The 239,852-nt window shown below is 32.4% G+C and overlaps 2 protein-coding genes and 2 long non-coding RNA genes across 4 annotated transcripts; 2 read left to right on the top strand and 2 right to left on the bottom strand.

Moving 5' to 3' along the window:
* Nucleotides 1-8,824: 8,824 nt before the first annotated feature.
* Nucleotides 8,825-9,181, top strand: LOC147078509 (putative salivary secreted peptide). The gene has a single exon (XM_085960483.1). The coding sequence runs from the start codon at nucleotides 8,825-8,827 to the stop codon at nucleotides 9,179-9,181; it is 357 nt and encodes a 118-aa protein (XP_085816609.1).
* Nucleotides 9,182-24,327: 15,146 nt separating this feature from the next.
* On the top strand, nucleotides 24,328-168,821 carry LOC147078508 (uncharacterized). The gene is made up of 3 exons (XM_085960482.1): nucleotides 24,328-24,424; nucleotides 28,977-30,082; nucleotides 168,693-168,821. Exons 1-3 carry the CDS (start codon nucleotides 24,328-24,330, stop codon nucleotides 168,819-168,821), a joined length of 1,332 nt encoding a protein of 443 aa, XP_085816608.1.
* A 35,850-nt stretch (nucleotides 168,822-204,671) lies between these two features.
* Nucleotides 204,672-206,454, bottom strand: LOC147078507 (uncharacterized). Its single transcript, XR_015072177.1, has 3 exons — nucleotides 206,379-206,454; nucleotides 205,783-205,988; nucleotides 204,672-205,358 (listed from the first exon to the last, which is right to left on the bottom strand). It is a non-coding gene; the product is annotated as an uncharacterized LOC147078507 (long non-coding RNA).
* Nucleotides 206,455-222,359: 15,905 nt separating this feature from the next.
* Nucleotides 222,360-224,142, bottom strand: LOC147078506 (uncharacterized). Its single transcript, XR_015072176.1, has 3 exons — nucleotides 224,067-224,142; nucleotides 223,471-223,676; nucleotides 222,360-223,046 (listed from the first exon to the last, which is right to left on the bottom strand). It is a non-coding gene; the product is annotated as an uncharacterized LOC147078506 (long non-coding RNA).
* Nucleotides 224,143-239,852: the final 15,710 nt, after the last annotated feature.

Raw genomic sequence — 239,852 nt, 5'->3', positions numbered from 1 at the left:
ATTGTTTTCGTTGAATTAAGAGTACAAATTGCAGATGGTGTTTGTTATTTTTTTTAAATTCAAATTGCCCCTGTATAAACCCAACCATAATAGATTAAAAATCTATTTATCAAATATTTTTTGACTATTATCTACTATGGCTTGGTTAACCAGGTTTCAATTGTATTTAAAAAAAACTAATATGTACTATTTATAATTTGTACTGTTAACTCAGACAATGTTTAGTATGTACTCCAACTTTCGCCACTGGTCTAAAGGGAGATTACCGATTAAAATAACGTAATTATTTAATTTACACAAAGTATAGAGACATTATTATATTACACAATAATTTACATTTTAAATATTTACATAAACATGTTAACAATACAGTCTTTAATGAAATTATTCATCATTAGATAGTTTCAGAAAAGTAAATCAATGGAATATATTAATATAAATAATGTTATCATTAATACATATTATTATTGCTTGAGTTATTAGAAATATATACATCTATGTACGTATTACAAGATATATTCGATGAAAAATACACGCAAGTTAGTTTATTCTACGCATGGTATATTTAGCATTTTCTCAATACTTTATTGTTCACAACTGATTAGTCACTATCAAGATAAGGCAGAATATAAAAGGGTTGAGATTCACTACAGTCAATTTATTGTTCACTGCAAACCAAATAAAAGTAAATTACATCCTCTTAAAGTTTAATAATTTATAAAGAAATGCATTTAAAGTTAGTGTTTTTCTGTGCAGTTTTTGCAATTGTGAAAAATGTAGTTGCTGAAGGCAATCATTTCGAATTGGGATATAAGCTCTCAGGGGATCGACAGCTGTACTATGAAGTCATTCAGAAGTCTTCTTCATTCCTTCGCATCGTTACCAAGGACGTGACTTGGCCCCCCAAAGGAGTGCCGGAAGCAAGCATCAGCTACATCAAGGCGTACGACCAGAACTCCAGTGGAAAAGGAGGCTCTGTCAGTCTGCTTGGAGGTGGAGTGAACCAGAGATATGTCAAATTGCATTTTAAGTCTCAACGTGGGCATGGGTTCAATTATATCCTCGAGATTTGGGGAAGGTAAACAAGATATATAAAAAAATATACGAGCATCATATTGCAATGGTTACAGATGGTATCAAAATATTATCATTTATCATCTTGAAAAATATTTTTTTAATCGGTGTTGAAATGTTGTTTTGAATTATCTACCGAAAAAATTTATTTAATATTTCGACAATACAAATAACCTCATAAAGCATGTATAAATGAAACAATCTTTGACCCAAAACGTCACCAACTTATTACATAATAAAAGTAACACCTACCTATAATAATACAATATGTGCCTTTTTTTGTTTTTTTTTGGCTGTATGTATGTTTTTCCTTACCTATATTTTTCCTACCTATAATGCTTTTAATTATACAAGACATCACGTATATGTCAACTGCCTGGAATGAGGAAACCAACAAATGATGGTAAAAAATAATTATATTGAAATCCCACAAAATATATTTTATTACACTAGTCTTGCCGATGAATAAAGAGGGAGAAAAGAATACGGTGTGATAGAGGTCGCATAAGCAGATGAAATGGGAATAGGCTGGTCATATCGCTCGGCGGGTGGGTAGCCGCTGGTTAGATACCACCATACAGTGATGCCCAAGGGGCACTAAGCCACCAAAGTGACGCCTTAAAACCCGCTGGATAGACGAACTCATAACTTTCGGTAAATGTGCGTGGCAGCGAAAACTAGGAGCCGAGAAGAGTGGAACTCTGTAGAGGAGGCCATCATCTAGCTCTAGCAGATGGTGATGATGTGACAACCAACCGGCTAAGAAACTCATTCGTGAATTTTAATATAGGTACATAAGAATAATTCAAATTTATAAATTGTCTGTAATGTGATGTGAAAATCGATCAAATAAAAATAATAATTTTATATTTCTGAAACTAAGATGTTACTGCCACCTATACCATTTAACTCGAATCAATATCTGTATAATAATAAAAGAAATATATAGATGCCGATGTGTGATGTCATTCGACCACGTTGAATTAGTATTTTTATTAGTTTACGTAACTGACCGCTAGGTTTTATAAGATTTATTGGCTAAAAAATTGTATATATTTATATAAACATCGTGGTAGTTTCATTCCTGATTTTGAAGCGAACAGGGTACTTTTAAATTTACAACACATATTATAATAAATAACATAACAGGTGTCATTAGCGTTTGTATTTTCAGCGTAGACTTTAATTTTATAGTTCCATTATCCTTTGGGCTAGCGAACGAAGGTAGCCTCGAGAATATATTGTGGCGGACACCGAGTTTTCAGTTCGTCAAAAAGTAAGATAGGTAGGTACCTACATACTTAGAAAAATATGCGTATTTGTTACAATTTTAGTATAAACGATAAATCAGAACATAAATACATGTACAAAGTGTACAAAAATTACAATGATTTTGAAACAAAGTTTTTTTGTTAATACTTCGATATCTGAGTCACTATGTATTGTTGCATTAATTATTATAGGTAACACTCAAAGGCGGTTTTCATATTGAAAAAAACCACGAGGGGAACTCCAAACCTGTAAAGGTCTTAGGTATCTGCATACTTACTTATGCTATTGAGGTGGCTAGTATTAAATTTATTAGCCACATGTGCCCCATCAGCATTTTACTGATACAGTAGAAAGACTTACATTTTTCTATAATATTATCTAGATTTGAAATTAGGTGTAACATACCTACCTTTTTATTAAAAAAAACATCTATATTTCTAAATAGGTAACTTTAATGTGTTTCTTGAAATTATTTAAATTTACTTATTACATAAAATTGACCTTCGGTATTATACTTTAAAATTATAAATAACCTTTTAAAACTATGAATTATTTCAAAATGTCTTCCACAAATTCGAAAGAACTACCACTACATTTTAACAAACACTCACTCTTGAGTTTATTTAACTATCGATAGCCCACAACTTCTTCTTCGTAAAATACAGATATATAAGTATTATCTATTAAGTATACAGAGTGAAGAAATAGACTGACTCGATCAGTGGCGCACCCAGGGAGGGGTAAGGGGTCCTGGCACCCCCCAAACATGAAAATTATCAGAATGATTTGAAACATTGAAATTGAAAGGCAATAAACTATACCTTTATAGTAGGTAGGTAAGGTACCTTTATAGTACAAATAAAAACAAGGCAAAAAAATGATTTGTAATTATTCTCCAGCACCCTTTTTAGAAAAATTTCTTAGATTTTAATTTCGAAACACTAATGTCGGGTTTTTTTAGAAACCCAATCCCTAATGGAACTGTCAATCAATTCTCGGTGTCCACCCGAATTCTGGAGTTGTGTAGGTCATGGTTGGGGAGGGCTGACAGGGCTCAAGCCTGGAGGCCCGGCGTGTCGGGTTGACCAGATAAGTGAGATAAACACACATCATAAATTAGCTTTAATAGTAAAAAAAGGCGCTATTATACTTCATAGCCATGAACATTTTAAATTATATAATTGTGCAATATATTTTCGGACAGTTCCATTAAAGTATTAAAAATCGCCAATAATTCACTGTATAAGTAAATACCCTTAATTTGAACTAAAACACAATTTGAAAAACGTTACTATACTTTCCTGTCCATTTTCAATTAATATTTTGGAACCTCAATAAAAAACACCAAAAATAGACGATTAACATTCGGTGAAAAGAACGACTACACCCATTACAGTGGAATTCGGCATAAATATTGTAACTCTCTAGACCAAGCGGGTAGCACAGCCAATATTATTTGAGTAATGTTTTAGCATTGTCATACTTAGTCACTTAGAATCCGCCAGTCGCTGATGACACGCTCAACGGTTACCGACACTATGCCTCCAATTAAAAAAGAAACTGTAAAAATATACCGCCGTGTATTGTGAAAATATGTAAAAATAATTATATGAAGGAAAAAGAGCCTATGGGACTAATTTATATTCTCCTTTCCCCCCCCCCAATATTAAATCCTGAGTGCGCCACTGGACTCGATTTGTTTGTTTGTTTGATTGTTTGTTTGATTGTTTTTTAATCGATGATATAGACCAGGGTTTCCCAAACTTTTTCTGCAATGGGACACTTCGCAAACCCGGAAATTTTAACGGAACACTTAGTTTATTTTGCCCCCACATCCCGAAGCGGGCCCCCAGGCTAGGATCTTTGGCGGGCCCCCTACTTATCGCTAAGGTTAAAGGCAATGTGACGATCTACAGTTGCATATTCCAAATGGTGTTCGAGGTAAAATTAAGGGTATTTTATCGATTTTTTGTATTTTGAATACACCCACTTTTATGTTGATATGCACAATAATTATGGACATGTCAAATATCGACAATAATCAAAAATTGGCAAAACCACATATTATTAAATGTTAGTATGCTTGAAGTGAAACAGAGCCGCAGGCAACAATTTTTTACTATTATTCCATGTTTGTGATGTGTGTTTATCTCACTTGGCTCGTCGATCTCTCACGCCCAGACCCCCAGGCTAGCGGCCTGTCAGCCATAGATAATATACCTGTCAGCCCCTCCCCTTGTGGGAGCCATGACCTATCTAGATACTTGACGTCATAAACATTAGTGGAGATTGATCATCACTCGTCTTTCAATATGAAGTAGATTCTTTAAATATTTTAGTTTTACTTATTTTACTTCTACTTAGTAGAAGATCTTTAAATGTGTTGCAGTGTATAAAACCTTTCCAAATGGTTGCGGAACACCTATTCAGGTTCGGCGGAACACTGGTGTTCCGCGGAACAAAGTTTGGGAAACCCTGATATAGACTACGGTACGGCCGCGCACCCGTCTACTCAGATCTAGATCTAGAACTAGTTCACTATTTTTAAGAAGTTTTATCTTGAAACATCGAGAGGAAATTCTACTGATATGGTATTGATTTTACGGTGAAGGTTGAAGATTGATCGTATCGTCATAAAAATATATTTTTTCCAGTTATATAACAATACATGCTAACAATATAGTCTATAAACTTTGCAAGTTTCCTTGATATTGGTCCGGTAGTTTTTGAGTTATACTGAAATATAAATAAAATATGATTATGTATCATGGGAATAGCTAAAACGTTGATCAAATGCAAATGTTTCGAAATCAGAGACAGATACTTCAATCTTATTATTAATATAAATATAATATTATGTTAAACCACTTCTTTTATTCAACGAATATTTCACAAGATTTGAAAATGTAACATACCATATTATATTGAAGATCGATAAGCATTTTCATCTAAGACCTACTAGTTTAAATTATCGTAATTGGGTATAACGATCGTAGCTTAATTGGTTAAAGCATATTGGCGCGATACGGGTTCAAATCACGTCGAGCATAGTATTTTTTTCAACTATGATTTTTTTCTAGTGGTTTTCTAGATGGGTTTTCAAGTTATGTAACGAGAAAAGAAAATGCGACACATTAATGACGGTGTAGTATTTACGGAGTGTTTATCATTATTTTAGACTTACTGTAACTGAGTACAAACTCGTACCAATCGATTCAATGAGTAAACATTTTTCTTTCATAGATACTTTTAACTTTCTGATTTTTAGGTCCTACATTAGGTATTTTTTTTTGAAAACGTGTTGTTATTTAAATTTTTACTTACTAACTTAAATCAACATGGAAAACCTACCCGTAAAATAATTAAATGGTAAAAGCTATTATCACGAAAGTGCATCTACGATGCCGATTTTTTTTTGTATTTTTATCTGGAAATCGATCCCGAGGAATCAATCTACCAGTGAATGTTTTCGATTTAGATTGATGCAACAATGTGGTCTATAAACTCTGCAATTGCTCAATATTGGTTCAGTAGTATTTGAAGAAGATATTGTACAGACAATACCAAGAATTCAATAAGTATCTACTTCTAAAATTGTACAAGTAATATTAATGGTATTAGAGATGGTAAGATTATCTTTTACTAAAAAAACAATTAATGTTCTTTTGTAAGTATATAATTTTATACAGTGACCAATGAAAGCAAATATTTGAGCATTTGAGCGTACATTTTCAGTAAACTGTTTTTTAACAATGGGATTGTAATTCTGTCACTCAGGTGCCGGACGAAGTCCCAAAGGCCGAAATCTCAAAGGCGGAAATCCCGAATGCTGAAATCCCGAAAGCCGAAATCCCGAAGGCCGAAATCCCGAATGCTGAAATCCCGAATGGCCGAAATCCCGAATGGCCGTAACCTAGTAATCGTTTCGTTTATACCTAGTAATATTTGAAAAGAATAATCAATTGAAACATAAATAAATTATGTATAATTATCATATTTAGATCATAAGTAATGATTGGTTTTATAAATATAAAAAGAAAAATGTAAACTTTGACTGAAATTGGGAAGGAAGAAGATGTTTGTCAATTTTAGAGTTCGAGTAATTTGAATGAGTAAAATAATCTATTTTGAATATTAGTTGTGATATATATTGAAACAACTTCAATATAAAAGATACAAAAAATATACCTATATAACAGTTATTATGATTGTACCTAATACACAATCGACATAGCAAGCTCGAGGATAAATGGTTTACGTGTTTAAGGATGAAATCACACATTGCAGACTTATTAGATGTTTATTTTTTGCTTTTACTTCAATACAAATATTAAAATATATGGTTGATTTACCAAATTGTTTAGATACACATAAGCTATAAAATCTCGGAAGGCATCTGATTTATAAATTATAAAAAGTATAATAAAATCAATGAAAATATCATCGATTTGAATCGGGACTAATATAATAAAAAAATAAGTCAGTTTCTGTGTGTAATCCAGTGTTATTGTTTCTTAAAGTACGGTGAATCGCCCCCTGTATTGACCCCACACTTAGGGATTGCGATACCGGTATTTCAAAACCAGTATCCCAGTATTTTTGATACCGAAATACCTGTTTTAATAATCAGACAATACCGATATTTTTGGTATTGAAAAGGGGAATAAAATGTATTAATTAACATAAAAGGTTTAACGGGACAGTACTTTTTTGTCGAGTTATCCTATGTCTGATTTACTTTGTTGCACTTCGACATCCTTAGCGACCAGAAAGAACACGTGCAGATTTTCTAATATATTTACATTATAAGTAGGTGCTTCCCGTGTTTAAAATTTATCCAAATGTTTCGCCAGTCCCTCGCGTGTTTCAGAAGTTATCAGGTGTATTTTAGATGTATTTGTAATTGCGGTTAAACACTATTCATTTGCATAATTATTATTAGTAGCTTCTGCACTATTATTGAATTGACTTGCTCGTGTGTAATTTTTTAATGTTTATGTAGTAGAGAGTAACTTGTACACTAATGGAGAAATTGTATTTTGTTGAACCAAAAAAACGAACAACATTGTGTTTTTTTGTATTTATTACGAGATATAAGTAAAGAAATTGTAAAAGTGTAAAATGTGCAATAAACTAATACAATATTAAGTAAATTTACCCGTGGGTCATAGACACACGTAATCTACTATAAGAACACTTCATAATATAAATTTATCGAAAGATCATTCGAAGAAGAAAATGTCTATAGTCCATCCAGCCTACTAGTTAAAATCGTCGTCATTAAATAGGATATTGAAATTGGAAAAGCACATTGGTGCGAAAAAGCACGTTGGTCTTTGTTGATGCGGAATCTGTTATTTGATCATCTGTCGGGAAAACCAGTACTGCAGGCTTGATCGGAAAAACTGCAGCGCCTAGGCGGGATATAGGTGGTGGAATTATTGTTTGTTTGACAGCACCAGCATAGGATGAAGTGGAACCTTCACAGGCTTTCATTTTTATGACTTCCATAGCTTGACGAACAATTCCTTCATTCGTGGAAATCTGTTGAGCTAGAATTCTAGCAGATGCTCAATTTTCTGCTAATTTGGCAACTGTTGCGGCAAACAAATGCATCATTGTATCCATATTGATGCTTAATGTGATAGATAATTTCTTCTTCCTCACTTTCAGTCTCATTCTCTTCTCTGGTTGAACGAGATTGGAAATAATATTCGCGTCACTCATTATTCAAAACCTGGATCACATGAATCATATTCTAACCACTCCCAAATATTTTCTCTATTAATATTTTCCTCATTTGCCATTAGCTCACATATTTCAGATACTATTTCACTTGTCGCAGGCTAGATAGAAACCAAAATATGTCTTTCTACATCTGGTAGAATTTTCGTCCACGATCGAGCGAGTGTTAATGACTTTATTTTGTACCAAGATTGAATTACTCCATGTACATATCGCATCCAATATTGTGTTTTTTGGCAATTCCTTAATCTCAAAAAAAATATAATTTCTGGAACCAATTTAGTTTTGAACCAATCTTCAAAGATCCTTTTATCCATCCTTGCTGCTTTCTGGTTGTAATAATAATTAACTGGAAGATTTTTTTTTCTACCCCCTAAAAATGATCTTGGTTTTTTCGCTTTCCCAATCACCAAATTTAATTTTGTGTTCACCAGATGCGATGCCGCAATACACTTAAAAAATTCATGCACGGATAATCGGGAGTTTATTGTATTTAGATTAAATAATCATACTTTGGTTCTTGATAAATGATAAGCATGTGTGTTTATAAATTAGATAACTGTTAATTATCCGTAATGCTTCAACAAATAATACAAAGTATATATTGTTTAATCATGGACAAATCACAACTATAATTGCTCTTAAGATAAGGTTGAATATAAAAGGGCCGTACAGATGCATATAAAAACAATTATTGTGCCTTCTTCACTTTAGACATCAGCTTTAAGTGAAAATGGCGCGAAAGCTTGTGTTTTTGTGTGTGGCTCTAGCTGTTATTGCTATCGAGGCAGTGCAAGGCACAACTTTAGAAATGGGAAAAAAAGGTGAATCAGACAAGCAGCTGCATCATGAAATTGTATATAAGCCGGCAAAAATCCTCCAGGTCCTTAAGAAGGATATCACGTGGCCAGGCCCAGGAGTTCATAACTCCACTATCTCATATATCAAGGCCTTTGACCAATACACCAACGGAAAAGGAGGATCCGTCTATCTTATCGGAGGAGGTATTAATCAGCGCCACGTGGCTCTTCAGTTCAAATCGAAGAGAGGATATGGATTCAACTACATTCTTGAGATTTGGGGTCCATAAGAAGTGCATTTTATTTTCGTGAAATTAATATTGCCCACTGTTAATCCATCGCGTAAAATATTATATTTTACTTACTTAATTATAAGGTTTCTTACTAAAATTTATACTAACTTAATACGACAAATTAAAAAGTTATGGTATATATTTTTATTTATGTATGTATGTATAACGTCTAACATAATTATGCAGTAATGTAAGCATACATTATTTCAAATAATATAATTTTGGGAAAAATAAAAAATTCACATTATTATTTTTGTTTTATATTTTACTTCTCACTAGTAGGTATATAAAGTTTTGATTTGGGGATCTGTTACAATATAAAATAGGATATGATACACATTATGTGAATATAATAATATATTAAGTTCCTTTCACTCATTTAACATAATTCTCACCGTAAGTGTAAAACCAAGGCATCTGCAAAGGACATATTTTGGATATATTAGGGTTTGAAGCAGGGACGGCTCTTGTAAAGGAGCACAAGTGCAGTGCACCTCTGTGTTAAGATTAAAAGACGATATCCAAAATATAATAATACAATAATGTATATGAGTTGGCCAGTTTAAAAGTTCCCGCGCATTCTTTGCAAAAAATACTAGCGACTTCAGCGCGCGCGTTCCGAAACAGCATTTTTATACTCGGTGTGCATATTTGAGATAAAGCCGCCTGAAACTTGTCTGTGACTAATCTGTGGCGTCATACCAATACGAATTTCACAGTGAAATCGTTCGTGACGCATTCAAATATGGGATATTTTAACCGTTAAATATGTTCGTGTTCTCCCCAGCTCAAGATTGTCGAATCACTGCTTCGGCTGCTACGTACGAACATTACCGAATACGAATATCTCCTTGAAATGTTCGAGGTCACAGTGGTCAGTACGCGAATCTTTTTTGTATTAGAAAGTTCGTTAACTATTTAAAGCATTGATTAGTGAGTGAATCATGTCGTTTTCGGTTGAATATATTAAAGACAATCGTCGCGATTTTTCAAAACGACTGGAAATTAAGGCTGTGGGACGCCCTACACCAAGTTTAAATTTAATTCAAAAGTGTACAGTTAAAGGCAAAGTGATTAATCGAAAATTTAACGTGGAAATGTATACAAAAGTGCCATGGTTATGCGGTTCTTCATATCTAAATACTGTTTTATGTTTTCCGTGCCTTTTATTTACAGGTGAATCAAGCTGGTCAGAGTCTGGCGTGAAAGATTTAGTTCACCTATCAGATAAAGTGAAAAAACACAGTAGTTCTGAAAAACACATTTTAAATGAAATGCAACTTGCAGTGTTGGGAGCATTAGATATTCGATCTCAGTTAGACGCCGGGTATCGTTTGTCAGTGAAAAAATTTAATGAACGCGTAGACAATAATCGATATATTTTATCCAGGTTGATTGACTGTGTGAAATTCTGCGCGGCATTTGAATTAGCTTTGAGGGGACACGATGAATCCGTAGATTCAAATAATCCAGGGGTGTATCGAGGGCTTATTGATTTCGTCTCGGAAATTGATATTGCAATGAAACAACATTTAGATAGCAATAATATTTTTAAGGGTACATCAAAAACAATTCAAAACGATATTTTAGATTCAATTTTAGAGGTTTGTCGCAATGAAATAAAACATGAAATATCGCAAAGTAAGTTTATCGCGATCCAGGCGGATGAAACCACGGATGTAGCTACAACTCAACAATTAGTTTTGGTAGTTAGGTACGAATTACGCGGACAAATACATGAACGTTTCTGGAAATTTATGACGCCGAAAGATCATACAGCGGTAGGTATTGCATCTGAAATTTTCAAAGAACTCGAACTTCTCGAGATTAAACAAACCCAATTAATCGGGCAGAGTTATGATGGTGCAGCCGTTATGAGCGGGCGACTAGGTGGTGTACAGGCTTTGATAAAAGCTTCGTATCCATACGCACACTTCATACATTGTTACGCCCATCAATTAAATTTAATAATGGAAAGAAGTGTTTCCGCTAACACAATGGTCCGAAATTTTTTCGCTAATTTACGAGCATTTCCAGTTTTTTTTCGAGATCTGCAAAAAGAACTGATATTTTGAAAGAAATAGTTAATAGAAAAATACCATCAGCACCGACAACGAGGTGGAATTTTAATATAAGAACGGTAACTGTTGTGCACACTTATCGCAAACAGTTAAATGAGTGTATGGAGCACATTTTAGAATCAGTAAATTTAGACGCTGATACTTTAAACCAAGCTGGAATGCTGTAACGATATTTAAACGACGATAATTTTAATTATCGGTTAGATTTTTTTGCCAAAATTATGCCCCACTGCGATATACTTTTTAAGCAACTTCAGTCGAGATCAAAAGAAGTATTAGAGATTAATAAAGATATTGAACATTTTACACTTGCTATTCAAAATATTCGGGAAAATAATACGCTACAAATTCAGCCCACGAAAAAACGTCGACCGAATGATTTACCATATTCTGTAATATGTCATGAAGTATGCGATACGATAGTGAACCAAGCTAAAGATCGTTTTGAATACCATGGTCATTTAGTAATATCTAAATTGTTTTTTAGTGAAAAATTTCGCGATTACCATAAAAAATTTCCAATTATAGATTTTAATACGGCAATGGCAACATACGATTTTATTGACAAATTGAAACTTAAAAATGAATTATTTGTTTTATACAGTCGAGAAGATTTTTACGTCACCGATGGAGCGTTATCCATACTACAGCTATTCACAAATAATAATTTACTCGGAGTATTTAGTGAAAGCGTTAAGCTATTGCAAATAATTTGTACAATACCGATGACGTCAGTAGAAAGTGAGCGTTGCTTCTCAACTTTAAAAAGGATTAAATCATTTATGAGAAATACCATGTCTCAAGATAGGTTAAATGCTCTTGCGATGTTAAGTATCGAAAAAAAAATGATATCGTTAATGTCGGACTTTAATATTCGTGTAATCGACGTATTTTGAAGATCCAAAAATCGGAGGATGGACTTCTTGCATAAATAGGTGAGTCTTTTTTTGCACTCCCTAATATTCTTGTCACCAGCCGCCACTGGTTTGAAGTCTTCGTTTGTTAGGACAAATAGAGTTTCTAAAAAAAAGTAATATGTGGTTTATATCACTACATTATATTGCATGTTCTTTCAGTTACTTTACTTTTACATTATCAAGTTCACGACATTTGAAGTTGTTTTGCATTTAATCTCGATATTGAACAATTTGCAGCGGATGCCATGGTTTTACACTCACGGTGCGAATTATAAAAGTTGTCTGTAGTTAGTAGAGTGATCTGTCCCTCACATGGACCCTTTGTGGTGGGAAAACAAGGGCTTGGTCAAATGAACGATAATGGTTCCCGTCTGGTAGATTTCGCCTCCATGAACGGTCTTGTGATTGGTAGTAGTCTTTTCCCCCATAAGACCGTTCACAAATATACATGGACATCGCCAGAGGGTAACAAAATAATACAGATCGACCACATCATGGTCAAAACGAAATATCGGCATTAACTGCTAAACGTGCGGACATATAGGTGCAGACATCCATAGTGATCACGTACTCTTAGTGGGGAAATCCCTTGTACTTATTGAACCAGTTCCAAACCCCAAAGGGATGGATAGGTTCGATGTGGAAAGACTTAAAAGCACCAGAGCGCGTGCCACTTATATTGAACTGAAGCTGCAAAGGAGCTTACATGATGCTCTTTCAGGCACGTGGTCTATCGAATCGGATCCCACGGAAGAAAAGTAAGGATTATTCCGGGATGCCATAATGAGCTCTGCAACGCTACCGTAGGGGAGCGGCCTACGCACAGGCCGTACTGGACGTCACCACATATTCAACGGAGTTTATGACACACCGTAGCACAGAATACCAGGCAATGGACCGGATGGTAAAGCGTTCTGCCCGCCGCGATAAGCGCCGACACCTGGGTGATTTCATTCGAGAAGCTTTCGGAGTGACGGCATCCAGGCAGAATTTCTGCTCTGCGGACTGAGCGCCATATTACCGTTCTTGTGTCACCTTCTGCGCAAGTGTTGGAGAAAGAACAGTGTGCCACAGAGACTGAAGAGATGGTACCTTGGTTACTCTGCACATATTGGGGGTTCTATTCGACTGCAACAATAATTACAGAGGTAACACCCTCCTCAGCGTTTCCAGAAAGGTTTCAGCGCAGATTCTACTGTACAGGATTAGAAGTCCTATGCTTAAGAGTGATTTTGTCCCGGGATGTCCTACTTGCAGTACATTTCAACCCTTCGATGCCTCCTGCAGCAGTATCAAGATATTAATATACCTATTCTAGTGTTGGCGATAGACCGAGGGAAGCGGCGATAATTAATCTACAAAATCTTAACACCACTGCACATGGATGTACTGAGATATGACTAGGTATATTCTAAAACATTAGATCGAGAGCTTTAAAAGAATACTATTTTATGTAATAAAAATACTGTATGCAGTCATCAAATGTTTAAAATAATTATAAAGGAACATAAGGCTTCAAAATTATATAAACAGATTATCTACAACGTTTAAGGAATGTCTAGGCTTTTGCTCTGAAAATACTATAAAACCTCCATTTTGACCTACGTGGCGCACGGGGCCGTTAAATAAGAAGAAAAATTATCGAATTTAATTATTGTTAATAAATATAAACATTTAGTAAGTACTAATAGTTACTTATCATACCTATAAAAGAAAAATAAAGGTTATTGCGATTTTATATAAGTAGAATTACTATTAATAAAATATAAACGTCAGATAAATTTCATTTACTTACCTACCTAAAAATGTTTTTATTATCCATGAATTATTCTGATGGCTCAAAAATGATTCGATATTTGAAAGTAAAAATATGACGGTTGAAAAACAAAAATGAAAAAAGTTGAAATATGTTCGTCAAAATGATACTCGAAGTGAAGTATCATGTTTGCATTTTGTATTAGTATGTACTTTTACTCTATGTGGCCTTATTAGATTTAAATAAATCCATCAAATGTTGTGAAGAAATAAAGTATAGGTATTGAACTTTATAAGCACCGTAGCAATGAATTTGGAGAACGCGAACTTACATGTAGATAAAAACAAGGAATTATATTGGAAACACGTATTTCTTCAAATTCAAATCTCCCGAAATGTTAAAAAAAGGAAATGAAAGAGAAAATGTAAAAATATTAACAAATTATTGTTGAAATTGGTGTATAAATAAAATATGCTTAGGTATCATGGGAATAGCTAGAACGTTGATCAAATGCAAATGTTTCGAAATCAGAGACAGATACTTCAATCTTATTATTAATATCAATATAATATATAGTAAACCCTTTCTTTTATTCAACGAATATTTCACAAGATTTGAAAATGTAACATTCCATATTATATTGAACATTGATAAGCATTTTCATCTAAGACCTACTAGTATAAATTATCGCAATTGGGTATAAGGCTCGTAGCTTAATTGGTTAAAGCATATTGGCGCGATACCAGTGGATATACGGGTTCATATCACGTCGAGCATAGTATTTTTTTCAACTATGATTTTTTCTAGTGGTTTTCTAGAGGAGTTTTCAAGTTATATAGGTATGTTCAATATATAGCTGATATAGTTAGTAGACACTTGTGTAACGAGAAAAGAAAACGCGACACATCAATGACGATGGAGTATTTACGGTGTGTTTATCATTGTTTTAGACCAGGGGCGGGCAAAATTTTTGGATGGAGGGCCAAATTCAAGAATTCAAAATGAGCGGCGGGCCGCAAGTAAAATACCATTTTTAGATATACACTATTTATTATCACGAAAAATAAACATTACAAAAAAAATAATGAGAAGAATGAAAGTGTTGTACATTTTTTCAAATTCAGATGTTAATTTTGTGGTTGATATTTTCAAAACTGCTTGTAAATGGGCATCGGAGATATTTGATCGTAAAGAATTTTTATTGAGGTTCATGATCAAAAATGTTTGTTCACATATATAGGTTGATCCAAAAACAACGAACATTTTTCTTGCATAATCTTTAAGTTGTTCGAATTTGTCTGAATTAAGGGCATTGTAAGATTTGGATATATGTGTCGCTACATTTCAAAATCAGCCAAGTCCACCTTTAGGTGTTTTTGACTTTTTTGTGAATTGCTGAAGAACTACTGCTTTCTAACATTTCTGCATTATCAAAATGTAGAATTTATTAATTTAAAATATTCTATACTCGAAATAATATAAACTTTCACCCTTGTGTCTGTGTATTTGAGAAAACAAAAAGCTGTTTTTCTCCTATTCACCTATTATGGACATGGCTGATTTTGAAACCTAGCGACACATATCTTCGCGACGATGCAATTCTCTTAAATCAGTGTCACACTGCAGACCAATAATCTCAAGTTGTAGCTCTGTCAGTACACTATCAATATCTATTGAAAATGGATCGCGTACTGTTGCTAAACTTGTCTCAATTTTTCGGAAGTCACCAATTCTTTGTAAAAAATCGTCATTCAGAGCTTTAATAATTTTACCATATTCTTCAAATTTATATTCTGGTATATTCAGCAACTTCAAAGTTGGAAAGTGGTCCACGTTCTTATTCGATATTTGTCGAAGGAACAACTTGAGTTATAATTGAAATCCATTCAAACTCTTCACCATATCGTGGGCGTAGTTAAAAGTATTTAAATGTGTCAAGATGTTCAACATAGAAAATAGTGGTTACATAGTGTGAGACGAGACGCAAGGAAGACGTACTGAGATAATCCATTAACGAAACAACAAATTGTTCAAATTTTAATCTATTGTCAATATTTGTTAAAAAAATATAAAAAAAGTTATTCGTAATCAGAAGTACAATTAATGATGGCGGGCCGCAAAAAAATACCCGGCGGGCCACATGCGGCCCGCGGGCCGCAGTTTGCCCTCCCCTGTTTTAGACTTACTGAGTACAAACTCGTACCAATCAATTCAATGAGTAAACATTTTTCTTTCATAGAAACTTTTAACTTTCAGATTTCTTAGGCCCTATATTAGGTTTTTTTTTTTTGAAAACGTGTTATTATTAAAATTTTTACTTACAAAAATCAACATGGAAAACATACCCGTAAAATAATTAAATGATCAAAGGTATTATCACGAAAGTGGATCAATGATGCCGATTTTTTTTTGTATTTTTATCTGGAAATCGATCCCGAGGAATCAATCTACCAGTGAATGTTTTCGATTTAGATTGATGCAACAATGTGGTCTATAAACTCTGCAATTGCTCAATATTGGTTCAGTAGTATTTGCAGAAGACAAGCAGACAATACCAAGAATTCTATAAGCACCTACTTATAAAATTGTACAAGTAGTATTAATAGTATTATAGATTGTAAGATTATCTTTTAATTAAAAAAACAATCAATAAAAGCAAATATTTGAGCATTTGAGCGTAGGTACATTCTCAGAAAACTGTATCTTAACAATGGGATTGTAATGCTGTCACTCGATGCTCTGTGGCACTACACATTTAACAATGTTTTTCTTCTCTATTACATTATAGCAAATCGGGATTAATATAAGAACGTCGTAATAATTGCTGACTTAAAAAAATATTTATATAATACAAACATGACCTATTCAAATTCTTACATGACCTAAACTAATGCCCAGCTGCAGTAGATAAAATGCAGGGCGAGGTTTGTCTGATCACACTATTTGGAATTCCACTACAATATTAATGTGCCATAATACCGGGTTGTTTACTTTTAAACTAGAAACGGAGAAGAGTGAGGTGAGCTACGAAAGGTCTTCATGCAGCAGTGGTTCGTCCCCAGCTGATTATGATCAAGTTATGTGTATTAATATCTCATTATCCGTTCTGTTTCGAGCATTGCACACAGTTTGGTTATGTATTAAAATATTTAAAATTATTATAATTGTTTTATTAGTGGAAAAATATTTGTTTATATAGACATTTTCTAGGCATTGCCATGTTTACAATTTTATAATAAACATACTTCACATACATCGAAATATTTTTAGGCGTTGCCACAGCGTTCGTGCTCGCAAATGTGCTCGCAAAATTAATATTTATTTTGTATTAAGTTATATAAATATTAACGAATAATTTCTACTAGGTCACTAGGTACTCGTCAAAAAAAAATTATAAACAATATTTTTACTAAACTGACAATGGAAAAATATTTATTGATAACTACTGAATTAGTTTTTGGTTTTTTCAAGTATGATGTAATAATTTGTGACTTAATTATACTTATTATAATATGTCTACTCTTTTAGTTAATGTACTTCTAGGCCGTGTATAAGTGGTGGAAGATAATATTTTTTTCAAAAAAGATGGGCAAAATAAAATTTTGATGCATCCAATCAAAGGCAATGTACTGAACAATGAATTGCATCTATAAGTGGTTTAATTAACGATGCGTTATCTAATCTAAAAACAAAAATAAAATAACATTTTTAAAATTTAAAGATAAACTTTACTTTCAATGAAAAAAATGAGTTCAATTAGCACTCTAACGGTAATGTGTAAACATTGCATGTGCCGACTCAATTAGTAATTCCAGGATTATATACGTATATACCCAATGTATTTTTAGATGGTCAATGAATATCAAATTTATTAGTTAGAAATTCGACTGTGGCTTTGAGGTCCTTGATAATATTTGTAGGTCATTACTGAACCCCCTGAAGTCTTTCTTCAACCTTTCCATATCTGAGTCGAATTTGAAGAACAGTTCCTTTTTGAACTCTTCAAGCTTAGATGAAAATACGTCCGTGCCGGAGATTATAAATTGTCAGTTATCAGATAAAGAGATTGTGCGGGAGAACCGGTGATGCTGCAACTTTTGAACTTCCATTTTAGACGGGTGCTGAAGGACATTTTCTAAAAATTTGGATGCAGGGGTTCCTGAACATTGTTGGTGGAAGCTTAATTTACAGGTGTTGTATTGTAACCAGTGATGTCCCGTGGGGGTAGGCAGATTGACCATCGCTCTGGGCGGCAGTTACTCGAAGGGCGGCAAATCGAGGAACATCATTTGGAGTATATAGCAACAGCTACCTAAACTTAGTAATAACAATATCTTTCCATTAAAAAATTCAGCTCACTGGTTTTGTCGGTTTCGCGATATCTAGTTTACTTCCGTTTCCCTTCGACGTCCTTGGTGACCAGAAACGACACGTGCAGATTTGCGAATAATTAGTCTGATATTTTGTTAGTAATGTATCTAGGTATACAACACATTTGAAAAGATGATAAAAATAGTGTGTAAAAATGAGGCGGCATTTTGGCGCTGCCTAGGGTCGGCATTTTATCTTAGGACGTCACTGATTGCGACTCTCTTCCAGTTGACAAAACGACATTATAATAAATCCCCCGAATGAAAGTATATCAAATAAATAACGACCAAATAATGAGCACCTACAAATAATTAGTAATAAGCAGGTGTACTGGCTGTTGTTAAAAGCTGATTTGAACACTGCTTACAATTAACTATTGTAACAATTAATGATAATTACGGGGACAGATAAAAAATATTTAAAGTCGGTTATAGGTTATGAATTTATAAATATCACTAGATTTTAAACGTAATAAAGTTTGCAACTTTAAAACACTTTATAACAAATCACATATTTATTATGTTAGTTAGAGGCATAACGAAAAAGTCCAACGTGTTTTTAGAGACATTACATCATAACTATGATATAATTATTTCACCGAAACCTGGTTGAACGAATCAATTTATGATAGAGAAATAATGGACGATAGATACCATTTTTTTGAAGAGATCGTCGCCTATCTGCTTTTACCAGGAAAATAGTGGAGGCCGAGTTTTATTTGCTATTTTCAATGAATTGAAAGCTATTCGCAAACACTCCTGGGAAAGCGATGTCGAAGATATCTGGGTATCATTGTCGCTTACCAATACTCTTATCTGAAAAAATACTATCATCATTGTGCAGTTTACTTACCACCCCCTGTTACCGAGTTCTAACATGTCCCACTTTCTTGAAAAAGCTAGTCGCGTACTAACCAAGAATAATTCATAATATGAGATTTTAATTTACCAAACATCACCAGGTCCACGACAACCAACTTAGGACACTCAATGCCTGATATTTACAAATTCACAACAGGACAATCATTAGTTGACTTCATGTCTTTCTGCAATCTTACACAGTGTAACAGTATTGGTAATATGAATAACAAAATACTAGATTTTGCTCTAACAAACTCACCCTTGGCAACTAGCGTTTCATTCAGTACTACTCTCTTATCTAAGATGGATGAACACTATCCACCACTTGAAATCTCTGTTAACTTATAACACACCAAGATGTTGCGACACTATCCGTCTTTCAAGTAAGTACAATTTCCGTCAGTTTAACTACGATGAGATAAACACTCAATTAAATGACATTAACTGGAACTGTTCACTAAAATCAAACTCGCATGTGGATTCCAAACTTGAAATTTTCTATGAACAAATTAACTCCATCATCAAATCGACTACACCTCTTCTTAAGCCGAATAACGTAAAATATTCATCCTGGTACTACTCGGCCCTCATTAAAATGATCAGAGAGAAAACAAAATTTTACAAGAAATACAAAAATTATGGAAACCCACTAGACAACATAACTTTTGGTCTTCTTCGTAGTCGGTGTAAATCAGAAATAAAAGCGTGCAATTCCAAGTTGATCCTTCAAACAGAAAACAACATAAAGCATAATCCTAAGATCTTCTGGTCGTATGTAAAAAGCAAAAAAAAAAACTCATCTGCCATACTAGCTGAAATGTTTTATCATAACGAATTGGCTTCTGACGAATCCTCAATCTGCGATCTTTTTGCCAAATACTTGATATCAGTCTATTCAAACGACACGAGTTTCAGTACTGTAACACCCAATACCAGTTCCTCTTCCAATAATCTAGGACTGATTCAGTTAGATAATACATGTATCTTAGCAGAGCTTAAACTGATAGATTCTTCCAAAGGTGCTGGTCTCGACGGTATTCACCCTATTTTAATAAAAAAAAACTGCGCTAAATCTCTCGTCCTCCTACTATCCATTATTAATAACGCATCACTTCAATCAGGAATATTTCATACAATTTGAAAAAAGGAGTTTATCATACCCATTTTTAAAAAGGGCTGTCTCTCCGACGAGACTAACTAAAGACCTATATCGCTACTTTCATCTTTGGCAAAAATATTCGAAAAGTTTATTCAAAAAATTATTTATTACCATGTCAAACAATCTTTAACGAACTTTCAGTATGGATTTTTACCTCGACGATCAACTTCATCAAACTTAGTTGCTTATGTAAACTACCTGAAAGAATCTATTGACGAGTTCAAGTAAACAAGTTCATTCAAGTTACACAGACTTTAGTAAAGCTTTCGATACAGTCAATCACAAATTACTGTACAAAAAACTCAGCTACTTGCATTTTCGTGGCCCCTTCCTATCATGGCTGTACTATTATTTTTAATTAACCGTTCACAAAGTGTCGTAATTAACGGCCATCATCTGACGCGTTCCCAGTTCCACCTGGCGTACTACAAGGCTCACATCTCGGACCACTACTTTTCTGCATTTTTATTAATGACATTACTAAAGTGCTTCTTAATTCTAATTAGAAGGAAGTACAAAATGTTGATGATATCTCTCTTTTCCAGAAGGACCTAGATAATGTTCATAAGTGGTGTATCGAACATCACATGATTCTTAACTCTGACAAGTGCTTTCACATGAAACTCACTCGTCGCCGTTTTCCATACCAGGCAAAATATCACATAGATAGATGGCAAGGAGCTCAATCATCTCGGGATGATTATTGATTCCAATTTGATGTTCCACTACCACTTCAATTATTTCTAAAGCCAATTCAAAGCTGGGTTTTCTTTTGAGGCTATCGAAGGATCTCAAAAAACCTTCTACCAAAATTGTTCTCTATAACACTCTGGTACGATCTCAACTTGAGTACTGCAGTTCAATATGGAACCCACACTACACTATCCATGTCAACAGATTGAAACGAGTGCAAAAACGATTTTTAAATCATCTATCTTTCAGCAATCACCTCAATATCAACTTACCCAATTATTCTTCTCAATTGGAGCATTTCGAAATCCAATCTTTAGAAACTCGCCGTACTATTTCTGACCTCACATTTTCTCACTTGTATAATATTCATACATATAAAACCAATTTTACAATTGTCCGGTGGCTCGACTCTGCAGAACCTTGAATCTTCACAGTGATCGAGTGGATTTTGTTCTCTTGCCCCTTTCAAATTAAGTTGCTCCAAAATCCATGACTATTGAATCTGGACGACTGCTTATATTTATTGTATTTTTCTTTTCTTGCATTGCTTGTCTTATCTAAAGATCTATCTATCCTAGATCCTAGATCTATCCTAGAACTTTATTTATGTTTTCTGTTTTTTTTCTTCTCTCTATTTTTCTGTAAGTAACGATCCCAATTCTAACTCTCTAATTATATTCATTACAGATGTACATCATATTATTTGATCTAATTTAATTTGATTTATTTGCTTTTTGTGTCCGCCTGTTATTTGGACCATCACATATTATATTCATATTTATACTTTGTGATTGATCCTGTTGGTTGACCTAAATAAATAAAAAAAAAAAATATGTTAATTATGGAAGAATAACATTATAGGGAAAATATAGAATCATATAAACTGTACGTCATTTATACCTAGTAATCGTTTTGTTTATACCTAGTAATGTTTGAAAAGAATAATCAATTTAAACATAAATAAATTATGTATAATTATCATAATATTTAGATCATATGTAATGATTAGTTTTATAAATATAAAAAGAAAAACGTAAACTTTGACTGAAATTGGGAAGGAAGAAGATGTTTGTCAATTTTAGAGTTCGAGTAATTTGAATGAGTAAAATAATCTGTTTTAAATATTAGTTGTGATATGTAGTTCCTAATACACAATCAAAATAGACAAGCTCGAGGATAAATGGTTCACGTGTTTGAGGATGAAATCACACATCGCAGACATAATAGATGTTTAGTTTTTGCTTTTACTACAATAAACATATTAAAATATGTGGATTTACCAAATTGTTTAATTGACTTGCTCGTGCGTAATTTTTTAATGTTTATGTACTAGAGAGTAGCTTGTACAATAGTGGAGAAATTTTATTTTGTTGAACCAAAAATACGAACAACATTGTGTTTGGTTTTATTTATTACGGGATAAAAGTAAAGAAATTGTAAAAGTGTAAAAAGTGCAATAAACTAATACAATATTAGGTAAAATTACAGTGGGTCACAGACACATCTAATCTACTATAAGTAACCTTCATAATATAAATTTATTGAACGATCATTCGAAGAAAAAATGCCAATTAGTCCAGCCTACTAGTTAAAATCGTCGTAATTAAATAGGATATTGAAATTGGAAAAGCACATTGGCGCGAAAAAGGACGTTGGTCTTTGTTGATGCGGAATCTGTTATTTGATCATTTGTCGGGAAAACCAGTACTGCCGGCTTGATCGGAAAAACTGCAGCACCTAGGCGGGATATAGGTGGTGGAATTATTGTTTGTTTGACAGCACCAGCATAGGATGAAGTGGAACCTTCACAGGCTTTCATTTTTATGACTTACAATTGACGAACAATTCCTCCATTCGTGGAAATCTGTTGTACTATAATTCTAACAGATGCTCAATTTTCTGCTAATTTGGCAACTTACTGTTGCGGCAAACAAATGCATCATTGTATATGGCTTGATGCTTAATGCGATTGATAATTTCTTCTTCCTCACTTTCAGTCTCATTCTCTTCTCTGGTTGAACGAGATTGGAAATAATATTCGCGTCACTCATTATTTAAAACCTGGATCACATGAATCATATTCTAACCACTCCTCTATTTTTTCTCTATTAACATTTTCCTCATTTGCCATTAGCTCACATATTTCAGATACTATTTCACTTGTCTCAGGCTAGATAGAAACCAAAATATGTCTTTCTACATCTGGTAGAATTTTCGTCCACGATCGAACGAGTGTTAATGACTTTATTTTGTTCCAAGATTGAGTTACTCCATGTACATATCGCATCCAATATTGTGTTTTTTGGCAACTCCTTACTCTTAAAAAAAATATAATTTCTGGAACCAATTTAGTTTTGAACCAATCTTCAAAGATTCTTCTATCCACCCTTGCTCCTTTCTGGTTGTAATAATAATTAACTGGAAGATTTTTTTTCTACCCGTCTATCTTATTGGAGGAGGTATTAATCAGCGCCACGTGGCTCTTCAGTTCAAATCGAAGAAAGGATATGGATTCAACTATATTCTTGAGATTTGGGGTCCATAAGAAGTGAATTTTATTTTCGTGAAATTAATATTGTCCATTGTTAATCTATCGCGTAAAATAATATATTTTACTTACTTAATTATAAGTTTTCTTACTAAAATTTATACTAACTTAATACGAGAAATTAAAAAGTTATGGTATATATTTTTATTTATGTATGTAGGTCCATCATAATTATGCAGTAATGTAAGCATAAGTTATTTTACATAATATAATTTTTAGAAAAATAAAGAATTCACATTATTTATTTGTTTTATATTTTACTATTCACTAGTAGGTATATGAAGTTTTAATTTAGGGATTTGTTACAATATAAAATAGGATATAATTATGTGATATGATACACATTACGTGAATATAATAATATATTAAGTTACTTTTACTCATTTAAAATATTATAAAAGTAGTCTGTAGTTAGTAGAGGGATCTCTCCCTCACAATATGGACCCTTTGTGCTGGGGAAACAAGGCCTTGGCCAAATGAACGATAATGGTTCCCGTCTGGTAGATTTTGCCTCCATGAACGGTCTTGTGATTGATTGGTGGTAGTCATTTCCCTTATAAGACCGGTCATGAATAAATATACATGGATATCGCCAGAGGTAACAAAATAATCCAGATCGACCACATCATGGTTGAAACGAAATATCGGCATTACCCGCTAGACGTGCAGACAAATAGGTGCAGACAATGCATAGCGATCACGTACTCTTAGTGGGGAAATCCCTTGTACTTAGTAAACTAGTTCCAAATCCCAAAGGGATGGATAGGCTCGATGTGGAAAGACTTAAAAGCAACCGAGCGCGTGCCACTTATAGTGAACTGAAGCTGCAAAGGCGCTTACGTGATGCTCTTTCAGGTATGTCTTCCATCGAATCGGAGCCCATTGAAGGAGAGTAAGCATTTTTCCTTGATGCCATAATGAACTCTGTAACGCTGCCGTAGAGGAGCGTCCTACTCACAGGCTGGACTGGACGTCACCTCATATTTCATGCGAGATGATTGAGAAGAGGAAACTCGTGAAGGAATGGCGAGACAGTGGTGTTTATTACCCACAGCACTACGGTGCATGGTTGCAGCATCAGTCTCGTGCGGCTCCGTCTCGGGACGGAATGAGCACTTAAAATCACTTCTTTCAGACACGTTTAAAGGGTCATAGAAAGCGGCCGTGCATATCCACGGTTGTGCATATAATGACGGGTGGTGGTGGGCACTTTAACGGTACCTTGGTTACTCTGCACATATTGGGGGTTCTATTCGACTGCAACAATAATTACAGAGGTATCACTCTCCTCAGCGTTTCCGGGAGGGTTTCAGCGCAGATTCTTCTGTACAGGTATAGAAGTCCTATGCTGGAGAGTGATATATTAATAAATATAAACATTTAGTTGGTACTAATAGTTCCTTATGATATAAAAGAAAAATAAAGGTTATTGCGATTTTATATAAGTAGAATTATTATTAATAAAATATAAACGTCAGATGATTTCATTTTCTTACCTACCTACCTAAAAATGTTTTTATTATCCATGAATTATTCTGATGGCTCAAAAATGAATCGATATTTGAAAGTAAAAACATGACGTTTGAAAAACAAAAATGAAGAAAGTTGAAATAGTGTCTTAAGCGTCAATTACATTGAGCTTCTTTACGAGCTGTTTGTTGGCGAATTTAAAATCGGGCGATTCAGCTACTGCGATTTGATGATTACACACAACACTTTCCATTCGCTGAGAAGCCACAAGTCAGCGACTATTTTTTTTGGACAGAACGTAGTTCGTTTTTTTACCGGGAGGTTGCTACTGCGCAGTAGCAACCTCTCGCAGTTAGTAGTACTGCAGTGTTGACAACCTGCTTGTTAGCTTGTTCGATGATTACACTGGGCGACTTTACAGGCAGATTATAAATTTGCCAACAAACAGCTCGTAAAGAAGCTCAATGTAATTGACGCTTTAGACTATATACATCAATAGTGTAGTTCGTTAAAATGATACACGAAGTGAAGTATCATGTTTGCATTTTCTATAAGTATGGAGTTTTACTCTATGTGGCCTTATTAGATTTAAATAAGCCCATCGAATATTGTGAAGGAATAAAGTATAGGTATTGAACTTTATAAGCACCGTAACAATGAATTTGGAGAACGCGAGCTTACATGTAGATAAAAACAAGGAATTATATTGGAACACGTATTTCTTCAAATTCAAATCTCACGAAATGATAAAAAAAAAGAAAATGTAAAAATATTAACATATTATGTAATAATGGTATTGTATAAATATAGATGTCGTTGTATGTAATCATTTGCATTATTTGTTCTTGAAATTTTAATGTATGTAATAATTCTAATTCAAGCATGTATTAATTAAAATATGTATGGAATAAAAATCGGTAAAATAAAAATAATAGTTTAATGTTTCTGTAACTACTGCCACCTATTTCATTTCACTCAAATCATTAAGTGTATAATTATAATTTTAAAATATAGATACCGTTGTATCATTTGATCATGGCGTTAAATTCGTATTTTTTATTAATTGAAATTTGAAACAGGCCGATGGGTTTTATATCTCTCATAAGATTTATTTGATGACATTTTTAAAGAATTCGAATTGGACGTTTTTGAAAAATTGTACATAATATTATTGATATGAGCATGTGGTAATTTCATTTTTGTTTTTTATAAAATGCGAACAGGGTACTTTTAAATTTTAAACACAAATAACAGATGTCAGTAGTGTTTGTATCTTCAGTTTAGACGCTTTACCATTGTTTGGGCTAGTGAACGGGTGGGCGGGCAGCCTCGAGAGTATTGTGGCGGACAACCAATAAGACAATAAGTATTCTGAAAAATATGCGTATTTGTTATAATTTTAGTGTCAACAATCAATCAGAGCAAAAATAAATGAAAGAAAGTGAAACAAATCCAGGCATCATAACTACCTGCCAATTTTTTTTTATTGTTAATTCTACGATATCTGAGTACCTATGTATTGTTGCATATTAAATAGTAACACTCAATGACGGTTTTCATATAAAAAAGTATATGGGGAACACCAAAACTGGAATCGTCTTAGGCATCTGGGACTTACTTAAAAATGCAATTGCAGCACCAACTAAAATTAAAGTTAATTTTATTATGACTGTTATTAGTGTTATTAGTGTTATTACGGTAGCTAGTATTAAGTATCCAGATGTGCTCCACCAGAATTCAACTGATACTGTAGAACGACATACATTTATTTTCTACAATGATATCTGGATTCTAGATTGTAGCATACAATTTCATTAAAAAAGTCATCGATATTTCTAAAAAAAATAAATATGTGGGTTTATCTTGAAATAATTTTTATTTACTTATTATATAGAATTGAGGTTCGGTATTATACTTTAAAATTATTAATAATATTTTTAAATTATTTCTCTGTCTTCTACACGTTCGAAAGAACTTCGCAACTTCGATACTTTTTGAAATATCGAGAGAAAATTCTACTGGAATGGTATCGGTTCTACGGCAAAGATTTCAGATTGACAGACTAGAAGAGAGATTATTATATTATATACCACCATAAAAAATAAAACTTATATAATAATACATACTAAAAATGTACCTTTTCTAAAAACTATTCAAGTTTTCTCGATATAGGTCCAGTAACTTTTGAGTTATACCGAAACATAGAATACAGAAAACATAAATGCTTAGGTATCATGGGAATAGCTAAAATGTTGATCAAATAAATCCAAATGTTTAGAAATCAGAGACAGATACTTCAATCTTATTATAAATATAGACATAAAATAGATGAAGTTAGTAGAAACTAATGTATCGAGAAAAGACAACGCGACACATCAATGACAATGGAGTAGGTATTTACGATGTGTGTATCATTATTTTAGGCATAAAGCCCACTAAAGCACGCGACCGGGGTGCTCGCTCATTTTTGCAATTTGGGCGGTGAATCACCATCAATACAATAGAAGGTACACAGCGTATGACGAATATAATGCCACGCGCGCCTTATATTTCAACGCACACATAATCGAGCGCAGCGTCCTGATGTCATAGCACGACAATAAAACGAAAATACTATGCGAAACCGCGAGGGTCACTAATTTACTCGGCGGCGGCAGCGTCGTCAAACAGGCGCGCGCTTTTTAAGCATACACATATTTTAATTTATTCTACACCTTGCGCTTACATCGCTTATTGTTATTACAAATAATAACTTACTATGCTAGCACAATGCATCATTGTCAAAATGAATTTAGAGCAGACAAATAAATTACTAAACTTTATAGCTTTGCAAAGAAACACGAGGCGAAATATAATCGGCGCTGCTTTTTACATAGGTGAGAGGTAGTGCGCGGCAAGAGGCATGTGATTATGGTTATGAATATACGCTTCTCACGCCGACTGCGCCCGCTCGTCCGTCTTGGTGCGCTTTATGCCTTAGACTTACAATCAGAGCGTTGGAGAGGAGTTCAGAGCATGGAACAGTGGAGCAGTGGGGTTTTACCCGGAGCAGGAGTGGAGCATGTGCACCGACAATTTGTAGGTAGTGCTCCATTGCTCAGGGTGTTTTTTTATTATTTAATTTTCGTAGTAAAATCCAATGAAAATATTATATTTGACACTTTGCAACATTGGAATTATTTGAAATACAACAACACTGCCTCACCCCACTTTAATAACCTCACCTTATTTAAACCAACTTATTTTTTTTTTAACATTTGTATATATTATATAATATTATAATACCTACCTAAATAAGTATAAAACTTTTTACCTGGAGCAGGCGGGGTTGGAGCAACTCAAAAAATGGTCCGCTCCAATCATCTGCTTACAATAATTAATCTTAATCGTAATTTAACTTAGGAATTCTGAGTAACTGCATACTCGTACCAATCGATTCAAGAGTAAACATTTTTTATGCATATCAATTTTTAACTTTCTCATATTATATTAGGCCCTACACTAAGGATTATTATTGAAAACGTGTTATTATTAAAATGTTTACTTATAAATATCAAGATAGATAGGTTACATACATACCAGTAAAATAATTAAATGGCCAAAGAAATTATCACGAAAGCAGATCTTCGATGCCCATTTTTTGCATTCCTATCTGGAAATCGACCATGAGGAATTAATCTACCAGCGAATGTTTCAGATTGGTGGAACAAAAGTCTATAAACTTTGAAATTGATCAATATTAGTTCAGTTAGTTTTTGAGGGAGATAGATAGAGTACCTATAATTTTATTAGTACCTACATACTTATAAAATTGTATAATATAGGTTGTAAGTTTATTTTTGAATTAAAAAAAACAATTTTACTTTTTAATATTTTTTGGACATAAATTTGTACACTAATCAATGAAAGCAAAGAATATTTGATCGTATATTCTCAGTCATTCCCACTCAAAACTCACCTGATGAAAAAGTGGAGGAGCTATATGAAGAAATTAGTACGTTGAAAAATAAACGGAAATGTCACTTCACTATCATCATGGGAGACTTTAATGCACGAATCGGATCTCAACACCAGGATGATGTAGCGGTCGGGCACTTCGGACATGGCACCAGGGATGGCCGAGGAGACATGTTAGTGGAGTTTGCGGAAAACCACAATCTCTACATCATGAACTCATTCTTCAAAAAGAAGCCTTCCCGAAAATGGACATGGCGAAGCCCAGCAAAACGAACCAGCGAAATCGACTACATCCTCACCGACAAGAAGGATATTTTTCTAGACTGCACAGTCATTAACAAATTTAATACTGGCAGCGACCACCGAATGGTAAGGTGTAAAGTACGATTTAACATCAAACGTGAGAGATCCAAACTGATGCAGAAGCCCAGAGTCCGCAGAGGCTTGAGAAGCAGAGTCGAATTCCAACAAGAGCTGGAGAACAGGCTAGCGGCTTTCCAAGCTGAAAATGACCCCATCTCCCTACAAAACACCGAGGCAGTAACAAACATCATTATAGAATCTTCGGAAGAGACAGTTGCTTCTGTGGTTGAACGAGTAAGCAAACTTTCAAAGGAAACGTTGGATCTTATGAAGCTGCGTAGGAGTACAAAAAGCGAGCAACAAGTTGCAAATGATCTCGAATACTCCACGCTGTGCAAAACTCTACGTAAAAACATACAAGAAGATCTTCGTAAGTTCAATATGAACCTTGTAGAATCAATTGTTGCATCAGGAAGGAGCTTACATAAGAACAAGCAGCATCTGTCAATAGGGAGACGGCAGATCACGACACTAAAAGCGCAAAATGGAAGTATCGTGCGTAACTGGGATCATCTACTGGACACTGTTGTAGAGTTTTACAGCGCTCTATACAAAGATGACACTGACATCAACTCAGATCTTCCGGTGAACGGAGAATATGGAGATCCTCTTCCCGAGGTTACTACCACAGAGGTGGAATATGCTATAATGTGCATGAAGAGTGGGAAAGCCCCGGGAGAAGATGGGCTGACTATCGATGTTCTCAAACGGGCCGAGAGGACGGTGAGCGATGTGCTCGCACGTCTGTTCACGTCTTGTCTGCACGAAGAGAACATCCCAGAGTCATGGAAAAATGCCTCCATTATTATTCTTCATAAGAAAGGAGACACTGAAGATCTGAAAAACTATCGACCAATTAGTCTACTGCCAATTCTGTATAAGGTTTTCACGAAAATACTCTCAAACCGTCTCGAAACAGTTCTAGACGAGAACCAACCAAGAGAGCAAGCCGGATTCAGAAGAGGCTACAGTACTATGGATCATATACAGGTCTTCAGGGAAATCATAGAGCGCTACCAGGAATACAAACTGCCATTATATCTTGGTTTTATAGACTGTGAAAAAGCGTTTGATTCCATCAAAAAATTCTCAATTATAGACGCCCTTAACAACCAAGGAATTTCCAAACGCTATATAAACATATTTAACAGTATATACAGTGATGCCACAGCATGCGTGAAACTCCACAAACGGTCGTGTAAATTCCCCATTAACAAAGGTGTCCGGCAAGGTGATACCATTTCACCTAAACTATTCACCGCTACTCTTGAGGACTTATTTAGGAAACTTGATTGGGAGGAAAAAGGTGTTCCAATTAATGGGGAGCACCTCAGTCACCTGCGCTTTGCAGATGATATTGTTATACTCTCACAAGACCCGAAAGACCTCCAAGGTAGAATGCAAGAACTCGCGGATGTCAGTCAAACGGTCGGTCTAAAGATAAATGTCTCAAAGACAAAAGTGATGAAGAACTGTTTTTCGGACCCTGCGATTATCTGTATTTCTGGCACCCAACTCGAGCAAGTCAGCAGCTACGTCTATCTCGGACAGCAGGTGTCCATAGACGGAAGCATGCACGATGAAATTGCTCGAAGAACAAAGCTGGGATGGAGTGCTTTCGGACGTCTGAATATTATCTTTAAGAGTGACCTACCATTATGTCTTAAGCGTAGGGTGTTCAACCAATGTGTGCTACCCGTGCTCACGTATGGCTGCGAGACGTGGACCCTCAACACGAGAGATGTCCAAAGGCTAAGAGTCACACAGCGAGGCATGGAGAGTGCATGTTGGGCGTCACGCGAAAGGACCGTAAGAGGAACGAATGGGTTAGAAAGCAGACAAGAGTACGCGATGTAATAGACGTTGCCAAACAGCTGAAATGGAGATGGGCGGGGCACATTGCTCGCCGAAAGGACGGCCGCTGGACAAATGCTGTCATCCAGTGGTACCCAAGGGGTACGAAACGGCCACAGGGTCGCCCTAAAAGTCGCTGGATTGACGAACTGGTAAAGTTCGGCGGAAATACGTGGCAGCGAACGACACAGGACCGAGAGAGTTGGAGAAAGCTTGGGGAGGCCTTCATCCAGCAGTGGATTGACCCCGGCTGATGATGATGATATTATCAGTAAATTGTATTTAATTGCATGTTTTGTAATTCCGTCACTAGGCACTAAACTCTGCTATAAAAATTTAATACCGCATGAAACCATGTTTTTTTTATTTTTACATTATAGCAAATCTGAATATTTCCGAAATAAGAATGCCGTAACTATTCTGGATATAAACATATATTTATATAACACCAACATGACCTATTCAAATTCTTACATGATGACATGACCCGGCTCACGGCTAGCTCAATAATGCTACCGGGCCGTCACTGAGGAGACTAGTGATGAACTAGGAGAGGTGGATCTCCTTTGTAGTATCACAACTTTTGAATTCCCAAATGAAACTCTCAGCTGGTGTGGTGCCGAATTTATTCGGGTTCCAGAGTTCACGGTCACACAATAAGGTTAACTGTCATTGTTCCCGTAATTAAATCTCATTAAAGTATCAGTAAACTATTTATTTGTTCACTATAGGATCTCTGTGAAATCTTTCACAAATTCCCAAAAAGTCACACCTAATTCAGAGAATGTATACGCAGATATTCTTTGGATATTTTTAATTCATGAAATATTTTCCCATAAGAAAGAAAATATAATTTATTCTTTGGTCACACAGTATTAGGTTTATAAAAAGAATAGAATTTATTTTATTGTTGTTTATAAAGTTTATTTATGTTCACAGCATGTTTACAAATATTTATTTGTGTTTACAAACTTGTTTACAAAAGGTTTGCTTAATGTTTACAAATTTATTTACTAAAATTTGTTTTTATGTTTACAAATTTATTTACCAAAACTTGTTTTATAATTATGTTTACTTAATAAAGTTTCAAAAATTTATTTTGTAATCCCGAAAAGATTTGTAAAATTTATTATTACAGACTGAGCTTATTAATTTGTTTTTATAAAACAAATCCGATCGCGTAATTTATCCCGATTACGTCACCTCGTATGATGAGTAATGAAAAATGAAATTACTCCGCGAGCGCGTCACTATCGACAGATACGTGGTATTCGTGCTACGTTTTAGCGGCCGACGTCACTACCGACAGATACGTGTTATTCGCGCTACGTTTTGCCCGCCGAAGGGGACTTACTGGTACGTATGAATCGCGAATGTACTGAGAACCGTGTCTCACAACTTGGCAGTGAGGACTGCTGCTTGTTGAAGATCGCCGGTGAAGAGTGTAGAAACTAATGATTTTACGGAAAAATATGTCACCTTTTATACCCTCTGGATAGAGGTTTAACAGGAAACAGTCCGTAAGGGATAGCAGATGTATATCTTTCTCTCACGGGATAAATTTACGTATATCTCCCGTTCCTGGCAACTTTCTAATAGAGATATCTTCTAATTAAATCGGGTTAAATTTACTCTACTTTATTTCCGCAAAATTAAGACTTAATAGAGGTGTTTTAAGCACCCTCTAGAACATGTCCTTTAAATACGCAGTTACGGTGACGTAAGCAAAATAGTTGATTTTATATGATTTTCGTGTTCAAACGAAGGGGAAAGTTTCTAGCTTTCCAACGAGGTATCGGAATAGGCATTCGTGTACTAGATAAGGGGATGGCAGTCTTTAAATTTAAAACGTCAAAACGAAAGGTTGACACCCACGTTCTGGTCTTTTCCACCACTCTCGGCCTTTTTAGGCCAATAGAATTTTACTAAGTTTTAATAAAACTATTTATTCCCGCAGAAAACGTTTCATTCGATATCTATCTTCCGGACGAATATTATTACGTGAAAATACTATAATATTATACTTAACATTTCAACTTAAATATATAAATGCTTAATCCTAACAAGATGTTAATTACAAGCGACTACAAATTTATTTAGTCTTTAATAGTGGCTTTTCCATAGTAATCTAAACGTAACCTTGAATCTATTTTTATCTGGCAACTCAACACAGCTGGGCCGTAAATTCGAGTTGAACAGAATTCAGCTAAAGTTCAAGGTCACACGTCAATTTGTATTTTTAGTTGCAGTATTTGATTCTTTTATTTACCCAAGACGCGATTAAGATTTATTATTGTTTATGGGTAGAAACCCATCTATACCAGAATCTTAAGTTTTTCCAATTATTACTTTTACAATATTCATTATAGTCAGTGAGTTATAGTATTAACAAAATCTATAATTATAATTACGCGTCTATAAATATAGGTACGCGTTTACAGTATTTTTATAACGGTAGTTAACTTCTATCTTGTATTGATAAAATTAGTATTAAAATTCTTTATTTACAATTATACAGTATATAAATTTATAAATATTCAATTTTCTTTTTCAATTTTCATACATTTCCATTATTGCTATAAAAGTTATTGAAGCATGTACTTGCTAAATTTTACGTAAACAATCTCTCCCATAACTTATTTTCTAAGTTTAATGGAGATTTCCCGGAAATTATTTCCAAATTAGATCGCGCCAAATCTACGCGACGTGTCATTTCGAGGCCTGTGGTCACAGCGTTCCAATTACACTTGAGCAGTCTCGATTCTCCGAGGCGAAATTTGTTACGTAAAATTTTTATTACATTTACAAAGAAAAGGTTAACAACATACATTTTACTTCCTATTACTAAACGATTACGCTACTGGTTACCTGTTCATGGTCTCTTTCGACCATTTCTTCCCTGCTTCTTCCATAGTTTAGAACCATGGGACTTGTATATCCTGTTTATACCTTGTCGTGAGGTTGTCGCACGGCTATCGAGAAGTAGAATTGACTACAAGGCTAGATTTGTATAGTTATGTCGTTAAACCATACTCTGCCACAAACACTAACTGAAGGTCGGCGTTTCTGCTCGTGTCAATGACCTACTAATGTCCAGCTGCAGTAGATAAAATGCAGGGCGAGGTTTGTATGATCACACTATTTGGCGAGCAAAAGCATTCCACTACAATATTAAGGTTCCATAATACCTGGCTGTTTACCTTCGAGGCGTGACCCTAATGAAAAATGACTTAACCTACACGTACAGATTATTGAAAATATTATAATCGAATCGAAATTTAAACGAAATCATATTAAATATAATATATTATGTATGAAATATGAAGGACGCAGATAAGAGTAAGTGATGTAATAGAGGTATTTAAGCAGATGAAAATGCAATGGGGTGGACATAGGCTAAGCATCTACAGGGATGTCCTAAAACCCGCTGGATGGATGTATCTACTCATAAAGTTCGTTAGATATATGTGGCAGCGAAGAACTAGGGACCGATAAGAATGAATAGAGCTACGGGACGTTTTCATCCAACAGTGGTTCGACCACAGCTTTTGATGATGTCAAATTATGTACAATAATATTATCTTCTTATCCGTTCTGTTTCGAATATTTCACACAGTTTGGTTTTGTATTAAAATACTTTAAATCATTTTAATTGTTTTATTATCGTAAGACATTCGGTTTTTAAATCATTGATTGAGTTAAGGCCATATTCCATTGGCAGACGCACAGACCCAACCCGATCCAACGATCGACGCCAACCGTCGTTGCTAGCTATTTGCAATTACACGCAACGATTCAATCTCGTTGGTCCTTGATTTGATTGGTTAAAATAATACTAGTGTTGCTATTATTAAAAATATAGGTTGAGTGAAAACTAGATATTTATTAGATTGGTGGCTACACTGAACGCATTCCCGCGCAATTTTACGTCAACAAAACTGAGCTGTCAGCTGTCAAACCTAGCGAGCATCAGATCTGTTAAAATTTATGCGGCCGTTTGACATTTATAGAAAGTTTGTATACTTATTGTTAATTTACATCATGAATAACTGGGCGAGCTTGAATCTCCAAACCAATTGAGTAATTCGAATATCGAAATCGAATAATCCAAAGACTAATATATTGTAGCGAGTATGGCTATATTTCAACTGGCTCAGGCGGTCAGGACTCGCCGTAAACGAAAACACTGGGTCAAAAGTTGGCTAACTGAAGAACAGCGTGATCGCCATTGAATATGGCGGATTTTTTTACGTTCCACACTATATCTTTGGCGTGTATTTATTCGACGAGGACTGTGTCCTCGGTGATACTCCATATATATTTTTTAAGTTTTCGCCATCTTGTAGTTGTTCAGTTGAAATCGACCAGTAGAATGAAATGAACGACCGTTTGCATGACTCAGGCGCATATTCGGCTATTTTCGTACGCTTTCGGCAATCTTCGCTTGATAATGAAAGGATCGCACGACGGATAATAGAAAATTTTCCACTTTCGACCCGATCGCTCACGATCCTTGAAAACCATAGAGAATAGAGTTTGACAGTCGTGGCAGACGATCGGGCCAGACGCAATCTGCCAATGGAATATGGGCTTTAAGCAACTGCGATTAACGGTGTAGTACAAGTTACGAGGTGTTTACGAGATATTGCTCCGTACCGTCACGCGTTGTGGGTTCTGCACTTTCTGCAGTATGTATCGCAGAGCATTTTGGAAACTAGAAAGACACACTTACAAACGAAAGGTAAAATTAGAGGATTACAGAGATAACCAAAAAAGTTAAAAATAAAGAGCTAATATATTTTGGCCTCGAGATTAGGGATTCCAATCCCGGGATCCCGAGCTATTTTCGATACCTATGAATCCCGGGATTGATAAACATAATCCCGGGATTTCGGGATTGATTTTTTTTATCAATTTTTATGGAAAATAAAATAAAAGCGAAGTTTGATTTATAGCCATGTGTAGGTTGCCGATTCATTTTATTTTTTCACATGAATTATTAAAAATGAGAAAAATTGGAAAAAAACAATGCTTCGCACTTTTAACAAAGTAATTCCACCATGATATTTTACGTTTCACGGCAGTTTCATATTTGGCTGACTAATTAGATTTTGCAGGTTGAGCAAGTGGCTGACATCCATTTCTCTAAAAAAAAAAAAATCTGTTAATACAAACCTCTACTCTGTGGAGGCCCATATGATCCTATTAGGATCGGACATGGTCGAAAAATTAAATTTATGATGCGGAAAGGCCATAAGTACGCCATGATTATTTGCTTTACTATTTTAAATCTCGCTAATCTATTCATTATGTCTTTAGTATCAGAAACAGCAATCTCATATTAAATTCACATTATTATTTATATTACAATATTATTTACTCCATTAAACTTGTATATTTCCAAGATTGAACGTATACAATATTAACAATAAATGTCTTAATTAGTATAAATTATACTAGATTTATTTTTGACCAATTTTATCAATGTTATTTTAAAATATAAAATTTTATATTAAAACATGGGAAAAAATGCCAATCCCGGGACCAAACCCGGGATCCCGGGATTATCAAATTGTAATCCCGAAATCCCGGGATCAGAATTTTGGCTTGGGATTGGATTCCCTACTAGGCACAGGTAACAATGGTAACGATAAGCTGCGGACTGCGTTAAGTATACTGATTTTATGGTTATACTTACATCTCGCTGTGAGAGCAAACGGTTTCAATTTATCAGTACATTTGACCCTAGATCTTGATCATTAAATATAAATGACGACAGAGCAAGTCAAAATATTTTTAAAAATTTCTATACTCGGTGTGCATGGTTACTACTAACATCAGTCCCATGTAAATTCGGGACAAGGAAGTATGGCAAATCGCGGTTGCATATACGTGACAGGTATGGGGTAACTCACCTCTGTATTAACTGCGATAACACCTGCAACACTTGGTTATACTTGTTATGATTCAGATTTCCCCTGATTAATTACGGGAAAGACACCAAGAATGTAGACAAGTTTAAATATCTGTATTTGTAAATAACGTGTTTTGCAAAAAAGCCCGATATTTGAGAATGGAATTACTGGAGCCTATATTCAACTCGATGCGAAATGTCTGAGATTCACAACTGTACTCGGTTAAAACCAAATACCGCGTATTTAATGGTTAGATTCTAATGATACTGCTTTACGATATTTAGTCATGGCACTTTACGAAAACCCAGAGTATGGACATGCTTGTGGCGGATACTGGGTGTGCGGTGATATACCTTTACATGCTTTGATGACTATCGTCACATTAACAGTGGACAAGCAACTTTGGGCTAGCTCGGTCACGTGCTACTGATGGTTTTAACCAAGACCTCCTTGCCTTCTAGGACACCGAAAACCAGCTGATTTTTGGTGTAAGATGAAAGAGATTTACTGCGAAGACTACACTACCGCCCCTCGTCTCTTCTAAAGTTGACAAATTCCATCTCGCACTCATTTCTTCACATCCATTTCTCGAAAAAAAAAAAAAAAAATCTGTTAATACAAACCTCTACTCTGTGGACGCCCATATGATCCTATTAGGATCGGACATGGTCGAAAAATTAGATTTATGATGCGGAAAAGCCATAAGTATGCCATGATTATTTGCTTTACTATTTTAAATCTCGCTAATCCATTCATTATGTCTTTACTATCAGAAACAGCAATCTCATATTAAATTCACATTATTATTTATATTACAATACTATTTATTCCATTAAACTTGTGTATTTCCAAGATTGAACGTATACAATATTAACAATAAATGTCTTAAATAGTATAAATATACTAGATTTATTTTTGACTGATTTTATCAATGTTATTTGTAAATATAAAATTTTTATATTAACAATGGAAAAAAATGCCAATCCCGGGACCAGTCCCGGGATCCCGGGATTGTCAAATTGTAATCCCGAAATCCCGGGATCAGAATTTTGGCTCGGGATTGGATTCCCTACTCGAGATGTATCAACTTCTGCATATTATATTCAAGAGAAGATTTCTAAAGGAAAAGGTATCATCCCCTGAAAAAAAGCATAATCCTGATTTAAAAAAAACTCCAATACTGGTATGAGCTCCTTTAGAGCAGTAACAGACAAGGTGAAGCTTGTCAAAATCATCGCCGACACATGTAATCAGATGTGACACAGAAAGAGTAGAGTAAACAATGGTTAGCAATGTCCACTGACGTCTTATGAGTACATAGTGGTGCCAACTGTCATTAAGAAAAATATTCCAGATAGGCTAAGAAAAAATCGTTTTCGGAAAATTATACGTGTGCAGTTCACTGTCAGCCACTGTTCCGGAAAGTGATGGCCGTATAACATTGAGATCACGTTGTTCGTAGAGCATTATGAAGCAAGTATTTTATACAACTTAAACATTTTAAAATAATTTGTCATTTTCGTCAAGTGATGGGAAAACATTTTATTACATAAATAAAATAAAGCACAATAATTCAACTCTACGTAGTGTCCATTCCACACCATAATATATCAACTCAGACCGATATAGTTTAGTTGGTGTTTAAAAAAATGTGTTTATACGTGTTATACCGACAACAAATATTTTTAATGCTATACGGCCATATGTTTTCAATACAACAGCTCACGATGGACGATAAACTACCTGGCAGAAAAAAAACTGTTAGATTTCATCAAAATAAAATTAAAACGTCAAGAAACCTGTGTTTCAAAAAAAAAGTTATAATGCAACTGCTTCTGAGTTACACTGTCGTTAACATGATTATATGACTTTACCAGGCACCGCCATGTTTATCATAATAAAAAAAAACCATTGCTTCTTACATGCCATAGTATTATTATTCAAAGGTCAGGTCCTAAATTTAATCCGTTTATGTGTGAACTGGAAAAGTCGCATTAACTCCATAAGGACGTGAGTGTAGTGCACTATATTCTACCCATTAGGGGCATAACATTTTTAAGGGCACTACTCTAAGGATGAGCGCTATCATTATTTTAATACAATTTCCCTTAGTAGGTTAAATAAAGTTTCATCAATAAGTTATCTGTTTTTTTTGGTCATACCTAACGGATGAATTAGGATCCTGAATAATATGAATAATGTGTACCTATTGTATATTAATTAACTATTTTTTTTTATTCAATGAATAATTCACAATATTTATGAATGTAACATTCTAATTATTGAACATACATTATTTTGAAAACACTTCTGAGAAAATATAATATTATAACTTATAACCAATAGTAAAATCTTTTTGAAAAAAGTAAGACCCCGCAGGAATCGAACCTGCTTCTCTTGGGTACTCTCAGACTTAATTACGACAAATTTTTAACTATTGGCCTTTTTAATACTCACTGAAGCGCTTCCCAAATTGAGCTACTATTTGGTGATCGGCTTTTGTCTAACCGACTTCACGGATCACTACAAGATTTTTTGTTTGTATCTTACTTGAACTTGCTAATAATTTTTAAATACTATATTTTTTAACTAAGGCCAATAGGTTAAATTAGTCGTAATTAAGTATGACTCCTTTAGCATAGTGGACTATGTGCGTGGGAGCGATACCCGAGCGATGCAATTTATAATACCTACCCTAAATACCAGATTATGGAAACATAATTATAATACTTATCTGAGGAAATATAAAAAAATGCATTGGAATTTTTACTGCAAATTTGCATGTGTGTATGGCAGCGCTCGAAATGGAAAATTTTACGAACCGAACGCTCGATAAATTTATGAAAATATTAACACATTTTTCTTGTTTTGTGTAGGTATATTTTATGAAAATAAGTGTTAGATTTATTGTTATATAGCCTATCACACTACTACACCACCTATGAACTGGAACTACACTCCGGTGCTCTCTGGTCCATTTTGAACACAGGGGCGGCTGAATCCTTAGAGGTGGACCTGTAACAAAATATGAGGTTGGTAAAATACTGAATTGGTTCTTGGTAATTTCAAGTATACACGATAACCAGCCGTACTCAAATATTGAAATTTTTCTCCTTTGAAATGTAAATAAAATACTTTACAGACGAAAAGGTGCACTTGGCTGCTTTTATGAAAAATGATAAATAGCCCTTCACGTACCGCCAAACGTAATGAAGCCAGTGCAAATACGTCCCAACGCGAAATGCGAATTTTCACAAAATATGCAAAATTATTGGGCTTGGTCTATTATACGGCCAATGCCCAGAAAATCAATTACAAGTCATTGATATCAACGAACTTACGTTTCGAAATCCAATGTTGTTAAATATGTCAAATTCTTGATGAAATTCTAATGATGTAATAATTTTTGTTTCAGTCTTACTTATTAGAAAATGAATGATATAACTAACTCTTCTTCGTTAATAATGAAGGGTGATGTTTTGAAAAATATGGGGTATGGCAGTGATGGCGAACCTTTTTACGTACGCGTGCCAAAATTTCCCAAACATTATTTTTTGACTGTCTGACGTGCCGAGCAGTTTTTAACAATCGAGTTCTTGATTCTATCTTGCGCCGTTTTTCTAGCGTTTTTTATATTTTTTATTCTTTGAATATTTTTTTCCATGTTCAAAGAGATCGTGGAAGCATTTTAACCACGCTTCCTTTATATATTATTCCATTTTTAGCGATAATGTTTGAGGCAAATCAGCTGTATGTATTTGAACGACTGTCGATAAAGTTCATCAGGTTTGTTGATTGAATATTTTCATATTTAATCGCCTGATTAGTCTCAAGCATTGTAAATCGATCAAAATCAGAGGTTCACGAGATGGCTTCTCCCACCGCCTGACGAGGTCAGTGCGATAATATTATGTGTGACGTATAAAGCTTAAGGACCGACCTATAAAATTATATATTCACATTAATTTTACAAACGTAATGCTTATTCTTGAAATTTGTAGTAGGTATTTGCATGGTATTTTTTATACAATGCGATCTGTCATTTACGCATTTCGTTGTTTCAGTTTACGTAGGTATCGATTGGTAAGTATTATTCATAAAAATAATATTAAAAACCAAAGAAAATACGCATGGCTATGTCGTCATTATTTTAAAATTTATTTGTAAAACTCTTTTGTATTTTTTTAATGGGTCATTTTTTTCTCTTCAAATTAAAACATTGGCGTGCCATGCAAAATCATCTTGCGTGCCACTAGTGGTAATAGGTTTGCCATCCCTGGGGTATGGGGATCCGAAAAAAATAGTCCACAATTTAGAGCCATACTTATGATAATATTACCAATGAAAATGAGGAACGAAGCACAAATAACTATGAACCAGAGATACCGTAACACCTAATATGAATATGAATTATAATATTATTAACAGTGACGTTTCGTGGGCGTGGGTAGAGCATGCGTTGCATAGGGGCGGTAAACGAAGGCGTAAACATGATCATTGCAAATTTTGAAAGCAGTGGTGGTTTTCCTTGAAACGGAGATGAGATCACTACATTATAAAGTATCGGCATCTTAATTTTAAACATATATATGGGGCTTCTATACACGAGTCATTGCTTCAGACCTCTGTGTTACTAAAACCACTGCTGTATAATATGTATTATCCTAGCAATTTATTTTCTGTACAATTTGAGACTAAAAATTTCGAGAGAACGTAATAATAATTTATATATGTCATGTAAATAGTCTGAGCTTCGTCATTTGATGGTCTAGAATTGATTCTATTTTTTTCACACGGTGGAGAAGGTTAAACATTATAATACAACAGATAAAGACAGTGAGGGTATTTTTATTTTTAGTTAATTTAATTTTCTGGATTTTTTTTCTGAACACTTTAACTTCCCCTGTGAAATATATTGAAATTCTGTATACGCTTTATAAATTTGCACTTTTTTGCTCTTTTTACTACACTGATACGCCCCTTTGCCTGATTACCTCGCATAAAATTAGAAAAAATGATATTCACTTGTATTACTATATGTAGCAATAAATAAATATATGTATAGTATACCTATGTAAAAAAAATATATAAAAAAATTATTTTCATCCTAGAGCTGGAGTGCAACGTTATGAAGCGTAATATACTCTAATAAGCGCAGGGGATGATCTTTATTTAAAGTGCCGCCCTTAATCATTCTCAAAATACCGCCACTAACATAATAATATTAAAGCCTTCAATTCTATTTAAATACATTACTCAATATATTATTGCTATTTTTTGATATTCTGATTAATCGTACATACTTACACATAAAATGTAAAATAGGTACATAAAATCATCTCAATTCTTATTTTACAGTTTCCATTTATTATTAGTATTAATATATGTAGTAATAAAATAAATAAATAAAAATAGGTATATATTGTAAAAAAATATATTTTCGAATATGTTAAATCATTTTCATCCTAGAGGCAGAGTGCAAAGTTATGACGTGGCAACTCTATGAGGTGCAGACTAGGTACAATACCTGTTTGTTTATGAGTACGATGAAATTTCGCAAAGTACGTATCCATCCAATCCATTAAGCTGAAACTGACTGTCGCTATAATATGAACACCACATTAAAGCCACTCTCGAGTCGATATTTAAAGCATCACCAGTGCCGCATTAGATATTGAAGGGGCCTTGGGCTAATACGTATTGCAAAAAATAACTGAAATGCAACACGACCTTCCTCAATAAAACAAGTTACTCATAAATTGTATGTATATTTTTATCTGTGTGGTCGTGTGAGATATTAACATGGGAAGCGTCTGATGTATTTTTTGTGCGTTATAGATATTTCTTCAGGTGGCATATATTTTGCTTTAATTGGTTTCAATAATAGGTATTATATTTGAAATAAAAAAACCTTGATAATTTTTTGTCGAGATTGGTGCGGAAGGCAGCTGCTCCATCCGCCTCAAGATTTTTCAGGGATTTTCAGTCCGGGCTATAACCCCTTTAGCCCTATGGTAAATCCGGCCCTGAGCATCACTAGTTGACGCTGTCGTATTATTCAAAATTTACGGTTGTGATCGTGACTTCGCCCAAAGATTCCCCTTTTTATATTTCTCCATCGATCTATGCATTTCATCAGAATGTATTATACAGACACTTACTGAACAATTGACATGTCTGTTCATTTATAAATAAAATCTATGATGACTTTATAATAAACAAAAAAACGCATACTGGCGAAAAACTATTTGAATTCAATGTTTATTCATATATAAGCAGGTTTGATGACTATAAAATTCATAAAAAGATTCATACCTACTGATGAAAATCATTAATTAAATGCAATGTTTATTCATAAACAAGCAGAAATTTGACAACTTTAAAATACATAAAAAGACATAATATACTTACCTATTTTCTATTGGTGAAGAACCATTTGAATCGAATATTTGTTTTTATAACGTGCATAATATTATGTTCATAGTAGGTTTGATGACTTTAACTTACATAAAACGATATATGGGTCTACGAAAAGTCATTTAAAAGCGATAGTTATTCATATAAAATCAGAAGATTTAAATACTACACATTAATTTATAGATGAGATGGTTGTATATAGGGAGCTGAAATAACTAACGAGTAAGAAGTAGTAGATAGCCGATCTCGAGTAAGGAAGAATCCGGAATAAACTTAAACACGTGTCAAGAATACGTCGAATACTGACAACTGCTCTCGGTTTATCCATTGACATTCATTTAATATTGGTGTATTACACACACTATTGCACGTGCATAATGGATGTTTCATTTTCGTAGGTTACTCACTCATTCAAAACCCTGCATGAAAATGTAGCGTTTTGAATATAGCATAAAATTAATTCTATTTGAACGTAGTTATGCAGAATGTAGCCAGTCCACAATAATGTTGAGCTGAGATAATGGCACTTTAGCAACAACATAACAAATTAAAAATGTATGTAAAATGTAAAATTGTAAATAGTATTTTATATCAAGAATAATTTTTTTTCGGATTGTCTATTTTCAGCAGAACGCAGAGAAACTTCTATCTGATCTATATCATATCTCATTTTTATTTTTTTATTGACTGGCTACTTTCTGCATAACTATGTCCATTTATTATTTGTTGTGTGGTTGTATATACAAACAGAAAAAAACACAAAACTTTTTTAGTTGAGATGTTTCTATAATATACGCAGAACGTTATCATCACTTCAAAACACATTATATTTACCAATTATTAGCGACATTTTTCTATAATTTGACGGACATTTAAAGTTCTGTCAAAACCGGCATGCTGTACCGTTAAAATTGCTGCAAAATATCTGTCGATTCTTGAATAAGGACTACGTGGTATATTTCTTTATTGCTGTTATCTTTTGTGTTGGGAGTAAATTATAATTTTATATAGAACGAAATTACACGTAAAGCATTTTTATAAAACACATTCCGGCAACTTTTATGGGTCGCTCGCCTTTATCGATTTACGAACCATAACAAAGTGCGCCTTGCTGGATCCCCCAAAGTAAAAATCTCCAAGAATAATAAAGAATAGAAAACTTATCTAAATAAATCATTTCAACTTTGCTTCCCCGTAGATTTATTATATTTTCATAGCCAATCTTTATGAGAGATAATAATATGGTGGGAGCGAGATATAATATATTTCGATATAATATTAAGTATATATAATATTATATAATATAATAATATTACATCATGAATGTTGCCGTACGATGTTCTACTAAAATAACTACTTTATTATTGTATTTGAAAATTTTCAAATCTACTATATTCCACCATGTATCAAAATATTATTATTTTTAGGGTACCTACGTAATTATTATGTTTAACATATATATTGTTAGAGAGACCACATAACGTTAGAACATAATATATAATAAAATATGTTAGAGTTTGAAGTACTTGGTTCACTTTAATATATAAACATTGCCACTAATACCTATGCTGGAAAATATTGGAAGATTTATAACTAGGAGAGTAGAAAAGTTACGGAAAGGCATTAGAACGAAATGAGCAATGAAGATGTAAAAACTGACTTTTTAAATTTCTTATTTACCAAAAGTTACGAATGAAGTAGGTCTAAATTATAATTACCTACTTCACCTAATGTTACTTACTCGTATGTAGGTACCTAATTTTAATTAATGAATTGTAATATTTTATTTATTTTAATATATTATTTAGAGAGAGCTATTTTTATTACAATTGCCAGAAGTTGGTAAGTCTCAAAACTATACTATGGAGTAATTATTACAATTTTAAAGTTTGACATATCCTCTAAAATCCTTAATAAGACTTTATTTTTTTTCCGGCCTACGTATTTATAATATATAGATATAGACACATAATCCGTTGCTAACTCTGAATACCTAAATTATCGACTTACCAACTTTTGGCAGCAACCCGACCAATTATATTAATCTTGATTGAACTATCTGTCTGTCTGTAATGCATACGAGAGATAAAATTAATGTGAATGTGTAGAAGAGAGCCAGTTAAGAAGACGTATTAAAAGGGGTATCGTCAAATAAAACATACACATAAACTCAAATTTGAAATTTGAAAAATAAACTGACGCGAAAATGAAGGAATCGTTTATTTTAATCCGGTTAACTATTTTTTGGCGGATAATGGGTATTAGCAATTGTTTGATTGTGGGAATGCTGTTGAATATATACCTACTTACTATAAAATTATCTAGCTAGATTTTATAATTAATTGAATCTTGAAATGAAATGTAAATTGCAGTTTAAATGTTTTTATTTCTTACTATATATACAATATTGTATAAACACACGCAATATTATCAATATAGGTATCGATACATACTATTTCATCGAGTATTTTTGGGGATGCTCCGCATCAACAGCATCTATGGACGGCACTCCACTGGTATATACATTGTATAGAGCTCAAGTGAAGCTAATATTATACAGTAGATAAAAACTCGTAAAAAGTAAACAGTGCTCGCGACTGAAATTTACACGACACGATTACGTTATGAAGTGTCGATATTTTTTGAAAGGAAAACTTGAAGAAAAGTTGATCGGCCATGTTTCATTCACTAAGTAGCGACGAAGCGACTTATCAAGCGATTTGAATGCTGATAGCAGCACCTGTTAATAAGTATTTGCCAATCTTCTATATTATACGATGCGGAACTTTTTTTGATTACTTGGGTCTTATTTATCCTCTCAGCAAAGATCTAAGTACTTTGAGAGTTGTTGAGATATTTCGTGAAAAGTTTCCAAAAAAGAAGATAAAATCGATAACTTCACTTATAGTGAATCTCTTTTAAGGTTATCGTATTGAAAAACGTGTTATATGTAGCCAACAAACTATAGTCGTATTTATTAAAAAGGTTAAAGTAAATGACTAATTCGCTCCAAAGCAGTGTATAGATTGGTCCTTCCACTAAATTGTTTTTTTTTACTAGTCATTGTTTTAGTACTAATTTTATGATACACGTAGGTACAAAATATACTGCATTTCGGTAGTCGGTTTGTTGTTAATATAGGGATGTCGACGTAAAAAATCGTCCCCACTCGCCACAGTACTATAGTATAAACCACACGAAACGTCTGAATTGCTAGATACGCAAAATTTTTTAAAGCCTGTTATTCGATGAAAAACCATTGTTTCATTTACACTTTCTGCAATAAATTCGAGGGAATACTGGTTGTTACCCATTCGTCCAACTTACTGGCTCATTAATCTGGATAAAGCACAGGTACAGAGCAAAGGATACATGTATATAAAGTATTTAGACTTTAGACTTTAGATACTTTGGGTTTTAGGTTCCTAGAGATTTATTTTGATACTGGTTGATAAAATTCGGTACGGTATTATTCAGAAATTGAGTCAATATATTATTTTCCACTTTTTTCCTCTTGGTTGTTCCCTCAAGGCTGAGGATCGAAACCATCCTGAAATGTTGTCATATTCTGAGCGACTAAGACTCTCCACCTCTCACAGTATGCTTCTCTCAAGACTGCCCACAATAATATCCATCTATCACTTCGTTCCTCCCCTTTGCCTTCCCTGGAGGCTACCCTAGAACCACCAGTCTCTTCAGGTTATCTGATCCACGCCAAATAATATGTCAAAAAATGTCGAGAGCATTTTTTTTATCTAGAATCTATGGATAATTAAGTTCGTCCTGTGCTCTATATGCTCGTCTGTCTAATAAATACGTAGCATTTGCCACCAACACCACATTTCGACAGTATCAATTGCCCTCAGGGTCTATGACTCGAGATCATACAATAATATGGAGAACACTAATATTTGCACAAGCATTGAACTTTATCGATTCTTCCATTTAGTGCTGGTACGTGTCATTGCATTTTTCATCTGTGTGCATCTTAATTCTAATTCACATCCACATTTTCCACTAAGCCGACTCGCACATGTCTGCAACATGTCGAATACGTCAATGAGACGTAATCGTTATTCACAAAATACACGTTATCTTGTGAACCTTCGCACACTGGTGGAATGAAACATTTTAGTTTGGTGTTGCTAGCAACAAATTTCACGCGACTCGCATCGTATGTCGCTCCTCTCTCCGGGTTATACGTGCGCACACACTACGAGTCAGCCATTTCTATTCAGATGTTCAGCTTGCCAGTCGCCGAATCTCCTACTTATCCACTTCCAAAATGGCAGATGAGCGCAACATATTACTTGTATATATGACTACACTAGGAGATGTTCCCAGATATACAAATTCATTAACTGTTTCTAGATCTTTCGGTGTACTTGCTGCATGTAAAATATTAGCACGATCGATAACCATCAACTCGGTCTTACTAACATTAATAAGGATGCCATTATTTCCGATATTCTCACTAATATTATTGTGTCTAAATTAAGAAAATTTGCTGTAAAATACTGTTGCCTTTTCGTGCGTTTCGACTATTACCGCAAAAAAATGTCATGGGCTGACTTCTAAGTAACCATGCACTTTATTGGAATTAATGTTGCCACTCCTCTTTTTAACTACGTACATAGCGTGATCATCATAATTTGCTTCAAAACCATTTTTATGACATTGTATGTACTTATATCATTACCTGCATTTTGTGATTTGATATGAACCTGCTACAATATACCTACAATGTAACCTACATTTTGTGTACTTAAACAAATTAAAATAATTGATGCTAACTTTGTCGCAGAAAAATATTACGTAATTAATAAAATGAGTCTATTACACTACATTATAACAATTGATTTTTGGCAGCCTTAATCCAATGCAAATTTCTTACCTACCTCCTGTATTATTATTCTTTGTGCACCCTGTTAATAATAATATAGTCATTATAAACCGTGTTAGCGTAAACACCTGTAACCTGTAGAACATCAAGACGTCATTATCTGTACTGGTTTTGAGCATCAATCACTACTACACAAGGTGACTCAACAAGAAATTATTGTGCAACTTTCGCGTCTACCAAAAAATAATAAACTCTTCTTCACCCCGAGATAAAGTATTACTGTGAGAGTGATAGTACTAGTAGGGAGTTCGGGGGACACGAAGCTAGCCCAGAGTGCCCGCCTATCAACATTAAAGGTTAGTGCCTGGAATCCCTGTATAACCCCCCCGAGCATCCAAATCTCCTTAATACTGTCTACTTAAAAAGCAGTCAGTGATGTATTGAATTATCTAATAGTATGCTGAAATATATCACCGTCCATCATGTTCTACTTGGTGGCATTGTGTTGGTATATAAATGTAAAACTGAGTTTGGATTGCATCATTCTGCTGAGCCAATTCCTTTGACTCGAATTATACTCGTCACAGCGAATGCCTGTAAGTGTAAATCATAGATTCTTTGAATATGCAGGCTTAGGATCGTAAATGCCCGTCGTACTTTGTTTCACTAAGTGTTGTACAGTAGCCACTTATAACTGTTGACGAGACGCTACTGTAGTTTAACATCAATGACGAAACATAAGATTGAGAATCAATCGGTTAATTCCCCATATATGCACTTCCTATAAGCCAGTGTAAGAAGCTATCAGCTGATTTATCAATTATCACGTATTATGTTAAGTGAATTGCTTTCAGAAATGTCTTCACGTCTGTTATTGTACTGAATGGATTCCCAACCCTGTGCCTTCACGGACTCATTTGTGCTTTTTTTATAAAAAAATAAATAAAAACAATTGGTATTCTATTTTAAATTTATTCACAAAAATAACTGCGATTGATTGAAGACATCCAATGCCAAAGAACCCAGTAATTAAATTGCAATCCAATATTTTCTTATTTATTTTTTGTATACTTACCATTTTCATATTACGTATATTTTATCAATAAAAAAAATAATAATTTACGTATTTCTACTGATTAATATTTCGTTACAAAAGATATCTGTGGCTATAATTTTTTTATTGCAAATTTTTTAAAATTAAGTCTTTTACTCGTGTATTAAACATTAATCAATATAATATTCACTTTTTATTAAATTTTACATAAATATAATATACTTACATACATTATAAAACAAAATCACAGAACAAGTCACATAAAAATCCACAATGAAACCGGTACCGTATGTTATTATAGTATATGTTTTATAACTTTACACTCCGGCTCTACGATGAAAATGATGTAATATATTCTAAAAATATATTTATTTATTTATTTATTACTAAATAATATATTAGTGAATATCGTTTAATCTAATTTTATGTGAGTTAATCTTGCAAAGAGGCGTATCAGTGTAGTGAAAAGTGCAAAAATAGTGCAAAGTTATAAAACGTATACCTACTCTATTCCGTCCGGCCTGGTTTTCCGCGATCTGCTCCGTTGTCTGAATCACACTTAAATGTTCAAAGTGGGAACTTTTTAAATCCCCATTTATGTATTACCTATAATAAGCACACAGTAAATGCCTACACATTTCTTATTCGTAGGATTATAATATACCTATTATTTGGTAAAACTTTTCATTGGCGTTTGAAATTTATTCGTAATTTTTATTTTGCATTCTGTATTTGTGATGATATACGAGTATTATGCATTATTTGACGATTTAATATATTATTATCTCGACTTCCAGTCTCTTCCATTCAACACTAAGACAATTCAATAAGACTATTTGTATATCGCACCTTTAAAATCGCTTTCTAGTTCGATGTTCGGTTGTTAGTGGAACGTCAGCTGAACGGATGCATCCGAAAGCCACAGCCTAATTACGGGGGGCATTAAAGCCAATTACAAGCGAATTCCCGTAAGCCGTTTACCGACATACCTTTGCTGGATATACCAAGTAATAATGTACTTACGCCCTTTGATACGAGAATTTCCACCTATTGTTAATCCGTAACTTGCGGATCAGAACCATTAGACGTACATTGTACTATGAGATCACCCAAATGTTATGTAATTGAATAAATTTATCTCATGAACACTGTATAGTCGTTAATACTGATATTATTAAATCATTATATAAGTTAAAATGAGAAAACACTACAGTCCTAATCCTTTCTAAATTCACATTGCACATTGCAGATATATGAGTTTGTTTCCTTAATAAATAAAAAAAACAAATGAGCAAGACACGTCAAAGATACTATATTTATCTACGAATTAAAATGATGGCTTCTATATAACGATAAGAGTCACATAATATCTATATTAATTGACAGTGTCATCTTTAGGAATACTGCCGCCCTTAAACATACTTAAAATGCCGTCCCCTTTTATTTTTGGCAAATTCCTTTAGTTAGGTTAGGTTAGGTACTCGTCTATTTTATTATTTATTTTCAGCTGTCTTAAACAGATAAATATACCAGAAATCTTCAAATTCACACACTCGCCATAAACAGAAAATTAGAGAATTTTCACGAAACCTACAGCAAACAGTGGTGATTTTAGGTACCTGGAAGTCCGTGTCCGCCCTTTATAATGTTGCTCCCCTATGCAATGCATATTCACGAGATATTAAATGTTTAGATTGTGTAAGTGTAATAATAAGTGACGTTCTGTGGGGGTAGGTAGATTGAGCGTCGCTTGCGGGCGGCAGTTACCCGAAGGGCGGCAAATCGAGGAGAATCATTATTTATATAATATAAAAATAGCTAAGTACCTAAACTTAGTAATAACGGAAATATCTTTCCATTAAAAAAATGCAGCTCACTGGTTGGAAACAAAAGTTTTAACAGGACTTTATTTTTTTGTCGGGTTCGCGATGTGTAGTTTACTTCCGTTGTCCTTGAACGTCACGTCCTTGGTGAACAGCAATGACACGGGCAGATTTGCAAATATTTGAATTATAGTAGGTAAGTACATACTTAGGTACCTAGCTAATTTAAAATTTATCCAAATATGTTTGGTAGTCAGTCACTCGCGAGTTTTGGTATTTGTCATGTGTATTTTAAAATGTACCTATCTGAAATCGTAATCTCGCACTCGCAATATTGTCTATTGAATCAGATATGGCATTTAAATTTTAGAATTAGTGGTATATATCTTGTTAGTAATGTATCCAATATCCATACAATACATTTCTTAGATATTGGAGTCATGAAAGGATGATAAAAAGTACTGTAAGTATAAAAATATGTGGTGGCATTTTGGTACTGTTTAGGGGCGCCATTTTGTCTAGGGACGTCACTGGTAATAATCGTACGTATTTTGACATGGTCGCCATTTTGGCAGTCACAGGATTTTTCGATGATGTTTATTATCTTATAAAATGATGTTCACTGTTCTAATCAAAGCAGTCAGAGAACTAGAAACAAATTTAATCAACTCGAAGTCTAACACCATGAACACCGGGTGATAACTCTATGAAATGTATGATGTTTTATGTAAAAAAATAGTGAAAATCTTTCAATGTGTTGTATTCTATAGCTATTAAACTGATATTATACCGCTCATTGAATACGACAGAGCATAGAAATACGTTATGATTTATGGCAACATTACACAAAAACGGTATACAATTTAAAGTGTAACTATCTCATACTTTTGTTGAATGTTTCGTTTTATGCCCACTATGAATATAAAGCGGGAAACGACCGGAAAATTTGATAAACGTTGCGATAAAATTTATAAACTACATTCGATTAAATTTGTGCTGATATTGTGGGTTTGCGATAGTAGGGTGTGAAAAGGTATATTTTTACCAAAGAATTTGCAACAATTGGAACTTTTTTGTATTAAAACACCTTTGACGGAGATTCCACATTATTTTTAGAGTAACTTAAAAATGTACAGTGATCTAACACTCTCACATTGTCATCCTTCAAGTTTAACAAACGTATTAGGTATATTATAGACACTGAGGTATTTCTCAAGTTACTATTATCCTACCATGCAAATAGCCTACTGCGTGACGGTAATACAAATAGTTTAACTTAGTTTAAATTCGCCTTAGTTTAAAGCGAGAGAATTCACATCTTCTCTTTATCTCACTTCTGGGGCAATGATGTAATACAATTATGATACGACTAGGTCACGTAGGTTTCTACATGGTTAATTTTAAAACGACGTATGCTGGTCAAAGTAATAAATAATAACAAGATAAAAAGAACTTTTTATATACAACGTTTTTTAAATTTTCTGTTGAATCATATAAACTTGACTTGACTATCTTAACGCGTTCGCTGCTGAAGAGATAATGAGATTTTAATTGCCCCCTTTAAAATGCACGTTAATTAAATCGATCGGCCGCCTGGTCATTACGCGCCGTGTGCGTCTTCCGCGTCCAAAGTATTAAACGATCAAAAAAAAATTGTGCTTGATAGAAATAATACTGAAATGTCATTTTGACATGTCATATTGATTTCCATAATAACGCACGAATATATTAATAATTTAGTTGCCAGGACCCCAGATCCCTAGCAATCAATAATGGTGTCGAAATAACTTTTCATACAAAACAGAATTTACTGAAAATGAATTCAATTCTACTTAAATATGGCTAAAAGTAATAAAAAATGCATTGGCATCGTGTTCTGATATATTCTAAAAGTTTCAAATGTCTAGCTAGTCGGGAAGTTAGTTAAAAATCGATTGCAACATTTGTAATGGACAAAAAGCCCTGGACAAATAAGAAAACGTTGTAAAATAGAAATGGTTAATGACTCTCCTTCAAAATCTCAATGGAATCATATTATTTTATTTCAACTGAATTTTCAAAATTGCTATTTTTTATTCAATACTGAATCCTACACATGATTAAGAGTGTAAGATTATTACTATTGAAAAAATTATCATCATCAATTATTGAGGTCGATCCACTGCTAGATGAATGCCTCTCCTAGATCTTTCCACTCGTATATACAGCGGGTTTTAGGACGTCATGGTCGTTGTTTACTGCCCATTGGGTTCCACTGTAAGATGGCACCTGTCCAGTAGTTGTCCATTTACAGAGAGATATGTCTAGCCTATTGCAATTTAATCTGCTTAGCGACCTTTATCACATCACGTACCCTTTGCTAGATTCACATATTATAATTTAAAAAAATCTCAGAAATATAATTATATACTTAAGTATTAAAAAATCCTATAAGTATGTAATTGTATAGAATAGCAGTTTGATCAATTATTGGAATTCGAAAAAATTGCAAATCGTAATTTGAATCTAGTGTGTATTTACTATTTAGTATTAATACGGTATAGTGAAACGGCAAATAATTTTCAACTATAGGTGCGACGAAATTTTGGACTCGCTGGCAATCGGAGAGCGAACGTCGCGCTGTGAACACGTCAATATGTTTCGTGATGGCGACGGGTGTATTAATTTTTAAATCGTGTAAAGATGACTAAAAAACGTTACCCATTTACTTGAAAAAGAAAACATGTCAATGAAAATATTATTATTGTTACTAATAGAAAAATAAACAGAACATTAAATGGACGCATGTTGGATTTATATGACAAATTATATTTCGTTCGGCACGCGTCATTTGCACAATCCGCGCATCGCTTGGCCACGATCTTTTTAGACCGTGCCTCAACTGAGGTATAGCCTTAAATAAACAAAAATAACAAATATTATTCACAAGTGCTAGAACGTCATACTCATGTTGATTTAATTACAGAGCTGGTTGCCTTTCATTGATAAAATATAACATTCTGGTGAGCACAGTTATTAGAATCAATTCGCATGGATGATAAGCGATTCAATAGCTTAAATAATAAGACCATTCACCTAGAGATTCTATTTGGTGCAGATTGTAATTATTATGTTTCAATTTATTTAAAAAATTGTGTGTTTTTAATAAAATATGTTAGTATAATAATATACTTCATATATATACAAACTTAGACCGAGTGTAGTTAATATAAGGTTAGTAAAACATATTGTGTGCTGCCATCTGTCACGATCTTTTTAAATTAATCTACTCGTGAAACACGTTTTTTTATTTTCGCGGAAATACCTTTTTTATGTTACGTAAAACTAAGTGCAAAAAGTTTGTTTCAAAAGTGACACGTATAAAACAGATTGCCAGTATCCGTCTTTTCGCGCTGCACAGAGAATACGAGACGAGTTTGCGCGTGATAAATAAAGCTCGTTTAAAAGCTATAACGTTGCATTATTACTGTCGGCAAAATTGCGATGCAAATGTTATAAAGCAAAACAATAATGCCGCTAGAGCGCGTTTAATTTCCACCGGATAAAATGCATTATTACCACGTCTGTATCGCCCATATTACACACGACGATTTTTATTACGTATGCTCAATTTACAGACGATGCACGTGTCTATTTTAAAACGTTTTTCTTAGCTCGTATTCTTGTTTGTCCGGTGGTTGTTTATCCAGTACAATTTTTGCAATCGATTATTAGCTAACTTCCCGACTAGCTAGACATTTGAAACTTATCAGAACACGATGCCAATGCATTCTTTTAATACTTTTAGCCATCTTTAAGTAGAATTGAATTCATTTTCAGTTAATTCTGTTTTGTATGCAAAGTTATTTCAGAAAAATCCGTAAAAAGTAAAAGACTATTATTGGTTGCTAAGGGGGGGGGGGGGTCCTAGCAACTAAATTATTCTGTATTCTATATTTGTTTTTTATTTGCTTCATATCACGTACAAGTTTGAGCATACTAATTCAACATAAAATTTAAAAACGTTGTATTTAAAAAGTTCTTTTTATCTTGTAATTATTTAAAAGTATTATAGCCCTTACCGCAGTCAAACATACACACTCGTCTAGATTGCAACATGTTGAATTTTTCGATGTCACAAAATATATAAATTAATAATATACCGCTACATATTATAGCTCGAATGCCACACTTCTCATTGAAAAAAATATCTTCTGTCGCATACAATAGATTTGATAGCACACGCTATGAATGTCGCTTGTATGCAGTTAAAAAAGTCACCGTTATCCATACCATAGAACAAGTGAAAGCCAGTCGCTATAGACAAAGATTTTGTAGCTCATTTGATTTATTACTTTATAAAAACTAGGCCATAAAACACAAGAAAAACAAAGAGCGCCAAACGTCTTCAAATATTACCAATATTGAATGCGCACATAAACGTGACGAACCTGAATCCATATTATGAATTATTTTAATTCATCCCATATATCTCCACACTCGAGATTTATTTACACCGTTTAGTATGTCCGTATATTTTTTTTACATATTATATGTAAATTAATTAGAATCATGTATTTTTGTTAATTCTCCATCATTCTCTCTCCAATGGGCACTCTATATTATATTGCATCTCAGTAACCTAAGTCAAAGCACACTTGAGTGCGTGTTGACCTCAGTCTTGGGAATCTGCTCCTGAGTCATTCCGAGGCGTGAAAAACTGCAGATGCATCAGATCAAACGTAAAGACTTGTGATACGCTTGATTAAAACCGAGTGTGGTGTAGGGCGAGTTGGTATGGAGGGAACTATTAGGTAGTTTTTTATATATTACTAGCTGAAGTACCCGGCTTCGCACAGGGTCGCTTCGTGGTTATATTTATCTTAGATATTTGAAAAATAATAAGAGGTAATTATTTTTTTTATTATTAAAATATCTGTATAATACAATATGGCGATATGAAAATAATTCTAATAGGAGTAAAGGTCAAACATAAGAACACTAAATTAAAATCGAATCCAAAATATGAAAACGTTATTAATGTTATTAATATGTAGTAAAAAAAAAATCAAAATTGGATGGGACAAACAAACTACAAACTTTGTATGTTATATAATAATAATTTAGAAACCTTCGTAGGTGTGCGCACACAACTGACAAAAGTTTCATCGCAATCGGATGAATGGTATAGGAACGCATACGAATAGTAGAAGAAGATGATTTTCTAATTCAGAAATCTTCGTGGGCATGCGCATGACAACTCACCAAAGTTTCATTGCAATCGGATTAATGGTATAGGAACGCAGACGAATAGAAAAAAAAGAAGATGGTTGTACTAATTCAAAAACCTTTGCGGGCGTGCGCACAACAACTGGTCAAAATTTCATCACAATCGGATGAATGGCATAAGAACGCATACAAATAGAAGAAGAAAAAGATGGTTGTACTAATTCAGAAACCTTTGCGGGCGTGTGCACAACAACTGGTCAAAATTTCATCACAATCGGATGAATGGCATAAGAATGCATACAAATAGAAGAAGAAAAAGATGATTGTACTAATTCAGAAACCTTTGCAGGCAAGGGCACAACACTTGATCAAAATGCCATTGCAATCGGATGAATGGTATAGGAACGCATACGAATAGAAGTAGAAGATGATTTTCTAATTCAGAAATCTTCGTGGGCATACGCACGACAACTCACCAAAGTTTCATTGCAATCGGATGAATGGTGTAGGTAGGCATTTGAATAGAAGAAGAAGATGATGGTTGTACTAATTCAGAACTCTTCACGGGCGTGCTCACAACAACTGTTCAAAATTTCATCGCATCGGATGAATGGTATAAGAACGCATACAAACAGAAGAAAAAGAAAAGAGTTGTAACAATTCAGAAACCTTTGCGGCGTGAGCACAACACTTGATCAAAATTTCATTGCAATAGGATGAATGGTATAGGAACGCATACGAATAGAAGATAGAATAGAAGAAGAAGATGGTTGTACTAATTCAGAAACCTTCGCGGGTGTTGGCACAATTACTGACAAAAACTTTATTGCAATCGGATGAATGGAATAGAAACGCATACGAATAGAAGAAGAAGAAGATAGTTGTACTAATTCAAAAACCATTGCGGGTGTTACCACAACAACTGACGAAGGTTTCATCGCAATCGGATGAATGGTATAGGGACCATACGAATAAAAGAAGATAGAATGAAGAAGAAGAAGAAGATTATAATTTTTCTAATTCAGAAACCTTCATGGGTGTGCATACAACCACTTACCAAAATTTCATTGCAATCGGATGAATGGTATAGGAACCATACGAATAAAATAAAATATAATAAAGAAGAAGAAGAAGATGATGATTTTTCTAATTCAGAAACCTTCATGGGTGTGCATGCAACCACTTACCAAAATTTCATTGCAATCGGATGAATGGTATAGGAACGCATGCGGAACAGATACACAGACAGACAGACATACAGACAGACAGACATTCATTTTTATATATTAGTATAGCCTATACTCTTCCCGCAAGTGCAAGCAATAAGTTTACAAAGTTTTATCGCAATCGGATGAACGGTATGGCTGCGCATTAAATACGAACAAACAAACACACAAATATTAATTTTTATATATTAGACTAGCTGAAGTACCCGGCTTCGCACAGGGTCGCTTCGTGGTTATATTTATCTTAGATATTTGAAAAATAATAAAAGGTAATTATTTTTTTAATATTAAAATATCAGTGTAATACAATATGGCAATATGAAAATAATTCTAATAGGAGTAAAGGTCAAACATAAGAACACTAAATTAAAATCGAATCCAAAATATGAAAACGTTATTAATGTTATTAATATGTAGTAAAAAAAAAACAAAATTGGATGGAACAAACAAACAACAAACTTTGTATTTTATATAATAATAATTTAGAAACCTTCGCAGGTGTGCGCACAACAACTGACAAAAGTTTCATCGCAATCGGATGAATGGTATAGGAACGCATACGAATAGAAGTAGAAGATGATTTTCTAATTCAGAAATCTTCGTGGGCATGCGCACGACAACTCACCAAAGTTTCATTGCAATCGGATGAATGGTGTAGGTACGCATTCGAATAGAAAAAGAAGATGATGGTTGTACTAATTCAGAAACATTTGCAGGCGTGCGCACGACAACTCACCAAAGTTTCATTGCAATCGGATGAATGGTATAGGAACACATACGAATAGAAGAAGATAGAATAGAAGAAGAAGATGATTGTACTAATTCAGAAACCCTCGCGGGTGTTGGCACAATTACTGACGAAATTTTTATTGCAATCGGATGAATGGAATAGAAACGCATACGAATAGAAGAATATAGAATAGAAGAAGAAGAAGAAGAAGATAGTTGTACTAATTCAAAAACCATTGCGGGTGTTACCACAACAACTGACGAAGGTTTCATCGCAATCGGATGAATGGTATAGGGACCATACAAATAAAAGAAGATAGAATGAAGAAGAAGAAGAAGAAGAAGAAGATGGTTGTACTAATTCAGAAACCTTCGCGGGTGTTGGCACAATGACTGACGACAATTTTATTGCAATCAGATGAATGGAATAGGAACGCATACGAATAGAAAAATATAGAATAGAAGAAGAAGAAGAACAAGAAGAAGATGGTTGTACTAATTCAAAAACCATTGCGGGTGTTACCACAAAAACTGACGAAGGTTTCATTGCAATCGGATGAACGGTATAGGGACCATACGAATAAAAGAAGATAGAATGAAGAAGAAGAAGAAGATGGTTGTACTATTTCAGAAACCTTTGCGGGTGTTAACACAACAACTGACGAAGGTTTCATCGCAATCGGATGAATGGTATAGGAACCATACGAATAAAAGAAGATAGAATGAAGAAGAAGAAGAAGATGATGATTTTTCTAATTCAAAAACCTTCATGGGTGTGCATAAAACCACTTACCAAAATTTCATTGCAATCGAATGAATGGTATAGGAACCATACGAATAGAAAAATATAGAATAGAAGAAGAAGAAGAAGATGGTTGTACTTATTCAGAAACCTTCGCGGGTGTTGGCACAATTACTGATGACAATTTTATTGCAATCGGATGAATGGAATAGGAACGCATACGAATAGAAAAATATAGAATAGAAGAAGAAGAAGATGGTTGTACTAATTCAAAAACCATTGCGGGTATTACTACAAAAACTGACGAAGGTTTCATTGGAATCGGATGAATGGTATAGGGACCATATGAATAAAAGAAGATAGAATGAAGAAGAAGAAGAAGATGATTGTACTATTTCAGAAACCTTTGCGGGTGTTAACACAACAACTGACGAAGGTTTCATCGCAATCGGATGAATGGTATAGGAACCATACGAATAAAAGAAGATAGAATGAAGAAGAAGAAGAAAATGATGATTTTTCTAATTCAGAAACCTTTATGGGTGTGCATATAACCACTTACCAAAATTTCATCGCAATCGGATGAATGGTATAGGAACGCATACGGGACAGACATACAGACAGACAGACATAGATTCATTTTTATATATTAGTATAGCCTATACTTTTCGCGCAAGTGCAAGCAATAAGTTTACAAAGTTTTATCGCAATCGGATGAACGGTATGGCTGCGCATTCAATACGAACAAACAAACACACAAATATTAATTTTTATATATTAGAATAGAAAAATATAGAATAGAAGAAGAAGAAGATGGTTGTACTAATTCAAAAACCATTGCGGGTGTTACCACAAAAACTGACGAAGGTTTCATTGGAATCGGATGAATGGTATAGGGACCATACGAATAAAAGAAGATAGAATGAAGAAGAAGAAGAAGAAGAAGAAGAAGATGATTGTACTATTTCAGAAACCTTTGCGGGTGTTAACACAACAACTGACGAAGGTTTCATCGCAATCGGATGAATGGTATAGGAACCATACGAATAAAAGAAGATAGAATGAAGAAGAAGAAGAAAATGATGATTTTTCTAATTCAGAAACCTTCATGGGTGTGCATACAACCACTTACCAAAATTTCATTGCAATCGGATGAATGGTATAGGAACCATACGAATAGAAAAATATAGAATAGAAGAAGAAGAAGAAGAAGATGATGATTTTTCTAATTCAGAAACCTTTATGGGTGTGCATATAACCACTTACCAAAATTTCATCGCAATCGGATGAATGGTATAGGAACGCATACGGGACAGACATACAGACAGACAGACATACATTCATTTTTATATATTAGTATAGCCAATACTCTTCGCGCAAGTGCAAGCAATAAGTTTACAAAGTTTTATCGCAATCGGATGAACGGTATGGCTGCGCATTCAATACGAACAAACAAACACACAAATATTAATTTTTATATATTAGATTATGTACCAACTTATGCATAATATCACACCCGGAGAATAATAGTGGCACAAGTCCAAATTAGTCATTTTTGAGTTAAGTATACAGAAATGTTCCAAGATATCATTTCTATCCGCACAAATAGCGGCATAATTCTTATAATAATATAATGGTGGCCTTAAAAGCATTTTTGTCATTATCACATTATAATATTTTACTTGAATTCAAGCAGAAATAGTGGCACAATGATCATTGTGCCATTGTTATTGCGGATAATATTCAAAATGAGATGACTCAAAAAAACTGATTTAACACACCAAAATAATATATTCAAACAGCTCTCCTGCTTTAACAACTTTTTCAAGTTGTGCCACTATTATTCCCCGGGTGCGATATATAAAAATTATGTATCTAATGAGGTGTTATGTTCTCTGGGATCAGCTGTTGAAGAGAAAAGGGGAAGAAGTAAAATTACGTCGCCTGTTGTAATATTGCAATATTGCATGTTTCAGTATCTAGGTACATATGACGATGATTGGTTGTCCCAAGGGTGGATTACCGCACTAACCACGCTGTGGCTGCCCAGCATGATGCGACGATGTTTCGAGGTAATATTATAAAAATATCGTTGGCAAGCGATTAAATTCATTTGACAGAAATTTGTTGTAATCATTGTTTTTATACAATTATTGGAACTATCTACCTATACAATTTTATTGCGATGGGTTTAATAGAAATGGTTATAAATTTGCATATTGACTAGGTATATGATGTAATACACATAAGTACTATTGTATGTAATAAAAATACTTTATGCAGTCATCAAAGGTTTAAAATAAATATTAAGGATAATAAGGCTTCAAAATTATATAAATAGATTATCTACATCGTTTAAGGTATGTCCAGGATCATGCTTTGAAAATAGAACAAAAGCTCCATTTTGACCTACGCTGAGCATGTCCCCCCTTAACGTTTAGTTCTTATTTTTTTGTAATAATTTTTATTTTTGTATTCATTTTTGGACCCACTTCTGTCATTAATATTGAAATGGGTTAAATATTTTTTTGGATAATTTCAAATACATTACGGCAATGATACATAATTAATTGCTTCTCAGGATCTTGGTGTATTATCTTGGCCTAATCCGCTCACCTAGCCTACAGTTTTTATTATATGGCATTCAATTTTTCCAGTCATCTTAGGGCCCAGATCGAAATAGGTTTGGTGATTTAAAATAATTCTAACTATCTACGTTAAAGAATTTCCTACACCAAAAATATTCTTCATCGTGAACAGTGCAGTTGTATCACTGTCCTTAACATCACTCGATTATTCTTAAATCGCACGTGGCTCTCTGTAGCCATCTCATTTTACATAGTAATTTATGTGACCTACTGATTACTACCTGGTTAAATATAATTTTATTTGTTGAATGCAATGAAAATGTAATTAATTATGTTTTTTAATGACTGAGGAATCACTTTTTGGAATTTCCTCGGAGCAGGCCAGCAATTACGAAAAACCAGAGAAACTCTTAACTCTCTAAGCCAAACTTAGAGAATGGTGGACACGGTGGAAAAGAGATGATAAGAGAGTTTTAATCTGGTCTGTATTCTCTTCAACACGAATAGATTTAGCCGTATTGGAAGGTCACTATATAGTTAAAACCATTTAGATATAGGATGTATGTAGAGTTGGGTATTTCCCGAGAAAATCTCAATCTCGAGATTCGGGATTTCCCGAAATAATGAAATTTTAAATTCTAGAGGTTCGGGATTTCCAGAAAAGAATTCTAGAAAACTCTCGAGATATCGGGAAATTTAAAAAAACTTTTAAAAATCAGCGTAAAAACAGATAAATTCCAAAAAAATAATGATTTTTTTTATTTATATAAGAAGACAAACAAAATAATTCAAAACATTACTTAGAATTAGAAATAGAATTTCAAAAAATACAGACTGTCAATCGCAGCGTCTGAAAATCACGTACGCTTTTGAGACACAAAATTCTCTGATGTTGCAAAAATTGAGCTCATTTTGAGTCGACGTTGGCTTAAGTGTGTTAAATGCCCCGATCAGTCTTTGAACGTTTTGTGTTTTCTGTCCACCTTTTTCATATAGAAAATCGTTTTTTTTCAATGAATATTAAATTTGATAATGAAGAAATCCCGAGAAAAGATTCTAGAGATTCGGGATTTCCCGAAATGTTAAAAATTTCAATTCACGAGATTCGGGATGGAAAATCTCGAAAATTTCTCGAGAATTCCCGTCGGGATATTCCCGAAACCCAACTCTAGATGTATGAAATAGTGATAGGGTTGTTCATATGCCCTAAAAAAATAGAAGAAGACTGGCGGACGACACACTAGAGGAATCGTGTTGTCCATATGATCCATCACGGACAAACATGAAGAAGATGGAAATAATTAATAGCAGTATTATTTGTACATAAAATGAGTTTACTATTTGGTGTTCATCAGATGTGTATCCTATTATGTAATGTTACAATTATTAATGTCAGTACCATGGTCGGTACGGTTAACCAGTCCCGGGATTTATAGGTATCGAAAATAGCTCGGGATCCCGTGATTGCAATCCTTACTTATTACCAATAAGTAGACGTCGAATCTCTTGAAAAGAAGTATTATTTTCGTCGAAATAATATAATATTTGAATAACAACAAATTCTTTTTGAATATTATTTATTCACAATACACAGCCGCGCCCGGAAAACATGATATGTATACCTACTTACTTTTTTTCACAACTTGCGTTTGATCTAAGATAAAGATACGATGAGTTGAGCAAAAAACCTGTAAATATAACTGGTAATTTCCTTTAACCTATGATAAATCCTGACAATATCGTTTTCCTTTTATGTTACTATCTAATTGGTCTGGCGTTTTATCAATTATTATACCGTTTGTATAGTTATGCTGTAACTTTATTTTCAACCAAGTCAGGAAACTCTACCTAGAACTGTCTGCTTGTTATATAATAATATTAAAAACTTTTCTTCTAATATTACTCTTTATGGCTATTCCGTAACTCTTGTTTCGGATTATCTATTGATCCTTTTATCCATAAAGAAACATTTTCAATGCGCTCCCATCATGCCCCCAGATGTAAGAAATTTGTTTCATTCGATATTGGAAAAGTTTTCCAAGCACCTTTCTGCATGCAACAAACAAATTGCTTTTACTTAATTTCGATTGATCGATTTTGTACTTGATAACTACGATTAATTATATAAAGCACGAAGTAAGCTGAAAGCGATTTAAAGTTCATTATAATAGAAACTTACTTGCACGTATATTGATCAAAAGTATGTATGGGTATACAAAATTAACAAGAATAACACTTATTTGGTTTTTTGTAAAGTTAAACTTTTCTTCTTTAAATTCTGTTTGTTTTATGGCATAATACTTTGGGGGTCTCATTGTAAAGGAACGAGACCGCTGTAAGAGATGACCAGCGGGTCTATTCTATACACAAGGCGACTATCGACCGCTAAAGTGATAGTATTTATTACATATTATTTGTATTGAGGTATTACAATTGTTACAACAAGTTAGCCGTCTGAACAGTCAAAACTGTCTATATTGCTCTAAATTTTATCACAGCCAAGAGAGGTGCTGTTAAAATATAGCACTTATTACAACAATTACAACCAAATTATTGTAATTGTTACAATAATTGCGAATGCTTTGATACAAACCTGCCCTAGTTAGCAGTCGTATTTATCACTTTATGACTGTAGCGGTCGATAAGTATAGAATAGACCCACTGGAGTTGATATGAGAAGTCAGATTGGAGGTTAGTCCGTTGGATGGAGGAGTGAGTTTTGATGCAGCGTAAACAGTCGGTAAAAGAAGTTGTTACAAGAGTTATGATACACGAGTTGTGTGACTGGTCCGAGGTTAGAGGCTCGGTGAATGAGATGCTGTGCGGGGCGATACAGATATTGAGATTTGACTGATATGAATATTACTGATTGGACTGAGATATTCTCTGTCCGGGAAGTTATGCTAGAGTGACCTTTCCAATCAATTATGATCCGCTATTTATTGACGGACGCACTATTGAATAATATGTTGAAATGACTATTCAATAAATTGCGGATCAGCTATTTTATCGAGTATGCGATAATTGGATATTTTGCCAACCGTTGCTGAAATTAATATTAAAAATAATGTTATAATAATTGAAGTCAGTTATTTCATTGAGTTTGCAATAATTGGATACTGGCTGATTCTACGTCAAAATGAATATTATTAAATAATATTTTGATTGAGAACTGAGTCGTACGGATACGATGACGGCCGCAATTCTATAAACCAATAAAGACTCCTCAGTGGTGCACATTACATGCATTTTATTTTTTCATTAAATACAAATTAAGGGACTTTGAAATTGAAAATCTATATTCCAATGATCCCCAAGACAGACAGTAATTTAGATCTTTATAGCGTGGTGGTTTCTCAATAGATTTTTGCATTAGTTGATTATTACCCATTTGCTCCTTTCCGTATGCAGTTCATCGTATGGTAGTTTAACGTGATATGTTGTATCAGAAACAGATGGCCGTATAGCAATGAGATCAAAGTCATGCACAATAGCACACTTAAAATAACACACTTAAAATACGTAATAAAAACCACCAAAATTCAAGGGATAGAAGAAAATTGGTAGGTACCTAAGTAAATCAGATATAAAATAAAATACTTAGTAAGTATATATTTATATAAAACTTTAAATGATTCAAAAGTAGGTTAGCAAGTAGGTACTCATTAAACGCTTATCGGACAACGCGTCAGTTAATGCAGTGTTTATGTAGTCCACGGTGGATATTATCACTACTAAACTTTTATAAAAAGAATACCATACATAAAATTACGGAGCTTTTTATTTATCGGAAATTAATTCCCGTTTTAGATTTTTTTCTAAAACGTTTTTCAAGGTAAAGTAAAAATATATTATTCAATTTACTTTTAATACACGTGAGCTGAAGACAGGTAAAATACAACGATGTTATGTATGTATGGATATGGATGAAAGGTCACTGAAATATGGTAAAAAAAAGTTCAAGGTAAACCGTATATTCATACGGAAAGAAGTTGTTTACGCTCGGAGTTTTTATATCATTCACAGGGCGTAGAAAAGTACACCTATATTATAATCTCGTACATACAGAGTATTGTTTGATATTTTCCTATGTTTTTTTAATCGTGCTGAAAATCATAAAGCAACGCCAAATTCATGTTGCCTATGGCATGCAAAACTTGAAAGAGGCAAAGCTTAACTGCCGGCTAAAAGGCGTTTGTATGAACTGTAGTGAAATCGAAAAAAAATATTCACGTTAAAACACGGAAATACAGAAATAACCCACCCACGTTCACACAAACTAAACGAGTTAGGTAAATATGTAATATTATATTTATTAGCACATGTACTCATGAATAATTTACTTGCACCAATAGTGTGTATTTTAAACTATCTCGATAATAGCTGTTTACACGTAAAAATGCTGACTTGGAGAGACAGTCTCTGCAGTTACTGCCGTATTCATACACTTTTGAACCGCATTCAACGCAGTAAGCGGTTTATCGGCCAAATAAGAAAACTATAAAAAATGCATACGTCACGAAGATGCGTACAGGAATGCGTACCAAACTTAAAATGGCGGCGATCTGCGCGAGTTGTCAGTGTCACTTTAATATACGTCTAAAATGAGTTCATCACAACAAGCGTTTAGTAGGAGACTTGAAACCTTCGTAAGTTTTATAGATTATTGTGAAAATGTGTGTGAAACAGAAAGGAGGAGACGCTTGCGACTGCGAAAAAGATACATCAGAGATATGGACAATATACAATCGATGGAGATGTATCGATGTATGTAATATTGTCAATGAGCCCGCGAAGCTGTATTGCCATATTATGTAAATATTTACTGGGTATACTTTATCATTTTATGCATTAAGAAGTATAAAATAAATATGATTTTATAACAAATAAATTATTTAAAGTTCATGATAATTATTCATTTATAACTATAAAATTTATATGGTACCGTTTGCACATTTTTACACCTATTCACAATTTCAAAATTTTAAATTAATTATCGGGTAATTTCAATTTAAAAGTTGGTAACATTAGCCACGGCATGACGCGTATTACGTCAGTGACGTGACGTCACTATTCGACAGATTCTAATTAGGTTTATGCATGCAAATTTGCAGTAAATAGCTTGAATGCAGTTTGTTATATGCATACGCCAGTTTTATTCTTCAAGCGTAAAGCCGCGTTGACACGATCCAAGTACAATCCAAGTTGACTAGGACCGAGCGAACTCGTATGAGACATCTTCATATCAATTTTTCTTATCTAAACTAGCTTGGATAAGTAGGACGCGGTCCAAGTAGCTTGGATAGGAGTAATTTGTATGAAGATGTCCCGTACGAGTGCGCTTGGATGGCGCTCGGTCCAAGTGTACTGGGATCGTACTTGGACCGTGTAAACGCGGCTTAAGCGAGACGTTATGTTGTCATCGTATGGTTTTATTGAACAGATTCAGACAGGTTCGGACAAGTTTGTAGATAATCGGTAGACGTCAAAATATTCTGTGTGGTATAACTTAGTTTAGTTCAATAACACAGTACATAACATTATTAATTTCACGAGAAGTTACACATAAAAAATATGACTGCGTTGGGATGGCTGTACATCCATGTTTCAGATGTGAAAAAATCTCAAGTATTCAAGAAACTTCTATTCAATAGACCGGAAGGAAAAAAGGAGGGTCGGAAGATCTGGTGATTAGAATGTGTAAAAAGACACGCATTTTTGAGGCTAAGGTAGTGAAAGGAGCTTGTGGTGGATTGATCGGCGTGGGAACGTTTTTTATAGGTGGAGGTGGAGATGATGATGATATGCAAAATTAACCCTTTCCAAAAAGGTTGGTTTTAACCGTTCGCTATATTAAGGCTTTATTAAGAGATAATTAATGTTCTTTACACATAATTTATAAAATTCTAAAAAAATATTTTTAAGAAGATGTTTTATAATAAACACAAAATAATATGTATTAGCATATTATGCATTACTAAGATTCATTACAACAGTGTTGACAATGGTGTAAAAACTAAAATAGTTATCGACTGAAAAACAAAACCATAGAATTTTATTCAGTGTAGTTATACATGTATACTCCATTCATATTGGGTCAAAACAACCCCTTACTGGGAAATAAACTAAAAGGGATACTATAGAACCACTAGTGTCCGGTAACAACATACCAAAAACCAACACTCGTAGGTGCATACTGCACTACGGCCGCCATCTTGGAATGTAAATTGTTTAGTGTCATCTATTGGTAGGTATCTATTCTTATCCTCGTGTTGATTTGTGTAATATGTAAATATATTTGTAAGTAGTCCCCTTAAATACGAGGATTCACATTAGTATAGGCAGGGTTGGCGAACCTTTTTACGTACGCGTGCCAAAATTTTCCAACTGTCTGACGTGCGGAACAGTTTTTCATGGGGAAAAAATTGTTTTTAAGAATTCTATTAAAAATGGTGATGTTAAAGATACCACAAACAGAACACAGTACACATAATATAGCTGTATTACTTGTTTTTAATTACGCCATACATTTCGCTCTACCAATTTTAAAACTATCTGCCAGCATTAATACCTACTACTAGCTCCACCACGTTTTTATGAATTATTTGGTGCAGCCATTTTTCGTTGATAGAAATGAAATTGTTTATCAATGTGTCAATTAGTTTCTTTCTTTACGCACAAATTGACACCAGCATTGCTCCGATCAGACGAGGTATTCTCTCGCTACAGTGGTAGTTACGATCTAACATTTATTATTATTTTTCTCTTCAATCGCGTGCCATGCAAAATCATCTCGCGTGCCATAGGTTTGCCACCACTGGTATATAATCGTCACATAAATAATTTCAAAATTTAAATCTGTATTTTGTATTTTTTTAATGCCTTGCAGCTCAGATACCATTGCAGATACGATTAATATATTCCTATTTAAAGGTGATAAATTTAAAAAAATAAAAATAGTGCGCCATTTTCAAAATTATTAGTTATTTTAAAATGGAAATTGTATGCCAACTTAATTAGGGTCTAACCAAGTGATGTAAAAAAGATCGGAATATTTGAAATAACTTAGTAGTATTTATACTTACATTAAAATGTACATAAGTTTATTATATATGCCTGCTTGTATCATTATTAGGTCTGTGTTATTATTTGGCATTGAGTACCTTGGTATCAAAGTGGGACAAACGCCACCTCACACTAAATTCATGTTTTAATTGATTATGGTAGTGCAAGTGATGCTCTTTTCAAAAAATCTACCAAAAGTACGAGTATCAAAAACGGTAGTTTTCATAGAGATTTTTGAGTTTAAAGTTGGTATGTTATATGAAAAACGGACATTTTTCACACATGTTTGTGAGTCTCCTGTAAAATTTTGTAAATGGCTTATGTCCCACTTTGATATCAAGGTACTCATTATCATGAAATGTAAAAAAATAGTATGTAGTGAACGTATAAATCATCTTAAAAGCTCTATATTCTACTCGCTTCAGGCTTCTGCGTACAAATAACTTTCACGCAAATAAATTAACAGAGCCACAATGTTAGCTTCCAATTTATATCACGTCAGGTTGTCGTATTTGTCAGCGGGTATGGCCAGCGTCAAAGCCTTTTTATACCTTGCGTCCCTCGGAGGTCGCGAGGGACAGAGCGCGTGCTAATGTAGTCAGGGGGCGCCAAAAATTAAAAATAGGGCGCCTGCCGGAGACTACTGCACCACATAATTCACTGAAAGTTTACTAAAACAATACGGGAACTCAGATTTTTTTTCAGAGTTTATTTCACTTAGGCGGGGGTGAAAATTTGTTGGAATCGGCAAAATTCAGCTTCACGTGATATGTTTGCTGTGGAAGCTTCCAAAATAATATTGTTTAATAATATGTATTCAAATTATGGCAGTTTTTCAACGGCACAGGAAAAAGAACAGTCACACATTATTAGGTACGAGTATCTACCACTAAATGTTTCCACCGACTAAAACCGCTTCGTACCACGCTCGGTCTTAATCAGGCATGTCACACGGCAGTTTTCAATGTGAGGCATGGTTGGGAATGCCTCAGAACCAGTTTCCCAAGATTGAGGTTAACACACACTAAAGTGTGCTTTGAATTATGCCTATAGCAGAGGAAAGCATAGTGAGGCAAAATAAAAAAAATAAAGCATATATGAAGCCTATGTCTTGTCTTAAGAAGCTGTATTAACAGATTTTTATTTTTACGAGAAATAGATTTTAACGACTTGAATAACTTAATATGTTCATACTCTGGTCCCAAACACACATTGAAAAGCATCATTTGACTTTTTTATCGCCAGGTTGCGAGGGAAGTTTTATCTGCTACTATCGTGGGCGTTGAATATAACAAAAACCTAATATTATACAACTGCTAAAAATCTAAGAAAAGAGATCTTTATGTATGACGCCGCATTTTTTAAAGGTATACATTTGGCCTCTGTGGCGACCGGGTCGAACGGTCCGAACATTTTGTTAGACTAGCTTCGTGACATGTACGAATGATCAAACACTCACGTAATGACAAGAAGGAAAAGGGAATGCTAGGAGACTACAACTTCGGTGTCTTCATGACCAACAGAAAGACTTGCGAGCAATTAAAACGAATTATCAAGTGATGAAATGGTTTCAGTGATTCACAAGAAAAGTGATCCGGAAAATTATAGACGTAGAAATACGTTTGTCATCGAAGGCGGATCTGGGAAAAACTAACGTAATTATGTTATTCGTAGTTGTGAGATCGATTGAGATTTTACGGGCGCATAAAATGGCCACCGGAATGCAGTTATCGAAACCCGTTTTAACCCGCCCGTCTCACTCAACTTTAGTCGCTCGTGCAAGCAAAGTTTTTAAAGGAAATACTGCAATTTTTGTGGAGAGATTCAACTAATTGATATACATCTGGTCCACACCCATCATCTTCGTTTAGGTAAATGCACCACATAAAATTTATCCCCGAACATATATAGATAGATATCATATCATCATTAATCCTAATTCCTAAATTATTCTTCATAAAATTTAAATTATTTTAATATTTGTGAGTTGGGTATCAAATTAAATCTAAATTGCTCTAAAATATTGTTGGATGTCCATAGGATGAGATATCCAAAACGGTGACCAAAATGGCCACCGTGTAAAAATTATAATGTGATTTATTATTATTATTTTTTGCCTGACGTAATTTATAACAATCATGCAATATTTTTTTATATTTTTAGAATTATTGCTGGTTTCTAGTAAGAGAGTGTAGTAAATAATATAGTTTAGTGTGCACTATTTATGATGAATCTTAACAGCCTACCTCCACCCTTCGCCACTGGTATATAACGTAATATGCTCCATAGTGAACTATTCCTTTTGCAGGTTGCTTAGTGAGAAGACACCTTCCTTGTTAGCTCGTAGCATATGATGTCGACAGAGAGAACTTATGGACGTGTCCACCCTATCTGTGGATACTTAGTGAAAATCATGATTATTCGTATATTTTTCCGCTACGAGACAATACAATAGAGTTATTTACCGCTAAGGGTTCTCAATTTTTCTTTCACTATGTTTATTTCTTCGTTATAAGAAATTATAATGCAACGCTTTTTTGGAAATTATTATCACCTTATATGTGAAGAGTGGAAAGTTGAGCCGAATGTAAGTCTGATTGAGGTGGCAAAGATTTATTCCAGACTATAGCGCCTAGAAAAAAGAAGAAATTATCTCCTTATAGTAAAGCTATATTTCAAGATTATTATTCGTCCGCGACTGCAACATGGTATGTAATAAAATAATCGACCAGTCGACTGCGGGAGAAATTTTGGCTGCCCCTGTTATGTATGAAAATCTAGCTTTTAGGATATATGAGTTTTTGATATGGAGTGCTTTGTGGGTTTGGCAGATACAAGCGGTAAATTTTAGTCATTCTTTCCCACGAGATTAATTTTCGAATATCTGCGAAAAGAATACAAAGCAAATAAAAAAAATGTCAATGCCTCGGGCTTATGAGGATGAGTATTAATTTATTACTCCCTGTATAAGAATGGCTCTGTAACAGTCGTACGGATATATGCAGTGAAAACAGGATGTCATGGCTAAAATCAGAGCTGTGGAAATACAATCCATACACTTTTAACAGTTCGGTAATTTAAAAAAGTAATAGTACCTCCATTTTTAAGTAATTGACGGATAAAAAAATAAATATTTAAAAGCTTTAAAAAAATATTACGTAACCTGTAGAATCTCAAGAATTTTGAATACATTTTAACAGTGAGAGTAGCCTAGAAATCGAAATTATATGAAGAATGGTGCTAAGTAACAAATTTCGCTTCAAGTTTCAAGGCATTGCACTGACACTCGAAATGCATCTTGTATAATACACTAATAAGTTATGGCACGCAATGACAAAATCATGAAAAGATTAGCTCGTTTGAGCAAAGCGGGCCGCGTGGTATCTCCGGACCCATCAATGACACTGTATATTGTACATGCATATTTAGGGTTTGCAATATCGGTATTTTAAAACCGGTATTCAATTATTTATCTATACCGAAATACCGGTTTCAAAAATCCAAAATACCGGTATTTTCGGTGTTAAGAAACCACACGCGTATATGTTTTTCAACAATGAATTTAATGTTATTTTTTCATTACTTACTACTGTATTGAATATTAAATTTAGCGTACAAGTTTTATGCTGCCAAAACGTAAATATATTGACTGAAATCAACAAAAGTTAAATAATATTAAAACAAAATCTCTTAATACTTCTAGAATTGTTGCGATGAATTAACATATTTCGAAAACATTTTTTTTTGGCCAATATATCGAATTATTCTAAAGCTTTTGATCCAACATTTATACTACATCAAACAAACGATGAATTTCACAGATTTTTCTGTACATGGACTTTTATTTGTAAAAATTATCAGATCTAAAATATTATGATCTATACATATTTTACAAAGGTCAACATAATAAATGTGGGTAGGTACTTTAGGTTTCTATAAAATAGTATTTTAAATAGATTTTGATAGTTATATTTATTAATAGGTGCTTTTTCTATACTTAATATGTTTTAACAAATACCGGTATTGATATACTCATTCGGTATTCCAATCTCTATGCACTTTGTACAGTCCATCAAATTGGGCCGCCTTTGATGGCTAGGCCATGAACATAGGATGGACGAGTTACAGGTGATAAAGAAACTGATTTTAGGAAAACCGGAAGCCAAACGAAGATTTGGTCGAACTCGTACAAGATGGAGGGATAGTGGCGAGTTGGATTTAAAGACCTTACTAAGCTGTTAGAAGATGATGGAGGAGGCAAAAACCCACATAGGTTTGTCTCCCATCTCTATGATCTTCAGGTGTCGTCGATCGAAAAATCGATATTTTTTTTACTAAAAAACATACGCCAAAACGATGTATTTTTAAAAAATCACTACCACCTAAGGAACCCTCAAATTACATCTAAATGATATAAAAATATTCATAATATACAATTCACTAATAAAAATCTGATTTACAAAAACGGACATCGTTTTTTTTAAATTATGGTAAGATAATTTTTGAATTAAAAGATCTTTTTAATGTTTTTAAATGCGTAGACATTGACATATAAACGGCGCCTCATTAATATGTCCGATACGCATTCTGCACTTGCAAGAATTTTATATATTAAATAGATACGATATGATTGCATTTCTAATTGATTGACCTACTTATCTTCTTCTGTCCTTTGTTATATTCCGGTAGTTTTATTACGATTTTTTTATGTGTTTTATTTAGACTCAATATTATGCGGCCATCTATTTCTGATACAAAAGCTCACGTTATCTAATACGGCCGACTGCATATTATTTTCAAACTTTCCGATGCGATTCGTCAGTTGACAGTTAATTTAGAATACAATGTGGTTTTATCAAGTTGTTTAAGAAAGGTAGGTGCTTAAAGCCCGGGATGAATAAAACCATTCCCTGTTTTTTTTGCATTTTATAATTGAAAAAGTTTAATAAACTTATATCTGCGAAATCAATTCGGCTATTGTCATTCGGAAATTAAAGAATCGTTCGCGAAGTTTTTTTTTTGAATTGTGATAAAGTTTCCCCCCGAATGGTTGGTTCCACTGCAGAGCTATCGCGATTGTTTTCGAAACTCTGTCGCTGCGAAGTAAAAGTTGATGCATAATTTTGCATTATGGCGACGCATTTAGTGAAACTGCATGAAATATTATATTATTATCTAGTGATGAATCAAACCCAGACCGGGATTAAATTTAAATTCAGCGGAAAATATTAATTCAAATGTAATATTGTTTCAATTATCTATTGCAGACTGACGTGCAAACAAATAAACAATGTATAGAAACTGTCTATAAACTTAATAAATATTTTTATACAAATGAACGTCAATTACGTCAATTAACGTAGATAAAATTAACGTTTTTTGTACTGACAAACAAGTAAGTTTGGATATGTTTAGATGACAATAATTTTTATTCTTTCATTCGAAGTAGCGACACACGATCTCGTGGATTGGTATTTTGATAAATTGAACAGAATTTACGATGTGGACTGTTTAAATTATATTTAGTTTAATTGCAAAATTTGCAGTTGTGAAAACGTGATGAATTTCAAAGAAAGTTTACAAACGATTGTATAATACCGATATGTCGACATGTACTACCATTCTGAACCAAGAATGACACCAATAAGTGATCTTCAAAGTATCTCCGTAGATATTATTTTTTACAACGTTTTTATTAGGTTGTATTCTTATTTGTCCGGTGGTTGTTTGTCCAGTACAAATCTTGCAATCGATTTTTAACTAACTTCCCGACTAGCTAGACGTTTGAAACTTTTAGAATATATCAGAAGACGATGCCAATGCATTTTTTAATAGTTTTAGCCAACTTTAAGTCGAATTGAATTATCAGTTAATTATGTTTTGTATGGAAAGTTATTTCGGAAGAAATCTGTAATGCAATCCACTATTATTGGTTGCTAGGGGTCTGAGGTCCTAGCAACTAAATTATTAATATATACGTGCGTTACTATGGAAATCAATATGAAATGTCAAAATGACATTTCAGTATTATTTCTATCAAGTACATTTTTTTTTGATCGTTTAAGCTAGTCTAGTATATGATTCAACAGAAAATTTAAAAACGTAGGTATATAAAAAGTTCTTTTTATCTTGTAATTAATATTGCTAAGGTTGTTGTGAAAATGACGATGTTTACTTCTGAAGGTTGGTAGTAGGTACGCCAATCTATTTTGGAATAATATTAAACCTTTTTTTATTTTAAATATAAAACCCACAATTAGTTTTACAGTATACGACAACAAAATGCATCTTCATAATTAATGTTAGAGATTTAATATTAATAACTAGAGCTAATTTTAACATACATAATTTGAAAACACACCAGATATTACACCTACTAGAAAAAATCTTTGAAACTGTAGGTATAACTTGAAATCCTTTTTATTTATATAAATTTTTATTTAGATATGGTTCCAATATTAAAGTTCGATTTGATATAAATAAAAAGGATTTGAAGTTATATACTTACATTTATATTTTTATAACAATCGATGTTTTTTAAAATATATATGAAAAATATTAAAACTATGAATTAATTAGTCAAAATTCTTATAGGCGATGCTTTATATGCTGATACTAAATTTTAATAATAAATATGACCATCTATATATATAAAACAAAGTCGGGTTAGTTACACCATTTATAACTCAAGAACGGCTGGACCGATTTTTATGATCTTTGATTTGTTGGATTTGTCTCCGTCCCGAATAGCAGAATAACTATTAAAACATCGGATAAATCACGGAAAAAATAAATAATGAAGAAAATTCATTTTCTCATTTATTTTGTATGGAACGGCTTTTGACTGATATCTCGAGAATTCATTGACTGATTTCGATGATTTTTTTTGTTCGTCATTTGTTCGTCGTTTTTTGTTCTTTTTGTACATCAAAATCGAGACGTAGCGCTTCACATTCATTCGGTTGAACCAAGCCAAACTGCATTCGGAGGAGTATAATATTCATTTACGCGATGCAATCAGCACCGAAGGAGATGCAACTAATGTTGGTCGATTGACTATTCTACTGGCGATGTACATTGGCAGCCCGCGTCATATGCATGAATATGCGCAATATGCAATGACATAATATTATGTTCGTCATTATGGTCGTCCAGATCTATCACCTTTACGTGCAATCCGAAATGGATAGAAATTGTTCAATTGCTGCCCCCGGACAAACATCAAATGATCAGCTCGACATCACCGCACGTGTCTTCAAACAAAAAATCCTGTCGCTGATGAACTACATTGTTAATCATCGCGTCTTTGGGGATACTCGATGCTGGATGTATTCGATTGAATGGCAAAAACGAGGCTTACCGCATGCACACATTCTTATTTGGTTAGTTGAAAGAATTCGACCAGACCAAATAGATGACATCATATATGTGACGAGATTCCTGATCCCGAAATCGATCCAGACCTGCATGACGTTGTAATTACTAACATGATTCACGGACCGTGTGGCGCCATCAACCCCCAATCACCGTGCATGGTCGACGGCAAGTGTTACAAGCGTTATCCACAAAATTTGACGGCGGAGACTATCACTGCGAACGATGGTTATCCACTATATCGGCGTCGATCACCCGATGATAACGGTAGAACGATCACAACGAAAGTGAAAGGAAACGATATCGTGATCGACAGCACTTGGATTGTTCCCAAATACATCTGCAAATATGTCACCAAAGGCAGCGATATGGCGGTTTTTGGTGTTCAAACTCCCAATACCAACGATAAAATCACGCACTATCAAGTTAGTCGATATGTGAGCTGCAATGAAGCGATTTGGCGTATTTTCTCATTCCCCAATCATAAACGTCATCACACCGTTGTACATTTGGCGGTGCATCTGGAGAATGGTCAACGAATTTATTTCAACGCATAGAATGTTGTTGAACGTGCTGAAACACCTCCAGCGACAACATTAACCAGTTTCTTTTCGATTTGCCAAAACGATCCGTTTGCACGAACGTTGCTCTACTCTGAGATGCCACGTTATGACACTTGGAACGCTTCATCGAAGAAATTTCAATGTCGGAAGCAAGGCGATGCAGTTCCTGATCATACGGATGTGCGTTTTTCTGATGCTCTTGGTCGCATTTACACAGTTCATCCGAAGAATGACGAATGCTTCTACTTGCGGTTGTTGCCGGTGAATGTTCGTGGGCCAACATCATTTGAATCACTTCAAACTGTCAATGGTGTAGTGTGCCCAATATTTCGTACTGCATGTCAACGGCTCAATTTACTTAAAAACGATACTCATTGGGACATGACAATTGCTGAAGTACCTAATTATTATTTCTGCATCTCCAAGTCAGACACGCACATTATTTGCTATCATTATTTCGACATGCTTCCCATCGAATCCACCTGAACTGTGAAACAAGTACAAGGATGACATGTCAGAAGACATTTAACATTGAATTCGTGCAGTTCAGGGAATCCCGATCTCGGGGTGAATGAGTAGATACATAACCAGGCTTTGCTTTAGATCAAAGAAATGTGTTACCTCATGTGCGGCAGTTTGTTAGTCAAGTTGGGAATGCCAACACCACATCGTGGAATAAACAATTCTTTCAATCTAGAATTGGAACGTGAACGTGAATATAATTGAGATGCATTGAACCATTCAGTTCGAACGAATGTACTACTGTTGAACCCCCAACAGAAGGAAGTGTACGATACGTTAATGAAGGCAATTAATGATGGAAATGGTGGCTTATTTTTCCTCGATGCGCCCGGTAGAACTGGAAAGACATTCCTCATGTTCATGATTTCGCCACTGTTCGTGCGAGATCCGAAATTGATGTAGCAGTTGCTTCTTCCGGGATAGCGGCCACGTTGCTAGAAGGATACTGAACGGTTCATTCAGCGTTGAAATTACCTTTAAACCTTCAAACGACTGAAAAACCAACATGCAACATTGCGAAACACTCAGCAATGGCTAAGGGTTTGGACGCAAGTAAAATCATCACCTGGCATGAATGCACAATGGCGAACAAACGCGTATTGGAAGCACTCAATCGAACTGTGAAAGATCTGCGATCAAGATGTTTTGGAGGCGCAATGATTCTACTATCTGGCGATTTCCGCCAAACACTACCAGTCATTCCAAGATCGACCGCTGCCGATGAAATAAACGCTTGCCTCAAATCATTGACTCTGTGGCGCTATGTGAAGAAACTTCAGCTGACGACAAACATGCGATGCATTGCTAAACGATCCATCTGCCGAAGATTTCTCCAAGCAATTGGTAACATCATTGGTAACCACGATCAACAAATCACAAGGCCAATCTTTGAGTGTTTGTGGCCTGAATCTAGAAAATGAATGTTTCTCTCACGGTCAATTGTACGTAGCATGATCACGTGTCGGCAAACCATCCACTTTGTTCGTTCTCGCACTTGACAACAAAACGAAAAATGTCGTATAGCACAAGTTACTTCAATGAAGGGAATCGACCCGAGTGCAACCCATCCACCAAATAGTTTAATAGAAAGTAGTGCAACAATGCTACGCGAATCCTATCTATTCGCTTCAATAAAGCAAATGCCTTGCTGCCACGCGAATTACATTCATTTCAATGTAATTAAAATACTTTTCATTTTGATTTGATTTTTGCACGTTTATTGAACTTATTTAATTTTGAGTATTCATAAAAACTGAATTAAATTCAGCTAATAAGTTAACACAAGATATCTTGATTCAGAGGCGGTACGAAGTTCGCCGGGTCAGCTAGTAATATATATATTATGTAATAATAAGATGGGGTCAAATTCAATAAATTCACATTTCATTACATTTTTACAATTGTAAGTTTATCTTTGACTTAAAATAAAAAATATTTTTCTTTTTGATGTTTTCAGATACATATTTATTAATTAACACAGTTGAAATTGTAAATTATCAAAAAAATGTCTCAAATTGTAAGCTTCGTATTTTTCCGCTAGGTGCCTCTGGTAGGTAAAGACATCGTCTTAATTGACGCCAATGTAGTTTACTAATTCAGCCACGCTGTGTGTCCTATATAATTACGAATAAATTAGCCAGTAGTTTTGGTGCCATTTATTGTTTGAATTAAGGTCAAGCCAACGCGACGCCTGCATCTCTCCAAACATTAGTTTTATCGTACCTAAGTACTTTTTTATTCAACGAATAATGGCAACATTCTTTCATCGTAGAAAAAAATGTTTGAAAGAAATACGACGTATGATCGACGAATAAATCATGTATGTTCAATAAACAATGTTATATTCTCAAATCTTGAATAAACAAAATAGTTTCTAAAGTTAATTTTCTTAGGCAATAATAAAAAGATTTACGACTTATGGATGTAATATGACAGATTTGCAACATTCAAACTCAAGAGCCTAATAATAAACATCATAATATTCAGTTTTAAACAACTTTTAGTAGGTAATAAAGCATTATACCCACTTGTACAGTGGCAGTTACATATAGGATTATTAGAGGTATTTTAGTATTTAAATGGATTCCGTGCTGGAGACATTTGCGCGGAAATGACTAAATCAATCATGTCATCTGTCACCTCTCACCACCGACCTATTTGAATAATCTAAATACAAAGGTAAGCTACCACTGCTACCAGTCAGAGATCAGGCGAAATTGCTTCAGTAATAGACCGTGAAGAGACGATCTGGGATTTATATAAGAAATAAATCTTAAAACAGATTTATATTCCTTTAAACGTAGGTTAAGTATATTCTTCTATTCGTGCAAAATATAATATACAAAAAATAAAAATGTTAGATTCTTAATTTATTGAAAATATTACATAGTTTTATAAAACCACAGAGATTTGTGTTTAGAAAATGTTGGATAATGTGATATTTGAAGTCAGATCTTGATCGCCTCATCTGCATAAGCTCCTTCCACTGTATCAGCTCCAGCGGGTCTATTCTATACACAAGGCGACTTCTTCTTCGATGGCGCTACAGCTCAAGTCGAGCCCTGGCCTCCTCTACCGCCGTCCTCCAGCCGGAACGGTCCTCTGCACGTCTTTTCCAGTTCATGATTTTTAGCAGCTGGTTGGCATCTTTTGCAATGTAGTCACCCCATCGTGTGGGTGGCTTTCCCACTGGCCTTTCCCCCTCTGGATTTCCTTCGAGGATCTTCAAGCCAATCACTAGTGCGGCCTTTTGGAGGTGGTCAAATTCTTTCTTCACAATCTGTATGGATCTGCCCATCATGTTGTGGTCGTCTGCGTAGCCAACCAGTTGGCTCGGTCTGCTTAATATAGTGCCGCTCCTGTTCACTTGAGACATTCTGATAGCGGATTCGAGGGCTAAGTTGAACAGCATGGGAGCCAATTCGTCTCCTTGCTTAAGACCCCGAGATACTTGAAAGCCCTCCGTCAGTTGGCCATTCACCTTCACCTGGGAGTGTGTATTCTGCAGTGTGATTCATAACAAGCCTGACTAGTTTCGGTGGGATTTCAAAGTCCAGAAGGGCAGTGAATAGTTTTTAACACAAGGCGACTATCGACCGCTAAAGTGATAGTATTTATTATCTACATATTTGTATTGAGGTATTATAATTGTTACAATTTAGTAATAGTAATAAAAGTTAGCCATATAAATGGTCAGAACTGCTCGCTCTAAATTTCATCACGGCCAAGAGAGGTGCTGTTAAAATATAGCACTTATTGCAACAATTACAACCAACTTATTGTAATTGTTACAATAAGCGCTAATACTTTGATACAGACCTACCCTAGTTAGCCGTCGTATTTATCACTTTATCACTTTTAGCGGTCGATAAGTATAGAATAGACCCCACAGGGATGATGTATCTCTTCCGATGCAATCCAACAAGCGCAGTCTAGATCTCCCGACTCTCGGACTCACTCATTGCCACTATCTCAACTGATGTCCCTTATTGTCAGTATCAGGCACCAAGACTCTTAATTATTATAGCACCACCATTGCAGGAGTTTGGTTTTCGTTACATTTTTCGTTATGCTCGGCTTTCAATTTGTTAAGTTCAAAAAAACTTACATAATATGATGTATTTATACCAATGCGGTCCTGGTTAATATATATCTGAGCATACGTAATGAAGCTTATCACAAAATATGACCCTGAAATGTGAAATGACAAACATTTATTTTAATAACCAGTCTTGGTAACCTTATCGTCAGCTTCAATATTGCATTATCAAGGATCCATATCCACTGAAGAAGAAGGATTATTTTATTTTTTTCTTTATTTAAGTTCTCCTTCAGCCTTGCGACTTGTTCAAGCCATGACACATGACCTGAACAAATTAACACTGTATAAAAATACTTTAAAACATTTGTATAAGGACATTTAAAATATTTTGATATAAATGTTTTTTTGTTTTTTTTCCGCGGATGAAAAACATGTACAATGTACAGGAAAACAAGAAAGTGTGGCCATGTTTAAGGTACTATTTTTAGTTTTCATCGGAAGTAGCGATGCGTGGTATTTTTTTAATAATATAGTTTTGTTTAAATAATGAAACTTTCAACGATGTAGACTGTCTAAACTATATTTATTATTGTATAATAAGCATGGATATGCGTTAGTTATAAATTAATGATTCTGCTTTCATATTCGTGATGGACGTTTTTCCTTCTTTTTTTTCGACCATGTCTGATCCTAATAGGATCATATGGGCCTCCACAGAGTAGAGGTTTGTATTAACAGATTTTGCTTTTTACGAGAAATGGATGTCAACCACTTGCTCAACCTATTTGGTCCATACCCTGACTCACACACAAATTGAAAAACAATATGTGTACTTGCCAGACCCAGGATTCGAACCTGAGACCCACGGCGTGATAGTCCAACGCTTAAGCCACCGTGGGTGTTGGACTAGGTTGGGTAAATATCGAGAGAGATTTAAATACTTAGGTGTCCACATTATGGGATAACGCATTGTGTAAAGACAGCTCGCTATCTGAATGGAAATGGAAAGTAATATTTAACTCGATAAGGAATGTCTGGAATTCACGATTGTACTCGGTCCTATGTTCCAACTATGGAGCGGACATGAACAAGAAGAAAAAGAAAACGTTCGTTCTTTACAATCATATTGAATGATTGAAAATTGCAGAACTCTTTTCTGGAGTAATTACAGATTGTAGCCATCGTTCCGAAGTTTCACCAGAACAGTTTTGTTTCACTTTCAAATCGAGGTCGTGAATACAAAGTAGGGAAGCATTAATTGTGAGGATTGACTTCCATTAACGTCTCACTGAGCTCAATTGAATGGCGCTCGTTAGCCCTAATTGTATCCTTTCTGTTTCCGCCTGTAATGATTGTAAAATTGTTTTCAAAGCCTTTCACAAATACACATAATAACAAAAAAACACCGTCCCTAATGATAATAACGCAGCAAGCGTTTGCAGTATTTTCTCAGGCTGAAATAAAATAAAAATAGGTAAGTACCTATATCCATAGATAAGATTCCCCGATGAAAGGTATAGTAAGATGATAATATTGTATTTAGTTTTCTAACTGACTTGCATTATACGAATATAATTGCAGACCTTTACTGAATATTAATTACCCTATAATAATAATTCGTAATTAAATGAAGAATACAGTTTCTAAATTTAAATTTGACTAGTAAGTTAGTGTTGCCTATAATAACTATGTTGACCAAGTATACAATATAAATCTATAATACGGTATCATCACTATACACCTGGATTAATACACTGCTGGATGAATGAATTGCATCGTCGAGTCGCGTTCTTCCACAAGACATAACTACTACATAGTTTACCTATCCAGCGGCTGTCTCTTGCTTATTTCCATTAAAGATTTCTATCACATATTCTTATCTGTTACGTTATGATTTTTTTTTGTTTTTACGCATCAAACCCAACATGCAACTTTCATTACCACGCTGTGCGCTAAAGCTTTAAATCTCTCGAGATCACATGTCTTGCATACATATTATGTGATTACGGTATGGTACTCTTTGATTTTAGACACAACAGCAGATCTCTTTTGAAGAAACTATTCAGATCCACATAAAAGACAAACATATAATATATATATATGTATATAATATAAATCGATGGAATAAAAAATAATATGACAACCAGCATAGTGCATTTTTTTAATAGCCATAAACAATAACATTATGTTGTACATATACTAAAAATACATTTTAATATAAAACTTTAAGATTTTCCTCTCGTAAGTTTTTCCGGAAGGTGGTATTTTAAGATGTGAAAGTTTGCCTTCACAGGAAATTCAAGATCGATTTAGGATAATATTTGTATGCGAGTAAATAATATAAATAGCTTATCGACGTCATACAGTAGAAAATTCTGAGTAGGATTATGAAGTTGATATTATTTTTTATGGCTTTGTAAGAGAATTTTTATTTTATATACTATACTAACGTAATATGCTTAAGAATCTTTACTTTATTTAATGATTAATTAGTAACTTAAATGATATATAGAAGGTCGTATTATAAGAATATTGTTCTTTAGTGCTGTTTGTAACAATATAGCGATATTTATGACTTTGTGAGTATCGATAAGGTTATAAAGCAAATCATGACTTCTAAGGTGATCTGGCTCTTCGACGTACAACAGATGACTCAAAAGAGTTTCAAAATGACCTTCAAGTCAAGTGAATACCATTAGAACCAGATTGAATATTAATCTATGGAATATTATCAAGTTTTTTTTTACAGTAGTCGCCTCAACGGAGAACTTCAAGCACCCACATAATGATAATTAGACATCACGCTCGACCGGGACACGGAGTGGTTTCGCGGAATATGCGAGAACGAATAATCAATGGAAACACTTAAACTAGTTGTATAGGTACATGTTTATCATTTGCCATGGGCGTGGGTGGGGTGTTAAAAGGTTTATTTGTATGTTATTATGATCTTAAAATGAAAAAAAATGGCAGCTGGTAAGCCGCTGTACAAGAGATGAAAAATACTGATTTAAGATGTCAGGAGACAGAAAAATTGATATATAAAACACACATAAATTTAAAATACTTCAGATATACTTGGTACTTATACTTACTATAAAAAATATATTTAAAAAAATAAGAATCTCATTGGGAAACGAACCCACATCCACTGAATTTCGCCAATATGCTTTATCAATTGAGTTCTATCTAATTACGACGAAATTAACTGGGGTTTTTACATATTGAAAAGCTTCACAAATTGCGTTAATTTCTGAGAGTCAGATTTTGTGATTTAAATTATCAATCACTTTAATTACTAACCGGTGTCAAGATTTTATTCAACAAAAAACAGTATTGATTTATAATAGACAATCACAACTTCACTGGTTTGAAATATGAGTTGTGGGTAATGAAATGAAAATGGAGAATGAAAAAACAGTAAAATAAAAAAAGTATAGCTATAAATTAAGAGTATTTAACTGTAAAATAAAATTAATAATGTCTTCGGATTTGCGCAGAAAAATATGACTCGCTGTTCATAATACTCGTATATTAAAAAATGATTTTATTAAATTCAACCAATTCTGCCCTGTTACATAACAGGAGGTGTTCCATAAGTTTACCGGGTAGCATGGCACGCCAGGCTCGGCACCCTGTTATGGTAATTTTTTGATTTCAGATTCATACCGGTGATGCCGTGCCAATAGTGAACCGGAATATTTTATGATAACACTTCACTTTGCGGAGGACGTCGGGATCCTTTTTAATGCGTCTATGATAGTGCATGCGTGCCTCTCGTAAAAATCTCTCTCGCCAATTTTGTAATAACAAAATGGTTATGTCACAGAATGGGTTTTCGGCTTATTTTCCGGAGGCAGTACGTATTTCGGTCGAAAATGTAGCGAGCCAAATATTGATATCCTTCAATAAAAATGAACAGCACTTTCCGAATTTAAAAAAAAAATCAGTTCAAGTTTCGAATACATCACTATCCGTCACATTCCTAATCAAGACAAAATTAGCGAATAGAATAGCCATCTGACAGCAATAGTTACTTACCCCCTAGATGGCGACAAATTCTTTGATTTTAACATGGAACATGTTTTACTCTTGATCTCCGACGCAAAAGCGTTACGAAAAATGGACGTAGAATAACTATAGACACGCAGCCCGCTCGCCCGCGGCCCCCGGTTACATTCTGTGCGACGTATTGTTCATCTGTTATTATTCTTTAGTTTTATTATTGTAGTTACATAATTTTCCGAAAAGTAAAATTGTTTTTAATCCTTTGGATTCGGTTACTTTGACAAATAAATTTTCTTTCGAATTTGGACAACCAGCATTCAGAGAATCAGTAGGCAAAGCATATTCCAAGTTTAATAATTTTAGCCGCCAGGGTTTAAGTAACCATCATCCGAGGGGGTCAGGTTTTTTTTTGAAATATTTTACTCAGTCTTAATTCAAAGTTCGTTGAAAATTATTAGCAAGTGAAAAGTAGCATTAAACTATATTTTATATTCATTTGAATAAAAAAAAGTCTTTTTTCAACAGTTTGAATTTCAAAATAATATTAATAAAGATTCGTTAATACGTTTTTTTTTTAATGAGATGGACTATGTAATGTGAGAAATAAAGGGAATTCGCAATTTTTTCGTGTATATGTTACGCCGAATGTGCGAAATTGACTATTACATGAAATGGGCAAAATTTTGGCTAATTCATGTAATAGTCAAGCCTGTTGCCTTATTCATGAATAAGGTAAATTTTCTGCCGAATATGTGAATTCGCCAGAGTATGGAATTCTTAAACTGTCAACATGACAGTAGAAAAAGTAAATTTAATACGGATGGTTTTATTGGTTATAATTGGACATAATATAATATTACTATTATTAGGCTAGGTAAGGTTAGGTTAGGTTTTGTAATTCTGAATTATTCAACTGAATGTCCATTTTGAGGTTAGCTACCAAGTGTCAACAAACTATCACAAACATACAATCGACCATTGCACGATTGATACCCAAGCACGAATCAAATCGCGAAAATACCTTTCAATAAAATTCTTCCGTTATCATATTATAGTTATAGATCTTTTTTGCGCATAGTAAATGGATATGAACGTCATTGTAATTGATTGGTATATTTTTATATTATAATCAATGACATTTGACACATTTGGTTAGTTTGATTAGTTGCAAAAAACACCACCGGAGCGCGACCATCTATTTTGACCATAGATAATATACGTACATTTTGACCAATGCATGAGCATTTGACAGATTTAGTTTAGTTGCAAAAAATACCACCGTAGCGCTACTATCTAATTTGTCCAATGCATGAACTAGGCAGAAAAATTACTGCCGAATTCACGCACTCGCCAGATATTTTGTCTAATTCATGACTAAGGCAATGGGCTTGCATTTTTCATGATTTAGGCAAAATTTTGCCCATTTCATGTAATAGTCAATTTCGCACATTTGGCGTAACATATACATTAAAGTCTAATTTAGTATAATAAAAATTCTGTCCTAAAACAGAATATAAATAAGCAAATGATTGAGGTTGAAAAGATAACTTTTATCGCATGTACACATGTATTGATTTACTGGCACCAATAGTGAATAGTAGTACTTGATAGATTGTGAAAATTGGTAAACGTCAAAAATGTTTTGCATGGTGTTAGTTTGTATTATTTCTAGCAGATTCGCCACTCACGCAAGTTGCAACTTTTTTGTGAAAATTCAGAACCTGCTGAACTTTTTTGATCCATGCATGCAATCTTGCAACTTGCTTGTCAATGTGTGATTAGACGTGCATTCTCTAATACGTATTGTTAGCACAGTAAATAAATGCACGTGTACATTTTAAAAGGTATTTGCCTACATTGCAATAGTGTTAATTATTGGTTCATGTTTTTTCATCATTGTTGTCCAATGATAGACGGCACGTGTGTCAACGTAAATAATGTCACATACATGTTCAATCCATTTGTATGAAGTTTTTGAGATTAATTAATTGATTGTTATGTACCTATTTATTTATTCAACATCTTAACAGTGTTATCAGATAAGTTTATAGAAATTTACACAGACATCTGAAATTATCCGTTCCAATGCGAACATTGCCATATTATTCACAAAGACTGAATTTACAATATGAAAGTTAATTAATCACACAAACACTACTAAACTATCGATTACTTAACAAAAATTGAAAACTTTAAATTATGTGAGGTCATGCAATCACGCAACCATATTTTAAAAAATAAATAAATTTATGAATACTAAATAAACACGCGCCTTATGCCTGTGCTACTCAAATATTGGTTCACCGGAGGCGGCTCTTCCCCAATGAAACTAGAACATCAATAGAAACACGTCTTCTTAATTTATATAATAATAAACAAGCTCATAAGTCACATTAGTTTTTGACATAGGTATATCTGAGTATATCTATTTACGTTTTTTTTGATTTCCACAAACTATATATTATTTATAAAACTTTTTTATACCCACCCTTCTACGTAACTCTGAAAGATATAATATATCCATCGGTCCTTACGAGAAAGTTGAAGTAGCACTGCCATAGGATATTTTTTTTTATTATAAACCAAACAAATTAATTGGAGAAGTATAATAATATATAACTTTATATACTTGGGTAAGAATTTACAAATTTTATAAAATATCCGGATGAAATTTGAAAAAGGTTCTATTTTTTCCTAATTTGGTGATTTGATTATTATATTTCCGAGTCCAGAGAGTGTGTAACAAAAAACGTTAACAGGCACCGCATTGTCGACCTCTATGTATGAGACAATACAATCTTACGCAGACCCATCTCAATGCACTCTGCGATGGGCTGCCTCTGTATGTAATCCAAAAAACCACGCCCCCTTCTCACAAAAGATTTAAAAATATAAAAAAAATTTCAATATTAAAAAACCAAATTCAAAAATCTAATGTATTTAAGTTTTGTACTATTCCATTATAGTATTAATATTACAAATTCTAATTGTTAAAATTTATTTCTTTAGATATAAATATATTAAACTTATGTTGGTAAATATCCGTGCGCGTATCCGGGCGGCATAATATCTTGGAAAATTCAACGAACTGTGCACTTTTATATAAAAACATGAGCTTCGGCATGATCATAGGCGTATATTATATCCATATTATCTGTTATTTTGAAGATTTTGAGCCATTTCAAAATTTATTCAAGAACACATAAATTAAATTTTCTACAATAACTGTCTGCTTTGATTGATTATTACCATATAAATACATGACATGTATTTATGGTGCTTAATTAATACTGCTTTAAGTTATGTTTGTTATTGGTAATTGAAATACCAAAATGGTAGTCAAAAGTTCAATTTTCTGTACTATATATTTATAGTCAGTAAAGTATTACGAATTACTAACATAAGTACATGGGTTGGGATATGCAAACATTAGTTTAAGGTGATATACGTACCTGAAATTTTCTATTTTAAACTTTTCAGGAATATAATCTTTACTACAAAATGACTGCGTACGCGAAAACGAATATAATATAGATATAACGTTTGGAGCATTCCAATTACTGTCCTGTCCGGTTCGACTGAGTTCGATAAAACAGAATTAAGATAATCATGAATATGAATCTATCCACTGCAAGATGAAGGGTTATCTTAGCTGATTCCTTTTTTTTCGATCCAGTGTGTAACCTTATCACGTACATTTGTACAACATTAAATTTAATGTACTTGACAGAAAATGAAAACAAAACTGAAAGTATTATAGGCAACCCTCATACAATGCACATTTTTCACTTATGATGGGGGTCGGCCCGATCGTATGATAGTGAGTGAATGCAATATATTCTAGCAATGGCAACATATAATATTTTTAGATATATGTATGCATATAACTTCAAACTACTGGCTTGAAAGCTTTAGTGGTATGTTAAAAAAACTTTTCCACTCAACTCCGATTTGCCATGCAAAGCTTAAACTTTTAAGGCTGGTTTGTATGCTCAGTGTGCATATATATTACACATTCATTTACATGAATTCAGTTCACAACCTGCATCTTGAGAAACTTTACTCTCTTTTAGGAGAACTCTGTGACAAACTCCTAGACAGCTAGTATAAAAAATGACTTGCGGTAGCACATGTATGTGGCATACTGTGAAAAGCTTTCGGAACTATAATGAAGAATTTTTCTATTTCCTTTATGTCTCAATCATTCCGTGAACAAATATTTTTAATTTTTCTTCGGTATTATGAATATTACTGAATGTCTAGAAACAAACATGGCAGTTTTCCATTTTTGAAAAAAGTTGACCAGTCAATAAAAATGCCTTTCTTATATATTTCTGAAAAAATATTTTAAAATGCTGTTTATACATATATATTTCTTTTATAACATTTTAAAATATTATTTAAAATACCTATTAATTTATAATATAAGCGAGAATTAATTATATTCATTGTCAGTATGCATTTACCATTGGCGAGTGTGCATAGTGCCTGAAGATGCCAAAAGGTGACACCAGGGTCACAAAAAATGACTCAAATGGAATAGTATAAAACTTAAATCCATTAGAATTTAAATACATTTGAATTGAGACGTTGCTATACTAGTGTTATTAACTCTTTACTTAGGCTGGAATTAAATCACATAGAGAATTGAAATTTAGTATTAACACAATCTTTCAGGAATTGGATATATTTTTGTGTGGTTAAATTTTTCTATAAATATTTTGATGTCATCGCACCAAATGCAATGAATCGTTCGATGTCAACTAGATGTATGATTTTTACTGTACGGAATAATTTTGTGAGGCACTTGTTCAAATCATTCACGGCGTACTGATTGAGAAGCTCTACTCTAATGCTATGGTAAAAGTATTAAATATTTTATCTTCTAATTACATGGATTACTAGAGCATGGCGCGTTATTAATTTTTTATGTTCGTTATATACGCAATATAAATTCGAATTGAACGTATTATTATTATTATATTAATAATATTCTATAATTATTAAAATTCGGATTCATGAATAAATGGATACCATATTATCGTCTATAGTCTATACCAGTGGTTCCCAAAGTTGACTGGGCTCCGACCCATCTACCAAAAATTTCCAATCTTGGGACCCATCTCTTAGCTGTCTTAGAGAAAAGAGGGCATAAATATTGGTAATGCTCAGATTCCCTAGTGGCGAGTCATGGAACTACTTAATGCTGTCTTATTTGTTCCAATTGAAATGAAAAAAATATTTTTTATAAGTGTTACCAATATGAATGAAAGACTGTTGAAATAAGAAACACAACTTAAATAAAAAAAATTATTACATAAATATCTACACTTGAAAGGTTTTTGTACAAAGTTATTTCAATGGGAAGGATGTATTTGTTTCCCTTTTTTCTTCATTACAGTTTTAGCATCAACTTCAACGTTGGTTACTTTTAATCGCAGTGAGTTTGATATATCCAATTTATTTCGGTATTTAGTTTTAATGTTAACCATAGCCGAAAATCCGACCTCACATAGATATGAGGTAGTAAAGAGGAGGAGGACTTTCATAGCTTCATTGAACAGACAAGGAAAATGCTGTTTATACATATATATTTCTTTTATAACATTTTAAAATATTATTTAAAATACCTATTAATTTATAATATAAGCGAGAATTAATTATATTCATTGTCAGTATGCATTTACCATTGGCGAGTGTGCATAGTGCCTGAAGATGCCAAAAGGTGACACCAGGGTCACAAAAAATGACTCAAATGGAATAGTATAAAACTTAAATCCATTAGAATTTAAATACATTTGAATTGAGACGTTGCTATACTAGTGTTATTAACTCTTTACTTAGGCTGGAATTAAATCACATAGAGAATTGAAATTTAGTATTAACACAATCTTTCAGGAATTGGATATATTTTTGTGTGGTTAAATTTTTCTATAAATATTTTGATGTCATCGCACCAAATGCAATGAATCGTTCGATGTCAACTAGATGTATGATTTTTACTGTACGGAATAATTTTGTGAGGCACTTGTTCAAATCATTCACGGCGTACTGATTGAGAAGCTCTACTCTAATGCTATGGTAAAAGTATTAAATATTTTATCTTCTAATTACATGGATTACTAGAGCATGGCGCGTTATTAATTTTTTATGTTCGTTATATACGCAATATAAATTCGAATTGAACGTATTATTATTATTATATTAATAATATTCTATAATTATTAAAATTCGGATTCATGAATAAATGGATACCATATTATCGTCTATAGTCTATACCAGTGGTTCCCAAAGTTGACTGGGCTCCGACCCATCTACCAAAAATTTCCAATCTTGGGACCCATCTCTTAGCTGTCTTAGAGAAAAGAGGGCATAAATATTGGTAATGCTCAGATTCCCTAGTGGCGAGTCATGGAACTACTTAATGCTGTCTTATTTGTTCCAATTGAAATGAAAAAAATATTTTTTATAAGTGTTACCAATATGAATGAAAGACTGTTGAAATAAGAAACACAACTTAAATAAAAAAAATTATTACATAAATATCTACACTTGAAAGGTTTTTGTACAAAGTTATTTCAATGGGAAGGATGTATTTGTTTCCCTTTTTTCTTCATTACAGTTTTAGCATCAACTTCAACGTTGGTTACTTTTAATCGCAGTGAGTTTGATATATCCAATTTATTTCGGTATTTAGTTTTAATGTTAACCATAGCCGAAAATCCGACCTCACATAGATATGAGGTAGTAAAGAGGAGGAGGACTTTCATAGCTTCATTGAACAGACAAGGATAATTATCAGCAACTGAGAGCCAGAATTTCGTTAACTGTTGAAACTACTCGTATTTTTCAGTGACGTATCTTCTGATAAATCAATGAGTTCTTCACTTGCTTTTGTTGACATACTAGTTGGTAAGTCGTCTTGAAATGGGTTACAAAACCAACGCAACGAATCAAAATTTGTCATCTCTTCCCCAAAATAGTCGTCAAAGTTATTTATTAACAGTGATAAATGACTGGAAATTTTAGACAGTACGTTCATCTTAGGCTGTACTTGGTTTTCAATAATAAAAGTTTCAAGTGTTTCAAAACAAACATACTTGCCATTCTCAATACACTTTTCCAGAACATAAGCTTTTTCATGAACGCTCGAATTTTATCGTGAACTGCAAAAATGTCTGATCCGTTTGATCTTTGCAAATACAAATTAAGGCGTTGTATGGCGGCTACCCATTTCTTCACATAGTTTTTTTTAAATAGGTGGGCTTGTAAAGGTTTTGTTTTAATATAATTTACAATTTTTATCTAGCCAGCTAGCGCTAGCTCCAGCGCTAGCTGGCGATATTCTGCGACTGTACTGCATCTGTAGTGCATTGGCAATTCAAATTATTATTATTTTATCACAATATTTTCCGTAACTTAAGTTTATTTCAATTTTTAGGAAATATAAATAGCTGAATGAAATATCAAATTTATCACTTCCTATTTTTTTAAATTCATATATACAGTGGCGAGGGCCCACTCAATATTCGCTCGCGACCCACTGGTGGGTCGCAACCCATAGTTTGAGAAACCATGGTCTATACCACTGCTTCTCAACCTCTCTACACCTCCGGATCACTGAAAATAACAGAAACTTTTGCGGACCACTAACGCAGAAATAAAAATATTATTTAAGCATACACCTACTACAATAATTTTCCGGCGTTGCTCAGGTTGATAAAAAGGTAAGAAATGAAAAATGTATTTGTAAAATTTTTAAATTCAAATGAATTTTGTTTATTTATTAATTTAATAATAAAAAAAACATTAAAACAAACATAAACATATTATTATACAAAAAATATAATATAACAATTTTATTCGTAATTCAAATAATCAGTAAATAGATTTTTAATTATAGAAATTCTGGAATTTTGAGAAATGGTTTTAAAAAATTAATGAAAAATCTGTTGCTGATTCTTTGCTATAATTTTCGTGGCTTTAGTACTGATTCGGAGAAACGAAACGCTTCATTCACATCCATTCGGTTTCTCTGTTTGATTTTTATGACTGACATGGCCGAAAAATCTTTTCACATGAATATGTAGTCGAAAATAAGGACAATGGTTTTATGACTTTGTAACTGAGAGATGAATATTCTTTTTCCAGAATCATAGAGTGAGTGGGCAATATTTATGGATGAGAAACAGCCTTTTTTTATTGGCATAGGCATTTAAACACCAAAAATTCGCGGACTACCAGAAAATTTTGGCGGACCACCGGTTGAGAAACACTGGTCTACACGACACGATAAAGGACGTTGAAGTTAGAAAGTTTGCTATTTTTTGTTTTTCAAAATCAATATATTATCATGTTCAACTTTAAGAAACTGTAAAACACGAGCAAAATATATTACAAACAGGTTAGGAAGACAGTTAAAGTTCTCGTAGTAGTTTTGTTAGAAGCAGTCTCTCGGTGCCACCGGACACCGGGCGAAGAGGCAGTCCACTGTCCCAGGAGTGTCTTCTAAATCAGGATATATCAGTAGACGTAAGTGCAACTCGTTAATCTTTATTCCAGGGACGGGATCGAGTTTTATTGCAGTTAATTCAATTGTGGGGGGTTAGTTATATTGTTGGCTGATATGGTCAAAAATCAGACTAAATTTATAGTAGTAAGCTGAATATTTTAGTATAATATAACTATATATTGAAAAATATCTTGTTCGTATTTATACGATTGCACTCGATCAAGATTTGCGTAGAAAAACGTAGAAGCAACGGTATTAAGCCGCGCGCAGATACATTTACTAGGCACTAAGGATTCCAATCCCGGGATCCCGAGCTATTTTCGATACCTATTGATAAACATAATCCCGGGATTTCGGGATTGATTTTGTTATCAATTTTTATGGAAAATAAAATAAAAGCTAAAATATAGAAAAAATACTTTTAACAAAAAATAAATTAGAAATAAACTGAGTTTGAATGCAGTTTGATTTATACCCATGTGTAGGTTGCCGATTCATTTTATTTTTTCACATAAATTATTAAAAATGAGAAAGATTGGAAAAAAACAACGCTTCGCACTTTTAACAAAGTAATTCCACCATGATATCATACGTTTTACGGCAGTTTCATATTTGGCTGTCTAATTAGATTTATGAAGTGGAAAGGCCATAAGTACGCCATGATTATTTGCTTTACTATTTTAAATCTCGCTAATCCATTCATTATGTCTTTACTGTCAGAAACAGCAATCTCATATTAAATTCACATTATTATTTATATTACAATATTATTTACTCCATTAAATTTGTGTATTTCCAAGATTGAACGTATACAATATTAACAATAAATGTCTTAAATAGTATAAATTATACTAGATTTATTTTTGACCAATTTTATCAATGTTATTTGAAAATATAAAATTTTTATATTAACAATGGAAAAAATGCCAATCCCGGGACCAGTCCCGGAATCCCGGGATGGTCAAATTGTAATCCCAAAATCCCGGGATCAGAATTTTGGCTCGGGATTGGCTTCCCTACTAGGCACAGGTAACAATGGTAACGATAAGCTGCGGACTGCGTTAAGTATACTGATTGTATGGTTATACTTACATCTCGATGTGAGAGCAAACGATTTCAATTTATCAGTACATTTGACCCTAGATCTTGATCATTAAAGATAAATAACGACAGAGCAAGTCAAAATATTTTTAAAAATTTCTATACTCGGTGTGCATGGTTACTACATCAGTCCCATGTAACTTCGGGACAAGGAAGTATGGCAAATCGCGGTTGCATATACGTGACAGGTATGGGGTAATTCAAATCATTTATCTCTGTATTAACTGCGATAACACCTGCAACACTTGGTTATACCTGTTATGATTTTCCCCATGATTAATTATGGGAAAGACAAGAATGTAGACAAGTTTAAATATATGTATTTGTAAATAATGTGTTTTGCAAAAAAGCCCGATATTTGAGAATGGAATTTTGGAGCCTATATTCAACTCGATGCGAAATGTCTGAGATTCACAACTGTACTCGGTTAAAACCAAATACCGCGTATTTAATGGTTAGATTCTAATGATACTGCTTTACGATATTTAGTCATGGCACCCAGAGTATGGACATGCTTGTAGCGGATACTGGGTGTGCGGTGATATGCCTTTACATGCTTTGAGGACTATCGTCACTTTAACGGTGGACAAGCAACTTTGGGCTAGCTCGGTCACGTGCTACTGATGGTTTTAACCAAGACCTCCTTGCCTTCTAGGACACCGAAAACCAGCTGATTGTTGGTGTAAGATGAAAGAGATTTACTGCGAAGACTACACTACTGCCCCTCGTCTTTTCTAAAGTTGATACATTCCATCTCCAACACGCTCTGACGCGCCATGGCTAGCTGCTAAGTTGCAGCCAGGCAATGTTGGGCATACTTACCTACCTGACTTATCATGGTGGTTCCATATGAGCATAGACGAGTGAAATGAGGGTAAAGCCGCGTTGACACGATCCGAGTACACTCGGACCATGCGCACTCGTACGAGACATCTTCATAGTAATTGCTCCTGTCCAAGCTACTCGGACCGCGTCCTACTCATCCGAGTTAGCTCGTATAGGAGTAATTGGTATGAAACTGTCTCGTACGAGTGCGCTCGGTTCGAGTCAACTCAGATCGTGTCAACGCGGCTGAAGTGTAATAATAGATTATTAATATTTCTACTTAATCGTCTATTGTAGCGCTCCAGCCTATGTTGGGTGTTCATTGCCTTAAGCAAAATCCTCCACTCTGTTCAGTCAACTGTTATTCTTCTTCTCAGGGCTAGTAGATCTTCTTCAACATCAAGTCAAAGAAGGTTTTTTACTATTTCTTAAGAAGAATATTATATATTATTTAATAATTGATAATGTAAACATTGTTTGGTTAATTTTATCATTATTATTTATGTAGTTACTTGAAACCTTATTGAGATAATTAATTTCTTGTGAAATAGTTTGATAGAAGAATATTAATTTCAAGCTGGTATCTCTGTCTCTCTCTCTCCATTCAGATTACTACTAGGTATTCATACATAATTAACTAGCAATTATTATCTACAATTAATTGTTCTACGAGTACAATTCAGCCGAGATAATTAAATTGATTATTAATTACAAAATTACTAACATTAACAATGGATGAATAAGATCAATTATTATTAATAATAAAATTATATTAAGTACCTGTCTACCTTCAGCCGTCTGGCAAAATTTAAAAGTTTTATTGTGAACATTAATTGTTGAATACATTATTTGTAATATTTTTGAATATTTTATTAAAATATAATAAAAAATAGGTTTTCAAAAAATATATAAAACACGAGATAGTGAAATCAGAATCATACCACCCATGATGACTTCGTTGGTAGAAAAGCTGTCCCAGACAGTGGCGAAGACTCCATACTAGGCGATTATTTAAAGCCTACCTTCTTATGAAAAATAATTTTTATTTTCATGTTGACGTATTTATATAATCACAAATAATAATATATTCAATATGTTCAAAGACATCTATCGTATAATTGTCATAATTTTACGATATTTTCCCATATTTCAATAAGCACCATCTATGGCATCTCTCGAAATAGAACACACCGCGTCTCGCTTCACATATTGTATAGGATTATTTTCGCGTGAATCGACGGGTTTTTCAATATGAAGTTTTTTTCTCATTATTTCAAAATGTCTGGCGTCCCGCATACAAATGTACAAGCTGTTTCGTTGGCGTTTACATCGCGAGAGCACATTTTTATTCAAAATAATTAATAAGAAGATAATTTAAAAAATAATTTCTATGGGATTCAATCACATAAATATGTATTGATTGTTGTTAAAAATATAAAATAATTTATCTCGTGATTTTTATTTCTTTATTAGTTCACTCATTAGACAATTTAGATATTTGATATTGTACCTACCTAATTCTGTGTTTTAAATATAGAAGTATTTTAAAATGTCTAGTTTTACGGGTTAAATTATAAATTGTTATGGAACATAATATATATATATATATATATACAACGGATATTTTCATAGATGATAGGTAATATATTTTGAGCGTATGTTACGTTTATAAATGTTTAGAAAAATACATAAGTAATTCAAACTAATTGCTTATTTTTATGAACTGATTATAACAAACCAATTAAGCTTTTGAAATTTCTTCGTTTTAGCGTACCTATTCATCAGTAGTAATATTGGGTTATCTTCTTATTTCCCGCAAATATATCTGACAAGCATGGTTACTCCCACAGCCTACCTCTTTCAAAAAGTCACCCTTCGCCACTGGTCCCAGAAGATGTGGATTGCAGGTTCGATTTCGTGACTGGCAAATACTCATGTTGTATTTCCTAAACATGTATTTATTTTGAATGCTATACGGTCATATCTTTCCGATACGACAGCTTACGCTAAAATTTATGTATAATAACTAATAAACTATTCGCTCGTAACTAATGATCAAGAAAAAACTTAACACCATTGGTTCGTTGCAGAGATTTCAGCCCACGAACTACGTAACGACAAGTGAGTCATATAACCTCTGCACAGTTCAATGTGAGCTGTTGTATCGGAAACAGATGGCCTGGAGATGAATTTCATGTATAAATAAAACGATATACAATAAAATATAAAATTTAGAAGAGATTTGTATATAACAGAAAATGGGGAGAACTTTGCGACATAACAGTATTTTTTAAAATACAAAATTTTACATTTTAATCGATTATTGGATCTGTAAATACTATTGAAGAACTAGAAAAAATATGGAGCAGCAGTGCACCTGTCAATATTCTTGCCGATGTGATGATGTTAATTTTTTTATATCACAAGCAAAACAATACAGTGTAACAATATTCATAGCTAAATAAAGAGTCGATTTTAATACAATATAGTGAATGGGCTAAAGAGCGTATCAGAAAAATGCATAATATACGTGACGAAGCGATTAAGTGCAAATTACATGATATGGGTGTAACGTGGGTGTTCTATTTATGCGATCGCGCAACAAAGACGCACATACATGAAAATTTACGTACGTCAAGGTATTACCGACAGACAGACAGATAAATCAAGACAATTAATATGTAATGTAAATTTATAGATTATTTAAAATGGGTTGTGACTTATGGGTCATACTGTATAATAAATTTCATAAATTTTTTTTGATGTGATTTGATGCAAATGTTTGAAATTATTATAGGTTTTCCAGCTCGGTGTGTATCGTAAAAGTATTATTTAAAATATTTGATTGGTTTTTCCTTATAAAGTGCTTTTCGGTGTTGTTTGTTTTACGGTTTTTTTTTTGTTTAAATTGAGCCGGAAATTTTATTCTTGAAGTATCGAGATTTTAAAAATGATATTTTTCTCCTTCGGTACACAGATGTGCTTTTATATCAGCCAACATTCGAAAAGAAGCGAGCAACGGATTTCTGCTACTAATATTTACAATGCTTTGTTTGCGGATAATAATATAATACGCAATTTTATTACGAACTGAGAGTAGTCAATATAATATTTTTTTTCCACGATGCTTATTGAGTTAAAATGTCACAAGAAAATTATTTTAAAATAAACAATATGAAAGTATAATATATTTTTAATAATGTCTGTTAACTTGGAAGACTTTGAGTAATATTAAATATCTTGAATGATGAAGCGACTCGAAGATGGATGACAGTGAAGACACCAAATGATCCAAAAGGCTACTCTTCATTGTACCGTAAAGCGCCGGTTAGACGGCAGTGTCTTGCCTGCATGGTATAGTTTGTGCAAAAAGTACGGAACACTTTTCGGTTTGCACGAGCTACAGTTTTCCCGTCCATACAAACGGGATTCGCGATAAAGCATGAGCATCTAGCCGGCGCTTAAGGGTAAAGTAGGGGTGATTTAGACTGAGGTGGTTTAATGTAGAGACTGCATTCTCTGAAAATGCCCTAAAATGTGTATGGAAAAGAAAGAGCTGCTCAAGTTGATTCAAACAATTATTGGAGCCATCGGACCATCCGTCCTAGTTTGCACGAAAGTCATTCTGCTAACGTGAAGATCTCTTGACTTAGATTTACCGGGAGTTTTGACGAGGTTTTTGTTACTTAGTACAATTTTGTTTTGCCTCTACATGACCTCTCTCCCATGGGTTCTCTTAACTTAAAGTATGTAAATTCAGTCAAAGCAAACTCGAATGCATGACGACTTTAGTGTTGGGTAATTAATCGTGAGATATTCCTAGTCATAAAAATAATAATGCTTCGCATCCAAACGCAGTAACCGGTCATACGCCTAGTTAAGAACGGGTCTTGTTTGGTTCGTGTGCAGTAGTGGTTGTACTGTATAAGAAAAGCAACCTTGTCCTTGGAAAAAACAGCGGTGGAGAGTGCTTGTGTCAGACAGAAGGAAGCAGAAACTTTTCAAGACCCACTTTAGACAGTGGTGCTGATTATGATGATCGTTAATGATTTAAGGTAAATTGATCGTAGTGGTAAATTATATTAATAATTAGGACCAAATGTAGGTATTTAGGGATATATTATGTAGGTTAATAAGTAGGCATACTATAATAGATGAAATAAGATTCACTTTAATTATGCGACTAGTTTAATGTGGTTTACATCATCGTGACGATTTTTCCAGTTAATGGTTAACTCCCCAACCAGTTTACTTTTGTAGTGAGTGATATGATTCTGATGTATACAAAAAAACCTAATCTTGAAAAACCTCAGAAACTTACTTAAGTATAAAAATCTAGAAAAAAATGGTGGACCGATTTGAACTCGCATCATTCACTTTTCAGTTGAGTGCTCTCGTCTTTAAGCTATCGATATTTCTATGATTAATGCGAGGTATTTCTTATAACTACGCTTTCACTGAGATATTTCAAATTCTATTAATCAGGAGGCAATCTGCTTTATCACCGATCAAGTTAAATAGCATTAATAACTTAATCGTAACCGATGCCCGGCGCAAGCCAAATCAGATTATCTCTTTTCAATATTTACACCACAACAAACCCACCCAACAAATTCAAAATAATATCTAATAATTTTACATATAAAAACCCATTAAGATATTAGTATTTAATTGCATCAACCTGGTAGGTTGATCAAATGGCCAACACCTTTTAAATGTATCAAGAAACATCTTCGTAAGATCCCAGATCCTCACCAGATTGTAGAGCCCATGAAAAAAGAATACAATTATTATGAAATAGAATTTTACCAACTAATGCACAGTTAACAAAAAATACTTCAGAAGGTTTTTTCCTAGATTTATAAATCTTCAAAATAAGCAGAAAACTTTGATTAATCTGTGAGATTCAAGATCTTATTTTCTGTGTTATAACAGGAATATACTTTGGTCGTTTACAGCAATCGTGAAGTTTTTAAGGATCAGTACACTCGTTTTTCAAATTAAGAAAACTGAGTTTACTAGTGAGCTCAGCAAAGCTTGATTTTGTACCTAGTATTGTTTGAGAAAAAACTTTGAAGCATACACTAGTAACTAGTCTAAAAGAGTAGAGGGTAATTAAATGCGCGCACTTTTAGGCGGCAGAGGTTCATTGTTTTGTTTTCTTCATTTGTGTAATTTAAGCGAGCCGAGTCAGAGCCGAAGCGAACTTTTTATCTTGTTTCCCATATAAACTTTTGAATAAAATGAACTTTTTAACTTGGTCCAGAGATTTTCCTACTTACTTCGATATAGGGAAGCGATCGGCAATCAACAATACGCGAATGGGAGGAAATATTATTTGTATATAGCTACTAAGTTAGTTAATATATTTTTGCATACATCATAATAACGACCCACATGCTCAGCGTACGTCAAAATGGAGCTTTTATGCTATTTTTAAAGCATGATCCTGGACATTCCTTAAACGTTGTAGATAATATATTTACATAATTTTGAAGCCTTATTATCTTTTATATTTATTTTAAACATTTGTTGACTGCATAAAGTATTTTTATAGCATAGAATAGTATTCTTTTAAACCTCTCGCTCTAATGTTTTATAATATAGTCATATTTCAATACGTCCATGTGAAGTGGTGTTAAGATTTTTTATATTTATTAATTTTTAAAAGCATTTATGAAACCATTAGTAAAATTTATGTCGACATTATTAAAGTGAAATATTTACAATTAAAAATATATTGATAATTTCTGTGATCCCAAATTTGACAAGAATTAGGCATTTTATTATTCAAAAAATGGGCAAGATTTACACATTTAAACATATTTTTAAAGATACTGATTATAAGCTATGTCTTTGACCATTCAAATGTGATAAACACTATGAATAATGTTTGCTTTATAATAATTATTGACCTAAGAATAAGGTAGTATTTTGTTGAAATACGCCATTTCTATTGGCATTTCCCATTTATGGCTACTACATACGCCGTAGCCATAAATTGACAAACAATAAATGAAGTAGGGAGTAAGATCACAGTAACGCCCGTGTTTGAACACGTACCGTTTAAAAAAAAAGGTTAGGTATTCGTAGAATGTTTATCACATTTGAATGGTCAAAGACATAGCTTATTATCAGTATCTTTAAAATTATCTTTAAATGTGTAAATCTAGTCCATTTTTTGAATAATAAAGTGCCTAATTCTTATAAAATTTGGGATAGGGTATTCCGATATAATATGTTTTTTTTTATAATATGTAACCATTCGAAATTCATATCGCATTATTCTGATACGAGTATCTACTATCTACTCGTTTAAAACGTATCGGAAGAACTTGGATGCCGTAATTTTTTTAAAATTCTTACTGCATCTTATATTTTACCTACCTACTTATGATAAATCTTCAATCTTTTTCAATTTTTTTCCAAGTTTAGTTAGATCAAAGAATTATTACTTATCTAATAAAATTGCATTTGGAGTGGACAAGATAGCTTAGCTGCTTCAAAGAAATTCAAATCCACTACAGTAGCATAATATGCAATTATATGGAAGTGATTGAACCTACCTGCAGGCATATGATTATTGGTTCAGCAGAATAACTTGGGTGCCCTCAGAAATTTTGAATTGTATTTTCTCTGTCAAATTATGATATATTTTTATTCAGTCTCAAGAACTCACCTACCTATTCGAAACCTACCATTGTAACAACAATTTATTTTTATTTTTTAAATATCTTTTTTTTGTATTAAACATAAGGTAAGCTTTAATAATAAAAAAATAGTAGTTTTAATAAAATATAAAATAACTTAGTATTTGGGTCCTTCATTGCTAAAATTACGACAGGAAACTATATTTCGATCGAAAAGCCATTTACATATTTTATAAATTAAGTAGGTAACTATTTAGAATATCAATTATTTTTATAAATTATTTATCAATATTGAGATATATTTCTACCAAACGACAACCCCCTACCTCTGATCCTTACCTCCACAACTTGGTACTCCAAGGACGCCTCTGTATCGTATGGCTAATATAAGAGACGCCGCGTCTTTTAATACGTGAAAGTTTCTAACCCTGGAAATGATCATACTATATCAATCTTTACATATATTAAATAACGTATAATACGATTAATTGTAAAAGTACCAGTTAGTGTGGTTACCAATTTATACAACCGTTGTAAAAGGTAAGTCTCTACAATATGTTCGTATACAAGTTTAATAATAATAATATTATGTACATTCTATTATATTAGTTAAACATTTGTAATACGAGCATATTACAATTTTCTAATAATTACTCAGCAATATCGTGAATCTTAATGACGTATCTCAAAAACATTATACATAATGACCGTTTTTAAACGATTAGTCCAGTGCCTGTCCAGCGGTGCTCTACGATTTTTGAATATTGATAAGACGCGCCTCGATTCGAAAAAGCTTCCGACCTCTGCCACCAGCGCTTCGCACCGGGTCAACCGGATGTCCCTCGGAGAGCTTAAGCGAACAGATCCGACGTTAACTTCCGGTTCGCTCCAAAATCTTTTCTGCGGCAGCCGAGATAGCTGCGAGAGCGGGCTCTGGGATACCAATAAATTTAAGATTTTTTAACATACATATTCTGCGCGAGATCTCTAGGGAGCTACTTTGCAGCGATTGTATTTGAGCGCAACTATTTGGGCGTATGAATGCAGTCATGCCAAAAGCTTTATACTAAAAAGAGATTCATGGACGCTTTAGAACGTGCAATACATATTTACCAAATTGTGAATAGAGATCCGATATTATGTATTTAAAGAAAAGTGTCTTGTGTGAAAATTAATACTGCAGAAGAAAACTGTATATTTCGTTTGACAACTTCATGTAAAGTATTGTTGTTAAATTATGATTTATTTTAAATTGACGGATTTATGTATTATAGATGGAACAGGAGTGTGGATAATGTAAGCTCTAAGCACATTCCTTCATATTTTCCATATGTATGTTTGAAGTTTATCAAAATTTCGTATCTTCATAAGTAATATAACCGAGCTGAAAACACACACAGCATTGTGTATTTTTACCACGTTTTTCTTAGCTCTTATTCTTGTTTGTCCGGTGGTTATTTATCCAGTAAAAATCTCGCAATCGGTTTTTAACTAACTTCTCGACTAGCTAGGTATTTGAAACTTTTAGAACACGATGCCAATGCATTTTTTTAATACTTTTAGCCATCTTTAAGTAGATTTGAATTCATTTTCAGTTAATTCTGTTTTGTATGAAAAGATATTTCGGAAGAAATCCGTAATCTAATCCACTATAATTGGTTGCTAAGGGGGTGGCCCTAGCATCTAAATTATTAATATATACGTGTGTTACTATGGAAATCAAAATGACATTTCAGTATTCTATATTTGTTTGTTTGTTGCAAAATAGCAAACAAATGATTTGTTGACAATTGCCTTATTTGTCCTAAATTATTAATACATAGAATTGTCAAGTTTATATGATTCAACAGAAAATTTAAAAACGTGGTATATAAAAAGTTCTTTTTTTTTCTTGTTCTTGTAATTTTAATAATAATATCGAATAAATATTTGAATACTTACATAATATATACGGATAATTAATTATTCAAGGCTTCCATCAATTTCAACTGTGAAAAACGGCCATCAGCGTTTTATGGACATGCTAAACGATACGTATAATATTTAATTATGATATCGTTGGAACTGTGTTAGTACATTATCAATTAGAATATTAATACATTACCGAAAAATTGGCTGTTTTCAGCATTTATATCAGTATAACCTGGGCCGCATCAAGAGTGACTTAGCCATCAATTTTTTTTTTTTTTTTTAGTTTGGAGAAATTGTTTTTTCTTCTAATATTGTACATTTATGATTAACACTCTGGTTCTGGCGACCTGTCTCAAAGAAAATATATGTTTGCAGAAATGCATGATTTATCTATTAATACTTAGAAATAATGCTTTTAGGTGTTTTTACATATTATAACTGTGACGAATTAGTTAAATTTTGGAAATTTTAAACATCTTAACAAGAATACAGGTAATATTTGGGTATTTCACCTTAACTCTTAAATTTTCCGCTCTGTGGTAAATGCCGCCCTTCCATAGTAGGCAGCGTGCATAAATTATGTACTTCATATTATATTTCATCATAGGTTAAGGTTGTATAATTGGCGGCTTAAGCGTTGGTTTACAATGTCATGGGTCTTTGGTTCGAATTCTGGTTCTGGCATATATACCTACCTACACATTGTATTTTCAATTTATGTATGTAGTTTATGTAATTTGAGTATGGGCCTAAGTGGCTAACATCGATTTCTCGTAAAAAAATCTGTTAATACAAGCTCCATTCTGTGGAGACCCATATGATCCTCTCAGGATCGAACATGGTGAAGTAGTAGTAATAGTAATCGAATAAAATATATTTCTATTTCGGACGTTTGCCGCTTCTGGATCGTACCGCCCGGGTGTTTTGCACCACCCAACACCCCCGCTTGGCGCGTCTCCGAGTAAATTTTTTACTAATTTTTTCACACGTTAGAATAATAAGTGTCGCTAAAAATTTCGTTACGATTTCGTTAAGATTGTGCAAATGACGGATGCAGAACAAAATATAATTTGTCATAAAAAATCAACATGCGTTTATTTAATGTTATGTTTATTGTTCTATTACTAATAATAATAATATATTCATTGCCATGTTTTCTTTTTCAAGTAAATGGGTAACGTTTTTTAGTCATCTTTACACGATTTAAGAATAAATTCCCCCGTCGCCATCACAAAACAAATTGACGTGATCACAGCTCGACTTTCGCTCTCCGATTGTCAGCCAGTCCGAAATTTCGTCGCACCTATAGTTGAAAATTATTTGCCGTTTCACTGAAGTACCGTCTTAAAACAAGATATACATGTTAAAATATTCTATCATTAAACGTGAGTTTTCCACGAAGACACACGACAGAGTGGTTTAATAAGTGAATAATTGACTAATACATAATATATTATGGTTGTTACCCACTGGTGGTGAAACGTAAAATATTTTCAGCAATGGTATAAAAATGTGTCGATGTAATAGGAAATTACCCAAGCTTTAATAAAATCCGCATGAAAAAATGAAATGTGATATGTAGATATTTTATTTTATGTTGGCGAAAAGCGTGTTTTTATATGATACAGCATCGCAGAGTTCAAAGAGCATCCCTAAGTAATATCAGACCGAAAATGACAAATAGTTTTCTCTCGAGAAAACCGTTTGAAGTAATATCTTTTGATGATGATTTCCGAGAAAAACGTCTTTACAATATTTGCGGAGTCGTATTAGAAAAGATTTAAAAATATATTTTTTCTCGGAGTCGAAAAACATGTCATATTGTTGTGCTTGAAGTTTATTTATACTGAATCAGAAATATATGTAGTCAGCGCGTTGTAAAATTTTCCACACTATAATCTGCAGCTTCATAACTTATTGCTCCCACTATATATATAATATTTGAAAAAAAAAATGATAATATAGTATATGCAGCACAATTCCTATTTATTAAAAAATCTATTACGAAATATGAAACAAAAACAAAATGTATATTGGAAAGCCTAGAAATGATCAACTTCCTTAGAAATCACATAAGAAACGAACAGATTTAAAAAAATTATGTTCATCATATCGTTATTTAGAAAAGATAGAAGTAAATATGGAATAAATACGTGGAAAATATGGACAAAACAAGGATTCCACATATCACGATGTAGAGCATCTGGACACCATCTACCTGTTAGATCTTCTAGATTTTAGAAGCTTGAAAGAGATATGGAATTCAACGCTGCAAAAATATGAACAAAGCAGACCTAGCACAGAAAAGGAGAATTAGGTACATATGTTAAAATTTTCACAAACTGTATTTTAGTAATATTTGAATTGTCAATGTATTATTTTATTCAATAGCTAAATAGTTATTTTCCAATGTGACAAATTAAATGGTGCAATATAAAAACACAGTAAATATTATATGAAAGTTATCAGAGAAGATAAAATAATACAAAATTCAGTGAGTATATTTTAGAGTGTAAATATATATATATATATTGTATTTTATATAAGTAATAAAGTACATATAGAAAAAATATTGTTCAGTGACAAACTTAAAAAAACCATTTTATTATTAAAGATAATAATGTGGAGGTAACAGTTAAAATCTGTAATACATTATATTCAGCGATCTGGAAGGGAAATAATTTAGATTGACATTAATGGAATTTTAACTTTCTACTATAGAATATCTTAAAATCCATTTGACATGCTTACATTAGTTTATAATTTATTACCTAACTGTGGCAAGGATTGTATTGATCACATAACCGAAAGAAAACGTGACTCCCCGGGTTGATCAATAAAAGTAAGTATTGCACTAGTTAAAACAATAAATATAATTTAAAAATATTGCTAATAAATTCGTATGGTTGATTTTAATAACTATCACTAGAGAACAATATTATTATCTTATTTGAAAAATTAAAAGCTGTGCAGTGGATTTTCTGTAAATTCAAAAATGATCGACTATGGAAATTCTCAGTATTAGCTGCCCGACAGAAGTATCTCTATCTACGTATCTAAAATAGATTTTACAGACACCGATTCTATCAGTGTTCCCAAATTTATTAAAAAACAAGTTTAATTTAATAACATTCACAAGATTATTGGGTAGATAGTTTTCAAGAGAACACAGTTATCACGTTATTAAAGTAAGGTACTGATGAATAAAAATTCGAGATCACAATGAAAAAAAAAATTACCTGTAATAAAAAGATTTACCAAAACAGGTAGCTCCAATATCTAACCTTGTATTGCGAGAATGACAACAAAGGACATGAACTTAAATTAATGATTCAAAAGGTGTCTCTATAAGATGAGTTCAGGGAATAATTTTGAACAAACGAACTTGGGAGAGGAAATTTACATACTTACCTTATGTTTATACAAGACAATTTGAATTTACGTAAATACTACCGTCTAATGATGAGGATTATAAATATATTATTTATAACGCATACGGCTTACTGTATACAAGATTTTATTTATTATATCAATTAATATTCTGGTAGCGTTATCATACTGGTACCTACAAGGAAATTAAGGTATGTTTAGGAACTAGGCTCACAATGCATTTACCCTTAATTATTGCATGATGTTGCCTTTCAGCAACAAACTATATTATTGTTTATGTTTGAGTGAATGGAAAGTTTATTTAAAAACTTGCAGTTCTTTGCAGTGAATACAGTGTGTTGACAAGATAGTTGTAGTTTTTATTCACAAATGCCGCTACTAATTATAATATTGTTGAACATTAAAATGTGACGGATTAGAAAAGTAATATACAGATTACTGATTAAAGGATTGCCATTATGCAATAATTAAGGGTAATGTCGAAATAACGTCAATATAATATACATAAATCAAAATAGAATGACAGCTATAATATTATCGTTGTTTTACCAGTGGTTAACTGAATAAATTGACCCAATGTGGATACAGTATACCTAGTAAGGTGGAGTTGATTAATATTTATTATTTTATTGACATGGCAACAAAATCGCATTTGTGCTGTGATATTGCAAAAAAATATTCATACTTCATTAAAAAAAGGAAATGTAGTAAAAATAAATAAAAATCGATATTTCAAGTCTACTACTACTACTACCCTGTCACCACTCACCCTGTCACCACTCACCCTGTCACCACTCACCCTGTCACGCCCCAGTGTTGGAGCATAAAGCGGGCACAAGTTCACGCTACTTCCCTCGGTCTAAAGCCAACTCTCGTGCCTCCCGCCATGTCAGACCTGTAGAAAGTCAGATACAGTTTATTGCAATGATAATATTATTGACATTATGAATAACAACACGAATTTATGGGACACAATTGTGTGATAATAATAATCGTAACGCACTTCGATCATTGGTGGTAATTATTTGTCAGCACTTCCTGTCAGATGTCAGATCGAAGGCTTTATTAATTTCCTATGTGTAGCCTAAAGATTTTGTTATACATTTTCATCGCTTGCTATTATTCTGCGTAGGTCGCCAAAAACTCAACGATTGAGAACATATTCATGTAGATTCTGAAACGATAATTTTAAAATGTAATGTCAAAAAATAAAATGACAATGGTCGATATTTCCACTTTTGTAAGAATACGCCAATATAATATCGACATTTTATATATATAATTTTCTAAAACGTAAACTTTTTTTACATATTTATGTTTACGTTGGTTGATTTGCAAACGTGAAAATTATAATAGGTACTTACTATCATTATTTCGATACCGCGACTGCCAAAAAATTTCAAATGACATGGGTACAAGCGCATATAAACATAATATTATTATGATAGAAGTAGACTTACCCATTATTTATTTTATCAGTTGTCGAATTGAAAAACCTTTTTATCAATATCGTTTAAAAATGCCAAACATCATTATTATTCTGACACAATTATGTTACGTAATATTTTATTTTATTTACACCAATTTCAACTCGAAAAATATTGCACGATTGCTTTTGTTTTGAAGATATCACTAGGGCCCGGATTTATATGCTAGTGCATGTTTTGTTAGGGTGTATGCACAGCTATGAGAGTTGCACAGAAATCTGTTTTGAAAGACACAGAATCGAAAAATAAAATTTTATTGTGCATATAAATGCATATTTGAGACGTTAGAGCATATTTGAGACATTAGTGCATATTTGATAAATAAATGCATATTTTAGAGCTTTTGAATGTATAATTTTAGTTTTTTTTAATTATTTTATCGAAATATAACTAAGTTAGGAAGGAAGATAGTTTAGATGCACTTGCATTTTTAATACCATCTCCGAGCTGTGGATTTATCATTGGAAAAAGTGAAGTCAACTCGGGCACTATTATTTAAAGTTTGCCCAAGTGGACGTTGAGAGGTAGTTTTCCGCATATAAACAAAATACTGACAGATACCTATACGGAAAAATTTAATGCCAGAGCATAATATTGAAAAAAAATAATGTATTTCGGGCAAAAAACAGAAAATATTATTTAGGAATAGGAGTTAAGTGTGTCGTTTTTGTTTTTTAAGTTATGTTTGGTTTACATTGCATTTATTATTCAATTATTTGTAGGTACTTGTGAAAAAACTATTTTGAAAATTGCAATTGATTAACTTTATATTCTTTGTTTGTGTTTTTTGTTCTGATATCGTATTATGTTGAAAAATTATTAACTAGTTATTCGATTTTTTGTCAGTAATATTGGGTAGAGTGGGTATTTACAATTTTTTCCCACAAAAAATGTCAATTTTTAGCTGCATATTTCTTCGGTTTTAGTGCATATTTTATTGATTTTAAGTGCATACGTGCATGCATATAACCATGTTTTTTGTTGCATACAAATCCGGGCCCTAGATATCACATAGAATTTCCATGGAATTTGAATAGAATGACATGACATCAGCAACAAATAGTCTCGGGTGTTGATTGGCTGGGTTATGGCTGATGTCTGATTGGTCATTGAACTGGCCTTGTGTCAACATAAAATGAATATGTTAGAAGCTTGCAAGGTAATTATAGCACTTCGGTTGTATTTTGCGTGAATTCTTGAAGTTGTAAATTACATACCTATATATTATTTTTTTCGCTATCCTTTAAACGGCTGATAAATGGAAAAATAGCATTTAGCGATTTGTGACATTTCATGCATGAGGCTTTAAGTGAAAATTGTTGACAGATTATTGTTATTGATAGTTTCATATTATAAAAAGTCATTTATACACAAATTATAATAGTTCACTAGCTGGTTGATAATTTGATACTCTTTGTTAAACAACGTTGCGCGCGGCCCAAGCGTCGGGCTATAGCGTCGTGGGTCCCAGATTCGAATTCTGGGTCAGACATGTACACATATTGTTTTTCAATTATTTGTGTATGGGTCAGAGTATGGACTCAATAGGTTGAGCAAGTGGCTGACATCCACTTCTCGTAAAAACAAAATCTGTTAATACAAACCTCCACACCATTAGGATTGGACATGGTCGAAGAAGAAGAAACATACAACATTAATGTTACTATGTTACTACACACACACGCATACTCATATATACATACTTGCATTATGAAGAAATAAAGAATGTTTCATTCTTAAAGTATACCTGTGTATTATTCATTGACAGTTCACTAATAATTTTCGGTATTTTCAGTTTCACTAATAATTCGGTCCGACTCTCAGTTGAACCGGTCGGCCATTGCAAGTTGGTATAACTATAGAAGGTTAAAATTTCTCAGCTTTCAAAAAGTATGCTGCATCTCAAAGCAAGCGAGAAATCTGTTTCTCGGCAAGGCTTCATAACATTAGATTAATACATGGTCTTGAAAGTTTTCCGCATTAAATAACAATATGATACCTTTAGGTTATTCACAATAATAGATTAATAATGGCAAATTTTTAGCATAACTTTAAAAACTACATATCATTCGTTACGACACGGTAGAAGCTCGCACAACAGGCGTGGAACATGGCGTGTGGTCAATGGCAATGTGAGTATAATACAATTTTTTTTTTTTTTTTAGTTATAAAAAATATATTTTTTGTGGTTTTGGGAGCCAGGGGTTTAGATTTCACACCTGGTGTCACCGCAGACTTATTCGTCTAGTTACGGCTAACGTCTACATGCAACTTACAATCCTTCGCGACTTTTCTTTTTGCTTGTTTTCCGTTTTCCACTTGCTCGACAAATCGTGCAGACGATAAAAACTGTCCACCATACCTACTTCAAGTGGAAGAAAAGATATTTTCGTAGTAAAACTACATATAAGTCACATTATAGTATGACGCGAAGCCATTAGATTCAGTAATATACCTTATCACATTTCATCGTATTAAATTCTAAAAATATATAAACATGAATATATTTGAATGGGTAGTTATTTTCTCGGAAGTTTGTTTTTGTAAAAAAATATTATATTTTTGAGAGACAAAACGGAAATATTATTTTTAAATACCTAGTTTAAGTAAAATAAAATCCAGATAAATAAAAAGTTTGGAATACTTTCTACGTACTTTTTTAAAAGTTTTAAATCATAGAATTTGTTTTTGAGATATTCGTTTTTAATACCAATTGTTTTGACGATATCAAATATTTTTGTTTGTTTTTGCTAATTTTATTTTAACGTCAACAATAAATAATTACAAGATAAAAAGTACTTTTTATATACAACGTTTTTAAATTTTCTGTTGAATTATTATGCTCAATACGCTCAAACTTGTACTTGATATGAAGTAAATATAGAATACTGAAATGTCATTTTGACATTTCATTTTGATTTCCATGGTAACACACATATATATTAATAATTTAGTTGCTAGGACCACCCTATTAGCAATCAAAAATAGTCTTTTACTTTTTACGGATTTTTCTGAAATAACTTTCCATACAAAACAGAATTAACTGAAAATCAATTCTGCTTAAAAATGGCTAAAAGTATTAAAAGAATGCATTGGCATCGTGTTCTGATATATTCTAAAAGTTTAAAATGTCTAGGTAGTCGGGAAGTTAGTTAAAAATTGATTGCGAGATTTGTATCGGACAAACAACCACCGGTCAAACAAAAATACGAGCTAATAAAAATTGTCTGGCGCCAGACGTCTGTTACGATTAAGTTAATGTAAATTACTTAATTGATCGCAAAGCAGATTTCCTCCTTTTTGGTAGAATTTGAAGTAAGTATCTAAGTTTTGACGTAGTCATATAATATGCATCGATGGCTTAGTGAAAAACGTAAGATACAGATCCATTCAGTTCAGCTTTTTTTCTAATATATTATCATATATCTCTGAGGTTTTACAAAATTTGTGTTTTTCTGTTAATTAAATGATAATATACTTAACAAGTTCTCGTAATGATTTCCAACTCAATATAAATATTAAGTACTTGATCATGTAGTTAAACTTTTCACCATTGGTCTATACTATATTGCAAGTGTACAATTACATCGCAGAATTAAGAAGAAATATACAGGACGAAAAATAAAACCTCATGCCGTACTTAGTGTCCGGATTATATTGACAATAGCCTATTTAAGACTTTGTTTTCTTTTTCCAGATCGGTTACTTTCCCACCTGGGGAGTAAGTAACATAAATGAACTGTAAACCCCAACAATGTATTTTTACGACTCTACGCAAAGCTGTTAAAGTATTACGATGCAATATATTTTCACTTTTCTTTCACTTTGTATACGTCATAAAGCGCCAATGATAAGAAACTTCTAAGAAATAATCCTCTCCCAATTTTTCTTTCTCCTGTGAGGATTTATTATTTTATTTTTATGGCCGATAATAAAGCCAAAAGATCGCCAGTCTGTCGGTTTTTATAAGGGAAACAATTTTTAATAAAAAGTCTTAAATGGATAATTCAAAATATAGAACGCAGTATATTATGACCTCGTCACTGGTGCATATTATCTTGTATAAAAATTATAATAATTACAAAATAAAAAGAACCTTTTATACAGTTACCACGTTTTTAAATTTTCTGTTGAATCATATAAACTTGACAATTCTATGTATTAATAAATATTTTTTTTGTACTTGATAGAAATACTGAATAAATACAGCATATTGAAATGTCATTTTGACATTTCATATTGATTTCCATAGTAACGCACGTATATATTAATAATTTAGTTGCTAGGACTGGACACACAAGAAAAAATCTGTACTGGACAACCAAGAATACGAGCTAATAAAAACGTGGTAAAAATTACCAAAAATAAAGATTTTTACACCTCTAAACAATAATTTATCTTGCACCATGTTACTCATCATGTTATTTTTAATGATTTAATCGTATTTATTATATATCTGGATTACTACCAAAAGTTGGTAAGTATGGAGTAATTGCAATTTGTAAGGTTCTAATATATGTATAAAGTGTATGTTCTAATATATCGTATGATCTTGCATACATATTTTTACATATTATCCATATAATCTGTTGATAACTCTAAATATCAAAATTATCGACTTACCAACTTTTGGCAGTAACCCATGATATATTATAATCATTTATGTTCGATCAAGGTAAGTAACAATTATTAGTGTTTGAATCCCCTATCTGATGGATGCAGAATATGTTGTTCTCAATGTTTCTTTGAATTCAGGGCATCACTCTAATGAGGCTGCACGCTGACATAACTACATGACTTTTTTTTACCGTTCTATATCCCGTTCAGGCTCCCCCCTCCGACTGCATCTTACACTTTAAATGTGGGAAGTGTGTGCGGAGTGTAACGGGTTAAACGTTTTTTTCGTCGTAAGGTTACCTATACACTATGAATTGTATTGATTACATAATTAGCACTTTTCAATAGTAAATTATAATTTGAAATTACATGCTACAGATTTTGTCGATAAATGCCCCCGATAGCATTACACACCCTTAAAGTGACTGAATATGACATATTGCATATTAATTAGAATGTGAAACTTTAGCAAAGATAGTATTGTTACCATTAGAGTTTTGTTCGTCTACGAGCTGGGATACTCCAGACTTGTGATTTTTTAAAACGAAACTGTCGTGATTGTTTGGCGTTCTCAAACTATGACAATATAATTTCCTGTGATAGCATTCTTAGTTAAATTACAAAGTTAGTTTTTTTTTCTAATAAGCTTTGCTACGTCCATATAAAGAATAATATTACATACCTTATACATTATATTTGCCTTGAATTATCTGTATGTAATGCATGAAAGAAAACGTATTAAAAAGTATCAGAGAGAGTGAGACAGAGAGAAGACGTATTTAATTAATTTAATATACATGTATAAACGTAAATTCTAAATTTGAAAAATCGGAAGAATCGTTTATTTTAATTGGGTATTGAAATAAATCAAATGATACTCTTATTATAGTTTGATATATACTTACAGTGACGCTTACGTTTGACAAAATAACGAATTCAGCAATGGAGTGCTCGGTAAAGTCAGGAGACTCTGCAAAGACTCAGCCATACTGATGCAGCAATTAACAGACAAATAATTGAGTCTGCAATACCAGAACAAAGACAGTAGGACATAAAATGTAAATGTATGAAAGAGTGGGAGACAGAAAGAAAAGGTATCAGAATGTTGACAGGTAGTACTGTCAACTGAAAATATTTGGTAGTTATCAAATAGTGTTGTAGAATTTTGTTGATTAATAATTGTATCCCCTGGATTATATATACATTATGGAGTAGTAGTAATAAATTGTTTGAATGTCTAATTATATATCGTATACCTACTAAATACCTATATTGTATGCTGTAGATAATTATATTCTATCAAAGCAATCTCGCAGAGTTTCATTCATTATAAAGGGATGGATAAAGAAATAGTGAGGAATATATTTGTTGACGACAAAGCGTGTTTGAAGGAAATCTGATATATGCTTAGTTTACTAAATTGAAATATATCTGTTGCAGATTATGTGAATTGAAATTGATTGAGTAAATTAAACCCTTCTAAATGGTGGTGATTTATCCCTCCCTCGTTAGGTGTTGAGCACTGATTTACGGAAGATCTGGGGATGATTACAAATATTAACGTTTTAAATAAAAATGTTTTTTATTGTATATCCAAATTGAACTTAAAATAAAGACATTGAAGAAATTTATTCTGGGCGCGTTCTAAAATAGGGTCTAGGACGATTTGGCGCCGGACTACTGGACGCCGAGCAATTCGAAAATAAATAGACGTTAGGTATTTATACGTAGTTTTAAAAAATATATTAAATATTATATTTATATCATTAAATTCATATCATGATTTAATAGTTGGTGAGAATTTAAATATACACACGTAAATAATGATTTAATCGTGCATATGTTTAAGTTCCAACGAAAAAAGAGTTTTTTATTTTTATATAAAGCCTTAGGCATGGTAATTTTTAATCCGCAATAAAAAAACATTATGTTAAGAGTAAAATGAATTAAAACTACTAAGTAGTAGATATAAATTGATTAAAATTCATCGTCTACGTTCTGTTTACGTGTCCACGACAGTGCGGCGTCCAATTGTCCTGGCGTCCAGTTGTCCCATTCCCCTAAAATAAGCTTATAGGAAAACTTAGAACAACACCAGATAATTGAACCATATTCAATAATGCTACGCACTAAGTACCTACTCAAATTTAATTGAAATATTTTTGAACATAGAATTTTTTTAGAATACGTAATGTAATTAATATCAGTACTAGATAATCATACATACCTACATACTTATATATTTCGATGTTTTAATTTAACGTATTACGAAGTATGGACGCTAAACTAAGAGATTTCACGGAGACTTGAAGCTTTCCAGATGTGGCTGTATATATGCATCCTCAAAATTTCTTGGACTGACCGGGTGACAAATGTTGAAGTTCTCAATCGAATGGGGAAGGACCGAGAAGTTCTACGTAGTATCAAAACCAAGAAACTACAGTACCTCGGCCACATTATGAGAGGACAAAAGTACAGCATTCGCGAACTTGTCATTCAAGGAAAGATCAATGGTAAGAGTAGCAGAGGACGGCGCCGCATTTCGTGGCTTAAGAACCTCCGTGATGTGTACGAGTGCAGCTCCACTGAACTGTTCCGGGTAGCAGACGACAAACCTAAGATCGCCTTGATAGTGGCCAACATCCGCTAGGAGATGGCACAATAAGAAAAAGATATCAAGCTCAACCGGCTGTATATTGTTATCAGTGTAGAATGTAATTTAAAAACCGATGGAACTGGTCGTAATCTTTTTAAATTATGTGGAATATTGCATCTCATTTGTCTGTCTGGCAGAACACACTAACTGGAGAATACCAGTTTTGAGTAATTTGACTTTGAAGTTGTTAAAATGTTTGAAATAATGGTTTATCATGTGAGTTTATTAAGTAATCGTAAAAAGGATGACTTTAAAATAAAGACTGTTTATTTATTAAGAAGGTTTCCAGACGGTAAAGTTTGAAATACGGAACATTTTGGTACTAACTCTATATTTAATTTTTTCGAATTAGTGTCTTCTGCCAGAACAGTGACGATTTATTATATATTTTATAATACTGAAAACTGAAATTATTTTTAATTCTTGAATATTTTGAGATTAAACATTATATCAACACTTAGTATGCAAATAAAAGCTTGACATGGTTATGATTTAGAACTCTGTAGTTATATAATAAGAGAGTTAAGTTGGGTGAGTAATAACTATTGTTAGTCTAAAGAATAAATACTTACCTAGGTGAGAAGGCTGTGTATTTATATTGTAATTATTAATATTATAATAATTTCACGACTGAAAGGCGCAATGGGAACTTATTTCAGCCAAGATTATTCCGGTTTACAAAAGCGCTTTATCTCTCAATAGCTACATATTTAATGACCCTGTCGAATAATTTTATGAGATTTGATTCGTCAAAAATATTAGGTAAGCAATTAAAAGAAATAATGATTTTGCTGTATTTGAAAACAATGATAGTGTAAAAACGAAAAAATACATAATTTTAAATAAATCTGAATTTATCTTCAAATATAATACTATTTTCAATACGTTCCGATTATTGACATAAGAAAATATATTTTCAAATTATATTCAGTAAATATGTTAGTCTTATTTTCAGGGAAAAAAATCTACTACGGTTTACAGAGATCCTTCAGAATCAAGCCTATATAAAAAAAAAGCTAAAATAAAGCTCTACTAAACTCTATATTGACACATGGATCAGAGTACTGGATCCGATTAAAATATAAAAGGGAACTATGTATTTTTGAAAGGAACATAATGAGAGGGGTCCCGGAGTTATATGCAACGTGGATGGTATGTAGTGAGGAAGTTTAAACCTTAAATTATAACTAACCAAGAGGCTAATCTTCAATATAACGGTAAATAGAAAGATGGTCCGAAGACTTAGACTGCGGTGGATGGATTTGGTATGAAAGGACATACCATGGTCAAGGCCAAGGTAGTAGGGGTGCTTACGATAGACAGAGTGACATGGAGGTGGCCAGGATCTACACGTTAGATTGTAGTGCTGAATGCTGATAATGTTGAAGTATGTTGGAAATCAATAAAAAAAAAAACCTTGAAAAAATATTAGTGGGGCTCAAAACTGTATCCATCAGATTCCGGTTACCAATTTATCCACATAATTACGATGAGGTTAACTAATAACAGTTATAGATCCGGTGTGTTTATCAAATTTTTGTTAATATAGGCGACCATATTTTGTGATTTTGAATAAAGATTACCTTAAATGCTCGACGGCGTCGGGATATCCCGATATTTTAGTTTTCATACACTTGTACTTGCTAATATTTTAAATTAAATTATTATCCGTCAAAGCAACTGGAGAGTGTCGGCGTTGGATCGTTAAAGATGTAAGAAGTTTTTGAAGAAGGTCAAGACCCGCCAAAGGTTGATAAATATTTAAAAACTTGCAGTCACGTAAGATTAGTTTTCCTAGACCTAATAAAAATATACTTTTTTTTATAATTTAAAAGAACTCTGTTATAATTTGACTTAGACTTAGAGATTATACATACATCAACATAAATCTTTCGCTGTTTGAATTTGGAACTAAGCTCTACAGTATAAAAAAAATACTGCCAAATGTATATCAGCACGTAGCACTGTCACTCAGAAGATAAATGATCTTGTTAGATCTGCTGTGTGAAATTGATAGTTTTCGTAGTAGTTGTAAAACGAGTTTAAAATAGAAAAGATTTTATTCAAAAATTCTCGCCATTTGTACCGCAATAATATTATCATATATTCAATATTCTGGCCACAATTTGAATAATATTCCAAATTCAAATTTATTATTAGATTCTGATCATAGATAATTCATTCAGAATACTAAATGATAAATTGCCCGTGTGAATGTTTATGACACATTTTGATTAGAGAAACACTCCAGGGGGTTGATCTGTCTTTTTGACATACATAGACGTCCTGTGGGAAATTTGTTTCGACCAACGGGTGGGTAGATCCTTCGCTGTAATCGTAGAGGACTAGTCTACCGTAGACAATTTGCGACTCGTTATTTATACTGCTATCTTGGCCCATAAACAATACACATTTTTAGATTTATCTCCGTGGACAAGGCCAGAGCGAGAATTGATTTATTTTTATTCAGACGCCCAATAAACTTTATTCCTTGACCTGAACACGAAATAAAATATAAATTATTACATTGTTGTTTACACAATGCTTCCTTGTATAGAAAAAGCAGGCATTGAAAATAATTTTAATTTATAAAAGAAAAAACTTTTTACTTTATTTTTGGATATCCTTATAAAATTACCTATTCATGCCTGAGAATATTAAAACATCTATTCGATCAAAAAACGATCACTTACAGTAAGTATGTACATTTCACCAAAACTTATAAAAAAGTTCAATATTAATTTTATTATTCCTTATCCCAAAACCAATTATATTAAAATGTTTCCTCGTAGAATTTGTCGAATGTTCAGTGTTGCCAACCGTACTATAAAAAATATATATTTTTGTTGGCATACTGATATTTTGAAATGTGGGAATTACGAGAATAAGAATATGAAACTGCGATTATTTGGGATTTAGGATACGAACAAAAATTATCACGCCTTATGATTTCATACATTCGGGGTCATATGTCGGGGTCACCACTTTGACAGTGAATAATGTTGGAGGACAAATACAGGTTGGAGGTTGTTGTGTGCCTCGAGGTGAGAGTTTATTTCCTGATACACGAATACTATGACAGGTATGAAATTAACCATTAAAAGTAACACGCGGTGATGTTTGTTTAGTCCAATGCGTATTGGTAGAGTGCCATATCCCACCAACTATAACCCGCTACTTATTGAAATGAATATTCGATAAATTGCAGCAAGCTATTATCGGGTAATATGCTGACTGTTGCCTTGCTGCTACCTCATGGTTTTGCTGACAAGGCTTGGGGTTGTCGACTCTCATTGACTTCACACTCGCAGAATGTGCTGATCATAGATGGAGTGATATGAGATAATTTGGCAATTTGCTGATTGTCGCGTTTTTATAATCACGGAGAATTTTCTGACACGGCCTGGGGTTGTTGACCCCTACACTTAAGAATTTTTTTATGACAGCCTAATAATTACTAATAGTAATTGATACCTTCTAATACGAATAAGCCATATAAAATGACATTATTACGAGGGCTTAGTGGCAAACAACACTATCTACAAAAGTGCAACTTTACAGGAGAGCCAAAAATCGTTATTTTAGATTCTTGTAACTCAACAAGGGAAAGGTTTATTTAAAACCTAATGTTAATATTTTATAATTTATTGTGAATTGTACATTTATCTTGCTTATGATGATGTTAAAAATTATAGGGATAGTTTTAAAAAAATATTAAAACAAGGGTAACTTATGTAGTTAGCGTTAAACTTTACTGACGATTTAATAAGAAATTAGAAAAGATTGACATAACGTTGTTTGACTATCATGTAGCCGTAAATGTAAAATAACGTTATCTCAAAAAAAAAAACTTTTTTAAGCACTCGATTAGTTGAAACGTTGATAAACAAATTAATATGAAAGGACAAATAGTTAATGGATAATCGATGAGGGTTGCAAAATAACAAAATGGCGACGAAATTGCGTTGGTAAAATTAAATTTGTATCGAATCTGACGCAAATGCTGTGTGAGCGTTCGTATCATAAATCCTATTTGATAATATTAATAGCGTATTCGTGTCTGTGTAATAGATTTAGAAACAACATATTGTGATATGGAAAACATGTTAGCTCGTACGAAGTGCAAATTTAATCGGAGCATTGCTTACCGGCTTTATTTTAGCGGATGTTGCGAAATTAATACGGCCATAGAATATCCATTAATATCTTATTTGGTTTGACTAAATTAGGTAACAAAATTTCACCAATATTTCAAAGAAAATAAGATTCTGTCAATGGTAATTGCTATCCGGAAAGCCAGTCTTAGAATGTGCCAATATATACATAATTTGGAAAACCCCAGAACCATACAAATTTAAAAATATTTGATAAAAAAATAGTGGTACAGAGTGCGACTTAAATCTGACGTAAATTACAACAAATTTAACTAAAAAATATGCATCCGAGGTGCGTTGTGGCTCTGTACCAAAATTATTGAAAACGAATTAATCTTAAATCTTCTGAAAAAAAGTACATAGTTAAATTAAAAACCTAAATAAGTATTGGTAATTATTACTATTTTTCAATGTCTGTTTAATTTAAAACAATGACTCAATGTTCGACTACCATTCTTCAAAGAGGCGATTATTTAAAGCCTACATTCTGAAAAATAAATTACCTAAAGACATTTTATATATAATAAAAATATCAACAGTGAAAATATAATTATAGCTATACTCCAAAGTTTTTTCTTACATATATACTTTGATGGTGTTTGTCCTTGAGACCTGACTTACTATCTGGTTCAATATATGAAATGGATGAGGCTAAGGCTCACTAAAATAGTGGGCCTTTGTGAGGCTCATACGGTAAAGTCTATCTGTACGCATACCAGAGAACCTTTGACTGGCTTAGCGGATACGAAGTACCGCTGGCGTAGCTGCGTTTTTTAGCGCAAGTTCGACCGCGGTTCGGCATCATTTTTATTGTAAAATATCTATTATAGTCCATACTATTTTTTATAGTGAAATATCTTTAATAAAAAAGTAAAATTAGTTTAATATTTTATGTTCAGTAAATATTGTAACAGTAAAACACTGATGATAAATAGATGTTAGCCATTTGCTCAACTATTAGTTTCATGCTCTGGGTCAAAACACACATTGGAGGTAAATAGAATTATTTATAATATTCATCTTTGTACGGCTGGCCGGGCCAACTCCAATATGGTAAAAAAAAATGAAACTTGTTGAATGATAAAGCCAGAAAGGTAGCGCAATTCGTTATCATTAACCTTTCGTGGTTTGAGTCATCTCCAAATATTTTTTTTTTTGGTTTTTGAGTCGGTTGTTACGTGATTTTTCTGTTCTGCATGTTAAACAGTTTCTTTTCAGAAACGTACGTAACATCACTGCATAATGTGTGATCGGTGAACTTATTTGATGGTTAAAAAATCTTCCATGCCCAGCTACATACTCGTAAAGAGAGAACCCCAATCATATAATGCATCATGCGCCCAAACCGGATATGGACGTAACCGAAACGATTACTGCATTTTCAGGAAAAGGGGAAACCCGGGAATTCACATATCAGTTTTGTAATTAAGTGTGGGTTATTTATCATCGAATTTGCGTAACTACAACAAAGCTCTATAATGCTATCAGAACCAAATTTATTAGATATACATTCGATATAGTCACAGTTGCTCCAAATAATTAATATTTGAGAGAGATCACCACGTGAGCGAAAGATTGTGATAATTTTTTTAGTGCTATATACCAATTGATAGATAACTAAATTTCAGAAATTATCAAAGCTTGAAATAGATTGGAGCGTTATTCTGGTTCGTGAAATCGGTAAAATTATCGCTCCGTCTTGTTGAAAAAATAATTTGACCATATGAGCAAATAGGCTTTTTTTAATACATATACAATTTGATAAGCTTCGGTTCGTATACTTTTCTATTTCGAGCACCGGAAGTTATCATAAATTTCCACCATGTAATCACTAAAACTTTTGATCAGATGTATTTTTTATTATTTCCTTATTAATCTAAAAAAAGCTGTAGACCAAAGAGAGCAGAAGAAGCTATGGGTACGTTCTCATTTAGTAGTGGATCGATTTTAACTAATTTTTAGTTGTCCTCTCACATACTGCTCATGCAATCACTGCATTCTGCCATCCATGTAGCCGAAAAAAGGTAGCTACTCGTAGCGTCCTGCACTTGGGCGGACCATTATGTAGGTAAGCAACCTCCCTCGTCCGTGACAATTCCACTGACGACGAGCGTCAAACTAAAATGCCAGAAAGAAAACTAGCAATACTTTTATTCTGAATGGAGATATTTGTTCTCTTTACCTACATGGAATAAGTATCTCCAATATCACATTTCAACTGCAACATTTTTACGCAATTATTTTTCATAGTTTCTCTTCTTGGCCGTACCCCCATGGCTGATGATTATAACCACCTTAAATCTTCTCATCGTCAATCGGTCATCTTCTGAGTGACCTAGACTCTCCATCACTTACAGTCCATTGCATATTCCAGGGCAGATTGAAAGTTACTCCCAATAAACTCCTTCACTTGGTCTCTCCTGTGCGCCAACGCTCTTCCTCTGCTTCAAATTCCCTGACAGCTACTCAAAACCACCATTCTCTCCAGATTATCTGGTCAAAACTGAATGAATGAATAAAAAAAACTGCAAAATGCGTTTCAGATATAATATTGTTGAGAGCTGTTCCTTAGTCTTTGGATGATTGACTGATTCATGAACGTCAACTTAAAGCACATTAAAGTGAAGGAATATGTCACTCTTGGGTAACTGCTCCTGAGATATTCTTAGTTATAAAAAACACTGACGAAAAGTAGGGCCCCGTCATATACCCAAATAAGACCGAGTGTGGTGTGAGGTGGTTGTAGTTGGTGTAGTTGCCATTCACTTAAATGACTAGTCTATCATATATTCTGTCCAAGAAATATGAAGCATTCGGTGCCAAAACCACATTTTTAAAGCATTACTCGCCTTTCGCTTACTTACGCCGAGGGTTGTTCACTCGACACATTACAAAAATATGAAGAACACTAATATTGTGCAAGCATCTTTTTAGTATATGTACCATAAAATAAGGAAGGAAGAAAGAATGCGAGAGCCTCTACCAGGTAAAATTTGATTATTTTTGATATGTTACTACATTTTTTCTAATTTTTTTCAAGCCTGTTTCTCCTTATTCTTTGAACAATCTTCTTTTTGCATATCCGCAAAATTATATATGTCGAGATATAACATATCAAATCTAGATAAATATTTTTGTTTTATTTGAATGATTTATTTACAGGTTTTAGTTGTATGATATTTTTACACGGGTTTATCAGTCTGCGATGAAATAATAAAATACATAATTAAAATGGCAGCCGATGTCCATTACACCGTTGTCAATAATTACGACTGTCGTATTAATCATTGGAGCTGTTGAATAACTCCAATAAAGAGCGAATACAATCGATGACAGAAATTGTTATTCAGAAATATATTACAGAGGTACGTTCCGGTTAGAAGCAGGGGTGCCACTGAAGAGATCATGATATTATTTTCTAACATAATCATTGAAAATACTCTTCAATGTCCGTAGGATGCGTCCAAGAGCAAGTTGCTAATACGAAAACACGTCGTTTGAATGCAGAACTATTCTAACCTACATTTGAAATGTTTGAGGAGAGAGTTTTTCTATCATTTATAGACGGAAACTCTACGTGGTTTTGTATCGTCTGCCATACTAAATTTATGATTTCTGCATTATCATGTAGGTACAATCAAATAATAAGTAGACACTTATTAATATACTTTTAAATGCTCTGATGTAATGTTATATTTGCGATCAAGTAAAAAAAATGTTTTACTTAATATATAAGTCTTATAAGTATTCCATAATTTAATATAATTAGATCAATGTTTCTCAATTAGATTTAGTGACGGCACTTGCTTATATCTAAAACATAATATAACATCGTAATTATTTTAGTGTAACCTATAAAAATGCGCAACAGGCGTTTTTTTTTTAATAAACATTTTTATAATTTAAATAAATATATTCAACACATTTTACTCAATAAGAGCTGAGAACTGAGGGTGGTTTTCATGAAAAAACCGAACGTAATTAATGTCGTTATGCCCTTTTTACTAGTATTTAGGTGTTGTAATATTTATTTTATACAGTCAACGTAATGTGAAAGTTTTGGATTATAATTACAAAAGCAGATTGATACATAAACATTACAATAAAAGTAACCTGACACGCGTATAATCTCCAAAATATGCATTTGAGTAAGATAGAAGACATATGAATAAAGGTGTTAGGTTTTACACGGTGAAGTCGGTAAATATTAGTTTGACGAATGCGTTTAGAGCAAACACTGTTGGTACGTGTTGGTTAGGGTAAATATTTTTAGCTCGGGAATATCACGGTCACAGATCGTGGCTGGGCGATGCGCGGATTGCGGGTCGCGGGTGCAAATGACGCATGTCAAACGAAATATAATAATTTGTCATATAAATCCAACATGTGTCCATTTAATGTTCTGTTTATTGTTCTATCAGTAACAATAATAATATATTCATTGGCATGTTTTCTTTTTAAAGTAAATGGGTAACGTTTTTAGTCATCTTTACACGATTTAAGAATTAATACGCCCGTCGCCATCACGAAACAAATTGACGTGTTTCCAGCTCGACGTTCTCTCTCCGAATGGCAGCGAGTCCAAAATTTCGTCACGCTTATAGTTGAAAATTATTTGCCGTTTCACTGATGTAACACCTTAAATGTGGTAGCCGTATAGAAAAGCACGTTTCATAGGTAAGTTAATAATAATAATACTGAGGTTCTACTGTGGGTCATACTCAAAGAAAACGGCTTCACATAGCCGGACAATAATATCTGTCTTTAGTAATATTGCTATGTTGATCTGATCCAAATATTGTGTCATCCGCTAAACTTATTTTGTGTATTAAAAAACAAATCGTTAATGTTTTTTGCGGGTCTTCCATTTCATCTTGTTGAACCTCAGGGTTCTATGGAACATATTTGAGAAACGCTAAAATACATATATTTACATGACAATGAATTTACTTATAATATTTAAAAATTGTGTTTATATATAGAATATACATAAGTGACAGTGGTTAATATATTATTAGTATTTAATCATAAAGATGGTTGCAGATAGCTAAAACTTTCTGACAGCCTCAATAATATATTATGTGATCGTTATAAAAGTTAGCCTCATTTATCCCTACATCATCGTTTTGCGAATATGGGTATAAATAAGAATCCATAGTTTCAAAGGGAAGTTCGGCATTTACAAATTGAGTTTGGCAACCCTCAGTATTATAGGCTACACCTGTGCTATAGGGGCGGAAAATAAATTCCAATTAGCCGAGTACGTATTCCAATGTCTCTAAAACTTTTTGTTTTCTCGTGGATCGAGAAATATTTTCTAATCTTTCAGATTTTATCTTTTGACTAAAAATATAAACGTCATATTGATGCTGATAACTTTACTGTTAATTTTTTGTACAAAGATATTGAATTAATTGAATACAATTAACTATATTATACTGCGACGTAACTTAATCTTGATGATGGTGTTTCTTTTAGTGTGTCCAAGTAGACGAAACCAGCTATGATTAAGTGGATTAAATAGGAATATATTGTAGTAAGTACCTATATTAATTGTTAAATTGTTATACATCGTTAATACTCTTTACATGGATTAGAAAGATGTGTTGTGTAATATAATTAATACGAAGGTAATAGTATGTAAGTTATATGAAGAATCATAATGAAATAATAAGAATTATTTCTTCGTGACTCTCAGCTGTCAAACTTGAATTTGTAAATAATACACTATTTTCATAAGCACATAATGTGACGTGAATAAGAGCCTCCGCCCAATACAACTACTAACCAATACAATATGACGCAATGGCTAGCGGGTGAGCATAACCACACGCAGTTTTCGTTGATTGTGTACTCAGTAGGTATTGTCTAGGTATGAAAATAGAGGAAGCGATGTAACCAAGGGTACCAATGTGGAAGAAATAAGGCGAGTAAGGTATAAATAAGGTAACAGGAATTACCGCGTATCGAAAACGTCTGGTGGTTAGCCCACCTACCAGCCGTTGTATCGAGTTGCAGAGTCTCTAAACAGACTCGATTTATTGTATGATATTATACCTACTATGTTTATCAATTTTCTACGATTAGTAATACGTCTCGACTCCCTTATTAAATCTTTAAAAAAACAGTAAAAGAGAAAGTGTTACCAGTTATTTGTACAACAGTTGTTGGCAAGAGAAAAGATACAAACTTAGTGCAACAAACAATAAAATAATTTGTCTTCTATTTTTAACTTTGATATATTTTATTTGGTTTATAACTTTTTCTCTGTGCGTACACGCCTTTATGACATAATTTGAAGATTTAAAATGAAAGTTTAGCGTGAGAAAATAAAAAAGCGAACATTTTCCACGAACGGTTGAAGAATCTTAATACAGTGGGCGGGAAAAAACTCGCGCCGATCCCACGGGGAAAGCGGATCTCATATTTAGCAAGTAGGTTTGTATATACCGTTTCATTTATAGATTCCAATCAGACACACATTTTTACTCCGTAGCGTGACTTATGTATATCGAAGGATGAGATAAAAAATATTGTCTATCTTTTGGAATATCATTTTCTCCATAACTAATGCTGTTCAGTAGCATCAAAATGGTATGTCATACTCTGGCGAAACAAATACACGACTATTAATACATACTATTAAATTTTAATAATGTGTTACATTTAATCACGTATTTTTGGCTTAAAAATCTAAATTAATAAAATTTTTTATCTTTGTGGTATGGTATGATTAACGAGAACCAGCTTTCAAAGTTGTGCTGGCCCTTGTATCTTAGGAACACACTCTTTTCTTCTAACCAACCTAATTACCGCTTCCTAGAAAGCAAGCCGCGAGCTCCAGGGAATCTCACGGCTCGTCTTACGTGAGCGACATCGGCGAAGCGATGAGCGGCGCGCACAACTCAAACGTATAACCGTACAACCAAAAATTACAAGATAAAAAGAATTTTTTATATACCACGTTTTTAAATTTTCTGTTGAATCATATCAAGTTGACAATTCTATGTATTAATAATTTAGGACAAATAAAGCAATTGTCAACTAATCATTTTTTTGCTATTTGAAACAAACAAACAAATATAGAATACTGAAATGTCATTTTGATTTCCATACTAACGCACGTATATATTGATAATTCAGTTGCTAGGACCACCCCCTTAGCAACCAATAATAGTGGATTGGATAACGGATTTCTTCCGAAATAACTTTTTATACAAAACAGAATTAACTGAAAATTAATTCAATTGTACTTAAAGATGGCTAAAAGTATTAAAAGAATGCATTGACATCGTGTTATCATAAATTCTAAAAGTTTCAAATGTCTAGCTAGTCGGGAAGTTAGTTAAAAATCGATTGCAAGATTTGTACTGGATAAACAACCACCGGACAAACAAGAATATGAGCTAATAAGAACGTGGTAAATAAAAAATGACTGTTTACGAACATTTTCACACACGGTTATACGTTTGAGTTGCGTGTGCCGCTCAACGCTTCGCGCGGCTTATCCCACGTAAAACGCCCCGTTACAAACGTCACGTGTGTGTCTATTCTATACTTATCGACCGCTAAAGTGATAAATATTATCACTTTATCATATTTATGTATTGAGGTATTATAATTGTTACAATAAGCTAGCCGTCTAAACAGTCAAAACTCTCTATCTCGCTCTAAAGTTAACACAGCCAAAAGAGGTGCAGTTAAAACATAGCACTTATTGTAATAATTGCAACTAATTTATTGTAATTGTTAAAATAATAAGTGCTAATATTTCGATACAAACCTACCCTAGATAGCTGCCGTAGAGGCCGAAAAGTAGGCTTGTGTATATAATAGATGCGGTGGTCTCCATAATGCTCTGACAGGATGAAAAACAAACGATAAAAAATATGTTATGATCGAATTTTTTAATATATATGAAAATAGTGGTAAATATTTAACTGAATGCAACAAATTATCTCAAATTTAATTACTTACAAACATAGATATGTACAGTTTTTATATTATGTTTTGGAATATTTATGTGAAATGACGTCTATCAATATTCGTATTGCCGTGAGCCGGGATATATATCTCCGGCCGCCGATAGAGACCGAATATTGTCAACACATTAATTTGTGACCCTCATCCATCACGGAGGAAGCGGAGGTACTGCTGGACACGTCACTGCAACCCGCCAGATCTTGCTGGGACCCTCCCTTTAAAACGCAAATACGAACAAGGGTTTTCAACGGTGACCATTCTCATTTTCTCTGGACTGTTTGCCGAAAACGTTATAGAATTTTGGTATGTACATAACTTCAGCTATATTATAAATTTAAATAAATAATACATTATCAATAAGAGCATACATTTAGTAGGTATTACAATAATATGTTAAAATGATTTTAGAGATTGTTTTTTGGTTTTGTTAATTATCAAAAACTTTCTTTCAAAGCTAGTTCAATGAATGTATTAAATATTTACTTCCACTATCAATAATAAAATATAGAGAAGCTTAATGTGAATTAAAATAAAATACATTATTTAGTAAGTACCTCAATAACTTTCCACCAAAAATTGATAGTCAATACCATTAAACTGAAAATATATGGTACTTAATTCACATATAATAATTATATTCAATAACGATCAGCACCCCTTTGTCGTTTGTCATCGGACGAAACCAGTATTGTATATCTAGTACTATTACAATATTCTGTTGTATTTTAACTAATTATAATTATTGTATTTTATTATACATATAAACTGAGTTTTAATAGTTTTATAAATAATAACCAATGTAACTCAACCCATCGCACAATAATTATCGGCTTTGTCTTATATTATAATTATTATATTCGTTTGATAATATTTATCAGAAAATATCATAACCGGCGAAATTGGTATTGAATTTTCCGAAAAATAAAGACAGAAGACGTAGGTTTTAAAAATAACAAAAGTCTTTTAATACACAATGGCCTAATAGGATTAAAAGTAAACATTACATATTAAAATATCAAGAGATTATAGTACATTATATTTAAAACTCAAGGTTCAAAGTCCACAGAATGCGGCGTGGCGATAGCGCGGGCGTGGACGTCAATTTGGCGACCAAATCGATCATTAATGTAGAATAAAAATATGTAATCTACCAAGTGTGACAGGGCGAGGGGGGCGCGCGTGCTGTTTAGTTCACCACCGCTTGAGGTTCTGTTAAACTTTGTTCGGAAATATGTACCTACATTTGATCGATTAATTTATGTTTAAATAAAACACTTAAAAATACGAAATAGAAACTACTGGAATACAAGGTGAAGACAGAAGAAAATAGGTAGGCAAGTAAATTAGAAATACAATCATATCGTATATATTTATATAAACTGTAAATCAAATATTTGATAACAATCAGTATTACATTAATGTTCTTATTGAATCTAAATAACATTGGAATATTGTCTGCAATGCTCCAAGAACAAAAATCTCAATGCTATACTGACATCTCTTTCCGGCAAGACAACTCATGGTGAACTATGCTACGGTGAAGTGTAATACGTATAATTTACATGTAACACTGTTAATAGCATTCCCTTTTTTGTTGTTGGTCCTATCGATCTGAAATCATTATTAGATAGATAAAAAAATTGTAATCGCTATATTCCGAATTAATTCAACGCAAATAATAATTTACTATCAAACTGGATAATGTGATGGCTTTTAATTTTTGTGAACATTGTACAATATTTAAGCTCCTTGTGAATTTCACACCTCAAAGCGAGTGGCTAAGAGCTTTTTGCTTAAGAGTAACACGCTCATAAAAAGCACCGTCAGAAACTCACAAGAAGTAATAAAAATTGACGCAAACAATTACTTTAAAACATTTTAGTACTTAAAATGGTAGGTACTACTTACAAAAATTGGTTGACAAATATTGGATTCATTCAAATGAAATATATACCTACTTATTATAGAAGTAGGTAGGTACAAGCATTTAGAAAATTGAAAATGCTCAATTGGTTTCAACAATCACGCATTGAATGAGATTTATCATAGTTATCTAGGTTACCCCGAAGAAATCACGGTTCACTTCGAAAGTGTTTGTGTGTTATTTGTAATAAACACGAATAATAAAGCAGGGTGGTTTTCTGGCCTGTGAGCGGTCACGGATGGTTTCTGTATTGAATGCCGCAGTCTTTTTTCCGTGCACCGAGATGTTATCTCAACACGCCCGAGAACGCTTTATTACTTTTAAAAAGAAGTCTGCACGTACCTTTTCCACGGTTAACTTACACAACTGGCTGGGAGCACAGTTGAGATTCAGTGGTAGCTCGGTTGCAAGTTTCTTCGTAATATATTCTATAAGTATACTAAACGTGGTATATAGTCATGCATTTTAAATACCTCCCTAGTCAATAAGTCAATAAAATTATTAATTTTTCTCTTGTTTCACAGGTGCCTTTTTTATTTGCACAGTTATTTATACCAGTTATTACATGCATTTATATATTTAGAGTACGGCCAACAATTTACTTGTCAATATAAAGGGAAAACGTTTTAGTTTACATGCAGAAATACAGTGTGAGCTATAATTTAAGGAAACGAAAGTAAAAGATACTGATTCTCCATGCTTAGAAAGCTATCATGATAAAAAAAATAGATTTGTAAATCTACACCTGTTTGAAGATAATTATTATTCTATTCCTTCAAGCCAATTTACATTATTATCATATGATTACTTACATACTCTTACATATCTGGTAATTAATATCCTACGTTCAATCTAATATTGCCACTAATTATAATTATGGTATTTTTTAAAAATTGATTAGGTATATTCCTTCATTTAACTATTATTGGATGCTGGTGTATATTCAAGTACAATACATTTACAAAATATAGTATATTTCCTTATCCTCGACCACTGGTAGCATATTGTTTTCAACGTGTTGGAGATTGAGCCATTTAATTTAGAAGAATAGTAAATTATACGAAATATGTAGCTTGTCCATACTAGACTGGGCCAAAAATTCTCTTGGACTATTGGCTCGTCTTAAATCATTGGTAATCAGCATGTACCGATATAGCCATATCTTGCAAACCTTCAATATTTTGATCGGCCGTTCCAAATACCAACTAGTGTACCCCTACACCAAGTGTGTAGCACACGAGCATCTTCCATCGAGTTACCAGATTAATGTTTTCATTGTAGAAGAAATGATTCATTATTTTAAAATACTTTGTACCATTTCATCTCAATTTTTTTCTTGATCTCATGGCTGGATTCTAAGTTTTATTTAGATGGCCCGATATGTATTAAATGTGATCCATCCTCTTTGCTCTCAATGGAAATTTTGTTTACTGATGACCATAAAGATGATATTTTGGTAAGTACATATTTAACATTTGGAACAGTATTTTACAGTATTGTTATTGTGAATTTATAAAATAGACCGCAAAACCAATGGAAAAATCACTTTAAAAATTAAATGTGTAAAAGAACGCCAATCGATGGTACCTAAGAGTATCTAAATGGCTAAAAGTCACTGTGTTGATATTATTTCAATTTCGTGGAAATACATGGTAACGAAAAGCTAAGAGCCGACAAGACTAGAAGGAGCTGACATAGGTTTTCAAATATCAGTTAATTAATGCCAGTATGATGATGATATTACAAACACATTTTTATCTTATCGGCTATAAATGAAAAATTGATAGTATGGATCCCGCATGCATAATTTTCCTTTGAAGTTTTTCGTTGAAAATCTGAAGAAAACGTTTCAGCATTGCCACTGCACGGAAAGCGTCAAGAGTGCAAAATTATCAAGCACGATCTCCCTTACACTGTTTTAACGTGGATTGGTGCGAGACAATTTGCAAAGTTGGCCGTATATTTCTAACTGTGCAAGATGAAATTCTCCAGATTAAAAAGCGCTCGCAACGTTTGATTGTCTCGAAATAAAGAGATTCTTTTTTCAGAATGATAATGATTTTTCATTTCAAGATTTTTGGTGAATAAAATAAAAATAACACTATTTGGTTTAAATAATAATGGAATTATCAAACGAATTTGTGATGTATAGAAAGATGAGAAAAATATTTAAATAATCGGCCATAATAATGCCATTTTTTCCTCCCTTTATAAAGTAGCGGTTTTCAAACTTTTCAATTTCACAGCGTTTAGTATGTATATATACAATTTAATTTAAGGCGATGTATGATCATTTTTTTAATTCAATAAATAATTATTCAAAAAAATTGAGAATATATCATTCTTTATTAAAAATTTGAAGAGAACCTAACACTAGTTAATAATTGAGGAACTTGATACAAAAATCGACTGCCAAAATTACTGTAATTTGTGAAGCCCTTCAGAGAAGTTAAAACTATTAGTTAATTTTATAGTAATTAGATATCATGTAAATGACCCAATTGGTAAAGTACGTTAGCAAAAAACCAGTGGATATGGGTTCAAGTTCCGCTGGGCGTCGTATTTTTATTTTTTATAGTAGGTATCAGTACATAATATATCTGAAGTTTTTAATAAATATGTATATACTGTATTGTTGTTCTCCTTTTGAATCACACTACAAAGTTTATTTACTTTTTTTAATCAAAGTTTTTTTGAATGGTGTCGATCAGTAATTGGCAATTCGGGAGTGAAGTTAAATCTAACGGCTTATCTGCGATAAGGCAAAAGCAGTTTAAAATGAATTGTTATCACTTAAAGAACACCTACCGAAGCATAAGAATTTATGTATCATCACACCAGCACATCGGATTAAGATTAATAATTATAAAGTATATTGCTCGAGAAAAAAACGAAGGTTGAATACAGTTGGTGAATTGCTTAAAACTATAAAAAATGAAAGATGTTCTTTAAATTAAAGGAAATAAAAATGGAGTTAACGTTTTGATCGCTATAGATAGTCGAAAGTAGTGGTAGTGTCATAAAATTGTACACATTCAATAATAAACTGAATAAACACACAACAGTTGGAGAAACGTCCTCAATTGTTTATTCTTGATACATATATTATAAATTATATAGCACTCTAAATATAATATGAAAAATGTATAAATAAATGCTTTATCAGTTATATCTCAATGTATCTCTCGATTTAACTAATTTTTGCATAGCTATCTTAAATAGGTTTTGATAATCATGAATAGAACTTTCCAACTTAACCCAGAGTTCAACTAAAGAAAACGCGAAAAGTTAAAACGTTTAATATTATATTCTTATACTTCTAGAATCGTTATGCAAATTTTCCGTTAAAATTACAATTATCGCATATGAAAATGAGTATTTTAGATATTCTACTTTTCGCAGGGCTCTCATCTTATCTCGAAATACAAAGATTTTAAAGATGAATTTAGAATTGTTTGTTTCGCACATTTTGGAAACATATTTGCATTTCAAAGTGAAAACGAGTGCCTCAATTTTCATTGTTTATATACAACCGTCAAGATGGAAAATGAGTTTTCTTTACTTCGGCAGACACGTATTTTATTTTAAAACATTACACTATCACACCTACGCTCATTTGAGAATAATTTTATTATATTTAGATGGCTGCAATGAACACTTTCACATTTAATTGTCTCATAAGGCAAATGGAAATAGAATTTTATGCAAAATGTGTGAACTAGAGTGAAATAAAAGTTTCTATTAAAGTATGATAAATAATAATTTAATATATTTTTTACGCTCTTTATATTCATGAATTGTACTGTTAATGTGCATCTAATTGCATTCTAAAGTCTCTCAAGAGTAATGAAAAAATGTAGTGCTTAATACAATATACGCTCTGTTGAAAGTTCTTAGTACATTTTAGTTTTTGTACAACAAAGCATTACGACGATGTCTTATAATATTATGTATATATTAGCTGTAATGGTATACTTGTATTGTTTCAAATATGCACATATTATGTGTCATAAGCGTGGGTCTAAGGTTAGATGCTAGATGGTTGAAAAAAATACATATCGCTATCATTGATAATCTAATACCAAAAATATACTAAATATTCGAAATACATATTATTTGATATTAATTACAGTAGTCATTCTAAGCTCGACTATTTGTGTATTAGCCTGACGGTTTCGGCCAAATTTTCTTCGTACAAGTGTTTTCGCGTATTTTCAGATGATGTATTAATTGGGTCTAGGACGATTTGGCACCGGACAACTGGACGCCACAGAATTCGAAAATAAATGAAACGTTAGGTACTTATAGGTACTTTAATAAAATATTCAATATTATTATATAATATATTATTTATATTTCAATGAATATATTATGATTTAATAGTTGGTGAGAATGTAAATATGCAGACGTAAACAATGATTTAATCGTGCATATGTTTAAGTTCCAACGAAAAAAGACTTTTTTATTTTATACAAAGCCTTTGGCATGGTAATTATCAATCCGCGATAAAGAATACATTATGTTAAGAGTAAAATGAATTCAAATTACTAAGTAGTAGATAGAAACTGATTAATATACCTCGTCTACAGGTATCTACGACAGTGCGGCGTCCAATTGTCCAGAGGCCAGTCGTCCCATTCCCTATTAATTAGTATTGTAACAATTATAATAAATCTATACATAAATATGATAAACTACTCTCGATAGCCGCCGATGACTGCCGACAGTAGCTTTGTGTATATAATAGATGCGCTGGTATTGATAAGAAATAGTGAATAAGAATACAAAGACATCGCAAAATAATTGCGGGGCTATAACAAGTTACCTACTAACTACATCCTACATTTTATCAACAGGCATCATTGCCACTGTTGGTCATGGATAGCATAATGGAATTTATAGAAAATATTGAACTCAGATACGATCTAGTGATATTTCACTTTGTGACACTTATTATTTCTGAAACTCAATTAATTTATAATATTACTCGTTGTTTTCTGTATCCATGGTCTAAATTTCTAATAATTATTTTACATTAAATGCAACTGCAGTCCACCAACAAAGCAATTTATTTTAACCGATGCCCATTAGCAACGTGAAATTACAACTGCGATAAATCAGATCGTTCGCCAATCGTTAATCTGTATCGAAACAATAGATATCAATGTAATAATACGCACCCGCCGAGAGACGCGGGGCAATAAATAACAGGGGATGGCCGCGCCATTTGATTGGGGTAATCCTTCGGACCCTTTGTTGGATGTTATTGCCGATGCGGAGATTTGACCACTTTGCTACCTGGCGAGGAGGCAAATGTCGTTAATCTTATGTAAAATATGAACGCAATATCCAAAGCTCGGCGAATATTATATTACATATACTGACTATCTGTCACATTTCAATTGAATCGTGAAATAACTTTTACAATATTAACAAAGATAATTGACATTTTATACTATAATTAAAAAAAAATACTTTATTAAGTTGACGTAATTCACTGCTACACATGACAATTTAATTCCTGGATAGCACCATTAAAAATATAGATATCGATTTATACCAGGGATTTGATCCGGAACTGAGCTGATAACCGGAAAAACCGTAATTTTTGTCGGAACAAAAACTGGAAACTTCAAACACGCGCGTTAACATGATCTTACTATCCACTTCAGTTGACGTGACGCATCGCGACATAATTGTCATAATTTATAATAATTATTACCTAAATTAAAAATTTATGGCTACGGCCGTGGAGTGCAGCATAACCATTGGTTTCAGAGCATGGCACCAGGCTATCATACCATAAAATGTTCTAAATTATGGTAGAAAATAAAATTAATACAAATAAAAACATATAAGTATATATTATATATACTTGAACCGAAACGAAAAAAATATATGGTTTATTTACACTCTAGTCAGTGACTACTGTGGGTTTTGTTTGGATGTAGGTACTAAAATAGATTTTAGAAATTATGATTACATATTTGTTTCCTAGAACGAGAGGTCACTTCTTGAATAAAAGAAATACACTAAATTATGAATGATTAAAAAAAATTGAGAAAACGTATTAAACTAAATTTATATGAAAAATTAAACTTCAGATGAGTTTGTTCAATGAACGTACGTTTGATGAAAGTTTAATTCACTTCTATATCTTTGAATTAAAAAAAAAATCTTGCAATGTTTTTAGAGACATACTAATTAATATTAAATTTAAACACTTGAAAGGAGAAACTATTAGTAAATTGGATTTTTTGTATTCTGTTATGGGAAGTAAAAAGACGATAGTGTAATGCAGTTTGCCTTTACTCGACTGCTCACGGTAGTTTTATTAATTTATTTGAATTATTTTTCATTTATCTTGTTGCGATCATCTTGATTACAGAATTTGTAATGCCTATAAAATATTGAGATAAGTAGACAGTTTACTATAAATAAATGTTAATTATATGATATATATGCTACCAATTTTTAATTAATATCCTGGTACAATAGGTTTACCTTTACACCAAAAGCAACATTAAAATAATTTATAAATGAGTATATAGGACGGCTCTCGTGGTGCAGTGCGTAAGGCACTAGCCTTCCACCCGAGAGTTCTGGGTTCGATTACCGGTGAGGACACAATATTTATGTATTTTTCTCAAAGCCTGGGTATTTGTGATTGTTCCAATTTAGTAACAGCCGCCTTGTACGAAACAGCAAGGACATGGTTATTAATAATTATAAAAAAAGAGATTAAGCCCATGAATTTACTCAAGTAAGTACAATAATATAATAATTATCAATGGATTGAGCTTATATTGTAAGTAAATCCAGAATATTAGATCAGTATTTAATATTAATTATTTTACGAAATATTTAGTTTAATTACCACAATAGAGATCTTTATATCTAGACACATGATTCTGACATTAATGAATGTATTTTAAAGGTAAAACTATCAATAACATTCCACTGCATAGCATGGCAAAGCGATATTGGTTCACAGAAAATTTATCTAGCGAACAGTTGATCGTAGACACAAAAACTAGTACTATTTCTCGATGTATTTACATTAACGAATTATTTTTGAATAAAGTGTAAGGGGTATTTTCCGATATTTATATATTATAACAAATCCGTTTCCTTTATTCCAATGTTATTCATTATATATTTAGAAAATATTATAAAGATTAAGATTAAAAAAAAATAAATGCACATAATTTCTAATATCATGTATTTCTCAAACGTGTGTTTTTTTATCGATTTCTGATGACTATGAGAGGATAAATTGCGTTTCTTATAAGCTTGCGTTTGGAGTGGACACGCTAAATAGTAGTAACCTATTTACAAATTAGTTATTAATAGGGAATAATCATATTACACTTTTGAGTTTAAAATTTCCATCTACAAATTTTACTATAGCAAATCTCACTCCACGTTCTATGTCTTGCTACCATGGGTAGTACTACAGGATAGGTAGTATATAATATATATTAAAAAATTACTAGTATGAGTAACTGAAAGTGACAGAAAATATTGTCAAATTTTACGTATTATTATGTTATGTCATAGTAATTATATTATTTTCAATACCGAATTTACTATACACATAATAACTAAATTTTCGAATCTGTGTCAATTGTAAAGTGCTGTCAACTATTACCCGGGTACGCGCAGCATACTCCAAGGTGGAAGCTTTTATTAAAATAGAGTATAACTTGAGTTCAAGAACTATAAAATTAGTTCTGTTCATTTGGCCACTTCATATTAAGTAATTTAATTACTCTATAACTCAAAGTAACCCTGCAATGGGTGTATTTTAATTTCCCCGCCTCTGAAACAAGCTTTTTTCAAACATTACAAAGTAAAAACGGTTCCAAGCTTACAACTTACTAGATAAAAAGCTCTCCTCTTGTAACAACTGATAGTTTATTCTGAAAACATTAAGACACCTGCATTTCTTTCCGTGCCTTAATTTGAATGTAAATTTTAGCTGGAAACTCGCAAAGGAGCTAAACGAGAATATTTAGTGTTGAAATGTTAAAAAAGTAGCTTATCCCACGATAAAGTAAACCTTTATCATGTGAAGTAACTTTTCCCTTTGATGTTGTCTATGCATTATCTAAGTACATTTTAAATTAACAATAAAGAGTACTCATTCAGTTTTTTTTTAATTAATAGGTGTGGCAGTGGATCTATTTTTTATGTATGTTCATTAAATATTATTATCATAACACAATCACCAAGGCGTGTGAAGATTTGCTGTGTTTGGCGAAAGTACTTGTGTTGGTGTCACCACTGTGGTGTTCTATGTGTGGGTTATGGTGTTGAGAATGATGATGAAGAAGTCGAAGATGTATACAAGTGCGAGTTTTATTTGCAGCGTAACAATCGGTACAATAGTATAAGTACAATGACAGTACATATTATCTACTGACATAGTTACGAGCCAGGTACTTAGACTCGAATGAAATTTTGATAAATCATTATTCGTTATTTATACAGACAAAAGTAATACATAAACATTATATTTCCATACATAATTATATTGAACGAGTCAGCGGTTTAAATACGGGTAGCTTGTGAATTTTATTTAATTAATAATATGTATATAATTAATAATAATATGATACTATGGGAAAGGATTATTCGACTAATTTTACATTGCGATACCGTATTTCATATCGCCAATCAATCTGCTGATCCAGCTAAACAGTAAACTTGTTCACCGTTATATGAGTCGCTGGGAAATTATTATTATTGCGGTAGAATAATTTGATACATTAAAAATAGATATTTGATCGCTAATATACTGACAGCTACACTTGTATTTGACGAAAATAGTCTTTGAGCGATTTTAATCACAAAAAGGTTCGACTGAGAACCAACAGACGCCTTCCCAATAGCAAAGAGCTGGCTCGTCCTTTTTAAATCCCCTTTTCATCAATTAACAGCAAACAGTGTGATCAATAATATTAGGTAGAATGCAGATTTGTTTCAATAATGTAAACCAGATCAGTTTTGTTATTTGGTTTGATGTTAGGTGAATGTTCAACCATACTTTTAGTCCCCATACATAAATTTATGTTTAATCTAAATATCTTACCCATGAAAATGTATGAATTAATGTTATCATTTACCACTCCATACCCTGTAAAGGAAAACGAAATGTATATGTACATTTCGTTATTTTGAAGGTAGCCTGCAATAATCAGGTTACAATACAAAATTTAATGTTGTGTATCTGACTGATTCCTATTCACTGGCTGTTGATGAGATGGGTAATTATTTACCAGGGGTGGGGAAGAAAGAAGAAGAGCTATGTATATATACCGTACATGATATCAATCGAAAGTGCAAATTGGTTGCAATTATAAATAGTTGGAGCGTAAAATATGTCTTCAGGTGGTCTGCAGTCTTTTGGATACATAGCTAATAGTGGATACGGTCATTTGGTAAGGCTTATTACTAGCAAATACCTTAAGGGTCGACTAGAAAGAGGTGGTCCAACTAATTAAAGGATATCACTGTTTAGCTATACAGCCAACATATTTCAGGGATTGCTAGAAATATATAATTAGGGCTTATTAAACGATCTTCACAAGTGAGGGTCACAAAAGAGAATAATCATCTCCATTCTTCACCAAATTGATCACAACATACTCTCTAAATGGTTTGGAATAATATTGTTTGAAAACGATGGTATATTTTTTGGATTTGATAGCGGCCATCAAACTCTATATAAATTAAATCTGCTGCTTTTGGTAATGTAAGCAGAAATCAGAGAGTAAATAATAATAAAGAATGCTCCGTAAAAGCAACTGAAGAGTGTCGGCGCTGGGTCGTATAGGATGGAGGAAGCTTTTGAAGAAAGCCAAGACCCGCCAAGGGTTGTAATGCCATAAATATTGAAATAATAATAATTAATAAAGTGACAACACGACAAAATGATGGACACAGGAAATTTGACTGATATGGATTTGTGTTTGGTATCATAATATATATATACATATACCACAGTTTTTTTTTAAAAATGTAAATGAATAAATAAATAAATTTATTATCAAGACCTTAGAGCTTTACAAACCTCAATTATGTATTCCAGTCAATCGATACTTTGGCAGCTAACGATAACATTATTATTATGTAAATATATTTTCTATACATTAATAGTGCAGTTAAAATATGCGTTTGAGTTTTGAATATATTACGTGAAAACTTTCATGCAAAGCGATATCATCGTCTGTGTTTATAAAGAACATAGTTATAATGTTGCTCACCGATAACTTTATTCTCTTTTGCATAACAAATACTTTGAAAACTGTTTTAAAAGGTTGCATGCGCATCAGGAGATGGCTTATGGAGATGTTATATCGAGCAAACTGCAAGTATTTATAATAAATGTGCAGGTTATTTTAAAAGGTTGTATTATTTATCATTTTTACTGTCAGCCAAATTTACTACGTGGAAACCTCTAGGCCACCTATTTTTATAAATATTAAATATGTATAGAATGATGAACAATTGTGAAACCTCACCAAATGGACGCATTTCTCTATTTTATCGTCAACATTTTCACACTAAAATAATAAATATTGTTTTGAAAATATACATGAACTGCTACTAACCTTGCTATGACGTCGACATGGTATCTCGAGTTATCTCACTTATTGCCTGTAATACATAAAAAAATTGGCAAATAAACTCGCTCGTGGCACTTGGTCATCATTGCTTATGAAAATTTTATATCAACCTAACTGTAAAATCATTTTCATGTATGCTAAGTTGAATTATTATTGATATGGAAAAAAAAATGTGATGAGTATTCGTTTAGTACTAACACCACGACTGGCGCGTTTGGAGTCGTTGGCCATTAGATATAATTGACGTGTTATTTAAATGTTGTAATTAAAAGGTAATTAAAAGATTAGCCGTGATTGTGTTAATTGTACTGATTGGGTAATTGCCAAAGTACGTTAGCTGTAGGAATATAAAAAAAAAGTTTTTTTCCAAAATATAACATGTTTCACACTATTGACGATCCTCGATTTTTTTCTTTTTATTTTAAATTCTTTTTAATTTTCGAGAAACTCAGATTTGAATCCAGGTCTGGCATAATTTACATGTGGTTTTTCAATGTGTGTTTGGATCCAGAGCATGGATCTAATAGGTTGAATAAGTAGCTAACATCCAGTACAAAATAAGTGTTACGAAACTTCTTGGTGAGGTGCCCAAGATCCATACCCGATTGTAGAGCCAATAAAAAAGTTGTCTTTGAAAACTGTAATAATAATTACAATATGTATAATAATATGATACTGTAGAGTGTACATGGGATAAATTTAAAAGAAAATATGGCTTTTTATAAAAGAATGCAAGATTGAGAAGAAACTTGAAGGAAATCTTCTTACTAAGTATGACATATTTTTATCGACAAGGGTAGGGAAAGCAATGACATTAATATGGACGAAGCATCTAGAAAATAAAATGACACTCACTTTGTGTCGGGTCTGCCGGATGGCGAAATTCATATTTTAATATCGGTACCCTACGCTCAAATGAACATTCTGCTTGCAAGCGGTCTGGCGACACCGCTGGGTCTGCCCATACAAAATTTCTGACTGTCAGGTTTCGACTCCACCGTTATTATTGTGTTACAAAATGCCAATGTGCCTAGTTAAAAATTGTAAAAAAATCTACTAAACACTCCAAGAAAGATGGGATATCACTTTGCATGTGTTAGTATTATTTATTATTTATAAAATGCCATTTTAAGATATTGATGAATGTTTATTCAATGCAATTGAATGACAGGAACCATTGGACAGTCAGTCGCCTGTGATTCGCTGCGCTCACTTGCGTCTAATCTCCGAGAAGTCGTAAGTAACCGAGAATCTGTTTCTAACGCAATGAGTCATGACACTAATACGCCATTACAATAAAGGTTATATTACTATAAATTCTCGAAGCTTGTATCGCATAATGGAAACGGATACGTCAATGGTCACGTGACATCTATTTATACATCTGTGAATGACTTTCATGCACAATTTCTCGTGCGCGCCGGGTATGAAGTGAGTCGTCCATTTAATATGTCATTGCTGGAAAGTATCAAATATGTTTCGAGGGCGCTATGCGGATGCTACGTTCCCGATTTTACTGTAGTGTAAATTGACGTAGTGTGGCGTTGTAGATGTTATCGTGAATTTCACACACCTAGCAAAATGAAGGCACGTCTTTTCATCACCTTACTTTAGTCAGACAACTTTGTTGAACTGGGCATTGAACATCGTGAGACGTGGAAACAAATGATGGGTAAAAGTCTAATAAACTGGAAATTCAATGTTTTATCAATTGCTGCCAACGCGTATGATCGAATCAGTGTGTTGAATTTATGCTTGGTAACCAGGGCTCGAAATGGACCGGAGCGCACCGGAGCGCCGTTCCTGTTCGTGAAATCGGTAAAATTATCGCTCCGTCTCGTGGAAAAAATAATTTGACCGAATGAGCTAGATAGGACATATAATAGGAAATCTAATACACTTATTTTTTATAAAAAACAAATACAATTTGATAACTATGTGAATATCTTCAGAAAACTGTCGACCGCTCCGGTTCATATATTTTTCCATTTCGAGCGCTGTTGGTAACAGGTTATCGTCAACTCATCTATAAAACCTATCAATTGGAAAAATTATAAGAATTAATCGCTGCAGAGCTGATCACTACAATCTTGCAGTATCCCCATAGCTTATTTAGGTATAATAAATGATCCTAAATGGCAATGCGGAAGCGACATTGAAGATATAAATCACGTTATTTGGCAATGACCGCTTTATGATAGTCAAAGACAGAGGCTTAGTCGAAATTTTCAATTATTACTTAATCTTGATATGTTTATAGCTCAGTCAAACATCAAATCATTTTTGTGTGTTCAAATATTTTTTTAGAGAACGAAACCTACAAATATTAATTATAATACCACATGATTGAAGGTAATATAATAAATATATAATTTTATGTAGGTACATACCCATTATGAATAATATTTTTTGTTTGTTTTTACAATAACTAATATTATATAAATGTAATAACGGTCCAAAAATGTATAGCTAAATAAGTTTCAGCTCAGACTTCATAGCTTAATAAAAAAAAAACTTTCTCATAACTATAAATGTAATGAATGTAACAAAATATTTAGTGTGATTGAATACTTGATTAGAAATAAAAATTTCAAGATAAAAAGAACTTTTTAAATAAAACGTTTTTAAATTTTCTGTTCAATTATTATGCTTAATATGTTCAAACTTGTACTTGATATGAAGTAAATAAAAAACAAACAAATATAGAATACTGAAATGTCATTTTGATTTCCATAGTAATGCACGTATATATAAATAATTTAGTTGCTAGGACCCCCTTAGCAACCGATGATAGTGTTTTACTTTTACGATTTTTTTCCGAAATAACTTTTCATACAAAACAGAATTAACTGAAAATGAATTCAATTCTGCTTAAAGATGGCTAAAAGTATTAAAATAATGCATTGTCGTCGTGTTCTGATATATTCTAAAAGTTTCAAATGTCTAGCTAGTCGGGAAGTTAGTTAAAAATCTTCAATCGTCCAATACAAATCTTGGACGAACAAGAAAAAATTTGTACTGGACAAACAAGAATACGAGCTAATAAAAACGTAGTAAAAAATAGGAGACAATATTAAAAAGAAACGGTTGATAAAACTAGAAAGAGCAAGCAATCTATAATAATAATCTCTGTCGGTGTTAATCAGATTATTTTATTCGGTTGTATATGTAAGTTTGCATGCAATACATTCAATCATAACTCAGTAAATGAAAAGAATTTGTTTAATAAGCAATAATGCCTTGAATGTAATATATTATTGCAGACTACGGAATAACTACGCTACAAAAGCAAAAAAACTACCCTTCTTCTAAACATAATGTTTGCCAGAAAAAGAAAATACACATAATATAAAAAATGCGGGTTTCAATAAAAATTACAAAAGGAGGTAAATCATGTGGCATTTTTAGAACTTCCTTATCCGGTCTTTTATTGGAATATGCTGTCATTGTAAAAATAGTTGTATGATTAGAAAAAAATCGCTGATGAAATTCTGCAAGCACAACCCGGTCAATTATATGATAATATGTAAAGATAGTGCGTAGTAAATAAACATTTAAAGAGTTTATTAATAATAAAATTGTGAAATCGTAATTTGCAAAAAGCTTTCAAAAGCTATTTTCACGAGAATTATTAGTTTGTCTCCAGGGAAATATCAACCAATAACAATACTGTAAAATCTAACATTCAAATACGAATAAATTTTATTTTGTTATAAATAATTTATAAATTTCAAGTTAATTATTTGGTGTTTATTTATATTTTGTTTTTCTTTTCACGATGTTCATATGATTTAGTATGTTCGCCTGTGTTTATTTATAAAGTTTGAATAAAATATAATGTTATCTCAGTACTCAGTAGAGTTACACGAGAATTGAAAATTAATACATCGTGTAATTAATAAATATAATTACACATCGCCATTATTATATTTCATATGTAGGTATACCTATCTATGTATAATATTATAAATGTGTTTCGATCTACAACGCACCATTTTTTTTATTACGATGAGATAATAATTATAAGAATATTAAGAATGTGGGTATTCACTCGTAAAGAATATATTATATTAAGAAAATGTTCCTGATAGAATTTTATTTTTATTCATTTAAGTTGTTGTGTTTTTCAATTTGAGTATTTTTTATCAGTCGCCATTCATAATATTAATAATATATAACGTTCATAATCATAATCATGAATAACATAATTTAACGGCATTCATAATCATAAATAACGTGCTCAATGATTATTTATATAGTTTAGTTGTATAAGGGTAATGCCATATTAACAGACTTATTTACGGCCACGGTGGCCGTGCGGCTTAAGCGTTGGACTATCACGCCGTGGGTCTCATGTTCGAATCCTGAGTCTGGCAAGTACACATATTGTTTTTCAATTCGAGTGTGAGTCAGGGTATGGACCTAATAGGTTGAACAAGTGGCTGACATCCATTTCTCGTAAAAAACAAAATCTGTTAATACAAACCTCTACTCCGTGGAGACCTATATGATCATATTAGGATCAGACGTGGTCGAAAAAAAAATATTAACATTGACTGGCGTACGATATTTCCAAATTTGAATATTTCCTATGCTAATGTACTTACATACTTTTTAATTTTTAATTTGGCGGTCAAGACCTCGGGAATTGTCAGCGTTATTTCAACAACGTAAGAATTAACAAGTTATTTAACTATCGAATAATCGTCGCGTCTATAGTCAGCATATTCAACCCGTGTGACATTCTTCGATGGAAGCGCTAATGCAGAGGCCAGTAGATTTCCCAATTGCAAACTTTATCAACAATGACTCGCAATTTACATAATATTCGTGTATATACATAGCGTTTCATAGTTGATGGATTAGTATCAGTATCAATCTTCGTGTTAGTCAGTCTCAATAATAAACCAAGCAGTTATCTTAGTGTCAGTCTCTGCATCGCTCCGCACCGCTCCGAACAGCATCTCATTCACCGAGTCTCAGACCTCAGACTAGTAACATCATTTTTGTAATAATATCCCCTTGTACCGACTGTTTACGCTGCAATACAAACTCGCTCCTCCATTCATCGGAGCAACCACCAAACCAACTTTCATCTCAACCCCCGGTTACCTCCTATAGTAGTTTCGTTCCTTTACAACGAGACCTGCCAAATTATAACGATATTTTGAGGTATTACTTTGGTATATAAACGGTAATTAACTATAATGTATCAGTTATACATTCTCCATCGGTGGGTGTGCATAGTATAAAAAATCATTTGTACGTCGCATTTAATTGAATTTTCTTTGCAAATAGTTTTTACTTGATATTTAGTCGCAGGTAGTAGCATAAAAAATTCAAAGGGGAAGACAGAGGTTAATGCGATGGGAGAAATTATGAAAGTCTTGCTGAAAGCGAGAGACTGGCAGCAGATCATTAAACAACTAATAATTAAAGCAGTGGACTGGGTATGCAAAAACTTCAAAGAAGGACATTTAGGAGAAATTTTAGGAGAGGTTCTGCAACAAAATAGATAATAAAAAACAAATTAGGATTTTACAATGGAATGCCAGAAGTATGAAGCAAAAAGAGAATGATATAGAACTTTACTTAATACGACAAAAAATATCAATAGCATTAATCTCAGAAACTTGGCTGAGGTCTGAATTAGACTATCTCAAAATTCAATGATTACACGATGCATCGAAAAGACAGAGGGGGTGGATATGGAGGAGTAGCGATACTGGTGCATAAAACACTGGCGTCGAAAGAAGAAAGAAAGAAAGACGGAAGAGCTAGGCAAAATAATTATAAAGCTATTTAACAGAATAGGAGTGAGGACCTGATCGACGGATCCCCTTCTAGAAGAGAAGAGGCGATATGACAGGGAGTCGCAGTCAAAGCCTTGGTAAAATCACAAAAAAAAAAAATGAGAAAAAAATAGATATTTAAAATATATTATTGTGTCTTATTAATGTAATAATTAGTATTACATTATATTATAGAAATATTAAAACTATACTTATTAAATATTGTAAATTTAAGTTGGATGTATTATAATATCATATATATTACAATAATTATTGTACCCTTTACTGAAGTACCCGTATAACTGACGGTCACTTGAACATCTTAATCGTATTTATCCAATCTCTATTGAGATATAACAAGATTTACCATTCACTTCGATGTATAAAGCCTGTCATATTGACAAAATGTACATAAATAATCACTCCAAGGAAGCTTTTGTTTATTATATTAATTGTTGCGTAAATATAACGATAAAGGATAGGCAAACAATACTGTAATACTTAGGGATTTACTAATTTAGAAAAGACAAATATGGACATATTATATTTAAATAATTAGTACTTTATAGTAAAAAATGGCATCCACGGTGGCTGATTTATAACGTGTGATTGGTCCAGTACAATGACGCAATATTGTATTGAGTGAATTGCTGACAACCGTGGATAAATAACTTCTGCGAGAGCAGAAATACGAGCAAACTAAAAAAACTAAAAAACTATTTCTAAACTGAAAATACATTTTTGATAAAATAACCATTATTATATTTTTTAAATTTTGAATCGTCATCTTAATTTATCTAATATATACAAATCAATGTTTGTTTGTTTCTTCGTATTTTATGCGCTGCCATACCGTTCATCCGATTGCGATAAAACTTTGTCAACTTATTGCTGGCACTTGCGCGAAGGTTATAGTCAGAGTAACTTACAGTAGGTTTTATATATAACAATGAATGTCTTTCTGTCTGTCCCGTATGCGTTCCTATACCATTCATCCGATTGCGATGAAACTTTGGTGAGTTGTTGTGCGCACACCCGCAAAGGTTTAATTAGATAAACCATCTTCTTCTTCATTATAACTTCTTTAATTCATTATTATATTTCGGATTCGATTTTAATTCAGTGTTCTTTTGTTTGACCTTTACTCCTATTAGAATTATTTTCATATTGCCATATTGTATTATAATATTAAAAAGATAATTTCTTATTATTATTTTTTAAACATCTAAGATAAATGTATCCACGAAGCGACCCTGTGCGAAGCCGGGTACTTCAGCTTGTGTTTAATAAAATATTGTATCTTCGAGAACACCCCATCTCTGTTCTGGCACAATATTCAGACAGAGACGTTTTTTTGTTTAAAGCAATGATTTTACTCATGAGATCATCGTAAGATATTTAAATTTTAATATGCAACTATCAAAATTGAATCAATGTTGTTTATTATTATACATTTATTTTAATTCAGCAGTCGCATTGTAAAAGTATTATTAATGAAACAATAAAAAAACGGCAGTTTATAATTTTAAATAAAATATTAGCAAGTCCATATAAAATATCTTATTTCTTTCTTATATGTATAATTTCTGAAGAATAAAAACTATTTTAAAATTTATTTTTTTATTAGTAAATAACAAATAAGAATTTTTTTGTTGAGTTGCCGAGATTTTACGAAAATAGAAATTTTCGTTTATGTTTCTAAATAAAATCAAAACTTCAATTACACTCGTATCATTTATAGTATGGGTTTTTAGTACGAAATATTTATCAACATCAGTAACGACAGTAACTAAAATATATTGAAATATAGTGGGCAATTTGTTATTAGTTAATGTGATCTTTGTCGTTACATTTACTAATGTAAATTTTAGTATATTTTTAAGGTGTGGTTTTAATAATTCAGTTAATAAGATCGGAGATCGTTCTCCTTGTGGAGGATTAAAAAAATACAAAGCACCGAGAGAGCAGAGTGAAAGCTCTCCTAACAGGTGCTGAAGCTTTTGCATGGTTACCTTCATTATCTCTTTTCCAGCGCAACCTCCGCTTTGGCGGGTGGATCGCAGTCTTCTCATTAGCGTTCGCGGGTTAAATACAGCCTCCGCATAGTTTCTCCGCGAGGCTCTATTTTATTTAGACCACTCGGATGCACTTCCTGTCTCTTCTTTGGAGCACGGTAAATTATTTAATAAAGCCCTTTGTTGAGCAGCGGATGACGTACTTTTGGACGGGCGTTTAAAAGAACAAGCCTTGCGTAATGATTTAATTAAATTAATAATTCAAAAAGTATTCTTTTGATATTTTAACCCCATGTTTCTTAGAGTTAAGTTACCAAGAACAATTAGTACATCGATGTATTTAAATAAATAAAAAAACATTGAACGTAAAAAGATATGGATTATCAACTTGATTTTTGGCAATATAATCATTGGTGAATTTTGGCCTCCAAAATTTTTCTACTACTCAAACATTTTAGACTTGGACGTCCAGATCTATAGATTTATAGATCTCCTTACCAGAATAGAGATATTTATTTTTTAAAACACTCTGTTTTTATTTATTTATTTGGAAAATAGTATTATGGCATTACAATTGGCAATGCACATTAATACATAATAAAATAAAATACAAAATTATGAACAGTTAAAATATGATATTATAAATAGTCATAACAATACTTAGGGCGATACGAGAGGCACCTAGCGGAAAAATACGAAGTTTGCAATTTGAGACATTTTTATGTTAATTTACAATTTAAACTGTATTAATTAATAAATAATATGTACCTATCTGAAAACATTAAAAAGAAAAATATTTTTTATTTTAAGTCAAAGATAAAATTGCAGTTGTAAAAAAATGTTATGAAATGTGAATTTATCAAAGGACCTCATCTTATTATTACATATTAATGGTCATATTTATTATTAAAAAATATTTTATTAAGTTTTTTATGTTTTGTCGTCAAGATTTTTGACTAATAATTCATAGTTTTAATATTTTTTATATTTATTTAAAAAACATCAATTTTTATAAAAATATAAATGTGTATAAATAACTTGAAATCCTTTTTATTTATATAAAATCTTAATTAAGTATGGTCCCAATATTGAAGGTCGAATATTTTCAATGGAAATACACATCTATCTCTAATATATGAAAGGCTAACGTTTTTGGAAAAAAATCTGAAACAAAAATAATAAATGTGGAATAAAAAAGAACTTGCAGTTAATATTAATTAATTATAACAATAATGACTTGCTTATACGTATTTCGATCCAAACGGACTCTGAATAAATGTCACACAAGGCGTGTTCGTACTCACGAACTGTTGCAGAAGTTCTATACAACTTCAGTCTGAAATTAAGCATGCAAATAGGAAAGGTTAATGTAATACTGTGGCGAAGAGTAACTATTGGAGGGAGGTAGACTATGAGTAATAAAATTATACAGTTATACGTGGATTGAGTCAACAACAGTATACTAATAACAACGATATATACCAATAGATTCGATTAAATTTCAAAAGCTCACTGAAATTCTTAATTGTATATATTATGTAATATGAAATTTTTAATATTTTAAATACATAAATAAATGAAACGCATAATACTTAACAACTTGGGGTTTAGTTTTTTTTTTTGGGAAGTATGATTATTATATTTCAGAATTTCCTAACCTATAAGCTGTACATTGGTTGAGCAAGTGGATAACATCCATTTCTCTTAAAAACAAATATATATGTTAATAGGTACAACCTCCACTCTGTGGAGAGGTATATGATCTTCTTACGATTGAACATGATATAAAAATAAATGTAATCGCGAAAAATTTGAAAATAATTTTAAACCGTACACTGTGCTGGACACGTAAACATGCCCAAAAAAGTAGTTAATTAGTAAATAATAAGAAATATAATTAAAGCGTGTTGAAAGGATTATTACTGTCTGATTCATTAGCATATCCGATCAGAAGTTTGTTAGGATGGATACTGAAAAATAGTTCTATTCGGTTGATAGCACCACGGTTGCATTAAAAGAAGGGTGTGAAGATCTATGGAAAAATCCTACTCAACGTCAATAACTAACTAGTGAAGGCGACGAAAACCGGACCCACTGAAGGAAATTGGTGGAGAATGCCAAGGCGTGGGTAAAACTATGACGTAATCGAAATAAGATTGAGGAATCTAATTTGTTTTCCACATTGATCAGAAATATATATATATACAATTTGATTTTAATAGAGAAATTATATGTATCAAACTAAATCACCATCTCACGTTGAGGGAACATTATATCAAAATAGGTTAAGCGCATTGAATCAAACATGACCTTAACACACGTAATGGCATGTGCAAGTTATATTAATCATGTACTTAACCCACTTTGACGTCAGCTCTGATGTATCTACGTGTCGAATATGGGATTAGAAAATAGGAGTATTGGATACATAATATCATACCGGGACAAAACATTTCGGCTATAGTTTTATTATTTAAATTAAAAAAATATCAATCCAATTTACCACATGGCTACGACCAAGATAAAACTATTAAAACACATTCACATTGGTGGACGTTACCAAATATTCGGCTTCCACTTCTTATAATTATTGATGGTACATATTATATGTATACAGCAGTGGCGTGCGGTTCATAGATGCTATAAATTTGGAGCATCCTCAGAAATAATCGATAAACTACTAAGCATGTAATCTTCTTCTTCTGTCGTATTCCTGCGAAAGATGCGTCTAAACTCTTCCTAACCACACTTTGGCCACCATGATGGCCGCGTCATTGGCTTTAAATATAACCGGATATACAATCACATGTTCCGCAGTTTCCTAGGTGCAACATTCGAAGTTAGAAGAATCATCAAAATATCTCTATGTGTTTATATATTTTTTAGTTATAGTTATTCCGGTAATAATACCGGGATGTATCCGTTGTACCTAAATCCGCAATTACATACCATGCGGCCGCCCGCTAAGATTGAATTGGTTACAAAATACTGAGTGCATGATAATATGGCTGTAGCAAATAGTAGGCAAACAGCATCCCAGCAAAAGTCACCGCACACCATCGGTTTTCTAATTATATTATAAAAAAGAATGACATTGTAATAAAATTGTAGCTGGGTATATGGTTTATGTAGGTATAAATATTATTTGGTATATTTTATATCCGGTTGTTTTGTAAACTATAAAGGAGGCTTGAAAACTCACTTGGTGAAGGCGGCATTTGGCCATGTTATACGACACTATGCGTGTTGAACAGTGGCTGTATCGTTGACCTGGCTATGTCTGATAGGTGGAAGATACTAAACTGCCCAAGACAGTTTTCTTTACAAAATAACGCATAAAATATATACAGCATCCACGAGGTTTAGGTAGTAAAAAGAACTTGCAGATGACAGAAGGGAGAGAGAGCGTTTAATGGAAGCAGTCAAGACTCACAAATTGGTTTGTAGGACAGGTACACAAGAGAAAAATCAAATAGAGTGTTGGGGCCAATAATTATCGTGGCGTAAATCGCATCCCATATTTCCACTCTACCTCCTACAGTCATTGTTGCCATCCAGGCAATTTAATCAATTGAAGAGTGACTGTTTTGTATATGCAAAATGTAAGTTACCTGTAAACCACAAGAGCGTCAATACTTTCACTAGTTTGACCGCCATAGCGTCATCAAAGCTGTAATTTATAAACAATCATAAACTCATTGCCCACCCATCCATCACAAGTACAGTGTAACTGCGAGAGTGATTGTACTAGTTGTGTGGGTGCGTGAATACAGAACCAGCTCCAGTGCTTCAGCCATCTTAACATCAAAGGTTAGTTAGTGTCTGGATTGAATCCCTATGTAACCGCCCTCCCCCAGCATCCAAAACCCTCTTTCGTACAGTCCACCAAAAATTATAACCTTAGAATTATACTTAAATTACTACTTTGTTGATTGTACGTATATTATGTTACGCATTAAAATTATTAATATAAGCTTTTACAAGTGAGAAGTTTAGCTCAAAGTTCATGAAGCAGGACGTCTTCAAACTCTCGATTGCTCTTTTAAAGGTATTTACTATAAAACTATCAATTACTTTGGCTTATATCCTTTGATGTACTCCAAGTTACACAGGTCAACGCCGAGATGAATGCGGACTCAAGTAGTATCTGCTTTGTTAATAGAAGGAAACCCAAGTTTGCTTAAGTTCCTCTCTTGTAAAGTTAGTTGGGGCAAGTTGAATGATTAGTTTCGATTCAAATAGTTTGCGCTCGTCAAAGTTACGCAGAATAAATTATCACTTGAGCCTTGGAATTAATTACACTAATACCGACTAAAATCAAGATTTACTCGCTGTAAAGGTCCTTGAAACTCTGTGAAAACAGACATTATTATATTGCGGTTTTACTATAATATTCATCTGAGATATAGTTGAACGTGCGATGCATAATTATCGGACATCAAAAATAATTAGAGGAGAAGATACAATGCTGGGCTTTATGATCTGTATGAAATGCCATCTATTGTCAGATCATGGTACTGAATTGCAAGCTCCGATGATTGATAGTAGTAATAATATTATTGTTTAAATTCGTATGCAATGCCGTAACCTTTTTATTCGATATTACATTTTTTTTTCAACATGAAACAATCCCCATTATTACAATAGTTTACCATATTGCTATTGAAGTATAAGAAATAACTAAAACTACGATAAATTCACAGGTTTGTGACGTGGCTTGACTAAAGATGGTCATGGAATTCACTATATGATTGTGAACCGGTAGCGTATTGCCAAACCCTACTTTTTCACCACCCAGGAAACAAAGTTGCCGCGGTTGTACGAATGAAGATTTTGGCTTTATATAATTGATTTATTTTATTGTGTCAACCATCAATTATTTATTCATGGTCGAAATGCATTGTATTATTAATTTAAATAAAACGCAAATTTTATCGTACTGATTCCATTCTTATTAAATATTTACGTTTCGTTACGGTTTCGTCCGCTTCAAAGAGGCATTTTCAATTAAAAGAATATACAACAAAACAGACATTTATATTAAACAAATTCAAAAATAGACAAAAACATTCACGAATACAATTAAGGGGGATCATTATGCCAACAGAGAACCTTGCGGGAAATACGAAGCTTGCAATTTGAATTTTTTTTTGATAATTTACAATCTTAACTGTATTAATTAATAAATATGTATCTGAAAACATTAAAAAGATTAAAAAGATAAACTTAAAATTGTAAAAAAATGTGAATTTGTCACATATTTGGTACATAGCTTTCGTTATAATTACATTATTTTTATGGTTATATTTATTAGCAAAATTTAGTTTATTGAGTTTTAAAATTTTCACCGTTTATATTTTTGACTAATTCATAGTTTTAATATTTTTTATATCTATTTTAAAAAAACATCGATTTTTATAAAAAATATAAATGTGTATAACTTGAAATCCTTTTTATTTATATGAAATCTTATTTAGATATGGTCCCAATATTTAAGCTCGATTTGATTTCTAGTGGGTTTTTTATTCGATCAAATCATTTTCAAATCAGTTATTCGATCAAATATTTTACAATTGGTATGTAAATGAGGTGTTTCCATGTTATGCATTTTCAATGTAGAATTCTATATTATTAAATTTCATGTATATTCGATTTTCAATAAAAAACAAATACATAAACAAATTTTTATATTATAATCAGTTCTTGAATCAGAATTGAACTGTCTCTCAAAAAATGCGAAAACGCGGAGAAGGAACGAGATATCATCGTTGCAAGCGAGATCGGGAATTTCACATAACATTGCAATCCTTCGGTATTATCGTGAGATTTCTCAAAACACTGCATACACAATATAATGTGACACCTAAACATTGATGTTGCATACTTTCGCTATAACACAGAGTTATTAGTAAAATTTAAAAATATAATATATTCCAACATTATTTAAACTAGAATATTATTAAAATACTAATAATTGATCTAATGTTTGCATTATTTTAATTGAATCAAAATATGCAGACACTGTGTATATAATATAATACAAGTGAATACTATTATAATCACTAATTGCATACTCAAGTTAAATATTAATAAGCCATTGTTGAATTGTTCCTAAAGCTTTCTATTCAAGAGCGCAGTTACATAGCCCACCGCTACCTATTCTCAAACTCGGTCGCACATACAGACTCGTCTCGACTGTATTGCGTCGAATTTGTCGAAGTGATTTTGTTAACATTCACAAAACATGTGTAACTTAATCTACTGCCGCACACAGCGTTAAAGCAAAGTTTATCTCGCTCGCTATAAATTTCATCGGAATATAACCTGTATTTATTTCAAAAGTCACCGTTACAAACGCATAATGTCCATCCTATTTTACAATGCGTCAGTCATCTTTCAAGCAAGAACAGTACAAAACATAATCACCGTGTGACTACGGGGCACATCAGGGTCAGGTGAGAAAGAATGACAATTATTAGTGATGGCGACCATAATAACATATCCTATCAATAATTGAAATACTGTGCATTCGTGCATCTAACTGATAATGTGTTTACCCAATATTTCCGACTACGCCAATACAAATCACTATTTCTTTATCGGATATACAGTTACGTTCATCCATTTTTACAAGAAGTCGCGTCGCGTCACCTGACTGTTGCGCAGAAGAAACTTACGACATAGAGCAGTTACGATGTATGGCTATGACGATGTCAAGTCGAATTTCAGTGTGCATTCCGCCAGTAGGTGATTTTAATGTTTTTGCGGGTGAATTTTCAAACTACAATTTAATACATTTTACTGATATTCTAAAAACAACACAAACATAGACCCCTCCAAATCAACCCACCCCGCACCACACTCAGTCTTAATTGAGGGTATCACGAGGCCCTACGCTTGGATGTGAAGCATCAAAAGTTTTTTATGCCTGTCAATATCTCAGGAGCAAATATCCAAGACTGAGGTCGCCGCGCTCTCGAGTGAGCTTTGACTGAATTTACTGAGTTGACTTAAGTTAATAAAACGTGGCATAAGAGAGAAAAGCTTGAAGAACTAACATAAAATAAAATTAGTTTAATTATAAATACAATACAAAAACCAAGCTAAATAATATGGACATACAAAATCTATGTGAAGAAATCTTCACATCCGCAATAAGACGCAGCAATTTTTTTAAAATGCAATATAATTGGCCTTTGTGGCGACCAGGTCGTATGACCCGTTGGGCCCAACAACTAGTGAGCTACGGGCCGCACAAAATTGTGTTTTTGCTAATTACTTTTCAAATGCAAATTAACACGTTAATTACAAAATTAATTAAAAGGGCCCGTAAGCATTGTGTTAAGCATCTTTGCCCTCTTAGAGCACATTCTCGGACATTCTCAGAGAATGTGGTTTGCATCCTGTAGTTCTCCGCCACATGGATATGTTGGCCGATTTTTGTCTGATTTTTTTTTATTGTATATATTGTAGTTTGATAAATTCTTTCGGCCGACCATAGACACTTAGATGTAACTAGTGCCCACCATCATCTTCAGACATTTTATCACTGTGTGACCAAAGAATTGGAAAACTAATGACTTTCGTTATATTACACTTATTTAGTTGGCTAGAACTAATCACTTAAAAACAAAAATGATCCCGATATTGCAACCCTTAATAAATACTGTAAGAACAAAAATTTAAAAAAACTGTGAAAATAATAAAAAAAATAACAATAATATGTAATAGCTTAGTTTTAACAATAAATTACTATAAGATTGACTCATTGAATTTGGATATTATGTTATAACTAGTAGTGATGAGAGCAAGAGGTATTATAATTAGCTTCCTATGTTTGAGAGGTTATGATATAATTATATTCAAAACAATTTTAACTTCAAAGTATGGCATTGTGTAAGTAGCTTAAATAATATAATGAAAATCTGTTCTAATAATGAATACAATTTTCGTGGAATTGAATGTACGAAAAGTGAAGGCGTCAAGTCATCCGAAATATTATATCCGATTATATATTATTTATCAGACTTCCACATTGAGGGGTTGTTATGGTGTCAGGTTTCCACAGTCACTCTTCATTTGTGTCACGAGCTACGGAGATGCGGGGAATGTGAAGAGAGGTGAACGTTTGGTTAAATGGAATCAATCGTCTCGACTCAGACATGCCAGAATAATTGGACCCTTTCATAAAATGGCTATGCGATACGCAGGGTATAAATTGGATTTATAATTTTGATAGGATGGAGGTCGGAGATAATATATCACCATTAATAAACATTGGAAGCTTGTTTATACCCTTATGCAATTAAATAAATAATTGTGATCTGTAGTCCTCGAGAACACTCCAGACGGTTAACGATTGTTTATAGTATTTCTTATTGTAGTAATAAGAACAACCAATGTGCCTATATTATTTTGTTTCGACCATGTCCGATCCTAATATGATCATATGGGCCTCCACAGAGTAGAGGTTTGTATTGACAGATTTGGTTTTTTACGAGAAATGGATGTCAGCCACTTGCTCAACCTATTAGGTCCATACCCTGACACCCACAAATTGGAAAACAATATGTGTACTTGCCAGACCCGGGATTCGAACCTGGGACCCACGGCGTTATAGTCCAACGGTTAAGCCGCGCGGCCACCGTGGGCATAATTTGGGCATATTACCAATCATAAAAAATGGGTCAGACAATAATATTGTCTGACCATATTATGGCACATGTTGGGGTGTTTGTTTTGACTTTAATTAAAACTACTGATTCGGGTCAATTGAATAATAGGTGTATTTTTCTTTTCACACATAATAATATATCTAATAAAAGACTTTTCTGGGCGTAACAAATTAATAATATGTCATCATCATCAGCCGGGGTCAATCCACTGCTGGATGAAAGCCTCCCCAAGTTTCTTTCAACTCTCTCGGTCCTGTGTCGTTCGCTGCCACGTATTTCCGCCGAACTTTATCAGTTCATCAATCCAGCGGGTTTTAGGGCGACCCTGTGGCCGAATAATATGTAAAAGTTTATATTCTAATAATTATGAAAATGTCATTTGCACTTTGTCTTTAGAAAAGATACGCTGTTTATTTAGTTTAATGACTTTACGTCTGGGTTAAGGATTTTTATTAAAATATCGGCGGGTAGGTAGGTAGGTACGCGCACTTTGGCGCAAAAGATGGTGTATGTATCTGGGCGACGATTCAGGGTTCATTGACTACTAACTTCTTTCTTTTTCTTCAATACATGCGAGAGTAAAATAACGGTACTTTCATCGTTATTCCTGATTTCGTACAACTAATTACTTCTTTGAAAGACAGATATATGTCTGCGATTGTATCGTTTTAAAGTTGCACATATTATTACGAGTTAAAAAGTTTTTTACTGAATTCTGTTGATTGCAGGATTTTTTTTGGGGGATTTAGGACTTTACAACCGCATTAACCCTATTCGTGATAAGTATTATATTATTTTAAATATGTGTACGCATATAGCATAATATATCTCACCACCCTGGGATATTGAACCACTTGCGGAGGTTTTGTCGTTAAGATATTTTTACACTTGCTAATGGATATAAAATAAGGTATCATGTCTTATTTGCTCATCTTAAAACTTACTAGTTGGCGATCAGTTCATGATACTCGTATTAATATGGTGCGCTATAATTAAGCCACACGTCAATAACCTTCAGTCGTATTGTGGTCTCTTTCTCGTCCAGACTTCGACTCCGAAGACCAATGCAGCTATGATGGATCACCTGATCGTTCTTCACCGAGTGCCCAGATCTATATATCGATTACATAAAAGATATTTCGAGAATTTTAATCGCTTTAAATAGGTACCTGGGTTAATTCATCACAGGAGATAACGTTTGATAGATCACCAACCAAATAAGAGTGGCCGGAGCAACATTAATATCAATGTATAATGTCTGGAGCTCATTTCTGACGGTGTTGCTTTACGGCAAAAGGCGCAAAAAATTAGATGGGCAGCTAACCCAGAGCCCACGAAGGTTCTGGAGAAGGCACTTGACACCTGCACCACCCATGTATGAGATGGATAGTGCGTGTTCAGAAATTTGTGCGTATGAAGTTCGACGTCTCACACTTCACCGTGAAATATTGTATCGGAAACGTATGGTCATATTTATTTTATTATGTTAACTGTCAATTCATGGTAGAACTGCATTGTATTGTAGTTTTAATTTAATAAAACGCAATTTTTTTGTAGTACTTCAGTTGAAAATATCCCTCTGAGGCGGACGAATCCGGTCCTAATTTATTGAATAAAAGTGGAATAAGTACTACAAAAAAATTGCGTTTTATTAAATTAAAACAACAATAAAAGTATGGTCTTATGTTAAAGACCGTCCGATTTCTTTGGGTCGTATAGTATTGAGATACAATCCATGTCTAAATAAAACACCTACAAAATACGTAATAAAGTCTAACGAAATAAACGGGAAAGACAGTAGAAAATAGGTATGTAATATATTTGAAATAGAAAGTATCAAGTCGAACTTATTATAAAATTTAATATGTGATAATAATAATGATAGCATTATTATCAAATATTTGAAATCAATCGATATCAAATTAATATTCTTATTGAATCTAATAAAATTAAAACATTATTGTCTTGCCACGAACAACGCGTATTTTTTTGCATCTTGATACTATATTGTCATCTCTTTCCGAAAAGACAACTGACGACGAAATCTGTTACGGCCAAATGTAATACCTACGTACAATTATTTACATGTAACCGGATAGATGGTGTTGTAGAGTGTAGCTGTAGACGGTAGACGATGATGCAGAGAAGTGTCAATCGGTCAATGTGTCATATTGAAAATCAAATAATTTTATTGTTCACACGCTAAATATATATTAAAATCTGAATATAATCAGTAGTTTTATACAAAACTGAATAACCTCCATAGGGCCACCACGAATATAGATAAGGTCTGCAGAGTATTTAACCACGGTGTCAGTCTCGAGTACCGTATAATATGGAAAGCCCTCAACATACTTCGAACTAAAGTAGGGCGTACTTAAAACAATAATATGGTGAACTGGGAGATCTCTGATAATCTAACTGGGATGTGAACTGTAAAAACTGTTATTATGAGAAGCAGGCCAAGCATAATGCGACTTTTTTAAGATTTTACAAGATGAGGAAGTAGGCTTGCTTTTGCCAACTTCTGGACTGACGTTTTGTTGCAGCTGAAGATAAATAATTACAAAAATAAATAACTATTGTAGGTATTTAAATATTTATTACAGTACAGAATGTATTTTAATTATTAGTGAATGATAAGAATTATTAAGTACAAAGTTAACGTTAAATGTATATACTGTGTTTATACGTGGGGTATTGTTATTGAGTATTTCTCTCATAAGCAAATATATGCCGTACAAAGTTTACAAATATCAAACTGATGTCCTCAATTTGTTCAATTTTCCTCTATATACGCCATGCCTCTGGCCTCATTTTACGTGTGCCAAATCTGCGAAAGAAGTATATCAAGGCCTGTGTAAAAGGCGCCGGCACTCTTTTTTTCAATGGGTATGAAAAGAGTGAATACATATTATTTTTCGCTATGCTAAATAAAGAAAGATGAAAAAATCAACATTTTCGTCCGTGAAACTTTTCTATTATAAAAAGTGTGATATTACATTTTGATTGAAATATACTGCTGTTTTATTCTCACGGGAAGAAAAAAGCAATATCCCTGTCTGGACATGTATTTTTTTCATACACCTTTGTGAGTCGATTGAAATAAGCATCTAAAATATATACATACACAAATAAAGTAAATTATTATTACACACACTTATATTTTACAATTTTGGAGTCTATGTATATGTTGATAATTATTATGAAGCGTTGTTTTTTTTTAATTGACAAAATGTAATGGCGTTATATTCTATTTAGTGTTTACTATCTTCATTAGTGACTCTCGTCGCCCAATACGTAGGGCACTTTTATCTAATCCGAGGTCCGGGTTCAATTCTTATTCAGGTCACAATTAAAATAGTGTGATTTTTTTATACTTACGGTTGATGCTCAGGGCCTGTTTTAGTTTGAATTTAATCTTGAATAATTAATTTCGTTGTTTCGTAATGCCTGCGATTCAATACCGTACATGGAACGCACCAGGATCTTCAGCAGATATTATAAGATAAATATTATATTGTTTTGAGGTTTTTATTTGAAAACTAATATACGCAATTTTGTGTCCGTGATACGCACTACTTCCCTAGAATATCCATATAGTCTACTCAAATTTATAACAACATTAATTAAAAATTATAAAACATTCAGTTTTTTAAATTATTATCTAATGACTTTATTGCACTCACAGAAAACAGCAACACAGTCATAGAAAATCATTACCTAACCGATTTTTTTTAAGCGGTACATGTTCAAACACGCGCGTGACCATGATGTTACTCCCTACTTCATTTATCGTTTGTCAATTTATGGCTACGGCCGTATGTTGTAGCTTACCCACTAGGAAATGCCAATAGAAATGGTGTATTTAAAAAAAATACTACCTTATTCTTAGGTCAATAATTATTATAAAGCAAACATTATTCATAGAATGTTTATCACATTTGAATGGTCAAAGACATAGCTTATAATCGGTATCTTTAAAAGTATCTTTAAATGTGTAAAATTTGGGATCACAGAGATTATCAATAAAATTTTTTATTGTAAATATTTTACTAAAATAATGTCGACATAAATTTTACTAATGGTTTTATAAATGCTTTTATAAATATAAAAAATCTTAACACCACTTCACATGGACATACTGAAATATGACTATATTCTAAAACATTAGAGCGGGAGGTATAAAAGAATACTATTTTATTAATGTAATTGATTTTATGTAATAAAAATACTTTGCAGTCATATAATGTTTAAAATAAATATAAAGGATAATAAGGCTTCAAAATTATGTAAATAGATTATCTACAACGTTTAAGGAATGTCCAGGATCATGATTTGAAAATAGCATAAAAGCTCCATTTTGACGTACGCTGAGCATGTCCTCCCTTAATATATTCAAAGTCTCTCTAAAAATTCAATGATTGCATGCCTAAGGAAATAGTATTTTAACTTATTTAAAAAAAAAAGTTTAAAAATGAAACTAACTAAAATATTTCCCACTCTTCGTATTTGTAAGAAAATACAAGAGTTTATGAAACGTTAAAGCTCTCGGAATAGGTATTTGAAATAAAGCCAAGCCATTAAATTAGTAATTTAATGGCTAAACTTTCAAATAACCCGCTGTGTATAATGAACGCCATAATAATAAAATAAATATTTCACGTACCTACTGAGTAAAATAACAATATCCGATTCGTGGTCCATGCCGTTAGAATTTGGCTGAAGTTATCTAATTATTATGGTATACATCATTTTAGTCATTAATTACTGATGAAATATATAGAATATTGCATTGGGAAAGTATTATACTCGTATTATAATATTTCGTCACTGTTCTGGCAGAAGACACTAATTCGAAAAAATGACATAAGTATTGAGTTAGTTATACCAAAATGTTCCTTATTTCAAACTTTACCGTCTGAAAACCTTCTTAATAAATGAACAGTCTTTAATTTAAAGTCATCCTTCTTACGATTACTTAATAAACTCACATGATAGACCATTTCAAACATTTGAAGAACTTCAAAGTGAAATTACTCAAAACTAGTATTCTCCAGTTAGTGTGTTCTGCCAGAACAGAGACGATTTGAAACTATCTTTCAATAAAACATTTATTATAATATTGTAGTTATTGCTGTGATACTAGCTGTTATGATACTTTATCTTTAAGAGGAAAGGCAGGAGTAGTAGTCACGATACGAGGGGAAGGTAATTGACAGTGGGTACTTCCCTTAGGTTTCGGCTACATAGGCAGGTGCCTTGCTTGGTGGCTACGTGCTAGTTGACATATCCTATTGAACGAACGCACACTATTCTATCGCAATGGCCACACTGCACGCTTCGCGCCTTGCTACGTGATTATGAGTCACCTCACGAGTCTCCCGGCGAACAAACGTGTTGGTTATTTTTATTGTATCACCTAGTGATTTTGCAAGATGGCGGATATTTCTTCAGTATGACAAACGTCACCGTATATTTTCAAGTTATGAATAATGACGCATGGGATGAATTAATTGACAGTATGCACCAGTGTTGCCATCTTTTTCTATGCTGATTATAATATACAATGGCAAAAAAATATAGTATTTCTGAAAAATATATAGTACAGGAACATTTTTCGTCTAGAATCCTTTAAAATTATAGTATTTTGGTATATTTGCCGTAAAATTATAGTATTTTTAATTTTTTGTGGAATTAAAATTATTGTACTGTACTATAATAATTATAGTATGGTTGGCATCACTGGTACGCATCCAAGTTCGAATATGCGAATTTGCGACTTTTGAAAATTTAAACATAAATTCTCTGTGAGAAGTAGCTTTCTGATTAGTTTTGAGAGTGACATATTGTTGTTGGCTTGAGCGTTCCCAAATGTCGAATGAATTTGTACTTAAGTACGTAGCGTGCAATGTGGCAGTAGTGTTTTTAGTAGACAAGCATAGCATCTAGCTCAGGACTAGCAAAGCACCTGCCTATGTGGCCGAAGCCTTACGGTCGGGTTTAACAAAACACGTTTATATTGATATTAATTTACATACAAGCACATTTATACGGTAATTTATACAGATTATGAAATTATTTTTTTAACGTATTGGCTGAGATTGCGCCATGCCATCTCTCTGCCCGAAAAAAACAAGCCTCGGGAAGTTACATTTTAAACTAACCTTTTTTCTGTGCCTGCCTGAAATGGGACCGTTTTCGTAAGGAGCAAGCTGGCTCTGCTTTGGTCAATCACTTACAATTGGAATAATATATCGATTCACACCTATTAGTAATTGACGGTGACTATATTATTAGTTATAATATACAATCAACATACTTGTTAAGTTGGGTTAACATTCAAATTACTGAAGCGTCGACTGAGATCATAGGCCATCACTATGATCTGGACTCAGTAATGAAATACTTAAAGTAATGTTTTGTTATATTGTGGTAAGTGAAACTTTGAAAAGGGGTAACGTGGTTGAACTTTTTGACATTAAAATATTTAACTTAGTGATTCGCATTGCGTTTCACATGTATTACAATTTTATTAACATATTATTATTTGTAGGCACATACTGTGCTATGTACGACAGTAAGTATGAAGTATAAAAAAATATAATTTTACATTATTATGATTTTATGAGAAATATGAAAAAATTAATATTGTGTACCTATAACTGTTACTAAAACGTATATAAACGAATAAATTCTATGGTAACTTAAGATATTTTGATCACTTGCCTACGAAAGGCATCTTAGAAGAATATGAAGCTTGCAATTTGGGACAATTTATTGATGATTTATATTTTGAAGTGAAATTATTTTTATTTTAAAATTTAAAATAAATTTACAACAAAAGAAACATTATACAATGTGAATTAAAAAGGATTTCTAGTTATAAATATTTTTTTTTTTTTACAAAAATCGATATTTTAAAATAAATATAAACCAATTGAAACTATGCGTTATTCATTTTTTGGTAATTAAGAGAGAAGTTAATTAATTAAATTTTAATGATAAACATAATCATACAATAATTACAATATTATTTGTCTTGTTTTATCTGTCAGTCTGTTTGCCACTTGCGAATAAGCTGTACCTCTATAATAATGTACTTACGTAAATTTTGCATGCGATGTTTGATTGCAATTTCGCATTAAGTAGAATAACCACGTTGCACCCTCTCTAATTGCTTTGTCACGTAGGTATATGCATTTCATTTATATGCATCTTTATCTAGTCTTTCAAGAAAATTGCGTAAAATACACCGGCTTTATCGAAATATATATAGCAATCTATATTGGTACTCAAATCGACGCGTTCTTTAGCTATGAATATTGTTTCCCTATATTGCTTTGCTTTAAGATATTATTGTTGCAGCAAATCACATGCTCATAATATTACGATGGTAATTGCTATCCTGCTCGGTTACATGTAAATTGTACGTAAAACATTTCACCGTGGCACAGTTCGCCGTGAGTTTTCTATCGGAAAGAGATGACCGTACTTACGCTATACGGTCTACAATTTTATTAGATTCAATATGAACATTAATTCAATTTTCATAGCTGATTTAGGCAAAATTCATTAATTATTCAAGAATGAAAACCTAACCTAACCTAACAAATAATCCAGTATGTCGGCTATTTTAATTTTTTTTTGCTGCTGGCTTCCTGTAAAGTGTAAACCGACAAGAAACCTGTTTTATTTAGATGTGAATTTTATGTCAGTACTATACGAACAAAAGAGATTGGATAGTTTTTGATATACGGGCATATATTTCCGATACAACATTTCACGGTGAAGTGTGATACGGCGAACTGCATACTTACAAGTTTCCGAACACGATCCTGCTCGAAAGTAAAAAGACAGTGTTTTTGGTTTTAGTGAAATGAGAACCCAAGTTTTAAACTAATTGTACAGTTAGACAGTGTATATATTTTTTAGAGATTATATTAAAACAATCCAATAATTTCACATAATATAAGAGAAAGGGTAGTTTAAAACTTAGATTCTCATTTCACTAAAACCAAAAACACTATATTTACTTAGCAGGGTAGTATATATTATAAGTAGGTATATATTATTAACAGGGTAACATTAGATGCTTTTCACTCCGTAAGGGCTCGCTTATACTGGCTTAATACAAATAATTAGTACTCCCGACATTAACAGACCGAATACTAATGCTTATTACTAATTCGGCCTGTGTAAACAAGCTCTAAGGGCATACGATTGCACTAGAGTTCATTTAGTATATCTAATTATGTTTTTAATTAACGCAATAGTAAATTAATAGCCATAACAACCATACCCACAAAAAATATTCCCACAACTAATATTGCACCTGTTTAACTTAGATACACACCGTAAATGCCAGTATATTAAGTAAGTAGTTATCACCCTCGAGTAAACAAACGGACGGGGCAGTTATTTAATTTTCATACAAAAGTTTTCAGCGTTTGCCTAGAATGGCCTGTCATGTCTCCTGGGGGAACAATCAAACTTAGTTGCTTTGATGTCTCACTAGATGTCGTTACTCGTTGACTTTATTTACATAATTATAAATGGACACAAGGCGAGTTTGCATTGCATTCACAATAATATTATGCTATATTAGGTCATTATATATATATTTTTAAATCAACACACACGCAATGATGGCTTCTGAAGCAATGGCCTTAAACTGTTTTTTTTTCAATGTGTGTTTGGATTCAGAGCATTGAATGAGCAAATGGCCAACAAGCATTTATCGCAAAAATGTGTAAGCCCGGTCGCACGTTGAAAATCGACTGGGATATGGTGATAAATCAAAATCGGACCCAATGTCACAATTGTCATCCATGAATAAAAGCTAGAAAATGCTAGAAAAGTGACGTCACGTAACTAGCTGACACGAATGAGAATGGTGCCGATGTTATTTTGGTATTATACCTGTGCACCATGTCAAAAGAAATTTGTTGCTTGCGACACCGGCTGTTTTTTTTTTTTTTCAAACTAAATACGTTCTGTGTGCGGAGGTACATTGAATTACATGTGTTCTGTGAACACTAAAACAATCACATCGACATATTCGATGTGTTGCGGTAGAGACGAGTTGAGCTGTGCAACATTGTTTAAGAACATCGGTAAATGGCCAAAGATTGTAGAACCAACGAAAAAGAAAAATTGGAGGGACTTTTATAAGGTTTTAGTATTAGAACACTAAACTTGATGCAGACACCGCAACGTGTTTAGTATAATTTACCAATCGACAAGTATTCTGCACGTTGGTGTATCAAAAAATTGCGGCTATAATTTTTTGTGTATAACTGCCATCTTTGTCACCTTTTTGACGATTCGTTATTATATTATAACTAAGCCATATGAGATATGTTTATGATTGTTTAATGTATTTGACCGTCGTTCTATGTAGGTACAATGATTTATAAAGTCTGTGCTTTAACATTCAGTTATAAGCCATGTTTAATCATTTATAACGTGAATGATGTCGACCGTGCTTAGGAAAAAGGACGTAACCCTCACTGAACAAATTTTACAGGAGAGGCAAAAAACGTTTTTTGAGAGTTTTTAGTTTAATATTTTTTAAAAAATAGGCACAGACATTGGGTGCATGATGATTGATGATTTGGTGTAATATATTTTTGATCCAATAATAATTAAAGAAGTTATTACAGAAAAATCATTAAAATTGCAGATAAATGCTTTTTTCCGTAAATTAAAAATTAGTTAACTTCAATTAAAACCTGAATTTAGATAATAATTCGGCATTTCCGGCTTACTTCCTTTTTATAGAACGTGCATTTAGTTGTATACATTGTTAATATCTAATAAAAGCACTTTTCAAAAAATCGAGGGTTACGCCCTTTTTCCTAAACACAGTCGATTGTAGTTCCGGTACAGTCGAATATGGGTCGTATCCAAAAATGTTATTAAAAATATTCATATATTTTTTTTGCATTTTACGTACATTATAATAATATTATAGACTTGTTGATGCTACTTCTGTTGCTTATACGAATACTTAAATTTAACCAATACTCGAAAAGCGTGCGGCATTCGATGTATTTGAAACATTATCCAACTAATTAATAGCATTGTTAACAAATTTCTGTAATTAGATAAAAGCGTAAAATAGCCGAACATTTCCGATGCCGCCATAACAATATTATTGGCATAGAGACCGCAACGCAAATAGGTACTTTACCGCGTATAACGTTAGTAGAGCTCACACCGTGACCACTATCACAGTAAAGTTATGTTATCAGTGTTATCACACACACTTATACTACCAATCTAGGCATTATGTTTGAGAGTAGAGTGAGATTTATTTTAATAGGCACACATAGGGCGTTCATTATATTACCTAGCTCAGTATGAAAGAAAATAATAGGCGCATTGGAATAAAACCGTGTATATTGGAATTTGTCTTTATAGCGCCTCTGCATATGCTTGGATTTACTAGCAATAATTGCATGTAAATTAAACTATCGTGACAATAACTTTTTACACACAAAAGTGCTGACTGTCTCGCCAATCTCATTATTCAAGCATAGATAAGTGAAAACGTTTGTTTTGGTTGTATTGTACTATTTGACAGGTTCGGACAGGTTGTGAAAATCGGTCAACATCAAAATTCTCTTCGTATTCTTTCGAACTTGATGATCTTGATTAAAAGAAAAAAATGTTTTGATAGATCATTACTATCACGCTGAAGTCAATAATATAATGAACGACCCTCGTATAATCAGTTTTGTCAATGTGTACTTTTTAAACGAGGCGTCCGTGTATTTTCGGAAATGTATTCACATGTATTCGGCAATCTTCGACATTTTATGAAGGAAGAATGCAGGAAATATAATGACAAATCATTATTATTTTTTAAATAAATGATTCTGTAGAATCTTTTTAGAAACAAATTTTAATTATATATTGAATGGTAATTTTGCAATGACGGAGTTAGAGATAGATGTTTTTAAGGTTAATGCATGTTTGTTTATGTAAATACAATAAAATCAGATGGAAATAATTACAAGATAAAAAGAACTTTTTATATACAACCTTTTTAAATTTTCTGTTGAATTATTATGCTCAATATGCTAAAACTTATACTTGATATGAAGTAAATAAAAACAAACAAATATAGAATACTGAAATGTCATTTTAGTCTTTTACTTTTTACGGATTTTTCTGAAATAACTTTCCATCCAAACCGAATTAACTGACAACGAATTCAATTCTACTTAAAGATGGCTAAAACTATCAAAAGAATGCATTGGTATCGTGTTCTGATATATTCTAAAAGTCTCAAATGTCTAGCTAGTCGGGAAGTTAGTTAAAAATTGATTGCTAGATTTGTACTGGACAAACAACCACCGGACAAATAAGAATACGAGCTAATAAAAACGTTGTAAAAATAACGTACACTGGACGCAGTTTCAACAGTAATGGCAAAGATATTCAGAATTAAAATCATACGTACCAACTTATTTTTTTTTATCGCATCGCTTCATTGTGTCCATAACCTATCGCGTATTACATAATATACAGCCGATAGACTGGGCCCCGTTGAATGCTGATCGCGCGAGAATGACGGGGCCCCTGGGATGGACTTCCCCGATGTGGTGGGCGGGCAGCTCGGACGGAGGATCTGCCCTCCTAAATCACCCGCCATCATAAACACGCCGCCCGCAAGAGAGAAATCCCGGGAAATAAGTTTAGTTTATTTCTCTGTAAAATTTTAGAGTTTAATGACCCTGCGTTGTCTGTTTGATTTTTTATGAGCCCAAGTTTGAGCCTGTTATCGCAATGAACTTTTAAATTAATCTTTTTGTAAACAAGTGTTTAATACTCTCTTAATATTGTTGATACTGTAAGTCAGCGATTTCCAAACTGGGGGCGCGCCTCCCTGGGGTGGCGCGGACTGTTGCAATGGGAGGCGCGAAAAGTTTACCACAATAATGTAGCCACAGAATTGCAGTTTACAAGTGCATAGTTTATAAAACGGCAGATAGTTATAAACTACATAAAAAAACAGTCCTATAAAAGTTAAGTTGTTTGCAAACCTATATGAAGATATGGAGACTAATTTTATTATACCTCATTTCTATAGATTGTTGCATAGCCCCCACAAGAGAGGGGTTGACAGGGTTCCAGACTGAGGGCCCGGCGTTGCGGATCGATCAGTTAAATGAGATAAACATACACCACAAATTCGTTATATTACTAAAAAAAGTCGCCTGCGGCACTTTTTCGGTTACATTATATTAATATTTTATAATATATGTGTCTGTGTGATACAATTTGTTGTGATTATGTAGTGTGTGTGATTAATGACAATTCACGTGAAGAATTTTATTTTATAATTATTTGTAGTGTATTTTCTCACTAATAAAAATGGCTATATGGAAACAAAAAACTTTGATAGATTTTGGTTGAATCGAACTGAAGAAAAAAGCACCTTGTGTAAACATGTATTTAATGAAATAAAGGGGGGGAAGCGCCAAGATTAGATTGTTTTAAAAGGGAGGCGTAGTAACGTAAAGTGTGGAAACCACTGCTGTAAGTTATATCTATGTTTATATTCTTATTATAAATACTTGTTTATTTTTCAGTACAATGCTGGACGCAGGCATCCCTATTTTTACGCCACATCTCTATATCCGAAGATTTTCTTTTCTATGTACACAAAACTGGAGTACCTCATTAACTTAGCGAGAATTAAAGGATCCGTTTTAAGGCGTTTTATCTAAAAACTGATGCATGATAACAATCATCCATACCAGTGTTCCCTGATAATACTGAAAAAAAATGGTTTTTTACGTAATATTTTTGTAATCTTATATTGTGACAGATGGACGTAACTATAACTAACTAATATACATATAACAGTCTGATACAACTAAAATTTAACAAAAACAATGGGTTTTTTTTTCAACAAACTAATGCGAAACCTGCTGTTGCATCTTTGCTAATATATTGGTTATTATTGGCTGCAGTGCTGTCTCTGACAGACGAAGTGCTGCATTCACGTCCAGTCTATTCCTTTGTTTCGATTTTATTGACGACGGCCCGGTACCATTTGATCCACGGACCGGGGTTGGGAACCACTGATCTATACAACACTGTATTTTAAAATTAAAATAAATATTGTCACGTTCTGAGGTTCACATTGTCAAGTTTGAGAGTTTTTTTTAGCAACTATACCTACATTAGTATTGTGCTTCTAATACAATAATTATTCTCAAAACATTATGTTATTTACAAAGCAGATTAGTTAAAAACTATATTATTTTTTTTATCTAGATTACTATCAACTGCATATCTTTAATTTTATAGCACTTACCTTAATAAAAAATATATTTTTCAATTATTTTGGTAAATATATAGGTAGATTTTAAAATAATAATATGCAATGTATGCACCTGTATTTGTATTATTTTTAAAGCTAGTTTCAATCTGTAACCTCTCGTTGCATGTTATTGTGGTATCAAGGCGTTTCATATATTGCCATTAGTGTATGACATGAGTGGTGGACATAATATTGTGTTATGCGGAAGAATTCTAGATATAGAAAGGGAAGTAAGTTTTCATCACACTTGCAACATTGTATTTGAAGACAGAGCCAGCCGGACGGTCGGTCGTTATTAATCATATTGTACAATAATCTGATTTAAATGGGTTTTCATCAGTTTTTTTAGGTTTTTAAACTTCTAGTTATAAAGTGCACACACGTCACATGCGTGTTATTTTCGCAGTATATCGCACCCCTAGACCTACACTGATGTAAGTCTGAATTTTGCTGTTTTGAGTTATAAATGCAGTTCAATTACATTTATTTTCCTCTATCTCAGGAGAACACTGGCGTATCCCCTAACTTCAGTGTTATTTTCAATAAATTTAGTCAAATATCGAGAAGAACACTCCAGTAACTCTGATACTCTTAAATGAATGCCACTAGAAAGATATATTTTTTTCCAATTCTACAAAAAAAATGGACTTGTTAAGCCATTAGTAAGTACCAAAAACATGGTTCAAAAAGTTTGTTTCCGCTCTCCTGGAAAATGGCTGATTTTGACTTACGTCAGTGTAGGTCTGGGGGTGCGATATGTATTTATATGGACAGATCGTCAATATGTATATTGATTTTCTGATATTATGTCATGCTCGCATAAGAACAATAATCGCAATGAAAATTTTTGTTTGTGTTTTTTTTATAATATTCAATTTTAGTGTCAAGTTAAGCAGAATGGGGGGAGATGGGCACTTTAAAATATACATTTCAATATAATTTCTAAGAATATACTAGTAATGGGTACATAATAGTCTTTCTATTTTATATTTTTTCTCTAATATTAACCGCTATCCATTATTAAAAATATTTTTTTTCAGTTTTGTTGCTGGCAAAGAACATGATCACGAAGATTCACGTGGTTGGGATCTGTGTACCTATACCCCGCGAGAGTGCGATACTCCGTGACACTGTGACACATCCGTACGAATTCCGGCGTTGTTGGCGATACACTTATCTCTCAGCGATGCTACAAAAGCTATCTACGCGGCAAAAATATAAGGAAGTACATTCATAAAAGTGCATGATAGGCATTGTCACAAAATAAACTACAGACAAAAGTACGCGATGTCATAAATATCGCACCAGTTGATGAAATGCCAATAAACTTGACTCGTAATTGAAGTTAATGGCCCCACCCTCCTCGCACTACACCCGGTATTAATCGGGCTATCACGGAACCCCCAGTTGGGGTATGTAGCATATTTTTTTTCAGGAGCAGTTACTCAAGACTGAGGTTGCCATGCTCCCAAATGTGCCTTCACTGAATAATTTCACCTAATATCAAAAGATAATACAAAACTGCCGAAAAATCTAAGTGAAGATATCTTCACGTTCGCATAGCTGGAAATAATATGACGTCATAAGTTTTCTAAATAAAACAAAATTGGCCTTTGTGGCAACCAGATCGGACGATCTGATGGGCAACACCAGACAGCCGTCATACAGTTATATCCAATGGGCAACACACGATCACACAAAAAGTTTCAGGATCGACAAACTTATTTACGATGTACGTGACAATAAAGAATTACGAACCGAGAAGAGTGAAAGAGACTAGGAACCTTTATCTAAAAGTGAATCGACCCCAGCTGATGATGATGGTTATATCTAAACACGCTCTGTGTACGAGTGAAAAAAAACATTATGATATTTTAATAAATCGACGATATTCCCATTGTGATCGGATATGTATGTAGAAAAGTTCTAATCGGACTTGATTTGTGGTGAACGAAAGCTCAGTACATTATGTAAGTACTCTTACGTCACGGATCGTGATTGATGTGGGTTTGGCACATCAAATGAAAATATTCCGCGCTTTACTCGATGAATATTTATTTATAATGCGAATTCACGCCCCTATTGTTGAACTTTTTTAAATAAGTGCCGGCGTGAAAGCTCTAAATTTAATTTTTGAAATGAGGCATGTGTTTTATTTTTGGATTGTATTCTAAATTCAAATAATAATAAATTCCTTATAGAACTCACTCAAACAGCTGGAGTTTTACAGTGAATAGAAGTATAATTTATTGCTTTACTTGCACGGTTTATTCATGATTATTGATTTTTTACATAATATACGTTTATTTCCAGTAGGTACATACATGGTAAGAATTGATATAAGTTTTGTTCTGGATGCCACCAGGGCTCGAAATGGACCGGAGCGCCGTTCCGGTTCGTGGAATCTGTAAAGTTATCGCTCTGTATTGTGGTTAAAATATATTGACCGCCTGAGCTAGATAACAAAAAATCTAGCACATTTATGTTTATAAAATACCCATAAATTTTGATAACCATGTTAATATCCTCAGAAAATTTTCGAGCGCTCCGGTTCGTAAACTTTTCCATTTCGAGAATTGGACGCCACTAAAGAGAGCGACACTCCATAGTCTTATCCGTTGCCATGGACTCCCTCCCTCTCCCTGAAGCTTTGCTACAAAACCAATCTACGTGCTGCAAGACTCACATAAAAGAAGTGGCACGACCTACTGCAGCGTAATACGGTGCACTAATTAAATAAAATAAAATGTATATTATTATATAAGTACCTAATAAAATTCCTTCATTTTTATAAACAGGATGTCACAATGATATTTTTTTTATTTTCCGATATAGTAGGTATAATAAAATTTACGACTGACCATTTTGGACCCAATAATTTTTCTTATAAGTTTATAAGTCGATTGAAAACGATTCGAGAGACCCGTAAGAAGTATTAAAACATATAATCCAAACGGCTTCGAAGGCTTGGAAGCTTAAAATGAAACGATGTAACTCAAATTTGGGCGTTAACAAGACTCTATTGATTATAAATTAAGTTATATTTATCCTAAAATTATTACTTTAGGTTCTACAACCACGTATTAGTAGTGAAGAATCCTTGTTAAAAGATTATTTAGCATTTTCAATATTTTATGACAAGCATTATTGAATTGAATAAAAAATATATTCAAGTCATAGGTACTTGTACAGGTAAATTTTTATTTTTTGAATCACTTAGATTATCATCAACATCTGACTATGTCCGATTCTATAGAGTGGAGGTTTGTATTAACAGATTTTGTTTTTACGAGAAATGGATGTCAACCACTCTCTCAAACTATTAGGTCCATACTCTCATACACAAATTTAAAAACAAGATGTGTACTTGCCAGACCCAGGATTCGAACCTGAGACCCACGACTCTATAGACTGACGCTTAAGCCGCACGGCCATCGTGGAACTGTTTATCATCAACATCAATAACAATTAATTTTGGAATAAGAAATATATTCTAATCCTCTGTTAAAATATTATTGATGGATCATCAACACAAGTCGGAAAAAAAATCGTTGCCAAGTATAGATATCTTCTAGTGTTTAAAATACAGTAAGTAAGCATACTTTATAAAAAGCCAATTGCATAAAGCCACGGGTAGTATCGATATTACCTCAACTCAATGACATTAATATGGACGAATCATCTGGAAAAGAAAATGACACTCACTTTATTGTCGGGTCTGCCGAATGGCATAATCTGTTCTAACGCCATTACAATAAAGGTGATATTGCTATAATTTCCCGATGCTCTGCCGAATGGTTCGGTTCGAACGGGTTAGCTCAAATGAACATTGATATTAGAAACACTGCTCTAAAGCCATTACAATAAAGGTCATATTGCTATAAATTCCCGACGCGTGATATCGCATAATGGAAATTGCATGACGTCTACCTATACATGCGAATGCGCGAATTTACTTGCTAGCTACTATATTGAGTGCGTCGTCCATTAATAATGTCATTGCCTCAACTAAAGGAGTCTCAATTTTTTTTTGAAGTCGCTCTACCATATTTCAACTGATTCGGGGCCCAAACAATCGATCGCTTCTCAAGCCGGCTTCTACTAAATAATTATAAAGGATTTTTAACACAATAGCATCCGAAAAGACATGAGAAGAGTTCTACGATATTTCACGTGTTATAGTGCATTTTTCTGTTAATTCTGATATTTTTCATATTCTTACCTACATTGTATGTGTATCGAAAATAAATAATCGGTTTTTCAGTTGTTTTTTTAGCCAAAACGTTTATTCCACTCTTATAATAGGTACCATGCATTCCTAATATAAATAATAATTAATAAATCTTTTTTTAATATTAATAAAAGTTCTTAAATATCTGCCAGGCTTAGGATTCGAACCCGCTCTCTTGATTTTATTTTACCACTTCTAAATTAAATAATTATAATAATAATAAATACCTACTGCTGGTTGTGTATTTTAACTAAAGCAGTGGGTCTATTCTATGCTTATCGACCGCTAAAGTGATAAAGTGTATCACCTATCTTGCTGCTGTTAAAATATCGCACTTATTGCAACAATAAAAACCGGCTTCGTATAATTGTTATAATAAGTGCTAATATTTTGATACAAACCTACCCTAAGTTTGATACTATTTATCAATTTAGTGTTCGATAAGTATAGAATAGACCCACAGGGCTCGATAACCAGGTGTGTATCTGCTACATTTATAACAATGTAAATGATTTTTGGTTCAAGGTAAGTTGAGGTAGCGACATCTAGTTGTTAAATTACAAAACTTTTAAAAGTATTAATTTGAATTAACCGATGCGTTTTAAAAGAATATTACCATTTTGTAGTTTCAACTTTACACGTAGGAGGTGTCGATATGTGGCAGTCAAAAACAAATGATCTAGAGTAGAAGGAGCTAGTTGGTGCATTCATTCAGCAGTAGATTAACGCTTGCTGATTTATTAAAAAAAATGTTTCAGGTAGGTACGTAACAAGTACGTGTGTAATAAATCTAAAATGGATATAATTTTAAATATTGAGAGGGTGTGTTGGGATTTTCTAAGTATCGGTTGAGTTCTTTAGGGTAGGCCTGCGAACTAATGTATTATATAAAATAATATGAAAGGTTTTTCTAGTGTTTCATATTATACCTGAATAAGTTTTCAGTATTTATTACACCGTAACCCCAGCATATATTCAATATTTATTGTTAGTTTTTATACAATTCACAACACTTGGGCTTGGCCTTACCTAGTCTTATCGATCTGCTGCAAGACTTGGCTAATATACATATACTTTGATAATTGCTTGGTTGAATATAATTGTGTAACATTGATACATGGCATGGCAGACGTAGGCACTTGTCACAGAGGGGCGGTCTGACCGCACACACAAATTATACCAACCCCCGACAGACGATGCATGCTTTCGATGCACTGCAAATTACATCAGGCTGGCATCAGCGAACACAGACAATAAATGAACGAAAACCAAAAATAACAAACCCATTAGAAGATTATTGAAAAGCATGCAATACCAATTGAATGGCGAAGACTAGGTTAAGAAATACTTTGGTGACAGCGACTTGATAGCCAAGGATTTTTTAATATTTAACGTTTACCTCGATTGGTAGAGAGATCATATAAATAAAAGAATGTTTTACTACTGAAATATAATACTTACTGGTAGAAAAAATAATACTTTTATGAAATAAAGCACAGAAATCACGATTATTGCAGCCTTTTTGGCATTTGACTATAAACACAAAAACTGTTGTCGGGAAGCTTTTTGTCTAGTTTGTTTTACTTTATACTCACGTTTATTTTCTCAAGTTCTTTGTGGATCCTTTGATAAGAAGGCCATCTATACAGTCATGGCGTGGATCCAGGCTCGATCTTGCGACTGGTAATTGTAAAACATTTATTTAAAATAGTAAAACACACAGTGAATAATTAATAATATGTAAACTACAAATGAAATTTTAAGTATGACTGCCCTGTTTTTTCGATTAGCTATAATCTACATCTCTCCAATAGTCTCTCTTTGCCATTGTTTAATACTGATTTGAAAAAAACGAGAAGTAGGTGCCTACCATAAGTGATCCTGTATTTTTATTTATTGCTAGATATTTTTATATAAATTTTGGATATTAGAAACGAAACTTGTTTTTATAAGAATAGTGAGTAATATTCATTACTGGAGATCCACTATTCATATTTATCAGATATTATAAATGTGTTACTTACTATCAAACACTAAAAATATAGTCGCCAATATTAACAAATTTTAATGACATCGAACGCATTGTTATTACGTAGTTCATTTGTACCTAATTAAGTATGCTGCAGATCGCTTCATTGGTAAAGCAAATGAGCTAAAATACGAAATCAAATTTATTTTTCTGATAGGTATGTTTCTGAGTAAATTGTTTATATTTATATTCAATAATACATACTAAATTCATGAATGGCGTATCTAATTCATCGTATTAATAGCATTAATCTACTTTTTAGAGTATAAAATGATAATATAAATTTTATCTAATTCAACAGGTACGATTCTAGTAGTAAAATGTCATGCTGTAGCCAATCTTGCAATCACTATTCTAACTTACTTTTTTTTTTTTTTTTCGAGAGAATTCTTTGAAACGACTTACTGAAATTATTTTTATGGATAAATTTACGCATCATATTTTAGTAGGATTATTGATGAAATAGATTGCACATACAATTATCTATAGACATAATAAATAACTGAACTAGGATGCTTCAAAAAACAATTCTGGAAAATATTTCAAATATGAGTTAAAATATTAATACATATGAATAATGAGACGATGGGCTGCTCGGGATCGAGAATCCTAATACAAAAGTCATGTGCTTAAAAATTTACGTATTGCAAACTGTATATTGTAAAGTATGTCGTTTTACGGTTTAATTTCTATTTCCAGTCATATAAACAATCATTGATACTGGTCTTGTATCTCAAAGAACGGTTACAATATAATTTCACTTGTACCGTTTAAAATCTTTTAAGAAATCCAACATAAAAAAGCGAAGTCCAAGCTATCTGTGGCAATTTAGTGGTACGCATTAGAGTTGATATGTTGCTTCTATAATCTGGAAACCGTTTTCCCCACTGGGGATAGGTGAAAGTAAAATATACGACCAGCGTAATGGCAGCACTATAGATTCGGCAAAAATAGATACTCGATAGTTTATGGTATCGTGTTGGCAGGTTGTGTTTTTAATTTTATCGGGATATTCGCTTAAAAGGGTAGTAAAATCAAGAATTTACGACGTTTCATGGAAAATATAGAGGTGGCTATAAACATATCCATTTTGAATTCCTTTTTTGAACTAAGGTAATATATTCTTACCAGTATTTAAAAAAAAGATGTCTTACTTGATATAGATAACTACTAATGTGTTAATTAATTACGTTTATCCCAAGCCGTTTGATTTACATATTTAATTTTAAGTTAATAGATTTAAATTAATTAGTAGGCTGTGTTAAAAATTACAACGACATTATTTATTGTAATATTAATACTATCGACCGAAGGTACTTGATGGAATTTGAATTTAAATTCTAATGGGTTTAAATTTTGTACTATTCCATTTGACTCAAATGGAATAGTACACAACTTAAATCCATTAGATTTAATCCATATTGGTTACGAATTAATAAACATTAAAATTATCTTGCATTACTTAAGACTACTTGTTGGTAGAAAGTTTTGTTGGAAGAAGAATCAGTATGATGAATTATTTATAATTACCTGTTTATCGAAACTTACAAGATTAATAAAATGTAATGTTCTAACATATTAATTATGTGAAAGTTATTAAATTAGTTAGAAAGTTTTTAGGCAGTAGTGGATTTATTTGAGATTAGGTAATGAACTTTCATTAATGAGATTGCGGAAAGATACATACGGTATACACACATATACATAAAAAGCTCAAGTACTTTTTATATAAATTTAAAATAAAAATGAATAGCCGTATGAAAATATTTAATGGTTTAGTACTTACCTAGGTGAAATACGATAACATAAAAATGTTCTTTAAAGCGTAAATAACATAATATGGAAAGTTTATGTGATTCGGGTATTTGTGGGTAGATAATATGTTCTATTACCAGGATCTCAGGATGTTTACAAAATATTTTTTAAGAAAACAAACCATATTTGAATTAATATATAACAAAACGTGGTTAAGACCAATTATGACTTATGGGAACAAGACTGGAGCAGATACAGTCAAAACAAAATGTATATAGCGAAGCCGAAAAATCTTGAATACATTTGAAAGCATGAGCTAAACTAGTATCACACACATCGTGTTGTAAAGAAAATCCACTGTCATCTTCCCGGCAGACCTCTAATATTGAACAGATCTCAAGAATCATCCCAAAAATAGATTTAACGGTTTTTGACTAGTACAGGTAAACTAATTTATAATGACGCCTTAAGCGATTCGCGGGTATATTATTAGAATTGTTTACTGTGATAGTCTAGGTAATGTCTGTTTCAATACTCGAAAAACAATACCACTATAATTATTGTAAGGCACAGTACCCTTAATATTAAACTGATTTATCTATATAATAGGAATAAATAACAAGATGACCCGTGAAACAGCTGTTGGAATTATGGTTATTATTTAATTTTTACATTGGTATACATTATTCTGACATTGTATCCAGTGACGTCCCGTGAGGGTAGGCAGGTCATGCACTGAATTAGGATGGCACATAATAACGGACGTCGAATAGGTAAACAAATACAAATATTACAACTTTTGAGAGTAAATTTCCCACGACGCAAACGAATCGGTTGCTTAATTGGAAAGTATCGATATCTTAGTTTAAAAAATAATCGAAGCATTAAAAATTCTGACAAGATAACTATCGTTGTATTGTTACACACTGTAGTGCGTATTTTATGATAGTTTACTGCACAAGAATTAATTGTTTCTCTAAAAATTTTAGTGCCATAAACCACTACTGTTTGAGATTAGGTTTCGTGGAAATCCTCAGTAGATTGTGTGTATGTCGATTTAAATTTTTTTGGTGTTTTTGTCTGTTCAAAAATATTCTAAAATAAATCATAAAATAAGTACCCAAAAAATGTCAAACAACTTCCAACTAAAAATTAAACATATCGGCATCCATAATCTGCTTAAGGGCAGCACTTTGCTTAGGGAAGTCACTGATTGCATTAGTAATCATATCATTCTATTCAATTCATTAAAGTCAGTTTTAATAGTGTATTAGCTGTAATACATTCAATCACCATAAATAAACCAATAATTCACTTTTAACGTGGTTTCTGGTTGACTTCGTTTAAGTATTCAATAATTTAGAGAATATCGGCGTCGGTTAGCAGTTCCAGGATGGCCGGCGTCGAGGCGGAGGCGTCTTTACAAGCGACTGGACGTCGGCCAAAGCTTTTGCCTTCGGAGATCGGTGCTTCGATTTTAGTGGCGGCCATTTCATACAGTAGGTGCTCACTTACCTACTAGAAATACGGAGCTTTAATGCTATACCGATTGAAGTGCTTAATGTATTGCAACTTTGACACGTTATAAATATCGGAATATCTATTAAGTGACACATCGGACGTGTATCTTTCAGCCATTTCTAAATTACATTAACTTAGTCATATGGAAATATAGATTCATAAAGTCATCATCCTTGTCCAATAAAAGAAATGAAATAGTATTCCAAGAGTAAACTATATATATGTATAGAAGATATAAATAATACTAAAAACTGTGTGGCGCGGGACACTAGTTTGCCGTAAGAAGTCTCCGGGTGTGCCGCGAAGGAAGAAGCCTCAAAACTGTTCATTTTAAATAATGCCTATTCATTTAAATTTTCTTCAATTTTAAATAAATTTCACATCTACATATTCAAATAAATATTTGTCACGTTCGTGCATAGTGGTCGACGTGACGTAGGGATACAGTGACGCTAGTATATACGCAGCTTAGTGAGTGTGAGATCCTCGATTGGCTACAACAGCAATTGCATCTCTGTTGCCGTTTGGATCGTCGTATCTTTGCGAATTTAGTTTTTCAGCGCTCGTGGAAATGAAATCAAGAAAACGAGAGCGGATACAGATGGTAGATGAGGATTTACGTATTTGTTTGTGTGTTTTAAAATAAATCTTTCTAAGAATCAATTACATCCTTATCACTAATACAATTATTACCACCTATGTACAAATTATATGTTGATAAAATATTTAAAAAAATTGTTTCCTACACTATGATTTCTTTTATTCATATTAATAAAGTACATTTCCTTTTTAAGGCATTTTTTTTTTGGTGTGCCGCGGAATAAATCCCATTCACCAATGTGCCGTGAAGTAAAAAGTTTGGCATACACTATAATATAATAATTATCATATATATAATATATATATATATATATTAATTTAAAAAAATATATATTTAATTATCACAACGATAAATAACTTCACTAAATTAACTTCATCTATCGAAAGTTGATGGCCAAATTGCAGTATATCTTCTTTTCTTGGACCAGTCGTATCAGATAGTCAGCCCTTTGAAGACTGTCGCTTACAGAAGTTGTGTGTGTAACAAAGAGAATCTCTTACTACCTACGCTTTTGCTGTCCTGTACATTTTCCAGCATTATGACGTGGAGTTAATTACGTTTCTCATTTAAGAAAATGGTTACATGTAAATTGTACGTATTACATTTCGTCGTATAACAGTTCACCGTGAGCTATATTACAGAAAAGAAATGGCCGTATTGAGATTAAAAATATGTGTTATTCGCGGAGCATTGCAGACAGTAATGTTCCAATTTTATTACATTCAATAATAACATTGATTTGATAGGTGGCTTGATACTTACGAGCACTTTCCAGAATTTTATATAAATTAATATTAAACAGCATGATTGTATTTCTGATTTACTTACTTACCTATTGTCTTCTGTTTTCCCCTTGTATTCTGGTGGTTTTATTACGTACTTTATTTAGATACAAATTTGATCTCATATACGACCATCGGTTTCCGATACATCTCTCGGTGAACCATAATACAGCTTATGTAAATGTAGGAAAATATGGCCAAAGAATTAATTTTTTCTCTAATTCATGGTAGCTATAAGTTCTCTAGCTATACTTATATAACTTTACTTCATAAGAACATCGGATATCACAATATGAAGATATTATTTAACCTTCTAGTTGAGTTGTCTAGTGATCACAGTAACTATTCTATTAACACATAATATGGTAAACAGCATTTCCTTGAATATGTATGCAGTAGCACATGTTACGCTACAACAGAATGCTAATATTCTGCATCATATTAGTAAGTTAGTTAGTAGATGTCGCTACGTTATGGAAGTGTCAAACTTGTCTATATTGTTATTAAGCCTAGTGGGTATAGATCGACATACACCGTCCTGAAAATAAATTATGCGATTGTTACTGATACGAAAATGCACGTAAACAAAATATTTTTGTATTGTTCGTCCATATCCAGACGAGCTAGTGCCCCAAATCATGACAAATATAAATTGAAAAATACAGGGTTATGTGCCCCTTGAATTTCATAGATAATTTTTAGGTAACATTTTTTTGTTACTATACAAGATAAACCTACTAGAAAACACTTAACAGTGTATGACAAAATTTATTTTGTTCAATATATACCTACGCATACGATATACGAGCCTAAAGTCCTTGTTTTTTACAACGTTTTTATTAGCTCGTATTCTTGTTTGTCCAGTGGTTGTTTGTCCAGTACAAATCTTGCAATCGATTTTTAAATAACTTTAAAATATATCAGAACACGATGCCAATGCATTTTTTAATACTTTTAGCCATCTTTAAGTAGAATTGAATTAATTTTCAGTTAATTCTGTTTTGTATGAAAAGTTATTTCGGTAGAAATCCGTAATCCAATCCACTTTTATTGGTTGCTAGGGGTTTGGGGTCCTAGCAATTAAATTAATAATATATACGTGCGTTACTATGGAAATCAATATGAATGTCAAAATGACATTTTAGTATTATTTCTATCAAGTAGAAAATTTTTTGATCGTTTAAGCTAGTCAAGTCAAGTTTATATGATTCAAAAGAAAATTTAAAAACGTTGTATATAAAAAGTTCTTTTTATCTTGTAATTATGTCCTTTTACGACATAATATTGTTAACAACCAACACTCTGTGTATTATTATTAATACTGTGTTTAAGCAAAAATAATGAAAAGTCCGTTTATAGTTAAAGTAATTGTACTATTGTTCTCTCTGGCTGTTTCTCCATATTTCTGTGATATCGTTTAGTTAAAAGTTTAAATAATAGTCTTACTGAAAAAGTTCTGTGTTCGAACAAGAAAGGTTTTGCTACTGGCTTTCACAGTGCAGTTTTTGCCACAGTAATGTTCATTCTTTAGAGCTTTTGCGGAAAGTTAAGGACAGTAGATATTCATTTGGATAGCGTGGGTTTAGATTAAGAAATATATACAGACGTAGAAACGACTTTATAATATTAAGAATACTTTTCGTTGTGAATTACCATTTTTGTGATTATATGTATGTATCATAATTGTATTTTTCCAAGAAGGGGTATAACGTGAAGCTTAATTATTTGAGTATCTCTTGGTGGAATTTTTAAAGCTATGCACGCACCATCTAAGTACCTAGTACTTATATATATATATATCTATAGTACTTATATATAGTTTTTCTTCAATAACTTCATTATTTAATTAAAGATTGGGAAAAAAAAACACCAAATTATTAATCATCATGCACTTCAAGTTTGTATCTATTTTATATTTAGACTTTGGCCCAAAATCATTATCAAAACGTTTTTTGTGCCTCCTGTAAAATTTGATTAGTATGGATTAACTCCTTTTGCTTTTCCACAGTCGATATATAATATAATCAATTATGTGGTACATAAATCAATTCCAATCAATTTACAGTGTTGTCTCTAAGAGTCGGTAGAAATATTTTTGAAGAAAAAGTATTGGTACTGTTCGGTTATCAGGAATACAGCGGAAAACACATTTTGAAAATAGCCGATAAACTGGATTATTTGTTAGGTTAACCTAACCTAACCTAACCTAACATAACCCAACCTAACCTAACCTAAAATAACCCAAACTAACAAATAATCTAGTATATCGGGTATTTTCAAAATGTGTTTTCCGCTGTATTCCTGATAACCGAACCGTACCAAAGTATTTTTTATTATTACTTAAGTAGCGCCTTAATTTATATTAACCTATATTAGATACTATTATAACTCTTACTGATATTGAATTATCAACGAAATTTTAGCCTATTTACTGTATACAAATAAATTTGAAATTAGGTATAGATAAACGCTCAGTAATACACAATTTTTTATATCTTATTAAGTAAAGCAATATACTCATAGGTTAACAATATTCATAGCATAGAGGTATTAAATAAAAAGAGGGGTTAGGAATCGGCTTTCTCATACAACTGAATGAAGCAGGCCAATAATAGCCGATAACTTACGAGAAATAGCGACGCGATAAAAAAAAATCAGGGCATCATGGAGGATTTACTTTGGTCATTATAACGTATCCATATAATAAAATGTTAACGTGGAATTTTTTCCGCAACATGATTACCAGCCCGCCTCACCATACTCTTTCACCATACCAGCCTGCTTCACCATACTTTCATATAATCTGCCGCCCCTAGATTCATAGCTAAAGAACGCGTCCATTTGGATACCAATATTCTTTGTAAGTATATATTATTTTGTAAGCAGGTTGCAGAGGTTCTGAGGAATGTTTTATTTATATTTATTGAAATAGGCGCTGACATATATTTTATCTTCTTCTTATTGTGCCATCCCCTAGCGGAGGTCTGCCATCATCAAGGCGATCTTATCTTTGTCATCTGCTACCCGGAACAGTTTGGTGGAGCTGCACTCGTACCGATTCCGGAGGTTCTTAAGCCACAAAATGCGGTGCCGTCCTCTGCTACGCTTCCCATTAATCTTTCCTTGAATGATGAGTTGGATAATGCTGTTATTATATATTTTATATTGTTATTATATATTAAATACATATATTATATAGTATACAATTATTACTCAGTGTGACACAAGCTGGTAGTAATTTAAAGTGGCTGGTGTAAGGGATGAAAAGATGCGAAAAAATCTGTATCTACAAACACATTACATTAAATTCGGTAGTTTCTAAAAGCTCACGTCAAATCTACAAAAGGGAATTGAATCCAAAACCATCGTGTAATAATAATTTGATATTCTGCCAATTAACAGGATAAAATTATACATTATGAAGGATTTTTTTTAGTCAGAAAATATATACCACTCGAGTTCGTGTACAGATACGGTAGCCCTCGGTGATTGAAGTAATCACGTAGATATGCTTCATTTAGATGGCGCACATTTTCCGGATGCTGCCAGAGAGTGCGACACTTCGCACCCTTGTGGCACAATCTCAAGAGATCCGTTGCCGTGGCCGACCCTCCCTCACCTTGCAGCTGTGCTACACAAGCGATCTAAGGGTTACATGTCTCCCATGAAGATAGGCGCGTTACGATGGACCGAGAAAAATGGCGCGACTTAGTGCTAGGGCAGTGATCGGCAAACAGCGGCTCGCGTGCCACATGCGGCTCTTTGGCTCCTTGAGTGTGGCTGTGCCACAAATGCTCTCTGCCATATTTGACATGGCTACAAAGAAGAAGCAAAGAAACTGGAAGAGGATAACCGTAAATGTAAAGTAGAATGGACCGAGACTTTCGCGTTTATTCAAAACTTTAATAGCTTACCGACCTGTATTATGTGTCGAGAAAATTGGCGCATTCAAATTTAGAGAGATACTACAACTAAAAACGCGTCATTTTGCACTAAATATTCTGTCGACGATGCAAGGAAGAAAGCAGTTGAGGAGAAGAGTTAAGAAAAATCAAGTTCTGTATTTAATTAGGTACTGAATATAATCTTTCAACAATGTTAATATTGCAAGTTTTGTGGTTAGTAAAAAGATTTCCAAGAGAGGAAATCAAGAGTAAATTGAGAAATCAATTTATTGATGAGAACCTGGAATCGTGCTTATAATTAAATCAACAACATACGAACCTGACTTACCCAAACTTTACAAGGAGATGCAAGATATTATCTATGGATGCAAGGCCATTATTCACATTGAGTGTTTGTCAGTCATTGTCATGATTCAATTTTATGGATACTTAACTTACAATTTAATTTTTATTAATAAATAAGATTATTATTACGTATGATATTTAGTTTTATTCAGTGTACATACCTATAGTTTAATTAAGACTTAAAACTTTAACTAAACATCATTAAGTAAATAAAAAGTGTACGTACTTACTACCTACGTATATAATTTAAGTTTAAGAAATTTGGCTCTCAAAAGAAATCTCAATCGTTGTACTGTTTGGTTAATATTTGGCTCTATTGACTAATGAGTTTTCCGACCACTGTGCTAGGGCATAGTAGAGTGAAACAGTAGCAGTAGTATATAACACACATATAATTTAAATTGAGTAAAATCACGAATAAAATAATTTTCATTATGATTATAAAGAGCTACCTACCTATAAATATAGGTATTATATTTTAATAAAGATGAGTTTGCCAATTTTGAAAGAAATACCTATCGAATAGTAAATATTCAATATTATATTCAGATGTGGTTGATTACATCAATATTATGTTGTGTCTGGTGAATACATCATAATATCTTCAATATTTTAAATATTAATATAATATCTACTAACCCCACAATTCCATAAATATTGACTGTCTACATCAGTGCTTCAAAATCTGCGGCTAAAGAAACATACAACATAGCATTAGAAATAGTAGTAATGAAGCTGTACTATAAACTATTCAACATTTAAATTGTTAATTTTTAACGTAGGTACTGAAAAACCTTTGTGATGATCTTTTTTTTCATTTGGAAATTTCATCCACAGACTTTAAATTGTCTCTACAATGCATTATAACAAATAATTTATACTTTCACCTGTTATCGTATAATTTTTCAAACATACATATTTATGTATATGTTACGCCGAATGTGCGAAATTGAATATTACATGAAATGGGCAAAATTTTGCCTAAATCATGAAAAATGCAAGCCCGTTGCCTTATTCATGAATTAGACAAAATATCTGGAGAGTGCGTGAAATCGGCAGTAATTTTTCTGCCTACTTCATGTCTTGGACAAATTAGATAGTAGCGCTACGGTGGTATTTTTTGCAACTAAACTAAATGTATCAAATGCTCATGGATTGGTCAAAATGTACATTTATATTATCTATGGTCAAAATAGATGATCGCGCTCCGTGGTGTTTTTTGAAACTAAACAAATGTGTCAAATGTCATTGATTTCAATGACGTTCATATCCATTTACTATGCGCAAAAAATTCTAGAACTATAATATGATAACGGAAGAATTTTATTGAAAAGTATTTTCGCGATTTGATTCGTGCTTGGTTATCAATTGTGCAATGGTCGATTGAATGTTTGTGATAGTTTGTTGACACTTGATAGCTAACCTCAAAATGGACATTCAGTTGAATAATTTAATTCAAAATTACAAAACCTAACCTAACCTAACCTAATAATGAAAATATTATATTATGTCCAATTATAACTAATAAAACCATCCGTATTAAATTTACTTTTTCTTCTGTCATGTTAACAGTTCAAGAATTCCATACCGTGGCGAATTCATGTACTCAGCAGAAAAATTACCTAATTCATGAATAAGGCAACAGGCTTGACTATTACATGAATTAGCCAAAATTTTGCCCATTTCATGTAATAGTCAATTTCGCACATTCGGTGTAACATATATACAGATAACCCGTTGTTAACTCTAAATACCCAAAATATCGACTTAACAACTTTTGGCAGTAACCCCACGAATATACTACATATGAAAAAAGGAAATTACCATTTGCGCACTAAGAGCTCACGTCCACTACGACGGTCAGCCGCTGCATCATATTGCAATGGATGGTGAGTGGACATAATCACATGCATTATGTAGTGGTTAAGTTTACCCATATGCCGTTGCTATGTAATTCAGCATCGTAGTGGATCTTTATTGGATCGGCGAGGTTTTAAGTATCGCAAATAAAACGTATCTAGTTATCAAAAATAATTCACAGTGAATAATAAACGGATCGATAGCTTAAATGTTAGAGCACTCACACGGAAAATGAAAAATGTAATTTCGAGTCCCATTCGGTTCAACTGTTTTTTTAACGATTTTTTCTAATTTCTATAATAAATATTGTAACATGCTTTATTCTATTGTGAATTCAATATTAAATTAAAAACAGGTATGTGGTTAAACTTATATGTGTATACTTAAAGGTTTTCTTCCACTGGTGTATCTGGCAACAAAATAATTCTGCAATTAATTAAGACTTCGCAAACAAAACGATACCTAATATAGATGTTTGGAATATTTGATTTATATACACATTGTTTCGATTATAATTAATTAATGCCAAATAAGTAAATACTAATAACATTAATTCCAGATATAAAAGAGAGAATTTTATAGATCGGCAATATAACTTATACAAAACGTATGGCATAATATAAAAATATTAATTACCTAATAATAAAAATAACATGAGATGCATGAGATGGATATACATTTTTTTGACACCACTCGTTCCTAATCCTTTTTATGTCGCGACCCCTTTTATAGTAGCCAAGTAACCTGCAACCCCCCACCACATTTTAATTAAAGGTAGAGTGAGAAAACAGATAAAACTTTACAAATGGATTATCATTTAATCAATAATCATCATAAATCTTCTCACCTTGTCTAAGTTTGCATGTGAATTAGCAAACATTTAATTTCCTTTAAAGTTATATTTTTATGTAGCTTATAAATTGTTAGGGTATAAAATTTTTGTTAATACTTGTACAATATTAAATATAAGTATTGATAAATGGAATGGTATTGTCTCAAAGAATCCTATGTATATCATAAAGCGGGAATGGGACAACTGGACGCCAGGACAATTGGACGAGGCACTGTCGTAGACACGTAAACAGAACGTTGACGATGGACTATAATTAGTTTCTATCTACTACTTAGTAGTTTTAATTTATTTTACTCTTAACATAATATTTTTTTATTGCGTTTTTATTATATAAAAATCTATTTTTTCGTTGGAACTTAAACATATGCACGATTAAATCATCATTTACGTGTGAATTTTTAAATTCTCACCAACTAATCATAATATAATAATTTAAATATAAATAATAATATTAAATATATTTTGTTAAAAGTACTTACGTATAAATACCTAAAGTCTATTTATTTTTGAATTGCGTGGCGTCCAGTTGTCCCGGCGCCAAATCGTGCTAGACCCCAAAAAGCGAATAAACATGGGGAATCTTACCCTTTTTCTTACGTCCGATTCTGATACCGACACTTTCGATTGTCATTTAAAAAAAGCTAAACAGTCTAAAATCCTGTGCGCAGGTAATATTTTCAATTGCGTACTCAGACTATATAGTACATTTTAAGGGCGCCGGAAAAAAGTCTATATAGAATAAAGACACTGTGGAATAAAGAAAAAATGTTAACCACTGGGTTAATTAACTGTGAGGTACCAAAGCCAATAATGAGCGCATATGAAACATTACGTCGGCGGTATACCTATATAAGAATTGTTACTTTGCGCAATGTTTTCATATTACAGAAAAAAACACAATTTTGAAATTCGCATGAATCATTTATACGGATCTACAACTTAGAGGCGAAAGGAATTTGATGCAAGTTTTTAAAATTGTCGTCTTCTATTATTTATATATGTTTTCTGAGGTTGTGATTTTTTATCCAATTTAAAATATATAAAAGATGCCACTGTCAATAATAAATGATGTATATTTGAGAGGTCAATTAAAAATATTCGTCTGTTTTTACACACATTAAAATAATAATGAAATAATTACAAGATAGAAAGAAATTTTTATATACAACGTTTTTAAATTTTCTGTTGAATTATTATGCTCAATATGCTCAAACTTGTACTTGATATGAAGTAATTAAAAAACTAACAAACACACAAATATGGAATACTGAAATGTTTTTTCGACATTTCATTTTGATTTCCATAGTAACGCACGTATATATTAATAATTTAGTGGCTAGGACCACCCGTTTAACAACCAATAATAGTCTTTTACTGTTTACGGATTTTTCTGAAATAACTTTCCATATAAAACAGAATTAACTAAAAATGAATTCAATTCTGCTTAAAGATGGCTAAAAGTATTAAAATAATGCAATGGCATCGTGTTCTGATATATTCTAAAAGTTTAGAATATCTAGCTAGTCGGGAAGTTAATTAAAAATTGATTGCAAGATTTTTACTGGACAAACAACCACCGGACAAACAAGAATACGAGCTAATAAACACGCTGTAATAAACAAGTATTGGATTTATATAGTTACTATGGAGTTAAAGTTTATTTAGGTGGCAATTTTGTTATTTAAAATATAACACATACGTATCTCCTGGAAGAACGCTACATGTTCAACTTCCAAGTAAACGTAAGCAACATTATAAATACGAAAAACAACGGTCGTACTCGGAATAAGAAGGAGATGTATTAAAAGTTTAAACTGATAAAACAAACTGAAGCATTGTTTACATCTTTAACAAGACATTGTGTTGTTTATAAAAGTTGTGAGTGTTCTTGTACAGTTGGAGGGAATAATAAAGTTCGCACCCTCCATGGCGCGAGACTGCAACTTGTCAAAACAATAATTTATTTAATGAACATTGCTTATACACAGAAAGTGAGTATTTCAAAGAGCAGGGGAGAGATGAAAAAAAATAACAGAAATGCGACGAAAATAAAACTTCAAAGTAGACAAACATAAAAATGAGGCGAGGCCATTTCCGCCGAGGCGCAATTTACAAAGTATATTTTACGTTTGTCTCTGTGAGAGGTTGTAGCGGAAATGCAACACGAATAGTTGACGGAGAAAGGCCGTCTTACATCTCTAGACCCGATTCACTCCTTTGTCGATAATAAACGCGACGTCAAACGTTTGACAATATATTTTTTTTCGATCATGTCCGATCCTAATAGGATCTATGGGCCTCCACAGAGTAGAGGTTTGTATTAATCTTCTTCTTATTGTGTCATCCCCTAGCGGAGGTCGGCCACCATCAAGGCGATCTTATCTTTGTCGTCTGCTACCCGGAACAGTTCGGTGGAGCTGCACTCGTACCAATCACGGAGGTTCTTAAGCCACGAAATGCGGCCGTCCTCTGCTACGCTTCCCATTGATCTTTCCTTGAATGACAAGTTGAAGATTGCTGTATTTTTGTCCTCTCATAATGTGGCCGAGGTATTGTAGTTTCCTGATTTTGATACTACGTAGAACTTCTCGGTCCTTCCCCATTCGATTGAGAACTTCAACATTTATCACCCGGTACTGTCACGGACCCGGTACTATCACGGACTGCCAAGGAATTTTGAGGATGCGTCTATACAGCCACATCTCGAAATCTTCAAGTCTCCCTGACATATCTTGGTTTTGTATTAATAGATTTTGTTTTTTACGAGAAATGGATGTCAGCCACTTACTCAACGTATTAGGTCCATACCCTGACTCATACACAAATTGAAAAACAATATGTGTACTTGCCAGACCCAGGATTCGAACCTGAGACCCATGGCGTGACAGTCTAACGCTTAAGCCGCGCGGCCACCGTGGGTGTCAAATATTACCTACCTACTAGGGATCCCGAGCTATTTTCAATACCTATGAATCCCGGGATTGATAAACATAATCCCGAAACTTTCGGGATTGATTTTTTTATAAATTTTTATGGAAAATAAAATAAAAACGAAAATATAACAGAAAAAAAACTTTTAATAATAAATAACTGCATTAGAAATAAACTGAGTTTGAATGAAGTTTGATTAATATCCATGTGTAAGTTGCCGATTCATTTTATTTTTTCACATAAATTAATAAAAATGAGAAAGATTGGAAAAAACAATGCTTCGCACTATTAACAAAGTAATTTCACCATGATCTCATACGTTTTACGGCAGTTTCATATTTGTCTGACTAATTAGATTTATGAAGCGGAAAGGCCATAAGTACACCATGATTTGCTTTACTATTTTAAATCTCGCTAACCCATTCATTAAGCCTTTACTATCAGTAACAGCAATCTCATATTAAATTCACATTATTATTTATATTGCAATATTATTTACTCCATTAAACTTATGTATTTCCAAGATTGAACGTATACAATATTAACAATAAATGTCTTAAATAGTATAAATTATACTAGATTTATTTTTGACCGATTTTATCAATGTTATTTGTAAATATAAAAAAAATATATTAACAATGGAAAAATGCCAATCCCGGGACCAGTCCCGGGATCCCGGGATTGTCAAATTGTAATCCCGAAATCCCGGGATCAGAATTTTGCTCGGGATTGGATTCCCTACTACCTACCTACCTACCTACCTACTGATTAATATACGTTTACTGGGGTTTAACGATTACATGATTATATTGTGTTACATTGTTACTTTTTGTTAAAATATTCATTTGAATTGTTGAAAGCAAAATGCTTGAGAGTCTTATAAATGAATATCTAGAAAATTAGTTGGTTGTATTACAGTTTATCATGAGATGAGACAATGTCCGATCTTGAAACAATTATTTAGGTGTCCACAGAGTGGAGGTTATGTTAACTGTGTTTTGTTTGTACGAGAAATGGATTTTCACCACTTGCTCAACTTATTAGAACACATTACATACCGAAAAACAATATCTGAATTTGCTGGACTCATGTCATTATAAGCCAACGTCGTCACCGCTTAGTTTTTATATAATAAAACACTTAAAATATATAATATATAATATAATACAAGAGAAAGGCAGAAGAAAATACGAGTAGGTAAGTAAGTAAATTAGAAATACAATAATATCGTATATATTTATATAGAATTCTGAATAATTCAGTAGGTGATTGTAGTCGTAGGTACCTATTATATATCTGATTACAATGACGGTGTTATGAGTACTTATATATTTGATTCCAATATCAATTAAAGAATTTAATAAAACTGGAACATTAAATGACTGCTGTGCTTTATGAATAACATTTTTTTTATATCAATGCTATACGGCCATATTTTCCGGTAGCTTATAGTGAACATGGTGAAATACAAGAATATGCACAATTTACATATAACCTTGTGGGTGGATACAATATGTAAAAATGATTCTCCTAGGTTTGCCTGCGCCGGATTCTAAAAATTTTGTCCATATAGCCAGCAAAGAGAGTAACAACGGAGAAAAAATGATGGTATTTAGCCAGGTATTTAAAAAAAATTACATGCGTTTTTCATTGAAATATGTCCTGCGTGCCGTTGAATACCAGAAGGAGTGGAGAAATCATCCTCAGTCGAAGGGTCTCGACAAATAATAAATAATGTTCTCCAAATGAATGTTTTGCTTGATGGTAATTATCTTATTTATTTTTTTATTCGGTAAAAAGTCTAACGTAGAACATATTATAGTCACGCGATTTGTCGAATTGTTGGTTCGGATTGTCAGTCTGGGATTGGTCGAATCAGACCATGATATGTAATACGAGCATAACATAGTTTTGCCAATAGCTTTGCGACCCGCGTGTGTATGTCGCAAATTTTATAGAGCTGTAGCCATCTTATTCTATAATATGAGTTGTAGAACGTAAGGAAACTGTTTTGTCCTAAGCCAATTCCCAGCCAATGGGTATGTATGGGATGGTTTCTCGCTAACTTTACAGTCTAAAAGAGTATTCACATATACAAATTCAGCGCATTTTGTTTGAATGGAATGGAAAATCTATTTCCGGCGGAAACTGTGAAACTCTGTTATTTACGAAATAGTATGTTTATCGTATACTATTACTAATTATATGTTTTAAGTATCTGTTCTCAAAATAAAGTTAAGATCGGGAAGAATTTGGTTTTAAATAGTTTTAAGTGGTGATTTTGCTAATGCGATGATCGGATGTGATTTAAACTTGGTTGCGATCATCGCATAAGTAAAATTACACCATTTATTATGCGATCATCGTATGTGATGATTGCTACCAAATTGTACATGCGTACAGTGGTTTTATTTGTGCTAGAATTGCATGAGATCGTCACAGGAAATTTAAATTTAAAAATTACATTTTGTCCGTTTTACTATGCAGTTTGGCTGAAATATTTCATATATTATATCATGGCAAGTCATCATCACGATTTAATTAAATATTTTTTTATTCAAGACTGAATACATTTATACAAGATTTTAAAAATAATATTAATCTTTATCGAAAACATCAAATTTGGAATAACATTTTTTAGAATTTTTCGAAGGTAAATTTTTGTAGATACGAGAGTTATGGTACTCGTACTTTACGGGGATTGTCAACAAACTCTATGATTTCGATTCAATAGAGATATAATTGACAAAGGGTACTTAATTTATGGTAGGGTCCGACCAAACATATTTATTTTGATACTAATACATCAAATCAGATTATATGGTGATTACACATGGTTATGGTATTGATTTTTAACTTATTGGCGGGGTTTCAGATTACAACATGCTCTTTCAGTCCGAAAGAAAGCCCAATGAACTAACATTGTGAATTTTTATCTTTTTCGAGTTAGCGATGTTGAAGGACAACATACTTACCTAACTCTTATCCTTTTTCAAATATATAAATTTGACAAGCCCATGTTATTCATTTTCACCGTGGTGGTGTGTCTTGTTAAAACAGCCCGAATTTCAAACAAAAATTAAAATGGCCCTGCTTTATCAACAATTAATCATAATTTAAATATTAGATATATTATTTCGATAGTAATAGTAGCTATATTCAATTAATATATGTAATAGTTTGTGATAAAAAACAGATATTGGTGTGAACAGTTCTTGTCTTAATACTGCATGACGTGGCGCTTTATTACTCGGAAAATTTGTTCCGAACAAGACACGTAACGAGAGGAACAACCGTTTTGGTTAAATGAAAAATTTTCATCGTGGGTTTTGTCGTGATTTTACAATGTTACCAGAACCCTGTACAGTACTGATCAGTGAGTCTATATTTGTTCACTGTACACTGTATTGGGTATATTATATCAATTAAATAAATATCGATTGTTCTAGAAAATAAAAGTATATAACTTCAAACCGTTTTTGTTTATAGACTTCTCAGTCAAATAACTACTAATTTGTGAACTTGTTTATATGTCAAGATACATATCCGGAAATGTGATCTAACCTAACATTTAAACTTAGTTAAAACCTAATAAGCTGACCTAACCTAGTCGGTTTATGTTTTTTAATTGGTGATCCGCCATAATATACTGATGGCCCGCTATAATATGTCATTAAATTTTACCTATATCGAGCTTGATAACATGATAATAAATGAAACCTTCTAAAATCCACACTAATGACGACGAAATGATATGAAAATTAAATGTCATTAAAGCTTTGATTATCGGTAAATTTTATTTATTCATTTTGAAATAAGAAACTCTAAAAATGATTAATTATTGAAGACCTTATGGCACCTCAATTGTGTATTTGACCTTCGTGAAATTTATTTATTACAAAAAAAAACATATTTAGTACATAAAAGATTATTAATTATTCAAGACTTTCATAACACGACATTCAGAATTTAAAAAAATAGGTAAATCAAGCTAGTACAAAAACAAGCCAAAGCAAAAAAATAACAGTGAATCACAATTTTCTAAGCAAAATTAATAAATTCTAGAAAAAAACAAAATAATTAAATAATGAACTAAAATATAGCGAATCACTAAAAATGACGTCTACGTCTCTAGGAAATGCATTAACAAACCGCACTATCCTCTCTATTGGTGTATAATAAGCCTGATACGAGGAAACAGTTTTCATCCAAAAGAGGTAATGGGTGCGACCACGCACGTAATTGGCGGGTGCATGGTATTTATTTAATACTTACATAAGTCTTGTTTATGTGAGTCGCACTTTATTTACAGGGAGATCATGGCTGTGTTTATTATTATATTAATAATAAGTGCGCTTGGGAAATTTGACAGATGGTCAAGTGGACGGTTTTTGTAGAAAAATACTGTTCTAAACATATCTTGTTGTACATAATCAAGATTATAAAATAATTATGGTCTTGCATTAGGTATCAAAATTTGTGGAAGTGTCGTGTGATGAGTAGAAAAAGTGAAGAGTTATTTAATTTTGTTCAATCGTCAATGTAATCTAATCGCCATATTGATTTAGTGGATACTATATCATTATAAAAAAACAGTATCTTTAGGCATATGCATCAGAAGTGAATATTTAATCTATATTATATATATATGTCATCATTATCATCATCAACGGGTTTTTATTAGCTCGTATTCTTATTTGTCCGGTGGTTGTTTATCCGGTACAAATCTTGCAATCGACTTTTAACTAACTTCCCGACTCATTTGAAACTTTTAGAATATATCAGAACACGATGCCAATGCAATTTTTAAATACTTTTAGCCATATTTAAGTAGAATTGAATTAATTTTCAGTTAATTCTGTTCTGTATGAAAAGTTATTTCGGAAGAAATCCGTAATCCAATCCTGGTTGCTAGGGGTCTGGGGTCCTAGCAACTAAACTATTAATATATACGTGCGTTACCATGGAAATCAATATGAATGTCAAAATGACATTTCAGTATTATTTCTATCAATTACAATTTTTTTTGATCGTTTAATCAAGTTAAGTCAAGTTAATATGACTCAACAGAAAATTTAAAAACGTTGTATATAAAAACTTCTTTTTATCTTGTAATTATTTATACTTATTTATAATTAAAGTAGGTATCTTTATGTTTTCATTAATAAAATAATTAAAACTGTAAAAGTCTATATGTCGCTTTGGCATTTGATCTCATAAAAAGAGTCCGTATTCTGAGATAGCGTAAAGTTTTCACCCGAAAGCACAAAAATGTCATGTTCAGTGATCCCTTAGTGGAAGATAGTTATCTAATTTGTATGAGTGACTTTGTATTATAAAGATATAACATTACACTTAATAGCATTTATGGTGCGATACATTTCGTAATTTAAACAGTAATGTTTAAGTCTTTTTTAAGATTATAATTATAATCTCTATATATATAAAAATCTCGTGTCACGATGTTTGTGGTCGCACTCCTCCGAAATGGCTCGACCGATTTTTATGAATTTTTTTATGTATATTTGTTAGGTATGAGAATAGGTCAACAAGTATATTTCATACCGCTAGGTGATTAGGGTATCTCTATCCAGAAAAAAATTTCTTTTAGTTTTTTTTTTTTGTATTTTTTTTATTATTTAGCATTAAAAAATACTTATAACCCCAAATTTTCACCCTCCTACCCCTACCCTCCCATTTTTAAATCTCGATTTTATTATTTTTGTATGATCAAATTTAATCGTCGTTCGTATTTCAAACAGAACGAAATTAAATTAATATTATAAAATTATATATATATATATATATAAAATTAATAAAACTTATTTATGTTGTTGAATTACAGATGGCGCTACGTCTGAGAAGAATTCAAGAGAAACGTCGCGTCATTTTGACATTTCATTCGGCATATCACAACGCAGTGCGTGCAAAATTTTGTACGATTTATTTTAATTTATCTATTTTTGTGTGCGTGTATTACAGTGCACAATGCCAGCAAGACGCAAGGGGGGCCATTTGGGCTGTCGAACGAATAAAGCAACAAACATGCAAAATAGTAGAGCAGAAAGAACAGACGAACAAATCCAACAAAATAACAAAAACATGCGTGTGAGCATGTCGCAATTGCGTGCATTTCAATCACAAGAGGCACGAGCTGAACGAAATCAACAACGACAATTGGAACGGAGCCAAGCGCGCCGGTTCGTAGTTAACAGACGCAAAGCAAATGACGGACAACGCCAACAAGTACATCGAGCATTTACATCCGCTTCGTTCCTTCGTCTCGCATTCGAGTACGAGCCATATATTGAATATTCCGCTCATCCGAAAGTGCTGATTGGTGATATGGACAAGGAATGTCCCCATTGTCATGCGCTCAAATTCAAACATGAGTCAGCCGGGATGTGTTTCGCATCAGGAAAAGTGCAACTACCAGAAATTGAGATACCACCAGAACCATTGAACGGCTTGCTCATCGGCACAGCTCCAGATTCAAACCTGTTCCTGAAGTCCATTCGCACATTCAATTCATGCTTCCAAATGACTTCGTTCGGAGGAATTTTACTATTTCTTCACAATACTGCGGCAATTGGTCAACAATTCCATTCTACGCTCAAAATCAAAGACCAAGTATACCACAAAGTAGGCTCATTGCTGCCAATGCCAAACAAACCACATACATTTTTACAAATCTACTCCATGGGCGGTGAAGACATCAATCATGTGGATGCACGTTGCGGCTACAATAACCTCAATTCGCCTAATGCCAGGCGCATCGTCGGCGAACTGGAAGCCCTATTGAATGAGCACAATGAATTATTGAAATTCTTCAAAGCACAAATGCATGAATTGTAAAGTGAGAATCACGCTATTGTCATCAATCTTGATAAAACACCAGCTGGAGAGCACGTGCGTCGATTTAATGCGCCTTTTGTTGACGAATCATGGTTGGCGACCGCACATCGACGCGAGAAATTGTCATTCGAAGAAGAAACGATAATCTGGAGTTCATCGCTAACACACACCGTTTATACGACGCTCTCCAATATCCGCTAATTTTCTGGAAGGGACAAGACGGATATTGCATAAACATTAAACAACGAGATCCTGTCACAGGTAATTCATTCATTATGAACATCATTACTCATTTTGAATTGAGAAAATGAATGGTTGGTGTTTTTTTGTTTTTATTTGCGGTCATCGTCTACAACGCTCCATTCCTCTTTCTGTCATAGATCCCATCTCCACACACTTACGATACATTCGTTATTTTTTATTTAACAACCAAAATATTCACTAGATATAATTTATATGGCAGAACGACGTTTGCCGGGTCAGCTAGTATAAAAATAAAGTTCACATACTACTTATCCAAACAAAGATATCTTTCATTCTTATGTAAAATTATATAACATTCAAAATGTAATCCCGATAGTCTCGTTAGTAGTTTTTATAATATTTAATTTATTATAATTTTCAATGTTTAACGATAAATAATTACAAGATAAAAAGAACTTTTTATATACAACATTTTTAAATTTTCAGTTGAATCATATAAACTTGACTTGCTAGCTTAAACGATCAAAAAAATGTGTACTTGATAGAAATAATACTGAAATGTCATTTTGATTTCCATAGTAACGCACGTAAATATTAATAATTTAGTTGCTAGGACCATCCGCTTAGCAACCAATAATAGTGTAGAAATAAGTTTTCATACAAAACAGAATTAGCTGAAAATGAAGAATTCAATTCTACTTAAGGGGGAAGGTGTTCCATGTCAGCTATTTTCTGGTATTTTCAGAGGTTAAGCCTGAATAGTACGTAAGATTTGTAGAAAAACTATTTATATCATTATGAAGCTTATTCATCGTCAAATATTTATGTAAAACATTTGATAACTACATAAAGTATTTTTATGACGTAAAATAATATTCTTTGAAACCGTGAAACGTGATAATTGAGAACGAAGCCATATTTTTGTGACATTAATAGGCTGTGATGATGACAAATTTTTCCCTTAATTATTATCTCAAACGATTTATTATAGATAGTTGTAATGTTATAAAACATAATGTAGTAAAATATATTCAGTATAATTATAATATTTGCAGTTTCTTTTGGTTCTAAATCTAATGGAAGCGAGTGGACATTTTGTTATTTAAATATGCTACAATTATAGACATACGAAATAATATAAAGCTACGTATCAGAAGGTTTATCATTAATCATTGAATAAATGATGAAATATCTTGTTAGTTATAAATTTATAATACTAAATAGAGACCTTTTTAAAACAACTGTTTCCACGAAATATTCGACCATCTTGATATCCGCCAGACCCACCTGCGAATTGGTGTATGATGTATGGAATCTTTAGCTGGTATTATTTTAACTTTATATGACCAAAAAAATACGCCAACACACAAGTATTGTACAAAAATATGTTTATAAAAGTGAATGCTACAAATTGAACACAAAAATAGGCGAAACAAACACAAATTCGAACATATTATTCAAAAGGAAAACATATTTTGACATTTGAGGACAAAACAAAAAAAAATCTGAAGAAATTTGTATTTGCGTCAATTCTACGTTATGTCATACTAAATCATACATTATAATTTTTAACACTGTTGCAATCTATTTTGCCTAATATTGCAACATAGCAATCAGTTTTCTGTCCCTTTCTATAACTATCTCCCTCTACATTCAAAATAATTATGATTGTAGTAGGTATGTATTTTATAAATTGTGATAGATTTTATTTTATTTCAGTGACATATATCGGGTCGTCCAGTATTGCCATATCTACTAAAATATTATTGAATTGATATTTTAGTAAATAAGAGAATGAAGTTTTTCACCATTTGTATCTACTATTAGTTTTACTATTTTTATTTAATAAATAATACACATGAGGTTTTACGAATTTCACATTTGTTATTAAACATACTTACATAATTTAGAACACCCCAAACACATCGCGAAGTAAAAATATCTATATTTTTTACTTAGCCAAAATTATGAATCAACATAGGTTAGGTACCTACTGATGTTTATATTACAGAAAATTTAACTTTTACTAAATTATGAATTTGCGAGATTATAATAATACAGATGATTTTAAAGAATACTTTCATCAAATAACATAATAATGGATGCCTGTACTTACATAATATTTTCCAATGTAATTTTTTTTTTAAAAACTAACTTTAATTTCGAAAGTTTAGCCTGGCAATACTATGAACGTCATTTATTTCAGCGGGAATGCGAAATTTTCATCCTCGGTTTTTGACATAGGTACCTAACAATATTATCACAATTATTTATATCGATTGTACTTACAAAAAATGCCACGAACTCACTATCCGATGGCTGGAAGTTCCAAAAAAAGACGTAGGAGAAAAGATGGAAATATTAATACATTAAAAACACAAAGGTTTGAAATTATTATTTTATAATTTGACATAATTATACATAGTTGAAAAAACCACATTTCACAGAAAATTTTGGTTCACAATATTTATTTATCTTGCAAAAGGAAGTTTTGCGTATTACTTATTAATACACACAATTAAGTATAATGATCATTTGTACTTATATTATTTTTATATTATGTTTGTGCCATGTCTTATTCGAAATTAGTGTGTCTGTGACAAAAATTATAATCTGGTACAATAATTAATAGCAGCTATACATTTTGTTTTCTGTTAACTATCTACTAAACTAATATTTTTGAATGTATTATAGTATTGATATATTGCCGAAGACTATGCCTGAGCATGGAAATCCTCAAAGCATACTACCTGAACCAAAATTTCATCCCACATTTGAACACGAACACGAAGAATTTATTATAGAAAATGAAATTGAAGATTCAAGCCCTAAATTCCGTGTAGAAGGCCGTAGAATTATAGACTTTTCATATTTTTTCCAACAACTTCAATTAATTAGCCACCATGATTCTCCATTTAATTGTAATTTATCACATTTAGAAATTTTTGGGGAAAATCGGGATAACTTTAGTAGTACATTTTTTATTCAATGTAAACTTTGTGGTAAAAAATTAAAATTATATACCACTGAAATGAACAAAAACAAAATGAATCTGTGTGACGCATTTGTATCCAGTATAATCAGTATCGGCAGTGGATTTTCAAATCTGGAAGAAATGTGTTCAGCAATTGACGTACCATCGATTACAGCAAGAACATACAGAAAGAGTCAACAGAAGGTGTACGAGTGGTTTGAAGAAACCAAAAATAAGAGTATGGAAAACGCTGCGAAAGAAGAGCGACAACTTGCAATCGAAAATGGTGACGTCGATTCTTCTGGTATTCCCATGATATCAGTTGTTGCAGACGGCTGTTGGTCGAAACGTTCATACAGATGCAATTATTCCGCAGCATCTGGCGCTGCCACGATCATTGGTCAAAGAACCGGAAAGATTTTGTACATGTCAGTGAAAAATAAATATTGCGATTTGTGCGCCAAAGCTAAAAATAAAAATATCCCTGCTCAACAACATAAATGCTTTTTAAATTATACCGGTCCGTCAGGTGGAATGGAATCTACAGCAATATTAGAAGGCTTTAAAGAATCTATTAATACACATGGATTGATTTATTCAAAATTGATTGCTGATGGAGATTCCAGCACATACAAAAAAATTCTTGATTGTCACCCTTATCCGAATGTAACTGTCGAGAAAGTTGAATGTAAAAACCATTTAATTAGAAATTATTGTGGCAAAATAGAGGCATTAACCAAAGACACAAGATATCCCTTGAATGTAAGAAAAATCATTGCGTCAAGAAAAAGACGTCTGCGGAAAGCCGTCATAGGTGCAATCAAGTATAGAAAACTACAAGATAGTACTTTCGAAGAAAAGGTTATCGCTCTGAAAAAAGATTTATTTAATGGACCGCACCATGTTTTTGGAGACCATACTTCTTGTCTACCATATTTTTGTACAAATGAACCAAATACAGAGGACATGCTTGATGTAAATTATGTACCAGCATTAAAAGAATGCAGTCTATTTTCTCAATTAATGATATATAATTCTCGTTTGGTGCTAAATTCAAAAAGTTTAATTTATAATTTTTCTACTAATATTTCAGAATCTTTTAATAACATGATTGCAAAATTTGTAGGCGGCAAGAGAATTAACTACTCTCAAAGACAATCGTACATGGGACGATGTGCAGCGGCGGTAATCGCATTTAATACAAATAAGTTACATTGCACAATTCAAAAACAAGTTTATAAAAATAGCCCAAAAGCCTTCATAAATCGCTTAGAATCAAGAAGGTTGAAAATAAATAAAAAAAAAATAGGAAAATCTTGGCGAAAACCAATACATACTGTTCCTTTATCTAATCCAGATTATGGAGAGAGTTGCCAAAAACCTGATATGGACAAAAATCAATATCAATTGTTAAAAGAAACTTTTTTGAAAAAACTCAAACTGACAAACTATGAGAGGAGGGATATAGAAAGACGCACCGTATTACAATCTGAATGTGCAGAATGGCTAGAAAGGCGACGAAACCTTCTTACTGCCTCTGTTTTTGGTAAGGTGTGTAAGCGGCGAGAAAATACAAAATTTGGGCCTTTGGTAAAACGTTTATTATATAGCCAATCATTAGCCAACGTGAAAGCGGTAAAATATGGTAAAGAAAATGAATCAATAGCTTTACAACAGCTTAGTGTACAAGAACGGATTAAGATTGAGAGATGTGGATTGTTTATTGATGATGTGTATGATTTTATCGGTGCAACGCCAGATGGCATCAGCGATGATGATACAATTATTGAAATAAAATGTCCTTTCTCAGCTGCTGGAATAAGTGCAGATGAAGCTATTGTACAGAAAAAAATTAAATTTTGGAAAGTAGATAAAGACAGGAATATGGTAATAGATAAAAATCACGATTGGTACTTCCAGATTCAGGGGCAGCTTCATATTACTAAGAAAGATGTCTGTTTATTTGGAGTTTGGACGGGACATAATTTTCCTGTTAAAATAGAATTAATCAAAAAAGACGAGACATTTTGGATTGAAAAGATTGAAAAAAAGATATATCACTTTTATATGAATTGTCTACTGCCAGAAATAGTAGATCCCAGAACCAGTAGATCTATGAATATTAGAGAACCAGAAAGGCTGAATTTCTAAATTTTTATTTTAAATTTTATTATGCTTAATATATTTTCAACAAGTCTATATTACATCACTATTTTATAGTTCATCAAGATATATCTAATTTACTAATATAGTTTACTGTTACGAGACACCCAGAACGAGTGTAATTTTATGAAATTCAAAATAATATGTATACTTACATCTAAATAATGATACCTGCAGATCTTGCTGGCGATTCCACTGCGCCATATTTTGTATAAGCATTCGTCTCTGCAGCCGTGAGTTTTGGTTCCGTGTAAAAAGTACATTTTGTTCTCAAGGTCAAAAACCAAATTGGTTGTGCCAATGGCTTATAACCATTCCTCATAAATGATTATAACTGATATCACCTCATAACTGATCAGTGCCACGCACGAGTTAACTCGCGGGATCTTTTAAACGTCATAACTTCTGAATGAACTGTTTGTGTATATTTTCTTAACAATATTTATCATTTTAGTGTGAAAATATTCACGTTAAACATGTTGATTTGGTAAATTTTCACAAATATTTATCATTCTATTCTTATTTCATATTTTTTAAGGGATTCATTTTATTCCAAAAATAACTGACCTACAAGTACCCACCTGGTAAAAATTGAATTTGGATTGGATGGAATTTCCTAGTAGATGTTCCAACTAAACAACATGACGCTTTCTATATATTATTTACTGTTAGTTTTGAAATTATTGTATTTGAAATAAATAATGTATCAATAATACACATAGAAATCAATAGATATATAAAATAGATATCACAGTTTAAAAATCAGAAAGATCAATGCATATTACCATTGTTTATGTTACAATATAAAACAACATTTATCATTGAACGTAGGTACCAAGAAAAATAGACTTCATTAAAATGTGTCAATATAGTATATACCCGATATAATTATATAAATTATTATATTGTTAATTACTCTGTGGGGTCCATATATACTGCTTCAATTGTAATTTAATTTTACAGTATAATTATTTATGTTAAGTACTTGATTTACTTATTATATGTACAAATGTAATATACTTACCTACTTATTAGGATATATCTTGGTGAATTTTAAAATAAGAGGAAATTAAATGGAGGTCATCGTGTCTAGCTAGATGTCTAACTAGACGTTGTTAAGTCTTATATAAATATTTATACATTATTAAATTGTTTTTCTGTTTTTTATTGATGTAAAGACATGGCATGTATTCAAAGTAATAACAAATTAGCTGTGTACTATTTATTTAACTTATATTAAAACCCCAAGATTGATTTCGTCTTACGACATATTTTATTCTTCTAAGTTTTACTATGACATTGTAATATGAACCATGGATATAGTATAGTACTTAAAAAAATCAAAACTGGTAATATATTATTTCAATATTTAATAGTCAATTTTCATTTGAAGTCAGCATTTAATTACTGGTATAACACATAATTATTAACTGATATCTACAACTTCAGATGGACAAATTAATTGATATATCATATTATCAGTTTTCATTTCCTTTCAACAATGTATTCATTCTAGCAGCTATTTTAAATATCTTACTAGTTTTTATGTCATGGCACCTTACAAAGGCTCCGAGCAACCGTATACTGAGCTTCGAGAACAGATGTTTACGACGGATACTGGGTGTGCGGTAATTTTAGAAGTAACGGGAGATAAAAGAACGCACCAAATAGCCTCGCATCACGTTGAGAGTGAATACGCAACTTTGTACCTGGCCCGGCCACGTGCTGCGAGTGCCTGAAGAGAATCCCAATCTGGTTTGCCTGTTCTTCAAGCCAACCGGATTCCGGCGTCCTGGATGGCCGCTAAATACTATCTATATAGCATATCTGGCGGAGTTACGGGCTGCTAGTATGACCTGGAACGATGCAAAAAAACTAGAGTGACAGAGATTCTTGGAGGCGCCGCATTGTATCCATATGCTGCAACTAAGATGCAGATATAGCCGAAGAGAAGAATTAATATACAGCATCTAGAAAACTTAAAGTCTTTGAAATGGTGTTAGAAAGACAATGTTTCTAATATCAAAGTGATATTGAGGATGAAAAAGAAAAGACTTGGAGAGTAAGCTCTACCAAATGACATACCTGATATGATACAAGTAACTGATATGCAAAATTATATTATATTTTAGAATATTATGAATCAATTTAGCAACTTTTATATCATTATCGATAATAAATTTAGTGCAAAAATGTAATTATAAAATTGTTTTATTTTTTAAATATGTATGCGAGATAGATATAGCTATAGGTTACAAACATTAGTCACTTTATATTTACCTTTTGTAATTGTACTATTAAATCTATAAAATGGGTATATATGCTTGATGGTCTACGTCATAAATAATATTATATGAATCACGCCATGTTCGGATCGTACGCCGAAAGTCGGATTTATTTCATTATTAATTAAAAGATTTATTTCATTCCATCTTATTCATATGAAACCGTCGACAAGCAAAGATCTCGGTAGACATTTTCTCCATCTGCAAAAAACATAACATATGAACTGTTAATAGTGTGATTTTTAATCTTTTATAGTGTGCGACTGTTTGAAGAATGGTAATTAAAACGGATTAGTGATAATACAAAGCATCAAAAAAGATTGATTAACTAAAATAAAGTAATCAGGTAGGTAACATGTTTAATAACAACTAGAACGCCTTAGATTATATCAAACAAATAAATATGAAATCACAGGCATTCTCGCAATAACCTCCAAACTAACCACGCAACTAACCTCAAAAAAAGTAGTCGGAATTATGAAACATTGAAAGTATGTGTAGACTAAGAAAACAATAAATTAACACTTGAATAATATATGCAAAACACACAGAATACTACTACAGTAATAAATAACATAATATTGTACTTACAGATAGTGTTTCTTATTCCTGATATAAAACACAATTCCTTCGTTAGGTATCTTGCAATTTGCTATCAACATAATCTGACAGCAGAGAGTTTTTTCTATTAGTCTATGGCCAAAAATACGGATTTACTTGGCCGGCTAAAAAAAAGATTTTAATATAGCAAGAACATTTTGAATATGCGACAAATAAATAAAAGTATATATAATATAGTTGTTAAAAAAATCTGTGTACATTATAAAATATATTTAATATTATAAATACATATATTTTTTAAATTCATGTTATAATTTGTAAACGACGAAGCACGTCAGCTAATACGCATAGTAAATGTTTAAACTTTGGTAATCAAATTCGAATGTGACAGAAAGAGAAAGAAAAACTTTTTAATCATATTAGCATGCGTAAAAGAGATGTAACATAATATCACTTTCACTTTAAAAATCATACCTAGTATTCAATGTCATAGTTCAACTTTAAATGAAAAAACAGAAACTCTAGGTAAGCATGTGTGCCCTTAAAGATGTCTAAAAGTATTAAAAAAATGCATCGACATCGTGTTCTGATATATTCTAAAAGTTTCAAATGTCTAGCTAGTCGGGAAGTTAGTTAAAAATCGATTGCAAGATTTGTACTGGACAAAAAACCACTGGACGAATAAGAATACGAGGTAAGAAAAACGTTGTAATAATAATTTATATAGAGTTTATAGTAAATTTATTCATTTTAATAATATAGAATGGACAAAGGTGAACTTTTACCATTACATGTCAAATATTTTTTATTTTTGTAAAAAAATAAAATTATGTTTTTATTTCAATCTATGTTGTTAAGTATAACTCTTTATTCTGAAGTAAGTTTGTGTGTTAACAAAGGGTTGCATTAAATTAAAAAAAATATATTTTTTAAGAAAGAACCTATTTTAAAACAAATATTTTTTATGGAAATTATTATTGCATAGATGTGCCATAACATTTTTTGCTATTTTTTGTAAATGTTTTAACGTAATTATTTCTTTGTGATTTTTCGTAAGGTCCTATGTTTTTATTATAATTTGTACAAGGTTTCTCCTTTTATAACATAAGCTCTTTTCTAAAAAAGGTTATTAAGAAAAAAAATCTTTATTATATTATTATCTGCATTCATTGTTTAGGGCTTTTAAAAATAGATTCTAAAATAATTGTCATTGAGTAGTTTTTTTTTATATTTATAAATATTGTTACAAACCTTATATTGAACAAAGATGACGTAAAATGATTTTAATTCGCTTGAGTGGTCAGATTAGTGGTCAAAATAATTTTCAATCCAATGAAAATCAATACCATTAGTAGGTACCTAATGAATTGTTTCAATAATTACATATTTGGTTATTTTTCAAAACATTAAAATGCACATTGCTTTGTTTGCTTGTTTTCAACACAATTGTACTCGTATTACAATATTTAAGTAAAAATCGTGTCGAAAACACGTGAATAATGTTTCAATTATAAGATAACATGTTTGCCTTTCCCTTGAACACGTGAAACATCCATTTATTGAATTATCTCATCCGGAATGAGCATGTATGCCCGATGAATAAAAATTGTTCAATTTTCGATTTGTCAAACAATTTATTTGATTTACAGAAAACAATTTAAATTACGTACGGATGTTGGTTTTATTTACCAACTCTTTGAAAACTTTTCTGTTCCGTTTTAAAGAATTGAGACAATTATTTTCACTACGGTTTCTTTGTTTTTAAATGCTACTTATGCAAATGTTTTTGAGTTTACTTTTACAATTGAATTAAGAATTGTTATCAGAATCCGATTGAATTGGGTGCTAGATAAAGAACGGCGAATTTGTATCTCCACAGGAAAGTACTTAAAAACGATAATCGACTAAAATTTAATTAATTAAAACTACGAATAAAAAGCGAATATGACATATTATGCCTTTTAAAATATTACATAATAATGCCTATTATAATGACAGTATTCTTTTTACGCTTTATTATGAACTAAGATATTTATAATCATCCACAGGTAATAAACAAATAAATGTCAAAAGTTAAAAATCCTCCTCCTGTGAAATAGCATTTTGGTTAATTCGCCCTTTTTACAAAACACCGACGAAGTCTACTCGTAAAGTTTTAATATTTTTCTTGGTAGTCTTTTATGGGAAATCATATATTATATTAAACATTAGGAAAAATTGAAAGTGGATACACTGTATTCAGTAACCATATAAGAGTCAAGCGAGCTGTTTGAGTGAACTAGGTATATGGTCAGACTCGCTGTACAAATTATATTCTACCCGCGTTGTTTCTACTAATCGTCATTGTAAAGTTTAAATAAACCTTTTCAACTTCGACCACAATTCACGACTTCTCAATATATATATAAATAAGGGGGGAATGGGACGACTGGCCTCCGGACAATAATTGGACGCCGCACTGTTGTAGACACGTGTAGACGAGGTATTTTAATCAGTTTCTATCTACTACTTAGTAGGTTGAATTCATTTTACTCATAACATAATGTATTCTTTATCGCGGATTGAGAATTACCATGCCTAAGGCTTTATATAACATAAAAACTCATTTTTCGTCGAAACTTAAAGATATGCACGATTAAATCATAAATCATAATATAATCATTGAAGTATAAATAATAATATTGAATATTTTTTTTAAAGTACCTATAAGTACCTAACGTCTATTTATTTTCGAATTCCGTGGCGTCCAGTTGTCCGGTGCCAAATCGTCCTAGACCCAATTAGGGACTGTCGAATACATTTACTCCTTACAACACTTTAATTAAAAAAAATCTATAGAATTTAATCACTGTTTATTGAAAAAGCTATTTTTTTATCCAACGAATAATTCACTAGATTTAAGAATGTAATATTATTATTCTATTGGACATACATATTTAATTTGAAAACACTTCTGAGAAATATATAAAATACGACACTTAGAAGGAGTCGAACCTGCGCCTCTTGGGATTCTCGCCAGACCACTAAACTATTGTGTCTTATCTAACTACGACAGAGTGGTTTTACAACACTCTATGAAATTCTTTCTAAATAGCATTACTTTTTGACAATCGGCTTTTGGCAAAAGATTTTTGTAGTGATTATATATTTATGGTTATAATATACATATTGATGGCAAACATTGGTCTATGACGCCGTCCATGTTCGAATCCTGAGTCTGACAAGTAGACATAATATTGTTTTTCAATAATTTATGTATGAGTCAGAGTATGGACCTAATAGGTTGAGCAAGTGGCTAACATCCATTTCAGATAAAACAAAATCTGTAAATACAAAACGTCCACTCTGTGGATGTCCATGTGATCTTATTTGAATCGGACATGGTTAAAAAAAATATATCAGAAGTTCTAATGGATTCAAGCTCTGTACTATTCCATTTACGTCGTTTTTTGCGACCCGGGTTTCGCCTTTCGGCATCTTTAGGCGCCGTGTACACTCACCAAAGGTAAACACACACTGACAACGAGCTCTCTTTACTCTAGCTTATATAATAAATCAATACAATAAAGTAGGTAAAAACTCCATTACCTATCTATCAAGTCAAATATTGTATTGATTTATAATATAAGCTAGAGTAAAGAGAGTTCGTTGTCAGTGTGTGTTTACCTTTGGTGAGTGTACACGGCGCCTGAAGATGCCGAAAAGCGAAACCCGGGTCGCAAAAAACGACTTAAATGGAATAGTACAGAGCTTGAATCCATTAGAATTTAAATTCAAATTCCATCAAGTACCTTCAGTCGATAGTATTAATATTAATATGTATCAGAAATGTTTTCAAATTATGTGTGTTTACTGTTTATTTAAAAAGCATTACCGATAACGAAATAGCTACAAGACAATAATGTTCCCGGATATAAAATATATATTTCCAGCATTTTGTGAATAACAAAGTGAACTGGATAATAATAATAATAAAATGGCACGTATATAGAATAAAGAACGCGTCGACAGAAACATATTAATTTTTTGGCTAAGATAAAAATATTGTATCATTTTGTCTATCAAGTTGATAAGATTTACAAGGGGAGCGTATGAAATAAATAATTTCGTTCGGCATGATACTGGTAATGGTAGCTGTTCCTTCTTGGCATTTATTACAGCTGTGACTTTGAGAGTACACTGAACAAGCGGTGTGAAACAGTTTTGCTTTCAAGGTTCTGTTACATTTAATTTTCTTTACCATATCGACCGATTAATCTGTAAACCAGCTAACAGCACTTTTGAACAAAAATGAGATTTTGATGGCATTTTGTTATTAAGCATGTTTTCTATGCACAAATTCCTAAACCTATAAATAAATGCGTAATCGTTCTTTACACAAAACAGCCAACTACAACAGGTGCCAATTTCTAATATCATAAATGGAACACTTCGGCTCTTTATATAATATATGTTTATATACAAAAGGGAAGCTAAAATAGTGGATTAATTCATAGTTTTAAAGAAGACTATACTATAATATAGTTTGATAGAGATATTAAATTCTGTTTATATTTTTTATTTACCGTGAAACAATAAAAAACTGTAGGTATTTATTAATAAATACAATTAGAATCCTGTACCTAAATAACACAGATAACGTGGGTTGCAGACCGCTCCGGAGTACACAGTAAACGACCAGTCCCAGTAGAGAGTAGAGAGATGTTGACGTGATATCTTGCACGTGCTACGAATTATCCTCCCATCCTCGATTTCGTTTTTCGTATTTTCAAACTGTTTGATGCTGCCTACAGTATGCTATCTTAAGTAGAAATATTGTGAGAGTATTATTTAATATTCTCCACAGTTTCTAGTTGCTTTCAATGTATTTGACTTATATTTCCATAACAGATATTTTCAAAAACATTTCTTTGAAAATATCATACCGTAGTTGGCTGTTAAAACTGCTATGACAATGTAGTCAAAATGTCTTTTTATATATTTCTTATTTATTTATATTGTATAAGGTAAGTCGGGGGAATACGCCTAATTTTTACTTTGACGGATTACTGATTATAAAATAATATATTTATATTTAAAATAAAAACATAGCTATATTATAAAAATACTTTATTATAATATGTAGCAGCAATACTATTAAAAAATGAACTGAAACAATACAAAAAATATAAAAACTAAAAATGTCATCATCCCCCACTTTGTCGGGGGAAGATGCCACAAACTAAAAAAAAATAAGACTTCGTACACAGGTCGCAAATGTACGGATTGGACATGCTTGTTGCATGCATGTAGCCATTGTTGGCATCTTACACATGCAATCCAATCAACTGTAGGACCTTCTTTATCAAAGTAATATCCCTTGCAAATGGCGCAATAATTTTCTTCATCACTCAATTCACTCGCATCAGGAAGGCTAATAATTACGCTACAATACTACAATATAGAATTTTTATATTATTTTTTTCAATGACAGAAGTACGTTTTAATGATAATGTGAATTATTATTAAAGATGAGGCTTTGCAAAATACTAAAAACTGAGATAGTGAATGACCAAAAATAGTCGAAATAGCATCTTCCCCCATTTGTAGAGGTAAGATGCCAAGGACAGAAATAAAATAACGCCGGTGTGCAAGATAACCTCAAATAGTAAAATTAGATGCCAAACATGGTGTATTATTCAATGAAACATAATTTAACCATAAAACAAATCAAATCTTTATGCTGAGAACATTTTGAGTAATTTTGTAAATAAAGTACCACCAAAAAAATGGGTACTTTCCTGTTTTTATAAGCGTATTTTTTAAATTTAAAATTTAACATGACCAACGCCTAGCATGTGTTCTCCGGTACTAATGACCGATCCTAAAAATGGTTACTGTACCGATATCTAGCGATGGATGAATAAATTATTTGAGCTTTGGCGTCTTCCCCCATTAGGCATATTCTCCCGACATACCTTACTACAATGTTTATTAAGACCCTCAATATTCCATGTATCACCAAAGTAGAAATATATTTAAGAATAAAAATAATAAATGTGATTCACGTATTTCATTGGATCGCTCCATCAACAAAAAATCTATTTTATTAAAACCTTCTATTTAACATCTATAATATGACCATACTAATATATCAGAGCTATTACAAACACTCCTTAATTATTTGTTATTTATATACTTAATAAAATTTATTTGATATAGGTACAAAGTGTATACGGCGGAGCTACGGAATGCTGATTTGACCGAAGCAAGAAGACTGGCGAGCGACAGGGGTTCTTGGAGGGGCGCGTGGTGTCCATATGATCCAATTAAGAGGCGGATATGACCGAAGAAGAAGAATAAGGAGAAGTAGAATTTATAGTTATATACGTCAATTTTGTGACGTTTGGGTGAGAGGTTTTAATAGCTGAACAGCAAGGACAATCTTCGCCTTTTTTATAATTTTACTTAGGCTTAAAATTAATTTGATGAACCACATGCTATATATTTTGTTAATATTTATTCATAATCGGATTTTTCGACAATGTGAAGACAATGAATAATACAGCTTACAGCTTAGCTTCAAAAATGATATGAGCATTGACAAAGGACCTTTCAGCTTGAAATATTGATATTTGTATGTGTTTCGTCGATTACGAGAATACATTCGATAACATTAAACAACCTAAACTGGCAAAGTACACATATTTTTTTTCAATTTGTGTGTGAGTCAGGGTATGGACCTAATAGGTTGAACAAGTGGCTGACATCCATTTCTCGTAAAAACCAAATCCTGTTAATACAAACCTCTACTCTGTGGAGGTCCATATGATTCTATTAGAATCGGACATGGTCGAAAGAAGAAGAAGAAGAAACTTATTAAACTCTTGCAAAAAATATTCAACTGATAGCTAACCTATATTGGAAACAGATAGCAAATATTAAGATTCAAAACGAAATCAGTGGGGAGATAGATATTAATCGGTACTCGGAAGTTATTTTCAAAGAAGCCTTATTTAGTGAATCGACAGGTATTGCAGTTAATAGGAACAATTTACCCTGTACCGATAATGCAGTACTAATTGGTCAATCGAACAATACCCCCTTTTCCGCTAAACAGCGTCCAATTTTCTTCAGTGCAGAATGTCTCTGGATTTTTATATATAATATATTCATGAACAAAAATCTTCACTGATACAGGTGTCATAAAATATGTAATAAACAATATCGATATAGCAAAATTCACCATTAAACACAAAATAGAATTTATTCGGTATTTTAATATAAGAAAAGAAAGACAAAAGGCACCTACGTGATTTTATTACACAAAAATAATAATATCATCTATTTTTTGTGTCATATATAAAGTTTTTCTAAATTATGAAATTATGTGCTTGTGTTTATTTGTGTCAACGAAACTTTATTGTTGAGTATTCTTTCTAGGTCAGTGTTATAAAAAATGGCTTCAAATATAAGTTATTTATTCAGCGATCTTACTTCGCTTGTATTTCCATTCATTTCCATCAAGTTCTAAGTAGGACAAAGGACCCTCAAAAAACATTTCCACCTCAGTTTGTTTTGTGCCTTTATTTGTTTTCACGCTTTATTAATAGTCTCAGCTTCACTGAACTTACACAAAATCACATAGCTTGAGCAAATCGTCGTAAAATGTCAGTATTACCCAAAAATGTCTTTTATTAGAAATACTGGCGAAGAAACCATTATTTTCGTGGAATGAATACAGTTCGACGATATCAATGCTATCAAATTCAAAATTAAAATTTATTTATTTTAGATGAAGTGAAAATTATAATTTATAAATTATATTATATTCAAGACGTTCATACAAGGTCGTTTATAATAGTGGTGATAAATATTGTGTAAAACAAGTGTAAAGTCAACCAGTGAACACCAAATCAATGAGTGCAAAATTAAAACATAAAGTTCTTCGCAAAACAACACCGAATTTACTATACTCATTGTATAAATTAATAGTTATTATGTCAAACATATATTTAGTATTCAATAACACAATCTCATTTAATTGAACATTCCACTACGAGGGGGGTCCTGTAACGTTCTGCTCAACTCAGTCTGTAACAGGCCTCTGGACTATCAACAACAGTCAAAAGTTGTTCTGCATTGCAACGCGAACGTTCACAAATTAACATTATATTATAGGTAATCAAATCAAATAAACGGATGTTAAATGTATTTACACGTGTTTCACTAATCACCCACCAAAACCAATACTACGATGAGATACCATGGTAGTGCTAGTTATTGATTATCTTCGAATGCAATGCGGTAACCTGTTTGCGGAAAATAAAAAAAAAAATGTAATAGCACATTGAGTTCAAAATTATTAACGCATTACCATTTATTTTAATATTTAACAGTAATAATTTACAACAAACAGTGTTTAAAAATGTCTATGAAAGTATACCGAGTGAGTTAAGCGGACTCTATTTTAAGGATTTATAAAACATTGTTCACTTAAAATCACCTACACAAAAATGGAATATATTAATATTATAAGTGTTTTGGTTGAATGTAGATATTGTCTTTCCAATTGACATCGCAATAGCAGGTCAGTTCTGAGAGAACAAACAAATGATAAGCCCGATTTATAAAAATAATAATAACAATAGTATTTAATAAGTCAATACTGTCAGATTTGTTGATGAGAGTTCTGTACCGTATTATATATAAAAAAAATGGTTTAAGGAATTCTATGTATACAATTGACAAATACTACAGTTGGGTGATGCTTATAATACATACATAGTTCGAAGAAGATACATTTTCTGGATAAATATAGTCAATCCATTGGTATCCAGAAAACTTCCATAAGGTGGAACATTAGATCAACGAGATAGTAGAGATCTTCAGAAGTATATTATAAATAAAACAACGCACGTGAGCGAGAGGAATGGAATCAGAATGTAGGTAGAGACTTTCATTTATAACTTACTTTAGAAAATCTTCTTCCCCACTGCAATAGACAGATTCTTGCAACGCTTGTGACGATCATATAGGTAAATATTACTTATTTTAAAAATCCGATATTATTTGTAATAACAAATGTATTTATATTACAGTAATTAAAAGCATCGTAGGTACATATATTTAAGTACCAAATAGTATGAAATACTAAATCTATGCTTTCATTACGTATTTTGAAAATGAAATTGTTTTTAGGATGTTTCAAAAAGATTTATCTCGTATTATATAAACAATAAAGCGGGTATATTATAATAGTAAACATCTGTTTCTTTTATTATTTCTATAAAGTGAAATAATACCGTCTCATTGTTTTGAAAATCTTATATAAGAAAATAGTATTTTTTAGTTATTTCATGGAATCAGAAAATTGCGATTAAAATGGATATTTCAATATTGGGAATATAATTCAATTCTTTTCTTATTTGTAGGGTTTACTATGATATTACTTGAAAAAATATAGATTTTTTCCTATTGGTTTTGTGGGTATACTTTGTAGAAGTTTTTTTTGACCATTTCCGATCCTAATAGGATCATATGGGCCTCCACAGAGTAGAGGTTTGTATCAACAGATTTTGTTTTTTTACAAGAAATGGATGTCAGCCACTTGCTCAACCTATTAGTTCCATACCCTGACTCACACACAAATTGAAAAACAATATGTGTACTTGCCAGACCCAGAATTCGAACCTGGGACCCACGGCATTATAGTCCAACGCTTAAGCCGCGCGGCCACCGTGGGTTAAAAGAAGTTTTACCTAACTCTAAAATGCTCTCTTTGCTCTAAAAATAAGCAAAGACAAACCCAGACGAAAACGTCAGAAATGGTTGCACTTCAATATAAATTTACTTAAGAGACACGCCCGTTCTTCAATATTAAAATTAAAAGATCGTTCCATTAAAAACCTGAACCAGAAGTGTAAAGTAGCATTTGTGTTCTCCAAAATAAAATCTGTCTAAATGTCCACGAGTGTCTAAATGTCCACGTCCACGTTTACTTTCACAAAGACCCGTAAAATATCATGATATCTACACAATTTTATACAACCTGTCTGAACATAATATATTAGCGGGGTAGTTGACACTATACAGTAACATACCTCCTCAATAACTTTATAATATGATCTGAATGTTAATCTACGTATTTGTGTATAGTACTCTTTATCTGTTATTATATTTCTTATAAATTGTTGTCAACTCATTTTCCTTTTTTTGTGGAATGTATATTAACTAAATCAGTGGCGAAGGGTGACTTTCGGAAAGAGGTAAGCTGTGGAGATTTGATAAAAATTACACACTTGTTATGTATACTTACGAGAAATAAGAAGATAATACGACATTACTACTAATAAATAGGTGCACACTAATGACAACGACACACTAATTTAATGAAACTTCAAAAACTCACTGATGACATAAAAATTAAGGGGGAAGGTGTTCCATGTCAGCTATTTTCTGGTATTTTCAGAGGTTAAGCCTGAATAGTACGTAAGATTTGTAGAAAAACTATTTATATCATTATGAAGCTTATTCATCGTCAAATATTTATGTAAAACATTTGATAACTACATAAAGTATTTTTATGACGTAAAATAATATTCTTTGAAACCGTGAAACGTGATAATTGAGAACGAAGCCATATTTTTGTGACATTAATAGGCTGTGATGATGACAAATTTTTCCCTTAATTATTATCTCAAACGATTTATTATAGATAGTTGTAATGTTATAAAACATAATGTAGTAAAATATATTCAGTATAATTATAATATTTGCAGTTTCTTTTGGTTCTAAATCTAATGGAAGCGAGTGGACATTTTGTTATTTAAATATGCTACAATTATAGACATACGAAATAATATAAAGCTACGTATCAGAAGGTTTATCATTAATCATTGAATAAATGATGAAATATCTTGTTAGTTATAAATTTATAATACTAAATAGAGACCTTTTTAAAACAACTGTTTCCACGAAATATTCGACCATCTTGATATCCGCCAGACCCACCTGCGAATTGGTGTATGATGTATGGAATCTTTAGCTGGTATTATTTTAACTTTATATGACCAAAAAAATACGCCAACACACAAGTATTGTACAAAAATATGTTTATAAAAGTGAATGCTACAAATTGAACACAAAAATAGGCGAAACAAACACAAATTCGAACATATTATTCAAAAGGAAAACATATTTTGACATTTGAGGACAAAACAAAAAAAAATCTGAAGAAATTTGTATTTGCGTCAATTCTACGTTATGTCATACTAAATCATACATTATAATTTTTAACACTGTTGCAATCTATTTTGCCTAATATTGCAACATAGCAATCAGTTTTCTGTCCCTTTCTATAACTATCTCCCTCTACATTCAAAATAATTATGATTGTAGTAGGTATGTATTTTATAAATTGTGATAGATTTTATTTTATTTCAGTGACATATATCGGGTCGTCCAGTATTGCCATATCTACTAAAATATTATTGAATTGATATTTTAGTAAATAAGAGAATGAAGTTTTTCACCATTTGTATCTACTATTAGTTTTACTATTTTTATTTAATAAATAATACACATGAGGTTTTACGAATTTCACATTTGTTATTAAACATACTTACATAATTTAGAACACCCCAAACACATCGCGAAGTAAAAATATCTATATTTTTTACTTAGCCAAAATTATGAATCAACATAGGTTAGGTACCTACTGATGTTTATATTACAGAAAATTTAACTTTTACTAAATTATGAATTTGCGAGATTATAATAATACAGATGATTTTAAAGAATACTTTCATCAAATAACATAATAATGGATGCCTGTACTTACATAATATTTTCCAATGTAATTTTTTTTTTAAAAACTAACTTTAATTTCGAAAGTTTAGCCTGGCAATACTATGAACGTCATTTATTTCAGCGGGAATGCGAAATTTTCATCCTCGGTTTTTGACATAGGTACCTAACAATATTATCACAATTATTTATATCGATTGTACTTACAAAAAATGCCACGAACTCACTATCCGATGGCTGGAAGTTCCAAAAAAAGACGTAGGAGAAAAGATGGAAATATTAATACATTAAAAACACAAAGGTTTGAAATTATTATTTTATAATTTGACATAATTATACATAGTTGAAAAAACCACATTTCACAGAAAATTTTGGTTCACAATATTTATTTATCTTGCAAAAGGAAGTTTTGCGTATTACTTATTAATACACACAATTAAGTATAATGATCATTTGTACTTATATTATTTTTATATTATGTTTGTGCCATGTCTTATTCGAAATTAGTGTGTCTGTGACAAAAATTATAATCTGGTACAATAATTAATAGCAGCTATACATTTTGTTTTCTGTTAACTATCTACTAAACTAATATTTTTGAATGTATTATAGTATTGATATATTGCCGAAGACTATGCCTGAGCATGGAAATCCTCAAAGCATACTACCTGAACCAAAATTTCATCCCACATTTGAACACGAACACGAAGAATTTATTATAGAAAATGAAATTGAAGATTCAAGCCCTAAATTCCGTGTAGAAGGCCGTAGAATTATAGACTTTTCATATTTTTTCCAACAACTTCAATTAATTAGCCACCATGATTCTCCATTTAATTGTAATTTATCACATTTAGAAATTTTTGGGGAAAATCGGGATAACTTTAGTAGTACATTTTTTATTCAATGTAAACTTTGTGGTAAAAAATTAAAATTATATACCACTGAAATGAACAAAAACAAAATGAATCTGTGTGACGCATTTGTATCCAGTATAATCAGTATCGGCAGTGGATTTTCAAATCTGGAAGAAATGTGTTCAGCAATTGACGTACCATCGATTACAGCAAGAACATACAGAAAGAGTCAACAGAAGGTGTACGAGTGGTTTGAAGAAACCAAAAATAAGAGTATGGAAAACGCTGCGAAAGAAGAGCGACAACTTGCAATCGAAAATGGTGACGTCGATTCTTCTGGTATTCCCATGATATCAGTTGTTGCAGACGGCTGTTGGTCGAAACGTTCATACAGATGCAATTATTCCGCAGCATCTGGCGCTGCCACGATCATTGGTCAAAGAACCGGAAAGATTTTGTACATGTCAGTGAAAAATAAATATTGCGATTTGTGCGCCAAAGCTAAAAATAAAAATATCCCTGCTCAACAACATAAATGCTTTTTAAATTATACCGGTCCGTCAGGTGGAATGGAATCTACAGCAATATTAGAAGGCTTTAAAGAATCTATTAATACACATGGATTGATTTATTCAAAATTGATTGCTGATGGAGATTCCAGCACATACAAAAAAATTCTTGATTGTCACCCTTATCCGAATGTAACTGTCGAGAAAGTTGAATGTAAAAACCATTTAATTAGAAATTATTGTGGCAAAATAGAGGCATTAACCAAAGACACAAGATATCCCTTGAATGTAAGAAAAATCATTGCGTCAAGAAAAAGACGTCTGCGGAAAGCCGTCATAGGTGCAATCAAGTATAGAAAACTACAAGATAGTACTTTCGAAGAAAAGGTTATCGCTCTGAAAAAAGATTTATTTAATGGACCGCACCATGTTTTTGGAGACCATACTTCTTGTCTACCATATTTTTGTACAAATGAACCAAATACAGAGGACATGCTTGATGTAAATTATGTACCAGCATTAAAAGAATGCAGTCTATTTTCTCAATTAATGATATATAATTCTCGTTTGGTGCTAAATTCAAAAAGTTTAATTTATAATTTTTCTACTAATATTTCAGAATCTTTTAATAACATGATTGCAAAATTTGTAGGCGGCAAGAGAATTAACTACTCTCAAAGACAATCGTACATGGGACGATGTGCAGCGGCGGTAATCGCATTTAATACAAATAAGTTACATTGCACAATTCAAAAACAAGTTTATAAAAATAGCCCAAAAGCCTTCATAAATCGCTTAGAATCAAGAAGGTTGAAAATAAATAAAAAAAAAATAGGAAAATCTTGGCGAAAACCAATACATACTGTTCCTTTATCTAATCCAGATTATGGAGAGAGTTGCCAAAAACCTGATATGGACAAAAATCAATATCAATTGTTAAAAGAAACTTTTTTGAAAAAACTCAAACTGACAAACTATGAGAGGAGGGATATAGAAAGACGCACCGTATTACAATCTGAATGTGCAGAATGGCTAGAAAGGCGACGAAACCTTCTTACTGCCTCTGTTTTTGGTAAGGTGTGTAAGCGGCGAGAAAATACAAAATTTGGGCCTTTGGTAAAACGTTTATTATATAGCCAATCATTAGCCAACGTGAAAGCGGTAAAATATGGTAAAGAAAATGAATCAATAGCTTTACAACAGCTTAGTGTACAAGAACGGATTAAGATTGAGAGATGTGGATTGTTTATTGATGATGTGTATGATTTTATCGGTGCAACGCCAGATGGCATCAGCGATGATGATACAATTATTGAAATAAAATGTCCTTTCTCAGCTGCTGGAATAAGTGCAGATGAAGCTATTGTACAGAAAAAAATTAAATTTTGGAAAGTAGATAAAGACAGGAATATGGTAATAGATAAAAATCACGATTGGTACTTCCAGATTCAGGGGCAGCTTCATATTACTAAGAAAGATGTCTGTTTATTTGGAGTTTGGACGGGACATAATTTTCCTGTTAAAATAGAATTAATCAAAAAAGACGAGACATTTTGGATTGAAAAGATTGAAAAAAAGATATATCACTTTTATATGAATTGTCTACTGCCAGAAATAGTAGATCCCAGAACCAGTAGATCTATGAATATTAGAGAACCAGAAAGGCTGAATTTCTAAATTTTTATTTTAAATTTTATTATGCTTAATATATTTTCAACAAGTCTATATTACATCACTATTTTATAGTTCATCAAGATATATCTAATTTACTAATATAGTTTACTGTTACGAGACACCCAGAACGAGTGTAATTTTATGAAATTCAAAATAATATGTATACTTACATCTAAATAATGATACCTGCAGATCTTGCTGGCGATTCCACTGCGCCATATTTTGTATAAGCATTCGTCTCTGCAGCCGTGAGTTTTGGTTCCGTGTAAAAAGTACATTTTGTTCTCAAGGTCAAAAACCAAATTGGTTGTGCCAATGGCTTATAACCATTCCTCATAAATGATTATAACTGATATCACCTCATAACTGATCAGTGCCACGCACGAGTTAACTCGCGGGATCTTTTAAACGTCATAACTTCTGAATGAACTGTTTGTGTATATTTTCTTAACAATATTTATCATTTTAGTGTGAAAATATTCACGTTAAACATGTTGATTTGGTAAATTTTCACAAATATTTATCATTCTATTCTTATTTCATATTTTTTAAGGGATTCATTTTATTCCAAAAATAACTGACCTACAAGTACCCACCTGGTAAAAATTGAATTTGGATTGGATGGAATTTCCTAGTAGATGTTCCAACTAAACAACATGACGCTTTCTATATATTATTTACTGTTAGTTTTGAAATTATTGTATTTGAAATAAATAATGTATCAATAATACACATAGAAATCAATAGATATATAAAATAGATATCACAGTTTAAAAATCAGAAAGATCAATGCATATTACCATTGTTTATGTTACAATATAAAACAACATTTATCATTGAACGTAGGTACCAAGAAAAATAGACTTCATTAAAATGTGTCAATATAGTATATACCCGATATAATTATATAAATTATTATATTGTTAATTACTCTGTGGGGTCCATATATACTGCTTCAATTGTAATTTAATTTTACAGTATAATTATTTATGTTAAGTACTTGATTTACTTATTATATGTACAAATGTAATATACTTACCTACTTATTAGGATATATCTTGGTGAATTTTAAAATAAGAGGAAATTAAATGGAGGTCATCGTGTCTAGCTAGATGTCTAACTAGACGTTGTTAAGTCTTATATAAATATTTATACATTATTAAATTGTTTTTCTGTTTTTTATTGATGTAAAGACATGGCATGTATTCAAAGTAATAACAAATTAGCTGTGTACTATTTATTTAACTTATATTAAAACCCCAAGATTGATTTCGTCTTACGACATATTTTATTCTTCTAAGTTTTACTATGACATTGTAATATGAACCATGGATATAGTATAGTACTTAAAAAAATCAAAACTGGTAATATATTATTTCAATATTTAATAGTCAATTTTCATTTGAAGTCAGCATTTAATTACTGGTATAACACATAATTATTAACTGATATCTACAACTTCAGATGGACAAATTAATTGATATATCATATTATCAGTTTTCATTTCCTTTCAACAATGTATTCATTCTAGCAGCTATTTTAAATATCTTACTAGTTTTTATGTCATGGCACCTTACAAAGGCTCCGAGCAACCGTATACTGAGCTTCGAGAACAGATGTTTACGACGGATACTGGGTGTGCGGTAATTTTAGAAGTAACGGGAGATAAAAGAACGCACCAAATAGCCTCGCATCACGTTGAGAGTGAATACGCAACTTTGTACCTGGCCCGGCCACGTGCTGCGAGTGCCTGAAGAGAATCCCAATCTGGTTTGCCTGTTCTTCAAGCCAACCGGATTCCGGCGTCCTGGATGGCCGCTAAATACTATCTATATAGCATATCTGGCGGAGTTACGGGCTGCTAGTATGACCTGGAACGATGCAAAAAAACTAGAGTGACAGAGATTCTTGGAGGCGCCGCATTGTATCCATATGCTGCAACTAAGATGCAGATATAGCCGAAGAGAAGAATTAATATACAGCATCTAGAAAACTTAAAGTCTTTGAAATGGTGTTAGAAAGACAATGTTTCTAATATCAAAGTGATATTGAGGATGAAAAAGAAAAGACTTGGAGAGTAAGCTCTACCAAATGACATACCTGATATGATACAAGTAACTGATATGCAAAATTATATTATATTTTAGAATATTATGAATCAATTTAGCAACTTTTATATCATTATCGATAATAAATTTAGTGCAAAAATGTAATTATAAAATTGTTTTATTTTTTAAATATGTATGCGAGATAGATATAGCTATAGGTTACAAACATTAGTCACTTTATATTTACCTTTTGTAATTGTACTATTAAATCTATAAAATGGGTATATATGCTTGATGGTCTACGTCATAAATAATATTATATGAATCACGCCATGTTCGGATCGTACGCCGAAAGTCGGATTTATTTCATTATTAATTAAAAGATTTATTTCATTCCATCTTATTCATATGAAACCGTCGACAAGCAAAGATCTCGGTAGACATTTTCTCCATCTGCAAAAAACATAACATATGAACTGTTAATAGTGTGATTTTTAATCTTTTATAGTGTGCGACTGTTTGAAGAATGGTAATTAAAACGGATTAGTGATAATACAAAGCATCAAAAAAGATTGATTAACTAAAATAAAGTAATCAGGTAGGTAACATGTTTAATAACAACTAGAACGCCTTAGATTATATCAAACAAATAAATATGAAATCACAGGCATTCTCGCAATAACCTCCAAACTAACCACGCAACTAACCTCAAAAAAAGTAGTCGGAATTATGAAACATTGAAAGTATGTGTAGACTAAGAAAACAATAAATTAACACTTGAATAATATATGCAAAACACACAGAATACTACTACAGTAATAAATAACATAATATTGTACTTACAGATAGTGTTTCTTATTCCTGATATAAAACACAATTCCTTCGTTAGGTATCTTGCAATTTGCTATCAACATAATCTGACAGCAGAGAGTTTTTTCTATTAGTCTATGGCCAAAAATACGGATTTACTTGGCCGGCTAAAAAAAAGATTTTAATATAGCAAGAACATTTTGAATATGCGACAAATAAATAAAAGTATATATAATATAGTTGTTAAAAAAATCTGTGTACATTATAAAATATATTTAATATTATAAATACATATATTTTTTAAATTCATGTTATAATTTGTAAACGACGAAGCACGTCAGCTAATACGCATAGTAAATGTTTAAACTTTGGTAATCAAATTCGAATGTGACAGAAAGAGAAAGAAAAACTTTTTAATCATATTAGCATGCGTAAAAGAGATGTAACATAATATCACTTTCACTTTAAAAATCATACCTAGTATTCAATGTCATAGTTCAACTTTAAATGAAAAAACAGAAACTCTAGGTAAGCATGTGTGCCCTTAAGCGATCAGTTTAAAGTAACTACGTATTTTTTCAAAACATTTATACACATCAAAAATTATTAGATAAACGTTCTTTTTATTTTTAAAAACAGTCTATATTTATTAACATTCGATTAAACACTATAGAAATTATTATTTTAAATTATCGTATTATTAATTATTTAGTTTTAGGCTCTGCGATCGGAGCTTTCCTTCGTTCACACAATTCGATAGACTGGGCGGGGCTACGTGACGTAAAGTCCATATGAAAAAAATTGAGAATTATTTGAAACATAATCCGACCTCCGATAGATGGCGCGCTGTGGTATATTTTTTAAAACCCTTTGCAGATTGTTTTGTAATTATCTGTGTAATACATTCCTACATATACCGCATCTTTCATTGGCAAAATAAATTATTTTATAGAATATATAATCAAGTGATTATATAAATAAGTCAATATGCAATTACAAAATATTTTTCTTAAGAAGGTAGGCTTCATATAATCGCCTAGTATGCAGTCTTCGCCACTGAACTAAATAATACTGTCCAAATAATAATGTCCGTTTACATGTGAATTCACAATCATCACATTTTTATCCAGTTTACAAATCAATGTTTGTTGACTATTCAACATTACATATTTTCATGAAAACTGATTTTTGTGTTTACCTCCGATAATTGATTGTTTTTGTTCATGGATATAATATTCACTGCTGTTGTATTAATTTTATACTGAAACTGTTTGTTCGCATTTTCAGCCGAATTCTCAGATTTTGGTCGACGAGGTAAATCGCGCAATAATTTGTTGAGTCTGACAAAGCTTTAATATTTTCAAGAGCTGAAGTTTAAATACAATTTTTGAATGTGTCACATATTCGAAATTCAGCCCGTAGAAGGTTCATATTCGATAGTCTTTTATTTAAGCATCGCGACACTAATTTAAAAAAAAAAGAATTTTAGAATTTTTCAGTTTACTATATAGTAGTTTATGATCCCCTCATAGACATTTAGGAGGTAGCGACCCATGTATTAAAAGCTCGTGGTGCATGCAGAGTTTATATTTTTCTCAATGAATTTGCTTGTTTAATACTTTTGTAAACGTAGTCTATGGTGAAGTATGAAATCACAAATGTTTCTTCGTCCATAAAAGTTGCCCATTTAGTCTTATAAATTACTCTCTTCTAGTGAATCGAATCATAAAGTTCTATTCTAACTTGCTTAAGGGGCACCACTCCACCGTTTTGAGGGATAAAAATCTTATCTCGCATTGTTACTTATACAAAAAGAGTTTTCACTATGTAACATTTTTCTTTTGGATTTTTCTTTTACAAACTCAAATCTCTCTTGTTTCGAGCCTCGTTGTACGATAAAAGTCCTTTAATTCTATGAAATTGAATACAGTAGCCCTCTTGTATCTCTGACAAGGTGATGTATAAATTGATTAGGGAGAAACTCACGGAACATTGATTAAACGGCTTTGAAAAATTGTTTAAAAACTTTTATAATTTTCGAATTATTGAAATGTTTAAGGATACACAATACATATCTTTAGAACGGTCTTACGATAATAACTCACTAACTCATATTAAAAAAATCGGTGTGTACGCGCGTTAGAGGTTATACTTCTTTGGCATAACGAAACAAAAACAAAACTTGTGATAACCTAGATTCTTCGACTAGCTTTTAATCTTGTTAAATTACACACTCAAGAAAAAGGACTTTTTATTGGAACGCCGTTGGCTTATTTCTATACATTTTAACTTATATTACTAAATTATATAATTATTTATCGTTGTTTTTATTTTTAAAGTAACAACTGCCACGCCACTATGACGTTTAATAGTTTGTTTACGTAAGGAATTGCAAATGGCCGACAATAATATATTCGCTGCCTAGGGAACGGAATAATTCTAAACTATAAAATTATACTGTATAATCATCACGATTGGCATACTGACATACTGTGGCGTAATCGTACTGCGTTCGGCTGATAACCGACTAAAGTAAATACTATAATATGTAATACATAATAATATGATAAAAAACCGTTCTTATGATTCTCAGTAAACAGAAAGTTGGAGACGCCCGAGTTGTTCGCTGACTTTTGATACCGAGAAGACAACAACAAAAAAAGCCCGCAATAATAAAGACAGCAATAATAAAATAGCCCGTACACATGGGACGTCTGGCCACCCTACATACATTTGAAACAATTAAAATATGAAAACGACATCCTTGATCATTCATAATACACTTAGAAAACCGCGTAAACTTTGGTATTAGTTTTACTTACAATTTATTATAATACAAAACAGGTAAGTACTTCGATACTTTATTTCAAAATTAGAATAATATCAATATTATTCTGCCCTGCTAAGTAAAAAGACATTTTTGGTTTTAGTGAAATAAGAAGCCAAGTAGTTTCTTTCTTCTTATTTATTATGTAAAATTATTGGACTGTTTTGACATAATCTCTAAATAGATAGTGTATTTTTAATTAGCAGGGTAGTATTTTTATTGCTATGGCATTACTATTTAATATAGGTACATAAGATAATAATGTGAAGTATTATTAATTGATTAATTGTCTGAAACTCCATTATAATGGTTTTATAAGAAAGTTTCTTTTGTTACCGAATTCTACTTTATCTCAGTTATTTATGTTGACATCTGTCTTCCATCTTCGAAACGGTCGATAACTAAAGTTGATAATTATTCAGAAAAAGAAGATTTTTGATTCTAATTAACAAAAACGGTTGTTTTTAAACCATTTAATGTGAAATAATATGTATATTAAGTAGGCGACTATCGAAATTTTAAAATTGTTGTTTGTGATATAGATTGCAACTACAAGAATGTTTCAATTTCCGACAGAGTACGCCCTGTCTCGAGGCATTACATGCAGACGATATTAAACGATACGTACAGAAGTATGGACAGATATTCAACGATCTTGCAATAAAATAAGGAATTTTCAATATGTTAGTCTGCATCTTTAAAGCCATTCGTGCTAAATCCGCTCGGTTTCCAATAGTGATTTCAATGTACGTCTATGGATATAGGTCATCTATGAATTTTATTGGAAAGCTCGGGTGTGCCAGCTTTATGTATTTTAATATATTACGTGGTATATAATATCAGTGACTTCAAACATTTCAAATTTTTAATACTATAAATGCGTAGTTACTATACTTATTATCACATTTTTTATATAATTGCTGTCTCTCTTATCTCCTAATTGGAACACACATGGAAAGTTTATAAAATTGTAAAAAATAAGTTATATTGTTAATTATGCAGTAATAGTATCAACAGGAATATTTATTTATCGTCATTACAAGTATAAATTTCAATGAAATTAGATAATTCTATAAAATAGTATGTAACGTGGTATTGCTAGACTTGCGGCATCTAGCGTTGGAGTCTTAAAATATGCAATTGTATACAATTTATTGAGTAGTTAGTTATATTAAATAATATTTTTTAATTAATCCAATTCACTTGCCGTGACGAAGGAGAAGAAGAACTTCTCAATACGTATTGCAAAACGTTCATATACGTATTTCTTTTCAAAGATAACTTAACTTTTGTTTTTTCTACCATATATACTTTTCAATCAAAGCTTATGAACACAATGTGGCACCTTCCTGTCACTTACCAGTCTTCTTCCATCTTTTCAGGTCATGCCAGCATTCCGTAGCACCGTCTTATATATTCGTGGATGATATTTAGTGGTCTTAAAGAACACCGGAATCTGGTAAGTTTGACAAGACTAATAGAATTTTTTCCATTTTTGGGTTGTCATCTCGTGTTCACACTCCTTCTTTCCTCGATGTATCAGGGTCACTGCGGGGACCAGTATCGAGAGATAATACAATTGATTTAGTGTAAAAATGCGAAAGTTATTCTAATTGTGTTGAAAAGCAAAGTTAGGAGCAAACGTTGCTCATAATAAAAAGAGGATGATAGTGTGCACTGTCAGTTGATTTTGCTGAAAATACCGACAGCTATGTCGATTTTAAACGTAGCCCATTGTCTCTATTCACATTTGTATTTCGCATTCATTCACCTACATGTACACTTCAATATATAAGTTATTGAGATTGGCTTCTGTAACAAGTCCGAAACATTGGTGAATTGTGGAGGAAGAATTCGCGAAAACCCAAACATCTATTCATTTTATTTTACATTGTTTACAAGTTTCAAGTGTCAACCAGAATTCTTGTATCATTGAAGATCGGTAAAATCTAATATGATGACAAATAACTGCAAAAGTCTAGAACACTGTGTGAACAAAACCGTTAAAAATTAAAAAAAAAATAGTTTTATAATTATTTTTTGATCTTCGAATGTATTGGAAAGATTTTTGAATAAGTAATAATTTTCATGCATTAATATGGATTCATATAAAATGTGTTCATCTAAAAATCCTTTTTATTTATATTTAAACAAGCTTCTATATTATGAAATAAAAATACTGTTGATATCATTTTATTTAAATACATATTCAATCATAAATGTATTGTTCTTCTATCGCAAGGCAATGGAAATGCTAAGTGACCACAGTATAACAAAGCTACTACAAGAGAATTATCCATTCCACAATTTCTGTTGAGACGTCTATACATTTTTGGCAAACCACTGAGCGGGGAAAACCCTGGCGCAGACGACAGAATCTTTTTGCAGTTCAGTGGAGCGGAAACAATAACCGACGAGAAGCGCGGAATACCTCGCGTAGCTCCATAGTTCTACGCTAAACTCTGCCCCGTAGCGTCGTAGCAAGACTCTACGAGATAGTATGTACGAGTATATTTTTTAACTAGACTTTGAAGAATTGCATTATTTTTTGTCGCGTTCGTTGTTTTAAGCGCACTTAACGGCTGTCGTCGCTGCTTAGATTAAAATATGCATGAAAAATGCTGTCTTGCATTATTCTAATTTTTACAAGAAGCTTTTTAATTAATGAATTCCTCTGTAAAAGTTCTCTACCTGCGCATACATATAAACGATCGTATGTTTATCGAAGTCAACCAACAGGATCATTTACAGAGGCATAATATGATATTAATAAATATTAAATTCAAAACAAATAAATGGTTGTACCCAAGTTGGTCCCAATAACATACGACCACAGACATGATGGCATTCATGAGGGGGACTCTTTAAACACAACAATGAGTACAAAATAGTTAGTATAATAAGTATTAATTATAAAGTTTGAGAGTAAATTATTTTGGCAATGAAGACATTGTATTAAATAGAATAGTGTGGTTTATTTCAATTAATGTAAAAATTATTGTTTTAGATGATAATTATTGTGGATAATTTATGTAGGGAGTTATTAAATATTTTAAAGATAACGATTGATGAGAGTCTGCCATTGTAATTTGGGGTTTACACATCGGACTTATATGCATATTCACCAACGGCAGTTACTTTAATAATATGTATATTTTATATAAGTGATCAGAAATACCGTCTTTAATATGCTGATTATTTAGTCGGAAAGTGTAAAAAATATTGTGTTTCTTAAAGAAAATTATGGTACACGGAAGCCTTCCCATTTCAAATGTTCCAAATTAAAATATGTCATTATAAATCAGTTGGCGGCTCTCGTGGTGCAGTGCGTAAGGCGCAGGCCTTCCATACCGGAGCTCTGGGTTCGATCCCCGGTAAGGTCAAAATATATTTACACAATCTAATATGTAAATTCCTCAAGCCTGGGAGTTTTATCACTATTATTGGGCTTCATGGCTTATCGTGGTGTTTAATAAAGAAACAAATAATAATAATAATAAAAACTATTGTGCAAAGTATTATTTAATTTTTTTTGCGGGACCTAACACTGTACGGTTGACAACACTGCAATTTTTATATATATGCACATTTGTTATAGTTACTTATTGATTACATTGTAAATTAATATAGTAAATCAGTTAGATTATAGTATTTAATAAATAAGCTATATAATATATACTTAAATAACTTTAATATTATAGTATTATAAATCACTTTTCAAAATGTATATTTTATTATCTATATATTATGAAAAATAATTTTAATGTAATAATGATAGGCTATTTCATATACTATTTAAAATGTTTAATATTATGTATTAATTGAACTGGTGATTACATAATAGAACACCATTATAATGCTTAAAAATAAAGTTATTTTTAAAACCATGAATTAATATGATGCACATTTCGGTAGATGAAGAGGTTAAAGTAATTAAGGTAAATGAAAACAAATATGAAAACAAGTAATATGGAGGCTTGACGTTTCACTCACGATAAGTGAGTTTATCCAAAGAAGAGAGGGATAATAATATATTACATGCCTGCCACAGGCAATAGCTAAACAAATACAATTACTAAAAAAGCTAATTATAATGTGAACTGGTAAACAGTGTAATATATACAATAAAACTGTATAAATTTCAATTACCATCATTTTTAGAAGTGCGAAAAACTGGCTTCCTTTAACAACTTTCCTCCACTTGTCTATATCTGAAGCTACCTTTCACATTATCACTCAAAGCATTTTTTGGCAGTTATCTATAGTTACATTTTACCAGAAGAATTTTTCTTTACCTCTTCTTATTCGTCTAGATTGCTTAAGAGCGTACATAAGTGAAACGGCAAATAATTTTCATTAGTATGTGGGACGTAATTTCGGCCGCGTTACCAGTCAGAGAGCGATGGTCGACCTGTTCGCACGTCAGTTTGTTTTGTGATGGCATCGGAGGAATATATTCTTAAATCATGTAAAGATGACTAAAAAACGTTCCGCATGCACTTGAAAAAGAAAACATCTCAATGAATATACTATTATTATTTCCAATATAATAATAAACGTAACATCAAAAGGACGCATGTTGATTTTTTATGACAAATTATATTTCGTTCGGTTCGCGTCAATTGCACAATTCGCACATCGCCTAGTCACGATATTTTTAAGCCATGCCTCAGCTGAAGTATAGCCTTAACATCATTCTTTTTACCAGTCGATTGACGTTAATACGACCTAGCTATCGCAGTCTCCCAATCGTAGTTGGTTAAACTAATCTAGCATCTTAGTACAGTACCGTAGGGATCAGTATTGTATTGTTTAATATAATTATTACCAACCCTGATTGGCCTATAGATATGACGAACAACTTTTCTTTCAAAAATGTTTAGGATTCGTTCAATTTGCGTAGGAAGTTAATTTCCAGTATTTCAAGACACGGGCTTTACAAATGTCGTGTCAAGCGTGCTTTTAGGTTGCCGACACAGTTGACGTGACTTACAAACTTCGATGTAGCGTTTGTTTGCTGACGTGACATTATCGCTAATTATTTTTTTGTATTCATAATGTTGGTAACCAATGTAGATGAAGCTGTTTCCAACTCCTACGCACCGATGTCCAATTTAGGTGCGGTTTCCCGTCGCCTGACAATGACGACCATATGATTTTATTTGTCTTATTGATTAGTAGGCATAATAGTTATAATTGATAATTAATTTATATATTCCAAACTTATCGAGTGGCAGGCCTCTTTTTATAATAGCCATGTAATTTGTGACCCCCATCGATCAATCATCTTCTGTCACAGATGATCGTAAATATCACATTTTATGTTTGGTACTTCTATTTTATGCGGATTACCAACATCGCAATATTTTTTTTGCTTACTAGCCTTAGTTTGCTTATTATCAAACATTATACTTTATGCACTGTATTTACTTCTTCTATTAAATTCGCTAAAATTACAGTTGATTTTACATTATTAGTTTATATTATTTATTTAGTGGTAAACATACATTTTTCATAGTTATTTTGTATATTTATTTTTATTGTTTTTCAATGGTAAATAACTGCTTTTGTTTGTGGATAATATATTTGTCGTTCAAATATAATATGATAATTTAAAGAACTATATAGCGGTTATACTATTTGTATGAACTGTGTCAAACAAACATACAAAACAAATGAATTTACCTAGTTATCTAAATAATTCGATAAGTATTCAGTATACTACTTAGTTGATGGCAACTCCTAGGATAGCAACTCATGGTTTGGGAGTTCATGATATATTGTATCTTATAATTTCAATTCTAATAATAATATTAATATACTTAATAAGAATTAGTTTCGCTTACTGAAGAAGATATCGTCAAATGATTATTTACATAATAATTATTAATTAAGTAGAAAGCCCATCCGTACATAAAAATTTCTAAATTCAATCCATTCTTTTATTCAACGAATAATTCACAATATGGAATGGTTACATTCTCAAATCTTGTGAATTATTCGTCAAATTAAAGAAATACTTTATTTAATCAATACCATGTGCAAGTACGTTATAATTAAAAATTTAAAAACACAAAAATCTATAGTAAACATTAACGCAATTTGGTAAGCAATTCATCTAAAAACTACCAATTGCATTTGTCATATGATGCACGTAGTTTATTTCGTTAAAGCACATTGGCGCGAATCCAGTGGTTACAGGTTCAAGTCCCGTCGGGCATCGTCTTTTTTCAAAAAAGACTTCTTTCGGTGTGTTTTCAAATTATGTATAACCAATCTAAATTCTTGTTAATTATGGAGAACTATATGCTGGCATTTACGAACATTCCCAATAAAATAACAGAAAAGATTATCTAAAGTCACTCTATAATATTGGTACCAAATCTCATTATCTTTTTTTATCACTGCCAATAAAAATAGTTTCCCTTAGTAAAAGTTTGTTACCACATCTATTGAATAAGAAGACAATAGACATTAGACTAGATTCCAGTAGAATGCATTCTAAAACGTTCAAATAAACCTTTATCATGCCTTACTAAAATATGTTTCATTCTTATTTTAAGTAATCACTACAATATACAATCCCTTTATATCCTTTGCCTCATAACTGAGGATGGCGATCAATGGTATTAAAAGTGCTGTTAACAATCTCCTTCCATATATGGCGATTTTGTACTGATATTTTTGTTTCAGTTATTGTTGATTTAGTGGCTTTCCATTTGAAAACTTCTTCCTTCGATGCCATCACAGATCACTATTTTCTCCAAGTTCCTCAGATCTTCTCTTACCACGTGGCCGAAGAATTGAAGAACGCGTCTCTTGCAGTTGACTGAGAGACGTTTTTGATACTGATTGTATAAAATATGTACGTATAATATTTAATTATTAACTATTATTTGGTACGTAATGCGAATGACAGAAACATTATTTTAACATGTCATAATGTTATTAAAATTGAAACTGCGAAGAAGAAACGTATGCACCCAGCTTCTTGCGAGATCAATGTACACTTTATTTTACTCACTTTATAAAAATAATTACACTCTTTAATATGAAAATATCAGTTGTATTACTACATGTCAAAATGAAAATTATAAAATAACAGCTAAGTCAAATAAAAGAACATCAAATTCAAAATATTGATTTGTCGTAAAAATTCAAAATAGGAATTAGCAGGCAATGTAATTTGAACAAACAAACTTTGTATTTTTATATATCGGTCAGTTGGGGCCAAGTAGGAAAATTAAATTAAACACGTCATATATTTAGAATTTTATATTATTATATTATATAGATGACGAGAGCCTGATGTATGCCACTGATTAGTAGATAGAGTTACAGAAAACTACTACGTTATAATACCTATATGAAGTCATACTGATAGTTTGCGCTTAGTGTGTGGTGGGAAATACTTCAAAGTATACTTTGAAATGGGGTATACGTAATATAAAACTTTGAAATAGAGCAGTTGAAATTGGCAAAAGTGGTGGTAAATAACACCACCTAGGGATCTCATGAAACCATTGGGATAGTTCTAAAAATATTAGTCATACAATTTCGCGGAAGAAAAATATCTGTTTATTAAAGCATCTTGTTTTGTAATATAAAATGGTATTAACTTTGGGACCATTTTTTTTACTTATAAGAAATAAATATTTAATTTCCATTAGGAATAAAATCATATATTTCAATTCACTGACAAATTGTATGGAAATATACACAATTTTATTTTAATATTATATATTATTCTTTGTCCCGATGGTGGATACAATATGCTCGTCACTGAAAATGGGGATGTGAGTTCGAACCCCGTATTTAGAGAAATCGGATACTATTTAATAGGTCGTATATCTATAGTCAGGCCGCGGCTCTAAATTGTGAGTTCAGATGGTAGTGCAAGTATTGATTAGCAGAGAATATAATGCGGTAACCAGTTCACAATTGATAAGGATGTTCGATTGCATTATTTTTTATTCAATATGAAATAATCTTTGACTTATTTTTAATGAAAATTCTTTTTAATGTTTTCAGATACATATTTATTATTTAATACAGTTGAAATTGTAAATTATCAAAAAGAATTATCAAATTGCAAGCTTCGTATTTTTCCGTTAGGTTCTCTGTTGGCATATAGGACCCCCTTAATATCGGTTTTAGAGCATAATACAAATGAGAAACAAAAATTTAAAACGACAAAGTTCACAATAATTAAATTCTTTTTTAATGGATTTTTATTGATAAAAATGTCAGGGAATTCTAATGACAAAATATTTGGTAAGTGGGTAAATGCTGAGTACCTTCGCTGCATGGAAGTAGGTACATTGGAATGTGGATATGTGTCTTCAATTGCTCTCAGACATACACATGTTCCAATGCACCTCCGTGTCGCGGAGGTACTCTGCATCAGGCTACTGATGCATTTTTAACCATGTTTTGGATAATAAATTGGGGAATACTGTAATTTTGTATTCTCATAAGGTGGCTAAGGTACTGTGGTTTTCTGCTTTTGATTCTACACAAAACTTCTTGATTCTTTCTTGTTTGCTTCAGAACTTTTGAGCAGCCACATATCGAAAGCTTCAATTCTCCGTGACATTTCTTGGTTTAGCGTGCATACCTCCATGCCATAGATTAAAGAACACGAATTGGAGAATATAACATCACATCATATTATGCAATTTCAGATAATTATATGTTAAGGTCTCGATTGCTAAAGAGGCGTCTCTTTTTCAGAAAAGTACTCCTTGATATCTTAAGTCTTGTTTGATTTTCTAAGACTGGTCTTATTTCTCGTTAATCTATTTTCCTAAATATTTAGAATGGACCACACGTTCAATTGGTTGAATCAAAAATTTGTGATTGATTTTTTTATTTTTGAATAACTACAAAATTATTTTATTTAATGCTAAAAATATTACAGTTAAGAAAAAATGTACGTATCATTAAAATATTGAGTATATACGCCTGTATATTTTTAGAGATTATTCACTCTTATAAGACATCCCACACACACATCATAAAATATTATATAAACAGTCAAAACAATTTTATTCAATAAATCATCCTTATATTTTTGCAATACAACGGAAGAAACAATATTGATTCTCACATAATTACTTGAATGACTATTTAAAAAAAAATTAAAATAGGTATACTACAAATTCCCAACCCATGGGTCTATCATGGGCCATCGACTGACAGATAGTAAAATGAAAAAAAATATTGACTATGATGCAACATTCAATATCAAGGTATACTTTTAATATTATTGACCTTCGTTGGAAAGAATTTTTACGTGTGCTCATTTATTTTATGTAAATAAGTGTATTAATGTGACTACTAATTTGTTAATCAGGGAGTTGGAATTAAACTGGGTAAACTAGTTTCAGTATAAAATCAATAAACGTGGGTACAAAAAATAATATAATATCTATAATCAAAAACAGTCAGTTGCCGCCGAAAAAGATAATAATAATAAAATTCTTCTTCATACGTGTAAAATTGTAATGTTTCACACCAAACAGATACTAATACAGTGAATAAAAATGTAATGATTGATAATCAACATTATAAAAACAGTTACGCGAACGAAAATGTGATGATTGTGAATTTACATAATATAAATTTATTAATATTACGCAATTGTAGGGGTCAAAGGTGAGTTAACTATGGAAAAAGGCGCATGTACAAATAAATCCAAAAAAATAAAGTTGATCGGTGATAATCACGATTTGCAAACTGCAACCAGCATTTCCTATCGAAAAGGTCGGCACTGCGTTTTTTGCTATTATCAGTTGAATGAATTTATTAAATAACTTTAAAACATACATTTTTGGTAAAGTAAAAAAATGATATTTTATTTAGAAGATATTGACGGTCATAACTCATAACTTCCAATTTACAAAATATTCCAACGTATAAAGACATAAGTTAATATTCGACCTTATAAACCGAACAAGTACACTAAAACTACTGTTATGAATTAATAGCGTCGGATGTATCATATACTATATTATACGACGATGTCGTACTTATGACTGTGTTATTTTCAAGTGGCAATTATTATCGTCCTATTTTGTCAGTGAATATATCCAGATTTCAAATAGTGCCTAGTTAATGCTCATTATGGTAAGTTCTCAGAATGCGTCTCATATAAAGAGGAGAATAATTGAGACCAAAAGTTATATCGCCACCCAATACAGTCACAAATTTTACCAGGTTAGTTTTAGTATTTTTTCATTTATCTTATTTCAAACAAATAAAATAAATATATTGTAAGTAGTTAATAATATTATAATGTTAAATTAACATGAATAATGCTATTGAATCATGTCCCTATTACTGATTTGCATTCGCAATATTAAAAATATCCCATTGTCCTACCACCCATCCTACCACTTACGGCTTTCTACGTTGAAAAGATATACATTCTTACCTAAGTATGTAAAAAGACGTAAGACGCGCATACGACTATTTGCATTTTAAAAAGTACAATGAAAATAGTCGTTTCTACATTTCTTCTAAAGTAGAAAATAAAACAATTATACATATCTGAAAGAATCAAAAAAATTAATAATATGTTATAGGCATAGGTAACCAATACTTACGATTCCAGCTGTGAAAATAAAATTGTGGTGTCAATAGCATTATTTAAATGGTTTTACTGAAAAGTTACTATTTGTACATCTGACCTTATAATATATAAGAGATGTGGTACTGACGTTTTGGTTATTTTAAAAACTGTTAGGTAATTCAATATTTGACTGTCCTGACCTCGTGGGTATGATCCAGTTTTGTGTCCATCATAGGAAATTATGACGTTTATTTTAATTCCATGCATTTTACAATGACAAGGAATCATTATATATAGAAACAGTTTGTCCATAGACAATAAACTCTATCTATATTTACATTATGATATTCAAAATATTATCATTAATGTCTTTGTCGTATAATTACTCTATGTCGTATATTTGTTTATTAATGTAATTACGATATCTTTTTTTTCATTTTATCGTATATAGTGTATTTTATTTGAATTTTTTTTTGCACTTCTGATTACTTGTCTTGTGTTTATTTAGGTATCTAATGATACTTATATAAAATTTGTAATATTTATTTAACTATGTTTTATATTTATTATAGTTTTATTATTTTAATGATTGTTTATAACGAATTTAATGAGCAAGTATTAATATGTGAATAAAAGCGATATTTTTTCTCAAATGTCTATATTTTTTTGTATTCCTTAGTGGATGGAAACCACATTGAAAAACAAGAAAATGTGCCCATGTTTGCAGGAAATTTTTTTTTTTACCGAAGTACTGACACGTGGTCTCGTGCAAAGTAGTATTGATAAAAATGCGCATATTTTTACTATGTGGACTGACCAAACTAAATTTAATTTAATAGTCATATTTGAAGGTGCGGACTTGCGTTGAGCTTTAAAAATATTTGTGCATGTCCGTTTGTGCAATTTGTATAATTTGTTTTCGTGCACACATGACGGTCTGTACTAGGCCAACATTTTTTTAAATTTAATTCTATCGTCCATGCACCATCGGTAGGCAAATAAATAAATACATTTTATATTTATATGAACGAAGAAAAGTTTTCTAATCCATTTTTCTTAAGTATACATTTTGTGAACCGTAAGAACGAGTTTAAAACCCACGAACATTAACACTATTGTTAAGTGCCCTTTTACGTAAAATGCTTATTGTTCCATTAAAATATTCATTATCACATCCCTCAGGAGTTGAAAGTAAACCTGCCAACGAGTAAACACCAAACAAATTACCCGTTAAAGCGAGCGGAAAGGGGGTAGCTGGTAATCCTTTTACATTGCAAACAACCCTTACGCAGTTGTCACATTTTTAATGCATAATTTAATTGCTACGCCATTAGCTCCTTTCTACGCGAAGCTACGATTGTATGTGTTGCCAGTATGTTGCAAATTAGTACAACAAGAGGTAAATTTGTACCTACACTATTATTGTCCCACGACATGGGCATGTTTTCATTAACTTTATATTAATGTCAGAGTATTTCTAACGGATTATTGTGCTAATCTCATTGTTTTCATTTTGATGTGAGTACTAACCGTTTATCCACTGTCAGAGACACATTTAATATAATATAGATATTTTATTATTAATATTATTAACCATGTTCTTTCTTTTTTGTACGAGGTAGTTATTAGTAATTTTAAACAATCACAAACACCCAGGTTTTGAGAAAATCACGTAAATATATAGTCTCCTCACCGGGTATCAAACCCAGAGCTCTCAGATGGAGGGCCAGCGCTTTACCTACTACAGCATAAGAGCCATCCACATTTAGTATTATAGAAAACGTAAGAGCATTTCACCTTACTGACAATCATAATAATATAAATAATCGGCAATATAACTCAGAAATATAGAGTTAAGCCTTGACGTATATAAATCTAGCTAATGGTAGATGAAAATGCAATGACATATACCAAACTATAACTGGCATGGTAGTTAACAACGACGTTTTCCGTGGTTAAAATAATTACTATTTTTTTTAATACTGAAGAACCGTCAAAACTCTTCAAGTTTAATGGTCCACGAGGAAAACGGGTTATGAGAAAACCATTACTTGCGAGCGCTAGAAGTGATCGACTACAAACAGAAGGAGATAGGTCTGTTTGAATGCTATTATAGATTTGTTGTATAATTCTCCCTTATTTTAGCTAGATTAGGTCAATAATATAACACACATTTTACATATTTATTGTTTTTAGTAGTTGGTGAAGAGATTTTTTAAATTATGAATTATTGTTCCCCAGTTTTTTAAAGTATTAGGTTTTTGCTTTGGATCCGAATATAATATATTAAACAATTGATTCGGACTTACGCCCACAGGTTTTAGAAATATCGTTCACTACGGAACTACTACGGAACTTAACAAGAAAATAATGTTGATCGATTGACATCCAATAGTTCTCTCTCTCTCTTCTTCAATAT

The sequence above is a fragment of the Rhyacophila brunnea genome, unplaced genomic scaffold, assembly GCF_057557595.1.
Source record: "Rhyacophila brunnea isolate RB1 unplaced genomic scaffold, BYU_Rbru_1.0 scaffold_11, whole genome shotgun sequence".
Lineage (NCBI taxonomy): Eukaryota > Metazoa > Arthropoda > Insecta > Trichoptera > Rhyacophilidae > Rhyacophila > Rhyacophila brunnea.
This window is presented reverse-complemented; position numbering and strand designations above follow the sequence as displayed.

What these genes read in the sequence shown, in the direction of transcription:
- LOC147078508 (XM_085960482.1), top strand. Translation starts at nt 24,328, where the DNA reads ATGGATAGGCTCGATGTGGAAAGACTTAAAAGCAACCGAGCGCGTGCC. An exon ending in CTTACGTGATGCTCTTTCAG is followed by an intron (nt 24,425 to 28,976) that starts GTATGTCTTCCA and finishes GTATATTCTCAG; the next exon opens with TCATTCCCACTCAAAACTCA. An exon ending in TCAAACGGGCCGAGAGGACG is followed by an intron (nt 30,083 to 168,692) that starts GTGAGCGATGTG and finishes CATAATATACAG; the next exon opens with CCGATAGACTGGGCCCCGTT.
- LOC147078509 (XM_085960483.1), top strand. Translation starts at nt 8,825, where the DNA reads ATGGCGCGAAAGCTTGTGTTTTTGTGTGTGGCTCTAGCTGTTATTGCT.